The sequence below is a fragment of the Gallinula chloropus genome (genome assembly GCF_964237585.1).
Source record: "Gallinula chloropus genome assembly, chromosome: 16".
NCBI lineage: Eukaryota > Metazoa > Chordata > Aves > Gruiformes > Rallidae > Gallinula > Gallinula chloropus.
In genome coordinates, this window is record NC_140101.1 from 9,363,592 (window position 1) to 9,651,949 (window position 288,358).

Consider the following 288,358-nt stretch of genomic DNA (forward strand, 5'->3'; position numbering starts at 1 on the left):
CTCAGTTTCACTATTTGCAAATGGACATAATAATACTTACCTCCTTCTGCCACACACCGTGGGTCTAATTAAGTGCTTTCAGAGTTTAACTGAATGTGCGTACTTTATCCTCTAATCAAAGAGAATTCCAGCCAACCCTGCCTAGCAATTCTTTTTCTTTGTTCTCCATGTTCACTCAAAGCTTCTATTTGTTCCAAGTCACACTGCAGTCAAGTTACCTGAGCATTTTTATTCTAAATTTATTTTTATTCTGTTATCAAAAAAGGAAATGCAAATGCTCCACTGGAAGTCTAGGTTCCTGGAGTGTAAGAACCTGAGAAATTATTTCTGCAATGCTCACTGCAAGCTACCTCTATATATCTTGCTTGAAGATAAATCATTTGTAAAAATCAAAGGGATTAATTCCTAGCTAGAATAAATCAGCAGTGGCTTTAGTGAAATCAGTAAGCTGCAATGAATTATATAGAGGTAGGTGAAAGGTGATTCACATCCACTACACACAGGCCAGAATCTGATTTCAATTACACTGATGGAAATCTCTATTAACTACATTATTTTGACTGAAGTTTCTAGAATTACTCTGCATATCTAACAGATACAATGACGGGTTTTAAATTAGCTACTACCATGCAATAAACAGTTGCTGGAGTCAGGGTTTATTCTCTGCTCAGCAGCAGCCGTAAAAACAAGCAGCATTTTAGAAACTGTATGGAAACAGCACACAGAACATCATGGTGCCACTGAAGAAAGCCCTGGCACATATACATCTTTAATGTATTGCAGAAATCCATTACCACCATCTCTAAATAATACAGTAAAACAGCCGTAGGTACAGAGAAGCTCAATAAAGATGGCCAACCATGTAAAATGGCTTCAATATGCTGAGAGTCAGATTAAGGCATTTTAACTTGATGTGGGGACCACCGAGGGGCAATGTACCAAAGGTCTGCAAAATCTAAACATGGACAGTGATTAAGCTATGTTTCTTGCAATACTGAAGTTTATGTGTGACCAGGTACATTATCAGGTAGTTATTTTTTTCATAAACCATTAAAAAGTCATTAAATGAATTGCTAAAGGATCCTGGAAATTTTACATGTGTGCAAAAGGCTTTAGGAGCATTCATAGGAGAACGGGCCCACTGAATATTAAAAGCAATGGTCCAGATGCAACCTCTAGCTCAGGAAATCTTTGAGTGCCAAAATTGTTTTGGGGAACCACATTTCAATTGACCTATTGATTTCCCATGAGTCCTTGGGCATTTCTATATTGCTCAGTGAAATGGGGTGCAGGTTCGTAAATGCTGAACTGAGATGGTGAATTTAGGGTGTCCCATGGACATCATGTACCAGATCTGAAACTGTGACCCCGTGAGCTGTGTGATGCCTGCCTTTCTGCAGCACTTACTAGGTCATATGCAGCTCCACACAAAGCTTAATCCCAGCTTTAAGCTTCTCTTAAAGTTAGCTTGCCTTACATGGACCATTCAAGACCCATATTCACTAAGAGGTCCAGACAAACCACTTTGTTCACCAACAGAAAGGAACCTATAATTTAGCAGCTCTTATAACACAACCATAAGAACATACACACGCAGATCCAGCAGAACACAGGAAGGTAACGTTCAGGTACCTTGTCCCTTAGATGCCCACCATACCCAACCCCATGGTACACACACTTTCCACCACAGAGAAGTTCAGTAATGTGTGAAATTGTGGTGTACTAAATTCCACTGAAAAGCTGTATAAATATTTTCATAAATCAAAGCATGTGAGGCTAGAGTTTATTTAGCACCACAAAAAATAAATAAATGTATGGGGTTGGTTCGTATAAATCATATATATAAAGTGTGCACAGACAAAGGGTCACGCAGGGTGTGTAAGGCACTTGAACATCTGCCTTTGTCATCAAGTGGCAATTTTTTCATAAGCCAGAAATAGGGAATTGATTCAAAATTTCCTAAAGTTAGCAGAAAGAACACCTGTTAAATTCAGCAAACTTCAGAACCGTATGCTTTTGGGAAGCCTGATGAACAGATACTCCTTTCAGAAAGGAATAACAATCGTTAAAGGAGAATAAACAAAAACAGTAGGAAAGAGGCAGTTGGGTGGTTTATCAGATCTTCTTTGCTGAGGCTAAAGGGTGTATCAGTGTAAACTTACACATTCTACAATCACTCTGGATTTCTAAATCTGTTTTTACAGCAAATAGCATCCCAATCACATCCCACACAATTTTTTGGGACCTTTCCTAGAGCCTTCAACAAGTCAATAATGAATGTTTTCTCCTACAAGAGTGAATACAGCCAGTATGCAGACAAACATGTAATTGATTATTATTTTCTTTGTTATTGTGATATCATGTAGAGACCTACCACCTAGGTGCTACTGTGGTAGACAATGTACAAATGTAACAGCTCCAAACAACTTACAAACACATGTAAATTAATTATATCTTCATGAAAGATGGTGAACTTCATGGTAATTGATATGTCAGCCTCCTGATAATTGACTCCCTGACTGTTTTACAAAGTAGCAGTGTTTTTTGTTTGCTTTTGAAGTGCTCACTTGAAAAAAATATTGGCAGTAAAAAATCTCTTCAAATCTGAACAGCAGTTGTAAACTACTTCCTTTCTAAAAATACAAAAAATAAAAGTAAGCAAAAGGAAAACAAGCTAGAAGGGAGATATATTCAGTTGAAGCTTCATTCAGTTAGCACACAATATCCCTTTGCAAATCAAAGAGCTTGATGGCTGATTACAGATTTTTTGTTTTTAAAATGTAAAGCCATGCTAGCAACCAAGAAAATATCCATTCTGAAGTACAGTTTATGGGTGTGTCTGTGATATTTTCAAGGAAATAAAGTAAACTGTAATTGAAAAAACCTCCACACTTGATCAAATTGAATTTTCCTGCAGCTAAAACCAAACCATTTCCAAGAGAGTGAAAAATCTCCGTTTAATTTTATACTAAAACTTTTCTTAACATTTAAATCTTTCCAGTCACATGCAACATCCTTTTAAAAAACCTTACATAGTGATGCTCCTAATGTTGACAACAAAGCTAGCAAAGTATTTTGAGGCAATGTAGCTCATACAATGTGTCAGCTAAAAGGCACACACAGCACAGTAGTACAGGCATTGCGCAGCATCCTACTGATTCTGTGACAGCCTCCTGTCTCAGCATTTGCTATGGAAAGGAAATTATTGTAAGACTTTTTGAGGCAAACCCAGGAGACAGTTAACAAATTAACAACTGTAACAGCTTTCTCATTCAGCCACAGGGTGGGGGCGCAGCTTTGGGAATGTTGATTTTTCCTAACAGTGCATTGTTACTTAAGCTGTAGGGATCTTTTAGAAGAGAATCTTGTCACTTGCCTTAAAGAGAAAAAAAAAGGAATTATTTTTAAAAAGACATCAACTGGGGACACACTAAGTAAATAAAAACGCTGTTGTGATTGTCAGAAGAAAACAAGAGGTTAAACATAAACAACTTGAAAGAAAACCAATGAATTTAGAGTCTAATCTGACCTTGTGAGGATTTTGCTTCCCAGTCCTTGCCTCAGGCCTGTGCTGTGGTGCTCTCCCGTCTCCCATAGCTCTCCTCGGTACAGCTGAGATCTGCATAAAATCCAGAATTATCCCTTACTAGTATCTTGCCCTCAGTGCTTTTCCCTCACACTCTGTATTTAGAGAGACAAGAGCTTTCCCACATCTTTCTTCCCATTCTGAGAATCATGTTTCAGACTGACTTATAGCGAAGGAAATGTTTCTCATTGATGAGGTTGCAGAAAGTGGTATTACAATGTACCACAAGAGTCATGTTTGTTAAGGTGCGTGTTGTGCACCTTGACCCTCAGCTACATCACAAGGAGACGTGGCAAGCTAATATGTTATTGTTACTTGATGAAGACAATTTCCACACCTAGGACGGAAAGCATCTTAGATATTTGCTTTATAGTGCAGACCTGCAGCCTGTTGCAACTATGTCTCAACTGAAGAGCTGCTTTTTCATTTCATGTGATAGGATATACTTGAAGCCTAGATCAGACTTTACGACGACAATTGGGTGTGTTAGACTGCCATAGTTTTCTTCTGAATAGAAAACTTTGTGGGTAGAATAAAGGAGATTTGCCAAGACATAAAGCAGATCACCAGTAAAATACTTAAAATAAGTTTTTTGGTTTAGCCTGGGGAAGACAATTGTTTTTGTTAGTGTCTAAGGTAATAGGTAAGCGTCTCTATCCTTATGCCACTTAAAAGTTCACATCATTAATGCTTCTAAAATTTCTTCTTGAAACTTTTTTTCTTAATTCAAAGTAAACAAATATGCATTTGCATTCTGAAGAAAGCCTGGCAGCTTTCTTACCGTGTAATAAAGACAGTTGGGAGAATCTCTGCTGGTAGAAATCAAGCTTTTTGGAAGTCTGCAGGAACAGCACTGACTTGCAGGATTTGGTCTGGTTTTGTCTACAGTTTGCCCCATTTCTCCCAGCTCTTATTCCTTGCACAGACTTTGCACAAGCAGTTGCAGCCATCTTGTAAAAAACTGTATTTCTGATTCATGGCAATGAAACACTAGCGCTTGCCATATACATTCTCTGTTGGCATGGAAGCCTGCAACAGCTTATTTCTGTGTTTGTGTATGGGCTGTGTGTTCCTCTGCGTACTTCTGAGTACGAGTTGTGTTCGTGTGTCCACGAGGAATGGGGGTTGTGTGTGGAGCGCCTGTGGGGTGTGTGTGAGGCGTGCGTGAGGGCGCGAGGGGTGAGGGAGCGCGGGTGTCAGGGGGCTCTGTGCTGGGAGGGGCTGTGGGGTGGGAGGTGTGTGCGTGAGGTGAAGAGGTGAGGGAGCAAGGGATGAGGTGCAGGTGTGAGGCAGTGTGCTGGGGGGTGTGGAGGGTGCCTGTGTGCCTCTGTGTTCTGTATGAGTTCTCTGTGTGTGTGCGGGAGAGCGAGCCCGCGCTCCCGCCGCTCCACCCCCGCCGCCTGACCCCAGCCCGCGCTTTCGCCCCTCCAGGCCGCTGCCCGCCGCTGGCCCGGCCAGGCCCCCAGGGGCCGGGCTCCGCCGTCTTTGCCCTCCCCGCCCCGCCCTCCCCGCCCGCCTCTCGCCCACCCCCTCTCCGTCGCCGGGGCTTCCCTTCTCTTTTCATTCAGCTCTGCCTGGCTGCTGAGGGCTCGCCGCGCCGCTACTCCGGCATGTCCCGCAGCCGGGCTTCCCTCAGCGAGCGGCCCCTGTAGCTCCTCTACCCGCGGGCGAGGCAGGGCCGAGGGGGCGGCAGAGGGTGCCGTTGCCCAGGCGCGCCGAGCACCGCACGGCTATGGGGGGCTCCTGAGGCGGCCGAAAAGAGCGGCGGGGAAGCGGATCGCCTCGCCCCGCGGCCGCCACCATGGAGGCGCCGCAGCCGCCACCCGGCGCCCCCAGCGCCGCGGAGCCCGCCGGCTGCCCCAAGGACACCGACCGGCAACTGCGCCTTCGCCTCTGCGTCCTCAACGAGATCCTTAGCACCGAGCGGGACTATGTGGGGACCCTCCACTTCTTGCAGTCGGTGAGCGGCGCCGCGGGGCGCGGGCGGGGGAAGCCCGCGCAGGGGTACCGGAGGGTTTGGGCGGGCGGCTCGGCCCAGCCTGGCGCGGAGCGGCTCCTCCCCGGGCGGGCCGGGGGCTGCGAGCGCGTCCCGGCGGCGCGGCAGCTCTTGGCACAACTTGTGGGAAGCGCCTGGGGCCAGGCCCGCTCCGCTGAGGGGGGAGTTTCTGTTCGAGAGGTTGAGGGGGATGTGCGAGGGGCCAGCGTGGGCTCGCCGTGGGCAGAGCGAGACCGCCGGCAGCGGGTCTTCTCCTCCGGTGAGGGAAAAGCCATCCGCCGGAGCGATGGAAGCGCCGGATCTCGCAGCATCCTGGCGCGGGGCCGGGGGGAGCACGCGGGTGCCGGCCCCGCGGGGGGCGGACAGGGACGGATCCGGGAATGAGTGTGCTTCCCAGAGTGCCTCGTCCCTGTTCTTGTTTGGAAGTTGCTGGTACACCCACTTGGAAACTCTGCTGCCTGTTATTTATAAATAAATAGTGTGTATATTTTGCTTTAATGGTAAACACAAATATGTGATTGGCCCGGGTGTGTCAGTGCATGTGGAGATAATTATACCGCCTCTGAAATTATCCACGGACTAGTTCAGAAGTAAAACTCCATCTGGATATTTCCTTTTTCCTATAGATGTGGAATTCATCAGCATACCACCAGACTCCTGCAAATAACTAAAAGAGCCTGCAGTAAAAGTTACTAGATAACAGATATGCCATAAAAAAGAAGAATAAACTATTTGATCACACAGAGATCAAGAATCAAAGCAAGGGAAGTCTCTGCAGAGATTTCTAAAAGATTGGACAGGACAGAGATTCTTTCTGGTGTTTTGCTAGATAACTACTAAACCCTGATTTCATCTAAATGGGCTTAGACCCTGGACCCTTTTTGACTTGTCTTCCTGGCAAGGTTTTTGTTTGTTTGTTTTTTTTTAAATCAGTTTGTCTTCAGTGTTTTTCAGGTTCACTCAAGTGGCAAACTGTGCAGCATAAAAGATAATGAAAAGGATGTGATTGCTTTATGAACTAGTCTTTACTTAAATCCTCCTTTTCTCTCTCAAATAGTTGAACTCAGGCTCTTTAATTTCAGAAAGCTTCTGACTGAAGTGCTAGTTAGCTTCCTTTAGAACTGTGAGGAGGAGATGCTTTAAAAAGCTACCAGTTATAAGAGTGCCCCACCCTACAGACGAAACAAAACACAAAATCTCAGAAAGCTCCTCTGTCCTAAGTACTGAATTTGAGATTTTGTCAACTGCAGGCTGGAATGTAGATTTAAGGTGCATTAATTTTTAGTTTAGGTTCTTACAGCTAAATGCATTCACGGTGTTAAGTAATGGGTTTTTATATATTAAAAAAGCAAAACAAGTGCTTTATTTATTTATATTCATTAACTTGGCAGTTTTTATGAGAGCTGTAGTGAGTAATGTGCCTTAGGTAATGGCAGGAGGAGATACAGATTGACTACACTTGGCTGCGTTCTCAGGATGGCTCTGTAGACACACAGCCCTTCGCAATCACTTTGTTACTGGCTGCTCTGTGTGTGGTAGTATCTTGGGAGGGTTGATTCTGATAGAGAAGGTTTACCTTCCTGTGGAGTTTGTGTATTGGTAATAGTGATTTATTCAAACACAGAGGGACAGGATCTTTCCTATCTCTGGGCCTTGATTTAGAACAGCATTCACACATGGGCTTAAATGTTAATGTGTTCAGTATTCATGTGCTGTCCTAAATAATAACAGTTTCTTCAGCCATTGACCTAGTTCATATGGGCTGAATCTCTACACAACTGTATCCAGACAGCTGAATGGTGTTAGCACCAAGGAAAGGAGAATGAGTGTCTGCTGCAGCAGGTGAGAGTGGTAGTGATACGGAATTTTAAACAATAAAATTTGGAGTGAACAGTGTCTCCTGTATGAGTGTTGTGGATGGCCATAACTTAGTACCTTCTAACAAGGTATCACAAAGGAAGGAAATCTTTCCTGCCTTGCATGTAGCACAACTGATGACATGCAAGGGTAGTGTCATCTGTGTGTAGGTGCTGGAATTACAGGCAGTAACTGGGCAAAAGTTTTCCCTTCTGACACTAATCAAAGTAATGCTGTAGCACTGGGAGCCGGTATTCTCAAATCTACTTTGGCCACGCAAATAAAGTCCACTTTACTCCCATTAGTTTGTTTTTCTGAGTGCTCTGACACTCCTTTTGCCCCTTGGGTCTCTTTCTTACCATCTCATGTTCTATGTGAGCAGCACTTACTCAGTGCAAAATAAATGTGAACTATTGCACTTTCTGGGGTAATGCACTCAGTTAACAAGTGTGTTTGGATGCTGTTAGGTGGTTTTTTGTTGGTTTTTTTTTTTTTAATAGTGGGAGTTGTACTGAAATTAACTTTACTTCTGTATGCTGCAGAAGCCCTTTTGGCTGTCACAGAGGAAAGACTATAGTTCTTCTGTGCAGGGCAGCTGCAGTTCCCAGATCTTAAGGAAACTTGTTCCTGTCAAACATGAGATTAGAGATGTGAGTGGAACAGGTTCCTTTGTTTGAGAAACTTTAATAGCTTTGGTAAATAAAGGAAGGCTAAATCTCATATCTTTCAATTGTTAGAATTAGTTTTCCTTAAAAAGGATGGAACAGTTGTGCTTTAGAGAAAAGTTTGGTGAGGGAATTTGTGCTCTTTGTTAAATATTTACTATTGAAGGCCTAGTCCTCATTAAGTATTCTCAATAAACGGTGTTTTAAAAAGCAAGCAACTAAATTCTATGGGTTTATTCACAGCACTAGGGTTGCTTGCTAGCAGCAGCTTCCTGTTTTCCCTGGCAAAGTTAAAGAATCTCTGAAGAATTTAATACTATGGATTTGCAAATAAATCAATGTAACTTTGATTTATTAAGAGTATTTTGGTCATTTTCAGAAGACTAGTATATACCACGTTAAAGGGAAGGTTTCCTTTTTCTTTCTGTATTCTTAGAAACCTTTCTGTGATATGCTGTAGGGAGGCAGGTTGGCTATAAACATAAGGAGTCAATCTTTATTTGCTTTGCATAAAAGGTTGTGATCCTTATTTTGCTTCCATAGATTAACAAAGTGAGTATCATTAAAATTATGGAGTATGCAATTCACTTTTTCCTTTTTCTCACAACAAAAATTCTTGGTCATCACAAAGAACATTTTGCTCTGAGTTTTGTATTCATTTAATAAAAATGCTCCAGGTGTTTACCCTGTAAATAAAATGTAGTCTCTAGAATCTGTTATATTTCATACTTCAAGTAATTCTGGTAAAAGGAGTTGTGTTTGCAAATTTTACTTGGATGTCCTAGGCCACTATAGTAAAATTAGGCTATTCTGTGTGTTAGGGTTAATACATACAGTAAACTCTTCACTATGTGTGGTGTTTGTAACCTTTTTATTCCATTGAACTTTGGACATAAGGCAATCCTAGTTAGTTTTACTCCTCTTTAGTTTCTGGTACTCCTGTTGATAGGTCGCGTGACAGTATTATGTACCAGAACTGCAGAGAGAACAAACCCCAGTAGCTTTTCTCTGTGGTTTGTTGTGGGTCTCACAAGATGAGATGATCCTTTCCAAGGGATACAACTTTATTTTTTTTAAAACAGAGCCTGGATTCTATACTAAATGTTAACACAATACAGTTATGATATTCATGCATATCGTGATTTTGATAGTCTTACGCTTCCTAGATTAAGCCTCAACATGAAGAGTTGCAATGTTGAGAGGGAAAACTCTTCCATGTGAGTTCCCAGCTGATGATCTGAAGTTACTGTTGTGGTTATGAATATGCACATATTGTATTGTGTCTTATCTGCTGTTTTCCTAGGCAAGTATGATGTTGCAAAATACATAATTCTCCTTCAAGAAATGATGTGTAAATCAGGATTATTAATACTGCAGTTAGGCAGATCTGTTAGTAACTTTACTACTAAAGGATCATTACACAGCCAGACCTTTTAAGCAGCAGGGAGAACTACAGGGAATGGGACTGCTGTCAGAGTCATTAAATAACTACTGATCAAATTGGAAATAAAGCGGAAAATTCTCGTAAGCTAGTGGAACTTTCCTAAAAGTTACTGATGGAGTAAGATAAACTTCAAAGAGATAAAGGCAGATAATTCTGTTCTAAGTCTCTGGTGAGATCATAAACCATAAGGATTTTCAGTCTCCAGACTTAAAGATTCAATTAATCCTTTGCCTGCCTTTGGCCTCTTTTAACTCTCTGCGAGGTATGCAGAAGTGTTTGCATTTATATGTCATCTTGTAAATACTTCTTTTCTATGTGACAAAATTCAACCAGGTGATAATTTAGAGTCCCCAGTCATGTAAACGTCAAAACATCTGTCTGGTGGCGTGGAGCCCGGCACCTGAACGTGGGGCTGGCAGCGGAGTGTTTGAGTACTGAAGTGTAGTGTCCACACATTGCAGCCCTGAAGCGTACCTGTTCTCTAGGTATATGTTCTTGCCTGTGTCAATCTGTATGGAGAAGTCACAGACAATGCATTGAGAAAAGAAAGGTTGTGGTTGGTTTGTGTGCCACGTGGTCATTCCACAGAATCCCAGTCAAATCTGTGATGCTACTATTTCAATAGTTAAAGACCAACTTGCAAGTAAGGAGACACAGGAACTCTGAGCAATTTCAGACATACTTGTTGACCAGCATTCTAAACATAGAAGCAACAGTTAGATGTCAGTATTTAAAGGTTTGCATGAATTGCATGTGAAAATGTAGTAACAGAAATTATCTGGCACACTGGATTGCACAGGTAGGGTGGTTTTTTTCATGCTTTTTCTTTTGGTGAACTTTTTATTTCACTGAACACTTTGCTCTAAGCACTACAACTTAGGTAATTGCAAGTATATAAAGACAAATTGTTCTCCATGTTGTATACAAGTACAGCTCTTTCATCTTTCCAAAGACAAACCACCAACTTGTAAATTTTAATGTCAGAATGTACTTCTAACTTGAGCAATTGCTGAGTGTTCTGTGCAGGCATGAAAACTGTATGAAAGTTGAACTGTCCTTATCAGACAGGTATCAGGTTGGATAGGTGGTACCAGGGCTATTTTTAGGTTTTAATATTATGCCATCCTTTTTTATATGAAGATTATGTCTTTTTTCTGTCTTGTCAAATATATAAATATATTACGTTAGGACATGTGCCATCAGATGTATTAACCCACATCCTACAGACTCAAAATATTTATGTTATGCTCCCTTTTCTTGTTTGTTTTGTAGTATCTCTGGATTTTGCACTCCACCCATCTTGAAATATGATAAGCATCACAGGCTTTTTTTTTTTCCTTCTTCATATTTCACAATCTTGTTTGCATCCAAGATCAGGCTGTAGTGCTCAGCATAGCAAACACACCATTTGTCTCAGCTGTGAGGTGTGGCTTCCTCTCCTAGTCTGTTTTCTGCCTGTTTCACTCTCAGTAGATACAGATAAACTCTGATTTTAGAAGGTGAACCATATGGTTTGGGTTGTGGTGCTTCTTTATATATTATGAGACAGCAATAGCAATTGGGGAGAGGAAGGAGATGGAAAAGGAAATTTGTTTGGAAGTAATCTAAATTAGCTGCTCTGCTGTTTTGGTCAATTAGTCACATTGACTCACCTATAGCCAGTTGTTAGGACTGCAAATGATCAAGAGTTTCTAGTGCTGAGTCTTAAAAACACAGATGTTTTCCTTAAAACCCCAGGTCCAGACATTAAGGAAGATTGCAGCTTCACTTTAAGTGACACATTTGTAGCCTGTCTGCTTGTAAAGCAAAGTTTGAAGATACAACATCAGCAAAACATAAATGCTCCTGGGTTTTTAGGGGCTCTTGAATATTTGGGGCTGGCAATTCTGCCAGTACAGTTTTCTGTTCAGATTACAGTGCAGTGCAAAATTAGCTGCTACAGGCTGAAATGCAAACAGATTAAACTGTTCTTTTGCTGTGGATGCAAAGAGACAGTGTGAAGAAAACAGTGTGTATGTAGAAAGTAAAACAGAAGTGAAAAGCAAAGACAAAGCTCTGAAAACATTTATTCATCTGAGCTTGTGGTCTGTAGAGCCCAGTTTGAGCTACAGGTCTAAAAGCAGGGATGGAGGGGACAGAATTCCTAGATTCTCTTATCTTCTGTGATGCAAGTCTGAGCTTAATTTTTCACTTGGAAAATTGTGTGACCAGCCCATGCCTTTTTTCCAGTAAGCCTTTACAAATCAAAGGTGAATAGGAGTATAGCATATTTTTCATATGAACAAAGCTGTTTAATTCTTTTTGCCCTGTCAGAGAATTTCTGCAATGAGAAAATATCAAAAAATCTATGTAGTTTCCTCAGTGTTCTGCCACACAGATGAGAACTGAAACTCCTTTCTCTTTGCTCCCCTTAGCTCATTCCAGCTTGGTGTGCATCTTCTTATCCTTTATCTCAGGCCTACTTTGGTCTCCTTACATCCTTTATAATGAGGTGTTTGACCTGCCTCTGGCTCTGTATCTCTCCCTCCTCTCAATTGCAGTGATACCTACCATCAATCAGCCCTTTTGCCATTTGTCCCTCCCTCTCACTTCAGGGATGCCAGTTGTTGTCTGCACATGTGTCATGATCTCTAGGGGGGGAGGGAGAGGTTGACTGCCCTGTGCTTTCCCAGCACCCTGCTATTGCCTCTGCAACAAAACTCATTTGGAATTGCAGTCTGGGAGCTGAGTGAGTGTAAGGGAGGGACAGAGACACTGGGCTCAGGTAGGAAAGGGCACGTGGATCAAAATGTGAAAAACCCATCACAGCGGAAGCTGAGCGAGCTGCTCCACACGTAGCTGAGTTTAGAATTGACTCAGTTCAAACAGGTCTACGGTGTTCAGCTGCTCCAACGGCCTGAGCGGTTCAGGGCTGACCAAGCCAAAGCACGTTATCGAGGACATTGTCTAAATGCTTCTTAAATGCTGACAGGCTTGGGGCATTGAATGTGTTTTGCCCAGTTTTGGACAGATTTTTGCAGGAAGCAGACTGATACTCACTTAGGGAGCTTCCTAAATACAGGAAGAGAATAATTTTGAAAGTGTTGCTAATTTTCCGCTTTCCAGATCACACAGCACTTGTGCCACAGGCAGGGCTCCTGCTTTGCAGGGGTAGGAAATGTAGTTCTGCAATTTTACATCATATCATGGAATTAGGAAAAATAATCTTGCAGAGTCTCTTAATAAAGCATCCCATCATACTCTGATGTGAAAGGAGAAGAATTTCTGATAGCTTATCCTGGTGTTTGGATGTCCTTATTACTAGAAATGTCTTCCTAATGTCATGTCTAGATTCCTTTTTGCAGTGAGCACTGAAGTGATCTCTTTCTCATTGCATCAATCCCTCAAGTATTTTGTGGATGTTTTCACATTTCATTTCAGAACGCACTAAATTGTCAAATTACTTAGCTTTCTCAAAACCAATTGAATTTTACTTCTGATAATTCTTGTGCTATTATCTGTGTTCCCTAATCTATGCGTTTCTCTGGTGCCACATAATTCAGGGACAAGACACTCCCAAGGTTGTCTGAGCAGTACTGAGAAAATTGATTACTTCACGTTTTTGTACACTGAACAGGACTATTATCATAGCACAGGAGCCTTAAGAGGGGTTTATCTGAGTTTGTACCTGTATTTCAGGTATATTTAGACTTCTGGGATGTACCCTGGAAGGGCAACACTGAACCCTCCTTAGGGGGAAGAGGGTGATGTGTTTTCAAGCCAGCTTTCCTGTGTTTGGATCCCAGCAGTCCTGGAGACATCCTGCTTCGAGAGGGTATCTGAGGCTTGAACAAGCAGCATCTCCCAAGAGCTGTGTCTGCCTGCAGGCCTCCAGATGAGTCTGTGACAGACAAAGCTTTCAAGAAATTACTTATTTCTGTTGCCTGCCTATTGTTTCCTTAAGGCACTTGCAAGAAAATATAAGGGACTGTGTCAGAATTTCCTTCTTCTTTCCAGCTGCAGAATCCCTTTTCTGCTGTTTTTGTTTCTAGCCTGCAATGGGTGTTGCTGGGTAAAGGCCTTGCACAGATGTAGTATGTTCCAAGGTGTAAACAGTAATCTATGTTTTCGCTTTGATGCTTGAAATCACTGTGCAATGGCAGTCTGTACTGGTCACCTGATGTACTTACCCCCTAGGCCTTTGTTATCTGCAAAGACTGCCATCAGTTTTCTTGTATGAAATGGGGATGTCATGCCAAAGCCTTGCAGAAACCTTATTTAACCTCTTGGATCTTGTTGGACCAGTCCTTTCCTGTGGCAGAGTCTTTCAAATCTCCTGCACTTAGAGTCACAGACTGGAACACCCTCCATGAGCACAGGGTGCCCAAAGCCCAATCCAACCTGGCCTTGAACACTGCCAGGGGTCCAGGGACAGCCTCAGCTTCTCTCTGGGAAACCCGTGCCAGGGCCTCTACACCCTCACCTTCTTTTTTGAGATATTCTTAAAATTAGGAAGTAGAAGTATATTCTGTGGACTCATCTAGTTTGTGAAGATTTCTCTCCACTTGCAAATAGCAGTTGCCACGAGTGCAGAAATGTTTTGTGGATCAAGTCTTTGAAATTCTCCTGAATGGTTTCTTTGGCTACATGGCAAGGTTTCTTGGCAGTCGTCTTCCTGCCTGGCCCTTCTGTTTTCTACGTTAGATGACATGAAAGCACGTGTAGTGTAGTAATGCTGCTTCTTATTACCATTGTCTTTGTATTGTGGTGGGATATTTAATCCCTGTTTACACAGCAGTATTTCCATTACATGCTCTGAATCGACAGACGATCCCTGCATTAGTGCAAAGGAGTTGATGCTGTTTTGGAGTGCATGAAGGCTGCATCTGAATTAAGGACATAAAAAATAGGGTTGGACTTGTGGCGTAGGGTAACTGCTACTTTCTCCTCTGTTAGGGTGGCTTCAGTCCATTCCCTGCTCCCCTTTTTGTCTCTGTTGGTGTCTCAGTATTTTGCATTCTGTTTTCAACTTGTGTTGAAGAAACCGCTCCTGTCTCTTTGAAGGATGGATTGGAAGTATCACTATCTTATCGTGTTTCTTATCTATTTGAAGAGTTCCTGTTCAGCGGTGGGAATGACTGCAGCATTCTCAGCCTTTAGCAGCTAGAGGCAAGTGTCATGGTTTAACCTGGCAGGTAGCAAAAACAACCACACAGCTGCCTGCATCCGGGGGCATGGAGGAGAGAATCGGGGGGGGTGAGAGGGGGGAGAGGGAAGGGGGAGGGAAACTTGTGGGCTGATAGGCAGTTTAACACCATAGAAAAGAAAGCAAATAATAACAACAACAAAGGAATACACAAAACAAGTGATGCACAGCATAATTGCTCACCATCTACAGATCACCAATGTCTAGCTAGTCCCTGGACAGCTTTGCCTGAGTTATGTACCAAGCATGACATCATATCGTGTGGAATAGCCCTCTGGCCCAGGGGTCAGCTCTTCTGGCTGTGTCCCTTCCCAGCTTTTTGTGCACTGCAAGTCTCCTCTCTGGTGGGGTGAGAACCTGAAAAGTGCTTGACTTGGTGTAAACATTGCCTAGCAACCACCAAAATGTCAGTGTGTTATCAACATGACTCTCATCCTAAACCCAAAACACAGCACTGTACCTGCTGCTGGGAAGAAAATGAACTCTATCCCAGCCAAAACCAGGACAGCAAGAAAAAGCTTTGAAATATGCAACAGTGTAATTTCTCAGTCAGCTACAGACACTACTTCATTGTGGAGCAATGCCATTCACACCAGCCATCTCTGTATGGAGACTGAATGCTACCTTTTACTACTGTCCCCTGCTGGATCACAGACTGAGGCTTAGGCTGGGGCTTGCACCAGCAGTGTGCCTAAGACCTGAGTAAAGTATTGGTTTTAAATATTGCTGCCTGATGAGAGTTTTAACATTGCCTTCTGCACATATGATTAAGTCAAGCTGTAGTAGACATCCAGCATTGTAGTAGATCTGAATTGGGAGAGAACCTCAGGGTGGTTATCTGGACTAAACTGCCTGATTCCTGCATATACACTCTCCCTCACCCTGCTGTAGAAGCCACTCATCTGAAGAGACCTCAGCTCCCTTTGAACTGCAGATCCCAAGACAAGAGTAAGAGAATACAGCTCTGTGGTGAGAAAACAGTTCCTTTGCTCTTCCTAATGAGCCCTCCTCCTTAGAAGAATAACTCATTGCTTACACAGCTGATAGCCATATGTCAAGCCATGAGATAGTGATTGCTCAAAGCTGAACAAGAGCTCTGATAGGCTCCTTGGAACCTAGTGACAGAAATACAGGTATTGCAAGGGTGCAAGTTGAGGCATAGGAGATTCTGTGTGAACATAAAGAAAAAGTTTTTCACTGTGAGGGTGACAGAGCCCTGGGACAGGCTACCAAGAGGGCTGTGGAGTCTCCTTCTCTAGAGACATTCAAAACCCATCTGGATGCATTCCTGTGTGACCTAATCTGGGTGATTCTGCTCTGGCAGGGGGGTTGGACTAGATGGTCTCGAGAGGTCCCTTCTGTCCCTGATCATTCTGTGATTCTGTGGCCATTCTGGACATCATGATGCTTAGGTATGAAAGCCCACCTGCTTTTTCACCCAGTGCTGTTAGCACAAGAACTTGTCACACACTGTCTGGCAATGTGACTTCCTGAAACAGCTGTAAATTTATGTCATATACCTGAGAGGCAGAGAGAGCAATAGATTTCTACATCTTGATTATTTAAAGATTAGGGTAGCTACTCAGATGATGGGATTGTGGAACAGAGTTAAGGGAACATTTATGATCATGTAAGGATGTTGGGTCACTCTCATGGCTAATGTCATTGCTATAATTAGTTTTATGGTAGCATATCAGCCATACAAGTAATACCTTGCTGCAACTCATCCAATGCCTCATGACTCATGGAGTGAATTTTGTGACCATCATCAACCTGACTTTCATTTTGTACTTCTGGTTTTGCTTGTGGTCAGTTCTTCTGCCAACTGGTTAATTTGTTAGTTCCCAAACTAACTTATTTTTTCCTAACAAGCACTGTCTTTTAGTCCTTAAAAATCTTTGTAGACTATTAATCGTTTAGTTGGCCCAATAATGCACTTTCAGTTAAAAAAAAGAAAAAAGGAGCAAGCAATCTAACATGCAGGATGCTGATAATATATCCTCTGTGGATTTGTCATGTGTTTAGTTGCCACTATGCCAGAGTTAGGGCCAACATTCTGGGGACTTCTTCAAGCATGTATGGGCAAGTGCTTGGCTGTGTTTTGGGTGTGAAACTTGATGTGATTTGGCTGGGAGTTTGACTTGCACAAATCGGGATGCTGGTTTAATTATGAATAGAGTCACTACCAGTGATACCAAACCATGTCCTTTCTGCTAATGTGTCATGTTCTAATGTGTCAGAATGAGCAAATATTGATCGCTGAAAGGTCACACTGCTCACCCCTTCCCTGAGCGGACTGCTGTTAAAGAGAGAGCTAACACAGTCCTTTCCAACTGGTGACCCTGACTGCTGAGGTTGCCACCAAGGAGAGATGCTTGTCTGTGATCTGAGCAATTTATTAAGAAACAGCTCTGAGCCTGTGAGACTCATTGTACTGGATGGTTGTCAGATGTTAACTACATTTGTAAATGTTGGAATAGGCTTGGATTTAAAAAAGCCTAACATTTTATACATTTTCTTATCTACTGTAAATCACTTCAGTGATAACGCTTTTGTCTTGGAAATTTTGCCTGCTCATGTTTCTGGCATCCTAGCGTGGTATGAGTAACTTGGAACAACATATCATGGGATACATGAGGGAAATACATGTCAGGAAAGAGAGGAAAACCTAAAAGGTTGCATTTGGGGATTATTTTAGAGACTGAGGAAGCTGGCTATGATAGTTCCCTGATATTCGAAGTGTGGTGTGTTGCTGGTGGAGGGCCCTGCTTCGGGGACAGACTCCTGATAAGAACTCACTAAAATGCAAATTCTTATCTCAGATAAGTGGGCGGGTTTTAGTGACACAGAAAAGTCTCAGGTCCCATGGGACCTTCTGTCTAATCTGACAACTGCTTTGAATTCATCACCTCACAGGGAGTCATTTTCTGTTAACCTCATCACTATGTGGCTGGAGAAGCCCCTTTCATTTTGTTTGAAGGGGCAATAGCAGAAGGTTGTAAAACTTTTGACCTGGTAAAATGTTTTGGACTCTGAAACCTGATTCTTAAACAGAATTCAGGTTACTTTGGGAACAATAGACAAGCTTCATGTTGTATATATGTGTGGGCTGTGTGCTATTTAATATGTAGGTCACAGAGGAGAAAGCACCGAGGCAAAAGTTTATCAGTCTTGCTAGATCTGGTCAGTGGTTAATGCCCTGTATTGTTAAGTGAGAGACTTGGGCTACAAATGTAGTAAACAAAACAGTGTGAGACTTTATTCTCTGGCCTAAGGCCAACTGACATGATCTGGTCTGAACTCTTGAGTCTCGAAGTAGGGTGGCTGCATTCAGACAGCCTCTTGGGAATGGTTCTTGACCCATCCCAACTCTGGCACTATGCCTGAGAGTTGGTTAGAGAACGCTAGCTGGCTTGAGCCAGAGAGTGCCGGGAAGTACTCTGAGGTTTCCTAGCAGAATGGCAAGGCTCAGGCCTGTGTTCTGGCAGTACAGACATATATAGTACAGGCATAGCCTGAGGTCCCACGCCAGGCTTTGGCATGTCTTGCTAAAACAGGACTCTGGTAGAACAGTGGTGCCTGCGGCAGAGCTGGCACTCAGGCCAGTGCTGGCTTTCCTCTGTTGGTGGCTGATGTGGATGGGTTTATTTTTGATTCTTTGTTGTTATGTGAAAGTTCTAGATGCCAGGCCAGAAATGTTGGAAATATATTCTGCCAGCCTTGCTTAGATATTTGCATTGCCAACTCTGTTGTCATTGCTTGAAGTCTTCTGTTTTCTTGATTGGTGGAGGAGGAGACAGAAAGGAAATATATTTTGAATGGATAGGGACTACTTTAAGAGAGTGTGAAAGGGAACTGAATGTTAATTACCTAATTCTGAGTGTTGTTACTACCAGTTGTGTGCTGAGATATAGTAGCACTTTGGTCCTTCATATGAAGTGCTGCTTACTCATGTCTGTTTTATTTTCTGCAGTAAAAAGGGAAGTAAATCAAAGGCTTCAAATGATAATCACTGGATACTTGCATTTAATTTTTTAGTTCCTATCACTCCGGGTGCTGGTGGTTCTGTCTCTGTTGTGTTCAGAAGTCAGCTCGGATGGGAAGCAGCTGTTTGTGAGAAGAGGGTGTTGACAAGACACAAAATAAGGGAAGAACACTGGGGGAAGACTTCGAAAGAGAGCTGCAGAAGTGTGTTTGCTATGACCATTCAGTTGTCAGAGGCATGATCCCTCAACAGGAAAAGGAGACATGGATTTTGGGAAGACAAATTTCCCAGAGTTTGTCTCCTTTGTTGGCTCTTAAACCTTTACATGTGAAACTGTTGCTGTTGCAAATGCAAATACACATCTCCTTTGCATTGGTGCAGATGTTTTGTTCGCGGGAGGAAAACGCAATTTGAAAACTTGTCTATAAATAAATGGCTATATGGACCACAGAACTTTTTGGGGAGGTATAGTTGAAAAATGAGATTTGCCAACATTAAATGGTACAAGGCACACACAAATCCAGTGCTTTGTGTTGCTATATCAGTTTTACTGGGCTTTTTACTGAGTCAGATCTCCAGCTTTGCTGCCTCTTAATTTCTAGAAGTCTGCTGCATTCAGTCCTCTGGCCTTCACACTGCACCCGCATTCTTGGTGTACCATTGCCTCCCTTGCAGCAGATTGCAAAGCTGTTGCACAAGGACAGATAATCTTACTGCACACACGTTTTTTTTCATGTCCGTGCATTCCTCCTCCTGTGTGCAGCACTTGGAAGTAGCATTTGGCAGCATAACTGCACTTAGAAGTTAGGGACCAGGAGCAAAAAGGATTTCAGAACAGAAATGGACCAGCAAATTCCAAGTATCATCAAGGCTTTTTGGACTAAATGCAGTTGGAAAGAGTGTTTGGTTCTAGATGATTGGAAGAAGACAAAAAGGAGATGAGTATATCTGGAATTAGAACATGTCATTGCAGACACACTACGTCATCTACATCATTACATAGTCTTTCAATATTCACCAACAATGATGGTTCTCTGAAAAAATCAGCTGTGGGCAGTTCTTGTTGTTATAAATTGCAAATTATGCACACTTTATTACTTTGCTTTTCATTTATTGTTGGGTTTGGTGTTTGTATGCTTGCCAAACAGGGCAAAGCTTTCTTACTCTTCTTGGTGAGGAAAACATTCCCTAAAGAGATGCATGTTTTCCTTTTTTCCTTTTCTGTTAAGCCTCTCTTTCTTTAAATATTTAATGCACTCAGATACATCTTGATTCAGACATGGTGAACAGATCAAGCTCATGAAACTGTTTTATGGATGGGATTGCTGGTGAAGGGTGCTGGAAGTTTTCTGCAGTTACACTGAGTAGCGGAGGAAAAGTTAAAAAAGACAGACTTGGGACAATACTCTGTTTTGCATGATGTCTGGTAGAGTGTCTTTTGAGGATTCTGCTATCTCTATGGACTTTATCCTGTGGGGTGCTGAAGCTTGGAAAGCTCAGCCTGTTCTAGCAGGTGCCTGTCACCTTGCAGTGTCAGCTTTTTCAATGTATAGAATATGAACATCATGAACAGCAAGGTACATCTGGGAAGTTCACTGTGCCCTCTATTTCCTTCCCCATTTAAAAACAGCTTATTATGCATCTTGACATAAAATAAAGCTAGAAAGATTGCTTTTGTCTGTTACAGTGTGTGCAGTGTGTATGTGTGCATCCTAAGAGCTTTTGCACAATACAGCCCCATGCAGCTTGCTTAAGCAGTTGCACAAGAAAAGCCACAATATTTGGAAAGTAAAGTATGAATCAAAATTCTTACAGCACACAACCAGAGGAACTGAAATTTGCAATCAGCAAGCAGGAATTAAACTGCAGTGGCAGCAGTTGCTATGTCCAGGTGGTGTGTGTTTGGACGCAAGGCTGCATGACATCAGTTCTCTTTTAATGTGGTTCTGGGTGAGCTGCTGGGCCAGCATGGTATAGAAACTGGCTTGAGCCAGAGGAAAGAAAAGTCTCAGAGTATTTTACTTAGAGAAGAAGATTTTGCTTTGAAGTGCCTTGAGTAACAATACTGTGCTGTGTTTCTGTAGCACTTTCTCAGCTGTATTATCTCAAAATAGAAACCCAGTGTTTAGCAGGTGGAGAAACTGAGGCATGGGAAGACAAAATGACTTGTCCAAAGGCTGCAGGGAAAGTAAAACTAACAGAGCCAGCGACTGAAGCTAAGTATCTTGTCTTCATTACTTACCTCTTTTAGGAGAAAAAGCAGAGCTTCTTTGTGGAAAAAGTGCAGCAAGAATTTTAATTCTGTATTTCAGTCTTCTGGCAACCAGCTGACACATCCCCAGCAGTTAGAGCTTGATGAATTGGTGGTCTTAGCCGAGTTCCATGGGGACTGTTAGGCATGATCAGAAGCATAGATCAGAACTTGTTCAGACCAAGAATCAATGGGGATGGGGGAGTCGTTAGCAACTTTCTGTGGTGGAACTACCTCTGCTGGATGCAAGAGTCTGCTAGGAGAGTTTTCCTGCTGTAGCACTATGTGAACATATGGCGTAGAATGTAAGTCTGGGCTCTTTGGGAATTGCCAGTCAGCAGCTTCCCATTGCTCTCAGCGAGTAATAAAAATGTAAATAAAGAAGCTGTGTTATGTCTCAGAGTTACTCAGTGGCAGTTGTCTGAACAGTTGTGCTTATGCTCCAGTCTCAGCAAGTGCAAGTGCAAACACTTAGACATCTGGTTGTTTCACACTTGCCTAGTCTGCTTGTGTATGTGTTAGCTGCTGAAACTAATTCTTCTCAACACTATGCAGAAGTACTGCTCAAAGTAGTGAGTGAGTTCTGCAGTCAAGTGAGTCAAGTTCTGCAGCACAAAGGGTCTAAAAGACAGAAATGAAATGAAAATATCAGTGGTTTGAATGTACTGCTGCTGCTGCCCTTGTGTTCAGCATGAAAAGCCAGTCTGTTCCAGCTGAGTAAAACTGTCTAGGGCCAACCTGAATCTAAGGGGAGGTTTAGAAAAAAGTTTAGTTATAAAAGTCATTCTATGGAACACCACTTGTGTGGCTTTCTTGTACTTCTTGATTTTTCTTTTTTTTTTTTTTTTTGTGAGGAGCTGGAACTTCAGAGATGCCACAGAAAGGAAATTGATTCCTCTGTAACTTTTTTAGCTTCAAGATTTGGACTTCAAGTTTAAAAGCAAGTTAAAGAAATAGTTGAATCCTGAAATTCACTGCACAGACACACCCTTTGGGTCAGGGGAGGTTGGTTTTGGTATGTTTTGCACCTCTCTGCATGCTTCTGATCTTCCAAGGCTTCAGCTGCCTCTGTTTTGTTCATTTTAAAGATACGTCTTCAGTGAACACTCTTGTTCAGTGTTGTCCTAATTATCTTTATTTTCATGTAAAAAGACTTGTTTACCAGCTCTGACTCTGTCAGAGGCCACTACTGCCTTCTTCAAACTAATGCAGTCCCAAAATAAAAACAGCAGCTTAACTTATCTCTGTGAATCATGGTATTATTGAACCTTGTGAATAAAAAAGTAGTGAGATTTTCAGGGAGGGTGGTTTGGGGAGAGGTGGAGTAATGTCCTCATGGGACCATTACTCCTCCTTTTCTCTCATCCTAGCTGATGTGATCTTTATAGAAAGCCAAGACTTACACTTGAGACACCTGATAGGATGGAGACTGCAGTCCAAGATGGAGTTAAACTGGGAGTGTTCCAATTAATTCTGTTCAGCATCCCCACACCAGTACAATCTCCAGTTGCACCCTATTTCCCACATCACAAATTCTTGGTTGTTGTCATGTATATTTCCATGTTTGCTCCACTCCAGCTGTTTGGAGCAGGGTGGAGGTTCCCCTGTCCAAGGGGAAGGAAAGAACACGGTTTCCAGCCTTTTTATACCTGCTGCTTGGGAAGTGATGCTGTTACATTGCCCAGAGGAGATGGACACATGAAGGTCCACTGGGACTGGTTGGTGCAGAGCAGAACACATCAGTTGGCCTTTGCAAACAATTGGAAATGCCAGTGTATGAGACACCATTGTCCTAGAACCCCATCTTAGAGTACAGTAGATCAAACCAGAAGATATTCCCACCTATTTCACTCTGCTTCACTGTTTTGGGTTTTGATTTATGTTTTTACATGTGTTGAAATGAGGTGATCATGACAGTCACCACTGTGCCTATCTGCCCTGCCACATACCGTACCGTTAAGTCCCACGGTGTGTATGGATGCCTGGTGTTTGTATCCTCAGCTGCTGCAGTTTCCAGCTTATTGTGTAAATGCAGACTAAAGGTTGCAATGGTTTGCTTAAATCCTGAGTTGCAGAGGGCAGTGCTTGAGCAGCAGATGCACATTCTGTGCAGCCTTGCCTGAATCAGAGGTGTGATCTTCAGAAGAAAGGGAGGAGCAGCAAGTGGAGGACAATACTCACTTCAGCGCTCTCATTTAAAGCAGATTGCAAATGAGACTCACAGTCCTTAGCCCAAATGCATGTTAATAAACAGTTTATAGCTATCTGTAGGATGCCAGCTTGAGTGGCTGAGGATTAGGTACTTGTCTATTTTGCTGTCTATGGTTTAGACAGAGTAAACACCAGGAAAGCAATGGGGAAAATACCTGGGGACTTTCAAACACAGCATTTGCCAGAGCTGCTCCATTGGAGGGCTGGGTTGGTGCTGTGTCCACAGGCTGGCTGACAGTACTCTGTGGATATTTTATATATTTTACTTGGCCTGTGTAAGGGCAGCAGCTGTGAGGGTAGAAGAGCTCAGGCGTGGCCTTGTTGTATGACTGCTCCCAGCTAGACTGAGCTCTGCTCGCTCTTCCATCCTTTGGCTGGTCACCTAAGTCATCTACAATGAACCTCCATCATAAACCTATAGCTTGCTTTTTGGAATCAAGAAGTGTTAAATAAATTGATATTTGAGTGACAGTTTCAAAGAAGGAAGAGAAACACGTGCTGTCTTAGTCTGCTTCTGTTTTCTAGGCTCATGTTGTTGCTTGTGTTTGCTGTGTAAGCAAGTTTCATCTGAGCTGGTGGAGTTGGTCAGAAGGGTTGACTTCTGGATGAAGTGAAAACAAATTTTGTAGGGTGTTATTTTTGTATGTGGGGAGTCATTTGGGCTTGATCACACTTTTTTCTGATTAATGATACACCAGCTGTGGCGCTAGTGACAAAAATCTCACAGTCTTTTCATTGCAAAGTTTCTTTCTTAGAGATATATTACCTGTCCATTCTAATGCACATTAAAGTCGAAATTGCCTAAATGAATAATTTCTCACTTCACTCATCATTATATAAATCTTTTCTTGAAAGGAAAAAAAGTGTCTCTTTTCTAGCAATGAAACATGATGGCAGTGATGTGAACTCGCTACAGACCTCCCTGTATGTTGGATGTCTTGGTGGCATGATACTTGGTTGTCAAACTTTCCTGTTTTTCTGGAGCGATTCTGTTGCCTTTAGAAGCTTTTGGATAGGTTGCACAATGCTGTCCACCAGGAATGTCTCTCCAATTAGAGGCATCAGCATTACTTCTAGCACATACCTCATATGAGGCTCTGTGATGCTGTAAGGATTCTAGGATGCCTCTGCAAAGAGCTGATCTGCTTTGGAGTACTTGGAAGGAAAAGGTTTGATGCTCTGTGATATATAGATCTCATTAACATCACTCTTCTGAAAATGGGATTCTGTTTGTGCCTGATGAGGCAGACCTTTTATCACATTTTGTCCTTGTTGGAGGAGTTACTCTGTTTGTAGGAGTGAGAGAAGGAAGAGAAAAGATGTATATCAATTTCAGACTAGTTTCAAATGTGGAGCGAAGTTCTGATCTGCAGTGAAATCCTATAGCAAGTTCTCTCTCCACATCTTTTTTTAATCAACACTGAAATGAGATCTATGTGAGGTGTGCATGTTGTGCATACCAAAACTACATACCCAGTGAAGAAGTTCTCACTGGTTTTAGGCAGGATGTATTTCAGGAGAGAGATGGCGAGTAACTATGAAAAGCCCATTCTCCATCTGATCTTTCTCTTGTAGGAATATGGGTGTGGGCAGGAGAGGGTTAGTATGAGACAGAAAAATAGGCAAGTTTTTCATCTCCGATACCATCAGCTAGAAAGTTTTCATGGGTCTAGAACTTGAGGAAAGTAATTGTATAAAGGCCTTGTGATAGAGAGTTATGGGTGAATACTGAAAAGTTAATTTAATCTTGAGAGCTATGGGACGGGGTGGGGGGTTTATTTGTTATTTTTTGGTGTTACTTGCACAAACCCCTGCTTTTTCCTGGATTCATCTGCCCTTACTGTTAATTTCCCAGCTCTGTTTGGAGCTGCCCCTTGTAGTGATTATTGTATAAAATAACTATTTTCAAAGTGCTTCTAGTATTTGTTTTAACCTTCAGGGAAATAAGCAGAGGGGTGTGAACTGCTGAGAAATAAAGGGGTTTTTTCCTTCATGTAAATGTTCTCAGTCATTTTGCTTATATATATCTGAAGATGTAAAGAAGATGGCATGAGAAAAGAAGAATATTGTCTCGTACAGGTTTCAGATTGAGCTGAATTCATGGCCTGTGTCTGTATGTAAAAGCTTAATTCTGCAGGTGTTACTACAAAACAGAAGTGGTGACATTTCTGAAACATCTCTGAAATTGGTTTGTTGTGCAGTCAGGGGTGGGCACACACCAGAAGAGGGAAGGGAATCAGTTAGGTTTGTACCTGTACAAAAAGATGGGTTGTGTGTCAGTCCCTGCTTGTGCAGGGCCTGGGGTCTGTGCGCTCCATGGCAGGATGGTACTGCACCCTACCTGCTGTCCAGGAAAAGGAAGAGATGAGGCCTGGCTGGACTACTGGCCCTATCCTACTGAAGCAACATCTTTGGCAGCAGATTGCTGCTAGTTTGGAGCAGTTCCCTGCTTTCTGTGCGTTTATGTTTTTAGTTTCTAAAATTTATGCCTGTGTAGTACCTCCCACACCACATATATTCTTTGCCCTTTTATTAATGGGACCTACCTTCCAGAAGATAGCAGAATCATGGGATTCTTGTTTCTTAGTAATGAATTCTTGGCTATTACTGATTCAAATGGAGTCTTGATGAGTTTACACTGCAGTCATAACTCCAAATTCATAATCTATTGATGTGTAGTACCAACTGCTAAAGCATGCATGAGCTGGAAATCTTGGCAGCGTCTGGAGTGAGTTATGGAGGGTATTCATGCATAAAGAGTGTGGTGCTAAATTTTAGATGATGCTGCTCCTCCTCAGCAGCTCCTATCTGCTTTCCAAGTCACAAATTGTCCAGTTGCAGTGGCTGTTTCTTCAACAAAACTAATAAAACCAAAACAATTAGCTCTTTTTTGTTACTACTATGTAAATCTTTCATTAAGATGCATAGATTCACTTCAGCAGTGGGAACACAGTAGAAGCTTCAGTCCCTGCTGCACGTAATTTTAAGAGGTAAATATGGAATCTACAAATTTGTGGAAGAAACTGAGGTCAGAATCTCTTCAGATGCAGAAATAACATGATTGGTCTAAGGGCTGGCTATGGGGGAGCAACAAGAAAGCATTTCTCTTTGTTTCTGGGTGATAGTTGGAGAACAGATGAGGTCACAGCAAAGCCAAGAATGGGCACAGTAAGGCACAGGCACACCCTGGAAGGGAATTCAAAGACAATCTTTGCAAAGAGAAGAAAATAGGCTAACAAATCCAATCAGGAGACTCAGGAATGGAGATGTACTTTTCTCTTTAAAGAGCATCTGAAGAAACTGAAATGCCATTTTTTGTGACATACTGCTTCATATCTTTCCCTGTGTGCTGGCCCAAAGTATTTGTACACAAGAGCAGGGATCAATCCATGTTTCCATGTCTGGGTTTGCCATCCAGGGTGTGAATGCTGTGCCTTGGCTCTGCTCCCTAGGAAATGAGCATGGTGATCACAGCACAGGTATTTTGCTGAATAAACAGCTGGATGCCAGAGTTGGTTTTTTGTTTATCTGTATTGGTGATAGGCGTAATCATCATATGGGATGACTAAGAAGGCCATGGGAGGCTGTGGACCTGGGAAAAAGATGAATGGGCTATAAAGCAAGAATGACTCAGTGCTGGAAAGCTCTTTTGAATTAATCTGATAAAAATTGTGCACAACTCAGATTCTTGCACCTGCATGGCTGACATTGAAATATTTTTTAAATTATTAATTTTATTATTGAAGTTCTTTGCTTGGCAGGACAATTTCTAGTTCTGTGCACATCTTCCCAGTTTTTTGGTATCCTAAAAAGAAAAACAGGTATGTTCCTCTATTGTTGATAGGGTTTAAAATGGGCTTCAATTGCTGCAACAGAAAATCAGTAGATGCTTGCAAAAACTCAGGACAATGAAGTGGTGGAATATATAAAGGGAATGTCATGAAGTTTCTGAAGCTAGTTCTTGTTGAGAATGAATGAGAGAGACTGCTGACAGAAGTGTAAAAGATACTGTGCACCTGCCTTGATGTCCAGGGTGGAATTCTGATCTCACAGTCCTGATTTCCTTCATTCTTTGATTTTAAACAGTGGAGAGAAATTAATCAAATGCTTTTAAAATCACTTTTAGGCAGCATTCCTATCAGATTATTTCACAGAAATCACAGAAATCACAGAATTATCAAGGTTGGAAAAGACCTAAAAGATCATCCAGTCCAGCCATTCACCTATTACTACTAGCTCCCACTAAACCATGTCCCTCAATACAACGTCCAGTCTTTCCTTGAACACCCCCAGGGTTGGTGACTCCACCACTTCCCTGGGCAGTGCATTCCAGTGCCTGACTACCCTTTCAGAGAAGTAGTGCTTCCTAATGTTCAGCCTGAACCTCCCCTGCCGCAGCTTGATACCATTCCCTCTAGTTCTGTCGCTGTCTACACGGGAGAAGAGGCCACACGGGAGAAGAGGCCAAAAATATTCCTCTTGCCTTATGTTACATATTCATAACCCTTATCTCACTGAAATTTGAGAGGGCTCTTCAGTATATCTTAGTGAAAAGTTAGGGAGTTCAGCTTTGGTGCTTCAAGCTAAGCTGGTTTATGCTCCATCATATGAGGAGCACAGTCTTAGACCTCGTTCTGTGTTGTAGATACACAAAATCACCGAACTTGATCAAGAATTTTGTCCTACTTGGCAGTGTGTGCAATTCCCCTACACTTTTGGCTAGTCACTTGGGTCAAAAGAGTAGCAACATGTTTTGTCTGCCTGGATTATCAAAGGTATAAACCACTGGACCATTTTCAGTTATACATGGAAATTCCCTTTGCAGATTCTACTGGGGGAACTAGATGTTGCCAGTCAAATTGGCTTATGTGCCTGGTCCTAACTCTTCACAGAGGATAAGTTACAATTACAACCTGTCTAGTTTCACCTTTTTTGAATGTTCTTGGTATCCAGTTGCCTCATTGCCAGTCTTCTTTGCTCTGGCCCGTTTTGTTTTGCTGTGGGTTCCTTGCAGTGGTACAGCTGCTGCATTATTCACTCTCGTAGATGGCATTTCCCCCTTAGCACTCAACCCAATGTTCCCCGTTTTTATGGATATGCTTGCAGTGGTGCCACAAACTGTCCCTTCGTATCCATGGATAGAGTTGCAAATTTGATCCAGATGGTGCTGTTTTCTGAAGTCTGTTTCTGAAATCTGTTTGCAAGATATGATCTGCCTGAGCATATGCCTGATGGGCTGTTTACAGGAGATCTCCTTTCAGAACTCCTGGTTATTTTTGCTGTATCAAGGTTGTGCTTCTTTAAATGCCTTGAGTCTGTGGGATTGGATCCTGTTGTGGGCCACTGCAGCACAAGCATCGTGTAAGAGCTGCTTAGACTTAATTGTTATTTTGTCATAACTGTTTCCAGGAGACTTTGTGCTCTTTGAGTTTAATGAGAACAAAAGATTATTTTACAATGTGTAGTAAAATGACAATTAATGATACCATTAGTAATAATTACTAGCTTTGTATCAGGAGACATCTGACAGTAGCTCTATCTGTAATAGGGGATGTGGTTTCTCAGAATGTGTAGCAGTGTGCCAGCCTCATTTAATGGTACACGTGTTGACTAGATGTGTCCAAGCTACTCAAGACCACTCTCAACTTGCACACTATCCTTCTTGGTTTCTCTTGTGGACTTAAAAGAGGCATTACAAATTGTATGATACTTTCTTTTCACTCTGTTATCTGTTTATGGAATTACATTCCTTTGTTCTCCATACTAGAAACAAAACCTCACCTTTGGAGCGTAACTTGCCTTAGTGTTTTTCTTAAACAGTTCTTATTACACAAGGTCTTTGAGGAGGTCTTTGATGGCTTCAGTTTTACAAAGTTTTATTCTGGAGAGCAGAATAGAAAACCCCACAGTTGTACAGCAGAGGTGTGTGGTGAGGTCTGTGCTTCAGTGAGATTGAAACCAGCTTGTGGAATGAAAGTGTACCAGTACTGAAAAGCTCAGAACTCAAAAGGCAAAGAATTAATATACCACTCTCCTCATCTCCCACTCCCAATACCAAAAAACCCATTTGACTTGAAGGATGGCTAAACTCTCTGGTTGGTAGGCTCCTGTTCTGAATTATTTGTCATATAGCTCATTTTTGGTCCATAATTGTCAGTTTACACATCCAGCTGCTTGTTTTTCTAGGTAGAAATCTTGCCAGCAGTTTAGAAAGGAGAAGTGCGGGTGGCATTGTCCTCTTTCATGGTAAGGCTGAACTGTGCCTCTTCATGGGACAGAGCTCTGTGTTGTGCATACATTTCAGTCCATTAGTAGCTGCCTTTGGGGAGACTGAATAACTGATGACTGCTGGAGTAAAAATGATGCTGATAGTTTTTGTCCTGAGCGTTCAGATCACAGCGGTTGCATTGCAGGAAAAAAGCTGTGCAAAATGGAAATGTTTTACCATCACCTTCCACACATTCAGGGTCAGGAAACTTGGCCAAACCTGCTTTTGAGTGTTAGTGCCACACTGCACAGAACATGTAGGACAGCCTCATGGTGACCTCCTGCTACTGTTGACAGCTACAGAACAGATACATGCTTTGATGTGTAGCATTGCTGAGTCAATTTGACTTGTTTCAATGGATATAAAACATCAGAAGTGTCTTAAGTGCTTGGTAAAGCAGAGGCTGGAGCTCTTTCCTACAGCAGATAGGCAGTTGTTCTGTCACCTTGCAGTGGTGTTGCAGCTTTTTGATATTTCTGTTTCCATGAGCTTCCAACACAAGCAATGTGTTCAATATCTTCAGACAAAATGTTAATAAAACTAGCCCCTGGAAGAGTTTGTGACATCAGAAGACATTGATATTTGTGGACTACTAGTTGATTATGGCAAAATAAGACTGGGAGAAGAGTTACTTCTGCCTCACCTGTCTTATCTAAGAGTCCCTAGCAGTGACAAACTGTTAAAAATTGACTCTTCTGACAACAATATAATGTTAACTGAGGGCAGACCTGAAATATGTTCCTTGGAGGAGTTTGACTTTGGTGTTACTGCCCCTCTGTGTACACCTCTGAAATGTTGTGGAGAGTCATAGGCATGTCATGAACACTCCCAGTCAGAGGAGATGAGTGTAAAGTGCAGAGACAGAGAACACGGGAACAAACAAACAAACTGAGCAAGCCACTTTCTGGTGTTACCCTGTTATTCTTACAGCTCTGCAGGGAGATGACTTTACTGCTTCGGGTCATCTTCTTGTTAGTGGAGTGCTGAGACAGGCTGTTTGGAATACAGACTTGGCCTTTCTTTGTATCTTGTGCAGTGTACTGCTGAGCAAACTTTGTAAATGTTTGTTTTAAATCACATAGGTCTCCAAAACTGGGGAGAGTCTCCTAATTCCATGTCAATGTTGGCCAAAACAGCCACATTAAAAATAGACAACTATGTTTTCTCACAGCAGAGCACTCAGTGTTGTACTAACCCTTGCTGGGAATACCTTCTCCCTTCTGCACTGCTTCTTAACAAGTTGGAATAAAATAGAACAAGAAGATTGTTTTTGTTATATCCTCAAATTGAGTTTACTTACAGCTTTTGTAATTTTTGTTGTTCCTACCAGGGAAGTCACAATTGTTTCCACATGCTGTGACATTCTTTATCGAGCTGCTGGGCAAGGCTTGAGTTGTTGGGGTCTTGAAGTGAAAGAAAGAAGGGGGTCAGACAGAAGTGTCTGGCTTGCCCTGTTTTTATTGATTTGAAAGAATAAGTTGTCTTGATTTCATTTATATTTTTGGAAACTTTGAAGGTTTTGAAAGAAGCAGTAGATGAGGTTTCTTTGCTTCTTTTTCCCCTGCCTGTTAGATTTTCTTTTGGGGAAAAATTTACCCCAGACCCATAAAGTAGGTTCTTCAATTGCTCCTTCCAATGAGATATTTGAATTGAATCACCTATTCATCATACTTGTAGCTTAATTGAAAATTAAGATGTTTCCTGATTATTTTTTCCTCCAGATCATAACATTTCTTTCTGTATATGAAAATTTTCAATCAAACCCCAGGAATTTCCTCCAACACAATTAATTTAGTTTCAGACTTCTGTTTTAAAGTCTTGTTCTGCATTTTTGCGTTGGAAGAGAATATTGTGAATAGAAACCAGCATTTTCCTGATGGCCTCGTAAATCCGGTGTTTTCAGTGGGGATAGTGTTTTATCCCAAATTTGTGACATAACTCTTGTGTCAGGTGACTGTCTCTGGTGCTGGCAGATGATTCAGGAGCCCCTTCTAAGAGCTGGCGCTGCAGCTGGCAGTGGCTGAGGCAGGAGCTCAGAGATTTGTCACTGACTTAACAGACGGAGTTTCGTGCTCAGATTCTCTTCCTGCCCTCACAGTGGTTCAGTAGATGAATTAGGGTAGGCAGCTTACTCTTCTCTGCCTGTTCCTGTGGAGCAAGAATATGATTGTACAGAGTGGTTATGAAGCCTACTTAATAATTATCTGTAATATGCTTCTATTTTTTCCAAAGGAGAGTAAGTTTTAATATTAGTGTTGAGTTTTGTGAGCCAGAGTGAACAAAGATCCCTGTGAGCAGAATGCCAGTGGAAAATAGGAGTCCAGTGGTAAGTGTATGTACCCCATGAATTTGCCTTTTGTGGTGTTTTGGGGTGGATTCTTTAGTAAGGGCTGCCATTTTTGCATAAGGTGATGGCATTGCAGGTGGCTGGAGAGCTTGGAAAGAGGGGAGATGAAAGAAAGAGGTGAAATTGTGGTTGTCATATGGCACAATTAACTAATTAACCCCGGGGGTTTGAGCCTTGGTTTTCACATGGGTGATGGTTGTTTTACTATGGCTCTTTGTTTTGGCACCAGATTTCCCCTTTTTGGCATACCAACTGCCAAAAAAGAGTCCAGCATGGAGTCTAGGTCCTTTCACACTGACACCTGTCACTAGATTTGTTTCCTCTTTGCTTTTTGTTTGGTTGTTTGGGTGGTTTTTTTTACACACTACAGACAGTGCTAAGAAACGAGTTTTGCCCTGTGAGCAAGAGCAGAAAGTGACATCACTGCAGCCAGAACTGATGTTGCAAGGGGGAAATCAGTGTCTGTTGTTTATCCTTACTGCTGTTTCTCCATACTTGTGTCTCTGAAGTTACATCTTTGCTCTACGTATTTTTCTTTGAAATTTGCTGTACAGCAGGAAGGACAGCCCAGCTTTGCAAAGGTTTAGTTACCAGGGAGGTGCTGTTCAGGTACGTCAGTTAGCACAGAGCCGCCTGCCCACGCGTTGAGTGTGAGGTTGGCAGTGAGCTGGCTGGTTGTGCTGCCGCGGCTGTGACGCGGAGGAGAGATGCCTGCGGAAGCCGGGCAGCCGCGCTAAGAACAGGTGCCAGTGGCTGAGCGCTTTGCCTGCCTTCCCTGCGCCCACCGGCCTCTCTGAGGAGCGCGAATGTGATTGATAGGGAGGCAGAAAACGTCGGCTGGGAAAGGGAACAGGGAAGAGAAAAAATGGAGAGGAGGGAGGGGGAAGGGGAGAAGTGGCCAAGGAAAGGGAAGTGGAGACAGACAGACAGACAAAGAACTGTTTCCCCTTTTATGAGGAAAGGGAGCCTTCAAGTCGAGATGACTTAGTTCAGCTGTGCAGGCCACTTAATACCCATGAACTTGCAATTAAATGCGGAAGTGGCAGACAAGAGGCAAGCTAAAAGAAGATATTGTTAAATGCTCGGCATTGAAGGATGCAGGGGGAAATTCAGAAAATGGACAGAGCCCAAGTCATGAATAAGCACTCAGTTTCCTGGGATTCTGCTGCTGGTGGGAGGAGTGCTGGAGGTGCTGGAGGCCTCTGTCATTCAGAAACGCTGCAGTGGCAGAGGCCCTTTGTCCTTCTCCCCTGGATGCTGCCACAAAGAGAGGTTCTATTCAATTTCATGGTGCTGAGTCGACAGGCCTTTCTACTAAGCGAAGGGTTTCTTCCCCAGGCCAAGCTCTCAGAGAGCTTTGCAGAGAGGCTCTGTGAATCTCAGTTGTTGTTTGGCTTGGAAGTACATTGTTTGCTGCTTGAATTTTTCTTGATCTTTTGCCTAGATAACCTCAACTGGTTCCTATTTTGCTTTGGAAAATTACAAATGCCTGATCAGTTTTTCCTGGATTATTTTACAGTATGGAGACACCCAAAAGGAGTCAGGACTTTTACTTTTGGGCTGGCCAGAAGTTTCTGAAGTGTTCTTGTTTTCTTTTGGGTTATATGGTAAGAGTTTACCTACTCTCCTAATGACAGTGTGCACATAATTGTGTGTTTCTAGTAACCTCTGCTGGCTGATGAGAGGTAATCCCCACTAACTTCTGTACATCTGTTTTACTTCTTGCTTCTGGCAAGAAAGTAAAACCTTATAGTTGAAACATCAGCTAAAGTTTTGAAAACATTTTTGAATTGTTTAGGCTGGAAGATGCTCTGTGTGTGTGAGGTTCCTGGGAACCAGGGGGCAGGCAGTGATTTGACAGGATAGGATAAAGCTGTCATGTTTGTTCCCAACATGTACCTTTAGAATATTGGCATGGGAAAAGGTTTTCTTAATGTTTATGAATGTAATGAAGACCTTAGTGGAACTCAAAGGATGCTTTGTTGACTTTAACAACATCTCTACAAAATTCATAACTTGTGAGAGCAGATTAGGGGTTCTCATGGAATAATCTGCCAAACTCACTGAAGTAAAGGAGATCTAACTTCAGTAAGGACTCAACAGAAAATGAATGTGTTCTTTGGGACCAAGCCTTATGTCATGAATCTGTGGCGAACATCTGAAATGCTCATGTATTAAAGATGTTTCTGTAAACTAGGTTTTTGGGTTTTTTATTACTCTAAGGACTAAAGCAATATTCAGATTATAGCACATGATTTAAACTGAAGTGTGTATATTATTAATAGGAAATAGTATGTGTCCCAGCTTGTAGAGAGTGAAAGTAGGTCATTCTGACTCCTCTGTAGCATTACAACGCCAACATCACTTTGCCTCAGCATAAGAAATCAGGCTGAGGGAAGCCCTTCAATGGGGTGGTTATTTTGATAGCCTCTCTAACTGGTACTGTCGTAACATTCTGCCAGTTCCTCTTAACTTGGTTCTATTCCTGATGTTGTGTCTGTCTGATGGCTTGGAATTGTCTTTCCCAGGTACAGGGTTGTTTTTGAGAGGCAGACCTGTGTTGGTGCTACTGGGGAAGGGACAAGCAGCAGGTTTTCCTGCTATTGTCTGGCAGGGAAGGGATCCAGAAAGCTGAGGCAAAGCTGGTAGTTCTTTGTGTTCCTGTAGTGCTGTGTGGATTAGGCATTGTTGCAAGGGAGACATTTGGCTCCCTGATACCAGTTGTCCGCAAATTGTCTCTGCAGTGCAAATGCAGCTGTTAACTAACTGTTGCATTTATAACTTCTCACAGCCAAGTGTTCTGGCACTGGATAACTTACTGCACTGCCTGCTATCAAATGTAGATTCCTACTAATTACAGATGTGTGGTGGGACCAGCTTTCTGTGAATGTCTGGTTGTGTGCCCAGCACACCTTGCTATCCACACCAGCAAGATGCACCCAGTCATGCCTGTGAAAACCTAGTGAAGATTTCACCTCTTGTAAGCAACTGTTTTGATCGCAACCCATGAAGTCTGGGAATGACATGGAGTCTGACAACTTATGACATTTTCTTTAGTTTGGAGCAATCCTCTAGAAATTTTGTGGAACACTTCAGGTCTGCAGAAGAAATGGGTTGGTATTCATGGGACAGATGCATCTTAAATACATGCTATTATATATATTTATATGCTATTATATATATATATATGCTATATATATATATATGTCTCCTGCTTGTAGTCAACACTGTCAGACATTGATGGAGTGTGAAATAAAGCAGGTCCCCAAATTGAGGCTGCTTGTGTCTCCCAAACTTTTGCTTGTGGTTGGGGAAAGCATTGCTCAGAATTTTACTCCGGGTAGTTAATCTCTCCCATCGTTTCCAGCCCTCAGTATTCCCATATAATTTGGTGATTTGGCCTTTGTGCAGAGATTCCTGACTAAGGAAAGAAGTGTCTGTTTATAATTTTTATTGCTTTCCTCTGTTTTCAAGCCTATGGAAAAAATGTGGAATAAACAATGTTGAATAAATTCACTCTGCACTGTCATCTCCGTGATTTAATCACAAACTACAGGGGCTACATTGTGCTTTGCCAGCATGAACATTTTATCTCATGAGGCCTTTCAGACGGCTGCATGAGCTGTCTTTGCTGCCTTAACCAAATCCCTGGAAAGGATTATTGCCCCGTGGCAGGCGGCCCTTTGACTGTCTCTTGAAATGCTCAATTCCAGTGACTACTTCTAGTTCTGTTACTGTGACCAATTGGCCCTGTGCAACCTGGGATTCTTTGCTGCAGCAGAAAGAGACTGGTGGAGGTGGACAGCAGATGCATGGGAGGACAGGATGAACAATGGGAAAAAGGACTTTAGGTTCAGGTGGGAATTGAAGACAGGTAGAAGAAAGAAACATTTTGCTTCCTAGCAGCATTGATTACACATTAGCAGCTGGAATTGACATGTGCCAAAGATCTCTTTTGTTGCATTTCTGCACCAACAGCCATATGGTACCACTGTAAAGGAGTTATACATCAGACAAACTCCAGCTGTCCCTATCTTCAGTGGAACTCTCATACTTTCTTGCCCCAGTGTAAACAGATGCCCCTTTTCATTCTTATTCATGTTTCACTAGGATTGCAAAGTAAGGGAACAGGAATTCTTCTCTTGGTTTGGGTAATATTTCTTTTTCTCTGTAGACCATAAAGCTGGTAAGAGCCCAGTGTGAAGAAGTTGTATCACAGTAACAGCTTGCATTGGATGTTAGTAGGACTTTGAGTAATGTAAAAAATACAAATGGATGCAGTGGTTAAAATGTCCCTGCTAACAACACCAGCATTTTAAAACATACACATATGTGCATACTTAAATGGGGTATTAAGAAAAAGTGTCAAGGAAATTAGTAATTGCCAATTGTCTTGGTAGAGATGGAGCAAGCTCCCAGAGTTCGGTTGGGTGAAGTAGTGCAATGGAGATAAACTGTCTTCTACTGTAAACTGGATGAATTCAGTTGGATTCATTGCAGACAAATGATGCTGGCTTGTGCTTTTCAGGAAGGAACTATTTCTGTCAGAAGCCAAAGCACAGTCATAGCATACAAGGAGAGAGAGAGAGAGATTCAGCACTGTGAGTTAGCATGGTTGAGTATCCTGTAGCCAGGACGGGCAGTGTTAGAGAGGAAACGCTGTCTGTTCATGGAACATGCATCCTATCTCAGCACATCTGAGGTGGAATAAGTTACGTGATAGACTTTTAGTGTAAGTCAAGTGCAGATTCAGTGGAGCTTAGTGATGTTGCTGCATGGTGCATGCTCTGTCTTTCCTGTGCTCTGTGTGTTTCATGGCTGTTGCGACTCCTTCTTGTCTCCTGGGAGTTTGAATTCTTTTGTGTAGGTAGTGTGAGCAGCCTCACTGGTATGAGATGTGTGAATAAAATTTTCCAGCTGAAACACCTTCACTCAGTTCTTTCCAGAAAGGCAGCCCCCTTCAGCGATTCCTCACAATTGTCCTGTTGGCATTTGTACAAAACCTTCAGGCTATTGTGAGAACAGATACAGCCATATTTCTGCCTGAAGAGTGCAGGGTTGGTGTGTATTGGCTGGGTGGTTGTGAGATTTCAAGTGTAAGTGGAATGAATCTTGTGATCCCCTTTCCATGGATTTGACTTTCTGAAGTGTGAATCCAGCTTTTGTATCAATACTTGAATCCTCCCAAAAAACTCCCCAAACCCAACAAATTCCCACAAAAAAACCAAACCAAAAACCCCCAAAAAACTCAACAACCAAAAAACCCCACAACAGCTTATGAAATCTGTCACCAAAAAGAGTTTTCTGCAACGATGAAGTCACTGAGGGCAGTAAGTAGGATATAAAGGATCAGGAAAACAGATTTTTCACTTTGCAATATCTGGTGCAGGTTTTGGAGTTGCCTGGATTTTAGCTTGGAAAACTGAGCAGAACCTTAGTTGGCAATTCTGTTTCAGTCTGGAGTGTGCTATCAGGTGGTCTTTGTTCTTGCTGCACATGTATTTTTTAACAATATGGATCTTTCTGGACTAAATCTGTGTTGTTCTGATACCCTCACACTGCTTTTATAAGCTGAAGCACAGCAATGGGCTCACTTAGCTGCTGCTGGCTGGAGCTCCCTTGGCACTCGCTGTCGCTCATCTGTTGTTGTACATTATTCAGAGGCAGTCGAGTGGAGACAGTTTTATACAAGTTCACAGGAAGAAAATGAGGGCAAATCTCCAGGAGATGGTTCTGGCTGATAGTACATTCTCCCAGATGAGACCACTGCGGAGAGGAGCAGCTCAAAATGATTGCATTTCCTTCTCGTAACTCACTTCTTACGGACACCAAATCAAAGTGAGGGCTGGAATAATGCAGAGGAGTTTTTAAATCCTCATGTATTCCTTGCATCTTAAAGACCTTTTACAGTTGTTTAATGCAGCATTTACAAGGTTTAAAGATGTGTCTGCAAAGAAAATGATAAATAATAAAAATACTCAGTAAGACCCCAGAGTTTGAAACTGAATTGCTGCTGCTCACAGGATTTGTCTATCTGAAGTCTGAAGAAGTATCTTAGTCTAGGGAAGAAAGGGAAAACTAAAGCGTTAACCCTGGTTACAGCCTGAGATCACCAGGGTGTTTTGGCACCAAGGCAGCTATGGGAACTCTGAAGGTGATACATGTGTTACCTCCTGGTCTGAAAACAACACAGGTGGGGTGTCATGGTGTCCCTCTCCCTGCATTGCTGTTTCTGCAACTTTTTTTTTTTTTGTTGTTTTGTTTTTTGTTTGTGACATACCACAGTCTCACAATCACCTATTTTGGTAGAAGAAAAAAAACAAAGATAATTTTCACTTGGTCTTCCCAAAGACGCTTTGTCAGCTATTGAATTGAATGTCATTTCTATGAAAACACCCTTTCTATGAGGAATATGGTATCTGTGTCCAGTCAGTGACCTAAAGATCTCATCTATCAGCCATTAATATTGGGGTAGTTCTTTTGTATAAAAGACATGCTCTGCCCATTAACTGAGATGTTCCTGGATGTGCCTTTTGTAGTCACTTGGGCTGGAGGATGGTTTCACCTCTGCAGCCTTATTCTGCATGGTGGAGATGCTAAATATTTACTATAATGATAACACTGGCATATGCAAACTGAGCTAACCTCTATCATTGTAATTTTATAATGCAGCCCCTATATTTTACATTTTTATTGCTTGCAATGGAATTAATTCCAGTTAAAGTCATTTCATTGGGTCAAATGAAATTAACAAATAGGATGCTGCCCACAGAAATTTTGGAGCCTTCTTCCTTCATTCATGTATCTTACTAGAATACTTTCTGGATCAATCATGTGCTTCCAGGGCAGAATTAAAAAAGGTGTTTTGAATTCTAAATCACATTGTGGCTGCAGGCTGCTTTTGTAGATAGCTTTGATTTCATGTGTGTTGATGTTCAGTTCTTGCTTTGACTGTATGTTGCTGCTAGAGATGAATAAGATGTTCTTTTCAGCCAGGAGAGAGGGAGACAGGCAGGCCCTTCTGATCTTTAGCAGAGAGCTATTAGTAACTGGTTACTGCAACAAAAGAAGAAAATAGGCTTCATGTGCTCGGAGTTCAGTGAGAAAATAAAGCTGTAGTTCCAATCACTTTTCTGTGCAGAAGAGATTTTTTGCACCTCTTGAACTTTCATCGTCCCTGGAAAAAGCTTATTTTTTCCTGTTTCTTTGTATTCCTTTCACTGGATCTGACTGGGTTCCCAGGCAGACTGCAAATACTTCCTTGAGAAGGAGCTTCATGCAGCAGTCTTGAGGGAAAACTCAGCACATCGCGTGTAACCAATTGACCTGCTTTATAAAGTACTGACTGACTCGGAGTACTCCCCTCTGCAGCGGAGGTGCATGCTTGCAGAGGGCTGCAATGAAGGAGAAACTGCACTGAAATACTAGAAGAAAAAAGCAAGTCAGGAATGAAGCAATAGAAAAGGTGAACCTGTGGGAAATGGACTGGGAACACTCTCCTTTTTGCATGCACATTAGGAATAGTGGAAGTGACAGAAAAGAAATGGAGCTGAAGGGAACACACACACCCCAAGCCATAACTTTCCCTCATGGCCAAGCTGTTTTTCCCTTTGCTTCTGATCTAGCCTTTCTTAACAAGCCAAGAAATGTGGCTACCCAGAGCATCAGGTTTTCTGCACGTGTGCAGCACAGTCAGTATTTCCTAGGAAGTGATGGGTTCTCACATACTCCTCCAATTTGGCTTTGCAAAGGAAATCCTATGCTTCCAAACACAGAAAGAAGATACTCTGCCTATCCATCAGGTTGAATGTGTCAGGTTTAGAGCATCAAAAAGTGCAAGGTTTTTCCAGGCAATTCCCTTAGGAGTTGCTACCCCAGCTACTGATGAGCTGGGAGGTTTTCTGTTGCCACAACAGTTTTGAAACTGGTTTCCTGCATCCTTCCCTTCTGCTTTGTGTGACTAATTGCTGTGGTAAATCTAAGTCCTCTTACCCTGAAGGGTTAAAAACTTCTCAAGAATTGCTTTTTATGACACCTCTGCTTGGAGGAGTCTTTGTGATTTCTTGAAACTTGTAACTCAATTCAAATGAAAGCAGGTCTGAAATCGCCAGCCCCACACCTATGGAGTAAGTGCTGTGATCTCCCCTATGGAGCTCTGTGTTTGAAATTATTCACAGCTTGGCCAGGCTCGAATACAGGGAGCAACACTATCTCTGAATTAGTGTCTGGGCAGTGTCTAGCAGTCTAGTTCTCTGTGCCACCTCTGCTGATTGAGCCAAATGTCCTTGTAGATACTCATCACTTCATTGGCATTGCAGATTTGTTACTGAGGCTTCAGCAGGGGGTGGAGTAGGTTGGGAGCTCACCCAGACTGCCCATCACACAGCTGGTACCTTTGCCGCCTTTTCCTGCTGTTATCCTGTAGGAGATATCCCAGTGCCTAATTGCTGAAGCAGATGACTGGGTGGAACCAGCTTCAGAGTTCCAGCACTTTAGACCTACATGCATATATTTAATGCCACATCATAGACTGTGATATAAATAGTTGTGATGCTGGAGTGTCCTGAGAAGCTAACCCTAAATTAGAGGTGTGGTTCAGAAGCTGTTCCCATGGGTGGAAAGAATAGGGAAAGGAGAGACTTCCATAGCATGTACTTTGCTCTTTAACCCCAACAGTGCTGGTTGATGTGTTGCACTGGAGGAAATGGAGTGCAGAGTGAAATAGCTTAGCAGTTTGAGGGAGGAGGAAAAATGGTATCTGTGATCTACAGCCCACTGATCAATAATCTTCTCTTATAGGAGTGAAGGGAACATCACAATGCTCACTTCTGAGGCATATAGCTGACTGCATGGCTCAGGCATCTATGAATAGAGTCAGAGTCAAGCAGTGCTGTATCCTTTTGTAAAAGCAGCTAAATTTTAAAGAGCCCAGATCAATCCTTGTAGTGTGTTATAAAGAATCCAGAGTAGCTACACTGACTGGGTAGAAATTGTCTTCAGAGAAGTCAAGAGCAGAAATTAGCTTGGAATGTTGTGCCTGTAGAGGTTTGATCTTCTCTCTGTTGGGGTGAATGCAGGCGGTCGCTCCGTTCTGTACGTGGGACAAGAGACGCCGAGGTGACTGCCACTTCTCTGTGTCTGTGCTAGCAGATGCACACATGGTGGGCAGCACACACTGTACCTTTTTCCTTGTGTAACTTCCCTGGATCCTTGAAGACCCCATAGGCACAGTGGGGTGACACAGAGAAGAATAGTGATTTTCTGAATGTGATGTGAGAATTGAGGTGTTTCCTTCTCCTGCTTGTTTCAGGGGAATGACTGTGGGTGCAGTGAAGAAAGTTGAGGAGCGTTGCAGTGAGTGCAAATGTTACTCATTTTGGGAGGCCTTTAGACTTGCTGTTGCCTGCTAATGCATTTAGGGCTGTGTTACATTACAGGCTGAACATCTGGCTTGGTTTTTACAGGAAACACCAGAGTGTCATCTTCTCCTGAAGTGTTAAATTCCACAAAATACTGTAATTATAGCCAAGCCGGGAAGTTAACCTCTACAGCATCATGAAGCTTGAGCTTCAAGTGGCTGCTTTCATAAGGCTGGAAAGTAAACACATTAACTGTGGTACCATTAAGAATTGTACAATGGTTGGTATCTTACTCGTTCTGCTTCAGTGCAGTTTTGGTGGGGCTGATGGGCTTGTCACCTTTTGACACTGAGGCTTTGTATTGCAGCAGGGCAAACACAGGCAGTAGCAGCACGCTCTAACCTTCAGTGCAGTGCACCTAACCTGAGTTTGAAAGGAAAGTTAAATTTCTTTCTACTTAGAAACATGATTGCAGATGGGTGCCTACAGCAATGGTGGTTTTGGAAGGATGAATTTGTGACCCACACAACTTTTTTCACTCAGTTGTCAAATGAAAAAAAAAATATTAGGTCATTACGACCAAATTTTTATGTAATTATATTAAAATATTCAGATAAATATTTTATATGTTCTTTGCCAGCTCCAAGCCCCAGTCTTCTCTTCCTTGTATTGTAGTTGATTTACAGATACATGGCAGCAGGATGTATCAACTTGTGTCTTGCCTCAGGTGAGAGTTAGACCTATCTTGCTGAGAGGGTAAATAAAATTACGAAAGAGCCCCTACATATTCCAAAAGGAGTAGAGAGATCAGAGTAAAATATTGGACAAACGATGGTACTAACTATCACTGAAGGCTTGCTGTGCTTGGATCGTGCCAAGAGGGTCAGCTGATTGCTCTTGTACAAAGCTGCTTGTTTTGGTCGTGAGGACATGGCAGAGTCACTGAGAAGCTGTGACACTCATCAGGTATGAAGGTCATCAGTTTGATAGGAAAATCTTGTAATTATTTTGGCCGTGGTGTTCATGGAATTTTAATCCTTGCTGAAGCAACTCATGGCATTAGCTTTCCTTTTTCTAAATAACCTTGATTTTTATTCTCTTCCCCTCTCGTAACTAAAGAAATGGGCAGCCTCATGTTCTTACGAGTGTGGAGTCAGGTTGAGCAGTTCTTTATGTACAGCCTTTGTTAATATGTGATTATGCACATAGTAGGATGAAGATTAATCCATTTTTGGAACTTAGGTCCTCTCTGATTTCCTCTGGAAGTGATTTCCCATGAGCAGAGATGGGTTTTAGTAAAGCAGAGAGAATTCTCACCACAGGGAGCCACTTGAATGGGAGCTTTTGTATGACAAGTAAAACTTGAACAAAGCAAAATAAGTTGAAATAAGCAGATCTGTCTTCTCAAAGGATGATTTGGTGTCATATTTACCAACAGATTCAGAGGTCAGTTCTTTGCTAGATTCAATGGGTCTGTTATTCAAAAGCCACTCCTATAAAACATGTTATCTGTGTTAGCTTTTTTCCAAAGATATGAAAAAAGGGGAGAACTTATCTGTGGAGCTTACTGTGAGCAGCAGCTCCTTTGCATCATGAGTAGATCACATGTGGAGATCCCACCATTTATTTCTAAACTAAGTACAGTCCAGATAATTAAATGGTGTATTCCAACATAGCCCTTTAAGAGACAGACACATGCTTTCCCTCTGAGGCAGTAGGTCTTGGTGAATGTCTTGCATAGGTTTTCTCATTCCCACATTGAAAGTGCCCCTAGCGAAGCCCTCAGATAATGGGTACAGATCCTGTAGCCCAGCTCAGTGAAAGCAGAGTCATAAAAGCTATTCCACATTAGAAAGGAAAAATATTCAAGATCTGTCTGAGGAGCTACCTGAGCTTCAGTGTAGTTCGGATCCAGCAGTTATCACTGAGTAAACACATGTTCAGGATGTTGGAAAACTAGATTTCTGATGCTGATTGGAACAAGTGAAAGTTAGTTTACTATTTTGGAAACTGCTTGCCTAAACCCTTGTTCTTTTTAGACAAACTTTGAAGAGTATAAAGGAATAAAATACACAGGTCATCATTAATACTTTCATTATTTTTATTGTCATAGAAAAAGGTTTGCATCTTGAAAATAGCCTTCACCTCTGAAGTGTATAGTGAGTATATATATATATGTATAAAAATAAAAGAATGGAGTCTCATTGTCCAGTAAAGACCCTCTTAGAGCCCCGAAAAAATGTAATGGAAAAGTTTGTACTAGTTTTGTATTTACTAAAACATCTTCTTGTGAAATGTGTATACTTTAGGGCCTGACAGTGTTTTTAATTATGAAAGCATTCTATAGCATTGGAGAGATGAGAGACTGTTATGTGCTTTCATGCGGATCTTCTACAAAACATTGTGTCCTCCTCTGCTCATTTTATAGAATTCAAGTTTCATTCTATGTTAACCTCATTAACTTCATTATGCAATCCTCATCTCTTCCCCAGAGACTTGTCCATTGTCAAGGGCAGCTGCATTTGCTTATTACAAGAACCTCAGTCATCAATACAAAGCAAAGCTCCTAATAGAACCCCAGGTTACAATTATAAATCTATCCCAATTTCTGAAGTGCAGTAGCAATATATAGCTTTGGATTTAGCATCCCCCCTAAGGGCTGCTACTTATATATATTTGTAATTGGTTTTCACCAAAAGTTGTCTTCTCTACTAGATGGAAAAATAAGTACTATTGTGCCTTAACAGGTCAGACCTTATTTATTTTCTAGACAAATGGATAAAACTGAGACTCCTACATCTGTGGAAACTTGTGTGTGTCTCAACATCCCTCAGACATGTTCTAGTGTATCGCTGTGAAGCAGACTGGGTATCCTATAGGCAGAGATAGTTGAAATTCAGATCCTGCAATTCAGATAGGTCCCATTATATGTTTACTTCTAATATTTCACAAAATCCTTTCTTCCCAAATCAGGACTAATTGGCTGGCTATAATTGTGACAGTGTTGTGTTGTAATTTTAAGGATGAATCAACATTTCTTTTGCTTGTTGTGGAAATGGGTTGGAACAGGACTGTTCAGGAGCTACAGCTCTTGAGGACAGACTGGCTTTTGCAGCATGATTCTGTATCTGGTTAGGGCATAGTTTCTCTTTTTAAACATAATATTTATGTTTTGCAAAATCAGAGTTATTGCTGCAGATAACCGATGCACAGAACTAATACATTGTAATGCTTATGTAGTAACTAGGACAACAGAATGTGGGAAGCAAGCAATGCAGTGTAAGCCCTTGGTCTCAGTCCAGGACAGTGCATTGTTGTGTTAAGGGGAAAGCCTGAAGTGTCTTGCTATTACACCATCCTTCTGGGTCAAAGGAACTTTGCTTTTTGCCTGCTGTGGAGAGAAGTGATATAATTTCACCTACCCTCTCCTCCTGGTACCATATTCTATCATTGTGCTGGAATTACTTATATATGAGCAAATCTAAAATCTGCAGTGGAGACCCCTCACATCAGGACTGGATTCAACTTTCTAGGCATGATTCCAGGATTTAAGTGTTACCGAATGCTTTGGGAAGAACTCGGAGCTGACATTTCTCTGGGAGATGTTAATGAAAGGAAGGGGGTGAGAGGCGGCTGGTTTCCTTAGGAACACAAAGACCTTAATCATTCCAGTTCTACATTCTTGTATTGGTTCCCTGTAACATTTTATATTGATTCCAGGATTCTTTCACATTTGCTCTACTGAAATAATTAAGAGATTTGTGAGCATTTCACTAACATTCTGTCATCTGATTCACTTTCTGATTAAAAATCCCTGGATCATTTTATGTGTCTCAATTTGATTATCAGAACGACTTATAATGCTGCTGCTTGAAAGTAGAACTGATTTTCTAGGGACATCTGTGCTGATCAGTTTGTCTTATTTATAACAAAATTTAAATAGCATGCACACTTCTCCTTTTAAATGCTCTGAGCAGTGTTGATTTTCTTGCATTTACTAGTCAGGTTTCCTGTGGGGTTTTTTTTGTGGGTACTGAAGTTACAAGTGCATTTCTGTAGATAAGACTTCAGAAATAGCAATGCAAGCATCAGTGGAAAGGTGTGCTGAGAGCAGAAGTATGGGTGCTTGCTTACCTCGGTCTTCTGTAGTTACTGCAATGTAAAACTGATGCTCTGGGTCAGTGACAGCTTATGTTGCCATGTGACACTTCGGTAACTGAGCCCATCTTTCTTTGTGAGGGAGGCTTTCAGCTCCTCATATTTCTTCTTTGTGGGTGAATATCGAAGAGAGCACTGGGGAAGTAAGTTTTCATCGCACTGTTTAATGTGGCAACGACTTTGGAGGCTGTTGGGAATCCTGGAGTTACAGTCTGATCATGTCATCATTCCTCTAGTTCCCAGAAGAGAGAGTTGCTGAACTACTGGGCACTGGAGAGACTTAATGTTGGTACATTCAGCTTCCAGATAAGTGTCGAGAGCCAAAGAGGCATGTCTGATGCTTTCATTTTGTTCGCTAAATGCCCCAAATCCTGGCAATGTCAGAGACTGAGGATTGAGGGCTTTACCAACTTCATGAATCTTCAGATTTTAGAAATAGAACAACATCCTTTTACACCATCTGAATACGTGGCCCTTAATGCATAACAAAAGAGCTTTGGAACAAAGAGGAAACAGCTGTATTTTTTATGAGAAGGTTTGTAGGTAGCGTCAATTATAATGGTTGCTATGCGAGACTGAGGGCTGGAATCCATCCCTGTGTTGCTATGTGACATCAGTGTCACACTTGATACCTAAAAAGTAAAATCACATATCCTATTTAAAATGCCTTTCCAGATTTCACCCCATAAATGGAACCTTTATGGAACATTTCAGAATTGGAGCTTCTCAGGAGCCAGCATCATTGCAATCAGCACACACAAACAGGTTACTTTAAGCTAGAAACTGGGCCTTGAGCAGAATCTTGAATCAAAGGAACTGTAGGCAATGTTATGCAAATGTCAGCCTGACAGAGGCTCTCACTTCTTGGTGCTCTCCTTGTGACTTGAAGCAGACATTGAAAGGATGGATAGAGCCGTACTGTGACTTTTATTATTTTCATGTAGCCCTGTGTGAAAAAGTACTCCTTTCTTCCCTGAATTGTTTCCTTCCCAGCCCCGACTGTTACTCTTTCTCCTTATGTACAGACTGTCACTTTAGTCCTTGTTTACACAAGCAGATGTGCTCATGTAACTTGAGAAGTGATTTTAAACCAAATCACTACTCTTATGCAAACCTCTTTTAGCAGTGGCTGTTTGCAGTTTAGCTTAGATCAGCTGGGGACAGTTTAAAACCAACCTGACCTAAGATAGAAATCAAAGCATGTACATAGATGTTTGCACCTGCTTAACTGAATCCCTTTAAATCAAGAAGGTCAAAATACTGTCCTTTCTCCACATTTGAAAAATCTGATGCTTTTTCGTTGCTACTTCATGTCTGGATATGAGTTACCACTTCAGCTCCGTTACTATAACTGCCTCGCTTCTGGCCTCTGTGATAAGGATGTTCTTTGCAGCCAGTTGCCCAGTGTTTGCTACAGTCAGATCAGGGCATCAGTGAAACTAACATTTTGGAAAACACCAACCTTGGCTTCCTCAGCAACCCAAGCAGTGTAAAAGTAGTTTTGGCTTTAAAGGTTTTTACTAATTTAATTAAACCTGTGTAAACTTGTTTACAAATACTTCTTTACGTTCACTGGATGAGTGAAGGAAGTTTTGGACTTCAGTAGGTAATCAAGAGCTCAGTGGCTTCTACCTAAAGCCTCTTTGGACTTTATTCACTTGTGAAATTTGACTAGAAATTGCATGAATTGTTATTTGCCATTTTGTGATGTTGCCCTATTTCTGTAGTTACATTTTCAGCACTGAAGTTCAGGTATGTGAACCTAAGGAGTAAAGGGGGAAAAAAAGAACTGAAGATTGTGCAGTCAAAAATAATACTGACCACAGGCTTCATCTTGAAGAGGAGGTCTGGTGCTTTTTTGGTCTTAATTTCATTCTCTCGCTGCTTTTGGTTTTTGAGAAAGATGTCATGTACCTGCTTGTTAAAGGTGCAGTTATCCACAAAACTGGCTTCACTGGGATGTTGGTTCCTCTCTGGCATAGTTAATGTTATTTTTTCCTCTGGATTCATATTGTTTTTAAAAATCTTATCTGTGCATCAGATCTTCCTGCAGGAGATGTATTTCTCTGGGCTGAATTTTCACCAAATTCTTTCATCTGCTTTTGCTTCTTTCTGGAAATTTTGAAGTTCCTGTTTGCTCCCTTCTCTCCCTTTGTGTTGGGAGATGGCTCTGATATACACTATAGTTGATTTAAAGGGAACTATTAGTGAGTTGTAAGGTTGATGGTGATGACCAGAATCCACAGAAATATCTGCGTCATCTTCACGATAATTGCTAAATTTATTAGCGTAATAAATGTTGAATTAAGATTCTGCCAATTCATTAAGGAGCAAAACACACCTCTCTCTTAGAACAATCACCTCCCTTTAACATGAATGTGTAATGCCAGTTATACTAGAGTATTGTGTTGTAGAACATTATTGCACTGAGGATAGATTTCACCATTGGGCAGCAGGCTGTATGTTTTCCCATCGCAAATTAGTGTGGAACCACCTTCAGTGCAAAAATGCAGCCCTTGTAGCAGAGCCGTGAAGGTGGAGTAACACAAGTAGCAGCCAGAGGATGAACCAAGGGATGAAATGTCTTGACAATTATTCGGACTAGAGGGTCTGAGTTCTTAACACAGAAAATAATTTCACTGGGCCAAATATGGGAGAGCGTTGTAGGAGGGGATCACTTCTACTGCTCTTTTTTAATTTTCTGTGCCTTATTTGAAGAGCAACATGAATCTATTTTTTCGGTTTTATTATTGTGTCTGTACTTGGAAATCCATTTGCAGAGGGCTGGGGGCTCTAAAAACATGATCTCTGCTCTTGTAAAATGCCTGAAGTACCTCTGACAACAGCCTCAAAAGAAAGGGAACTTTTTTTCTTGCATTGTCATGGAATTTAAGTAATTCCCCAAGTGTCAATACAGAACAGGGTCGTTCCAGCAGCTGGTATTACCTCTGAGTAATGGTATCTGCTTTTATCTCTTCTGTTCTCCATCTAGATCATAGGTAAGATATTTCCATCTTCATTACACTGGAACAAGATGTGAATGGAGTTCAATTCTACATTATTCTACTTCTGGTACACTTCATCGAGAAAAGAATGTAGTTGACTCTTTATTTCTAGCAGCCAGCATGTTGATGGTAACAATAACAGGGATGTTGCAGAACCAGTGATTTTAAGAGCACCTGCTTTGTACAACGAAGCTGTAAATCTTAGAGAGACTTGTCATTTCTGGGTGTTTTGCAGAAAAAAACCTGCCACTTCCTTCTTTATGCAGCCAGCTCAGAAGCAACCTGTCAACCCTGAAAGATGATTTACAAGAGCTAGTTATAAGTGCATGTCCTACAACAACTATCAAGAACGTAACATGATAGAATACAAGATGTGGAAAGAATAATTTGTGAGATATTTAGCCAGTCACAGAATGAACTCTGGAACATGGGTGGATAGGACAAGAAATTCTGTGATGATTGAAGCTTTAGCTGCTGTGTGTGAGCATTTAAAACATCCTTGCATGTCTCACTGGTATTACCTGAAACAAACCTTCCCGTAGGTAATGGTCACCATCATGAGCCTTGGTTAGCAGAGTATGTCTTTTAGCCATTTATTCTGGGGCTTGTGTGAGAGATGCTACCTACAGGGCTGTAGGGAATGAATCTTTACAATCTGCTAATGTGAAGGAGAATGTTATTCCTCCATTACTCTTTTTTCTTTCTTTCCTTTTTTTTTTTTCTGAATTTAAAGGGCATCAGTGACCAGTGTGATAACTCAAAAGGAAGTGGCACATAGGAGAGGCTTTTTTTTTTATTTATTTTTTATTTTTTAAACTGCTTTTAGTTCTTGAATGTCAGGTTCCCCTTACAGAAAGCAGTATTTCCCTACGCATTTTAGGCAGATAACTCCTATTGCTTTGTAATTCAGCCAGGTTGGCTTCCATCACTATGTATTTCAGACATATCATTTTTAGCTCTAAGAGGCTTTCCAGTCTGAAGGCACTATAATAGAATAATCAGGTTAAACTTAATTGTTCTTGGTGAGTGGAATAGTAAGGAGGAAGGATTTAAGTGTATTTGCCAGTGTGTTTAAATGCTTCTGTGGTGTATGCTTCAGTAGTATATCATAAGGTATAAGCTGATTGAAACTTTTGCTGTTTATAGAATAGTTTTGAAGAGCTCAGCTAACATGTTGTGATCAAGCAGCTTTCTGGTACCTGTTTTCTTAAGGACTATTTAGGCTCCTCCATGAAAAATTGATGGCAGCTGTCATGAATAGAAGGTACTTCATGTGCAAGATAGCTCCATTAGTAGGAGATGCGTATTTTTGCATCCATTTGTGGAGGTAGGAGTAGGTTTGTGTTTTCCTTTATTTGGTTCCTTTATGTTATCCTGGAAGCACATTTTTTGAAAACCTCCCACCCCCAACTAAAATCCAATGCTTTATTCGTCACTAGGATGTGAGTTTTCCATTCTTTCTTCTCAGATCCTCTCTTCATGTTCCCTCATTGGGTTTATTTTATGCCAGGGTGCTATAAGAAATCAGAACTAGAATGACTTCTGTTCATATCTACTCCGAAATCTGTATTTTAAACCAGTCCCTTAAGAACAAAATAGAAAACAAAGGTTACTAATTGGAGACTGGAATGGCCCTGTGATTAGAATGGCTGGTCTCTAATTCTAGTCCTGCTGATTGTTTGTAGTTTGGCTTTGTAATCTTCTCAGGGGCTTACCTTTCATGACAATTTGCTTCCGTTTTTAATTATCCAGCCTCTATAGCCAGTGCTCAGCTTTCACAGGTGGTCGCTGCCGTGGCTTGTGTTCAAGTCAGTGTGAATTGTGTCACAAGACTGGTGTCTCTTCTGCTCTGTACGTGCTTGATCATAATTTAAGGGAAGCTCTGCACAAGGATGTTTCTTTGAAGGCTTTACCTTATTTTTATCCTGGTTCTCTAATGACTCTCAGTTTATCATGTAGTATAGTTCCTACAGCTCTGACATAGTTTAAAAGCATATATCTGAGCATATGTTCTTTTAATATTTATATAGACATAATGGGCCAAATGTGGAAAAACAAGATGGTAATGCAGTAAATGGAATACTGCTAATGGAAATGTAATATTCATTAGAAAAGAAAATATGTAAAAACCCCAGTAGGGACCCGGTCATAGACACAATGAGTGAAGGGAATGGAACAATAGAGATTTAGGCTTTCTTCAGGGTGAACTTCTCACCTCAATGCTATACCTAGTGTTCCATTGACTTGATAGGATTTCAACTAGATTTCACCCACAAAAGCAACTAATCTGCTCCCTAAATTTGTATGCCAAGTACATGGAGAAGAGGTGCCTTGATGAGACTAAATGTTATGATGTGAACATCATTTCTGGAAATTATCAGAAACAACAAGAGTGTGCTGGTGGAATGAGCAGTTTGTACTTGTTCTCTTATGCTTCTTCCTTAAGCGACTGCTCCTTGCTGCTATAAGAGATGGGATAAGTTGGCTTTGTTGAAGTCTGTGTAACACTTATGATATCACGGTGAAGATGCAGCTAAATGATGTTGTTTCCATTTTACAAATGACAAAATACAAGTGGAGAAATTGAAGCTATTTACTGCAGGTTGTAGGTAGCTTATTCCAGGTTATAAGTGGCAGCATCTTTTTGTTGTAACCTAAATTCAGGCATTGCTAGTTTGCCATTCTGTGTTTAAATTTAACAGCACTGAATAGATTGTGACTAGAGAACAATAAGTTAACCCTTGACACCAAGACAAAAGCTTTTTCATCAGTGCAAAAATATTTTCCTCTAAACAATCTTGTGTGTTTTGGCAGGGTGTGAAACAATTCCCTTCTGTTGGGCTAGTCATGTTGATTTAAGAAGCTGAAGTCTCTAGAAACAATACACAAGAAACACAAAAGGGTAAGAATAATCTGGACTCTCAGCAGAGAAGTGAATGACAAAAGTCTCTTCATACTTCCTGTGAAATTCTGTACCCAAAGAAGTCTTAAACAACTGAAGAGAAGGAAAGTATAAGAAAGGGTTAGAGGAACTGAAGGTGTATACATGTTTGTGTACTTGTTAATACAAAAACCCCATAAACCTTGGTACCAGCTGTAGGTATTTTGATTTCTATGAAATCTTTTTTGAACCAGTTCTAAGTTGCACTGGTGATCTGACATGCAAGCCATGTCCCATGGTGTGTTACTGACCAGGAGTTCCTATGTTAAGCATCTACCTGAGAGAGGCAGGGGCTAAGAGCTTCACGTGGAATTTGGAGATCCAGTTGCAGTGAATGTGGAGGCACTAGGACCAAGAGGAACAGACGCTGTCAGATGTTAAACCCAAGAGCATATCTTGGAGTAATGTGAACTGAAAGGCGTAGAGCAATTAACTGTGCTGTCTTAATTGCTCCTTGAACTGGCTACATGGATCCAGTGTGTGTGTTTCCTGTCCTCCCAAGGCCTGGGAAGAGACTGTCCCATATGGAGAAGAGCCTACATTCTGATACAGAAGCGATGCATTTGCTATCCTCTCACTACTAGACTAGAAAAAAGCATCCTGTCAGATACTGTTTACCTCACACAAGCATGTTATAACTACATTAACTAGAGAGTGAGAAAATAAACAATGGAGCATAGAAACCATGGCAAGATATGTGAATGTGTTCCTGGGCAGTGCTTGTGTTGCCACCATCACTTTTTTTCATCATGTCACAAATGAAAAATAATTCTGGCTTAGGTCAAAATTTATTAATGAATTCTGGGTAAACATTTAGGCATCTTCTAATTTTTAAGCAAGGGTTCTCTGAAGTCACTCCACTGAGATAAAGGTTAGTGCACACTCCAGTGCTGTGCTATGCCAGGGCAGTGTGTGAAATAAGGAAAAGTTGGTCTTGTATTCAGCTCCCACATGTTTTTACAGGTCTGCCTTCCTCCTTCACCCATATTCTCTATTGTTCCTTCTGCTGTTTCTGGAAAAGGCTGAAGGAAAGTAGTTTGAATTCTGGGAAGGAAATTGTCACTTGTTCTGTGCCTCCTTTTGAACCGGCCCTTTTGGGTCATGGTGACTTCAGTGAAGCACATATATAGGTATTGTGAAGATATTCTGATGAGAACAAGTGGGCTTCAGTATCTATAACGTGTTTGCCCGTGCCTGGCTGTGCTATGATATTTTTCTTAAATCATTTTTCAGTTTCTGATCAAAGTTCCTCTCATAATTACCTGAAATACTTAGTTTCTACCAATTTTAATATGATCAATGTTCTATTTGCTTTACAGAGAGGTTTGAAATATCCTGATATTTTGCATAGAGATTGCTTGAAGCACACCACCCCTCCCTTGCAAATTAATGGTGATTTATTAAGCCTTTGTAGGAAAGATATCAAAACCAAGAGGCACTTAAAACAGATTTTCCTGTAATAGCCCTGTGGTTATTTTGTGGCTTCAGCATTCAGATATCAAAATTTAATTCTTTGAATTAAATGGAAATGATTATTAGATAAAATACTTGGAAAATAAGGAAATGGCAGCGTTGTCTATGAGGGAAGAAAGGTATTTCTTAGAAAGTGCTCTACTTAGCTTGGGGAGTAAGGCTTAATATTATTTGTTATAGCAGTAAAGTTATAATGCAATGGATTTTGAAGGGAATGTTACGATAATGGGAAGGTTTTGCAAGTATCAAGACTGTAATTAATTGCCTGGATTCCAAACAGTCATTGCTATTAGCTTTCTGCCTCCTGTATAAAGTGCCAGCAGCATTATAATCCACAAGAGGACCTTGGGTCCAAGGTCATGGGTTACATCCCAGAAGATTTCCCTGCATGCATGGTTCATTCCTTTAAGAGTTCTGCCCTAAAGATAAAGTTTAGTTTGTGACAGTTCTTCCATAATTAGAAGTGTTGCTGGCAGCTGTAGGGCCGGGGTAAGATAAAGATGATGTACCAGCCTGCCTCTATGTTCAGTAATTGACAAGCCATCAGGACCAATATGATGAAAGCTATGTAAATTAGCACTATGATAATGAGCCAGAAATCTCATCAGTAGGAAAGGACCTGTCACCTTTAAGGCTGAGGTCAACACTTCATTCTGTACAATGATGCCAGTTGAATCAGTGTGTGCATTTGAAACAGGCTGATCCTGTGTTATGGGGTGCCAAGGAGAGAAGAGCAACCAGTGAAGTGAGAGTCAGTACAGACAGTGAGTGTTGAGTAATTCCTGTTGTCTGTGGTGTGTCAGACTGAGCATCCATATTGATAATTACCCTTAATATGTCCTTCCAGCTGACTAGTGCAACTTTTCAAACTAACAATACATTTTGCTGACACCTTTGCATGCCAAAATGACACTTCTGACTTGTGGTTTTATGCACAGACACAGGGTTAAGGAGAGCACCAAGCCCTTTCTCAGAACAGAGAGAGAAAGTAAATCAGAAGGGGAAGAAGGGAGAGAATTTGGAAGACTCTTCCTCTGACGAGTATCACAGGATCACTCTCACAAGATGAGCCTTGGTTTTATGTTGCTGGAGTGAAATCCCCATCTAGGAAGTAGTATGCTGTCCTCTCCATCTGTTTGTGATGCTGAAGAGCTCAAGCAGCATGGCTGTGGTACATGGCCAGCATGCCAAGGAATTTGTAGATTCTTTCTTTGAAAGATTGTTCGCTTTTGATCAGTAAGATGGGTGACGTCTCCTTGTCTTTCTCTTGAGAAGTTCTCCCATTCTGATGCAGTTACTCTTGCTACCCAGTTTTCTTTTATGTGGCTTTCACAAACTTGTGGGTTGGATACATGCTGAAGATCCCCCAGTGCAACCAGTCCACCTGTACTTTGAAAGTTTATGGTTGTGTGTATTTACAGTGGTCTTTAATAAATAAAAAGGTTCTGTGCAGTTTCTATATCTGGCAAGTGGTACTAAAATGCTTTTCTTTTACGGTTTTCTGCTCCAGTTGCCAGAAATCATAACATAAAAAATGGCTTATAGACTTTTGTGGGTCATCCCATCTTACCTTATGCTGCTTTCCAGAGCAGTAAGTGAAGCCCACAAATGTTTGGATTATAAGATGGAGAGAGCCAGGAGTCACTGGAACAGGCAGAACCATTTCTAGTTGAGGTATCAGGCATGGCCCTGAGGAATGCTACAGAGGTGGGGGTGTCAAAAGGAAAAGAACCCCAGCTGTTTTGCCAGGTATCTATAGAGGCATTGCAATGCTGAGTTCTTACAGGTTCCACTCAAATCTAGAGGCACTCATAGCATGACTGACCATATTTCCCCTCCAAACTGAAAAGATAGCAAGCATCAGAATCGAGTTGTACTCAGGCACCTACCCATAATGGTGATGTGTTTCTGGTTGTGAGGCATTTTCAGGAGAGCAGGCATGTGTATTGCCCTGAAGGAGGTTTTAGGGTTTTGGAGGGGAATTAAAGAGTAAGTAGAACAAATGTAAAGATTTCTTGTAACATCTATGCTGACTGCTTTCTGCTGTGGTTTCTCAGTGTTTTGCATCACCTACCTTGTGTCTTCAGCGGTTGGCTGATAAGAGCAAGCCACAGTTCTTGGGCATGGCTGTTTTTATGCTGTCAGGAATGTTGGTGTCAGAGCTGTGTATTGTTTTTTCAAGGTTCATTTAAGTCCCCTGAAAATTTTTTTCAGTTATTTCTTGTTTTTCTCTCTTTTGCTTTCTATCTGGGTGGCAAGCAAGGAGCATTTCCCCTTTGGCTGAGATGCTTTCCTGGGACATCCAGCAGAAGTTATGCCTTTGGCTGCACCAAGGCTGTGACTTTGCCCTGGTCAGAGCCATTGCTGGGCAGTCAACGAAGCTGCAAAAGATCCCACCTGCCCTGTCTTCCCTAATAAAACCAGAGAAAGCTGCTCTAGTGCCAACTGAGGCTTGCAGCAGTTTTTGTGCCCATGAGAGTAAAGCAGGAAAGATGATTTGGGTCTGACTGCTGATGGTCATGACCAAATTAAGTCTCTAAGTGTAGGCAAGACCTGAGTTATGTCTCCAAGTCTTTTCATGCTTTCCACATTTAAGGACAATACCATGCATCAGGAGCTGGTAACTCTTTGCCCACTGCTCCAGTTTAATGGATAGAAAGTAAGACATGGCCCAATTTTGAGAAGCTTGTGCACTCTTTAAAGAATAGCACCAAACTAAGCAAAAATCCCAACAAACTAACGGAAAAATAAAACAGGTGCCACTCTATAAAACAAAATGGGGATGTTACAGGGAAGGCTCTTAGATTTCTGAGAGGCAGACACCATGTTTTGTTTGTAGCTTCATTAGTGCTGAGCTGCCTGTTAGGTGTTTTCATTTTAAAGACAAGCCATTTTAACATGAAAAAAGATGTGTTGCAATGGAAGTTCTCTGTACGTGAGTGGATCTCACTTGAGAGGATGGATGGATGGAGAAGACTTGATGCTGCAGCCACATATCTCTGCTTCTGAAAATTTTTGAGAAAACCTCTATGCCCTCTGTGAATATCAGGCCATGGTTCTTACACATACTTGCCACTCAATTAACACTTATGTGCACACCAGCAGGGTGTTAGCCACAGGATGTTACTGTGAACCCCTTAAGCCTCTGTTATTTACTTTATAGTCTGAAAGTATACACAATAGCAGATTAGTCTAGCAAGTTATCCTGCTGCTTTGGGCCTGATGCATGCAGATGGTCATCTGTCCCACTCTACAGGGCTATACTGGGCTTCAAAGACAGGATATAGATTTGAACTCAGTTTAGATAAAGCACTGCAGCCCTGTCTTCACTGTCTTCCTAGTATACCTTAAGAAGCTTTATATGTTCTAGTGGAAGATGGGTGCCCTCCAGGTTGTGATGTTGAAGGCACAGAAAGCTGCGAGTGCAGTATCTGAAACACTCTAATTTGTGTCTAACTTGTATGTTAGTGGTGATGCTCAGATGAGTGGCTAAGGTGGCTGTAGGGGGATTACTTCATTTTTGTGTGGTTGGTTACCTCAGCCAGCTGCAATCAGCCTCCAGTTGCCTAATTGCATAAGCAGCACTGTAGGTGAAAGGCAGAGGGTAGGAATGTACAGCCAGGAACTGGGTGCAGAGGGGCTTTTGGTTGGCACAATTGCCCGTGGAATCACACCCTTGTTCCATCTTGTATTGCTGCTTTAATGCTTAGGCTGGAGAAAACACTTTTGGTATCACTAGATTGAAACAGGTAGCTGAGCTCTTCCCAGGTCATGGAAGAGTGACTTCTCAGAGCATGGAGAGCAGGCAGCTCCACCTGGGCTGTAGGCAGAGGGGAGGGTTGCAGGCCCACTTCTACACCTGTTGCTGCTTTATCTGCCATTGTAGTGCATTTAAACACAGTTCCTTAACTTAGCATGTGCTCAAATGAAAAATAAAAAGGTTTTACTAAAGGATCCTGTATTGAGGTGAGAGTTGATGAAGCATCCAGGCTTCTTTCCTTTGGGTCTTCACTGTACAAGGCTGAAACAAACTCTCTAGAAAAGATGTTGCCTCTATTAGCTTTAAGGGCAATTTTTATAAACACTTATTACTAACAGCTATTCTATTTTATGTTCTATGAGAATGACCAGCACTTTAAAACTCTGATATCTCTAAACACATTTTGTGTGTGTGTTTTGCCTTAGAGTTGGCTTACACAGTTGTCTTTAGGTATGCAAATTGGATGTTTTTTCCTCTGAACAGTCAGCTATTTAGGCAAAGTAACTGTGTGACAACTCATCCAGAAATGGAGCCTATTTACAATCCAGGACCTCACACTTTATTTTGTATAAGTAAAATTGCTTACTGTTTTAGTACAAAACTGAGTTAAAACAGGCAGTTATTTAATTGGCAGAACTTGAAAGTCCGGGTTTATTTATGTAGGGAATTCCGAGCATCTGAATAGATACACCACAAGTCACTGGCAATCTGAGACTGTTGCTTTTATTAAATTCTGGGGTGTTTTTCCACTCTAAATATTTTATTACAAATAAAAGCCCTGCTATGTGTGAGCACTCAGTAACTGGCAATCAGCTGGATTCACAGATGCGGTTAGGACTCTTGCAAAGGCTAAATTCAACCCAGTGTGTAAACGTGGTAGATGAAGTGTTAAATAAGCTGTTTGCTTTGGCCCAGCACAGACCTGGGTTCTGGCAGCATATTTGGAAGTTTGTTCTTTGGACTGGTAGGGATGGGTCATTGGGGAAGGTGGTGCCAGTGGTGTCCGAGGTGGCTGACGATGGACTTGGATGGGGAGCTGCTGCATTGACAGATAGGATGAATGGCAGCAATATCGGCTCCAAAGGGAACTTATGTGAATTTCTTGGCTAGACGGTGCTGCTATTCAGCCTCTAATGAAAAGGCAGCTGAGGGGAAAATATTTGAGAAGAGAAAATGGCGGGCTGAATGAATGGGCTGCTAAATGCACCAGCCAGTGCTCTGGCATGTAGGCAGTGTGGTCAATGGGCCTTTCTTAGCAGGCACAACTTCTATGTCAGGGTAGGGGTGGTGGGCAAAGCTGTTTCTAATCCTAGCTCCAGTCTGCATATAGGAATTACCTGCATTAAAAATAGTTGTTCCAAATTTCAGATGACTGTCCTGATGTTAGGGCCCTAAGTTGCTTTAATCATTCTTTTTGCAATGCAAGGGGGAAACCTGTGGCATTACTGAAAAAAGGGCAGGTCGCAGAAACACGCAGTGAATTGATGTGCTTCATCTCTCCCAGCAATGTAACTTGGTTGACTTCAGATGAAGGGGACTAAAATTTTATCTGTTTTTCATTTAAAACCAGCAGAATATTTTGAACAAACTGTTTTGATCACAAAGCTGCTTTTAGTAAAATCAAAGTTTTAGACAGAAAAACCTTGAATCGCTATTTGCACCACTAAAGAAAGAGCAAATGGACACCAAAGTGCCTTTTTAGCTTTGCTCTGGAATACATACAAATAAGAAACTTGACTGCAAGCTCACTTCAATGCCACCCTCCTAACACAGCACAAAAAATTTGACCCGCCAGTTCTAAATAGCTCCAAGTGAAGATGACCTTTTACTGTAGCCTATAGTTAGGAGGGCCCTGTCCATCCTCATCCATACCCAGGCAGTACCCACATGTCCTCGAAAACATTCAGCCCATGTCAGAGGCCATGGGAATGCTGGGGAGGGCAATCTGCTTGCTAGAACCATTCAGTTCAGGGTCTGGTAGCAAGCTTCTCTCTCCCTCAACTTCCCCTTTATGTTTAAAATATAATGGTCTGATTCTTTGCTCTGATTCAGAGGAAGCTGGGGTTTAAGACTCTGTGTGATATGATTGTGTTCTGCAAGAACATGTGTGCAGAGAAGAAATGCTGCAATGAGAGGGAGCTTTTCTTTAGTCTGTCACAACAAAATAAATGTACGTGAAGGGGAACTGTGAAACCCAGCTCTTTGGCTGGCTTGGGCAGTAGGACATGTGATATTTTTAGACTGTGCTCTTGTTTAGCTCTTTGACATGGCAAAATGGCATAGTTTTCCACTTGTCTGAGAAGGAATGGGACAGGTTACTGTTGAGTATTGGATGCAGTGAAGAATTTCGGTCTGGCTAGGCACCTCAAACTGGTGCTTTCCTGAATAGCTCAAATATTTTAAGTCTATAAAACTGTCAGGAAACCTGGCATGACTAAGTCCTCTGAGGATGTTTCTGAGGTGCTCTGTGGGCAAAGGTTGGCTCTAGACCACTCTGCAGTGGGCTTGTGCTCCTCTGTAGAGGTTAGGGGTATAGTGCTAGTTAAGAAAGAGAAAGCAGAAAAGCCAGACCAAACATGACATTGTCTACATTGAGGGAGGTTTCTTGTGTGGTGAAGACTTTGGCATTGCATTTCATAATTAATTGAGGATTTTCTTTGGCCTGTTTGTCCAGTTCAGTCTTTGCTTACTACTTTATTCCAGTATTGGAAGGATGGCGGGAAAACACCGTGTGCCCATCCCCAGGAACAGCTGCCATCAGATGGTGTGTGCTTTAAAATAGTGCAGACATTGTTAGGTTGGGCTCAGGTAGGCAAACTAGCTCAGCTCCTGTACTTGGGCAAGCAGCTTTCCTCAGTTAAACTGTTACAGTTGTTCCTGCTCCGGGCAAGGAGACACAAAATGTGCTTGTGAGGTTAATTTTTGTAATTCCTCTTTTGAACCATGTGAAAGACACTTTTTCTTTTTTTCCCTCTTTTTTTTTTTTGTGTGTAAATAATTGCAAATGCATCAGGGCAGGTTTTGCAAGGTGCAGCTGTGTGTGCAGCCCATCTTCCTCTGCATGCAGGCGCGCTCAGCGGCTGTGTATAAGCACTGGCGGAGGGTAAAGCTCCTTTCTTTCCTGTGGTAGGAAGTATAGATGTGTTGTTTCTTTCAAAAAAACCAAACACAACACCTCCCCCCTCCCCCCCCCCCCCCCCAAACCCACACAATTCTAAATTAACAGCTTTTATTGACTAATTAGATTTAATCAAATGTTGTAATATTTCCTGCCACATGGCCTGGAAATGCCTCTCCTGAGGTGAAATCATGATGTAGCTGCAACCAGACAAAAGACAAAAATCCCTGTTTTGGGGGTTTTAGGTGGACTTTTTTGTTGTGATTGGGTTTTTTTTATTGCTTTGGTTTTGGTTTTTTGGTTTTAAGTCAAAATTTAGTGAAGAAGCCTGAGTGCTTGGACAGAAAAGATGCATGAAGTGCTGGGTAGCTTCTTTGAAATGTATTTCCTGTGCTTACAGAGAGGTTGGTGGTCTGATCAGAGACCAGGGACCTTGCATTCTTATGTACAGCGTTATTCTTCAGCAAATTATGAAATTGTAATGTAGACAAATATTTACTATTTGGTCAAAATAGAGACATGTATATCTCTTAAACAAACACTCTCTCAGAAGACATGTAGCATGGCTTAACCAGAAGTTAGCGCCCAGTTTTTGTCTTTACACTAAACTTTTTGCTTTTCTTGATTTCTGGGGGATGCTGTGTCCCATTGCCTTGTGGCCTTTGCCTGGGAGAGATGGAAATTCAGATCAGTGTCCTTCTTGAGATTTGTTTTCCTTTCCATTTACCTGTAGAAGGTTAATCCTTTAGCTCACAAATAAACATACTCTAACTGCTAGTTTTATGAGGTGGGAGAATTTGTAGCAGGGAGAGCTTGACATGTTGTTTACTTCTTGAAAGCAGCCCAAGCTGCATGAACCACACATTATCTGGTGTGCTATGGTGGGAGGAGGAGGGGGACCCATCCTTCCTTTGACAGAAAACGCTTGGGACAGTTGGAAATATCTTTTTTTCTTTTTTTTTTCCTTTTTTCTTTTCTCCTTTCCCTTCTGGGATTCTACTTTTCACCAATCACTCGTTTTCCTTTGCATTTGAAGTTCTTGCAAACCTTTCCCAGGCTGCAAAGAAACAGACGCTCTCCTTAGGCTCAGTGCTGAGAGCCCCAGAACGTTAGGGCCTTTCTGTGGAGTTGAAGCTGCCTCCCCGGAAAGCTGCGTTCCCCCTTGTCACACCACAGGCACTTTAGCAGATTTCTCCCAGCAGGAAATTTCAAGCTCCAAAGGCCAGCAATGCTAATGCTTGTGTGCTGCACCAGAGCCCCAGTTGCTGTTTATGAAGGAGGAAAAGTTCTGTAAGGATTTACAGCCCCAGCTGGGGAGCCCATACAGACACTGCTGCTTGCGAGGAGCCTGAGGCGAGCTGACTGCGGTTGTTGCACAGGCTGATACCAGGATCGTCTCCTAAGCTAGAAATAGCTTTGGAATGTATGTCCCTTGACCCATGATTGCACCTGTGAGCAGTATACCTGCATGGAGATGCTCAAATACAGTTATTACTACTTGCTGCATAATCTGGTGGCTAGTATGCCTGGAATCAGGACAGTTTCACTGGGATTTCTAGTAGTTGCTGCAAAATCCAACTCGACTTTTCTGGGTAAGGCACCTAAAGTTTTCAAAGCTGCCCATTTTACTTCAGCTAGTGATTAATAGGAAACGTGTGAGTGAATAAACAGACCTGATGCAAATACTTCTGAGGCCCTCTCTAAGGTGAAATGTCTAGTTTTGACATTGTGATTGATTCTTTTGTAAATTTTATTGGTTGAGAAGATACAGGTCTGTTCAGCCAGCTTGCACTCTTGGGTCCTATTAAAGTTAAGAATCAAGGACAAATATTTATACATTGTATGTACATTTGAGAGTTTGATTTGATAACACAACGTGGTAGAAACCCAGCATGTGTAAGTCAGTGCATGGAACACTGTTCCTTCAGCTTGTTAGCCACTTACATACCCATGAATGAGGTCAGACAGACACGTCCTTGAGAACATACCCATAGAAGCAATCTTGATGCTTAGATCCAGAGTCTGGTGCTAAACTGGCTTGTGAGACTCCAGGTGTCTGTGAGCTGGGCATAGACAAAATGTTCCTAGTGAAACAGGATCCTGGGGTTTTGTTACAAGTTTGCAATGTAGATCAAGTTTGTGGGTCACCCGAGATCACCATGCTTGGGCCCAGTGTAGATTCACAATGTAATTTAGAACATGTGTCAATGAACCTGATGGCAGAAAGTTGAACTGCTCTGCTTCAGTTAGCTCAGAGATTCAATCGAAGCTTGAAAATTGATATTATGCAATATCATCACTTAGGGTCACTTGGAAGAGCTGGGGCCAGGTTGTCATGTGGGTTACTCACCCGCAAATCACTGAAGTTTATGTGGATTTTATACCCCTGTTCATTTTAGCAGTTCTTTTTGCCTGCTGAAGTAAAATTGTTAATTTTGTGGCTTTGAAATTATCAACTCATTACACTCATTCTGAAACTGAGTATGTGGGACAAGTGTCAACACTTTCAAAGCTGTGTTTTATTCTCTGTGATCCTTACCTACCGAGGAGTTCACACTTAGGAAGTCTTAGCCTTTGTTGTAACTAATGTGCAAAGTTCCATGGACTTTAATGATACTATATTTCATTTTGAATTTTTATTCTGCCTTGTTGGTTTAGTGTTTAAGTTATTAAGGCACCATCAGTGGAAAGAGTGAGAGTAGAAAATGGAGAGAATAATCTTTCTGATAAAGTTCGATACCTGAGATTGAAATCTTAAAATATTAACTGAAGAAATTCAATATCCTGACTTTACTATATTGGGGGACCACTTAATGTTTCTAGTTATTCTTATGCTTCTGCCTCCTGCTTAAAAAAGGAGTAGCTGTGTAGAGCCTGAAACCTGATCAACCATTCCCTGGTGCTGATAGACCTTAGGAGTTGGTGATCATTGAATCAGTGGAGACGTTGCTAACCTAGAACCGGTTGCAGTCTGCAGCTCCTCTCTGTTATGGACATAGTGAATGTGAGTCAGCTGGGTCAAATCATGAAATACTGTTGTGCTGCTAAACTGGACCCTTACTTCTGAAGCAAACTTTTGTTAAAGTAACCTAAAGGCTAAGCAGACACAGACTTGTCAGGATTTATTCTTCTACATAGAAGAAGAATGAAGTAAAACATGATATTCAAACAAATTCTGTCCTGAAAGCATTTTGAAGAGTTCCATGGTGCAGTAAAACGGTAAAATCATCTCATGGTTGTAGAATGGGGAGAAATACATGATGAGGCCAGTAAAAGGGAGAATATTCCAAAGGTTTGAGACAATTAAGCACGTAACTTTCTTAAGCTCATTTGAAAATCAGATAAATACATTTTCTGGTGAGATTAAAAATGGGCTGAAGTCATGCAGGGATACATATTCACAGAAAGGCATGCTTGAACTGTGGGTCTGCAAAGGAGAAGGATTTTTAAAATCTACACTAATGACAATATTCAAAGTGATTTAGGGGTAGTGTTAAAGAGGAGGGAGGACAGCATGAGGAGTTCAGAGAGACAAAAAAAACTCAGTAGAAATGAGTCCTGATGGACTTCAAAGGTGAAAAGATAACTTTTGTTGGGCCCTGAAATGATTTGAGATCTTGTGCCCTGCTTGAGGATGCAAATGTCAGTGTCTGGGGGGAGAGGGGGATAGCAGAGGTCAGGGCAATGGAGAGAAGAGACAATGGACCCCTCTGCAGCACCGGTCTCTTTCACTTCACAAAAAGTTTTTTGTAATTCAAATGAAAACAAACCCTCCTTAAGAAAGGGACCTCTCTTTGGAGTGAGAAACACTGTAACATATTTCACTCTCACTTCCCTCTGGTTTCACCTTCCTTCAGCAGTCAATGCATGAATGAATTTGTCTGACCTCTTTGTTGCAGAATTTCGGTGTAAACATCAGCATTGGCAACACGGATGTATTTATTCCAAGATCTTTTTTGAGCTTTCTTTGTAAATTACTTTTTCTGGGAAGTGCTGCTGGATCAATTCACTTGTGCTGAGTCCCAGAATATTGCCACGCTGGGAATGTCTGTGCACATTAATTTTGCATGTGTCAGCTTGCAGTGTCCCCATGTTTGTAGCATCCACGCTGAGACACAGACTTACTGGTTCCCTTTCAGAGATGATTCAGTAACACTTACTGCCCTGGAACTTTGTATTTGCAGATGCTGTGAAACTAGGACAGGCAAGGAGGGTGGTCTCATCTAAACTTGTCACCCAGGCACTGTCTTGATGGAAAGAGAAGGGCATTTTCTAGAAAGTAATTCAGCCTTTCTTTTTAAACATCACTGCTAGAATGCAGTAACTCATCCTCTGAAGTTGCCTGCCTGTTGCTTTCTGTTGTAGAGGGAACTTGTATCATTAACTTAGTGTAGCCTTTAACTTCTAGCTGGATGGAATGAGATGGGGTGAATCTTGGCTTCGGAAATTTGTTGGCAGAAACCATTTTTGTGGTGGACCCATGTGAAGAGAGTCAAAGTAAGTGAAAAGCATTTGGAATGCGATTCCCTCAAGCACCACTGAAACTCCCAGTACTAGGCAATGCCAGTATCTTGCAACTGTTTTTCATTAACTTTGATGTTATAGACAGTATAACACTCAATGGCAAGACAGATGTAAGATAAATCAGCCAAGTGCGGTCATAACTGCGCGAGCCTTGAATTGCAGGATTGGTTAAGGACAAATCAGTTTGAGTTTTGGAAATATCTCAGGCATATAGCTTACATAAGTAGTGTCTATTTCTCTTAAGTAGTATATAAAGAAATAATCCAGTTTGTTTATCCAAGCATTTTATTCATACATACACTTACATAATTTTAAACAGCTGCGTTTCTGAAAGCTTCCCAGTATTTTATTTGGTATTTATCAGGATGCACCAAGAAGTGGGAAAAAGGTTTCAAGTTGCCTTGATCAATCTTTATTAATGTTTTTTAAATCGTCAGTATCAGTGGAGGTTTTGTAATATGTCTAGATGTATTTATTGCTTGTATATCTATACAGTTATAAAAAATACCATTTGCAAGTGTGCTTCAGATAAAGATCTCTCATGTGATGGATCGGGGGGTTGCAACTGAAGCTGTGTTTGTTTTCTGATGGTCTTTGTGGTTTCACCTGAGATGGAGTCTGTTTTTTTACAGATGGTCATACAGTTTTCTGTGGGAAAGAAGGGATTCAGGCTCTAACATCCATGTTTTTGTGAGTGTGGAATGATTATTATTCTGGAATGAAAAAAATCTTCATAAAAGCAGGAAGCATAGGGGTGGAGTTGGGGCGGGAGAAACATTGTCCCCAGGGATGCAGGAGCAATAGTTCTGAAGACAGAGGTGTTCATATTTGCTTTCGAAAATAGTGACTTGAGTGTCATAGAGCAGAAGTGATCGGAGTAAGTAGTTCATCTCATTTCACGTCCAGCCCAGCCCAGATTATGTAAGGGCTCTAAGCTTTGGAAAAGAAGTTTAATTTTAAAAACTGTCTGGTAGAATCTATTTGACCTTCTGTTTTGCAGTAGACAGTGATGCAGGCTATCAGCTCAGACTGCCTGATCTGTTTGCAGAGGATGTGTTTGATATTCCATCATATAACTTCTCTCTTCTTTTTTTTTTTTTTAAAATCATCTTGGTTAGCTAATAGTTTAGTTCCTCTTCAGGGGATAGATCAAAAATAAATATGTACCAATAAGCTTTGGGGCTTTAAAGCCAGTTTGATACATAGGAAGCCTGCAATTAGGGCAATAAATGATATTTCTGATGCTATTTCCTCTTACTAAACACCTCTGCCTACCAGGCAAGTCCCTGTTCAGCTGTTTGCTGATGAATTAATTTGGCTGTAAATCTGAGCTACTTTTTGCAGAGTTGCTCTCTCTCACAGCTGTGGCTCTTTATTATTTTAAGAGGATCTAGAGAAAAATATTATAGGTGAAATTAGTCTGTGCAGGAATTTCAGCATAATGCAATCATCTGATACTTAAGTTATTTCTTCCTTTACCAGACACTGATAATTTAAAATGTGGTTTTATAGAAATATTAATATAGCATCCAGTAATTGAGCAATGAGTGCATACTGACGGGATTTCCAGTTACAGTGTAAGAGGTACAACAAGATGTTCTTTAACAGTTGCAGTGTTGCTTCAGTCTTGCTCCACTTTACATGTGTAATGCTAATGATGTCATAGGAGTTGCTTCTGATTTCCACTGTTCTAACCGAAATTTCATAACTGACAGAGCTGAATCAGGCCCAACATTCTACATGTATGTGCTGCTTTTCCTCCAGGAAGGTAGAGATGTCTGGATTTATGCAAGAATGGCTTCACCTGTCTTCAAAATCCATCTGTCTCTAGGTTGGAAGTCAATAGATCTTAACAGGGTGCACTGCTGAACCTCTCTAGGAACAATAGAACTGGAATAGGTTCATCCCCAGTTGAAGGGACTTGATTCCCAATTGGGCAGTAACCCAAAGCTTGTTAGGATTCAGTGAAACATCTGTGTTCAGGTATTTACAACGTGCTTAAAGGGAAATGCTGAAAGACTTCGTTTTCTGTAGAGATGCACACTTAGTTGTTACAAAGGGGTGTGGGGGTGGTGAAGCTGTGGTGGGATTTACTTTGTATAAATAGCTCTGTGCAGCATTGTTACATTATTTTGAGATTGGTTTTTGCATTGTCTTTCAGGTTTCAGCACAGGTGAGAACTGCAGTTCACATGTAGGTTGCAGGATATTTATGTTTCCTGTCATTTATGTAGAGCTCTAGCTCATAAAGTGCATATCTGATAGAAAGCAAAAGAGCAGGCTCAGGATGACAAGGTCCAAAGCTAACAATTGAGTAACATGAGCAAGGATGCACCTGCTCTTAAAACACAAACTTCAGCAAACATTCTTTTTTGGGTTGTCAGACTATTTCAGTAGAGCTGTGTTCCCATGGGACTTAGAAAACACTTAGCTAAAGACAATGGAGCTTTTTGGTATCTCACTTGTACTGCAGTGGAGGTGAAGACTTATCCTACAGCCTCATTTAGCAGCAGTACTTAATTCAGGTGATGACAAAGCATAAATTAAAAATTACATTTGGAAGTTGTTCAAATCTTTCTGACAAGTTTTACTCTCTATTGTCAGAGACAGATGAATGTGTAACCCCGTGCTGTAGTTGCAAGATGAAGATGGTAGTGATGGTCAAATTATGAAATTCATTGTCTGTGTCATCTCTTCATTTTTCACTGTGCTCACCTTTTCTTGGGACAAATATGTCTGCACTTGCCAGAAGCTTTAAATGATGTATTGCACAAGTGTAAAGTAATTTATTAATTTTAAAACTGAAAATACTCAGCTCATCTAGATCCCTACATTGTTCTGGATCAGTCCTAATCACTGATGAGTTTAATAAAGTTGTCTCACTTGTCTCTGAAGAGCAACATGTAATTCCTGTCACCTGTAGAGAAAAGGGGTTTCACAGGATTGTCCTTTCAGATACTGCTCCTGTATATGGTAGCCAGTTGCCTCATCTGTGTCTGTTTCTGTTCTCCCTTTCATTTCCCTCAGGCTCACACATAGTTTGCCTGCCTTGCTGTTTTATCAGAAATCTCTTTACTTCCTCAAAAGTTCAGAAATAGCATCTGCCTTAGACATGAATTTCGAGAAGGGGCATGAGCACTGTCTTGTCCCTAGTATGTGCCATGTGTTCCTTAGGCCATGTAGAAGGTGGTAAGCACAGAATTTTTCTTTAATGAAGTTTAAGTTTACAAGTCATTGCTTGCAAAGGGCCATTTGAAAAGAATTAAAAAGAATTCCCAGTTTCTGCAGTCTGTTTCATATTTAGCAGGTTGTTCCCTTAAAGTATACTTGTGCTTTCCTGGTTCAGAGGCGCAGCAAAGATCTCAAAGCAACAAGGTTTCATTGTAACTAGTTTGTAAGGGTTATGAACTGAAGAACAAAACATTGTCATTAAAAAGGGGCCATGAAAGAGTATTTACTCACTGAAATTGACTTTTATATCTAAATTGCATTCTAGATTTGTAATGTGTTTGTATCAGTATTTGTTGGAAGGACCTTACCCAACGTGACGGGGTGCACAGGTGAAGCATTTCACTCTGCTCGTTCTAATTTCTCATATGTTTGCTTGAATCCTGTAAGGCATTTGAACTGTAAGACCAACTATAAACAGAGTTTATGCATGATGTGAGGAGCATCAGCCATGGCCTGCTGAGCTTGGAAGCTGCAGACCTCTAGGGCAACAAGTCACAGTGCACAAATAGATGTTATGTTGATGCAGCAGCAGAATTTTAAACAAAACCAAATCCGCTGTGGCCTGTGCTCTACTGATGAGCACAAACCCTGCGAACGGCGAGAGAGCAAATGCAGCTTCTGTGGGGATAAGAGGGGAGGATGTCATATATCTACCACCTTCTTATCATTGTTTTTTTGTGACATTTGTGACCTTATATCAGTCTTGACCAACATACAACAAGCAGATAGAAGGGAGCAGAGTCTACTTTTGTTGCCTGTTCATCTCTCTGTAGCTTTTCAGTGCTGTCTTACTGATCTGAGGTGTACTTGTTGTTTCTGTGTAGTCTGTATCATAAGCTGCTGTCCTTCCCTGAGTCCCTGGTAGTTCCAAAGTGTAGGAAATCAACAACACAGTGGAGAGTTCTGATTTTGATTCCAGTGGAGAGGTGATTGTGATCATCCTGCTGTGTCATAGGAACGTTTTTCCAGAGCTCCCAAGAAAGCTGACCCCTATGCTTCCACATATCCCTGTGGGATACCAAGTTCCTTTTTGCAAGGATCAAAAGTGTTGCAGATGAAGAGGGTTAACTGAGAGCTTGCTGAAAGTTCCTCATAGACAATGTCAAGGACTAGACCCCTTGAATTTGTTTATGAGCTGTGTAGAGTGTGATGAGGTTGGAGCAGCCAGACAGTATTTGCCTCAATAACATTTTAGGTGGCAAGAAAAGCCTTTGCCCCTTCTACTAATTCCTCCTGAATAACAATGTTATGAAACATGAGATGGGCATGACAAGTCTTCTAATATACACCACCAACAACCTCTCCTTTTTTCATCACCTTTGTCATGTCCTGGCTCAAATACCTGTCTGATTCTCCAGAAAATCATTAGGTGTAATTAAACATCATGCTATTCCCTGTACCTCGGTTTCCTAAAGACATTTACATACCACTTGTCTTAATGGGTCTTAGAGTCTGTGTCACCGGGTGAATCGAGGGATGATATTGGTACAGGTGAGCTTAGAGCATAGTAAAAGCAGTAGCTCCAAAAAAAATCACTTGAGGAGTTTGGAAATCACTGACCTGAGTGCCTGAACACCATCTCTGGGAAAAGGGCTGCTTTTTCCAAGCTCATAGTGGTTTAGGAGGAAAGTGATGTTGTCATGTGAACAGGGCATGCAACATTAGCTCTGTGAGCTGCTGTTTCATAGCTTGTGCTTATCATGCTTTTTAATTGGAACGACTGTTGTAAAAGATTCTGTTTGTGAGAAGGTATGGAAAAGTGGAGAATAAATAGGTCTGCAGCCACTAAGTTTTGATATGCTTTAGGGGATTGTGTTTTGGAAGGTAGACTACTAAATTTCTAGGACTGAAATCTCTTGTAACTGTCTTGTTTTGTTATCCCTGGAGAGATTCCTGTTCGTGCACATCAAGACAAACCAGAGGCTGTGGGAGATTGACAAACTACCTACAAAGTTGACTGCCTCCTTCCCTCTCAGATCTTTTTTCCTTTCTGCTCTCTGCTTCTATGCCTTTCTCATTTCTGTTTGATTTCTCTCTCCTTTTCTTTCTTTGTCACGCTCACATTAAATGATCTTTCAGACAAGCGTCACAAAAAAGCTGGGGTTTACATTAACACAGGCTCTGCTGTTTTTACTGACTAGCCCCTAACAGCTAATGTGATTTGCACTTGTTTACTAGCTTTCTATTATTAGACCCACCATACTGGGACTAATATGCAGGTAACTATTAGTCACCGGTGGAGCTGCTAATTGTAGATTAATTAATCGTTCCAGTTGGATTTGTTGTCTCCAAGCAGATGTGATTAAAGCAAGGGAAAAGTCTCTGCCTGGCTTATCTTTTGAGAATGAGTGACTTTAATATGACATGTTACCTCATATAAATCAGATGCCTGATTATTAATGCTCAGAAATCACACCCAGCACTGAAGTGGGAGGGCACAGCTATTCCTGTCATGCTCCTGCCATTAGTCATCATGTTGAACGCTCTGTCCCAGACAGTCCCCTGACTGTTGCCAAGGTGCTGGGCAGTACATGAACGTTGCAGCAGTTCCTTGGCACAGGTGGGCTGGCTGGTTCTTACAAAACACCTCTTCCACCGCTGGCACATGCATCTTGTCCCTTGAACACAGGAATCTGTTCTTCAGACTCCTTAGTCCCCACAACCAGCTCCAAGATGTCCATCCATACCTAGCTGGAGTCTAGCCAGGATCTCCTTTCTGTTTAGTAATACAAGAGCCACATGACTGTAGTTCTTGAAATTGATTCAAAAGCAGGTTGAGAATTTAGAGCTGAAATAAATGTAGAGTCTGTGTGCCTGTTTGGTTAATCTCTCTTTTTTTTTTTTTAAATTGATGCCTGTTCTGTAAAGTGGGAGCTGCTGACAAGTGACAGAGCAATGGCTAAGCAGAGGCAGCTTTTAGTGCGGGAAGTCAGACAGAGGGACACTTTCTCTGTCTTCCAACCAAAATACCAGAAGCAAAGCATTCCATAAACTCCAGGTTTGATGCAGTGACATGGCTTCTTATCAGGTTGTAAGCTGCTGCCAATCCCAACAGGCAAAAAGGGAAAAAGAAAGAAAAAGCTGAGTGTGCACCAGCTGACATGGGCACTGCTCAGGAACACTTCAGCTGTTAAAAGCCTTTTATTATCAAGCTGTAACAAAGCTGTTTTGTACCATAAATACAAAGAAATGACCCGCTTCCCCTCTCTGTCTCAGGTGGGTAAGGAAAGTTTCTTTCTTCCTTGTTCCCAGCACTCCCCAGGGCTCACTCCCTTGTGTGGGAGGCAAGTTAGAAACCACTGCCAAAACAGAGAGGAAAGCCCTCTGCCCTGCTGTGCAGGGGTCATGTCATTTATCACAGCCGATCCTGTCCTCACAGGCTTCCCTTATTCTCACCTGTGGGTACTTGCAACTCTCTTTACTGACACCTGTGGAAGGTACAACTCCCTACTCTTTGTTTGGAAGTGCCCTTTGGCCAACACTACAACAACAGTGGAGGCTAGAGGTAGACATCCCATGCACTGTGCTTAGCTAAACCCTTCCCACTGGATCAAATACGTTGTGGGGATGTTCAGTGTAAATACAAGTAAGTCCTGATTTCCAGTAACCAGAATTACGCTTTGAAGGCTGATACTCAGCTCCCTGGCCATTTGTTTCTGGCCTGGAGCTTTTATTGATTTGCTTGTTGAAACCAATGTTGTGCAGAGCTGGGGAAGGGGAAACCTGGCTTAGGTGGAATGTTCTCGCATTGGTTTGTGTGTTTTGAACCAAATGAAATACAGCAAACAGGATAATGTGTCCCAGAGCTGATGGGGCTGGTGTTTTCCATTTCCCTTCCCCAAGTACTGAGTCTGTTGAACTTGTCCATAACCCTAGCTGATAACTCTGGCATGCCTCAGCTCCAGCAGCATGAATGTCCTGTTGTTCTTTGCAGTCCTCTTTGCTGAGATGTGTCTTGATGTGCATCAGGCACACTGCCTCCCAAGGTGAAAAAATTGCATCTTAGAGAGAGGAAATACCTTCAAAGAAAAAAACCAAACAGACCCTCACTATGGTCTCTTGGTAGTAACAGATAATTAAGTGTAAAAGTTTCAACAGAGGGAAGACATTTATGTCCAGGCAAAACCCAATGTCATGGTAGGAAATGGCTTTTCTGTTATCCTTAATGCAACCTTGAGCCTAAGAACCTGGTGGTGATATGGTAAACATTTATATTCTTTCAGTCTTTAAGATAATCAGCTGCACTATGTTGATGGGAACCTACATCATATAAAAGAGTGAAATCAAAGTGTTTCAAGCCATTTGAACATAGTCTTTTTTTATCTCTGCAGGCATTTCTTCACCGGATCCGCCAGAATGCTGTGGACAAAGCTGAGAAGTACATAACAGAGGAGAATGTTAAGGTATTTCTTCTATCTTCTTCGTGTTATTGGTAGGGAAAATGATATGTAATGAAAAGCTAGGTTCAGAGATGTGAATATCAAATATCCTCATGTCATACTGATTCTTATTAAACTGGTTCCCTAAGGAAAAGAGGCTCATGCTGACAGTTTATTTGTCAGTCTGTGTGTCCATTCCTATGGCTGTTGTCTTCCAGCAAATTTTCATCCCACCAACTAATTTCAGTAAAATTTGACACAGTTTAGTGTTGGCAGAGATAGTAACTCTTGGCAAGACTTGTGTAATAGTGGGTAGAGGACAGAGAGGCCTTTTCAGGGTCTTTGAGAGAAAAGGCAGGGAATGCACAGCCCTTGTCTGTTTTGATTGACAATATTCAGTTAGCCAATTTGCATCTGCTGTCTTATAGAGATCTCAGCTTGATAGAGGTTATGAGGAGGAGGCAGGAATACGCCTTTTTGTTCTAGTGGGAAGGAATTTTGGTTCTTGTGGGAGGACTAAGTGACAACAGACCCTTACATGTGGAGGTTCCTAAATAAATCTTGCACTGGGAAGAGATACGGGACAGAACACAGAGCTGTGAGGTGCTAGCTTCTCTAGTGCCTGTGGACACAGGACGCCTTGTTGGTTATTTTCATAAACACAAGCAACACTTTCTTGTAGAAATTTGGCTTAATCCTCCTTGTACACATATGCATGTGAACCCAACCCCCCTCTGTACACACACACAACTGAAACCCAATAATCAGTGGGACAGGGGGAGTTTGTCTGCCATGAGAGGCTTACTTATCAGGCTTGTGTTTGGTTCTGTAGCTCCTAGATGAGCAGAAACTTTGCCCTGCACACTTGTGGGAGCAGGGTGCAGCAGTAATCGGTATGTCACACCAGCCAGTGCTACCACAGCTGGCGTGCATGTCCCCAGGGCTGGTCCCTCCATCTCACGTACTAGTATTACCTCAGTATACAGAGATCCTAGCAGGGCTCCAGCCCCTGCTTCTGCTCTTCCTTCTACAGGCTAGCCATACTGTAGTATTGACTGATTGGCATCACAACGGGCTGGTAGCAAGACAGCTCAGCAGCTTTGTGGAGCTAAGCCTGTCTTCAAAGTTGGAAGTCCCTGCTCCCCAGAAACTCACCATTTAGATTCTGGAGTTAGTTTGGGTGTGGCTGAAGAAAAGGTAGCCAAGTGTTTAGTGACAGTAGATCTTGTGTGGAGAGAAGTGTGCAAAAGGTAAGCTCTGCATGGGAAATAAATCTACACAACCGTTTGCCGGTTTGATAAACAGCTGCAGATGTTGATGAAATTTATCATTCTACCATTATTCATATACTGTCAAGCTGAATATTAATTATCACTGCCACATAATCAGACACAGTGCCCACAAAGCCTGTACAGAAGAATCCGTGTATTCTCTGCTGATTTAAATGTATTTGCATTTGAAGTTTCATCACTCCCCTCTGGGGAAGTACCACGTCATTTTTGTGTCATTCTTGAGGTGCCTGGGGGGTCTTCTTGAGGCCACTGTTAGACCTCATTTATTCTTATTATTACAATACCCAGCTTTCAGTAACAGAGCTTCTCTTCAGTAATAAAGGGCTTATGCTTTTTGCTGGTGAAACAGAATCACAAAGGCAGTCTTTCTGATTAGTCTATTATCTCTCCCTCCTGCCCCCCCTTCCCCAAGTAATTTTATTGTCTTTTCTGCAATTGAAAGGTATTTGTTCTTTCCTTTCTCCCTCCTTGCTGGTAGAGACAGGACAAGCAAGGTTGTGTTGGGACTTTGGATAATTCTGCTAATATTATGTATCTTGAGTCACCAGAGCTGTGAGGTGGCTGGCAGAAACAAGGGAAGGTAGCACAGACTCTATAAATGGTTTGGCATCTTATGTAAGGAGAAGCCTGTCTTCTCCTCTCTTTCTCTATGCAGCAGAAATGTGTAGAGGAAAATAAAAGATACTCTGGCAGTCACTCACCTCTGAGCAAAAGGAGAAAGTGCTTTTTAGGATCTTTTGGGTTATAGCTCCCAATACTATTTTTTTTGCAGCCTTCTCCTACATCTGGTGTTAAGGACTGGAGATTTTGGTAATATTTGGCCACTGTATTCCCTTCCAGAAAGGCCACATTGAGTCCTGTGCCAGGTCTAGAGTTTACAGGTCCTGCAGTGACTGACAGTTGCAGCAACATCGTTTAGTTTATTTGCAGCCTGGTGTGGGAATAGCTCTATTGATCTGTTAGGATTATGCTACATTCACAGCAGGGCACTGATGTAAACTTACTGATAGGGTAGATTGAAGGCAGTCCGAACTGAGGGTGTGTGCAAGCTGCCAGGCATAGATCCTTGCAAAAGCCTTGTAAATGGCAGCTGTGCTTTAGATACAGAAGCACATGTGGTCAAGGTCTCTCTGCTGCCTTGATTTTCAAATGACTCTTCTTATCTACAAATTCTGCTGCAAGCAGAGCTCTACTGACCACTGAGGAATTCATTAGATTACACAGATATTCCTTGGATCAAAAAACACTCCCTGAAGACTGCTCCTGAAGGATAAAATCATCCCTGACAGATGTTTTCCTCTTCCTTGTTAATCTGCTTTTGGCATAGTTTCCGGCGAAGCCATGCAGGCAGAGGCTACTGTGTCATCACAGCAGTTTCAGCCATGAGACAGAATCACCGTATGCTCTGCTTGAATTAGCATGGGGTGGCTTTTTGGAAGGAATCAAACAGTCCTAGCTCCCTGTCCTCTATTTTGGTTTGGAGCCCATCAGTGCCAATTCAGTGTATTGGGTTCTTTTAGTTTAGTTAGAACTGGAAAGGAGCTGTGAGGTGCCAGTGTGTTAATGATGGTGGATAATGGCATATGTCAGGATTCTTGAAGTGAGAGGGGAGTAAAGACAAGGAAGATGCGACAGGCAGCTCTGCACATGCAGCCAGCTTGCAGGAGGAGTTTGAGAGAAATACTCTGTCCTTGAACAACGGAAGGCATAGGGCTGAACCTGGGTACATGCAGAGAGGAAGGCTTCTTGAATTCCTGATCTTGTCTATCCCTGCAAACCCCGAGAGAGACTAGTTTTAAACCAGGATTTGAAGTTTCCTTCCTGCCTTTAATAATTAGACTTAATTTACAGGTTATTGTTTTTCTGAATTACTGCCATATCACCAGCCACCAGGCTGATGCAGTGTCACACCTGGTGAATTCCCCTGCATAAAGCTGGAAAGCTTAGTATTAACATAAGATGCTCTGGAAGGTGTTGGAAGACATTAGGCTCTATCACTTCCACACCAAAGGCCAGAAAGAGAGAATGCTCTGTCAAGTTGCATGCTTTGAGGTACAGAGGAGTGTCGCTCCTGCCCTGTGCAAGACCTGGGATGCTGCTTCCAATATGTCACCCAGTTTGATTGTGCTGCAGATCTCTTTGCAAGTAGCATTGTTAAAGCAAAGTGACAGAAAACATCTGCAGTGTGTATGTCACTGCAGACTCCAGGATTTACTCTGTCCATTCAGGCTTTCTTCCTGTGGCTGTCAATACTGATGGCTGTGTCACCATGCATCAGGACTTCTCCCTCTATGTAGGAGCATACCATCTCCTACATTTGTATTCACACTTTATTCTTGTGTTTTTAATGTAAATTATTAAGACTTACAAAGCTTATATGCTTATAGCAACTTTCACCCTGGCAATTTATTCTCCTTAGCATATATATGTTCAGATCACTAGGGATCATTTAGATGTGAGGGCCTCTATGCCATCACATATCCCTTTAAATCCACTGAGGTTGGTGAAAGGGAACTCTCAAATGCTGATCTTGTGATTTGCAAGCATTTTACACTATTCTGTACTCCTGTCAGTGAAATGCTAGATCCCACATGGCAGAGATTTGGTCTCTTATTTACAGGTATATCTTTGTGTGTGGTAGCTTCCAGAAAGTGATTTCTAATGCACGAGAAAGAAGCAGGAAGTCATTTGCCTTTCCGTCTCCTGCAAAGGGAGTTTGGTCCCTTTCATTCCATTTGCCAGCTTGGTCTCATAGGAAATTTTCTCTAGGCTTGAAAGGGATTGTTCCCATTCATCATGCTCAGGTATCTGGAAAGATAACCTTCATTTACAGCAGTACTTGAGTAGCAATAAAGATTTCTGTAGGGGGGCAGGAAATGACTAAATACAGTGTAATTAATTTTGTACAGGTCCCTCTCTGTGCAGCAGGTCTAGGCCCACAATAATTTGGTGCTACTACTTTAACAAAACACTCTCAGATTAACAGCAAGCACTGTTGTTTTCTTTATATTTCAGATCTTATTTTCTAACATCGAAGACATTCTTGGTGTTCACAAGGAGTTCCTGGCTGCCCTGGAAATTTGTTTACAACCAGAACCTCAGTCTCAGCATGAACTGGGAAATGTTTTCTTAAAATTTGTAAGTACAATGACTTGACGCTATCTGTAAGTGCAGTTTCCTGTCATAAGCTCCCATGCCCCTTAGCTAGCCCTAATCTCTAAAACTTGTGGCAATATTACGACAATGTGTATCTTGTATGAAAGTTGTAGGTAGGGTGGGAAAAAAAATTGTGAATGAGGTTAGAACAATGGAAAGCACATCAAACTCAACTATACAATGAGGTATTTTTAGAAATTCTTCCTTTTCCCATTGAATATTTTTCCTTTTTTTTCCTCCTTTTCCAGTTGATCATGTTTTATTGCTGAGAATTTGTCTGCTTTGGTTCTAAATGTTTCAAAAAAAGCAGTACAGTTTCAAGTAAATGAGTAATTTTTGTGTGCATTTTAAAATAAAAAGAAGAAAAGAAACCCACAGAGATTGAAATCAAAACCAGAGGACAATACCTCATTTACAGTGGTTAGTGTCTGTGCGTATGTTTATCCTTCACTAAAGGAAAGCGAAGGGATGGTTTATCTTGCTGAAATGCAGTACAAGTTACAACACACAGCCTTTTGCCATGGAATAAATGAGCTTCATTCTGTAGCTCAAAAGCAAATAAAATTTGGCTTTTGAACTCATAATGCTAGCTCAAGAATGCCAAAGAAAGAAAATGAGAAATAGTCATATGATACAAATACACTCTGCCAGTGCTGGGTTGTTGAGGACATTTTGACCAGCTATACTTTGTGTCATTTGACTTTACATCTCATGGCCGTACTATTTGTTCTCCTACTACATCCCTAATATGATCATGTATGCCAGCCTGATCCAGATTGGTACTGCCAGGTGGTCCCAGAAAGCACAGACCCGTTCCAGGGATTGTGCACTTGCAGCTTATGATCCCACCATTGCTCCTCTCATTGCTGTTTATTTCTTATACTGTGAAATTTGTTTCTTATAATGTGTTATCCTGTGGTAGATTGTTGTTTTATTTTTTACTTGGCCCCATTTTCAATCAGGTATCTGTACCATGCTCTGGCTAGTGCATACACAGAGCAGCATACTGTATATGCAAGATCAGTTATTATACACAAGCTGGACTCACTTAAATGCAAAGATACCTAATTTACATGTACCGTAATTGGAAATTGCACGTTTTTTCACATGGAGCAGCCCTCCTGAGATATTTGAAAATTAGAAAGCATGTACACAGTAGCCATTTCTTCAAATTCTTATTAACTGCATTAAGCCACAGGCCAACATTCTATCAAAATATGTTCTATTATGCTTTCATAATGAAAATTCATGCTTTCACAGTTCATTGGGTCTGAGAGGACAGCAATTACACAGCCATTCATTGCTCATAGAGCTTTATCAACTACCCCTCCCTTGTTTAATTATTATTTATGCTGTGATAATTATTAAAATAGTGTTGGAAAGTGTTATATTGAGACCATGCCCAAAAATTGTGTCAGATGTGACTGACTGTCAGCTGCTGAAACACCATACTGGTGAACTTAAAGCTGTGACTATCCACTAGTTATTGCCTACCAACAAGATGTGCTGTACTAATATATTAGTATTCATTAGCAGGGGTATTAAAATTAGAGGGCTTTTCAGTGATGCTGTCAAATTGTCTACTGTGTTTCTGAGTAGTGCTGAATAACCAGAAACGTTAACATCCTGTCATTTGGCTGAATTCAAGCCTCTTATATGTAGTAATCAGCAGTGTTTCCTTGTATGTGAACATATAATTTTGTAACTTTATTACTGTTAAATTTAATAATTATGTAAAGTTTCTTATTTATCAAACGTGCAAAAATACAGGATTTAAACTGTACTGCATAGGCACGAGAGCTGCTGAGAATTTATCTTCTGATAGAGGCAGTTTGACTGAGATCAGCTTACATTGCTGTCTGTGGAGTGCATTGCAAATAATGTGTACATCAACTGTTTCACAATTCCCTGGGGAAGAAGCAGCTTATGCAGAAGGAAGTAAAACATACATTTTGATCCAGAATATATAGAAAAAGCTTGACTCATCCATGATAACTTTAAGGAACTGCGGGAATACCATAAGGAACATTGTGGTACCTCAAGTCTTAGTAAACAAAGGTCAACAGAATATTATCAATAGAGGAGGAAAAGAATCTGTCCCTGTATGCAGGTTGTGCCTAGGTTTTAGAAGCAAGCTTACCATGGATATTTTGGGATTTGTGCCCTGTCACAGTGAAGGCTTCCACAGAGAGTCTCCATTTCCTTAATTGGGGCTGTTCTCATGAAGCAGATACATTCATAAGCCCCCCTGTGTCGCAGAAACAGTACTCCTGAAGGTGTTTCCATGGTGCTGAAACAGTTTTATTTTTTTTTTAAATGGCATACAGTGTTTTGCCACCCCAAGAAGCCCTTGCAGCACACTTGTGGTTTCCTGGAGGGAAAGCCAACCGTTCTCTTGCTGTGGCACGCTCTGGCAAGCGTGGCTGAAGGGCTTTTTTTGGAATATACATTGTTAGCCAGTTTACCCAGAGAAAACACAGATAACGTATTTCTTTGGCCTTTCACTTTCAGGAAGGTTCTCTTGTTGTTACAATGCACTTCGAAGTTGTTCTAGGAAGGGTACCTTCTGTGCTGCTTTTTCATGCTCATCAAGTTGCGGTGTGTCCTCAGGCGAGTTTGCAGTGAGGAAGTGACGTAAGGCTTTGAATCTTGCATGTATCAGTGTATCACCTGGCAAGGTCATTCTTAGTTCTCATGATGAACCCAGCCCTTGTGAGCAGCCAGATGTCAGCACAGGTGCTTTTCTTCAGAAACTCAATGTTAAAAGCACTCATAAATTTGGTGAATAGCTTGAGGATTCTTGAAGGACTCCTCCCCCCCCGCCCCAGACACTGCATTTCTTAGTGGTGTGTATTTTTTTAAAGTTTCCTTGTATCATATATCCTTGATAGAGACACCCAAATTCCCTATGTGGAGTTCCAACAGACTGCAGTGTTTGAGTCCTGTTCATGAGATTGTGTATCCTAAAGTGCTTCTGATCTGTGTAGGCCTGACTCCCTTCCTGGTTTACCTTGGCCTAGAAAACTTCACTCAACAGCAGTCCACTGATCTTCAGAAGCAGGCCACCGCCTTTAGTTGTTAGGAGCCTCCAGGATCAGAGTTGATCCATTTATAATACTGCTAAGACATTCTTGCCTGGATCTCCAGCTCAGAAGGATTCAGATTTTGAGTAACACCTGAAGCAAGCAAGCAGACTTTGCAAGGGTTCCAATAGAACAATCACTGCATATTAGCTTTGTGAAGTGTTTTAACAGATGAGGAAATACACTTGCTCTCATGTTCAGGTGTGAGAAATTGTTTTGCTTCAGAAGACAGACGTGTGCCCTAGTGTACTCCTTTTGATCAGGTGATCGTGAGAAATTCATTGTCTGATGTTAGGTGCTAGAGTTTCCTCTGGAGTTGCAGTTCAGTGTGACAGTAACAGACAGTAAGGAACATACGTAAACATTCAAAATTGAATCTGCAGCCTCTAATGGCATGCAGAGCAAGTCTGTAACATCAAAGAGAGCTTATATACCCAACTTGGAATGATCACACCTCATCAGCATAGGCTCTTGTGCAGGTCATGAGAATGTGTGACTGGTCTGCAGAGCAGGAGGGCTGAGAATTGACAGATGCTTCATTTCTGATATTACCATATTGCTGGAGGTTTGGTGATGTAATAGCTAGAAATTTGTTCAAGGGAAACATCTTTTCTTGTCATTTTTAGGAGCAATGTTGCATATGTGATTAGTTTTACTGTCTAAGTATTCAGGGATCTTGTTTTGTTGAGAATTATATCTTCTGTTTTGCTTAGGTTTGTCATGTTGACAAAATTGGTTTCAGCCTGCTTGGAAACCAGAAAATGCCAGGCCACGTTAAAAATATGTTCAAGTAAAATTGTTACAATTTTCCAAATGTCTTATTTGTTTTTTTCTAGTCTGAACTATTTTCAAACTTGCACTGATTTGTGGGCAGTTCTAATGGACCCAAAATAACGTATTTGGAGAGTAAACTATTGGTTAAAGATTTATTTTAACCAAACTTCAGAACAGTATAGACTTATTTCTGTCACCAAAATCAGAAGGTCTAGTTGTGTATCCAGCAGATTTGCTGAGTAAGAAGGTGTCATTTTTATGTGGTCACATCTCTGACCATAATTGCACGTTAATATAGCGTAACTGCAGGTTCAGAATTCCTGGGCTAACATCTGTAATTATGTAACTGATAGTTTCCTCACCAGGAGATGGGAGAGTCCAGGACTGAATGTCACCCAGAGAGGAAATTAAACACTTCAGACACTGAGTAATTTAAAGCATAGTTCTCATATTTGTGGGTCTCATGCATGAGGGACAGCTGAAAAAGACTTGATGAAAGCACTCTGGTGTGTGTATAATTGCTGTACTGACTTGAGCTTTAGCAAAGGGATTTTGTCATGATCTAAATATAACTTCCCAGAACTCCAGGCACTGAAAGCTGCAGTCAGAAACCTGAGCAATGACATTTTGCTTGCATTGGTATAACGGATGATGTTGTGTTAATGGTTACTATTTTTAGTTTCAAGCATGCTGCCTGTGTGCATCCAGGGAGTTGAGGGGAGGTGAGAGGAGGAAATGTCAGAGAAACTCGGATATCTGTCGTCTTATTTTGTAACCCTCCGGTTTGTGTGGTCAGAAATAATCCTGTGCCTCTCAATTGCCTCCTTTCCATTGTGCTATGGACCCAAGCCCTGGCTTTTCCTACTTCTGGTGGTCAGAAGCCTTTGTTTCTCTTGAGCTTCCTGGTGTTAAACCCCAGTACTGACCTCAACAGCTGTAGATGAAGGAAAAAAGTCTTGAATATCTGTATTTCTGCCTTCTGTACTGTACTCTTTGTGACTGTTGTTTCATTTGCTTTGTACTATTGTTACTGTGTTTGGGTATACATGTGTTTATTCTCAATTCTTCCTTTGGAAGCATGAGGGCAAAAAAAATCACTGGATTAGTGATAAACCAAACCCAAAAGTATTTTACAGTCTCTCAGCATGTACATCTAGCCATTGAGCATCTGACCAGAATGTCAAATTCTCCTAAACTGAAATTAACGCAATTTCTTTTCCATGTGACAACAGTGAAGGGAATGCTCAGTAAGTGCAGCTGTATTCCCATGGATTCATGTTACTTAACTCCTTCAGTTGGCAGTGATTTTTTGTTTGAATCACTGTAAGCTGTCTTAAAACTAGATAGATGCTGCAGATCTCTTCAGCTACACAGGGAGTTCTGCATCTCTGAAGAATGCTAGGAGTCCAGTCGAAACTCAAAATTCCCCAAAATTCACTACTTATTTCTGAGAAGATTAAAAAGTTCTCATAGAATGTTTTCAGTCCAGGATCCTAAATAGAGAATTAGTGATGTGAATGCCACAGCAAACTCTGGAGGGCATTGTCTGTATGGCATGGTGCCCTGAGATGCCAGCCCTGGAAGCCTTGCATATTACCCCTGGCAGAGTGCCATGCTAATGCATCTGAATTATTGCTGATATGCAGAGTACCTTGTCTGAGTATCTCTGCATGGCACTACACTGTGGCTTATAAGTTGACCTGACCCAGGAAAGAAACTACTCTTGTGACAAGCACCCAAAAAATGTCTTTTGGTTTTTGAATCATTTAGCCTGACTATGGCCTAATTCAATCTCTTGATGTCCTTTTTATTCTGGTGAATACAATACTGGAGTTCCATATAGCCAGCAGGTCAAAGGAGGTGATCCTCCCCCTCTACTCTGCCCTGGTCAGGCCCCACCTGGAGTATTGTGTCCAGTTCTGGGCTCCTTGGTTTAAAAAGGACAGGGATCTCCTGGAGAGAGTCCAAAGAAGGGCCACGAAGATGATTAGGGGCCTGGAACATCTCCCCTATGAGGATAGGCTGAGTAAGCTGGGACTCTTCAGCCTTGAGAAGAGAAGACTAAGGGGGGGACCTAATTAAAGTTTATAATTATCTGAAGCAGGGGATGCAGGGGGAATCAGCCAGCCCCTTTTCAGTGGTCTGTGGGGATAGGACAAGGGGCAATGGCTGCAAGTTGGAGCACAGGAAGTTCCGCACTAACATGCGGAAGAACTTTTTCACAGTGAGGGTGACAGAGCCCTGGGACAGGCTGCCCAGGGAGGTGTGGAGTCTCCATCTCTGGAGAGATTCAAGACCCGTCTGGACGCCTATCTGAGTGATATGTCCTAGGGAGCTGCTTTGGCAGGGGGGGTTGGACCCGATGATCTCTTGAGGTCCCTTCCAACCCCTACAATTCTATGATTCTATAACATAGCTGCTGAAAGTCCAGCCCTTCCCAACAGTGATGAAAAGATCAACTCACTCCTTGCTTGATTTGCTCAAGCATGGAAATAGTTGTTACTGCTTCTTTTGTGAGTCATTTCAGTGTTTCCAGATATTTGCAATGGTTTCAGCATCTCTGATCATTTTACTAAGAAGAAGTTCAACTGTCTTTGATTCTGGAGATCAGTAAAGCAGAACTTGGTGTTGCCAGCTGACCCGTGTTTCTTAAACAGGGGATTTCAGTCCACTGCGTGTGCTGGTGGGTGTGACATGTTCCAGTGTAAGTACCTCAGTCTAGTTGTGAAGCTGCCTTTGCCTTCCACTAATTTCTCTAATACGTTGGTTGTTTTGTGTGTATTTGATAAAATTCTTCCCTTTAGGGAAAATGATCTGGACAGCTGTGACACACTGTTCAGTGTTGCACTGGAAGTCAAGTGTACTGCTTGTTTCAGAACACAAAGTGAACCAGCCAACACACTGGGGTTCTTCCTCAACCTGGAAAGGCAGGGGATTTCCAGCTGGTTGCTTTGTGCTATAGTTCCCCTCCAGATCTCTGAGCTTCTTCCAGGCCTTGGTTCTTCCTAGCAACCTCTGTTTCTTCCTCCTGCAGGAGTGGTCAGCAAAATTCAAATGTCAGTCCTCTTGCTCCTTGGCTTTTCTCTGCCTCTGGCGACTCTGTTGGTATATCCTGAGACACACGCAAGTATCCCTGAGATAGCAAAATCCATTTTTTCAGCAAACAATATATTATTTCAGTGATTCATGAAAGGAAAAGTGCTGTAAGTCTCTGCTCAGAAAACTGATGTTATCTTACATCAAGAGTAAATTAGGAATTAGTGGAATGACTCTACATATTATTCACATTAGAGGAGTATCACGCGCTTCATGTAAACGGCAACCCTAATGTCACTCTTAGTGCAAACCCATTTGTAAAGAATTTGGTAGCAGTCTGCAGCAGAACAGTCACTCCAGTTTTGTCTGAGTCAATAAATTACTCTGTTTTTCCTTGCAGAAAGACAAATTCTTTGTGTACGAGGAGTACTGTAGCAACCACGAGAAAGCACTCAGACTGCTGATGGAATTGAACAAGATCCCAACAGTGAGAACATTCCTCTTGGTAAGTACCTTCTCTTGCACTCTTGACTTAATGATCTGACTTTGCACTGTACTCATAACAAATCCTTGGTATCCCAGGGATGTGGGGCATTTCACATCTATTACCCATTGCAGGTATGCAGCACTCAGGGTGGATAGGTGTTGAAATCCCCGGTGAGTTCAGGCATGGGAATAAGCACAGCTCTGGTATGACGGATTTCAGTGCAAACAGGGAAGATTTTTTGTATTTTTTTTTTTTTTTTTGAAGAAGCAACAGAAAATTTGAGCAAAGATTGTGAAAGAACTAATGCAGTAAGTCAAATCCCCAGTGGATCTGATTCCTGGTTGTTCTCTGACCAATTCAACATCTGCATTCCCACCATAAACATGTGGTCTGCTTTTGACACCCTTCTTCCCATGAGTCCAGTTGTGGGCAAGAAATGTCTGGATGAATTGCTCTGACTGTGTCATTGGTGCTTGTGTCAGAAATGACCCAACTCTCCATGCAACCAGTGATGTCTTAGCGTCTATGTTTGGAGGGACTGTTGCTTACAGCCTTCAAATTGCCTCTACAGAGGCTGGGCTGGGAGGAGAAATAACCAGTAGACAGTGTCTGCTGTTCAACATTCCTTATTTTAATTTCTTTTCTTGGCTGTGTCTCCTCTTAGCCTCCACCTCAATTCTGATCAATTTTTGGGTGTCTTTGTTTTCTTGGCTGTGGATACATGGCTTTGAGAGCGGGGTTGGCATTCAGTGAATTCAGCACATTAGCTTGTTTCTCTTAGTAACTGCTGTCAGGTGGAAGAAAGGCTGTCTTTTTGGGAAGGACATGCTCTTCTTTCTGCTGCTCTTCTTTCCTTTCTGCCAAAGGTCTGCTTTTTCCCAATACAGCACAGCAAAAGAAAACTGCATAATTTCTGTCACAAGCAGGGCCAGAGCATTCTTTTAGCCACAAAATACAGGCCTCAGAGGGAGCAGCAGGGACAAGCACTCGTGTTGTTGGGTAGTCAGAGTCTCTTTCTCATGTCTGAGTTTGAGAACCTTGTTAAACCATTAGATTGAGTCACCAAATGACCCCAAACACCATCCTTCCCAGTGTTCTCCACTTCCACTGGACTGGCAAAAGCCCCTTTCCTGTGTTACCTGTAGCAGCTGGCAAACTGATTACGAGGCACATAAAAGATGTCACACTGTCTGCTGTGGCTTGCTGCAGCACCTGAATTCAAGACACTCCTAAAATAGCAGTAAATATAAGAGGAGAGACTGCACTGTAATGTCTACTTTTACTGTGGCTGCTGTAATTTCTTCCAGGCCTCCCTTCTCTTCTCCACTGCCTTCCAAAGCCAATGCTATAATGCTACCATGCAGAAAAAGATGGATTAAAATACAAAGCTTTGCTTGTAAGGATAGATTTGGCCTGATTGCCCCCTCACAGCTGCTGAAATACAGAATGTGGGAATGTGTTTGAAAAATCAGTGAGTGTTAAAGGGCAGTTTTGAGCCCAGAGCTAGAGAGAGGACTGAAAGAAGAGACAGGAAGAACTGAATCACTCGAGACTTGGAAAATTGGGCAGGGAGCATTGTGAGCTGGTAGCCAACGTCACAGATCTGGAATAGCCTGGGGAAGGGTTATTTCTCAGACTATTGTCTGTAAAAATACCAGTTAGGACTAATGAGATTTATGTGTGATATCTGTGAACATTCCTTGAAGAGGAGGATTGTTGAACTACAGCCAAAAACCCACTAAATTTCAGAGTGTGGCTGAGCTACAGCATGCATTTCACAGGGGAAAATGTTATCGGTGATGCCCCAAAGCATGTATGTCTTGGCTGAACTGAATTTAAACTTCACCTTCTGTTGACAGGACAGGTTTGCAACTGGGGTGATTTTTGGAACAGAGTTGTCCAGATTCGTGGAGGAACATAGGAATGTAGACTAGTTTATCTGAAATAAAGTTGAAGTCTGTCTGACTTGCCTACCTGTCTCTGGCAGAAGCCAACAACATAATCTTCAGGGAAATGTATAAAGAGTTTATAGTAGGCCAGTATCTGTTTATCACACAGAAATTACAGATTATTATAACAAAGTAAGGAAGTAAGGACACCCAATTCTTATACTACCCTTTCATGCCAATGCTGAGAAATTGATTTCCATAATCTATTGAGAAGTTTAACATCACTTGTTTTGAGGCAGTGTGTGCAGATTTGTCTGTGAAATGATTCTTCTGGAATGCAAGTCCCCTCTAAATTTGTGTGAACTCATTCCAAGGGTTGATCAGTTGTTGCTTCTGTTCCTTAACCTAAAATTTCTTTGGACTTGGATTTCTAGACCATCTTTCTATTTGGAAATCAGAGCGTCACAAATTTAATGCTGAAATCCAAATTATTTTTTTTAAATGAACATCAGAATTAATGAAACCTGATTTACTTAAATTCCACTGTCTATTGCACCTCCTACCTATGAAGTGGCCTTGGCTGCATCTCCTGTAGCCTCTTTGCTGGGCAAGCAGCAACATGGGCAGTAACTAGTCGAGAACTCCACGTGTGATGGTTAGCCAGCCAGCGCGCCCGTGCTGTTTGTCCAGCTGTGCTTAGACATAATTTTTTGCCAGAGAGTTGGTGGATCTGATGCAGATGACTCATTTATTTCAATTCAACTTTGATTTTCTCCAGACATAAGGACTGGACTAGAGTTAATTACATGATTGCTAGTTAGCAGGCTTTATTTTCAGACTTTTCTGGACCAACAGTGCAAACTTTGCGTCGTTAATGACGACGAACAATCATATCGACTTGAGGGGGGAGGCTGGATTCTCTTAGGTAATAGTGCATCTAAGTTTGCAGACTGTGATCATATTGTTACAACATTGAGTCACCAGCTGTATAATATTTCTCTGAGAAGATACCTTTTAACAGACACTGTTACCCAGAGCAAATTTTCTTTTGCTGGTGCACAAAGAACTTTGCAGACATGGTGGCTGTATTTCAGTGGTGCACAAAGTCCCATTTCCTGTATCTCAGGTGTGGCAAAGTGCTTTCTGACTGTAATATGTGTGATAGGAATTCAAAATAATGTCAAAGAGCATCTGAAAGCTTTGTTTCTGAGGTAACATTTGTTTCCTTTTTTTTATTATAGGGTTGCATGCTTTTGGGTGGCAGAAAGACGACAGACATTCCACTAGAAGGTTATCTGCTGACTCCAATTCAGAGAATTTGCAAATATCCACTTCTACTTAAGGTAAACCAAAGACAAGTATTTCTCCAGATGGTTGTTTTATTCTTGGAGTGATTCTGCAATATTTTAGCCCTGACTTTTGTTGTTACTGCTACCCTTCTGGATTGCAGTAAATGTTGGAAAGTTTTCTCTGAAGAAAATGACTTTTTCTGGGTACAGTCAAAAAGTTGGCTGATGCTGACAGGCTGTTAAATCTTCTTGTGGTGTGGGTAGAGCAGGTAATGCCTTTGGACTTCAGTTCCATTTGGATGTTTACTGAGGCTTAAGAGTGCTATTTTAGCTGTTTCAGCCATTTCCTGAGAAGCTGTGTTCGGATAGAGTTGTACCAGTGCTCTGAGGGACTGGATGGCTCTGGGGACTGGAGTAGGATATGTCTTTCATCAGCAGGTCTCTAGTTTGAGTGTGTTCAGGTCAGTAGAGATCAAAAACCTGTATCATCTGACAGCTGTTCGGCAGCTTGTTTGAAAACGATTTGGTTGCCTTAGACGAGTTCCCAATGGACAGGTGCCATTGCAGAAATGAGTACTGCAATTGGCACTAATTGGCCCCCTTGCTAGTATTATTACCCAGGAGCTCTTTTTTGGTCTTTGATTTTTTAGCTAACTTGCTTCTCATCCCTCTGGGTCAGGGCTGGGTCACTCACCTCCTGGGGACAAGGAGAAGGAAAAGGAGGAAGCAGTTTTTGGGACAGCTTGCATCACCCATGGCTTTGTAGCTACGCTGTGGCTAACAGCCATTGATCTTCAGTGATGTCAGTCTCTTTCTCAATCAGAGTAACATTCCATCTACTGAAAGAAAATTCAGAGTTCAGTGGTGAGCTGGTACTGTCGGTCACAGGCTGACTGCATGAATCAACTGTATGTCATGTAAAGCTGTTGCAGTGCTGTGTCCATATATTCAGCATGAGCAAGGGGTTTTGTAAGTACAGGCTGTTTAGCTCAATACTGATCTGTTGTTCCATTTAAAATAGTTTGTTTCATCTGATAAATGTTTAAATTACTTCCTTTTTCTGTTTTCAAGATACAGCTTTCCTACAGGTGGAATTGTTCTGTTGTCTGTGCAGCTGTGCACAAACCTGTCTTGCAGCAGGCATGCACACACCATTCCTTATGGACCTGGCTCCTGGGATTTATGTCTCTACAGCCAGTTTTATCACTCCAGTCAATCTACCTATGACTCCACTTAGAGTTTGAACAAGCAAAAGCACACGAAATTTAGGCACATAGCTGGAGAATCTAATGTGTGAGACTGGTAGAAAGCTTTCTTCTTCAGTGTTAGTAAAAGTCAAGATCAGGAAAGCACATAAATGACTCGAGCTCTGATTTATCTTTCGAGAGGATGGGTTGTGTAGATGTAACTGAAAACCCAATGATGCCTCAGTTTTAAGTCCAGTGTGTTTATTTGGGTTAGTGTGGAGAGAATTTGGTGCCTATTCAGTCTGTGGGTCTGCATGATGACTGTGAGCAGGGAGTTCCTATGGCATCCCAAATTGTAAACAGGCCAGGGCATGTGTGGAGCTTAAAATGTGTGTTCCTGGCCAAGTATTCTGATAGTGTTTATGTGTTACTGTTTCACTGTGTTGTGTGGCTGTGTGTTCAAGACTAAAAGAGATTGTTTTGGTTCTCACAGAGATTCCTTTTCTATTTTCCAATAAACTTGAACCAGATAAAATAATTACTAGGTTCTTACTTTTGAACTGATCTCTACGTTTGTGCTGTTACTAAAAGATGAAGCATTAATGTCCTGTGGATTTCCTGTCCTGGTTACTCTTTGTACGAAGGGAGCCATTAATGGGTACAAAGCCAGAAGACCAGGTTCCTTTATCTATTTATTTCATGCTGGAATCATCATGATCCAGTCAGAGTGGCCAATATCTGATGTACCTTTGCTATACTAATCTAAAAGTGATCTTTAACCAGTTTTATCCTAGTGTTTTCCAAACTTTTTGGTCCAAAAGATCATTGCATTACCACTCGGTATTTCTCATATTTTAATCTGTGTCCTTGATAAGCTTGAAGTAGCTCTTAAGTCAGTGTGCTTTCTTGTATTGGATCTCAATATATGGGTCACTAGTTATCCCTGGAGCACAGTTTGGGGAGGGTTTCTTCTGCACCTCAGTGCCTCTTCTTTTTCTCTTGATGGCAGAGTCACCCATTGCTAATCAAACTTGCTTGGTTTCTAAGCTTTTTGGAAAATGTAATTATGAATGGTAGATTTCTATCAGCTTGGGTAATCTGTGTACTTTTTATCTACTGGCAGAAGTTTGACTTGTGAATTAAAATCTCTATTCTGTTTTCAAATCTCTTCAGAAATTCGAATGACAGAACTTGTCACTACTACATTTCCCAAAATCTCAGGGCTTATACTCAAATGCTGTGAGGATGCTGGCTACAGAAATACACCTAAAAGAAATGTACACTTCTGGTTAGATAATAGTAGTGTCATTGATGTTGTAGCATTTTGATGTTCTTGAGCTTCAATTTTCCTATTCCTCTGTACCATTCTAGGTCAGGTCATCTGGAAAATAGGGGGTTTTGTATCAAGGCTTGAAGAGCTGTGACTGGACCAGTTTATCTTGCTTTTCTTTAGGAATTCGTTTTGCAGGGGTGTAGTAAACAAAAGACTAGAACAGAATAACCATTTCTAAACTATACTTCAAATCTTTAAGTTCAGTGACAACTAAAGTCATTGTGCTTCAGGGAGCAGATCTGGCCTGTGGATATCAAGTGGTGGTTTCCACTTTCTCACGTCTGCATGGTTGTGTATATCGCAAGGCCAGGGCACAAACCTCCTTTCCTTGACAGCCAAAACCGAGACCAGCAAAGCCAAGACTGAAACAATTTCTTGCCTTTGAGCCACAGTGAGGTAGAACAAAGATAAATTTGTCCTTTGATGGCCGACACTGTGGCTGTACTGGGATACTGGTGTCTTTCTCTTGTCTCACGGAGACTCATGTTCCCTTGTCAAATAGCCATGAAGGGAGCAAAGAGAAAGAGCAGTGATGAGGTGTCTTGTGGTACTGCATCTTCTTTTTCTGCATGTTTCTTTTTGTATACAGGCTGATATAAATTGCACTGTCTTCACTACTTGAAATTTCCTGAACAGGAAATACAATGAAGGGAATTTCATAGAATCATCGAATCCCAGAATTGTTTGGCTTGGAAGGGAACCTGAAGACCACCCTTCTCCCATAAGTAAAGACACCCTCCACTAGCCCAGTTTGCCCAAAGCCTCATCCAACCTGGCCTTGAATCCTGCCAGGGATGGGGTTTCAGTTAGGCAAAAACTCTGCCTCAGTCAGGGAGATTATGCCATTGCTGGTCAGCTTTGAAATACCTGTGTTTATTAGCAAGTGTAGTCGATGCTGATTTTCAAAGGTAGTGAATTCATAGTGAATAAATTATATCCCATTCAAAACTTGTTTGATACTTGCTAGCACAAACTTACCGGAGTCAGTGCCAATGCTTCAGATGGGAGAATGCTGAGGAAAAGACAGGCTGATTCTATTAATGCTGACCAGAAATTGCAACTCTCCAAGCAAACAAAAGAAAAAAAACAAAGAAAAAAGAAAAAAGGTTAGATTTAAAAATAACACAACCCCCAGATTAAGTGTTTGCTCTCCCTTTGCTACTGAACTGCAGTTATTGCTCCTGAAATAGCTGTGTTGTATTCATGGGGATTGGATCTTATTTTAACTAATTCCCAGGGCAAACAGTTACTATTGTATTCCAACTGATTAGAAAAGTCATAGACCTGAGCTATCCTACTTTCCTCTTTTACTTTGTTTTTAACAAGATCTTATGAACATCCAGATTTTCTGGTAACTGATATGACCTTATTCTGGCATAACTGTTTAGTGTAGGTAAGTAGTTAGGTTTGATAAAAATGGCGTAACTGAGTAATTCAGACATGTCTGTGTTTAAAAAGCAACCTAAATAGTAGAGTAAGGCACATTTAGAAATAATTGTAGTATTTTATATAATGGGATATGAGCATACTCTTCAGAATAATAGCTTCTAGCATAGAGTTAATTTGGGTTACTTAATTAGGAATAATAGACTGGAACATCTCCAAGTGCATTTGCATCTTAAGGATTTATTACCAATAATTTCCGATACGAAGTGTGGCATCCTGCAGTTGGTGATCTCTTATGTTTTCTCATCCTCAATGAAACTGTTTTTTTTTAACTAATAATTGATGGAGACAGAAGGATGATTCAGATGATGTTAATTGAATTGTTTCAGTTTTGTTTGTAGTTTCCATTTTTTGTGAACCTAACCTTGCAGCTTTTGAGGGCCTGAGTGCCAACACATTTTTTTTGGTGGTGTTTTGTGTGTTTGTTTTCAAATTTTGGTTGCTTTCTTTAGAAGTCTGTCTAATTTCAAATCTTACGTATGTTTTAAAGGGTCAGACTCAAACCTAGCCAGCCAAGATGTTTCATAAGCTTTATGCAAATAGAGGAGCAATTATATTAATCTTTTTGTCCTTAATACAGTTTTTCTCTGCCTCAGATAACATGCAAGAAAATGAGCACAGAACTTCTTGGACAGTAAATTAGTTTTATCCCCAGCCCAGAACCTTTCTAATATAAATTCCACTTCTTTTTCTTGTTGTCAAAAGTTCAGCGCGTGATTTGAAGTCTGTTTGGGGATGTAGGGATGCTGAGTTTCTGTTGGTGATTGAGCTTCACTATAAAAACTCCTTGAAAGAGGGAAAGTTTGAACAAAGCAAAACTGTGCTTGCTGGGATGGGTATTATGATTTGGTAAGAAGAAAAGGAGCAGACAAACAGATGCACAGACCTGTGCCAGTGACTCACAACTCCAGTGTGTGTGTGTACACCAGAAAGCTTCCGAATAAATATTTCTACCAGAACTTTTTTAGATTAAGGCAGCTCTGTCTCACCGATAATAACCATATGACTGAATTAATTAGTGTGAACTGTACTACTAAGGACTAGAAGCAGCTGTTGTGTAAACCAATTGCTGAACAAAAATAGCCTTTTCCCCTTAATAAAGATCAAGAAGAAAACCCTGGGGGACTGATGATCATGAGTTAATCACACCGTTGGGGGTGGGGATTAGGAGCCATATTTCTGTCCCAGTCCTCCCAAGGCAGAAGGAATGTGCAGCACATGATAGCTGCACCCCTACAGACTCCCCATCGCCCAGCGCATGTCACAGAGCTTGTTTGGTGTTTGATGTTGATTCTCTTAAGGAATTGCTCAGACTCCAGTCAGAAATGCACATTCCAACTCTGATCCTTTACAAACATCTCATAATGTCTGCAACTCCACAGACAGTTTTGGGAAGTAATTATGTATTGCTTCATGTGATGGAAGACTCATTGGTCCTAGGAGGGAGAGAAAAACTTGGAGGCAAAAAGCTGAATGACTGGATTCAGAATCCTCTTGAAAGGGAAGGCCCAAGAGGGAGGCACACGTGGGCCTTAAGGGCAGCGCCTGGACTTTGAAAGAGAAAGATGGGAGCCACTGGTGTGGATACAGAGTGGGATGAAAACAGGTTAATGCACTGTCACAGCTCTCCTCCCTCTCTGTTCCTCTCAGAGCTGTTTAAGGGACAGAACCTTCTAATTGGCCATAATTGAATATATTTAATCTTTGGGGATGTGTTTGGCATTGGAGTTTTTTTCCCCCCCTTCTCTTTTTTTTTTCCCCACAAGGCAAGTGGTGTTGCTCTTAGGTTCATGACATTGCCTGGTTAAAATCCAGCTCTATGTAGCACAACCTTCAAAATTAGATATACCCAACAGAGTTGTAAGGAGCACTGCCAATTTATAAATCATACTTCTGCCTTCTGCACTTTTTATATATAATCACAAATACCTGGTAATATTTATAAAACTAGAAATATGGTTTTGCTACGTTTTAATTTAGCATATGTTGCAGATTTGATGGCATGTTTAATATAATCTATCTTACTGATTTATTGTTCCTTGTCTAGTCTTTACCCTGAAGAAACACTGACATAAATTACAATCTAAAAAAAAAAATACACAGAATATAAAAACCTGCAGTGATTGACAGGTACACAGATAGAGCCTGATGTAACATTTATTTTCTGGTTAGTTTAAGTGGAAAATAAATTCTAATGCAAGCAAATATGAAAAACTGTACAATATGAACATAAAACTCATGGAAACATTAATAGCCACAGAAAGTTTGAGGGTTTTTAATTCAAAAGCACATTTCTGGAGTTGAGCTGTTTATTAACACTACTTTTGAACTGATAAGCAAAGAAATATGTTGTCTTATGTTATCTCTGTCCTCCTGAGATGTTCAGTAAGTAACCAACGGATGTAGCTCTGACACTCAACTTTATGCACGCACTGGTCTGTAGTGCAAAGCGAGCCAGCCTGGCGAGCAACAGTCTGCACCAGTCAATGCACATTGTTAACATTCATTGCACAAAATCCACGTTAAGCCATGTCTGAGTGTCCTCAAGAGCATAAAGATAGGAGGAAGGAATGTTTGAAATACAGACACTTGTAAATTTCAGCTGGAAAACATGTGTTGGGCTGTCAGATTTAAGTACACAAACAATCAGTTTTGAGTGGTGAGGGAGGACATGGGGAAGGCTGACAGGGACTTCTTTTTTGAAAGAGATCAGTTAAGCAGTATAACATCCTTTTTTCTAAGAAATATGAAAATTGTGTTTACATTTAAGCCTCCTCCTGCCACTTCTCTGCACCTTCCTGTCTTAATGTTCCTTTTACTGAGGTTTCTCATAGGTTTTCTGTTTGGATTTTTTTCGGGGGGGGGGGGGGGGTTAAGCAGAGGGTGAATAGACAAATGAATGAGCAGCAGCTGTGTCTCGCTTCTTATGTGATGTAGTCCTTATATTTACATTCTATCATGTTTAGAACTCTTAGCCTTAAGTTATGTAAAGCTTCATCTGAGATGGAAATACTGAAGTTGGAAATCCTTTACTCCACTGCATAATCAAAACCTGGCATTTCTGAGTAGCTGAGATGTAGATGTCCTTCCGTTTTGTATGCTGTTCAGGAGGACACTGCAGCTGGATGTGGATGTCTTGGAGTGCTCTGTGTGTGTAGCTGTGACGAGTGACACAACCTCAATCTTTGCAGCTATGAAAGAGGAGTGAAATAAAAGGAAAATTCTGTGGCCAGAAGAGACACTCCCTGTTTCTTTCTTAGTTCTTTAAAGACCACAGATAATTTCCTCACCCCTTGATTTGACACAGACTACCTTAGCAACTTTTTTCTTCTTCCTCCAGAAAGAAAAGAGGAAGTCAGAGGATGATGGAGATGATGGAGGCTTTGAAAAATACCAGCTTTTCTTTTCCACACTGCTGGTTAGTCAGAAGGATTAACAAGTCTGTAGCTAGAAAGTAGATGTGTTTTATGAATTAGTTTATGAAACTCTTTGCCAGAAATAGTTTTCTGGACGTGGCTGTGCTCTCATTCCTGGCCCTATTAGTGGACAAGTCACAATACATAAGATAGTAATTCCAGACAACAGTATGTTTGAGCTTTATGGAGGACAAAACAGTCATACCCAAGGTTTGCCATCTGGACTGTCGCTCAGCTGCTTTTCAGAATTTTCTGAAATGGCCTCAAAATGGTGCTAAACTTCTGCACTCTGTGTTGGAAGCATAGAGTAGAGGCTAGGGTCACCAAGGGGCAGCACCTCTCTCCTGCCTTTTCTTTTCAAACACTTTTCTTGGCCTTATCTTAAGCAAAAATGGGGCTGAAACTTCTATGGGGAATTTCATTTGTGGTATCAACTGATGTTTATAGCAGCCAGTCTCTTTTTCTTCTGCATGTGTTACTTGTTCTGTAAATCATCCAAGAATTTAAGATCATTAACTCCTCTCCCTTAATGGGATTCCCAGCTGTCAGCACATTATCCATGTCCTCTGTCATCCATCTGACGAGCCATTGTCAATCTTTATTCATAATTCTCTGAAAAGAGAAATAGTATCTATGAGTAAACTCTCAAAATGCCAAATCTATGCAGAGAACTGAATAGTTTTATTTTGTTGGACAAGCATCGATGTTGCCATCCATTCCTTTGGGCCTTTCTGTCTCCAGGGTGCGCATGGGAATGAGAGCAGCTCCCACTGCTGCATTTCGATTCTCATGAGACCTGTCTCTTGCCTTACTTACAGGAGTCTCAACGGCCAAATAATTTAATCTCAAGGTGCAGGTTTCCCTTTAAAAGGTTCTGCAAACTGAGAAGTTGATAAATAATAATTAAAATTCTTTGCACTTCTGTAACATTGAGTCTCAAGATAGTTTACTTGTGCTGGTGAATTAAGTCTTGTTCCAACCAGTGTGAGGAAGCAGAGGAAACACTGAGAGGGTCTCTGCAAAGGCAGAAGCAAACCTGTAACTCTTAACTTTAGTTTCCTCATTTCTAGTATGCCTTCCAATTTTGCTGGTAGTAAGCACCTCACAGCCTATTTATTCTAACAGTTATTTCTGCTGGTAGAAAAGTACAGCTAGGTGTGAACAAACCTGCCACATGTTAAAGGTTACTTCTGTCTGAAGAACTTGGGAGAGCAGATCTATGAGTCAGCACTATGAGTCAGAGAAAGTTCCTTCATTTAGCTGCTCAGAGTGTCTGGATTAGTAAAATGCTTGGATTAGCACCTATTACAGTTACTAGAAGTTGATGCAAACTTCAGCAAAACTTGAATGTCAGCCCACATCCCTTCACTCTGTGACAGGCTATGTAACTTGAGCCTAAAAGTACCAGTTAATTTGATCTAGAGGTTGTGTGTGGCCATAATTCAGTTTAGGAGCAGTGCTCATGTTACAGGTTGCGGGCCCAGCTCGGGCAACATGAGCCTGTAATGCTTAGGACCATACCTGAAATCAGAGTACGTCAGTGCCAGGCGAGACAGCGTGGCACTGAGATCAGCTGTGGTAAACTTGTGTGTGGTTAAGAGACACTTGCTTAAGTTAACATGTTGATGTGGGGAGCCAAAAGACAAATCACACCACATATTAAGCCTAGTTGGGGCCCATGACAGACATTTGGGGATTGCAATCACTTATTTTGGATGAAGAACAACTGTGGCAGGCTGTCTTTGCCCTTAGCTGTGGGAGCTATGGATTGGAGCAATTTGACTCTGTTAGACCACAGTGCTGTGCAGGCTCAGTATTCAAACCCAGACTTGTCTCATGCAAAGTGATGCAATTCACCAGCAGTTTGCCATTTAGACACAGGACTTTAAAACAACCAAATAACATGTTGAGGTAAAACAACATTGTGAGAAAGATAAATATTCCAGGCAATCTAAAAATGTGGGTCTTAAACACCATATTATGTATCAAGATGAAATTACCAGCCTTAGTTAAGGTTAGTTAAGGTTTTGTTAATGTATTTTTATCCAATTGTGGCTGACTACAAAATACTACTGGTCTGAAAAATGATTAATCGTGAGTTAACAGTGGTTACCCCTTTTGCCAAACTGGTCCCACATTTTCCCACTGCTGCTTTTTAGTGGGCTGTTGTCCATTGAATCAAGTGCAGCAGAGTCTCTTAGGAGCAGGCACATTGTTCATCTCCCCAGTCAAAACATGTGCTCTAACCTCCTAAATCTCATCAGGGGCAGAGTTCCTGCTAAACTCCTGCTGCTCTCTTGGCCTCTCTCTTTCCCGCTCCAGCATTTTTTTCCACTTTGCCTTTTGGGGAGCCCTGTCCATTTACTGTGGGCCTGTCTTGGATGTTAAAGCACTGCACATGATCTGCCATTGGACAAGTTACTCTTCTGTAAATAAATTTCCTCTTTTAGAAAAATGATTATACTTCCTGACACACAAAAACATGGGACAGCCTTGGCTAGTGTATTTCCCTGCAATTTCTGGACACAGACTCATAATGCACAGAACTTTAGGTGCTTTTCCAAATGTGGTGGGTTGACCTTTGCTGCTGGTTTCCCACCCAGCCTCTCTCACTCTTACTCTTTGACAGGATAGGGGAGAAAGTAAGATGGAAAAATGCTTGTCGATCAATATAAAGACAGGGAGATCGCTTACCAATTACCATCACAGGCAAAATAGACTTGACTCAGTATGTTGCCAATTAAAGACATTTGGATGGTGGGAAACAAAATCACCTTTCCCTCCAGGCCCATTGTGTTCCCCCAGCTGAAGTTCATGCTGACATTCCTAAGTCCTCTACTTTCCCCCCCAGCCCTGCATGGTGCAGGGGCAGTGGAGGATTGCAGTCTGTATGTAACTCTTCCTCTCTGTTGCTCCTTTATCCTCACATTTTTCTGTACTCCAACATGAGCTCTACTGGTGTTGCTGTTCTTCAGGATAAACCTTGTCCTGTGTGGGTCCTTTATGGGCTGCAGTTTCTTTCAGGAGAACCTGCTCCCGCGTGGGCTCTGCCTCCACCACAGTTCCTTCAGGGAGCTCCACCTGCTGTGGCATGAGGTCCTCCCTGGCTGCAGTGTGGCTGTCTGCTCAGTCAGGGTCTTCACTGTGGGCTGCAGGGACATACCTGCTCCAGCCTGGTCTTTGCTGGGGCTGCAGGAAGTGCTCTGGTACATGGAGCACTTCCTTTCTGCCTTCCCCTCAGGCCTTGGTGCTCACTGAGCTGTTTCTCATACATTTTTCCTCTCTCCTGTGATGAGTTTTACCCTTTCTTAAACACCTTTTTACAGGGGCACTGCTGGATTCTCCAGTGAGTTCAGCTGGGTCCTGCTGCACATCTGGTGTGGAGGCAGCTGCGACCAGCATAGGGCAGCCCCTTACCTCTCCTCACAGACACCTGATGCATGAGGTATCTGAGTTGGGAGATGTGTCGCACTGGAATCCCTCTTTGGTCAGTGGAAAGAGACAGGCTTCTTGTGAGGGCGGATCCCCTCCTGGGTAAATCTGATTTCCAATTTGGTTGTGTTTTTTGCTGGTTATATATTTAAACAACTTAAGTCCTAAAACTTCCTGTGGGTTGGTATCAATCTGTACCTGATCATTTCTGTAGTGCTGTGTGTGGGTGTACAGCCCAGCATTAATTCTGTGAAGCCATGGTTCATGGAAAAAAAGAATCTTCAATACCTCTAGTGGTTTCTTATAAGACCTGCTGTGGGCAGAATTTTTATCTGATCAAAGATGGCACGATCCAGCATCACTGAAATACTGGATGCACATCACTGGGGCTGGTATAGTATCTAGGCCACGGCTAGGTCAACAGTCCATCACATCTTCGAAGTGGACAGTGTGTTTTTTGTGTAATGTTCTAATTTATTTGGCCTCAGTTCACACTGGAAGCAAACATGCCAAGCAGAATGTATGCAACTTGAACTCTCTCAATTTGACATGTTTAACGTGAGCAATCACTTCATTTATTTAGCAGCATTGATATAACATGGGAACCCTGCACAGATGAAGAACAGAAAACAGCATCTGCAGGAATATGCCAAAACTTCTCTTTAATTTTGCAGTGGCTCCTGCATTTTTCTGTGGGATTGCACACTAATGCTTGTGCCTTCCTATGAGCCACTTCTAAGGTTACATCGTATGTTTTCTTTTCTTCTTTTAAAGGAATTGGCTAAGAGGACTCCTTCTAAGCATCCTGATCACCCAGCTGTCCAGAATGCATTGCAGGCAATGAAGACAGTCTGCACAAATATCAACGAGACCAAGAGACAGATGGAGAAGTTGGAAGCCCTTGAGCAGTTGCAGTCCCACATTGAAGGATGGGAGGTATGATGTAGGACTAGCAAGCTCCCTGGAGGCAGTTTGCTACACAGTTTAATGGGCTGAAGTTTAGTGACTCACACTGTGTACAGGGATTTCTGTTTCTTACTTGCAGTGTAAATACTGTTGAAAGTGTGTGTGAAGTCACTCTGAGAAGTTAGAATTTAGTGTTTAGTTTGAGTGCACAGGCTGCTGCTAAATTGTAGCAGAACAAACAGATTATAAATGAGAGGACGGTGTTGGAGCTGGAAGGGGCTGATATTTCAAATGAGCAGGCTTCATGTGAAAGAAAAATAGGTCTGGAAGATGAAATCAGAACTGGTCTAAATAACTGAAGTTTCTCTTTCCATTCCTACAAGCCCTTATTTTTTTTCCAGGAGCTTTGAAAGTCAGCTCACTTACTTAGCTTCATACAGATTTCCTGTATAAAAGAAAAAGGTTTGATTAGCAAGCATTAGATTAGAAAAGAACTGGTATGTACGTGTTGGCTTCAGTTAAGTTATTCATGGATGTGTTTCTATTGATGTGTTTGTCAATAGGTCAATCTGTGTAGGTAGAAACAGCTACTATGGAAGAGAGAAAATTAAGAGAGGGAGAAAATTAGGACGTGAAGCTTGGGCAAAGAGGAAATCTGGAAAACAAAGCAACTCACTAATACTGGGAAGCCAGGATGGTGTGTAAAGGGTTGGCAGCTTATCTTATGATAAGGTCCTTGAATCAGTAGAGTTGGAAGCCTCAGGGAGGTGCACCATAGGGAGTCAGTGGTGTTAAATGGTCTCGTGGGGGGAATGGCGTCGGCGTTTAGTGAGACTGACATTTAAAATGTCAAGGCTGATTATTGCCAGCTGAGAATTTCTTAGCTCAGGACATTTTGTTAGAGGTCGCGTAAACTTCCTCATGCTCAGACTCTTGGGTGCTCTCCATGACTCTCTTTTGGGTTGTTTTTTATCTTTCATGTATGTTTTAAACCTTGTTGATTTTTTCCCTGAAGGATGTTCTTGGCATCCAGCTAAAGATATGAGAACACCCCAGATATCCAGCTGTGTATTTTTTGGATAGTGAGCTCAGCAAACAAAGTCAAATATAGTTCTATATAGTAAGACTTCTAGAAACAGTTAAAACCCTTTCAAATTCAACACAACTCACCAATTATCTAGGCAAGAGGCATGGTTTGAACTCTGGAGCCTGAAGCATGACTATTAAAGAGTCTGTGATGCCATAAATGAAGTGGGATACAAACTTACTGCTTCTTTTGGGTTTTAACTTATCTGCAGCCACATTCTGGAGATGAAAACGCTTTCAGATTTGTTTATATATAGTGGTTTGTTACAAAGTCACCTCGGTCATTCAATTCAAAATTTCAAAAAGGAAGAAGTGTTTTGCCCTCTCATAAGCTGTGGAACATTTCTACGCTATTCTAGTGTCATATTGAAAAGAGGAAAATTAGCTTTATACAGCATAGATACACACCAATGCTCAACACAATGGCTGTTTTTTGTTTCTGTATGTGTAAAGAAGCTTGAAACTATTTGACTGTTTCCTATCTTGGGTTTCTATGGTGCTAGGGGTCTTGTAAATTATGACTTCAGAACGAAGTGCTATGCTCATAAATAACTGATTTTAGTTATTTCAGATGTATTTAGCAGTTTATTCCTAAGGAGAAGAGCTGTTAACTTCTATCTATGGAAAGCTGCAATTGTTGAGTGAAATATGTTTTGAGCTTAACAATGCAGTGATAGAAGCCACAGAGCTGGCTGTAAGAGGAAGCCTATAAGGCGTGTTTAAGTCTATTTTTAGTTTCTCCGATGTCAATCTCTCCTATGAAATAGAAAATTTCCCTTTTCTGTTAGAATGGATGTGGATTCTGGAACACTGGTGCCCTATATATTTGGCTATATACCATACATGCTAATTTAACAAGTCCTTCAGCTTCCAACTGGTTTAATCCAGTCTAAATTGTCAAAGAGAAGTGAAGATTGGTTTATTTATGACTGAGCATTTTACTGTTTTCAGGGATGTAGCCTAAATCTGCAAGCGTCCCAACATAGAGTTGGGCATGGATTTGTTCACGTAATTTGGAACAGGCTGCAGACAGTTTAACCAATCCATCAGTTTCATTGGTTTCTATGATTTAGCACTTCCTTCTGACTGTACCAATGGACAGTCCCTGGTCTAGCCTTCATCCTATTGCCAATATTTCCAACATCCTATTGCCGATATTTCCAACAGGAAAAATGACATAACATCATATTGCTTCTGCCATGTCTCATGTTCTTGCTCTTGAGAGTCATCTCCATCTTCACTGACAGCAGAGGGTATATTTAGAGCACTTCAACATCTTTTCTTAAGCATCTTCACCTGCCAATCTGCATCTTCCTCTCTAGTACAACTGTCATTGTCATACACTGAGCATATACTGACATCATCCTGTCAGTCTTTTCCTGCCTTATCAGGGCACATACTGAAGTAGGCCAAGTCTGGGAAGCCACTGAAGGCCTGTAGGTTAATCAGAGGGCTGGTCATCAAAATGAACTCTGCTCAGATTCATTCTTTTGGAATGTACAGAATCCTTGTAGATGTATGTTATGGATTAATCTCAGGCAGGTCAATTTGATTCTGGTTAATCCTTCTGGGAAACAAGGATTAGTTTAAAAGAAGGGGAAAAAGAGTAGAGGGTACATGAGAAGATCAAATTGTGTATACAATGTTTTTGTTTGCTTACTGAAGAACATGTTATTATGCTGTTTCAATTAATTCTGTATTGATTCTTCTGTCAGCAGAGCTCCTCCTTATGAGTCCTTGTGAATAATTTTTCCTGAACAATTGTTACATATCCCCAAATTCTCCCTGTCTGAAACGTGTAGGAAAGCAAAACCTCCATAACAGAACAGCATGAGTTGTAAGATATGTGTTAGTGCTTAGGCAGATCAATCGTTTTATAATTGGCTGTAATTTGCAATTCTACCAGCTATGATGTTTTTTACCTCCCCTCCCTGTGGATTAGTCCCACTTAGAAAGGTGAGAAATTCTCTGTTGTCTCTGACAACATCAAATAAATCTTCTTACTTTGCTTCTTACTATTGAAAAACCTCTCAAACAGGGAGTAGCTAGGTCAAGAGTGAACAGGAAATAAATCAACTATTTAGATAACATCATGATGGGTCTGATGTAAAAATAAAGATTATTAGATTTTAGGGCACGAAGCAACCACTGCAATCATTTGCTTTCACTTCCTGCACAAAATAGGCCAGATAATTTTACCCAGTGGTTCCTGTGTCAGTAAAAGATTGACTTCCATTTCTGCTGTCACTGTGCTCCTTGCTTTTGCTGTCTTTGCATATCTTTTGGAAAATGAGATACTTGGTGTTGAGGTGCTTTGAAGCTTTAATTTCTCTATGTGCAAACCACACAAGGAGCATTCTTTTATGTTGTGCAATCAGTTGGTTTCTGCTCCTATGTGTGTATGTGCTGGTAGGCTGTTGGGGGTCATAGTTCTGAGATAAAATGATTTCTCCTGGAGATAGTAAAAGGTCAGTTTTAAAATAACAAGTGCTTATTTCTGGGCATATATTAACTCTAGAGAGTGATTAAGTAAATAACCTGTCAGGACAGCAAGTGTAACTATTGCATCTAGGTGGTTCCTGCATCATTCTGACCGGAACGTATAGAAACACATATGTGGAACACACAGATTGGTGCTGCATCCTTGTCAGCCTTTAAAGAATAGCTGCTTCCTTGTTAACTAAAAGCAAGACATGGATGCACAGCTGGCAGGGTTTGATGGTGTAATCAGAGCTTTATTCACACCTTTAGAGTGACTGCATTGCATTTAGAAAGGCTGATTTCAATTCAGTGGTTTCTCTGGGTTAGCTTGATGGCAGCAGACTACCTTCCTCAAAAAAAACCCCCCACAACCCTAAAAACAACAAAAAAAAACCCCAAAGCGCAAGAAAACAAAGCGAAAAGCAAATCACTCCTGCAATGTCTAAAGTCATTCAAACAAATCCTTCTGGGGTGATTTTCTGGCTGGAGCTGGATTTCATGCCTGTGCACAGAGATGTCTTCAGTTTCTAAGCGGGATGATTTAATTGTGTTCAAATACTTTTTCATTATTTGTGTATGCTAATGTAGTATGTGTGTGTAATGTGTGGGAATCAAGCAGTTTTCTTGATAATGAATCTCTTGCAATCCAAAGTCACTTCTCTTTTCCAGTAAGAATCAAGGCAGTGGGTCACATAATCTAATATGCTTCCTTGTTTGCATGCTGACCATGGAAGGAAGTTACAGTTACCCTAAGTTGTTCTTCCTTCCAAGTCAGAGGAGTGCAAAAACTACTAAGAGGTCCAGAACTGGGTGGTAAATTTTTCCAAAGCCTCAGAGTCTTATTCTGGAGAGGTACCTTTATTGGTAGGATGCTGTTCTACATTCAAAGTAATATTAGATTAAGGAATTTAAGACTAGTGCCTTTTTCATCAATGTAACTGTTGAGGAGCAGATTCCCAACTGTGTGCATTCAGAATGTGGGAGCACTCTGCATTTGCCTGTCCTAAGAGCAGCCTGGAACAGTCCTATAGTTGGTTTTTATTTGAGCCCAACTGCTTTGGTCCTAAAGGGTCCTGTTTAAGTAACTGTATGATCGCTTTTCCTTGGAAAAATCTGAGTAACTGTGTGGGGAGTGAGTGGTTTAGAGTGACCTACTGTGATTTTCTGCTTCTGGACATCCTCATAGGCCGCAGTGTCTTTAGCACCGAGCTCGGTTATCTCTATGGCTGTCTAGTCCATTTAATGGCTTGTACATAGCACAGAGTTCAGGATCCAACCTCTGACTTTTGTGTCCATGTTTCTAACTTGCATGTGCTTATTACAACTGCAGAAAGTAGAGCATCTGCCTATGCTTCTGACAGAAGAATGGGAGAGACATACACCACTGAGAGGATTTTGCAGAGAGATGGTTAATAGTGACATATGTCAACATCAGAGTTATGGTTAGGGAAATACCATTATTGTTTCATAAAGCATTCCTGAAGCCATCACTTTACGATATTTGCAATAGCTCAGGATATGAAGGGAAGACTAATGGTCTTGAGAGACTCACAATACAGCTGCATTCAGAGTTGAAGATTTCTTCTGGAAAAAGGTTTCCTGGAGTTTAATAGGGAAGATTTATTGTAGTGCATGAGGATTCCAAAAAAGTATTTGTAATCTAGAGAAAACATGTCATGTGTAGTCACATTAAGAAATTGAGGACTTCCTCCTTAGTTATTTCAGTTATTTCATAGTTTACTGACATGCAACGTTGTGGTAAGTATCCTTCAGTTAAAAATAAATAATGTCTCTTATCTATGTTTCAGGGGTCAAATCTGACAGATATCTGCACACAGCTCTTGCTCCAAGGGACTTTGTTAAAAATCTCAGCAGGAAATATCCAGGAGAGAATGTTCTTTTTATTTGATAATCTACTGGTCTATTGCAAGAGGAAATCCAGGTGAGTTTGTCTGTCTTTACAGTTTTATAATGGTACCAGTCAGAAGTTTTGTAAGTAGAAAGGATGATCAGTTACTGATCACTCACTGTATTCCCCGTTGCTCTGTAGAGCTGAGTCACAGGTGTGACTTTCCTTGCTTCTTGACTACTGCTATTACTTAGACTGTATGAGCAAGAAGTCACTATATGGTGGGATAAATATGCCAGACAGTAATGGGGACCCCACCCTGTGAAGTGCACAATCCAAAGAGAGAAGTTGATACAGTGTAGAAAAAACACAGTGAGTTCTTGCTGCTGGAAAGCTTCCCAGAGCAGACGTGTCTCCAGGAGTGATGTGATGAAGGAGGCCTTGCCAACTTCCATTCTGAGGTTATTCTGAGCAGAAGAGGGTGACATGAAAAACGCCATAAAGGCAAGAAAAGGGAAAGTGGGAAGCTAAGGAAACATTAAATAGATGAAATGCAGAGAGGAGTGAGGAAGATATGAAGATGAGCATATTGCTGTTCAGTATTTGCAGCCCATATGCAAATGGGCTTTCTTATCCTAGTAACTTTTTTTGCATCCTTCCACCTGAAGCATTGTTACCACCTATTGCTTATTATTAAAATACCAGTGGCAGTGTGGAGGGAAATTTGCTTCTGTAGCAATTATACTGTATTTCGTTACTTAACCTTTTCACCTTCCCAGCTCCAGTCTCATTCTCATGTCTGGTCTTTTCTGAATTTACAGTGCATTCTCTACACTCCAGATTCTACTCCTACTCCTTTTCCTGTAATATCTTCCCTCTTTTCCAAGTTACACTTCTTTACTGGTGATGGCCAGGTAGAATGGCCAACCCAATTAGAACTTCTTGAAACCCAGAGTAGTGTCACCCAGTAAAATTCTCATATCTCTGAATTTATTTCTCAATTTTTTTTCAATGGAAATTTTGGGAATATTAAGCTGGGAAAAATTACTTCTGGAATGTTCAGACTTTTTGTGTGGATAATGCTGTGAAACTATACAATGTAAATACAATTTATTAGGTCAAATCTACATTAGAAATAATTGGAATGTAATATAAACATTTAAATTAAATTGTGAAAAATTACAGAATGCAATTGTGTCTGGCTGAAGCATTCTGACTGCTTCTTGATTCTGAAATGAAGCAAGAGAGATGAAACATTTTATTCTGACCTTTAAAAGATCTATCAAAATCCAAACTTCCATGAGAAACACGGTTCAGAGATGTGTCTTCTAACAGAAAAGTATTCCTTAAAAAAATTAGAAATCACTTTAGTATCTTTTACTTCTTCAGAGCTCTTAGAAACTGGTTTTCTAGTGCCATGTGTTGTTCAGGTTAGCCTAACTCCTCCCACACTGTCCAGGCATTTTTCCCGGAATACTAAGATTTAGAAAACAAAATGTTCCACTGCCTTTTAAGAAACTCTCTGGTTTTGTAGAGGAGAAATTACTGAGCTAGTCTGTAGTTTGGCTTGATGTTAGAAGACGCTGCTGTAACACTTTGATTTTCCCAAAGGATCGATATTGTTTATCTTTGTCTAATAGTGAAGCTGGAACTGATGAAGCGCCCAGAATCTGATTTCCATTAAAAAGTATAATATTTTATTAAATCTGCTGGGAATTGCCTAATGTAAAAGATATATTTAGAGATTGCTGAGTGACTTTAATTTTGGCTATTTCTCCTGTTAGCTGCTATTTATAATTAGTCCGGGATGGAAATGAATGTCTATCCGGTTGTGCTGGTGTGATCACTTGGCCAACTTCTTGACAAGCAACTGGCATGTTTGAGGGACACAGATTTTGAAAAAAACCAAACCCTGAAATGTGCCTGTGTCTGTTCTTAATTTGAAATTGGATGACTTGGTTCTCACTTATACTGTACTTATCTTGTAGAAATCACCTGAGTGTTTCTTGATTGAAAAGTGCAATCAGAATTCCAGCCTCAATCTTTGATAGGCAGTCAACAATGCAGCCATTTGAATTTGGGCATCATGTCTTTTCACAATAGCAGTAATTAGGAGTAGCACTGTTGAGATAAATTTAAAATGTGTTTAGAATCAGAATTAGACCTGTGATTTTAGATCTAAGACTGCAATCACATCTTTTTCAGAAGCTTAGGGTAGTCTGACAAACTGATGACACAGATTTTCAGGGCTGGGTATTGTTTCGTGTTTTTAGCAGGATCACAGACTGCTGTTTAAATTGAATCCTGATGTCAGGAACAATATGTTTCATGTGGGGAAATGGGTTGAGATTTAAAGGGTTTCACTACGGCTGCCAGGACAGCTTTTCTTTTGCCTCCAACAGTCGTCTTTAGGAAATGATCTAATAACTCCAAGATGTCAGTCCCTGTCAGTCTGACTGGATGTAAATATATGGTCATCGCTGAAGGTGTATTTGTCACTCAAGCTAGTTGTAAAGCAAAAAATTGTTCAGAAAAATGTGGTGATTCTCTCACACTTCACTTAGACAGGATTTTTCTCCCCAGCTGTTTTTTATTGCAATATTCTTTGGAACTTATGAGCTGCTGGCAAGTTGCCACAGCAATCCCTTCACTCTACGGAGTTTGGACACCTGCCATCTTAAATGATGATCATTTGACCAGTTGTGTTTTGGTTCACATAGCAGGGTTGTTCTTAGATATTAAAGCTCAGCAGGTGTCGGTTGGATAGTTTTAAACCTATTTGAGACGTAAAAATCAGAACATAACAGTCTAAATCCTAATTTCAGAGTTACTGGGAAAAAACCATCGAAACGGACCAAGTCAATCAACGGGTCCCTGTATATCTTCAGGGGCCGAATAAATACTGAAGTGATGGAGGTGGAGAATGTGGAAGACGGAACAGGTAAGAGACAAAAGAAGACTTGCTGTCTTTTAAGAGCACAGCAAGTCCAGATCTTGTGTTCGAAGTGGGTACAAAAGTTCTTAGCTCCTATAATGAAATCTTAAATTGTGTAATTTCTGATCCCTTATTATTGGACCAACTTTGGTAGTTGAAAGACTGAACCAGCTTTCAGGCAGTAGTGCTTCATTCTCAATGACCTTATGAAGAGTTTGTGTACCCCAAAGCTTGTCTATTTTTCCTCCTGATCCAAGTTAATTTAGTAAATGATACTTTATCTTCTTTCCATCCTTTCTTTTCTTACATCTTAAGCCATTACAGCTATAATAACAGAAATTCTGGGTCGTCTTCTCATTTAGAATACTACCAAATATTAGTCTTAGCATCAGATCAGTAGCATGGAATGTGGCCATGAACAAAATGTGGGAGTGCAGTTATGTTCCGATTCTTGTGTTCTGACACAGGCAGGAAGACTGGGTGGGTTTCTGATTTCATCCACAAAGGCCACACAAGCCCCTGCTCCTATTAACTCCGGAATTAATATTATGTCCTTTAAACAGTTGACATTTAAAGAGTTCCCAAGAGAAAAATTCTTACAGTGCAAGAAGTTACTGTGTCCCCAGAAAGTTCAGAACAAATAACCTGAACAAACAGCATAGACTTTTTCACTGGTCCCATTGTATTTAAAATATTTTACTTGTTCTTCTGAGGTGAAATTAGAAAGTGTCACCCTTTGCACTGAAACAGTCAGTTGAACAGCCTAACCATGGATACTTGTACAAATAGTACTTCCAGAGAAGCAAGTAACAGCCAGTCATATGGACAGTCTGTAAGACTGATGTATGAGGAACACCTCTAGAAATTAAGCTCTTTGAAGAAGAAAACTTTGATTAAGGTGTCCCATACTGATCTGATTGAAGGAGCAGGCATTCTGTTCACTGTGTGCGTTGTGCTTTGGGTTTTTACAGCGGATTACCACAGCAATGGCTACACTGTGACAAATGGCTGGAAGATCCACAACACAGCCAAAAACAAATGGTTTGTCTGTATGGCCAAGACTGCAGAGGACAAACAGAAGTGGTTGGATGCTATAATCAAGGAAAGGGAGCAGAGAGAGAGTAAGTGGATAATGTAATTTCTGATGTATTGAATGAACCTGTGTACAGAGGAGAAATGTGTATGCCTGTGTAAGTGTCTGGGATAAAAAGAAAAGGTTGCAGTTTTTCTTCCATGCACAAGATTAAAATCTATCCTCAATGACAAAGAAAATAAAGTGACTGAAAACAAATATTTCTGAATATGTGCTTTGGGGTATTTATGAACTTGTGGCAATGTATTTATAAAATATTTTTTATTTGCCAGAGTCCATTTCTTTCATGCATTGAATTACTGTGAAAAAATGACATTCAATGGGGGTTTTTTTTGAATTTATAATAAGACAGAATTGTATTTATATTTATCAGTAAAAGGAGAGAAGAAAACCCAGTATGCAGCCTTTTTCCGGAGGCAATGGCACAAACTCAAGTTCTCATGAACTTGGCCTCCATGATCTTGAAATAAACAGAACAGCTTCAGGGAGAAGAAACAGTACACTTAGACTGAGAACAATGACAAGCGTATGCAGATGCTTATCACTTTTATCTTTTCCTGTGGAATGAAACAAAAACTAAACTTATCTTGAAATGGTGTTGTACAATAGAAACAAGCTCCCAAAGCTGTGAATCAGGGTGGGTGATAGAAGTTCCGAGTTCTTTTAAAAGGCAGAACTGTCTTTCACAAGTGAACCTGCTTCCCTGTTTACTCAATCAGAATAATAATAGCTCATTGCCAGAGGAAATGATGGTTTTAAAAAACATTCTGTGCCTTTTAGAAGTGGTTCCCCTCTCTGCACACACAACTCCAACAAAGATGTAGTTGCTCATCTATGCTAATACTGGAAGAGGTGGTCTGAAGCTCTTTTCCTGTAGTGTTTTCAGAACTCATGCTGGCTAAGTAATGATTCTATAGTTTTTACAAGTGTTTTAAGAAAATTACAGACCTGTCACTGAAGTTTAATGAAAGCAGAGAATCTAAATCTTTTCATGTCCATTGAAATCCAGACTTAGTTTTTATGGTACAGTGCTTTACATCTAATCTGCTAAACACAGTTCACATATATAAACCCCAATACACCTTTTGATAACGGCAAGGATATTACCTTCAAAATGTAGATTAGGCATGGTGTAAATGCAAAAGAACTACCTGAAGGCAACAAAGAGAATCTGTTTCTTTGATTTGCTTATTAAAAGGAAGCGTTTTACCATTCTCATCTGGTAATCTGTCCTCATTGGTCAGTTCTGCATCCCACTCTAAGGTTCCTGACCTGGCACATGATATATTTTTTTTAATAAAAGACATTTCTTGGCTCTTCCTTTGAGTGCTAAATCATATCTGTAAAAGATCCAGCAAGTCTCAATTCCATAGTGAGTTTTCGCTCTGTGAGGTCACTAGTGCTCTGTTGAATTGAATTTCCTGTGCATTAGGTGAAATGTGTGAGGAGAGGAAGTTCAATAAGGACTAAAAAGACAGGACTAGAAAAGCAGATCATATATAAATGGAAAGCTTAAGAATACAGGGAGGTGACTGAAGTAAATAGTAAGAAGGGAAAAGAACTATTCTTTCACATAAAGTTTCTCAAAGTTTTCCATGAATCATTGGCTAGTAAGATTGGGGTTTTGATGCTCTTTGTCATACAGTTTTATGATGTGGCAGCTGATGACAGGCACTCAGGATAAGCATAGATATTCTGGCAGACATTCCAAGCCTTATTGAAAAATCTCCTTTGGATAAGAGTACTTGCAAAGTCACAGAGATAGCAGTGTTTGGATTAGAAAGCTTGGTGAGATTCCCAATTCTGTGGGGTGAGTTGGGTAGAACATGCATTCCAGGCTGCCATTTACATCACAGCCTGGGGAATTCAGTGATGTAAGACCAACAGGAAACTATTACACAGGCTGTTTTCTATCACAGGTTCACGTTGCAAATTAGCCTCAGCTACATGTGTCAGCGTTCTGACTGATTGAATTGGATCACAGCATTGGGGAAGAGAAGGCTGGAAGAATAACAGCAATAAGCCAGGGGATTTGCAGAGCCAAAATCTTATCCAGACACTGGACACATGAAAGAAATACTATAGTTGAAAGACAAAATGCTGTATGGTCTAATTTCTGGAACTTGCATTTCAAGACTCTGAAACAAATGCATAAACTGTTCTCAAAAAGCCAGAAGGCAGCTCTGATGACACAGAAAACTACTCATTCATGTCAGTATCTTACTATAAAGCAATGGATTTATGTCCAGTTAGGGTAAGCTGCTCTTCCCAAAGAATGGTCAGTTTTCTAGCCACACACTGATCACTTAAATACTGCCTAAGGTCAATCTCCATAAAAATTAAGCACATAAGTACAGGATCAATTCAGCCTGCCTGTTTTCAAGCTTAGAGATGTCTAAAATCTATACCTCTGTTTGGAACTTCAGAGTTGTCTAGATTTGCAAGTTCTAGAAAAACAGCTACAAAACAAAATAAGTAGTTCAGGCTAGATGAGAGAAAACATCTACAGCAGCAGAACAGCTTTTCTCCTGTGCTGTCCTCCTAAAGCAATTTGCAAATCTAAAGGGAAGAATGCCAGAAAATGCCAGTTATGACGCCAGTTGTAGCATAGACACCTATTGTTTCAGAGCCTAGTAATTTTCAAATTAATATGAAAATGAGTGGAAACTCATACAAAGTGAATCTAAAATTGTCTCTGTATCCGATTATCTATCATTCCTTAAATCATTCAGTATTTCTTTCATTGACTGGATAGTATGGTTGTCACACAATTTCTAGCCTTAGGAGTATTAGTAAATAGGCTAATTAAGAAAGGATGAGAAAATAATATTCCTGTCTAGTTTTGATTTTTTTTTTTTTTAAGGATGTGAATTTGATTTCAGCAGTTTTGTATTTTTGGCTATAAGTAAGAGAACACTCAAAGTCCTTTGTTCTGTCAGGCATTTAGCTGCCTTCAACAAGTCCTATGCTGGCAGTTTTTTCAGGGTCAAAAATGAAATTGCAACAGGAAATCAGTTTCAGAAGGTATATGTTTTATCTTACTTTGTTTGAATCTTCTCCTTCATGTTCTCCATCCTACTTTGTGTGACATGATGTAGCCTTAAGTTAAAGCTCGATTTTAAAATGGAGAAGAAAACTGCTGGCATATCTTTAGTGCTAAACTCACCCATGACATTTTTGTGCTCAGATAAATAAATAACCTGATTTCATCCTTACTTGGAAAACACGTTTTTTACCACTTTGACTGTTTAGCCTTAGCTTTTGACTTTGAGCAAACCCTTTACCTGATATTAAGGATCTGAAGGAATTTCTGCTTTGTATTCCAGGTTTGAAGCTGGGAATGGAGAGGGATGCATACGTTATGATTGCGGAGAAAGGAGAGAAGCTCTACCAAATGATGATGAGCAAGAAAGTTAATCTTATCAAAGACAGGAGGAGAAAATTAAGTACTGTTTCCAAGTGTTTTCTTGGCAAGTAAGTGGCATTTGAATTGAATAGGCCCTTTCATACTAATTAAAAGAACAGACTCTGTGTTTTCTGGGTATGGCATTGTGAAGTCAGATCTGATGTGCTTTGATGCAGTTTAATTGAAAAGGCCAGAACCCCCATTACAGTTGTGATTTATTAAAATTCATCATTGATTTTTATTTCACGCCGTACACAGGCTGTATAGTGACAGCTCATTCTGTTGTACAGTAATTCATAACAGCTGTTTCAAAGCGGCAAAAGGATTGAGAGGGAATACCTCAACTCTCCCAAGCTCAGGGCTGTTGGTGGCCTAACCTGTATCCTCTGTTGTAAGCAAGCAGATGCTTACCAGCTGATGTTTAAATCCAGCAGAACTGTCCAGCTCTCAGGATTGAATGGAGAAGTTTCTTGTTTGTCAATGTAACAGACACAAATGAAGTTTTGTGCATTAGGAGACATGATGCATTTGTTAGAAGGACAGGGCTTTATTGGCTGCAAAACACCTCTTTCACTCAAGTGAGACGTTACAAAATGATTCTTAAGAATGACATGTATGAGGCAGAAGAGAGACCCTGTGGTTGAATCAGATTAGAGATTAGATATGGTAGCAATAGGGAAATGTCCTGTATGACACACAGGGAGACACATTAGTTGACCTGAGAAGACTTTTCTGCCTCAGCTGTTTATGATTGAAAGGATCAGCTGTGGGAGGAAAAAGTTCCGAGAGGCAGATTTTCCATTCATTTTCCCTCCCCGCCCCCAGGCCCTGTAATGGCAGTTTCAGGCAGAATTCCTTGTGTACAGGGTGTGGAAACGATGTATTGTCTTTCTGCCTGACAAGCTGCTAGCATAGGCTGGCAATATTTCAACTATGCAAAAAATGAAATCTTAATATTTGGAGATTTGGTTGCTTTTTATTCCTCCTGCCACCTCAGTTGAATCAGCTGGATTCACATTGAAACCTTGAAGCTCTGACTTTGGAGGCATGGTACTGCATTTCCTATTTACCATGCAACAAGAAGTACCAGATCAAAAACCTAGGTTCTTTCAGTTCTGATACATATGTGTCTGTTGTGGATTCCCTGGTATTTTACTTAGTCTCAAGTCTTACCTGGGATTTCCTGCTACTACTTTTTCTTTCAAAATGTCTCTTTTCTTGTGTGCCTCTCAACCTGACCTGTTCATTGCCCTCAGTTTGTTTGCCATCCACCTGACATTCTGGTAGTGAGGATTTGACTGAACTTTGCCAATGGGTAACTGAGCTGAGACTGAGATACCTACAGGTATCTCGATCTCTGACAAAAGCATTGCTTCTGCCAAAGTTCCAGCCTTCTGTATAGAAAATAACTCCGTTGATATAACTTCCTCACTTGTTGGTACTACCCTGGGCAACTCAATCAGTCCAGTCCAGTCATGACTCAGAGATTGGGGATTTCCCTGAACAATGTATATTGGCTGTGACCTGTTCATTTTCACAGATGCTCCTGGGAGTCTCTGATAAGTGTGCTGAGAGGTACTTAGTGGTTTTCTGCTACGTGCAGGCAGCTGAGAGTAACACTAATGCCATGAAAAATAATTTTGCTCTTGGCCTTTGGATATCAGGCAGTATCTAATAATTCAAGAGATAAAATGTAGTTGCAGACAAAAAGTGTGAGCTAATCCTAATATCTTCGGAAATACACATGCATTCATTTATAAGGCTGTTTATTGAACTTGAGCAACTGACTTGCTTGAGTGCAAATCCAATTTTCTAACCACTCCTCAGGTGTACTGGCATTTAGGCATGTAAATAGTGATGCAATTGGAGAGATGTGTGCTGGTGCCAATTTATGTAAATGATATGCTTGCCATGCTTCTTTTCAGCACTGCACAAAATTGATTGCAAAACCTTGAACTGTGCTGAGCTTGTAATAGAGAGGATGTATTAACCTCAGGAGATTCCAAAGGTGTCTGATCAGATTGTGCAAACCTGGATGGGTTGGATTTGCTTGAGTAGAAACCCAGCTGTTCTAAGTCCTGTAATTTAAGAGGTGTAGTTGGGAGATGGTCTCCTGACTTGCATGCAAGATGAGAACTGAGCATGGCAGCTCTGAAGGTGAGGACACTCTCAGTTATATTGGAGAACTGCTTAGGACAGCTAGAGGAAGGGAACTTTGCCATCCACTGTTTGAGCTATCTGGTTTTTTTTAGCAACAATCTAGATTGTGCCTTAAAACCCCTCTGGGAATGTTTCTGGATCATGCACATTTCAGTGCTTTTAAAGCCTTTGGAACAAATGATTGCTGATTCTGCTACTGCATCAAATACCACAGAAGTCTTACAGTAGATTTTAAGAAAACCATCCCATAGTTCTGAAGTTTCAGTAGTGTGTGGTTACTTTCCTTTATTGGCTCTCCATTTCAAACTGTAAGAACACTGCCTTACGTTTAGAATCTAAATAAGCCCCAGGAACACAGTTCCAAATAAAAGCAACAGGAAATCTAACAGGGTAGCAGTGTTCCACCTCAGTTTTGGGCACCACTGTTTGAGAGCTGTAAATCACCATGGACCCATTGCATGTAGGGCACCTGGGCAACTGCCTGGGGTACTCAACCTGATGACAGATCTGTGAGGGGGCACTCCGCAGGCTGTGTCTTGTATTCTTAGGTATGGGTGTGGAGGATCATTGTGCTTCTCCTCCCTCTGCAATTTATATTCTGTTTCAGCTTTCCAGTACTTGTAGAAACAGTTGAGACTCTCTGGGAAACTGCAAATGAGCTTTCCTTAGAAGACAATCTGACTCATCACTACAGTACTCTGGCTTCAGGAGTTTTACAAAACTCTGCTGGTTTCCATGGGATTCCCCATGCGTAGTTGAATAGACTCTGCTGCTTTTCCTACACTATGACTGTTACAGAGGATCTCAGCAAAGCAAAGTTTCCAGTATTGAAGTTGTTGTTGTTGTTATTCTTAAGGCAAAATGCAAATGCTACCTACAGCTTAGATGAGTCAGCTCTGATAACCATGAAGAGACTAAAAATACTTCATTTAGAACCCACAATTGGAGGCATGGATACTGGTTTTGATAAGCAGCAACCCTCTGCACACTGGCAGGCACCCAAGTGGTTTATTGAACTCAGACTTCCCATATGTTGCTCTACTTTTTAAATATTCCTTTTGTTCTTCTCTATGAATTTAACACATTTCTCATATAATCACTAATTAACCTGGCAAACAACTGAGCCCCCTAAGGGTTATTGCAGTGCTGTATTCATCAGGCTTGCAGTGTCGGTTTTGCTGTACTTACTGTTTCTAATTGAGTAACATCCTACATATCTATCAATTTTTGCCTTTTATTCTCCCCATGTGTGCCGCTCTGCCCCTTGCCAGAGAGAGGTTTTGTTCTGTGCTGCATGAGCAGGCAGACTTAACACCTTTTGTCCATGAATTAGAAGCATCATTTAAGTATCTGCCAGGCATCAACTCCAGTAAATGACCTTAAATTAACCCGTCGGTGAGACTTGTGCTCTCTTACTGCTTTGTGCCTGAATTCAGTAGGTTGAATCTTCCCAGTCTTACTGTGATTCCATTAAAGCCAGTGCAATTACATCACTGGGGGGTGGTGGTGGCTGGAAATCACACCCAGGGAAGAAATGTGAGCATATGTAGCTAAGTCAGACCACGAACATTTCTTGGAGGGGTAGGTTGGATAGAAGCTGTTTTCTCTACTGTCCAACTTCTTGTTTTTAAGCTCATCAGTTCGTCTCGCTTTCCTTTTCTCCCTTGGGTGTCTGGATTGTGCAGTAAAATAAGGATTTGACAGCATCTTTATAGATCCAAGCAGGTGGTCTTTCCTTTTGTGTGCATGCTGATTATGATGAGAACTCAGGGGAATGGTGGGAAACGTCATGGATAGGAGGTCTGGATCTTTTGCAGGGCATTTCCTCCAGAAATGTAGGAAATTAAGCCACTTAGTAGAGGTATCACAATTTACAGGTTTTCACACTTGCTTCAAGGAGAGAGTCTCCTGTTGTTGGCTGATGACTTGCAGAGGCATGTGTCGGCTTACATTGAGAGTGCAAAAGCTAATTGTTCTGCTTTCCTTTGCAGTGAGTTTGTATCATGGCTCACAGAGATTGGAGAGATAAGCAAACCAGAGGAAGGGGTCAACCTGGGACAGGCACTATTGGAAAATGGAATCATTCATCATGGTGAGTGCCCCATGCCATAAAGAGAAGTCAGATTTCAGTAAAGCCCTAGGAAGTGAGAGTGGAAAACTGACCGCAGCTGTTCACGTACATGATGTGAACACGATGTTTGAATACTTTCCTGTAGCATATCCATAAACTCCTCAAAATGTTTAATGACTTTTGGCATTAATGAGTAGGCAAATTTGTCATTAAAACAGGACTTGTTGAGTATTGGTGTTGCTTGATTCTTCTGCAACATCTTTGTTGCAGACTATATGAGGTGCATATTCCTTTGTACTTTGTGTCTTTAAAAATCTGCAATGATCACTAAATACAGCTTTCCATATGAGACATCAGCAATTCAAAGGAGTGTCAAGCAGGGCTGCTTTTTTTAATTATTTTTTGAATGATGCACTGGTACCAGCAAAGTGAGGGACTCCAGACAATGGGTCATTCTTTCACATGAGACTGTATGTCATAAAGAAAAGAGATGATGGAGGTTTTGTTGTCAGATTTGTTCTTTCCAGTTAATTTGGCAAGAATGTCTCTTTAAAATAGTGATGCAACATATTTCTTCATCACGCCCAGCAGATGACCTCGAAGTGTTGTGATGAGGAGCTATTTTGGAAGAGTAGGGCAGTGTGTACAGAAGTGTTGCATGACTAAAATAGCACAGGGTGCTTTTTTAAAAAAAAATTCTGTACTATCTGCATTTCTTTATTACATCCTTTAAATCCAGATTTGTTCTGCTGTTTTCTATTACTTTCATATTACATTATGCAGACAGAGCAACAGAGTCCTATTCTACTTAAACAGCAAATGCCCCAATTTCAACTTGCAGGTGTGTTTAGCTGCAAAATGCATATCAAAGGAATAAGGTATATATAGGTCTTAAGTCACCAGTGGTCTACATTTCCATACAATCTCTTGGAAACCAATTTAAATAGTGGAACCATTTAATTAGGCTGGTCTTGCTTTAATCTCTTGGTAACTCAGCTCCACAAACTTGTCTTTCAGGTGACAATAACACTGTTAAGAAATTATGTCTGTTATCTTCTTTTTAATTAACACATATAGAAATTTAATATGAGCAGTACCATAATCTTGCATGCACATACACTTCCAGCCCCAGGCACCAAGACACACTTTCAGGCACACTGAGACTTGGAAGGGCTTTGAGCATGAGCTCCAAGGCACTGAACACTTTTGACTACTTGGCCTAACTGTGGCTTTTGGAGAACTGAAAGAGTCTGGCTCCAATGGATAGGGATCCCCATTTGTCTGAAGAATGCTCTTCTGTGCTCACACCCTCCCTTGCCTACATTCTGAGTGTGTACACTTTCACTGTTGGTGCAAAAAGCTGTCCTGAGACTTGTTATTTCTTGATAACTGTTTACCTTGCCATAACTTCATATTTTGACATTTTCAGTAGTGTGATTTTACACTGAGCTTGTGTTCCTCTTATTCAAATGCCCTAAAATGCATCTGGTTTGGTTTTAATGTTACCTTTAGTTAGAGTTCTTGATATTAGTGTCTCCAGTGGCAGTTATTGCTAGACATGGGAAGGTATTTGCAACGCTGCATTTACTAAGGGGAATATCCCTTGAGGATTTGATAAATCATTAGATGTGGAAGTTTCCCATTATGTGTCTCCTAATGTACCAAGCATCATACTGAAGCCCTTACCTCTGGTCTACATTAGGCAATATCTTTTATCTTTTGTTTTCACTTGGCATAAAATTACTGTCAGGTGAAAACTGCTGATCTTTCAGCCTGCCTGAGAAGCAGGGTGATAGAGAATTGCTAAACACCGAGCTCTGTGTTTTGTCACTCCATTTCCTCTGTATCTCTTTTAATTCTGGCTATTATTTGGGACTGCTGATGTGGAAGTTCTGTTACCTTTAGTAGAGAACAGAAGTGATCAGAACCTGATCTGCTGTGGGCCAGGTACAAAAAATGCTTTCTAGAGACTCGCATGCAAACAAAGAAGTCAGTAACTTACAGAGCTTAGAGATTGCTGTGTAATACAAAAGGATATACTACACCAGTTCCTGCACATTTTCTTTTCCTCTGTGAACTTAAGGAAAAATATCACCAAAAGCAGGAATCCAAATTAAATATTCATAGACAAGGATGTCCTGTGTAATGTGGGAAGGTCCTCACAATTTCTGTTCTCTGCCTTCTAAATAATTACCCTGACCACTCTGCAAAGGGCAGCCTGAATCTCAAACTGAGTCCTGGTACTTCTGAGTCTACCTAACCCAATTTTATTGCCTTGAGTCATTCCGTGCAAGAGTCTTTTAGTGCAATTAGTTTTCTCAGGTTAATCACACTCAGGCTGAAATGTATCTTAAATAGTATAAATCTGTATTTTTCCTCAGTTCATCAAATGCTGTGTCTGTAGTGTGAAATGCTGCATCCAAAATATTGAAGGGTGCTGCAGCACAAATATCTGGCCATGCTACACTCTTACAATGGCAGGAAAGATTACAGTGACTGCCCCATCATATCTGTTGTCTGCTTTGATTACTCTTCTCTAGATTTCCTCCTCCTCACCATAGTTGTAACTGGTCTCCATTAAATTAAGCTGAGACCAGGGGCTACGAGTCATAAAACCTGAAAAGTACTTTATTACTTACTCAGTTTCACACAGATTTAAGTACTATGTTTTTAAACTCTTTTTTTATTTTGGTCAGTACTTCTTTTGAACTGGTTCTTTATCTCACTGAAACAAACCTCTTTTGTGTCCTTGTCTTTAAAGCCAATCGGTATATTACCCAATAAGGTTTTAACTGCCTACTGTGGAATGGCTGTTTCTGGATGAAAAAGCAGTCCCTCAAAAATAGCACTTAATTTTAGAAGGAATTCACTAGTAAATACAAGAACCATAGTAGAATACCACCTCTAAGAGCTGTATTCCTTCCACCACAACACTTTCTGCTTTTGGAGTTGCAGAACTTCAGACACCTGCAAAAATTACTTGAGTGCTGTGATAACTGCTGTGGGAACTTGCAGGCACTTTGTTCAAAACATCCTGGAAAAAGTCAGACAGTTCCAACTTCTTTCCCTAGGACTGTTACCAAAGCCTTACATAAATTGAATCTAAGGTAAAAGAAAGAAATTTCCACTTTGCTTGAGCTGCAGTATTTTAGAAAACAGCTTTTCTTGGTGGAGCTATTCAGAAGTGCACATAAACATATAGATAATGAGGGGAAATTTGAAGAGCTGAGTCTTTTTTTCAGTTCAGAAGGTGACAGGTACCAGCAAATCCTTGGTGTTAGCTGTACCAACTAGCCTGTGAAGAACATGACAGGGGAGAAAAGACTAATTTTAGTTATCATACTGATGTTTTAGTTTCAGATAAGCACCAATTTAAGAATGAGCAGGTGATGTACAGATTTCGCTATGATGATGGAACGTACAAGCCAAGAAGTGAATTGGAAGACATCATGTCCAAGGTTTGTATTGTCATTCTTGGTCGGAACCTTGTGATTTGCATAAGAACCATCAAAAGAGTTTGCCCTGCCTCTGAATGTTACCTCTGAATGTTGTTGGCCTGTTGTATAGGAGATCCTTAATGCTGTTTATCTTGGTTGTATTAAGTTATCCATCCTAATGTCATAGGAGTCATTTGCTCTAGGGACAGGAAAGAGAACTTAGCAATAAATAACAATACGGTTGTGACTGCAGCCAAGACTGCTGATTACAATCCTAATATAGTAGCAAAAGGGCTTAAAAGAAAATTGTAGGCCATAATACAGCATGTCTGCTGAAAATCTGGGCATTATGGTTTAGGGAGATAGAAGAGATCAATATTTAACTGCTGTTCCTCATAATTGTATGTCAAATGAGTTCTGTTCATCTGCCCATATACACTTTAATAAATTGGATTTCTTCTTCTGGATAACAGTTTGTAGGTTAATTGTGAGGAAGGATTAATGGAGAAAATGTTGGAATGGAGGTGATTAGAGATAAAAGAACAGATTTTTTTTTGGCTTCTGGAGGCAGGGAAAGAAGAATGTTTGACGAGAGGATAAGGGAGCTGTTTTGAAAAACAGTTAATCAGTAGATAATCCCAGCTGAGCAGAGATGTCAGTGTCCAAGTTTTGCTAGGTTTAGCTAGCCAGTGTTTCTTTGAAAAGAAAAAACCTGGTAATACCATATGCATCTTTCCTCCTTCAGGGTGTGAGGCTCTACTGCCGGCTACACTGCCTATATACACCAGTGGTAAAGTAAGTTCACCCTCATGATCCCCTTGTCTATACTACCTAGCTTTTAAAACAGGGTAATATTACTATTGAGATATTTCTTCTTTCTTGTTATAAGCAGTAATTTTCCCCATTTTCTTGACTCTTTTACTACCCTTCTATCTCCACAATTTAGATTTGTAGCTGTACTTCTGCTGGAGGATGTTGGAACTGGTCTCTGGGAGAGTGACTGGCTAGTGTTAGACATTCTTCTGACATTCACTTCCTCTGTCAGCTCATGAGAGCTCTTAGCATGGCACAAGTTTATTTGTTTACTCTGGTGTTTTCTGTGAGTTAAAGTGGGTGTGATTAATAAGTGACTACTGATTCAGGGCAGATTGTGCAGTGTGGTTGTAGCTGTTACATTATTTAGATTATAGAAAATGTAAACAGATGCTAAAGTGATGTAAACAGATTCCAACTTGATGCTATGATTCTTTCATTCAAAGCATCCTAACAAAATAAAAACCAAACTGAAGTGGATTAAATCTGAAGCTGTAATTTGAAAAAAGTCTGAAAATTTTGGATGAAATCTTCAGAACTTACCTCTCTACAAATAAATGCTAAAGAGTTGCAATAATCTGCAAGAACTAGTTAACTCTCTTCTGAGATCTCAGGAGATTATTTTCAGATGTTTTTGCCTTACTGTGACATCAGATGAACACTTTTGGTCTATAATGGAAAGCACCCTGAGACATGTAGGTGTTCTGTTTAGGAGTGATTGAAAATTAACTATTTTTACTCGAGAGAATATAATTTTTGCATAAAAAAAACTGATGAGGAACCTCTGGTGGGCATGGCTGGAGTCCCAAATTCAACAAAACTAACCTCTTGTCCCTGAGTTGTACAACAGATGTTTCACTGAGAGATGCCATTGCCATGCTGAAATTAGCAGCAAAGAGAGTTACAGTTCATCAGTCATGAATTTGCCTAATTAGATCTCTGTTTTTTCCCCAGAATAACTGTTCTACAATAGTACAGATTTCAGTTAGCCTAAAGGGTATGGAGAGAGTAGGAAAGCGTGATGCAGCCCTTGGTAGGCAAAGTGGTTGTGTATATGCATGTGTGTGTTTGTGTATACAAATTTCATCCCTTAGGATGGCAATTCACAGGCAGAGTTAGATTAATGGTAAGTGAAGCTGAAGAAATTTCACTGACCTCAGGGTACCCACAAATGGAAAGGGATGGAGTCTTACGCTTCAGGGGATCAACAAGGATAAAATAACTACCACAGGCGATATTTTTGTAACAGAATCCCAGCTGGAGAATCTTTTAATATCAGGATTAATCCATGTTAGTGACAGTGGGAAGATGAACTGTATATATACAGTGAAAAATAGCAGCGTCTCAGAAGTTTTAGGATCCTCCTCAATAGACTTTATGTTCTCAGTATGTTCAGGCTCTTCTTCCTCCCATCTTTCCTACTTACTCTTCCTTTTATCTCCCTGTTAGAATACGGAATCTCTTCGGCTATCATACTTTCATGTCTTCTTATCATGTCTTTTTGCCTCTGACAACCCAAATGTTAACCTAAAGGAGCTAGCTTGTAGCCAAGTTAGTTGTGCAAAGCCTGTTGCTTTCAGCTATGCCTTTGGACTGCTCTACCTGGCATCTTCAGACTGCTGATCCCTGCAATCATGCTAACAAGGCTGATGAGGCCTACTTTTCTGGTGCCAACCTTCCTTGTAGAAAATTGGCAAAACTGCTTGGAGCAGCAGATGTGTGTGCCAAGAGGATCTGGAGCAATCATAAAGTTCCAAATTCAGTTACTTTGACAACCTTGGAATGTTATTTTACTTGTCTTTCCTGGAAACCTGGGAGTTCCCATGTAGCCTTTGCTTTTATAATTTTCTTTAAGTATATTCTCACACAGATGTACTTTGAGGACAAGTTGATATACCCCCCTGGAAACAAAGCATGCTACGGGGTGGGGGGTGATAGATAAAAAGTAAAAAAAAAAAAAATTCAAAAATCTTAGATGTAGAGAAGGTTCTGAATATGTCTCTGATCTAGTTTGGGGAAACTGTGAGGGTGGGAGGGTTTGCTCCCACTTAACACTTCAGTGTGTAGATGGGCCAGGTCCTCTGAAGAACATTATGTTGCTCTGGTTTCTGTGAAGCAGCAAGGTTCTGCCAAAATGTCCCCATATCTGTGTTGGACTACTCACCTGCAGCTCATGGGTCTGCATAACATTCTATGAGTCATACTCTACTTTTGTTCAGCCTAGATTTAAATGGGGGGAAAAGTCAGTGAACTAACATTGAAATGTCCTGACAAACATTTAAGTGCAAGTGGTGTAAGACTGGGCCTTGGACCAAGGTCCTGATGCCAGCTTATTCAAAACTCTAGCTCTATGTCAGCATCTCTATTAAAATGTTGGGAGTTCCTTCTCACAATCTGGAAAATCCTACTCATTAGTACTCAATATTTTAATGCTTTGCTTTATTGTTCTGACATTTCAAAAACATATTTTCTTAAGATAAGAGTGTGAGAGGAGAAACTGTCCAGAAAACTCCCACAGTTTTGTGCTGGGTTTAGCACATTACTGGAAGACAAGTCGAAAAATGTGTGTAAGCACTGTGAGGAAAGCTTTTTGTTCTGGGGACACATATTTGCTGGAAATGCTGTCATGTTTTGGGTTTGTTTTTTGTTTCCCCAAGTTCTGAAAGTCCTGCTTCCCTTTCTAATTTGTCATCCTCTGCATTCTGCAAAGACACAGGCATTTCTGCTGCATTTATTTACAAAAGCCAGTCATAACATATTTGTATCTCTAGATGATTAGTGAAAGGAAAACATGAGTAGGATGAATTTTAGATGGTGGTTTGATTTTAAGTATTTAGAGAAAAGGAAATATCAGAAGGTGTGGTGCTAATGAAAGAGATTGTTTTCACTGAACTGAAGAATAAAGTCTTCTCTTGAGCTGCTGTATAGATACATCCGGACTGTAAAACAGTCACAGTGGCTGTGAAAGTTTCCTCCCACAGTCAGGCCAGTGGACCTCAAGCTTGAAATAGAAGGACCACCTCCAAGGGTAAGGGAGGAATTAATTCTTCATAGCCATTCAGCATTTGGCCTCTCTACTGAGACTTTCAACAAGAGGGAGCCAATTAATGCAAATTAATTGTGGTAATGGCTTTTGTGATGTGGAACTAGGAACTGGATCAAGACCACCAAACTTATTTCACACGGGCCAGTAAACAGCCTTAAAATGGAAAGAGCTTTTCATTCCTTCATGAGCTGGACTAAATCCAGTGACCTGGGGGTGAAAGGTGTTAGAGCCCAATGTCCGGAGCCACACAGTCCTCTTATATTTGTATCAAAATTCTTTAGAAGTATTTTATGAAAGTCTAAAAACATCAATTCTCTCTGTGGCTCTGAGGAGTGGAAGAAAACTGCTAAATGCAGCTAGTTACAATAGGGGTTCATTTCCTTATTTCAGGAGCGGTGCTGCTCTCTGCAAGGGCTGCATGTGGGATGGTGCAAGTTGTGTTACAAGACCTAAATACACTTCTTTTATTTACAATGGCTGAAATTATCTAACACTGTAAAAGAACGTGGTGTACTCTATTTGCATCTGGCTACTCTCTGATAATTTGCTACAGGAAGTAAAACCTGAATGATTATGGACAATTAGGAGAATGTCTCCTGACAGAGTAAGCTGAAAGGTGTGTAGTTCAGTGAGCCTCAGAAAAGGGGCACAGAGGGAACATGTAGCATCACTGTATGTGAATACATTGACGGGTAGAAGACCTATTTAAGCTTATAGATGGGGCTGGCACTGAGCCATTAAGTGTGAACTGGACACAAATGGATTTAGGATGGAAACTAGGTGATCACTTCCAGCCAGAAGAATGTGATTTTCAGAAGAATTGATGGTGGCAATATTTTAACCCAAGATAAAGCAGCAGCTCAGTACATCTGTGAAAAGAACGGCCTGGTTGCCTGTGGCAGGAATATGAGAGCTCTGAAGATGGCTTGAAACAACTTCTACAAAAATTAGGAATTATGCTGCTCTGTATTGATCTGAAATATCTTCTTCATTCAAGTTTAAAAACTAGTCCTTTCTTCCAGAGAAAATGGATATATTATTTCATATCTTTGGATTAGGTCTTTGTGGCTGGGAGTCTAAGGGTTTTTTCCCACCTATAATTCTGCTGCTTTCCTCAACTTTGTAATAGTAGGTCACAATAATATATGTAGGCTTAAAATATAAAAGAAACATTTACCTTTTTATCCTGATTTTCCCTGAATTCTCTTTCTTAATTAGAGACCGTGACTACCACCTGAAGACCTACAAATCAGTAATCCCTGCAAGTAAACTAGTGGATTGGCTAATTGCACAGGTAAGAAAATTTTTAAGTCTTTGATAGGCAGCTTGGATTTTCAGTTCCATTTAAAAGTAAATAAGCCACATTTATCAAGAGAACTTAATAAAACATATTCTGATTCTTTGAACTTAAAGTCTTATGCTTTCTGTTATTGTTGATATGTGGAAAACTTATTATTTGGCAGCATAAAGAGGCAGAAAGTCCTTTGGTAGCCCTAGGAGTGGTGAACTGTACTCGGTGATCTTTTCTGTTTCTTGTGAAGAAAGAGAAGTATCTTTCTGAAGACATTTAAAGCCACATTGATCTCATTTAATCTCATATAGGTGTGGTATAATTTTATTGAAAAAATAATCTGGGGCTTTATACCAACAACTGCACCATCATCTTCAGTAGTTTTTGTAGTTAGCCCACAGCTACCTTGTAATTACAGAGAAGACTCTATAGCTTGGGAAATTAAAAATTTAGCTTTGATAATCTGAAGCATTTTAAAGGGACAATGTGCCATGTTGCTCACCATCATAAACTCAAATGCACATTCTGGTTTTGTCCTGAATGATTGACTGATTCACAATCACATTAAATCCTGTACTGTCAAAAATAACATAAAAGGAGGATAGTTTGAATGAGAATCAGGTCTCTGACAACCAGGGATGTTGTCCTTCAGAAACCTTTCCAGTAATTGCATTTGACATCCTCCTACATTAATAAGATTGATAATAGGCTTGTTCTGTGCCAAATAGCTGGATGAGAATGGAGTTGTCAATTGTTTTCCTGTTAAAGACCATAGAGGAGAGCAAGGATATCAGTACTGAGGCTGTCGTATCAGTTACATGTGATTTAATGGGATCTTATTCATGGAATACTGAGGGGGCAGGGTGGGGAGGATGGGGGGATGAAGTCTGCTTTGGCCAAAGAAGAGAGATGTAATCAGGCTAATCTGGCCAATGTGCTAGTTAATCACAGAGCTGTAGGCAGTAGAAAGACTTGGATAGCAAGGTAAACCATCAGCTCTTGTCTGGGAAAGGTACCTCATTTCCTTCCCATTTGTCTTCATTTTGGTAGGTTAATCTGGCTGTTAGTTCTCTTGTTTACTGAATTTACACAAAGATTGAACCAGAATGTGCTTTAGCCAGATAGGAAGATACAGAAGAGTCTGTAATTTATATTGTGTACATGGGTGTGTGTATACAGGTGCACAAATGAGGGAATTTTCTTCTGTGAATTAAAGGGGAATATTATTAAACATTTAAATCATTGTCTACGACTTAGATGAATTCCTTTGTATGTGGCTGTATCAATCTTTGCTCATAGATGATTTTCATGGGGGTTTGCTTGGAGGTTTTGTACTAGATTTTTCAGCAACCTTTCATACTTTGGCCATATTAGCTAACAACAGATTTCAGTGGGAGCTAAGGAATACGCAGTTTTTTGCAGAGTGGTGCATTTGTTTAACTGCTCAAATATCTATCTACCTTTCAGTTTAACAGTAGGCATCTCTTCTTGAAAATCTTGGTGATAATGTCTGATCTGATAAGTACCTATTGCACAAAAATGCTGGGATATATTTCTTTCTATTTCTGACAATCAGTTTACAACATTATTTTAGCTTAGAAATTGTGCATTAGAAAAGTGAGTACTATTGTTCCTATTTAGTGGCATAGGAATAACTGCCTTGAAGGATAGTGTCACTCATGTCTGTTTGCAATTTAGACTAAAATGTCAGTGGGAACCCTCCCTGATAAGAAATCTGGTTTTCATTTCCTTGACCTTTACAAAATCCATGAAACTGAACAGAGCAAAAGAGTAAGAACTTCTTTTATAATCCAAAAACCAGCATCAACTGTATTTTGTACTCTGATCCTCCTACCTGGAAACTATTTGCTATTATACTTCTGAGAAGACATAAGTTGGGTCCACAGCAAGGCTTAAGCCTGTGTACATTTAAACAGTTGTATTGAAATGCGATGTATGTTGTTATCCTCTATGTGGTGTATGCACTCAAGAGTTGGTGGCTGGATAGTCTTAAAAGCTCTATTATTAGATGTGCAGTGCATTTATAGCTTTGTAGGCATCAGGAGTCTGCAGGAGCTGAGCACTTCTGACTGTCAAGCTTATTAATAAGTTGAAGATGTCTTTTTATTGTTTATAGCTCTTCACAATAGCTGGGTTCGATTGTGGTTATCTCCATAATATGTTTTAGGAAGATTGTACATGAGACACTGAAATAAAGCACTAAGTATGGTGGTGCAGAGAAGCTCACGTGAGCGTAAAGGGCTGATTGGAGATAGAAGTATTTATGCTTCTCTTACAGGCACAAAGTCAAATCCTGGAAAACATAATGCTGTATTAGACTTCTCCATAGGCATTACTTTCATCACCCTTTGGATGTAACAGAGAAATAGTTTCAGCAGTCAGTTTCTGAAAGGAGAAATGTCTGATCTATATCCATGATTTAGACTGAAAGTGTCTGTAAATTATACTATGGTCCCTATGTGTATTTAAAAGTAATCCTTGAAGCAAAAGGGCTTGTTCTGTCATTGATTCTGGATGCTTTCAACTTCATTGTACAACTTAATCTTTCTCCCACTGCCAGTAGGTTGAAAACAAAAAGGAATAAACACCTCACTTAAAAATGTCAAAGCTCTTGTACATCTCAGAGTATTAGGTGCTGCTGAGGGGGCACCAAAAGACTGCGCTGCCACAGAAACCAGTACTTTTGTCATCTGGCTCATAATTTATATCCAGACCTCCAGAAATGATCTGTGGTGAAACATTACCAGCTGAATCCCCAGTTCTAAGTCTAAGAAACTTAAAATGCCAATTTTATAAAAGATAGAATGGAAGTAAAAGGACAAATGTGAAGTAGAAAACTGCTGGTAATATTCTTTGGTTTTTGTTCCATACATCCATCCAACCATTTCTCCTTTCTATTGCAGTACATATTGCACCTCCTGTGCATTGCATTATCTTAGCTTTCCTTCCCACTTGGAAGGAGGACCTCATAGTCTTAAAACTCTCCTTTTCCCTGATATCAACAAAATATTTAAAATAGTTTGACTGGTATTCTTAATGTATCTGTGTTCCTCTGCTTTCTTTTCCCCTACATGTGGGTTGTAAATAATTTAGGTCAGAAGCCCTATCTTAATTGCTGGGCTTATGCATCTCAAAACAATCAGCCATGGACCATGATTAGGGCTTTTGACAACATATCATTACTAGACAACAATAATAATAATAATAGTCATAGTGGCTGTAGTAAAAATAGCGTGCTCTGGACATGGTTCTTCACCATGGTATGGACTGCAAATTGTTTCTATAATTCTGCTGACTCAAATTCAGTGATTGTATTTGAATAAAACTAAATTATCTTGTCAAAACTAGTGCATCCAGTTTCACGATTTCTGTATGAAAAGTTGAGACCCGTGTTCTGTCAAGATTGTTGCTTAATCCTTAAACCACTTATTCTAAGTGGTTCTCTTAAGATTTTCGTTATTGCTTTCATTGTATTTGAAAAAATTGCCACATAACATTTAGAAATACTTACAGGTGAGGTGCAATTATCTATTTTAAGTATATTTTATAATTAGAGAATGCTGTTTTGCTAGGGGTGTGTTTTGTGGCCAAGTTAACATCAGAAGTTGTCAGGTCTGGTTTAAAGACTTTCTACGTAGGACTTTTGTTCCCTAAAACAAAAGTGATTGCTAAAGGTTAACAGAATAATATTAGAAGGCATTTCTCCTCCAGTTTATTTACAGTTGAAAGAATAAATTAGATTTTTAAGTCCCAGCCTTTGTAAAATAAACTACCCATTTATCCTATAAAGTAACACAGAGATGAGCGTTGAGAATCATCACATGGCAGGATGATGAAAATAAGGAAAGACTTAGGAAGACTTGAAATTAGTTTATAGTAAAAGTTAAATCTCAGGTTTATTAAAGCACTTTTCTTGTGTGATTACATAATCATGGAGTTCCTCCATGGAACTGGTCTTTTTCTTACTAACATAACAGTATTTAGTTCTCAATTTGTAAATGTCATGCCTCTTTCTTTTTCCTTCTCTGAGAAAATCTCTTCTACCAAAGCCAGTAGTGCTGCTGACAAAAGCTGATCCTGTTTATAAAATAGTAACTTTACACCATAGCACTGTTCTTTGCTGGTATTTGCCTGGCAAGCAGCTACTGCTCTCCTTAGTAAGACTTCAAGTAGGACTGATGTTCTGCTGACAAGATCAGAGGGCTCTTGGTCTGCAAGCTGGGTTACTTAAAGTCAGTATGCCACTCTGCAATTGCTGCTAGAGCTTCGGGATATCTAGTTTGTCCCACATGGAGGAGAAAAAAGAAGGTATGTGTAGGATACAGCTTCCAAAACGGTAGGACTGCAAGTAATGTGCTGAAATTGCTCTTAGATAGCAGATCCCAGGTTCTCTTGTGCCCATTTGGGAAGCAGGTAATCTTGCATCAGGTGACAGCGTTAGCAATGGTTTTATCTCGGTGAGAGCAATAGCACCTGCTGGTTTTTACCAGCACTACTTAGAAGTTGCATGTCTGCCTAAAAAGTACAACCAGCATGTTTGTAAAGTCATCCCTTGTGGCTGCAAATTAGCAGGTGTGTAGAGAAAGCTAGGTGATACTTGTATTGAGCTGAATTGGAATTGTAGATGCAAAACTTAACGCTGCCATTTCAGGTAAATCTTTAAATCTGCATGTCACCTTTGGTACCTGTTATGAAATACCACACTGAAGGCTTCAGGTAGTGAGAAACAGAAGCCTTTGTCCGTAGATCTGCTGTGTAAGAAAAGAATGCCACTTTAGTTTTAACCAGCCTGAACTCTGGAGTTCACATACACTGGGTTTATTCAGGTTTTTCTTCCTGAATATAGATAAGATATCTCAGCTTCTCTCTGAGAATGAGCTTTACTGTCTGTGGCTAATGGGTCCTGAAGTCCGACATGATGGTTACATTGTACATTGAGATTTTATGCTCCTTTGTGAGTTAAAGAACTACTTTCCAGAATCCTGGTCTTTGTCCTCCTCATTCCTGTAGGAGGCAAGGGATGCTATATATAGGAGCAAATGGGATTTGGGCAACAGGGTAGCTATTTTAATTTCTTGCTACAGAGAACATCCTGCTAATTTCAGAGCGACAAGCTCTGTGGTGGGTAAGGGGAATAATTTAGCTTAGGAAGTTGTCTGAGATGTAATATTCATCCTCTTGTTTCTAGGGAGACTGTCAGACTCGGGAGGAAGCTGTTGCACTGGGTGTTGGACTCTGCAATAACGGCTTCATGCATCATGGTAACGCAGCACTATTACTTACCACCGCCAATTAATGGAGTTCTTACTTCAGTGGGATTAGCTGACTGTCTGAAAATCCCTTTTCTATAGGCTGTGCTATACATGCTGACACATATACAATTGTAGGCATCCCAGCAGGTCCTTCTAAAAACCAGTCTTTGAGCTTACACAAAGTATCTAAGCCTAGTAGTATCTTCCCAAGTGAATCCCCTTGCTAACAGTTAATGATGAGCCCTGAAGCGATTAGACGGGCTCTACCTTGAAGAATGTTATTTCACTTTTCAGAGCTGTCAGATCAATGCACAAGCTAAATACTGTCCTGAAATACCACAAAAAAAAAATGTCAGGTACAAAGTAAAATTACCTAGTTCTTGTCATTTGGATAACAAGCAGTATCCTCTATGCTGAATCTCTGGTGTTCCCAAATCTGAAGTGCCAAATTGCCAGGTTAGACACCACCCATCCCCAGTGATGCTGCTGCTGAACTTGGAAAATAGACAAACCACATCTGTATCAGGTCAAATAGCACATACAAAGTCCTAAGAGGAAAACATAGTTTGTCCAATGAAACATCCGGTTTTAGTCATAAAACTCATCATTTGTTGTTTATATTTTGCATAGTATTTTTGAGCAGATTATTGTAAATAACTAATAAGAATTGTACTAGATAAGAATTTTAAAAATTTTTTTTTAAACAATTGATCTGGTTTGAGCCCATGTAAACTTTTGGCATTCATAGCATCCTTTGGCACAGAGCTGCTTCGTACAAGTACATGTCAAATGAGGAAGTTGTCCTTCAGGATTTAAAATTGCCACTTAATGATGCTTTTGTTTGATGCCCCCAGGTCTTGGATTTGAAAATATGATAAAGAAGTTTGTTGTACCTTCCAGAATTTAATAGATCTCGTTTTGCTCTCAATTCCCTTTTAGGTTGAAAAGCCATAGTCTATTAAACCATCTCACTTACCTTTAAACAGACATTTTACCCTTCTTTGCTCCTTTTATAGATTTACCATGTTAATTTTGACATGGGAAAGGAGTCTAAGGAATTGAGTAGCATTTCCCTTCCAAGAGGATCTTACACATTTATATATATTCTACATGCCAGGGAGGTCTGACATTATATCATGAGCTACTGTGCTCTGTGAGGAAAGGGATACCCCTAAAGTACTGTGCTAAAGAACAGCTGAATAGCTACATGATAAGGATGCATCTGGTCTTTGCTCTGTAAAGACTGGGGAAATGTTTAAGTTTTCTTTTAACTTTCTTTTTTTGTTTCTCTCTTTCTCTGTGTAAATGCATATATGCATTTCATATATATTGTTTCCAGTCCTGGAGAAAAGTGAATTTAAGGATGAGTCCCTGTATTTCCGCTTTTATGCTGATGAGGAGATGGAAGGCACCAGTTCCAAGAGCAAACAATTACGCAATGACTTCAAGCTTGTCGAAAACATCCTGGGAAAGAGTCTTCTGGTAAGAAATATGTAAATTTAAATGTAATACATAAATATAAACCCTGGCATTTCTGTGAAACTGATAGTGTTTTATACTAGAGGAGAATGAGGAGGAAAATTAGAGTAGAATTGAGTTGGGGAATTGCACCTAGCTAGCCTTTTCTTCACTACACAAATACTAATTCTTGAGCTCCTGTGCTGTAGATCTCCAACTTCTGTAGCTTTTCTAGCTGGACAGACCACATAGCTTATTCTAGTAGGAAGAGAGCTCTGTGAAGTGCAGGGTCCCTTCTCAGCATGTGACCATCCTGAAGTACTTTTCAGGTTTGGATTCACAGCTCACATACATGCGCAAATACAAGTAAGTTGCTGTCTATTTCTGATAGGGCCCAAAAAAAGAGGATGCTCAGATACCATTTCACCCAGTTCACAGATCAACAACCCCATTCTACACCCATGGAACTCTTGAGAGAGTCTGGAAGGGAGCTGTGAGCTGGAGATGTTGTCTCAGCAGGCACCATATGTTTCTTGAGTTTGCTGAGGCATCACAGTGGTGGTGGGGTGGAGGAGAACTCAGCCTTCTGGGAGAGGTCTGCCATCAAGTTTAAACACAATTTCAGTGTCATTATATGTGAGGTGGGTGCAATGCAAGTTAAAGGAATGATAGGAACACAGATATTTCAGGACATTATTGTCTAAGTGACATGAATATGCCCTGCATTACTGGATCAAGTATCAGCTTTGCTTTGTTTATGGAAACCATTTTCCCAAAATTACTGTTCTTCCTGTTCATGCTTTTGCAACATTACTGCTACTTCCAGATTCCCACTTCACTGCCATCACAGTTCTTATTGCACTGGGATTATTCTAATGCTGCTCAGATTTAGTAGTTGGATTGGTGCAAACTCTTTGTTCTAAGATCCCTGTTTACTGCTAGTGGCTCCAGGCCCATCTATTTCTCCCTTTGAACACTGGCAGAATGCAGGAGCAGGATAAAAACTCGGATCAGAAACTACAAAAGCAGAATTGCTGGAAAAGATCCAGAGGTCCATTAGATGGGAAAATTTTTCCTGTGGTTCACACAAACTTCACCTCTCACTGTTTTCTTGTCTCCCAGGAGACCAATCTGTGTTTGTCTGAATGGCCAGAAGTAATATTTAAAAAGCCACGGTCTCTCAGAGTCATTCTTCTATGCATCCAGTGCCAGAGACTGGAGTGTCAGGTTAACATGATTATCCTCATGGAGAGTTGTTGGATAAAGGGAAGCAGCTGAACGATGGTACACTTTGTGGTTTGGTTTTTTTTAATTGGTATCTTTCAAAGCACTCAGATCAGTTGGTGGGAACTGTTTGGGTATTTTTAATTTTCCACCTTATCAAGACATGACTTTGAAGAAACAGGTGGACTGATATGTCTCTCCCACTTTTTTTTCTGTTAAAATGCCAAAACTCAAACTAGTAAAGGTTTAGGTGTGAAATGAGGGATTTAAAGTTCTTTGCTTCTGTTTGCTGTTAATTTAATAATCATTTATTAGTATTCACTAACGAGACAGAGCAAATGAGCAGGCCTTGCATGTGGTCTACATAGTAGTGATTAATTGTAATCTCTGTTTGGTCCTTCCAGTCACTCCATAATTTGGCAACTGAAATAACTTGCAGCAGGAATAATTTTAGTATTACTATTACTGTAGTTCTGAAGTGCATCATTTCGCCTCTGCCAAAATACAGCCCCATCTCAAAAAATAAGCAATCTGAAATGAACAGCTCATCTGAATATGAAATCTGCTAATTAGAGGGCACAGATTTTTGTCAAATGAGTAATAGTCGTGCTAAAATTCTGAGTTGCCCTCATTTTCAGAAATAAATTAGCCGTCCCCTGGATGTTTGTAAAGATGATCCCACAAATAGCAGGACACACAAAAATATTTTGTGCCAGATTCTGTGTTGGTCTGTGTTTAGCAATTTTGAGCAGCTGGAATCCTCAGGCTTTGCTGTCTGTGCAGCATCACCACTTGCCTCTTCACACTCACGATAGGGCATTGATCCTTCTCATCCTCTGATCCCACTATAAGAAGTTTAATGGAATTTTCTCTGCACTGGCCTTTGCAACATGCTTTTCTACTGCCATGAAATCCTAGCTGTTTAATAGACAGCTTCCTCTCCTCCTCTTCATCTAAGTTTGTTTTATCACAGGAGAACTTGCCCTTGAAAATGGAAAACAATGAAGCTTTGGCAAATATATCATTAGAAATGCCAAGGAAAAAACTCTTTCAATCTGAAAAAATACACTTCAAACAGAATTTAATACTCATTTATTTGTGCAATAGTTTCTCATTGAAGGACATAAATCTTGACAAATTAAAAAAATACACAACATTCTTTGCATAGTTGAAGAGAATCTGGATTTTGGATTGACTCCAAGCATTGTGACTTGATTACTGCAATGTTGCTGCTCACTTGTGATCAGCACCTCTGCTTTTAGCCCAAGCCAGCCACAACATAAAGCTGGTAGGTTGGAGCTGAGTATCAGACAAGGACAGTTGCCTGTGGAGATGGGCTTCCATCCAAGTTGTCTGAGAGGTTTAATGCTCACACAGTGCTGGAGTCCCCAGAAGTCTCCAGTGTGTCACTTACCTGATCTCAAAAGAAAAGCATTTCCAGCAATTTTTGAAGATGATGCTTGTGTAGGTGTTATGTAGCAGTCTCAAAACTGTCATGCTGGATTGGAGATCTGGGCAGTAAGTCTGATCCTGTGATATCTCCTAGATTCCTCCAGGTTATCCCATATCTTACTGTCAGTATCACATCACAGTAGTTGCAGGAGACAGTAATTGTAGTGTCCCACCTCTGCTCATGCAGTGGCCTGAATACTGTAGCACATTCAATGAAATCCAGTGGTTTGATCTGCAAAATTTCAGGAGACAGATAGAAAAGAGATTTGCCTTTGTGCTTTGCTATACTAGTGTACTGCAGTCTATTGTAGCTTGAGAATTCAAATAATTGATTTTAAACACCCCTGGGAAGAGAGCCACTAATAAGAACCCATCCTCTAGGGATTTCTGAGCTCCCAAGGAGACAGGCTGGCATGTTGGTAACAAAAGGCATCCATTATCCAGGTGTATGTGGCCAGATAAGGCCTTTGAGTGGATTGGGAGCACATTAACGTTGTGCTCTCATGACAGTAGCGTGATGCAGTGCTGGAAACTACCCCATAGCTGAGCATCAAGCTGCTTCACATCTGTCATCTTCATTCTCCTGGAAATCTGTCTGCTTCTCCCTCATAGACACTGAGGCTCCATAATCATCCTCATACAGGAGAGGGGAGAAATGGAGAGGTACCACACAGGCATCGTGACCCACATACCAAAAATGCTTCATGAATGTAACAGATACCAGTGTAATAGACCATTCTTTGCATAGCTATTCTGCTCCACACTTTTCCCCCTGCCCCAACTCTGCCAAATTTCTCTGTTTTGGTTAAACATGCTTATTTTTCATATAGTCTCATTTTTTTTAAACTGCAGTTGTCTTTCAAGATTGAACAGCTGCTGCCTTACGTTCAAAAACACTGATTGGATTTCAGGGGCACAGAAATAATTCTTGTAGACGGCAAGTTACTTAATTGCTTTGGACTCCTTAGGGATGAATGATGTTCAGTTGTGGAATTGCAAGGTATTACTACTTTATTATAAGGAATGAATCATAGCCTTCTACAAGTGTTGAATATTATCCATAGTCTACCTTTTCATAAGAGAATATCTCCAGAACAGGAGCCTCAATATCCAGAATGTGAGATTTCTCACTTTACAACATGGTAATAAAGTCTGTGATGTTGATGCACTTGGAGTTTCTTAAAAGTATTTTGATTCTTTGCTTTCAAACAATGTTTTTGACTAATGAACAGAGAAAGGTAGGCTAATAAAAATGGAAGCATATAAAAGATCTTCATGCATAGTCATGGTAGCTGCACCCAAGAGATCATGGAAGTTCAGGTTGCTGCTGGCTTATTAAATTTGGCAAATCGAAGGCTATGAATTTTTAAATACATTTTCATGTATGCTTTCAAAATGCAACAAAAGAATCTGAAAATGAGATTTGTATGGGACAGCTATCCTAGAAATTTTCTATTCAATCCCAAATGTGAAGTCAAACTTGTTACACGTTCAACTCTCAAAATCTAACCAAATTTTCTAAGCTGTCCTTTTATTAAGCATGCATAAATAGCAGTGCTTCTGAATATATTTTGTTAGAAATATCCAAGAATGGTAAACATTCAGTCATTTTACTTTCTTGTCCATCATTTAATTTGAACATCACCTGATGAGGATTTTTTCCCTGCAGATATACTATGTCATGCATTATTTTAACATGGCCATATGGCTCCTATGGGAAAAGGAGATTCTATTTCTTTAATGTTTTTTCTAGGGTGAATTCCTGTAAAAGGACAAAGCTTATAGGCTGACATTGACTTCAATAGAAAAAGGACAGTATTTTAAAATAGTACAGGAATCATCACAGTCAAGGAAATAATTCTCAATAATTTGTTTTTCTCAGTGGAGTGCTAGGTTATTTATAGGTAGCTTTATTTTTCCTTTTAGCTCAATTCTAATTTATCAGATGGTTCTTAAATGTGTAGTGTTTGCTCAAATGCAAGATGTTTATCTGGTAGAATTTCCACTTGTCAATTTACCAGTGGCCAGGCTTGCTTTATTTTTTAAAATGGGGAGTAGTTAAGCTTACTTTTTATTGTTAATAAACCACTAAAAAAGGATGAGTGAAACATATATATGCCATGATTCATACCATTATAAAAATTATTTGTAAGACAGGTCTGTGTGACCTCAGTACAAGTAATAATAAGTAGATTATCAGGAGCAAGAACTACCAAGTCTTCTGTCAACCATAAAAGATGCAAACTGAGCACAGGACATGCATCTTCCCTAACACAAAGCTTATGTGTCTCTTCTCTAGAGGAAGGACCTATAGATGTCAAAATTTTTTCTGTCACTGGTCATCGAAAATTTTAGCCAGCAGACCAACTATTAGTGATGTAACTTATGTAGCATTTAGTATTATCTGTAAGAAATAGGCCTGAGATCGCATAGTTTGTCTGAGACTGGTAGCTAAGCAGGACGGCATAGGGCATTCATTATTGGGTATGTGGGAAGTATTTTAAAGAATAAATAAATGACTGTGGTTCAATCTGTAATGTACATTTGCCAATGGAAAACACTGAATGCTGATTAATTTCTTAACCTAAAAGTGAAAGATGTAATGAAGACAAAATCAAATGCTGTTTCTAATAGAAGAGCTGATTGACCTTTGGAGCAAACTGTCAAGGATACAAATACTCTTCACTTCTTAAAGACTGCAGATCATAACCATATAGCGCTCTGGAAATTCTGCTTTAGTATACTAAGTTCTCAATGCAAAAGTAACTCAATTTCTATGGTTTATGTTATGTAGGAGATCAGACAGAATGACCTAATAGTCCCTATCAGCCTTATAATCTACAACTCTGTGCAATCATGCTTTGCAATGAGAAGTCCGGTTTCTCATCTCCATCCCTCAGCTTTTTATCTGACTCTGCATTTATAAAGCATTACCTTGTGCTCTTTTTAAGATTTTACCAGAAGAGGATGACTATGGATTCGACATGGAAGAAAAGAACAAAGTAATTGTGGTGAAGTCAGTTCGACGGGGGTCTTCTGCAGAGGTATGACCTGACTTCATAAATATTTTGATTTTGGTACCTAGGAATATTTTGGTGGTTTGAAAAGGTGGAAAGCCATCTTTTTAAGGTCTGCTTCATTTTAAAGGCCAGCAAATAGAAAGGTATCTTCTACAATTCCTATGGTAATTAACTCTTTCTGTAAATTACTAAGTGTTTTAGCATCTTTGTGTGACTTGCTGAACATTTTTGATAAGTGACAGCAGCAGTATCTCTGTGTGATGATACTAATCATTATACAAATTACATCTGTGTAATGAACCTGAGATTCATTAGCAACTTAAATTTGAGAAGGGAGGGAAAGTAATACTATTTTGGGTTAATAAAGATGTTTAATGACAAACAGGTTTGTTTGGGTGAAAGCTATATTTTTGATTTGTATTTTATTCCTTAAAAAGCATGCCCTCATTTCTCTGCCTGTTATCTTTAAAGAACTCTACAAAATACATTTACTTTGTTTCTTTGAGATACATAGATGGCCCAGATGTCTTAGGACCTGAGTATTTCATAGTCATTTATTTATTGACACAAAATCTTTGAGTAATAATATGATTTATTCTTCCATTTACCAAAATAAGGCACAGACAGATTGAAAGTCTACTTTTCAAAGCTATTCAGGTGTCTTTTAGCAGCACAAGATATGAGAGGACTAAATGACTTGTCCAGGGTTTCACACAAACTCTGGCAGGACAGAGACAGTACTCCTAATTAAAAATCCAGGACAACCGTTACAGAATTTCTTATGTCCACATTCATTTGTTGGCCACTGCTTTAGGCTACAGAAACCTGTGGATGACTCGCCCAATGCAAACAGCTCAAGTGGACAGAGTGATTTTAGCAAGTTGAGAATGTCAATTTTGAACTGAAGTTTAATATTAGAATTAAATCATTACAGTATTCCTGATTCTTATTTGGTTTATGGTCACCAAAGAAACGAATCCTCTACTCATGCTCAAAATCGACATAGGTTGGCTAAAACTTTTATTAATCTAAACCTCTGCTGTAACCCATTGCCTCACAGACAATCCTCCTGCCCTTTCTTTGGCTGGATGCCTGTGGAATATCCTGCAAATCTGTTGTGTTTTAAGACAACAGAAGCACTCAATTTTCTGAGGAATCTTTTTTCTTGACCTTCCAAGATAAACTATCTGTGACCATGACCCTGTCTTTTCAACTTGATCTTAAAATACTGCTCCAGAAGAGAACTAAATGTGTATCTCTCTGAACTAGAGGGTGTTCAGCCGATTTTGGAAAGACCCAAGGTCCAACAGTAATGCATTTGTGATACTAGAAAGGTATCCAACATACAATTCTATGTGGCTCAGCAGCTGTAGAACATTTAGAGACCCTATGCTGGCTGTTATGCTTTTTAGGGGCAAGAATTAAGTCATGCAGCTTTGCTTCACAGGACCATCACAGTGAATTGCATTCATTAGGGCTGTTGGACTTCAGGCCAGAATAAGATTCCAGGTTCACCAGTTAAGTGAGAATGAATCTATTATTTGCATGGATTTATTCAAGGCTAACATGTTCTGTTTGAATTTGGGATTGCAATCTGGTTTTCCTAGTATCCCTGGGAAAAGATTGTCATGCACAGATTGTGCCAGCACACAGTATTGACCTTCATGCACCTGCAACAAAGGCCTTTGGGGTCTTTATTCAAACTCAGAGTTGCCAAGCATTGTTTTTTCTATTATTAGTGATTTTTTTTCTTCTCAAGATTTTTGTAGAAACTGTTTTATGAGCTGTTAGATTTGTCTATGCCAGAAGTAGTTCCCAAACTGTGTTTAAAAGAATTGCTGGGACATCAGATTGCTGTACTGATGGGTAGTTGGACTGCAGTTTGGGAACTCTTGGCCTGATGTGTGTCAGCTTCTCAGTTTTGCGTCATAGATCGAATAACGCCCTTGTTAGCATCACTCATGCACTTTCTCTCTTGATCCTGAATGATGAGTAGCTCTCAGGCCCAGACTATCACCTGTAGGAATTGTTGCTTAGTGCTTCTATACAGCTGCCTGTGACTGGGCTTATGCAGCTTGGAGAAGAGAATGTTCTGTGGGACCTTATAGCAGCCTTCCAGTACCTGAGAGGTGCTGTAAGAAAGCTGGAGAAGAACTGTTCACGAGGGCATGTAGCAGTAGGACAAAGGGTAACAGTTTTAAGCTTGAAAAGAGGACATTTAGGTTGGATATTAGGAAAAAGTTCTTCAATATATGAGGGTGGTGGATCACTGGAACAGATTGCCCAGAGAAGTAGTGGTGGCCCCATCCTGGAGATATTGAAGGGTCAGGCTTGATGGGGCTCTGAGTGACCTGATCTAGTGAAGCTGTCCCTGCTTACTGCAGGGTGGTTGGACTAGATGACCTCTAAAGATCCCTTCCAACCTTAGACATTCTATGATTCTACTATCATTTGTTCAACTCACCTAGATGGAGGGTTACAAAAAATCATGTAGCAGTGGTTGGTTGATATGGACTGTCACACATTCCATGCCTTTCCCAAGTTCATGTGTCTGTAGAAGGGCATTCAGAAAGTCAATGTCTACTCAGTTTGTTTCTTTTCTTCCTTTCTAACCCAGCTTGCTTACAGGTTAATTGTAGCTGGGCTTATTCCCACTGGTTTATGAATGATTCTCTACCAGAAGGAAGCAACAGAGAAGAAAAGTTTTTTGGGAGGTGTGGTTGCTGTCTTACTCTGAACAGCCAACTGAGAAGCAGATGTCTAGGGTTTGAACAGTGTGTTCAATAAGCAGCCAGTTGGCTGAAGGCCATGCAGATGAACAGCAAATACCAAGCTGCTGGTGTTGTGGAAAAAACAGTGGCCTGGATCCAGACAACTGCATTGAGTTGTCATAAGGAGTATCCGTTATTCAGAAGCTCTGTGACACTTAAGGAAAACCAGGCAGCAGGGTATCTTTAGCTGGTTACTTATATCCCAGTAGAGTAACAGATGTCTGTTGGAAAGCTGCTAATTTGTAGGGTTTCAGATGTATGAGGTACAAAGGTGCATTCATGGATTTGCTGTGACTGTGTGAACAGGTAGATGTCCCATCTGCACACACAATAAGTTAGGAATATAAAGAGGTCATCCACAGGTAAAACGATTGCAGGTATGTGGAGTTTAGCTAATTGCATGTTCATTAGGTGCATGAACTACTTTGAGAAAATCAGGCCTAAAACAAAATGACTTTGGGAATCCATATCATAATTATTACTTTATAATAAACTAATCAGTATAAGTGAAGGCAAAGGGCAGAAACATTGGTGTTGAATTATAAACTAATGTTTGTCAAATTTTATCTTAAATTAAAATCTTTATTGCTGTTTATCCCTATTATCCATTTTAGACACTATCTATAAAAAAAGAAAGATTAAAAATATTATTTCCAGGTACACAGGGAGAATGTTGCCAACTGTGGAGAGCTTGAGAGTTTTTACTTTTAATAGCTTTGATTTGAGAAAAACAATTATAAGTTTTTGAAGGTAAGTTGATCTCTGACTTTCAGACCACAACATACTTTTAGGTCAAGCCTAAGCCATGCATAGAAATACTCAGCAGGGTTTTCTAGTTCTACATTTCCAGATTCATTTTTGCAGCAGGTTGGGTTTTATATGTGGAAATAGTACAGTTTAGACCTTTTTTTCCCTGAGTCAAGAAATTTGTCAATGGATTCCAGACAGAACAGGACAAGGGTTTGTCACATTGAGAAAAAAGCCCAACTGCTGCATCCTGAAGTGGCAGGAAACAATTCTAACCTGGGAAGAGTTAATATTTAGTTTTTTAAAAATCACTTAGAGGGAATTTTATATTTCCTTAACATCCTTACACGTAGTATAAGTGCTGCTATGTCACATTTTAACTGGTATACATCACAGTGCAGTTCCTGTTAAAAAAGTTCAAAGCTATGTTCATTGCAAAAGAAGGTATATCTGGCATATTTATGCAGAAATTGGTGAAATGTCCTTGTTTTCTGTAAATGCAGACAACTTTAGGGGTGACTGACTTATGATTTGATGAACTGACACTGTATATACACCAGTTGAACCTTGCAGCCTGCTATTTCAGAGATGCTGCCAATGATCCAAAGTTTTCTGTTTTGTCTCACTTGCAGATGGCTGGCTTGCAGACAGGAAGAAAAATCTATTCCATCAATGAGGACTTAATATTCCTGCGCCCATTTTCAGAAGTGGAAACCATCCTAAACCAGTCCTTCTCTTCACGAAGGCCGCTTAGGCTTCTGGTAGCCACCAAATCAAAAGAGTAAGTGCCAAGATGGATAGACAAGAAAGATTATCATGTAATGTCAGTTAACTTCCACACTTTGTAGTGTGTAAACACTTTTCTATGTAGAAGCTGTTCAATAGGAAAATAAATGACATAAATGGAAGAGAAACAAGAGGCACAGGTTGTTTTTAGGAACCTTCTGCTTCTAGAACAAGTTCAGATATATTCTCTTTATTAATTAATTTTTGGCTACCTTATGCACAAACAGAACTGAATCACAAGGGTTATTGTTCTGTCTCAGGTGTGAAACTTCTCAAACTCTAATGTATGTCCAAGGGAAAGCGATTTCCACCCCATTAAAACCTGGGTTATTTTTGGATGACTAACAGTATCAGCTCTTAGAGTTTTTCAGTCTGTTACTGTGACTTATAAGAGCTTTAGCCCTGTTAATGTCTTGTGTATTATTAGATTCTGTAATCCCAGAATTTGTCATAGAATCTAATGTCTTAATGGGCACCTGATGATTAATTCTAGTCTAGGATATCTTGTCCAGTCTGTATTTTTTGTTAATGGAGAAGATCCTCAGCTGGTATGGCAGCACAGCTGCACTGAACTCAACTGAGGAAATGAAGTGAATATAAATACCAATGAAAGTTTCTGTCCTGTGTTATTCACATAATGATGTAATAAATTTGGAAGTGCCAAATTTTAATTGAAGAGAATCTCTTTGCCTTAGAGAAAGAAGATGGAGTGGATGATTTCTTCGTGTGTCTGTCTTGTTTATTTGTGAACTATGCGAGTACTTTCTTTAATCTAGAACACAGCTGTGAATGCCAGGGAAAGATGCTGTTAAAACTGCCCAGAGCTTTGGCAGCCTAACTTAAAATGCTGCTTTATCTTCTCCTTAATTTACCTGCAGGATTATTAAAATCCCAGATTGTCCTGAAGCACTTTGCTTTCAGATACGGGGAGCAGCACCACCATACGTTCATGCGGTAGGAAGAGGTGAGTAGAAAGGCTGTGGTATAGTTCAGCTTGGAGTAAGCTCAATATATATTTATGTGTATATCAAGTGTGTGTGTGTGTGTGTGTGTGTGTGTGTATATAGATTCAGGTTTCATTGTCAGACTTGTTCTAAACAAGTTCTGACATCTAATTATAATACCTGTAATGACTAGGAACCTCTGTCATAGGGAAGGATTGCACTCCTGTGTAAAACCATAGAACAATGAGAGAGTTCCTGCCTCCAAATGCTTACAATCTAAATGCAGTCTAGAAAATGGGATCATTATGAGCTGAGTGTCGGGTCACCAATCCCATCAACATGAAACAAGCAATAACTTAGTTCTACAGTAGAGAAGCTTGGTGACAACTGCAGTCCACAGTACTGTGGAAACTCTTGAGAAAGCATTGTCACTTGCAAGTTAGAATTGTGCTTGCATAGTGATCCTAACCTTGTTTCTTCTAAGACTGCTAAGATACGGCTTTACAGCCACAGGGAATACAAATGTGAAATTGAGGTGGCTGAGGGAAAGCTGAGGTGTAATCCTGTCTGCTGCTTTCTCAATTTTTTTGCCTGTGGTCAGGCAGAGTTTGGATCGCTGCAGTTGTGCATGTGCCATGGGATCAGCAGGTTGGTAGGCAGATCATATTTCTTAATGGACATCACAAAAACATGATATAACACTTTGAGACTACATCTCCCTTTGCATTGGCTTCTACTGCTATAAATTATAATTATAAATGAAGATAGTGGCAAATTGATTTCTGTGGATGTTTTAACAGGAGAAAACACAGGGATATTTAGTACTTCTGTAATAACTGAAATGTGAACTGCAGCTAAAGCACAGCTCTAACCTCTATGTTCAGAGATGCAGAGAGTATGACCTTTCAGACATGTACCACCTCAGAACAACTGTGTTCCCAAATATGTGAAGTCAGTGTACAGCCAACAGGCAGCAGCCAAATGCAACTAACAGTGTTCTTGGGGAGAAACATTTGTTACTCTTTCATAACCACTTTTTGAGCCTGAAAGGTGCAGACTAGGAAATGCCAGCTAGAAAGATTCATTTTTTTTCAGGATTTTGCTAGCAAAAGACAAATTGCATTTGTGATAATACTGTATGAATTTTAAATAAAGGTGCCTTACAAAGTTAGTCACCTTAACTGTAGATTTTTAGGACCTGTATTTGGGTCTGAGTCTTGTTCAATTCAATCTGGAATCCATCTGCTGGAGTTGGTAATTGCTCTAGATTTACTCTAGCTTTAAGTGCACCATAGTCGTTTTCTTTGATCCGGCAAATTGCATAACACACAAGTGTTCTGTATCTTTCAAGTGCAACAAGCTGAAACAAATGAACCTGTTTACATTTCAGCAAGACCTCAACTAATGTAATCATAAGGCTAGAAAAGCTGTGTAAGAGTCCCAAAGGATTTCCCACAGGAATTTCAGTTTCTAGCCTGAATGCTTTTAGGTCTGTTTTTCCCAGCACTACTGAAAATGTGAAGGATAGAGGTGCATGATGTTTTCCTTGTACAACAAAGATCTCAAAATACTTAGTAGCAAAAACATGACAACATTCAGCTAGCTTTTTAGTCTCACTCTTCTTAACCAGAAACCCTTTGCAAACTTCCCCATGTTCTATTCCATAGTCAGATGGCTTTTCTGTCTAATTAATTCTTCTTCTGTTGACTTTCCAGGTTCTGAGGCTGCAGCTGTAGGCCTTCACCCAGGGCAGTGTATTTTGAAAGTTAATGGGAATAACGCAACACATGGAAATTATATGGAAGTTCTGGAGCACTTTACAGCCTACAGGACCAGACAACAGGAAGCACTGGTATGAATACAAAACCTCAAAGGAAGCACATTAATTCCTGCCCTTCTCCTATCCTCCCCTTCTGTGCTTTTATGGTCACCAAGTATTTAGAAAAAACAACTTATACATGTCTCTCTTGACTGACTTACTCCCATTCCAAGATCCTAGTGTAGCTGAGGGAGCTGATTACAGTTTGCTATAGTTGCAGAACATTTACAAATACTATGTATGCCAATTCATTCACTGCATGCAGCAGCAAATATTATTAACTATTGATGAAACTAGGTGGTCACCCAGGTATCGATCTAGATTTTATATTATCTGAAGTTCAGAGGAAAGCTGGGGGATTGTTGATATTTGGGGCAACTTGGAGGGTAGAAAATTCATAGATTCATGTTTGTAGTCCAAGTATATAGAGATCAGGCATTTTTACTGAGGTCATAGCTGAAGCCTATATCTCTTGAAAGGGATTGTACCAGTGGGTGTACAGAACACATGAAGATGCTGAAGAAGACAGGGTTCAGCAAGCAGCATCCACTGCATATCTGAATGGCAGCCATCCTGGCTCCAGCAAAGAAGACTCTTCACTGGAAGGAGGTGCAGAATTGGATTCCCTTCAAAATAGCCAACAGGAATCAGGTAAAGATTCTCACAGGGGAAGGAAACCTAGGGAAGATTCTGGTGCTTCAGGAAAGAAAATTGCAGTAGAAATAGAAAGTTTAATTACTGTAGAACATCTGTTGTCTTAGTAAAGTGTTGTAAGAGAAGGAGGTCTGCCAGAGGAAATACTCTTGTGCTACAGTTTTGTGGTGGGCTGTCCCTGGCTGGATGCCACTTGTCCACCAAAGCCATGATGTCATTCCCCTCCTCAGCTGCAAAGGGCAGAGAAAATGTAATAAAAGACTCATGGGTTGAGAGGAGGACAGGGAAGGTTCATTCACCAATTACTGTCATGGGCAAAACAGACTCGACTTACTGATCCGATCAGAGTGAAGAGAAATCCTAAAAGCCCCATTTCCCCTCCCTTCTTCCCAGGCTCAGCTTCACTCGTGATTTTTTCTCCCTCCTGCCCCCAGCAGCACAGGGGATGGGGAATGGGAATTGTAGTCAGTTCATTGTCTCAGTGGCTTCTTCCTCTTCAGAGGGAGGACTCCTCACACTCTTCCCTGCTCCAGTGTGGGATCCCTCCCACAGGAGACAGTCCTCCATGAACTTTTCCAGCGTGAGTCCTTCCCAAGGGCTGCAGCATGGGTCTCTTACATGGGGTACAGTCCTTCAGGACTAGACTGCTCCAGTGGGTCCCCCACAGGGTCACAAATCCCACCAGCAAACCTGCTCTGGTGTGGGAGTGCCACATCCTGGAATGAAAGGCTCAACATTTTGAGAGTCATCTGGGAGTCCTTGCAAAGTAGGAATTTATGGACAGTAGCAGTTGGAGAGGGAAGGTCTGGAAGTAACTCCACTTAGAATAATAATAATTACTTTGGAGCAAGTGTTCAGAGCATGGTACCACTGTGTCAGCAAAAGGTGTGGCTGCAGCTCCTCCCATTTAGAAAAGTGTTATTCATAAGAAACACTGCTTTGCCTTGGAAAAACACCTGTTGGGGGAGAATACTGAAGACAGATTCAATCCAAATGACTGAGTCTGGACTCTCTGAATGCCACTGGCAACTTCACCAGGAACAGATGCACTTCTGTGTGAATGCTGTCTAAGGTCTAGTGAGCTTGGTAATCTAATGGTCACACAGTGCAGTTCTATGGTGAAACAACTAGAGCAGTGCCCTGCAAGAGCCATGTGAGCAATTCACTGGCAAATCTCAATCTGACTGTAACTTAAATCTATTCTGTGGTGACAATAACACTTCTTGCATGAAGCAACACTGTCTCCTGATCCCACCTCTGCCCTGCCATCTCAGTCTGCACAAAAAGGCTCCATCTGGAGCATTTCCCAAAACTGGACAGAAAAATAGCAGTCTTCCAAAGGGCCATTACAAAGAAGACAAGACTCTGGGATTAACATACTTCACATCCCTTTGAAATTTTCTGCTGGAGTCTTGTGTGTTTGAAAGCTGAATGGAATTAGAAAGTAGTGTCCTGTGCATGACATGGGCATGTACACGTGGAAGAACATCAGAATGTGGATTGGAGCATGTAGGTTGTCTAAAGCTCTGCCACAGTCTCCAGTAGCAGCCAATAGCAAATGTATTCCTCAGAATGTTCTCCCAGCCTCTTGCAGCATGTGGTGCAGAGGCTCCTTCAGCCAAACATTGTATCTTTGTGTTTAATAATACCTCTCAATGTGTTTTGCTTCCCTTGCTTGCCTGTGTTCAAATATGCTGCCAAACACCTTTAATGAGATACTTTGGTTCCAGCCCAGACACCACAGACCATCAGCTCTCCACTGATCATTGGTGAAGAAACACCTCTCATCAGCCTGACCGTGGATAACACTCACCTGGAGCATGGGGTGGTGTATGAGTATGTCAGCAGCGCAGGAATCAAATCCTTTGTCCTGGAGAAAATTGTGGAACCAAAAGGTTGCTTCAATCTCACTGCAAAGGTACCAGAAAACATACATGGCTAGGTTCAATCCTAACCTGAACAGGGAAGCCAGTAAGGAATGCAGGTGTTTCTCTGGTGGCTTGACTTGGTTCTTTGGATCAGGTAGTACCTGGTCTTCTCAACCCTGCATGGACTTTTCTTCTCTGGAGTGCACCAAGTTATAATACCTCACTTGGTACAAGCAAGTCTGTAAATGCTTCCAGGATTTCAGCTGTGAGGTAGAGGGAGGGGAGCCCTCAGCTGTGGCATTCTTGCTTTTATCTATCTGATAACATACTCTTTGCTGATACTCAAGATGAAACTTTTCAGGCAAGAATTTGCTTTACATTGGAAGAAAATCAAGCAGCTTTTTTCCATCTGATAGTCTGGGTGGGTTGCTAATGGAGGCAAGTAGAACCGCTGCTATTGGAAAGCAGCAGAGCTCTGAGTGTTTTGGTCATCTGGGACAATAATGAGCTAATAGTAAATGTTTCTGTCACATCCGAGTAAGATTGTCATTATGTGCCATGAAAGTACATCTGAGCAGGTCACTTGGACAGTGCACAGTTATCCTGAAAAATTCTGAGGAATTTTATGGCTCTGGGATTAGCCTTGGTAGTGGTCCTCAGGTGTAATAAAGGCAACTTGTTCTGAAAGCAGCTTCATTCAACCAGAACAACATGAGGGCTTTGCCACTTACTCAATGGAAGAAAGCTGTATTTTCCTTCACTGTCAAGTCTCATATCATTAACATCCTGTCTTTTGTTTAGATTTTAGAGGCCTTTGCTGCAGAGGACAATCACTTTGTAAGGAACTGCAAAAGACTTATATCCCTAAGCAGTGCTGTGGCCACCATGCCTCAGTATGAATTCCGGCAGATCTGTGACACTAAGCTGGAAAGCATTAGCAGGAGGCTCACAAACTACCAAGAGGTACAACACTGATGGTTATTAGTGAAGTCTCAGGACAATCTTCATTATGAGAACTGGTTGTAGTATTTGTCATTAATGAATCCAAACTGCTTTAGAGGCAGGTGTCCTGGAGGCACGAAAAACAGCTCTGCAAGTTATTGGAATTGCAAGTTTTGAGGAAAAAGGACTTTATCTGTAAATGGCTCCTTTGAGCTTGTCAGAGCTGTGGGTTATAACAAATTATTGGAGGTTCATTTCTACCATATCACAATAAATATGACACAGAATTATCAGTGTCTGATTTAACATGGATATGAGTTTAGAGTGTCATGGTGTAAACAGTGTGTGCTCTTTTGTGTAGTTACCTGAGCTGTTTGAAAAGAGAACCCTAGACAGTATAGCTAATTGCCTTCATTTGTTGTTTTATAAGCTTTTTTTAATGTGTTATTCCAGCTGCAGCAGAAATCACATGATTCTGGAATAGGAGGCAGGAAGAGACAAGGGTTGTCTGTATTGCATCATAATTTTTTACAAATGAAGTAGCACACTGTTGCTTTATTTCTCCCAGTTTGCAGATGAACTGAAAACAAAGGTGAGCCCAGCCTTCAAACAAGCCATCATGGAACCCCATTCCCTCAACAGCATGGATTTCTGCCCCACCAACTGCCACGTTAACCTCATGGAGGTATCATACCCCAAAAACACTACCTCAGCAGGGAGGTCGTTCAGCATTCGCATTGGACGGAAGCCCTCGATTATTGGTCTTGATCCAGAACAAGGTGATAATTAACTTTCAAATCATACTGATTTTATCTGCATAAATCATCATGGTTTTACACTGCTCAGTGAGGTCAGAATAAGTTCCAAAGAAACGTGGTCTTGCCAGTGCCTTTTTCCTCCTTAAAATTTTAGAGTAAAAGGACATCTTCCTGTGTTGGAAAATAGTAATGCTGTTAGCATCAAGAGGCTTCGGCTCAAATGTTTTCACTAGCTAAGAAGTGTGGTCATCTCATGCTAATTGTGTCTGGGAATATTGTTTGCACTTAGTAGAGGTGATGTACTGACTAAAAGAAAAGTGAATGGAGGCTAACAGTAGTGCTGGTGCTGTGGGAAGAAGGCAAAAACACAAATCAGATTGTAGTGCTGTTTTCTTCTGTCATTACTAAATGCATTCCCTGCACTGAAGCTGAAAGTCTCTACTCTGTCATGGGAATCTATTTTCTTATAAATAGCTCCTACTCAACATTTGTCCTACAACCTGATTATTTGAGTTCCAACATTTCTTTATCATGATGTCACCTAATATGCTTCTCATTCATTGTCTTGTGAAGGTCAGGGTGCAGAATGTTTGGATGAGGCACAGGGAAATGTAGACTAACCAACCTTCTGAAGGACAGCATTGTCTGTTCATAATGAGGTTAACAAAGAAGCCCTGCTCATTTGAAGATATTAAAATTCCATACAATTTAATGCAAACTAATGCAAAGTACCATACCAAACATCAACGTTTTTAAATGAAAAGGAATTGTATTTTATCTTCAATTGCTTTTTTTATATACATATATATATGTATGTATGTATGTGTCTCTGTGTAAATGTTTGTAAAGCTGGAATAATAACAAAGACCAATCTGAATTAATTAATATTTCAACAGATGCTTTTAGATACTATGCATGTTGTCTATATGAGCATATGTGTGGAGACCTGTTGTCTTTACTTCCATAATTTAACCTGTTTCCAGACTGCAGTAAATTCAAAACATCTAGTTGGCATGCCAGGAAAGAAAATATCTCCTGTCCTTTCCCGTTCTCTTTCCCGTTCCCTTTCCCGTTCCCTTTCCCGTTCCCGTTCCCATTTTGTCATAGATTGTAATTATATAAAATAATTCTGTGAACTTCTATTTTTTCCTGTAAAAATTCCACCTATCCTAAACCCTCATTATTGGAATAGAATGAGGAAAATCATGAGAGCCATACTAATTCCACCCTTTGATGTTCAGTAGGTAACTTAAATCCGGTCTCATATACTCAACACTGCATCACCACTATGGCTGCACCATCCTGGAGATGTCTCACCCCAGAAGATGGAGATCTTGATGGTAGCTTTAGCCAGCAGAATGGAGGAACAGTTCAGGAAGAAAGGGGACTCAGTTTTCTGCTGAAACAGGAAGACCGGGAGATACAGGACTCCTACTTGCACCTCTTTAACAAGCTCGACGTTGCAGTGAAGGAGATGAAGCAATACGTCATCCAGATAAATAAGTGAGTGCAGAGGCTGGTGTGCACTGTGGTGGGCAGCTGGATGAAATGGAGACACTCACCTCAGAATGACGTTGTGCCTGTCGGCCCTGACTCACAGACCCACTTATTCACACAAGCACTTGCATTACAGCTCCTGCTGCTTGTGTCAAACCTACTCCTGTGCAGATCCACCAGTGTATATATTGCTGTCCTTTGCTCCTAAGAGTCTACCTGAATTCCATAACTGCTGTTTTGCTTACTATGTGTTCCAATATAAGCATTTATTTGGTGCCAGCAGTGGGTTTGGAATTCCATACAGAGTCCCTGCCCTTGAGGTTTCATCTGTCATAAGGCAGCCTGTCGTGCACCAAACTGGCTGTAAAGCACATGCAGCCTTAGCTCAATGTATTTAAAAAAGGGAGGTAGTGCTGAGTAGAGCCAGTGAGCTGAGGCACTGCCCCAGAGGAGGAACCCAGTGCCTTGGATGGAGAAAGTAAAGACTTTGTCTTTAAAACCAGAGCCTTTTCTGGCCACTGTGGTTACAGCAATTAAGCTGTACCTTATGGAGGTGGGGTACCTATGGCAGCAAGACCTTGTGCTCACAGTTTTACATAGCTGTAGCCTATGTGAAAAGTTGGCAAGGTTGCTTTTGATTTGATTTTTTTGATTTCACATAGCTGAATTCCAGCCTTAGTCATTATACCTCATTTGTGAGACTGCTCCACAGTTCCTGAGATCTGTACGTTTTACTTTTGCAGACTTTTGTCCACCATAACAGAACCTACAGAAAGTGGTGCCTGTGAGCCACCATCAACTGAGGAGACATCTCCACCTTCCCTGGGAACAGAAGAGAGTGATCCTGACAAAGCTGAGCATGGTGGAATCAAGAAGGTCTGTTTCAAAGTTTCTGAGGAGGACCAAGAAGACTCGGGACACGACACAATGAGTTTCAGAGACTCCTACAGGTTAGTCTGAAAATTGTGCTGCTTTTACCTTACAAGTATAATGTTTGGAAGTTCTAATCCAGGTATGGATTCAGCAAGTGAGTTATTTTCCAGTCAGTCAATTATTCCGTGTTCACTTCGTAAAGAATTCACCAGCTGTAGTTATTTTATTACATTTATTACCATGGAGACACAGACAGCAAAACCCTGTTCTCATAACAATGCCAGAATACCAGTGCTTCCAGAAAATGGTATAAAGTGAAATAACTAGGTCTAGTGTGACTTTCCCTTTCCATATTGTACAGCTTGAAACTTCAGAAGCTCAGCAGAGTTTGCAAACTGCTTGGTCTTATAATAGCTGCTGTTCTAAGGGGATGTTTTCATTCAGTTCTGCAAACAATCTTCCCAAAAGCCTAAAACACTGAGAAACAGAAATGGACATTGAGTTCTTTATTTTTAATGGGTCTTTGAAACCACGAATGCAAATGTTTATTCAGGTGTCTCAAAATTTTGGTTTTGGGACATGATTGACTGCTGCTTCTCCAGGAATATTTGCTACTGAAGGAAATCTCATGCACTCCAAATCTGTCTGTCTTGGGAGGAAACATTTGGAAATTCAGCTTCAGAAGAAATGGAATAATAATTTGCAGTTGTGTGTGACCCTTGCAGTTTTACATCCTTAACAGGCCATTTTTAGGTTTCTCTGAAGCAATATGGCTTTGTCTATGTAAAGGAGTAAAGACACTTTACAATGAGCTGGGAGGATTAGAGTAACCTGAATGATCTTTGAAATTTCTGAGCCTGATCCTGTACTTGCTGTCAGTTTTATACTATTACAAGTAGTAAGATGTAGTAGCATGAGGTTACATTCATGTGGGACTGCAGAAATGACAGACTTGCAACAGTTCACATTGGAAGGGGGATCTGGAGCCCACATAGTCCAACAAGAGTGGTTGGTCAGGGTCTCGTCCAGTTAATACTGAACGTCTCCAAGGGCAGCAAATACGAAGTCAGTAAAGAAAGAAAACCAGCACTGGTGTGTCACACATCTGTGCCATCTATTGTGATAGATTATAATCTGCACAGGTGTTCTGAAGCCCATCCTGTCCCACCTCCTGCCATGGGCAGGGACACCCTCCACCAGCCCAGGGTGACCAAAGCCCCATCTAACACAGCCTTGAACCCTGACAGGGATCTAGGGGCAGCCACAGCTTCTCTGGGCCAGGACCCCACCTCCCTCCCAGAGAAGAATGTCTTTCTGATACCAATCTCCCCTCCTGCAGCTTACTGCCACCCCTCTTGTCTTATCACTTCCTGCCCTTGGCACCAGCCCCTCTCCAGCTTTTCTTGAGCCCCTTTAGGGACTGGAAGCTGCTCTGAGGTCTCTCCGGAGCCTTCTCTTCTACAGGCTGAACAACCCCAATTCTCTCAGCCTGCCTCCATAGCAGAGGGGCTCCAGCCCTCAGATCATCTCCTATAATTGAAATGTGCTGGATTTCTTTCATTGTTAATAGAAATCCCATTTATGAGCACTGTTTAGTTTAAATAGTTTCTATAATTGAGGCTAATCTATTCTGGGTAACAAAGCAACATCAAAAATGGTCTCTGTGGGTCTGTCACTTGTTCCAAAATTTTACACATGATGAGAAAGATTATTCTGTCTTATCTTTATTAGACAGAGGCAGGGAATTAAGCATATATTACAGATAATAGTTACTCAAGGGGGAATAAAATGTCTTTTGATGGGTTTTGATCTGCAAAAAACACTAAGAAGCTACAAAAATAAGCAAATTACAGATAAGAAAATATCTTGTTTGCATTAGCCATGCTTCTTTCTCCAGGATCATTTGGAGGTGTAAGTCAAGTTCAGAAAAAAAGAGATTTCTTTGATAACAGGTTTAACACAGGTCAGGCAAAGCCCCTGGTTGGGCTTCTCTCAATTGCTGTTACATTTTTTCTCTCATCTCAGCCAAAAATAAAAACAGAGGAAGAGATAATATGAAGAATTTTGTAGGCTTTGTTTTGGGCTTGTACCATTAAAAACACTGTATCACTTTGAGTGGTGAGGGCCTTTTTGGTTACTTTTATTAAGTTACAGTTAGTGTAAAGTGAACGTTAAACAGAAGAATCATACTAGAACTTTCCATGTGCCCATGAGCAAACAGTGGTGTGGAGCCAACTGTAGCAACTCCTTGGCTTCCTGAGATAACTTTAGGATCTGTGGTACCTGATTCTCCAACAGTATAGATTCTGACATTTCCTTTCCCATGTCCACTATGTGTGCCACTGCAGCTTCAGCGTGTGCTGGAGTTGGGTGCTGTTAATATCCTGAGAATTGCCAACAAATGCTGAGTGGAGATTCCATCTCATAGATTTTAATTACTTCTCCCCTACTCGATGCACACGGCGCATGTTGAATGATGCAGCCCAGGAGGAAATGCTTTCCATGGAGGAAAGTCTGTTTTCATTATTTATAGGATCCAGGTGGTATGTTAAGCATCGAGTGGTCACTGCAAATGGAAACAGACATCTTACAGAGCCAGCCCAAGGGCTTGCTTAATGGTCATTTTGCTTGTAGATAGGGTTTCTTTTGCATAAGAGCAACAGATTTAATTTGGGGGACTGCAGTGTTAAGAAAACCAGACTGATCAGCAGCTGGGTGGAAGGACAGCTTTTTTTATTCAACACCTTATTTGCTTTTCTTTCTAGTGAATGTAACAGTAACCGGGACTCAGTGTTGTCCTACACCAGTGTGCGGAGTAACAGCTCTTACTTGGGCAGTGATGAGATGGGATCAGGTGAGTATACACAGATCCCTCTGGTAGTTCTCATACCAGACCCCTTAGTAGACTTGATAGGTCTTTGCTGGTTGTAAGCACGTCCATGTTTAAGTTGCAAATGGGGTTTCTTCAAAACTGATCTGGGGGTGTTGGTTGGCACATGAGCCAGTAGTGTGCCCAGGTGGCCAAGAAGGCCAGTGGCATCCTGGCTTGCATGAGGAATAACATAGTCAGCAGGACCAGGGAGGTGATCATCAGTACTCAGCTCTGGTCAGGCCGCACCTCGAATACCGGGTTCAGTTTTGGCCCCCTCACCACCAGAAAGACATCGAGCCCTGGAGCGTGTCCAGAGCAGGGCAGTGAAGCTGGTGAAGGGTCTGGAACACAAGTTTGATGAGGAGTGGCTGAGAGAACTGGGACTGGGACTGTTTAGCCTGGAGAAGAGGAGGCTGAGGGGAGACCTTATTGCTCTCTGCAACTACCTGAAAGGGGGCTGTGGTGAGCTGGGCGTCAGCCTCTTCTCTCAGATAAGTAGCGACAGGGCAAGAGGGAATGGCTGCGAGTTGCTCCAAGGGGGGCTCAGGTTAGAAATGAGGAGAAATTTCTTCTCAGCAAGAGTTGGGCATTGGAAGGGGCTGCCCAGGGTGGTGGTGGAGTCACCATCCCTCAGGGTCTTCAAGAAAAGTTTGGATTGAGGTACTTAGGGACATGTTTAGTGACTAATATGGATGGTAGGGGGACAGTTGGACTAGATGATCTTGGAGGTCTTTTCCAACCTAAATGCTTCTATAACAAAGATACAAATTTCTTCTTTTTCTAATGAAACACAATAAATTTGGAATATGGAAGAGGTATTAGGCAGGGATCAGCTGCTTTAGGAACTTGCATTATGTGAAAAATCATTAGTATTTTGCTCTGTGAATTAGACATAAAGCAGCCCACTCCAATGTGAGCATGTGTTTGTGTCATCTGTGGCCTCTTCACAGATTATGTTGGTAAAACAGTAAAAAGCTTTTCACCTTTCCTTTATTAGGAGATGAGCTTCCCAATGATATGAGGATCCCTTTGGACAAACAAGACAAACTTCATGGCTGTCTGGAACATCTTTTTAACCAGGTGTGTAAAGCATTACTGCAACACAGAACTGCTTAGTCTGTATCCACATCAATACAAGAAATTGAAAGTATCAAATTGTTTAATGAAATCCAATTTTGAGGGAAAGCAAACTATCAAGATTTTATGTTACGGTGTAAGCAACTGTGTTACAGGACAGTTTGAGGAGTCAATTTTGGTCAACATTCAAGTTGCCTACTGCAATTTAAGCAAGGTGATCTTAACCTGCCTTATCTCAGGCATTAGACTGAGGGGAAAAAAGCTTTCATGAAAAGGAAGAATTCTAATACCTTGTGCACTTTAAATGGATCACATTTACAGATCTCAGGAGAGTCTTCAGAAGTTTAGCAAACAGATGTCTTTATAGCTCTATAGCACCAGAGAATTGTTTTGTATTATCTTTTATCTCATCAGCATGTAGATCACCATTGTGAAAAATGCTGTATTCAGTGTGAGGCTCATGAGGCCAGTTCATGGTTAGAAAGTCCTGATGCTACTTGTCAACGAGAAATCATTTCAAAACACAAACAATGTAATGGCTTTTGCATTTTCCTGCAGTTCTGCTCAGATTTTTTTCTGCAAGTCTTACTTACATGGACTGAAAACATTTAATTGTAGGTTGATGCAATCAATGCACTTCTAAAAGGACCAGTTATAACAAAAGCCTTTGAAGAAACCAAGCACTTTCCAATGGACCACAGTTTGCAAGGTAAAGAAAGAGGTTGATTGTAGTTAGTAATGTGATTTGTGAGGACTGAAGAGGGTAACATGGATGCACATGTGCTATCCAGCCACACTATGCAGTCTGCCAAGCCATACACTAATGGCAGGTACCATGTCTGACCATGGAAATGTTTGAATCCCTGAAAGGTGATTTTCACATGAATTCTTTCTGACTCACACCCAACACTTTGCTGTTACATGTCACTGGAACAGCACAGCACTTTCACAAGTCCCCAGACCTGTGCTTTGTGAACACCAGTATGTATCTCCAAAGGTACAAGATAGAGATAGGTCAGATACAAGGAGAATGAGCTGATAAGCTGATGAGGGGCTGAGCACTGTAGATCTGAGGCACCAAAAGGCTCTGCCTGAGTTTGCTTAATGACTTATTCTGCTTTTCTTCAGACAGATAATTGCCAGAGTAAACTCATCCTCACATGACACTTATTTTGAAAACTGATTCCCAGAGAGAGCAAACAAATGATACTGTGTTTTCTTTTACCTCAGGGAGCATGACAAGACTTTGGTCTTAATGGTTTTGGGGCCCAGGATGTGGTTTCTTCTCTCACTGAAATACACAGAGCTTTATTTTCTGACTATTCCCTACATTTCCTTTCCCACTTGAAATCTGAAATGTTTCCTCTATTCCTACTGTACTTCAGGTGTTGTAGCCCCTTGCTCCAATCTTTGACAAGCTCTATTTTTAAGTTAGGGTGGCAAACTCTAGAAGAAAGCTTTTTCTGTTGGGTTTTTTTCCCAGCTCCAGAGGTAACTCCTGGGAAGTTCTGTCACATGAACTCAGCTCCACAAACACACTTACATTTATGTAGAAGAGGTTAGTCTTTCCATGCTTTGTTTGAATGAAGTGAAGAAATAACACACACCCTGAGTTCTCTTCCTTTAATTTGTTTTTGTTAAAGAGTAATTACACTGAAAGAATCTTCCAGTTAACTGAAGTTAACGGATCATCCCACATTCATCACACTAGGGAACGGACAAGCCCTGCTGACATTCAGCTGGAATCCTGGCCCAAAGTGGCTGTTTAACAGCTACCACAGGCACCTTTCAGTGATGGATGTAAATTTGAATGCTGTCCCATTTCTGTTCATGAGCAGTTATTTGGCACAGTTACTCTGTGTTTCTCTGTCTGCTTATGCATTTATCACCAACAATGGGGTGTTTGGCTTAGATACATTGCTAAGTCATGGAGAATAAACCTGCTGCTCTGTAACAAGATAATTATTTTCCATCAGGTGAAAGCAGAGTATGTCATAATGTCTCGTCAGTGTTATGAGATGTGACAGCTGCAGCCAAAAAATTGATCTGATTCTGCACAGCCAGAGTCCCTAGAGCTACCTGATATAGCTGCCTGCACACTACTGAGGGCAGACGAAACAGAAGGGAATAGCGTGTGGAGGTCTTTTCACTGTGCATGTCACCCGTGGACATAACATATAGTCCACATTCCTGAAAGTGATGCTAAGAGGCTGCTGATTGTGAGATTATAGGCACAGTTTTTTTCCCTTCTGTATTATATCTATTTCAGAATGATTTTCATTCGCAGTTGTTGCTGTTGGTACTGCATCTCCGCTTTCATCTGTGTACACATTATAATTCAAAAGCTGCTCTCAGCTATGTAGCATTTCCTTAGTGGCTAACAAACTCCATTTTTTTCTAGAGTTTAAACAGAAGGAAGAAACCACAGTTAGGTGCAGGAATAATATTCAAGCCAGCATTCAGGAAGATCCATGGAACCTTCCACTGCGCATCAAGAACCTTGTTGAAATCATACAAAAATATGTGGAAGGTCAGTAAATAAAGAAAAGGGGGTGGGGTGAGGGCTTGACTTCAGGGAGAAAAGCTCTTGATCTAATCAAGTCTAGCATTTAATTTTATCATTTTATGTCAATTTGCAATAAGGCTGTACTGGGCTCTAAAGAAGAGCAGGTAAAGCAGATTATTGTCTGCAGAGTCCCCGTGTGGTACGGTTAAATCTCACCTGTGCAGCGATTCTGAAGAACGTTCTCCCCCATCATCCCATTCAAACAGAGGGATGCCAGACTGATCTATTTCCATTTGCTTTTTCCAACCCTTTTAGCAAATGGAGAGATGCTTGTTATATTCCAAAATGAAATGAACGCTGATCAGATACTACAACATCCTAAACCACCACAGTCTGGTTGAACTGGAACAGGAGCTGAATCTGATGTTTACAGTCCAGTGCACAGCACAGGACAGAAATCACCTCCTTAGGGATTCATTGACATGTGCAATTTGTTTCCAATAATTCATGGTAGTTAACAGAACGTTTAGCCTGTAAAATTATTTGATGTGACCTTTTCCAGTCATTGACATGCCTGTGCAAGTAAGGACTGTTAGTGTAAACAGAAATGGCCATGAAGGGTCCAGGGATTGTAGCCAGTGTAACCAAATGCCATCAAATCTACTTTGGTGTCATGTTGACTAGAGCATTTCTTTTCTTCACTGTTTTAGATGGGAAGAACCAGCTGCTTTTGGCCTTGTTAAAATGCACAGGTAAGAGGGTTTGATTTGCTGCAAATTGAGAAGTCCCTACCACAGTTTCACGTGCATGCATGTGCATACATCAGAATGTTATGTTTTTCCCCTTTGATTTATGCTATCATTTGTTGTGCTCTGCATCAAGGGCAACTTTTCTATGTATGTGATGTCTATTCTTCAGTTCATGTAATTTCAGTTCACTGTAGGTCGCTTGTGTTACCTGGCTGGTCACTGATGTTTCACAACCACTCTTCTTCTTTTGACTGTCTTTATTTTTTCCTTTGTACAATCCTCCTTCCCAGACAGCCGTTACTGTTTCCTGCTGTGGTGAGAACATGCAGCAAAAATGAGACCTATTGCACAACTCTCTGTGAGACCAGGGACTCTGCCTTCTTTCCAAACAGAGCAGGCGTGTTAGGAGTGAGGGTTGTGTATGCTGAAGTTATAGCCAGGAGCAGACTGAGAACCTAAATGTGCAGCAGCACCTAAACACACTGTGGACATCGCTAATCTGTCACCGCACACAAAGCACTGTGCTCACAGATCAAGGGACCTTTCCTGGAGTGAATGTGCAGTCTTTTTGTACTTGAAACACCTTCTTGGTGGACTTTTGTTTGAAAATGAGGTAATAAATAATTGGAATAGGCTGTCATTATTTCACCCTGCCAGAGTTGATTCTCAAGTCTTCATAGAATGACGGTAAGAGATTTGTACAGCTCTAAGTCCCTTCTCGGCTTCTGCCAGGGCCAGTCCTCAAGTGCTCTGTCCAAACCAGCCTCTGGCACCAGCCCAGTGTCCATAAAGGCTGGTTTTAATCACAGCTGATACAGTGACTCTCTAAGTCTCTACCTGTGCCCCATGTTCTACAGCATGTCCATGAACAGAACGGAGGCACAGGTGGCACTGAACTGGCTGTGGCAGCTTTACGGCCCCAGGGATTCCCCTGCCTTAGGGCAGTCCTAAGCTCTCTCTGCCTTACTTCCAGCAGTACAGAGGGGTACAGGTACAGTACAGATTGGTTGCCCTTAAATTGAGAATATGGCCCGGGGTCTGGAGTGTATTAGTCAGTCTATTGTGTTCAGGGCTTTACAAAAATAATCCAGATCTTCAAAGCCTCTGGGTGATGTCTTCAGCTTCTTTCTCTGGGGAACGCTAGCTTGACAATAGAGCCTGCTGTACTGCAGTGCCTGCTGGAGGAGCCCGGGGTGCCTGGGAAGCAGCTCTTCACTTATTCATGTGCTTCTTTGCCCTGCAATCCCCTTAAGTGTGACGAGGTTGATTTGACCAGCATGTGGCTGCCTGGCAGGCAGACTGGAAGCAAAGTTAACACAAGGGAGATTCTCCCAGGAAACATAAACCAATGGTACCCTACGGCCAGGCCCAGTTAATGCATTAAGCATATGTGAATCTCACAAAATATAGATGAATGGGGGGAGATGAATCTCTAGTAGCCCAGGAGAGAAGCAATGGCAGAGACCTCCTTTCAAGAATTCTCGTGCTTCTGTAAACATCAAAAGAGAATCAGTCCAGATACAGCACTAAAGAGCAACAGCTCTTCCCAACCAGAAGAATGAACATGCAGATGGCAGAGGTAGTAATAAAAAGTCAAGTGGGCTAGAAAATTTTGAACCATGTGTGTGCTCCAGCTGTGGTGTCGTTATCTATACACCCAAGTCACAGAGCAGGAGGGGATTATCTGTTATGTTTGTGCAAAGCTACAGCAGAAGTCAAATGTCATGTGCATCCACACATGTGCAGTGTCTTTGGCAGTGAGGTTAAAGACAAGTGCACTCATGACTTCTTTGTGCTTCTCTCTCCTTCTCTGGCAGATACTGAGTTACAGCTGAGACGTGATTCCATCTTCTGCCAGTCTCTTGTGGCTGCTATTTGCACCTTTTCAGAGCAGTTACTGGCTGCTCTCAACTATCGATACAACAACAATGGGGAATATGAAGAGAGCAGCAGAGATGCCAGCAGAAAATGGCTGGAACAGATAGCAGCCACCGGTGTTTTACTAAACTACCAGTCTCTTCTCTCCCCTGCTGTGGTAAGTTGAAGAGTTGTGGCACCCTTGGGTCTGCTCACGCTCGCCTGTATGCCTCTCTGCCACTCAGCACAGCCAGAGCCCCTCATTCTAGCAGCACATTTAGACTCACTGCAGCAACCCCTGGAGATTCCTGCTGCTGACAACCATGAGCCAATATTCCACATCCCATCATTTCCACCTCACAAATACTGGACTCGCTGTCACACTACAGAACAGCACAGGAATCTGTCTGGCTTCGTTTTGGGAGTAAGGCTGCTGCATTTAGGGAGGTTTTACTGCTAGTTGTTGGTGATGCATGCGAGGCCTGCCATCTCCTGGTGAGCACGTATATTTCAAGTGCAGGGAAAAGCTCTGAGTGTTTCAAGAGCTCGGCCAACGTGAAAATCTAGGAGTTTGTTCATACCCTGGACACTTGGATAGCATAGGTGGACTGCAGTCTGTCCCGCTTCGTGGTGCTGGTATTCGAGACACTGTGTCTAAGGAGGAGAGGAGCTAGTCTTGCATAGTTCACCTGCACCTAAGGAACAGCTAAGGCACAGCTTTAGTAGTAGATAAGCTGCCTGAAGTATAAAAAATTTTTTTAAAAAAGCATAAAGGAGGAAGTAGCTCTGACACGATGAAGAAGTGACATTTGGTTTTGGATTTTGTAAACACTGTAAACTGAGTGTGGGATGTTACATGTACATGTAACTACTGTTTTTTCACATTGCATAGAATGTCTGGACATTTATTTCACAGTAACTGATAGGCAATTCTTCACCTATGTAGATATAGAGTAAAGCTTGGAGCAGGAGATCCCTTCAAACTTACTCAGTTCTTAAACCTCTCTATGCTCTGTGAATCATAGCAAATGACATCTAGGAGAAGGGTAACTCAGCTTACATCACACTATCAAAGAGCCATTAGAAAAATGCCCGACTGGGCTGGAGTTAGTTAATGGAAAGCTCCACATTCTGCTGTAGGTCTCCTGAACCAAAACATGCCCATAGCAACTGCACACTCCTGCCATCCATCTCTTTCTGGCAGATCATAACCGATTTATACCTGTTTCTGTGCTCTACAGAAAGAGGAGCGCACCATGCTGGAGGACATTCAGGTCACTCTGCCTGAACTGGACAAAGTTGCCTTCTATTTCAAGCAGTTGGATGAAAGCCTTGTAGCAAGTGAGTAGTCTCCATTTCGTTGAAGCTCTTTTTTTCTTGTTTGTTTTATGGGTTTTTAGCTTCCATTATTATAACTCTAACAGGCTATGCCAGACCTGGAGGGCACTAAGCAGCTTCTCTGAAGCACTGTTACATTCCCTCAGCTTCCACAGCAAACAGCCTAAAAAGCAGGACTGGCATCATGGGATGCCAGTGGCATGGTCTGATTTGTTACTGTGGTCTGTGCCAGTGCACCTTACCCGTGTGGCTTTGCCACAGGGACGTGTAACAGATGATGAGCAGTTCCTGACAGATGATGAGCGGTTCCTGACAGATGTTTCTAATTCACTGTGCTACCCAAGGCAGGAGGACTGTCCCTCCCCAGCTCTTCTGTGTCCCACCCTGCCAGATCTCTCTCCACGTTTACTGACTATACAATGCCATGAAAAAAGATGGGATTTTAATTATTAACCATGTTTATTGCTTTAGCATCAACCATCGTGCTAGGTCATGCTAACTGCGTATCTTTTCAGTCTAGTATTTCAGAGCCTGCGTTCTCTCAGTAAAGGCTCTCCCCTGCTCCTCTCATGGTGGAGATATGAAATGTCATTAGATAATCTAATAATCTAAACTTGGATAGCAATGGTTTCAAGTTTCTCCTGCTGTAGTAAAGCAGCAAGTGTTTTATCTTTATTTCTCCAGATACTCATGTCTTCTACCACATCGAAGGAAGCCGTCAGGCCTTGAAGGTTATCTTTTATCTTGACAGCTACTACTTCTCCAAGCTGCCTTCTCGCTTTCAGAATGGGGGAAGCTTGAAACTGCACACGGTGCTCTTTACAAAAGGTGTCTATTAAAAGCTTTCTTGAGAAAAATAAGCTAACTGATGATATGGAAAGACTCAAAATAGAGAATGACCATGAAGCTCTTAACACAGCTGAGAACTATAGACCTATTTAAGAAGCAGTTGTTTCTATTCTAGGATGACCTGGGGAGTGCTAGATTTTAGACTGAGTCATGAGAACAAGGACTTTTTGGGGCATTTTTATGTCTATGTATAAAGGCCATAAAGATATTATCTTGGAGATTATAATAGAAGTAAATATACAATAAAAAGAAAGCTAGTAACATAGGCTTATTAAAATGTTTTCTTTCTCAGCTCTGGAAAGTATGGAGGGACAGTCCCAACCGGCTGGCTCATCTCTAGAGGAACTTCCACAGCAAATTAATGGTATTTCACTTGAAAAAGTGCAGCAATACTACCGTAAACTCAGGTATTTCAAGCTTCTCCTTTGCTTTAGAAAACATGGAAAAAGTGCTTTTTGCTGAGGTGGTTTCCTGTACAAATATGATTTTTGGAGATCTTTGTTCCATGGGAAACCTTTTAATTTTCTTCACATAGTTCAGCTCACTCTGAAGTAGTTGCACTGGACAGGCTGAAATTTCCACCGAATTTGACTTCAGAATTTTGTGCAGTGCTAAAATTGCATAAGAAAGTGGATCTGGAATATTGAAGTACAGGCTCTAAATTACTGCAGTCAGAATGGTTCAATGAGAAAGCAGATCTTGAATACACGGGTTTTGGCATAGCCATGTTTTATTACAAGATGGTATACAGGTATGTGCTTGAAATGAGACACACCAGTGAATGCACTCCTTGCTGGCCTTTTTGCAGGACATTTTACCTAGAGAGATCAAACTTGCCCACCGACTCCAATACGACTGCAGTGAAGATTGACCAGGTATTGTTGTTATGTCTATTTCTACAATAAACTATCTCACTGAAATATTATTTCTACTTCTCTAAAATCCCAGTCATGGGATACCCATATAGCAAACCTGTACAAATTGCAATATACATAGTAAATATACATAGTAAATAATCTCTGTGATTTGTAAGAACTCTTTTTTAAACTGCCCCAAGCCTAAGTAGTTGTATTTTTCTACTTCCTAAATTCAGCTGTGTGGCCATTACTTTTCTGTAGATTTTTGGGCTTAGACAGGATAAAGAATTATAAATGTCTTTTTGACTGTGAAGGGGTAAATATACAACTGATTTTTTTTTTTTTTTAATTATTTAGCTTATTCGCCCCATTAATGCCATGGATGAGCTTTGCAGGCTGCTGAAGTCTTTCATTAATACAAAACCAACCCAGTCAGGATATTCTAGCAGTAACACATCAGGAGCTGGTCTGCTGCCTATATCCTCTGAGCTCTGTTATCGACTCGGAGCTTGCCAGATTACGATGTGCGGCACTGGGATGCAGAGGTGAGATTTAACACCTGTGTGTTACTGGTGTGATGGGAACTGTTGCCCTTTGTAGAGATTGAGCATTCGATCTGATTCTGTTCAAAGCAATAGAAAGGTAGATCACAAGGGAATATAAGGACCTAGATCTACTGCCCTCTTTGCTAGGGTAGGATGTGATTTTTAATACTTAATAATTAGTATTGACCACATGCTTTTTCATGTTTCGGTGCATCAGCTAATGCAACTGAGCAAGCAATCTCATTGCACAGACCTTTCAGTCAATGTTGGCTTAAATCACACACTGAAACTGCAGGAAGTTGCTCAAAAATAGCTTTAGAATCCTGGTGTGTATGAGCATTGATTCTAACCACACCACTGCTCTTCCAGTGTCTCAAAACCATTGAGTGAAAAAAAGATTCATTCATGAATAACTTTATATGAGCCACTGCAGAAGAGAGTGAAAGACAGTGAATGGTACTGGTGGCTCAAACAACTGCGGTATCTGGGTGTAACGAGGTAGACTTGCAGGACTGAGGTCATTTTATAGTAAAAAAGTAAATATAAGCATACTAGCTAACAGAAGTTGTTCCAAACAGGTAAGACTCCTGTATGTACCTATTTATTTATGCAGTATAACATCTCTTCTTCCCCTGTTCAGAAGTACACTGAGTGTGTCCCTGGAGCAAGCAGCCATCCTGGCTCGCAGTCATGGCCTTTTGCCCAAGTGCATCATGCAAGCTACAGACATCATGCGAAAGCAAGTAAGTGTTTGGATGTGGGTCTGCGACGCCACCATTCTCATTCCAGTAACATCACTGTACAAACACCAGTTTGTTTCGATGTGGTGCTGTACTTAGTGCACTACGAACCCACGTAGCCCCACTTGTGGTAACGCCTGAGTTGCTACACATCTATTTGACAGGAACAAATTAGTGTTTGCAGGTACAGCCACTACAGCAATTAAAATAATACGCCTCAGCGTATGTGACTTAAAGTATGTCCCTTGATGGTTAGAAAACAGACACTATCCAGTGTATTTAAGACAATTTTTGTATATAAAAAACCCCAAGTCTCAATCACAGCATTAAATAGTAGAAATTTCCTCGTGCTAGACAGCAGTGCTTGTAAAGTGCTTTGGGACTAATTCCATCTTTTAAGTAAACACAGATGACTAATGTATCCACCCAATGGATTCCAAATCTTCTAAAAGTAGTTAATGGATTCTCAAATAGAAACCATACTCCCATTGTAATATTTTCCCCTAAGGATCAGATGATTTATCGATACTGTCAGTACCATAAATTCTCTCTTTCCTTAGGGACCAAGGGTTGAAATCTCTGCCAAGAATCTGAAAGTGATGGACCAAATGCCACAGTGTGCACCTCGGTAGGTCATTATGTATCGTGCATTTTATCTGAGTGCTGGTTTTATGTTTCCGTAACAGTTGGGGAGTTCCTGTTATAACTGAAGATCCCCTTAATAGCAAGAGTTGAAAGAAAAAAAAATCTCATTCTTCTTTCTCACTGTACTGAATAAGTGCACTGTAGATTAATCAGCTTTGCTGCTTACAATTTGCAGATTATTAACTTCAAAGCTTTCTGCATTTTCTGAATAAAACATAATAACTGATCAGAGAGAAGGGTCTTTTCTGGACTGTTGCTGGGAGCAGGCAAAGCCACTGATCAGTGGCCATCTGTGGAATGCTTAGAAAGGAAACTTCCTGCATGTCACATCTGACTGCATATCTGCAAAGATAATTCATGGGCTGATGCTGTTGTCCTCTTAGAGGAGCATGACTGTTTAGTGACAGTAGAGCAGGTTTAAGAGCAAGCGGTTCCAGGCAGAGTAATCTTACAGCAATGCTGCTCTAAGGAGGGTCAGTTGCCCAGGGTTGCATACACTGTTTTTTTCTAGAAGACAACTTTGAAAAGCTCTGTATGTTTGTGAATCCCACTGCACCTAGCAGGAGGTAGAGATGTTCATCATCTCTACAGGATAAGAATACCTTTAGTTTGAGATGTGTCTCTCTCTGGTCACTCCAATCTCCTATATCAGAGAGATGAGAATGTTCTTTAAGAAAGTGTAATGCAGGGTTTTCCCATATTGGTAGTAACAAATGCTCATGATTTAGATGACAATATATAGAGAATCAGTCTGTACGAATATCAGAGAAATTTTGGATTCCAAGCCTGTTAATAGTGTTGTTTACAGGAAGTAGAAGGGTTCTGGCATGCAGGAATCGGCATCAGGAAAGATCCAGTAAAGTCTGTGCCATCCCTTTGGATAGAGTGAATGAGTTTGCTAGTGCTGGAGTCCTCCAAAGGATGTGTTAGTTCAGTGTCAGGATGACTTCCTTAGAACACCGACACCTTATTCACCCATTAAGGCTTCTGAGTCTAAACCAGCCCTGACTCTTTTTAAAATTTTTTTCTTTTCCTATCTGCCCCTCAAAATGCTGATGTGGGATTACTTGGAACTTTTGAGCCTGAAATGATGCTTACTGTGACAGACTGGCCTTGGTTTATTTTCTGTGACCTCAAAAAGAACAATATGTTGCATTTAGAACCTTATCCTTCTGTTGGATGGAATTGCTATTTCACAAAAAGAAGGAAATAATGGTCTGTGGTGGCTCCTGTCCCACGTTCCCAGTGTGACACATCAGCATTTTAGCAGCATGGTTATTTTGCCTTACTAATGGCTGTACATTACTTTGGTTCCATTTTTATGACCCTAACAGCATGCTGTCTTCAAAAAGAAACAGCTTTACAAACAAATCGTAAGATGAGGCAGTTCTCCTCTTTTGAATCCACTCTAAATCTCAATGACAAATACCAGGACTATTGACTTGGATTATTTCAGGGCAGTAAAGCTCAGTGCACGTGTTCCAACTGGGTTCCATCGTCATAATGTGAAATAAAACTGAAAAAAGTTAGAAGGGGCTCTGATGAATTAATCTTAATTCTCAGGATTATATTTTCTAGCATTGAGGGAAAAGCCACCACCACCAGTCATATATGAATGCCAGTCAAGATGCTCTTCGGTTTAATCTTGTGATTCAGAAAATTTCTCTGGAAAGTCAATCACTAATTTTTAAAGTTTGTTCAACCATGTCAACAAGTAAACATGTTCTTTTATCCGTTTCGTATCCTGATCGATATGAGGGGTGAACTTCTTTGTTCAGGAGAGATTCTGAACTGGGCTTAAAACAAGAGAAATAGAATACGAGAGAGGGGACTGTTGAAGACCCAAATTGGGCCAGTGTTAAAAGGGTATGATAGATAGAAAGTCTCAAATGGTGTTTAAAGAATCAGTTAATAAATCGCTAGTTAAAATTGTGGCATTATGGGTATCAGGTAACCTCTGCAGCCAAACAATAGAGAAGTTGACTAATACCCTGACCCATAACTTTGTGGTGCCATCCTTATGATATTTAATGCTGTGCTTTTCTCCTGCCTTAAAGACTCTACAGGTTGTGCCAGCCACCTACAGATGGAGATTTATAAAAGCCAGAGAGACACCCACATTGCAGCATTGCGAAAGGATTCAACTACGAGCAGCCCTGCCTGAGGAGAGGACCCACGCGAACTGACAGTGACGGTGCTGAACCAGGGAGAGACGCTGCTCTGGTTTAGTGGGACCTGAACCTGCTGGACCCAGGCACCCAGAATCTGCCTCTGAGCTCCTGCAGCACGGGCAGGGATTCTTGTATTGCTTTGACTTACTGAAGAAATTCTGGAAACAAACACCACAGAGCTATGCGGGTGGTACTGCCGTTCGCTACACGCCTGGAAAGGTGGCACCTGTGTTTCAGGAAAGCGCAGCCTGACTGATGACCTGTTTGTGCTGCTACCTAAAAGGTGTGGGCTTCAAGATATGGACTGGGTAGAGAAAATCCAGACTGATGCATATCTCCCTGTAGTGTATCTGGCATCCATTTAATTGCCAGCATAATTTTGGTCAGCATCCTTGAGCATAGCTTCACAAACACCACTTTCTCATGAACTGACCTGCACTTTGGAACAACGAATAGCACAAGCTACGGTTCATTCAAATCTCTTCCAGAGTGATTTTACACTTCAGCCCAGTGAGAACCAATCTCTCTATGCTGCAGAGTATACATTCCATAATACTTCTTAACATTACTTCATTTTACTTACTGTAGCGTTCAGGTTTTTGATTAACTCTTTTTACTAATGCCCTATTATGTACTCTGGAAGCACAGAACTATTTAAGAGGACAGATTGGGAGTAAAGGATTTTAAAGGAAACTTTACAAAGGAAAAATACAGTCTTATGATCTGATTATTTGAACAGATGTAGTTTTTAAAACAGGTCAGAAGAACTATACTTATTTATGTGGAGTGGAATATGTGGTTTCGATCATGTTGTTATATATACAAGATTTAAATAAAAATTATATTGTTAAAATGGGACCAATATGCTGGCAATTACACAGCTACTCCCAGTTTACTGAAAAAAATCTACATTATTTAAAATCTTTCAATATTTAAGTAGTCTTTAATACAGTTATCAAGATGTATTAGGGATGCTTTTAAGTTAAAGTAAAGAGGAATCATGTATATAATGTACTTTATTTTTTCTTGCTTGAAAAACTGTTCTCCATTCTATCAGTATTATCCTTAGCACAGTAATTTTTTTCAAAATTACTGGCTGAAACTAATTGCAACATGTCAGCAGTCTCAGGACAGAAATAATGTTCTTTTGGAGTGAGTGCCTTACTATGACCACCCATCCCCAACAGACTTCCCCTGTAGCAGGTGTCAGTAGAATGGTGCACAGGACCCTGACTCTCCACTGCCTCGCTCAAACATGGTTGGGAGATCCAGGAGTGCTTTGGGGTGATGTATAGACTAGAAAAATAAAGGTCGGGGGGGTGGGGTGTTATTTGTGGTGTTCTTTGCTTTTTAGTTGGCTTAATTTTATTTTGTTAACATCCAAACCAACTCAAAGCTGTAATGTTTTAAATCTACACTTCAACACAAAATGGCTTATGACAGGGTTGGGGATGCAGATTGTTCTGAACCTTCTTTCTTAATTCTGTAATGGTTTTTTTTCTTCACTCACAGACTGAAATAATTTTGGGGAGGAATGTCTTTTGTTTAACCTCTTAACTGTTCCCTCTGACCTAGAGCAACCTGTTGCAGGGAACTAGAACAAACCATCAGGTGCCAGCTGTCAGATACAGAGGTTTGTCACTGAGGGTCCATCCGGTACCGCGGCCAGATGAGCAGGTCGCTATTTCAATGCACTTTTTATTCATTTTGGAAGAGCTGTTCTCACCATTTGCTGATGAAGAGGAAATGAATGGGGTTTTTAACTGAATCCTCAACTGAAAATGTCCCTGGTATTGTAAGAGCTGTAGGAACACCCAAAACTGAAAACAACACGTAGACCAAGACCCTCCAGGCTTTGCCTACATCAGCTCTGTGCCGCAGAACTGCAGGAGCTGACGAAGCCCAGTGAGGATCCTGGCCCACACTCACACAGTCACTGTAAATGTTAAAGATGAGTAGAAGAGTAGCCAAGGGCATTTACACTGTGCACTGTTTTACATTGCAATGTATATGTTCTTCTCATTGAAAACGTGATAGAAGTTTTTATTATTAAAAGTTGGTTTATATTACAAGGAAAGAAGGTATGAGCTTATTTTTCTGTTCTACCTCTTTTAGCTCCTTAGCTGTATGTTCTGTTGAACAGTTTAAGCTCTGATGTTTGTATGGAGCGATGAGGCGTCAGAACTTTAAACTGTGAGGGAAGAGTTGGTTTTGATACCAGCTCAAACTGTCAGTGTAGAGCTAAACTCTCCCTGTTTGTGCTGTGGACAGTGACAGATGTGGTTTCACTGCAAACTACCTATTAAAGTAGAAAAGAAAAACTGCTTTGATGCTGTAAAATTGCAAGGTTTGAATCTAGTACTGGAAAAATCAGGTTGAAGTGGAAAATAAGAGGGTGATGCACGAGCCAACCTGCAAGTAGAGTGAGTAAATCGGGTCTGCAGAATTTCCACAGCTAAAACCAAAGAACCAGACCTGCTGCAAGCGAGCAGGACAGATTTCATAGATCTGGAGCATGTGATGTGCTGGAGGTGTGGAAAATATGGGAAACAGAGTTGAGATGGAGAAAATAGAAACTATCAGCATGATGATGAGGTGGGTAAGCAGCTGGCTGAAGGGAAGGAGGCACTGCGGAAAAGAAAGTGGGGGTTGGGTGGCAGCTGCAAGTGGAATTTCTTATGTCTCAGTCCCTGCTTTGTGTTTTCATTCATCTCCAAAACACAGACACCGTGAGGCTGGGGTTGGTGTTAAGTTGAGAGGCAGTGATCTAGAGAAGGATTGGGGTACACACAATTAAAAAACCCTGGAAGACTTCGAACATTGAAGGGGATGAAATAGATGGGATGAAATTTCACAGTACAGATACTAGCTCATGTACTTTAAATAAAGTATTTGCTATATTTTCTGTTAATTCATAATAAAGGATTGGTTATAGAGTTGGTCACAGGATGACTCAGATGCAAAGAAAGCTCAGCCTGTACTGGGAGACGCATTTCCAGTTGGGATGGAGAAGAATTCAAGCCACTGTGATAATTCAATGAAATTGCGGCAGCCAGATGCTGAGGAAAGATACTAAAATGCTAGCAATGCTATCAATGAAGTGGCTACAGTTCTGCAAGATAAGATAGGGAGAGGCTGATTGATTCAGCCTCGGCCACAGGTGTAACCGATCTGTTTCTAAGAAGACAATAAGGACAAAGGTAGGCGGTTCAATCTAAACATGAACATAGTCACAAGGAGAAAATGTACAAGCAATTGGGTATAAATATTGGCTGAAAATTGGTTTGGATCCTAGAAACTTCCTTTTCCCCAGCCAGGCTCTGACAAAAAAAGAAATAACTTGTACAGAGGGGCTTGTGAATGCAGAACAGCGATGCTGAGAGCCGCAGGAGGAGCCTGAGGGGGACAAGGCACCCGTGCCAGGCCAGCCACCAGTAACTGCCAAACCTGCTCTTGGCTGTGATGGGGAGAGCAAACGGTCCCTGCGCAGCCCGATTTTGTCTGTGGTGTTTGCAAACGTGGGATCTGCTTTTCAAATCCAGGCCTTGGCTGGCTGGCAGCATTAAACACTTTCGCAGGCCAGTATTCACTTACAGACCAAAATACGGGGATTTTTAGATGAGAAAACACGGATTTGGGGAACTACACATCTCATCTCCATTTAGAGTAATAAACACTGAAAAGTAAAATTCATCTACACTCTTGCAAATCCATTTTCATGTCATATTTCCTTATCAGCAAATAGTGCTAATTTTGAGTGCTAATTATTTCATGGTTCATAAGTGATTTAAAGATATAAAACACTAAGGCTTATCAGAATTTAAATGTAAAAATAATTTGAAGACCTCCTACTTCCGTAACAACATATATAGCATTTAATCTGAATTAACACTTGGCATTATACATGTCTGAGACAGCTTCTAAGCACCTGGTCACTGTTCACTGATAAAAGGGCACAAAGCTGCCCCCAACCATACAACTGGCTCAGGAAAGCAGCTTAGTCACAAAGCACATAACAGTACAGGTAGTGATGCAATAGGCTTGGTTAATCAAATTACCCAGTACAATCTGCACCTAAAACTAGTATTTGTGTAGCACTAGTGTTCAAACAAGAAGTTCAGATTTGCTATTCAGAGAAATCTGCAGTAGTTGTTGCCTTCAAATAACAAAAGGTATTTTTTCTGTGTTGTGTGTGTTGCATCAAGGGCAGAGCAATCCAGCAGTGAGAACGAGGGAGCTCTGGACAGCCAGCCAGACTTACCCTAGCACATTACTCATAAATGCCTGTTGCTTTTATGATATGCTCAGCTTGTCACTGCTCTCAGGGATGTTTAAATGGGACCTCTTCATTTTCCTGTCTATCCAGGGGCTTACATCTGGGGAAACGTTCCATTCACTGAAAAAATTGACTGAGGAGATCAAATCTGCACACCTGAAGGGATTCAATAGGTTTTCAGGAAAGAAGAGAATAACATAGGAGTTAACACCCTTCATCCATGCCTCTGACCAAGATACTATGATCTGGGCATCCTTCTCTTTGTAGCAATAAAGAAAAACATGTCAAAGGAGAGTTCCAAGACCAGTTTTGTTTGTGGCTGCCTACGTGGTGAAAGCTGAATGTCTGTTTTGTCCCATTATTACATGATGAGATATGTTGGGTTTTGCTTCCTAGCAAGTTCCCACAGTCCTCACAGCCTGGTAGCCTGAACATTATTATTAGGCAAGGACAAGCCTCTAGTTTTTAGCACTGCTTTAATTTTCACCTCACATGCAAGAAATTTAAAGCAGCTCCTGAACAAGGCTTAAATGTATGACACCAAGGCAGAAACCAAAGAGAAACAATCTGAGCCAACACGCTATAGTAGCAGTGATGGGCTGCTCTCCAGCAGTGTTTTGTGCTAAGAAAATAACAGAAATGGGAGGAAGAGGCAGGAGGTGCAGGTCTCCTGTCTCTCTCTAACAAGTTATGCAGAGCTGTGTGATCATACCTCAGGTTTGAGGAGATGATTTGGGGCTACTTCTCTGATTTAGGAGGAGGAGGAAAGATCAGGAAAATAAGGTAAATCAGCAGAAGGAATTCAAAGTTAGAAACAGAGACCTCAACTAGTAAGCTTTCTGCTGGGGATAATGCAGAGCTTGGAAGGGATGCACACCAGAGAAGTCCTACAGAGAGCATTAAGATCCCCAGCCCAACCTTTCTTAAGCCGCGAAAAGCCCAACATTTCCCACTTAATTGATCAGCATCAGTTTTTATAAAGTTTCTGTCCTTTGCCCTGGTGAAGCTGACTGGCTCTCTTTCCAGCCCATTTCCCCCTTTGATCCTGATCACCAGGGCAATCAGCTAGTCACTAGGAAAAGAATTAATCCATTGAGATGTCTGCATTTTTTTCATGTTACTGTTCAGGCAAGGTGGGGGAGGGACTGTGACTGTGCCAGATCTTTGCCTTAGAGCCCTAACTGCATGTTCAATAGCTCGGGCTCAGAAACTGTTTTGAGCAAACAAGCAGTACTAGGGAATCTTCAAAACAAGAACTTGTACTAGCACTTCCAGTACTAACCCCATCCATGGTTTACATGGAGCATGTAATCCCAGTTCAGAGCACTTTAGAAGTACTCTGACAACCCTTCCTCCTTGCCCAGCTACCAGTAACAGAAGCTCACCCAGGGGCATGCTGGTGCTGGTGCCAAAGAGGGATGCTGAAGACCTGCTGATAGACTCTGTGCTGTGCTTGCTGTCTGTCCTCAGCTCACCAGCTGCTCTGATCATCTGTGGGAAGACAGCTGCAGCCCAGGCCCAGGACACCCCAGAGACAACCTGCTTCCAGACTGTCCCTCTAGCAAGACCTCGACATTAAATGTGTCAGGACCGTGGCTGCCCACCTCCTGCAGCCACAAGCATGCAGAGGAACCTTTGGGAAGAAGACACAGTACTTGTCCACCCTCCACCTGGGCACTACATCACACGAGGCAGTGTTCTGCTACAGCTGACAGATGGCCTTCATTCTCAGTGTTAGGGATTTTTTGCTTGGTGATTATTGTTCTGTGCTCATTAAAAGGCTGGGGGTGCTACTCAGTGATTAACTGTTTTCATCTTACAGATAGCTTTCTATTAAAAATGTCTGCCTTGTATGGGCTGTTCTGTGTTCTGCTGACAGTCTAGCTAATTCATCATGATTTCCTCCTGTTAAGCAGCAAATAACAGGCTCACCCAGTGGTATCTACACAGCTTCAATGAAATACCCCCCCACCCCACACACCATTTCAGGTCATTACTGTTATGCCAAGAAAGGTGATGTTTTTGCTGCACTGAACATCTCAGTTTCTGTTTTTAGTTGTGTTCTCTTTATCCCAAGGTCTAGCAAATGGCTGACAGGATTTTCAGTCAGTACAGAATAATACAGAAGAAATATTACCTCTCTGCTGGCTTTCCTTCACAATTTAAAAGATCCCTCACCGAAACTGTAGTGCTGTTGATTTTTCCACTGCAGAAGTGGCGTCTGGTCCTGCCTTTGATTAAGCTGCATTCCCTGAGGAGCAGAAAGATGAGAAGGGTGAAGTTGGGAAGCATACAACTGTGGGCTGAGCAGGAAATGTTCCTAAAACTAGTATGGATGAAATGATAGTACAGTCCCTTTGGGGGAGTGCTGATCACCTGGGACTTCCAGAGCACATGATATGAGTGAAAAAACTCAAGCTACCGAATTAGCTGTGGGAACCAGGGGTAAAACCTACAGGTTGTACGAGTTGGGGTGTTACACGATGGTTGTAACAAGCCCACGGGGGCTGAACAGCTGCTATCAGAAGAATTACTGATGTCTTAATGTCATTTTGCTTACTATGTCATGAAGGGCCACTTAGCCATCAGGTCAAACTCTTTTACAGTTACATATCAAAAAGGTAGCCCTTTCCCAAAGGAATTTGCAATTCAAAAGTCTGTCAAGTTTTTGGGGAGTGTTGGTGTTCTCCCCAGGCCCTAGCAGAGGCAAGCTAGTACAGACAAGCTAGAGGAAAACAAAGAAACCCCACAGAAAAAAAACCCACCACAAAAACCTCAACAACAAAAGCAGCCCTACAGGTTTTTTTAAGGCTGTATATTCCAGGACCAAATCCTGAACAAATTCCTCAGTGTGTATCCATTTCCCAGAGGGTGGAAAGAAAGCAATAAGCCTGAGTCTTACACTTCTGACCTGACCTGTTCCCTGCCCTGTTCCAGCGTGTCTCACCAAAGCTGTGTGCTTTGGGATACTTTCTTTTCAGCATCTTCTCTTATTGCCAGTAATTAAAGGCAGTTGGCAGCTCCCTGGCTCGTGTGAACAGCAAAGAGTTACTACTGTTTTTCCAGTCAACCTGGAGAGCCCAACTGCCCTACGTAGGGCTGCTTTTTCCCAGCCAAAGCTCCCTTGGAGCTCTTTAACAATCCCTTCTGGTAGCCATGATTCACCCTTTGAAAAATACCTCTCTGTCCCAAAATAATGACTCATTTTGCAAAATGTCAATTAATACCCTGCAGAGTCTGCAAAAAATTAGGTCTTTTTTTAATGAATTAGGCTTAAAATTAGTAATTAATGTTTGAATCAAGTGATTATTTTCTTGATCCTGCTTAAAATGAAATTTGGTTATAAGCACTTTGAAGGCAATGAGCAAGGAATCGTTATTATTTAATCAGCTTTAAATTACTTACATAATTACTTACATGAGTGACGTATTTTCATCTTGAGATAATTAAAAATAATTAGTGTGGCTGTATCACAGTTTTAATGTGCAAAAATCAAATTCATATTATTAGTGGTGCTTGAATACTTACTTTTTTGGTGGAATTTATCTGCAAATTATTGCACAAAAGTTAATGAAGCTGTCGCATGAAGGCATTGCTTCCAAAGAGTGATTTGGAAAGGATGCATCATTTATCTCTGATCCCACATGAACTCAGCTGGTTTATTTTTCTGGGGGGTTTCTGAAACAAGAAAAAATTTTATAGCCAGTGCAACACATAATGTGTCTTACCTCAAGAAATAACAAACCTTGGGCCTTATTTCTTATGCTTACTGTGGTGTAAATCAAATGTAGATTCCATAAATTTGGAGGAATCATAATACTGAGGAGCATATATAACCTGAGCCCCAAAAAAACCCCAACCAACAGGTTTGAGCATATAAATCAAACACAACAGAAGTTTTCAACTTTCTAACCAGCACGGACCAGTCACCTAATTCTTGCCTGTCTATACACTGTGTCACAAATGATCATGCATCCTCTTACTAATGGCACAGCATCAGTTCAACTATCGAAAAGACTTTGCTTACATAGGAAGGCAAGATTAGGGAAATAGGTGAAGTATTTTTACCTTTAAAAGCAATCTCACTTTAAAAGGCAATCTGATTGCCTTTTAAAAGCAGTTTAACAGCTGGAGACAAGGAGGAGGAGCCAGTGTAATGTCATTAGCCAGAAGTGCTTTATGGACCACATTTATTAAAATTTCTCATTAGAGAATTACACTAGGGTTTTGAGATGCAGTCTAGACCAGGCTGTGGTTCGCTTAGTTTTATAAAGAGGAGATAATTACAAAGTTTAGAACAGAAGTTTGCCAGCTGTTCAGGATCTTCAGGTTTTTTACAACTACTTCTTATAACAAGCTCCTTATTTACCAACATAGTCCTCTAGCTTTAGCCCTTAGTGAGCATCTCTGCTGAATCCTTTGCCTCCAGCTAGTCACAGTAGTGCTATATTTACTGGTGATCTCATACTTCTTCTGACCTCACTACTCTTACTAAAGATGCTGTCATTACGTTTCACTCTGATGTTTTGCTGCAGTGGAATAAACACTTTCCTTCCTTGCTCACTAAGGGCATTTTCTGTATTACCAGATCTAGAAGGGTATCCCCACTCCTAGTCTGAGTGACTGCCAGCTCTGGGTTGAGATCAAGCACTTGCTCTATCTATTTCTCCTCTGACTGCAGTTTCTGATGACCTTGCAATAATACTGCAATGTATTTATGGCCACAGCATCCCTATGAAGTAGGAAGCCCTATTTCCCCACTGTACAGATGGGAACAAGATCTCAGAGATTTAATTCCACCTGAAATGACTGCATTCAAATTGTGGAAAGACACGAAACAAAGGGTAGCTTTCACCCAGAATGGGTGTTTGGGTGTTACTGACACTACACTTGTTGGAGCTGTCTTGGGATCTGCTGGGAGTTGTTCACCAGTTTTTTGAAAAAAGGGGTAAATAGTCACATGAAAATATTTCAAATTACAAAATTTTAGTTAGGATTAAAAAAATCCAAAGACAATTGAAAAGAGTTACAGAAGAATGTTGCAGCAATGCCTGGCTGAAATGCTTAAAATTCAATCTTCACATGAAAAAATAATTAGGCACTGTATGTACAAAATCAGGTTATAAATTTGATACTAAAGATTTGGAAAAGTCTATCACGCTTTTTGAGGGCCATTCTATGTAAATATTAGTCCAGAACTCTGCAGCAATCATAAAGAACATAGAACAGAACTATTAGAAAAGGAAAAGAAACCATGGCAGAAAACCTTACTAATTCCATGGTGCCCCTGAGTCATAAACACTACAAGAATTATTCTTATGGTTTAGGCCTCCAAACAATCCTGAAGTACCCTGAGAATCTGCACACAAGCAAATGCCCAGTGTCATACGAGAAGGTTCTTGGGCAGGACAGAAAGAATTCCGTTTCATAGGATCCCTGGCTTCTGACCACTAAGCCATCCTTAAAACCAATGACTGTTCCTCCTGCCCCTCCTCTCTTTTCATACCCCTGAAAGCTTCTGGTTGGGAAAACTTCTTGTTGTGCATTTCCTTTGGTTTGGGAGTTTTTCCATGTTAAATACATATCAGAAAAACTGTCCAGAATCTGCCTTAAGCATCACAGCCTGGTCTCTGAGCGATGAAAAAAAAGCCATAGAAAAGGATATATTTCTAGCTTCATTCCTCATTAGTAGATACCTTTTCTCCATGGATACTCATAAAATACATTAAATTGCATTGAAACACCAGTATTTAGCAGCAGTAAGTAAAATCCCTGCTGGTTTCAACAGCCTTTTTTAGACATAAAGGTAATCAGGGGAAAAGATTTTATGAAAAGTAGCCATGACTTAGAAAGCCACAGCCACACTTAGTATGTCTCTTTTTGATAAAGGTTCCAGGAAACTTCCCAATTTCCAATTAGTAGTGGAATTAAAGCTACAATTTCAGCATATCTCTGCATTTTCAGTCCAGAGGCTGATAAATAGCCTTATGCTCCTTTGCATGTGGAGAAATTAAACACAGAGAAAGGAAATTATCATATTCCAATGAAGGGAGATGATGAGAATCATCTCTTTCTCTGTCTGAAAGTTTTTCTGACAGGCCAGGCCACCTTGCTTCTGCCTTCCAGAAAGTTGCTGCTGCTGAGCACACAGTCTGTGCAGGCTTCTTCCCCCCCCAAACAGTCAATACTGGCTGTGCAAGTTTGTATCACAGTTGAAAACATGCTCTTGGATTGATGATCAAGGAAGGTCATAGAAGGACACATGCATTCTTCCAAGTTAATTACTGCCCCATTAGATGTCTATCTGAAATATCTGTTGTCAGATCTTGAAAAATGGCAGGGGGTAAAGAATTAAAACTGAACTCCCCCCCTTAATCAAAGACATTTCCACTATCTCTTTACAATTATGCTGTCTATATCTAAGGCTGAAAGGAGACTGCATTAAGAATATTAACCTTGGTTTTCAATGCTGCCTTAAAGAGAGAAAAGCAGTAAATATGCAAGTAGGTCCATTGGGATAAATTGGCTGTTTGTGTCACTGGGACATTTCAAAAGAATAACCCATAGAGCCTCATACACACAAAATAATGAGCTTTCTGGAACAGAAATACACACAGAACTCAGGTTTTCTATGTAGAAAGATTCAACAGACCGTGTAATGACAAAGCAGGTAAGTTAGTTTAACTGCCTTAAACTGGTCCTCATGGTGATATTCTGTACTGCAGTTGAATGACACTCAGACAAATGTGAAATTGTTTCTTACCTCTGAAAGCCAGAGGAAATGAAGGGAATCTCTCCCAGTCTCTCTCTATCCCCCCAAATGAATTTTCCCACTTATTAATATGAGTAGGAAGCAAACATGCCAGCAGGCACAGGAAATTGGTTTTGGAAAGCAATTTTTGATCGATACAACTGAATGATCACTATTAAGGGTGATTATTAAAAATGAATTTCACTGTTCATATCTCTTGCACATGATGTCACTCACATGATTTGTTGCATAATATCACTCCAGTAATATTAAGGCTTTTTTCCCCACTTGCTCATCTGGAGAAACCACAGATGATGGACTGCTACAGAGACTCCCCATAACTAGCTTCAAACATGTTCAGCCTCATTAGATTTAGACAGACCAACCCATAAAATTCTTCAAACATACTGAGAGGTTCCATATGTGTCCCCAAACCAATATACACAGCAAACTGCAATCTGTGTAGAACTACAAAATCCCTCAAAATAGATTTAAAAGACAGACTCCCACTCCTGCCACATTATTGCAACAGCATGACCTGAATGTACTCAGGGTAGTATCACCAGTAATGGAAGTTGATGCTGGGAGGTGCTGAAATGTAATGTCTTTTCCATACACTCCAATTACATTAAAGTGGCAGAGGTTTGTGATTGTCAAACTATTCAGTTATTGATCGGCCTTTAGATAGAGAGCATTTGTTTCCAGGTTCTCACTTTAACTCTGTGTTCCATTAAACTCACTCCAGTTAGCACTCAGAATAAATTGAGCTTTGGAAGATGAACTAAGTCAGATGTTAAGGCTAAGTGCACAATCTATTCTCTCTTTTACCAATCACTTACAGCTCATCAGCTCTTGCAATAAAAAAATAAGATAAAAGTCTCAGAAAAAGCAGGGTTAAAAGGGGAAGTTATGTTTTAATCACCCGATTTATTTTCCCCTTTTCCACAAAACAGCGAAGCGCGTGGGACTGCCAGAGGGAAGATGGAGACATTCCTTTATTTCCTGATTGAAAATACTGTAAGAGATGATTGCTTCACAAAACCCTGTCAGGGTGCATTTTTTTCCTGTTTAGGCCAGCTTCCTCTCAGGAATAATGATTCATAGAATCATAGAATGGTCTGGTTTGGAAGGGACCCCAAGGATCATAGAGCTCCAACCCCCTGCCACAGGCAGGGCCACCAACCTCCAGGCCTGGATCTACACAAGGTTGCCCAGAGCCCCATCCAACCTGGCCTTGAACACCTCTGGGGACGGGGCACCCATCCCCTCTCTGGACAGCCTGTTCCAGCAAAATGATTATTTGATACTAAAATTAAAATCACAGCTAAAGGATCGATAGCAAATTCTACAGATGAATCCCATCAATGTATCTAAAAAGCTTTCAGCTATTTCCTTTAAAAATGTGTCTCCACTGAAAGAAGTGAAACTATAGTCAGTATAAGGAGAAGGAGAAATTGGTCCCCTCTATTCAGATCATCCTGTATACAGCTGCTTCAATCCTGCAGTAAGAGCTACAGTATGATCTAATATGGGATGCTGCAGAACAAAGATGAAAATATGCCAGGCTGATATAATAATAAATTGGGTTTTTTCTATTTACATTTTTCACAGTCTATTCATATTTTTCACAGTCTGGAAGAGATTTTTAATAAATAATTGTCCTTGCAGAACCAAAAAGCATCATTGCTTTATACACAGGACAGTGAGAAGAAATAGGGTTGGCATCCACCCATGTGATTGAAATGTCCTGCAACAATGAAATCCTTAGCTCTTGTTTATCTTTCCCTAGACATAACTTCTACAGAAATCAACAGGTTTCCATTCATTTTATTTAGTTCCTTGAAAATCCCTTCCCTTGATTCTAGGTGCTGCTTAGCAAACCGGTTAAATGTATGCTTAAATGTAAGGTCAAATGGGCTGGTTGCCTAAGAGCAAGGGTACAGAGTGTACACGGAGAGCCACGGCTGCAGCCAAAAAGCAGAGGTCCAGCTGCATGGTTCTAGCCCCATCCTGTGCCGGTTTTGGCATTCATCCGACTTTCTGTGAGCTGATTGAACTTGCTAACTCAGCAGAAATCTATTCATTCTTTCGCTGGTGTGTTTCCTGCTCAGTTAGCAAGCTGAATCAGCTCACAGCAAGGTTCAGTGAGTCCGTACAAGGTGATGGAGTTAAGCACGGAGTGAGGAGTGGGGGAAGCAGGCTGTCCTCCTTTCAGCAGAAATGAGCTGCCTTCATGCCATGTAACTTCACCCTGAGGTACTGTAGTAAAAATTATTGTCCATCTTTCTGGAACTCTGGACACACACGTACCTCAGAAAACATTTTCCTGGTGGCCAGTTGAGGGGTGCAGCCATAGGCACTACAGTTACTATGAAGAAGGCTGCTGGCAGCTAAGGACGTTACTTTTGCCAGGGGTTTACTATTGCCTCCCTGCTCGGGGCCCTACTTCTGAACAAACAGCCCAAGCCAGCCTTTCTCATCTGCTTCAATGCAGAGTTGGAGAGCTTGCTTTGTCCCACTGTTGAATGCTGTTTGGTAAACTTGGGCTGACTTTGTGACAAAACACATCACAAGCAGATGGCCACCCTACCCTGTCAACTCTGCTTGTGTCTCCACCAATGGCACAGTGAAAACTGTCTGGTGACATCCTTCATCTTTTGCATAGTGATCATGGCCTTCAGTTTTACTCTTCAGGGGAGGGAAAGCTGAAAGGAGATGAGGAGATTCAGCTAGGTGAAGTACCCTGTGTTAACGATTTTTTTTTGCAGGAGAAAGGGACACTGAGGAGCCTGCTATACCTGATGGCCCTGTATCATTTATGAATTCAGAAAAGTATAGTCTTGACAGTAAAACTTAAGAATGAAAACTGTTAGGATGAAAATCATTGCTGTCTTCACTGGTTTTGGCCTTTGACCAACAGAAAAGCAGGGTGCTGTAGAACTGAAGAAGAAAACAAGTGCAATCTTTCACTAATTCCCAGCTCAGCAAGGTTGGCAAGTGAGGATAAAGATAATTACCATGTTAGAAGAGACATCTTCTAGTAACTTCTATCACTGATGAGGTTCAGAGAGAATTCCTGTTAGTGGCACCACATCAGATCAGAATGCATCTTCAGATACTGTCAGTGAACCAGAAAGCAGCAAGAGGATTTCACAGAGGGGGCAAAAGAATAATCTTATGAGTCTCTGAAGTAAGCGCCCCGCTGGTCTGCTGGATGTGGGCACAATACATGATTAAATCTGCTACCATGCCTGCGTCACTGACTGCTGTTGTCAGGCTTTACATCAAAGGTCAAAATCTTAAACTGCATTCATCTTGTATGGCTATTGCAGATAACTTAAAAAATCCCAAATTTACCAGAGTCAGGTTTGATTTCTTCTAAATTATTTCCTGGTGATAGGTTTCTTACAATCATCAGTTCTGTTGCATTTGTTTTTTCCTGCACTATGGAACATTTGGTTAATACATATGATACAAACATGTGCATCTTCAGGGCATAACAAAATGCTCTGAGACCATTTATTTACTGAAAACAGTTAATGGGATGAGCAGAGGCCTACTGAGTATGAGAAAGAATGTCATAAATTACTCTCTGCTCTTTAAGAAATAAAAACATGAAAACCATTAAACAGAAAGTCCTTTATCCTGAAAGTCCCACAGACTACACGGTGGGGAGGAAAAGACTGTTGACTTCACTGTAAATATAAGCAGAAACTCTAAATAATAAAAATAACACTTCTTGTTGAGAAGTGTCAACCTCTGGCCAAAATTTTTCTTGTATGCAGAGTCTATTGAGAGAGCTGTGGAATCAGAGCACAGAAAGGATGTGAATAAGCACAATGAATCTAAATGTTAAGTAAAGCTGTGCCTGGCTGCAGGCGTCTGGTCTCATTCTTTAAGGATTCCTTCCTTGTAAAACACAAGTTAAACTCTCAAAATGCTGTAATGGTACTTTCCAGACGTGCCTCCTTGCTTACTAGTCTTTTCCAGACATCACAATACATGATGTATACCAGCATTTATATTTTACTAACTGACAGATTCACTCCAAAGGTTGCTATACTTAAGTGGTTATTTTAATTACTTCTGCCTATGAACTCAGCAATCACAATGAAGGCAAATTATCGGAAAATAAAAATTAGGAGATGATAATCTCAAACCGTTATTTGGATGAGTAAATATTTAAAGCTGGTTTACATACATGCCAGAATGTTCTGATGAAGGAAGATCACAGAAGATGTAATCACACCAAAGATTAGATTCTTAGGGGAGACATAAATGTCTTGTAGAAATTACTGTTCACAATAAATGAAAGGCAATTGTTTTGTCCTCTCTCACAGCAGTCACAGAAATATTTAAACAGTAAAGAAAACCTAAGACTGGGAGTAGGTGCCTGGTTGAGAGGAACTGATGACCTTCTGCTATGCCTTTAGCCATTCACCCCAACTGAACTTGAAACCTGTGCTGAAAAGGTCACTTGGGGGTTGGACTTGATGATCCCTTGAGGTCCCTTCCAACCCCTACAATCCTGTGTTTCAGGAAGCAAAAATAAGAGTAGAGACACAATTTACACTGAAGAAGGCTGTGACATTGTCTAATGAAAGAAAGCTTAAATTGCCTTTTCCTTTATAGGACAGATAATTGACTTCTCTCCACTCACATATTACCCCAGAGATGGAATCCCAGACAAACCTGAGCCTGGTCAGGACCCGTTGAGCCAGGCCGCTGAGCCAAGCGTCCCCTCTCTCCCTGACTGGTCAGGTAAGTAACTGGCACAATAACCGTACTGGAGAGGCTCTCCACGGGTAGCCCGCTGGAAATCCCCGCTCCCAGGCCATGGGGTGGCTGTGCCGCTGCGGAGAGGGCCAGGTGTTTTGTTATTCTCTGTCTCCTGACCAGGAGATGGCGGTACTTCCCTTCGCATGGGTGGGAAAGCGCAGGGATACTCAGAAATGCCGGCAAGGTGCTGAGGGGATGGGGGGAGAAATTCAGCTGACAACCTGCTAGAGCAAAGTGAAGAAAATTACGCTGCAGACAACAGAAGAAATAAAGCCAAGCTCTTTTTCCTGTTTTTGTGACTGTTTTCACTGGGGTTTTTTTGGTGTCTGAAAGACAAATTATTGGGAAGATACACAGCTCCCAAAGCTTTCAGTTAGGGGTTATTTTTAGCACTAATCACATCTGCATATTGCAGAAAGAACAACATGTTTCTAGCTGCCATTCAGCAGCTGTATGTTAATGTTATTTGTGAGAATATGCTTGGAAGCTTGTACATTAGAAAGAGCAAATATGCAGCAGAGACAACCTGCCCCCGACCCTGGCACCTCCTCAGCGAAACACACCATCTCCTTCCAGCAGTGCTGTGACTCTAAGCATGCAGCCCAGCTGCTCCCCTCCATGCCCTTGTCCCTTTAGTTTGTATCCCTCGTTCTCCCTTGCAATTTTTGGTAGGCAGATCTCATCAATGATTGTGCTACCCTTAGAGCATATCCTGAGCCTGTCCTGTAAATCCCCTCCTGTCCCAGTCTCAGCCAAACCTTTCACCCTACTCACATTGCTCCTGAACTTGCCTCCTGAAAGAAGCAGTAGGAATTGTGTTCCTGTGCCCAGAACTCTCACTCTGGCCTGCAAAAGGCTTATGTGAAAACAAAATATTTTTTGAAATTGTTTATTTCCTTCATTTTGCTCAAGTTCTACAAATAATCTACAGGCAGGACCACTGAAAGATAGAGTGAATTTGGTGTGGCTACTGAAAAATATGAATGATAACCACAATTCAAAATCATATTTATTCTGGAAATGGAAGAGTTATAAATTTATTAAATTACTATGACAGATCCATGTGTGGTATGATTGATGCTGCCCCATTCATCTCAACCCCAAAGATACATGCTGAGTTTTGCCAACTGAGAATCTGGCAGGAGGAGTGGAGGAATATAACAGCCCCCCTTTGGCCAGTGAAAAGCGTTACCGTTTCAGAAGTAATGACGAGCATTCCTGGCAAACAGCTTGCAGAAGCTCCCAAGAGAGACATTTTTTAGATCGAATATTCATTACCTCATTGCAAATACACACCACAAGTTAGTCAACAACGGTACCTCAATGTAAGAAAAGGCAAGGACCTTTCTGTAAATTGTCTTGTGGCTTTTAAGTGATTTCTGCAAGGCAGACTATGCAAGTAAGGACAGTTGGAAGATCTCTGCATCTTTGTAATTTTACTTTCTATAGGTATGCATGATGATTTCAGTGGTCTGTCTGGGGCATATAGCTCTCTTGTAATCTACATCTCACAAAAAATTATTTATCCCTGCCTTGTCAGTCTAAAGTCCTTCTACTACTCGGAAAGAACAACTGTTGTCTTTTTTCAGTCTTACATTAGCTACTTCCATATGGTTCTATTCTCCGTCCCCATGACATATAAATTCCAGTCAAGGTTATTGTGTCCTCCAGGCTTTCACTGAAGCACTGCAGATAGAAGTTCAATAGGTTGATGCTGGATCATACTGTATCAAGAAGGTATTTTGCAAGTAAATGTGAACATACTCTGTGTGTGCTCCAAGCAAGCTGGCTGAAATCTATTTCAAGCCAAGAAGATGAAAAGTCATGGAGCATTGTGAAGTAAATCCACATCATCCAGAAGGTAGAGGACAGGTATTGCCTTTCTAGCAATAATTCTTGGGCATCTACAAAAGCCAGTCCAGTTTTAGCAAGCTGTGGATGTAATCAGTCTCCACTTATGACCTCTTTTTATCTCTAATGGGCAATGAAGTTCTATGTGATGCCCACAGTCCAGGACTGTCAAGACTCTCCAGACTGTCAATGTCTTCAAATGAGCTTATACACTAAGTGGTACTGAAAGGCTTTGGGAAGAATCAAATTTTAAATTATTCCATTGGCTTCCAAAAGATTGCACTTGGTTTGGATAGCTGTTGCAATCTGTCACTAATGAGACCGGCATCTCCCATTTCATCTTCCATTTCAGCCATTACATATAAATTAAATGCATACTTTATTCTCTCAGTGAATTGAAAATACATGTCAACACTTGATGTCACCTGGATGCAAGCACACTGCCATGACATAAACGAAAACAACATGAAGTGGGTTACTACTATGTCTCCATTAGACTTTGTGTCACGCTGGCAAGTAAGCACCACACAGCACTCACCCACTCCATGTCCCTGCCCGTCTGCCCTTGTTGCTGTCATTGTCCCCTGCACTGCCCCACCCCATCAGATGGCAGTGAGAATCAGGGGAATAAAAGTGAGACAGATCTTAATATTTAATCTAAATCTACCCTCTTCCAGTTTAAAACCATTTGATTTCTGGAATGTGGTTACCATAACTAAAGTATCACAGTGACAGTAAATCCTATTTATTTAACCTCTATCTAATATCTGATCATTACAAGGAACTACTTTACAATGTCTTATCTAGACTACTTCTTTACAATTTCCTTTAAAAACATAGAGATCTTTTGTCTAATCAAAACAAACTGTTCTTCAGAATGTGTTCCAGGCCTGTCAATTTTCCAATATTCTGTAATCTATTCCCCAATTAAAATCAAACCCCATTAAGGTTGTGATTCCATTTCAAACCTAGGTCAGGACAGACAGCCTCAAAAACTACAGGGTATGTCATCCAGTAAAATGATGTTCGCTTCAATTCACCTGAAAGTCGCATCTCCAGGAGTATGGTTGAACATGGAGTTGCCACATCTGGAAATCAGACCCATGCTCACATTCAAAATCAATTTCCTTCCACCCTAACTTTCAGCTAACGTCATTCCAACCTGAGCACTGGCATCAGCAGATGTGTCCCCTCGCTTAATCATCACAACTTTTTCCAAATAGCCTCTAATCTTGTTGGTTGTCAAACTGCAGGATAAAAAAGTCTGTCAATAAACATAGCTCCAGCTTCCTAAGTCCCTCCGTAATTCTCATTCCAGTCAATGTCAGAGTAATTGCAGTTTCATATGATCAATGTCCTAGCCCAAGTACAGTCCTCCATCTGCGTAAATATTTCCTGATCTGTCTTTTCACCTAGCCCTGGGAGATCAGTAATTGTTTTCTATTATAATCGTTTTACCATTTCAGTCTTTAGCCTCAAGTTCAAGGTGTCTCTGAGTTGCCATCCACGCGAATGTTAATCTGTTTTCAGCATAATGTCCTTCCTCGTTTATACTGTCATATCTCCTTCTCCTCTCACAGTGAGAATTGCCTGTCCTTAAACTCTGTATCTGGGTAATGTAATATTGCAGCCTATTTCCTGAACTGGCCACATTTCAGTTACTCCAATTACATCAGGTTTGTCTTTAAGCAGCAGATGTCCTTGCTCTTCCAATCTTGTTTGCTGTTTCCCTCCCTGCCTGCTCATGCCCTCCAGCACACAAAGTATTCACCTGCTAAACAGTAAACAGAAGCTGCTCTGCCTCATTCAATCGTTTTTCATACCTGTCGAAATGGAAGAGGGGGTGGTTGTGCAGTTGTTATCTCTGTGGAACAGAAATGTTGGATCTTATAGCAGATAGGGATTAGTCTTGGTTTCAACAATAGGAGGTGCTCAGTAAAACTCTCTAACATAGACAAGGCAAAACAAGAGTTAGGTAGGAGGAGCTTTTCCATTTTTGTAGGTTGTGTAAGCTCCTAGACAGCCAAGTGTAACTTTCCCCAACCAGGGGAAGGCCCATATAGTGGTTGTAAAAGACCATCTGCATCAGTTCCTGGTCACCAGTTGCTAGAACAAACACCAGCACAGCTGTGAAAAGGCAGGGCCCAAAGTCATGGATGTCTGTGGAGATTTTCACTTCACTGGAGTGTTTCTGGATTTCAAAGTCAGGTTCTGTCAGACAGCTTACAACCCAGGTTTTGCCATTTATTTCCACAGCTATGTCTGCATTAACAAGACGACCATAATATGTCCTTCCTTTGTCCCTAGGCTGGAACAATTACAGTCCATCTGTCACTCTGCCTTTCATTCCCAAGGGGATAGCATGTGGTTTTATACTTTCTGGCTTGCATCTGCAGGAACCCTGGCTGCGCTAGTGCTACGACTCTAAAACACCAGAGGCCTTCCCTCCTGCTCCAGGGAAATACAGCTTTACACCCAAGCTCATCAGCATTAGTCATAAAAACGGTGTAAGATTATCCAGCTCACACACAGCACATTTCATTTTATTTTTATTTTACTTGAATACATGTATTGCATATGCATTAAGCAGGCTGTGCCAGAAGCATCATTCCAGAAACGTATTTAACTCGACAGCCTGCTCAAGTGGAACAGCAGCGCTACTCATTACATATTGGACAGAAAGTCCTACCAGAGCAGAGACTTCCAATGGAAGCTTTCCTTCCCCCTCTCTGACCAACCACAAACAAAGGAATTGCTATTTTCTACTCAGGTCTGAGTGGCACATCACCATGTTGGATTCAAAGTGAGTGCAGTCAGGATACAACCATCCAGATAAAAGACAATTTTATCTCTCAGATTATGCAAACAGCAGTAAAATTATAATCCACTGTCTGCAAATTCAATAAAACCAAACCAAGCTGTCTGTGTATATTTGCTCTCACTAGTATTACTCTCCGAGCTACCATGGGTTAAGGTTAAACTTCTGATCTAACTACATCCAAATTACAGAGCAACAGCATGTATGAATTCGTCCTTTTCTATTTTTTTCATGCAAAAATTATATTTAAAAAAATAAAATAGAGCATTTGGCATTTTAGGTACCTACAAAAGAGTTGAAAAATGCCAAAGACAATACGTGTTACAAGCACGATTAAACATTCTGTAACTAAAATACATGAAGTATCAGTGGCATGAAGCACTTTCAAAGTATCAGAGGATTTTCATTGTGGCATCCAGAGGGAACAATAAAGTATTCTGGATCCCTGAGAAAGCATAGTCAGCTACATGACCACTTAGTAACTTGAATTCAAGTACAAGTGAAAAGGAACAGTATGAGAAATGTCTTTTTCTCTTCTTTTCACAAGTCTAACCGATTTCTAGGGCTGAAGAGAATGTAAGTTAGCAAGGTCATAGGTACTGTGAATATAAAGTGTCTAACATGTATTAGCTTTTCTACACTCTATAAATGGTAGTTAAATGATCCTCACAGCTCCCAGGGTAAATAGCTAGCCCAGTTTTAGAAGTGGAGAAGAGTCAGCCCAGGTGCCCAAACTGACATCTGGCACTGGCATTCTTTTTCACACAGCTACCTAGATCGAAACAGAAGATACCTTGCCTTGATGAAAGTCAGATACAAGGGATGGAAAAAAAATCCAGGCCTGAAATTTCACAGAACCACAGGACGGTAGGGGTTGGAAAGAACCTCTGGAGATCGAGTCCAATCCCAGATCAGGATCACCTCGAGCAGGTTGCACATCCAGACAAGTTTTGAGTGTCTCCAGAGAGGGAGATTCCACAACCTCTCTGGGCAGCCTGTCCCAGTGCCCTGTCACATTCAAAGTCTTCTTCACCAAAGAGAAGGAAGAGATGAAAAACCTCTCATGCAGCAGCGTGCTGTGCCCCCAAGTGTGAGGCTGATCTGCTCACTAGCAGTTAGCACAGCTTGCCTTTTCTCCATGTAGTTTGTCTGTCATTGTAAGGTCAGACTTGCCGCAGAGACTGGGGAAATTGCAGTCTCACTGCATTTAGATCATTCCAGTGGTAACAAAAATCTCTTAGACCAGCACTGTTTAGAGCACTACAAGATCCATCTGAGACACGTAAAGCTCACTACTGTCCCTTTTATTTATTCCACAGGTGCCAGGAGCCAGATCAGAAAGACAATTATACAGCATCCGAAGCTGCCCTGATTCCACAAGAAGCTTGTCCTGTCCTCTTAGCTCACTACCTTGCCCAGGAGGTCTCTGCAGCTTCCCTGAAGCTCGCTTACAAGAAGTAGTAATTTTGCATCACTTACACTGTGCACTCTCAGACTGTAACCAAAAGAAAAATTCTTACAGGAAGATTTAGGTAGCCTGTCTGTATGGATTATAATGACCATTCTTAGTCCTAACAGACCAGACAGGAGATGGTAAATGTCACTCTTACCTGAAGCTCACAAATGTTTCCGGTTGCTGGAAAGGAGATGTGATTTCCCTCCTTAGGATAGGTGGTTTCCTTGGTTTCCTGGCAAGAAATGCATATATTTACAATACTGAGACTCTTAGTCAAGTATATGTTGCCAAACATTCGTGTCCTAGAAATACTGCTGTTTCCGATTAGTTATTACACCAACTATGTATAATGCCATATGGCCTTAATAACATGCCTGTCACTTTCAGAGAGTAATTACTTCAATTTTGGCAGCATTAATCTGCAATATTTGCTGTCTCTTTGGATGACATCGTAATGGTGCAATGCAAAAGTGATCAACATCTCCCAGGCTGTGAGAAAGGCAGTGTCTGAACAGATTATGATTTAAACAAGGCAAGGGCAGTTTTCTTGAAAAATAATACATTATTTTTATTAATGCTGTTTTTCAGGAAGGGAGAAAGGGACCATATTACTCCTGTAGAATTGCTAAAATCCTCCAAGATCCAAAATTTAAAAATAAATAAAATGAGAAAAGCTGCTGCCTGTTTACAGAGCACTCCAAAAAGTAAAAACACCCTGCTAAATTATAAAAAATAATTTATGATGCATGGTCAACAAAACAGTTAAAGACACCACTTACCTTTGTAGGTGGAGTACGGATTTTAAATCCTTGAACCAATCTGATTCTGTGGGGGGTGTGTTTGTGTAATTTTAATTGCTGTATAAAAGAGATGCTGTGGCTTTGTAACTGATTAGAGATCCACTACAAGTAGAGTCAATGAACTGGATGTGGCCACCCTCTAGGTATTACAAAACCGCTTCATAAATTTGTGAAACATTAGTTCACACGTGACTAGACATATATATCAGTGTAGTCCCAAATGACTTATGACCTGATTTGGTCTCATTACCCATGTAGTGAAGTGATGTCTGCCACTATTTTTAATTGCTTGCAAGTCTGAGAAGTGGAAACAGAAGTCAGAATTCGTTAGCCTGCACAAACACCAAGTAAAATTAACATGCTGAAAGCCTGGACTTATGTTCACTTCATCCTGTGCATACATAGACTAATATCCTGTCAAGACCTACATATGTTTTTAGCATTATTCCCATGAGCATTCCTGCTGATGGGAATGGAAGTAAAGTTAGCATACGAGTCTGAGCAAAACTAGCAGCAGAATGATATTTCCACAAGGCCAGACAAAAAGCTCACAGACAGGACGACATGTCCCTTGCCAAATCACCCACAAGAACCTATGTAAAACCATGCTATCAGTCCTAGCCTGGATATATGATTGTACTTAAAGTTATCATCCTAGGATTAGACTTAAAATATCTCTGTGTAGATCTTTTCTAGGCAGAAAGCCCACCTGCTGCAAAAAAGCAAGAAAGCCTTCATTTGCCATTCTGTTGTCTTCAGATGCTCAGTCCTGACCACAAGCACAACACCTCAGTGCACCTAAGCACTTTTCTAGAAAGCATATACCAAATAGCCTATAGTCTGTATATGTAGTTTGTCAGTGTATAGACCTATTTCAGATGTTACAAATTTTGCTCTTGGATGAATACTTTTATAGTTACTGTTTTATATTAAATTTGTATATATCCATGTGATATGCTACAATGATGCGATAATCATCTATATAAATAGCAATATAAATGATCCATATTCCATCGAAAAGGAATTATAAAAACTATATCCTGTGTTAATCTGTCAGTTTGACATATTTGAGGAAAAGGCAAGCAGGGGTACAATTAATGCACTTGCACAGAACACAAGTCATTATTTGTCATTGCTGGAATACGGGTCATTACTCAATAGAGCAACATTTTTGCATTGAAACGCGGGGAATTCAGCTGTGCAACAAAACCACGGTGTTCCTAATGAGAGAAGTCACTTGGGATTTTCAAGGATTCCACAGAAACAGAGCGACCTCTGTCCCTACAGAATGAGAAAAGAGACTCACAACTGAATTTGAAAAGAAAGATATCACAGGTTTTGTCTGATTATGGAAAAGACATGGGCTTATTTCTGGGTCTGGCAGTTGATTGTTATATATGTCAATTATCATTTACTATGCACAAGAACAGGATGATCTACTTTTACCTCCCACCACATATTTCATTGTAAACAAGGAATACAGACATTCCTTCAGCGTGTTCTACTTTTCACAAACCGCCCCTCTTGTTCCTGACACTATCATTACAGACTATGGCTTTTGTATAGGACAGACTGATTAATTATTTTTGTGAAACCACACAAGCTGACAAATGACAGGCAGAAGGCATGTTGGTGTAATAAAACCAAATCCAGGGGGGTGCAAGCCTACAAAATAAAACAGCACTGTTACCATAGCCATTTCCAATAATAAAAACAGGCTCTATTTTTATGGGCTATACCATAGCATACAGAGCAATACAGTCTCTTTTTGGTGGTGTTAGCTATCAAATCCAATGTCAAAATTTGCATTTATTTCACTGAATGTGTCCAAAAAAAAAAGCAGAATGCCTGTATTGTGCACACTCCTTTGCTGCTGCTTCACTGCTCTTCTCTGAGCTCTAAAAAGCACTCAAGGACATTGACCCGTTTTTCATATCCTCAGATACAGCCAAGCAACTCCTCAACAGCATTTCTATGCCATATGATCTAATCCTGTGTAAAGATTTTAGGTACGTTTGAGCAAGAAATCCTGCACAGCAGAAGTCACATAATCGTATTAGTGCAGCTCTCCACAGGGGCTAAATAGCCTTGTTGAGAAGGACTTTGTTGAGCTGGGCTTCTCAAGTCGAGCTTGGCAGCTCCCTGGTGGTAATTCAGGTATCTGCTTTGTGCCGTGCAGACCCCTTTGTTTTCTGTTACCCAAGATCTGGATCACCCTCAGCTCCACTCCCCCTGGTTCTTTCCCTAGCCTGACTGGTTCCACAGTACTCTACTGCAGATCAAGAAATATATTTCTGATTTCTATATGTGGCTGCTGTCCAGATTACAGAATAACATTAACTCCTCCGTTTCAGTGAGAAGAACTGCTGTATAGGTAAAAAATGAAGACATCATTTCCACACTCTAAACAAGCAGGGCCTGTGTTTTCTTACTAGTACTTGGTAGACTTTGTGGCAGAAGGGATTTGTGGTACGTGTATTTGGGTCCCAGAGTGACCCAGCCACATCAGTCTCAGCAGTCTCTCCTAGCTCCCTTTCTCTAACAGCAAGGACTTAGGATACCTAGCAGCTGTTATCCAACAGCACAGCTGTCAGCTCACCAAGTTGCCTGGCCCAAAAGGGCATTTGAAATGCTCGGAAGCTGCTTAGGATTGCTTTTGCCATTCTTTGGCAATATTTTGTACTTCTAAGCCTTTTAGGAAATCTGTGAATTATGTATGTATATAGGACTAGTATCTTCCAGTGTTTGTAAAACATCCTGAATGATCCTCTGCATTGCATTGAGCTGCATTGCAGGGAATCTGACATTGCTCAGTTCTTAGAGATTGATTAAACAGTTCTAATTTGTTTGAGTTGTTGGGAATCATCAGTTTCTTCCTGCAACAGGCTTTGCTAGAAGTTTATGGTGTGAAAAACATGTGAGATGCCACCAGCAAAACAGCTCTACCAGTTGAACTGCTTGCCCAGAGCTTGTTTCTGAAGGATGGAAAGTCATTACATACCAAAAAATAAAGTGACAGGACATTCCCTTTTCCCTTCACTTCCCTGCTCCTTGCAAATGAAGATGGCAGCATCTACTGATGTAAAAAGCCCAACAGATGTTCCTCATATGAGTGTGACATAGTGAAAAAGGGAGTAATGGAAACATGTAATTTTCTGTTTTGTTCCTATAGTTGCTGCTCTTCTGAATCTGAAAACTCTCCAGTAGTCTCCAGCACAGAAATCAAAATCAGGGAACAAGGCGTTTGGGTGGAGACTGGAGTACAGCATTTTCTAAAGAGCAAAGCTAGGTACAGCAGAACAAAGCTAAATATTCAGAAAGTTTCATGGACAATGTTTTAGTTATTGAAAAAACTGAATGTCATCCCCATGGATTTTACAAATCTTGTCATAAAGACAAAATAACTCTGATTGAATCAATCCACTTCAGAAACATTGGAGGGAAAACACTCCTCAGAATTCAGATGTGATTTAAGTATCCTCTATGCATCAAATACATACTACACTACAATTATCCAATACATACTCTTAACCAACAAGAAATGTGAGATAAATCAGAGTAAACCTTGGTGAGAGACTTATGTTAATTCTTCTGAGCCCATATTTAGGACAGGCTAAAAGAACATATGCAGTTTTAGTATTATTCAGTTGTCAAGTGGTAACTCATTAAGCTACAGTAACTCAATTGTGTATCAGATCTTTAGTAGCTCATCTAATTATGTAAACATGTTTAAATGCATAATTACCACTTCTTGCATGTTGAAACTGCACACTTAACTTTTAAATTAACAGTCCTTTTATCTTTCTAAATATCCACGTGATAGAAAATTACAGCATATTTATGTGAGAGGCTAGATCGTATCTTCATTTTTCTCATATTCTTCCTATCCAAATACAAATAATTTAAATGAAAATTCTACTTCTAATTAAAGAAACCCTGTCCCTAAATACCCTTGTGGTTCTGCACCCAAATTACATTCCTCTTTCAGCAGTACTGCACAGCCTTCCCGAAGATGGATGCAAGTACAGTGATCCTTTGTTTCAAGGTCGCTATTAAGAAGGAACAAGATCAATCCTGTAGGTCAGCACAGGAACTGGTGGAGGAATGCAGCACCTGGATGCAGGGTGCACTTAGCAGTATTTGTGCTTACCAGGCTATTCATTCCCCGTGGCCTGCAGTGTATAGCTATAATTTCCCAAGACAGATCTGCCATTACACACATGGCCCAGTGAGTGCAAACAGAAAGATTTATCAGCACATTAACAAATGACTTTATGAAGAACAAACAAATATTTCTCTCAGCGAAATTACAATTAAATCTCAGTGGCATGGCTGCCAAATATTCATCTGCAGTCAAATTGGTTTGTACTGAGACCAAAGGATCAGATACTTTTCAACAATTCCAAATCTCCTGAGGGTAAAACTGTGGGAAGGAGAAGCAAGGATGGATAGGTGAGTAAGCAGAGAAGAGAACAGGAAAGCAAAAGAAGAAAATGAATGAAAGATTGCTAGTATTAGTAGCAGAAATCTGTTTGTTCTGCAGAAGATTCTAAGGTATCAGCACCACTCATCTGATTGTCAACACCAAATAAGTGCCAGTGAGATGCAGCATTGCCACTGCTGTGGATACCACATACGTGTCATCCCCACAAAATATTTCAAATACTCAAGAAAATGATGGTTACAGATAAATGCTCACAAAGACTGACACAGTGGCATGGCATTTGATTTTAACCCAGAGTCTAATCACTTTAGAAACCTAAACACCTTCTTTAGCAGCTCTGAGTGCTTATTTCTACATACACAAAAAACAGGAACAAGTTAAATTTTCATCCTTCCCAAGCACCAGAGGAACTAGGAGAGAAGTATCAGGTATTCTCATCAGTCCATATACAATACATTTACAATAATAAGCCTTACAGATCCAACATAAAGGGTCTGTGTCCCTCCAGTTTCTCTGTGGGAAAGAGTACCAGTAGCTTCTTTTGCTGGAAAACTGATTTTCTTCTAAAATTGCTGTAAAGTGAAATGGTGGTTTCAAATGCAGCAATGCACCATGGGTGTAATTTAACTTAGAAAATCCCAGCTCTCTTCATGGCCATCTATAAATCTTTGCCCTTTAGACCAGAACTATCATGCATCCCAGCTTGCTAAGCCCTCCTAATTTAATGACACACATTTATTTGGAAATACTGTAGCAGAACAGCTTCAAAAGCATTACTTTGGCATTATTACACTGTGAGAAATTATGGTGGTTTGGGGTCTTCTAGCCTAATTAGATTCCATTTTGTTCAGTCATCCTCAAATGAAACTTCTATTTTCAAAGGATTTTGTGAACAGTCTGCTAATGAAAGAGAATTTATAGTATTTATGGGGCAACAGTATAAATGGAATTTAATAGCCAAGTGCCGGCAGGGAACCGTCTAATCTTTATCGAATGCTGATTAGCGACCAAGGATTTCTGGTGAGATAATGAGCCCTGGACTGGCTTCTATCCAGTTTTTGACACCAGCACCAATGTACATCTACTAATTGCTAGAGGAATATATACTATAACTGAATTTCTACTAATTAGTGGAGATTTAACCAAGCCCTTGAAGTTTGTATCTTTGAAATTCAAAAAAATATCAAAAGTCAGATAATCACTACAGGCCCTTAACATGTACCTTAGTTTATCCTATGCAAATAAATTAAGAGATTGATTTCCAGAATTGAGTGATTCTCAAGAAACTTAGCACTGCAATGAGAATGCTTTACAGCAACTTCCATCAATCTGGACTAAAAATGCTCCCATGTCAAACTGAATAAGCCCTGCACACCTGGAGAACACAGGTCCTGTAACAGGATCTGCCTGTGAACTTCATTACCAGTCCCTACGTGAGGTGACTAAACCAAAGTCACTGAATTCTGAGAAATTTAATACCTAGCTCCATTTTTTTTTTCTATCTTCAGTAAGACAACCATGACAGTGGAAGTGGGGAGATCGGGTCTGATGCTCACATAGCAAAGCACAGAATTTTATGCATTTCTATAATAAAAATCCAAAAATGTTTAAGCTTTTGTCTGCATTCAGCAATCCCCAAAGCATGTCTGTTCCCTAAGTACTACCACATGTTTTAAAAATAGTGACTACTTCTGGAATCACAAAAACTCCACTACAAATCTCAAGGTCAGCAAAAATGGGAGTGACACTGAGTAAAATGCAGAAAAAACCCATACAACCAAAGAAACCCAACAAAACACCAATCACCCCAAATGCTGTTTTCCTTCTCCTGGTACATGAGGAAAAAAAACATTCCATAAGCATCACTCAGGATGACTGCAGCAGAGCAGACTTCTGGTTCCCATCTATCTCCCATGAGAACCCGCTCTGACTCCAAAAGTATTCACAATTATCTATCAGGGCATGTTCTTCTCCCGGCATTAGGATCCTTTAGCAGTCACAAATGCCCAAAAATGGAGTGCTGGCAGTTCATCACCCTGTTCCCTTAGTGCTATAAACCTTAAATGTCCTCGCAAGCAAGAGAGACACTGTCACTAATTAGATTTTGTTAAAAAATGAGACAATGATTTGTAGACAGGTGTGACTGATAAAAGAAATAAAACCCACTGTCAACGACTTCTGTGAAGATTTGTAAGTAACAAAGATTGAGGGGAATTTCAAAACAGTTCTCTGACTAAATGAAATTTGAAATTAAAAATGAAACAACATATGTTCCATCCAGCTAAAAAATGCACTTCCAAAATACATGTAACTGCTACTTTGACTTGGAAAAGGGAAGCTGTGAAGATAATCAACTTATACGAGATTTGAAACCTACTGCAGTAATGTCACAAATGTACACACCTTTAATGGTGGCTGCTGATTGTAATTACATCTCAATGGGTGAGAGAAACAATTACTTCAGATTCAACAGTACAAATCTCCAGAGCCGAAATATTGTGTCTGAAGAATCTCTTAAATTATGCTAGTTGAGAAACTCAGCTTGTTTTGACCCAATTCAAGGTTGCCAAAAAGCTGCCTCTGTATAAAATGACAGTCCTGAGCAGGGAGATAGGAAACACAAAAGACACACGTGGGCAGTGACATTATCACAGAGTTACCAACAGCATGAACTGACAGCACCTGTGAAGCGTGCTGTAAGAGCTGCCCTATGGAAGTTTTAAGTTTCTTAGTTGCAAAGTGCTTTGAAGGATCAACAGCACTAAACAGACAAGTACACACACAGGGAAAACTACTGTATGTTTTTTTGTTGTTTGCCTTTTGCTTATCTACTGCTAATCCAGAAGTAGAGAGGTGAGAAAGCTGATTGACCTTATGCAGAACCTGGGAAAATAATTCAGTGTTTATCAGTATAAAAATCAACATGGCTATTTTCTGGAATTTTTTTTTCTAATATCTTTTTAGAGCTTAAAAAACTCTGACAAAATCTGTATTGATGGCATGATCTTCTATGGGCATCTCCCATAATAGACTCTTACAAGCTCTGTCTCCTTGAAATTCTTAATAAAATAATAATAACAAAAAAAAAATAGAATCAGTATTCACCCATATCCAAAAAACCAAGAAATGAAATTTTATTGCAGTGATGACCTTCTGTATAGCTCAGAGAATGAACTTTGCTTATATATCTACTTATTGTAGCCTGCAGCTAACTTTTTCTAATTAATTTCTTTCCCGTAAGGACTGCAGTGACTAAGAGGTGGTTCTTCACCTTCTTCCAGCTGCAAGATAACACATACCAGGAGATCTATGCAAGCAGTGCTGCCTTGCTAGGCTCTGTAGCAGAACTTAACACCAGGGAGATCTGTGCTCTCCTAACTCTGCACAACGATCAGGGCTGTTCTTCTTGTGTTCACAGAATGGTGTCACTGTCAGTGACTAGAACTGGTGGCTGCTGGAGTTTCTCCTAATTTGAGCTTTTTAAAGGACCGAGGGGCATGAAAACCTACAAGGAAGGATGATTTTTATCCTCTGTACTTCCAGTAGCCCTGTCTCTCATTAAGGCAAAAAACAGAACAGCAAACACAATTTTTACAAACAAGGTACTACGTTGCCTTGCACCAATACTGCTCACAGGTCCCTCTGCAGAGGCTGCTTTGGGACTCAAAATTGGATAGAATGAGTCAACTATTATGGCCAGAAATAATTCTTTCCTTGGATCACATTGGCACTGCTCTCAAATCCCCTGAAACATTTCTCATGGTTGGAGGGTCTGGAAAAATCCACACTAGTTCTTTCCCCTTTGTAATTGAGAATTAGACTTCAAGTGGGCATGAATATTCATCGGTAACACAGGACATCTTCTGAAAACTCTTTTAATTTATCAAGCAGCATAGGGATATAACTGCAGACAGTAGGTGGCAAAAAAAGTTCATAGCAATGGGTAGCTTCATGGGGTTCCTAGGTTTTTTTGAGCTTTTATTACCCGTGAGAAACACCTCTGGTGTAGAAGGATATGCATATCAGACACTGTTTCATAGACTTTTGTCTTTTTACAAAAGCAAAAGCCAGATTGTGTCTTGAGTGCGTGAAGAACTTGGATGTCCCTATTACTGAATACCATTCCTATTTATACCCTGTTGGATATTTGCTTAACAAGTCAGAGCTGGCAGGTTGAAAAGCTACTGTAATGGAGCTAGCGTGTGTTCAGAAAGTAATGTCAGGGATGTAAAATAAGACTATCAAAGTCTTAATTTAAAGGACTTCCAGAATAAAATGGATTTCATTCTGTGCAACAAAGTTTAAAGGATGTATTATGAATTTGTAGTGGATCTAAGGGCACAGGGAAAATATAAATCCTTTACACTTCCAAGAAGGCTTTTTTAATTTAGGTTTGGGACTTCAGTCAGGAATAAGGATTCTCACCCCTTCAGTCTGTCCTGTACCTGGCATTTCATTTAAGTCCTTTTTAAAACAGAACCTTTCTCTGCAGTTTTGATTTAGATTCATTTTGCTATAGAACCTTTGTAAACCAGTTTGTCTTATGCCTAGTACTGAGATCTAAGGGGCCTTGTTTGCCCTAAAAAGTCAAATTACCTGCATCTGAAACAGAGAGACTACATAAGAGCATCCTTTTTTGGATGCAACTTTCTCTGTATATTTTCCATAAATGTTCACTTGAATAAATTAAAAGGTTGTCTCTGATTTCTCAGAAGATTTAAAAAAAAAAAACAAACAAAAAAAACCAGTGAGAAGAGCATGTGATCATAGGATAATCAAATGAGCAGGAGCTACCAAAGGCAATTGTTTAGTAAAACAATCCCAGTGTGGAAAGCTCAAGACAGATAAAAAGCATATATTGCACCAGGGTAATTTCTGCATGCGAAGTGACATGAGGAGAGTAGACTCCAGTTATTCAGTCACTGCAGTCTTATTTTTATTTAGCATTGCTTAATAAAAAAATTCATTATATTTCCAAATTGTCTGATAATTGACCTCATTACAGGCATGTCAATTTGATCTACAATGAAATACACCTTTTGGCATCAGAAGCTGTTGGTCACAAGCCATAATCTGAATGTGTTTTATTCTGAAAGCAAGTGACAGCTGCTGCTCATTTGAATTACACATTTGGTATATTCCTTTACAGGTAATCAAGACAATTTGGAACATATGTGATAAGAATGGTTTCCATCAGCAACAAAATTCATGTGCTACTAAGGTGGGAAAATGTTGACAATATACAGGAGAAATGTTGCAGAGTCATCTCAAGATTAATTTCTATGTGGTAGACCTTTCTAGAGTAGCTGTGACCTATGGGTAAAACCATATGGACTGTATTTTCAAGACCTGCATTTCTAGACATTGCTACTGCCCTTGTTTTCTTTCAAAACAGGTAGAGAATGCAAAACCAAAAAAAAAAAAAAAAAAAGAAGAGAAAGAAAAACTGTATGTGGTGAACATCAGTTCATAAAACCTCTCTAAGAAGTCTGAATGCTGGTATTACACACCTTTTCTTGCCAATAGGATTTGGGTACTACTGGAGATTATATTTTAGATTTGATTTACTTCAAGGTTCATTCAGCCTGGAAATTTGTGTGTTCCATGTTCCTTTGTTTAACATTACCTTAAGAGATTAGGGGGGCTTCAGCAGGTCAAAGAGAAAATTAGAAAGGGAAACTTGGGATATATATTAAGGAAATTACTGGAAGAGGTGGAGGTTTACAACTGGGGGTTTTGCTAGGTTAATAATTTCTCATTCATATTTTATTACTTTTAAAAAAATATATCTTTGCTGTGCACTTCACAAGGAATGTCTAGTTCTGGTCCATTTTGTCTTTAAAGGACTGCATTGTTTTTTCTGATTGCTGTTTTGGATATCAACACATCCAACTGCTTTTCCTTCAGTCTTTCAGAAACTTCCAGTAACAGAAATAACATTAAAATCTCATCAACATTTTAAAAACATATTTTCCTATTTTTACTGAATAGTTTTCATCAAAATGGAGAGACTATCAGAACAACGGATGTTGGCTGCATTTTTGGTTCCTACCAGAATCAGTTGTATAACAGTATGATATCTCATGACTATATAATTACTGATATTTCCCTGTTCCTGTAGCATATTATTATGACAAGTGCAGAAAAATAGCATCAACAACATTCTATTTCCTTGACACACTGAAAAATACTAAACAGAAATGGAACAAAATGAACATAGACTACTAAGGCTTGGCTATCACACCACTGAGTTCTCACTGTCCTCTTGGGACCACATAGACTTATATCCTGCCATATGTTGCACCTGCTATAGCTAGCTGGATAAAAAATTTTTCAAAGCAGAGCAAAAATTTACTATCTGTGTGTTGCACAGCCTTTAGGCTGCACTTATTAATTTCCAGGTTTCCTATCACATTCCTTCACAGGAACTATATATTTCAAGAGGAGCAAGATAAGGTAAGAAAGAATTACCAAAATACTCCAAAAGAACAGTTCTGAACATTTCATGACTGCTTCCTGAATGTTCATTTTCACTCTTAGGCTGCTTCCACATTCACTGGAAAATAACTTTTTAAGAAATCAAACTGCTTGAAGCTTATTCATATTATGGGGAGTAGGGCCAAGACATGTCTTTATTCTTCAAAAAGAGCAGAAGTGTGCTGTGGTAACACCTGAATATACCTGCCACAAAGTATCCCATTCCAAGGTCGGCATAGTTGATATAATTAAAAAGCTGTAATTTAAAGCATGGTCTCTCTCTCACAAGCACATGTAAGACTTACACAAAAATTAGATCTCTTAATTCACCCTCTAGTTCAAATTTTTAATTTCAACTACTTTCATTTTAATCTTACCATATCATTACAGCACAAACCTGTTCACATAAAGAAATGAATTCTGGCCCTCCCTACAGATGTCTTCATACTATTTGTATACAGCAAAGATGTAACCTATTAGGTGACCCTAGCCTTTGTTCTGTACATGTGTAAGATTTAGTATACTCTATCCCCTTGGCTTGCTTAAGCTACCAAGGAGATCTGGGCAAAAGCTATTATGATAACTCATATGCCAAAACTCAAATGCTAAGACAAGCTTCTTAAAATATGAATGCCTACTAGACAGCTCCATTTCTGGCTTCTCATTCTTTCAAATTTTCTCTGCTTTTAAAAATGATTTTGATATTTTTGAAAACATAGGGTTACATTCATTTGCTGTAATTGAACACTGAAATAGAATATTGATTTGCACAGACTAATTGGACACTGCCCATCCATTTACATGAGTAAATGCCTAACAGGCACATAAAATTACAGCAACTATGCTTGAATATTGGGCACTTAATTTCATTCAGCCAGGCTTCTAAAGTAATGGAAACTGAGAGTTTGGATTGTAAATTTAAGTTTCTCCAAAATCTTTTTTGCTTTGCTTTATTACCACTGGCAATCCATCCTTGCTTTGTTTATAATGTTCACTAAGTAATACAAAGGCTGATACATATTATACTCGAGATAGGTAAGTTATGTGATAAATGGAGTTCATTTTTCTTCTGTTGTTAATTTGAAGACCAGTAATGTATTGCTATTTCAAATAAGCTGCTGTGTTCTCGGAGTCTTTGACCATATATCCTTTGTACAGAGGTTATTTATTATTTCTATTGCACCACTGGTGTACATAGCTTCTTACAATTACTGATTATATGACAGGAGAAAGATTTCAGTCAGTCATGGCCAAGAAGAAAAATGTTATTTTCCAACCTCTGCTGATAGCTTTATTAGCATTGGGCTAAATTCATTCCCAGGTAACATCATTGATTCCAATGGCACTACAACAGCAATGAATTAGGTGCTCATGTCCCATTTATTTATCTGCCCTTTCACAGTTAGCCTCCACATCTTATCTCTAATATGCCCTGAAGATAGACAGTCCAATTTATAGGGTGCCTTATTTAAGGAACGGAAGACCTCAGTTCATTTCACTTTGTACTGAATTACCTCAGTCAACCCTTTCAGACCTCAGCCTCAATATCAATAGGCTAAAAAGCACCTCTTCTACTCTGCATGCACTGAATATATTTTAGTTATTTCCACAACATGACCTAGCCTCAAAAGGATGCCCTTACTTCCAGAGTACCCAAAAGCCTGCTAGGAGGGCCTCCTCCTGCCATATGGGAGATTTGGACTCAGATCAGGTTGAGCCTCTCATGTCATAGAGGAGTGAATGCTTTACAGTAGGATTTTTGGGTTTGATGAGATGTACATCAGCCTCACCAAATATTGTACTCAGCTGCTTTCTCTGCAAAGATCCAAGACAAAGCCCTGGGAAAAAAGCTATCAGACTGACTAACAGATGGAAAAGAAACTGGTTTGAAAATCTCATGGGGACTGTGTGTGAGGAATTTCTTTAGGAAGGTTGGCAATTTCAGCAGTTACACAATACAGATTTCCCTACTTGCATCTAAGCTCCAAGAGGTTTTTGCTGCAGATAAGCATGCATTTTGCAATCACAGCAGTGTTTCATTGTTCTCTGCAGACCTGAAAGTGATAGCTAGATGTTTTCAAAAAAATCCAGAGATTTAACTGATGCATAAGAGTGGTAGTATTGGTAGATTGAAGTAATGGCTTTATTTAAACAACTTACTACAAACACTGTTATTTTTTCAATCCTCAAGTAAACCAGCAATCTCCAGAAACTACTAAAAAAATATATAAGGAGACAAGGCCTGCTGTTCATTTGGTCTGGTCAGAAGAATTAAGGTCTCTTCCTTTTATTAAACCTAATACCTTTTAATAGGTAGCAATTTCAGGTTAATTGCTACTTACACTTGGAATTTCTTACCTAATAAATTTGACTTGTTGATGAACTGCTTATGGGAAACTTAAAAACCTGGATCGGGGTCAGTGAGAGAAAATGTTGCTGCTCTTAAGAGCAGATTTTAGAAGAATAAAGATTATATAGTTCAGTTAGGTTTTTCCTTCTAAAGGTATCTTGTCCATCCAGATCCTTCAGAAAGAGACATTCAGCTTCTTTACTTGAATAGTAAAGTACATCAGTATCTTTCTTACTTTATTTGATTAATGTAAATGATTTCCCTGCAGCAATCAGACTCTGTTTGCCAGGATAGTCATTATACAGTGACAGAGATTAGTGAGGTACTTAATCAAAAACAGCAGTGATTGATACTCTGTCAGTTTTGGTCTTTAATCAGTGAAGCTTTCATCCAATCATCAGCCATTAAAGAGTCTCATTTATCTGATTACTTTTGGAGTATTGGACTTAAAAAAAGAAATACATAAAGGTAAGCTATACCCTCCCTGTGACATTACCCAGATATATGAATGCTTTTTCAACTTTTTGTAGCAAGGGGAAGAATAACCCATATCAACAATTATTTATACAGGATAGTTTGCTCAGATGGTTGGGATGAGGATAGGGAATTTTCCAGTTCAGCTATAGAGCAGTAGGAGAATTTAGCCTCAGGTCGAGAGCAACCAAAACTCATTTTCATTTTATAGCTCTTTGGAGACCTACTGTGAATGAGTTGGTGGTCTCAGTCTGGTTTCTAGAAAGCAACAAAGTTGCCAATAAATTTGTCACTTTTCATTTCATCTCATAATGGCTAACATAGATTATGGGATGGAGAAACCAACTGGAATAACTGAACTTTCTTTCAGGAAGTATATATAGTTTTACATGCGACACAGTGTGAGCAAGCCATTTCCTGGCCAGAGATTCCCCTCAACTTTCTCTGCAAATTAACAACATGTCTAATCACTACAGAATGGGAGATGTGTTTAACAGTGTGTACCATGAAGCTACGTAAGTCAATTTTCATTTGCAGAGAGGTGCAAAACCAGCTGGTGATAATTGTGCAGATGAGGTAGATCCCCTAACAGGGAAAAAGGTAAATAAATGAAAATAACAAAGCTGTGAGATTCCACTTCCTCACACTGGAATGGAAAGACAAAAACCATGCATTAAATAGCTGCAAGCGTAAAAGGTACTAAAAAGACAGGATACAGACTGTCCAAATTCTATGCCAGAATTAGGAAAATTATTCTTGTTTCGCATTCTTGGACTTGTGGGTTTTTCAAAACACATATCAATAAGTGCAATTAGCACAAAGATACGTGCACACATGGCAAGAAGTATTAAAATATACGAGCATGGAACTTTTCACAAGCAGAAACATGGATGGTTCTGAGCCAGAACAATTGCTTCCTAAAAAATTACATCCTCACCCATGTAGTTGATTTAATTGTGTAAAAGCAAATGAATTCACAGAGGTGGAAAAACCAGAGTATTCTGGAAAACCTGGACATTCATATTAATTTCCAATCAAATCTTACTAAATTAGAACCATTGGAAGAATTCCTCAAAGAAGCTGCTTCAGCTATATACCTGTATCCAGCAACAATCTGGCCGAGAGAACATAGTCTATTAAATACAGATCGTGCTCTTACGCTTGGCTCTGTGTCAGCGTGGAAGAGATGCATGGGCAAGAAAATTTAGTGCTTGAAAAAGGGGAAAAGGATCCATGATGGTAGATAAGTCTGGTGGTTTGGAGATGACTGTGTTGAATATTGATATTCTGTAAATTTTAAGTTATATTTTCTCTGCTGGATAGAAAAGGTACTTCTATTTAGAAAGGAAAGCATGATTTTTTTTATCACTACAATCCTTCAAAACAGTTAATATAAATTGCTTTAAAAAAAGCTGTAAGTTTTTATTTTACTTTTAAGTTCAGAAAAGTATACTGACTCTATATATTCCTAACATCTGGAATTAAAACTGGGCATGGTGACAACAGTGACCGTACCAAGTTGCACTGGGGCAGTAAACCCCTCCAGTACTACTATGTTGGGTTGAATTTTAACCAAGATAATAAAAACCAGGTAATGACTGAATGTTATTTTGCCCTAGACTTATGAAACAAAACTGACAGAACTCATAGTTTCTTCCCTGAAATGAGATCTCCGATTTACTGGCCATCAGAGTAAACAAAAAGAAATGCCAATGATGTTGGCAGCACAGTTATGCTATATAACAAAACCAGAAATCAGGATTGGATTGTCAGGAGTAAAATGTTGTCAATGGTCAGATTGCTTCATACAAACTACAGACCCATCACAATCTTATGCATCCAAATGAAGAGAAACTCCCTACTTTCCCTACTGGTAGGTGGCAGAAGACTATAAAGCCTTTGTGGTTTTCTGCCTTCTCCAGATACACCAAGGGACTTGAGACAGTTTTGTAGGCAGTACATAAGGGGTTTACAGTTGCCAGCTGTCTCTTCCCAGGTAAAACCCATTCCCTGTCTGGCCACACTAACCCAAGCACAGTATCCTGTAAAGAGCAGTATCTCCTTCAACAGACTCATTTAGGAACCTGCTAATAGTCTGCGCTATTACTCATTAATTCCTCATTTTCTTGCCAAGACTCAAGTGGGACACACAAAGTGACAGATACTCAAAATGAAACACACAGAATTATTATGCATAGAGAGAACTGAAAAGCAGGGGGATACAACTTACTTTCATATAGAGAAATCCTTCCTATAATCTCAGTCTCAGGATTTCTTTCTTAGATTCCTTAAGAATATGTACCAGTTATAGAGACCTTTTCATTAGTAGACATCAAATCGCTTCACAACAGAGGTCACTGTCATTACAGCACTGGTCAAAGCTGAGTCTCAGGGGAACATGCCAATTTCAGCAGGCTTCTCATTCAGAATCATTTAGCATTGGAACACTGCATTTGATGTATTCATTTCAAAGGAACTGTCCCTGCAGTTCCCCACTTCCATTATAAACTTCCTGTATGTCCTATATCTCCTTGAGATGAGAAGGAGTACCCTCTTGTTAATTGCCCTGGGTAAATTAACTGCTTAAAGGGATTTACCTTGAGTAGTCTGTCCCAAAATTTTAATGCTCTATCCTGGTCCCTCTATCTTGCTCCCCTTCTTCATGCTATTCTGAGTACAGCCTAAGGTATGCAAAACCCAACAAGATTTATGTCAACAACACTGAATTTTCAGATCATCCCACTCCCCCACCATTTCCTCATGCAAAAGCATCCCAAAGATCACAATGTAATATTCCCTTACCTTAATTTTTACTTCAGAATTTTCTATTTTGTTTAAATTATTATATAGTTTATGATCATTATTTCTTATACTATTCTTAAATGATTGCTTAGCATATTGTTGCTTCATACAGATATAAAGAATAGAAGAATTATAGAGTCACAGCTCTCCAGTATTCCAATACACTCAGCACTTGAAGAAAACTAAAATTTGAACAAGCTGCTTGAGTTGGTAGAAGCACACTTACTTGTCATCAGGAGATGTTGTAATGTGTGAGTTTAAAAATAGGACTTGAAGATTTTCCCCTCAGCTATCCAAATACACTGGCATTTACTATAATTATTATTGGCACAAAAATTAGGGTTCCTTTCTTTATGACTCTCATATTTATGTCATTTCAGTAGAACGGTTCTGAAGGAGCAGAAGATTCATAACGAACAACTGGTTAGTAACGTATAGACTGGATGAATCATCAGCATTGGGGCCTGCTCTCTGTTGAGCTGTTACAGCTTTATAAATAGTAGCAACGACCATAACAAAATAAATCCATTTCAGCAAACAATATAACTGTATGCTCAAATTCCTTTGCACTGAGAAACTAGACAGCTAGTACTGAATCCATAATGTTTGTATTAAAACTGGTGGCAAAACTTCCATTAGTTTCCAAAATTAGTTTTTGGTTGGTTTTTAAAAACCCATTTTTATACATACTCTTGAATACAGATTTATTAAAGGCTGAACTGCGTGCTGAAATATACTGCTAGATGGACAAGATTGTATGACAGGACTGCGTATAACAGGACATTGAATCCTGTGGGTCCCTGCCAATCTTACAGTTACATAAATTGAGGACAATGATAGCAACAAAGCTAAATAAATCCTATTGGTTTGCTTGTAAGTTGAGAGACTGACTCCAGTCTGATTTGCCATGGGTGCAGTGTCCCTAATTTTGAAAAGAGGGAACAAAAGACAGAATTTCTAAGGCATGGGAAATCAACATGTCATTGCACAAGTGTTTTGTTTCAAATGCCACCACGTGCTCATAGAGACCACGTTAAACATCTCTGCAAATGGCTACACACTATGTATGTCTGCTGCAGTCATAGTACCCTCGTCAGCCAAGGGTGACATCAGTAACTCCTTCGCTCAAGGCGTGGTTACAAATAAGAGTATGACTGGAGAGAGAAATTCAGTGGTTCTGACACTTGCGTGTATGCAGAGGCCCTGGCACAGGGTGCCCAGAGAAGCTGTGGCTGCCCTTGGATCCCTGGCAGGGTTCAAGGCCAGTTTGGATGGGGCTTTGGGCACCCTGGGCTGGTGGAGAGTGTCCCTTCCCATGGCAGGGGGTTGGAAATGGATGGGCTTTGAGGTCCTTTCCAACCAAAACCAGTCTGTGGCTCTATGATTCTATAAATGTGTAGATCTCAAAGACAGGGTACATTTTCTGGAATTTCTGAGGAGAGGATAGATTTTAATCAAGTGGCACATCCCTCAGGATATGATCACAAATGTTCTTTTAAGTGGAAGAAATAAAATACAACATCTGCTAAGCTTCTTGTAACTGATTTTCTAACTTTCATGGGTCTGGTAGAAAAGAAATGAAAAAATACCAAATCAATGCATACAACCCACAAGTTCAGATACCAGCAGCTCATGGCCATCACAATTAAATTCTGCTCTCCTAAAAGGGGTTACTGTGCTTAACACCCTAATGGGTCCCTAAAAATAGGAGAATGACTTTTTCATGGTTCCATATGAATGTACAGTATGTCAGCAATCCAGTGAATTTCTGTTTGCCCATTCACAGACATACATTTTTTTTTTTAAATTTGAGGTTGCTCTATCCTGAAAAATTGCAATACAAGTCGTGCAGAAATATCTCCTGAATCTCAATAGGGATTTTCACCACTAACAAAGGATTTTCACTGTGGCCTAAAGAACAACAAATAAAACAAACAGCAGAAACTAAAATCTCTGGCCATGACAAAATATTGCTGAATGTTACTACCACTATAAAGTACTAACTTCACTGGGGAAATAATGTAAGCTGTTGCACAGCTGGAAGTTTAGTTTTATTGATTGTTCCTCTAGATGCATTTTAAATGCAAAGGAGATTTTATTTTAGTCTAAAACTTACTGTGGAAAATATCTCAAGATAACATATTGGTAACTTCAAAAGAAGTGCATAAAAGAATGATCCTTTATGGGTTCATTGTTACGTTCATGTGCCTATTTTCTTAATTTAGTCTTTATAAATAGATAGGTACCAGAATCCAAATATGTGGCCGTTATGCAAAGAAGAGGTTTCAGCTTGATTTCAAAGGAAGTGAGCTCAGGGTGGAAGTATGTTAACACAAAGTCAGAGCTGAAGGCTGTTCACTGTGGAGACTAAGAGTAGGTATCTAACAGGCCTTCAAGAGAGACACTACCAGGTTTAAAAAACATTTCTTAAAAACTTTTACTATAAAATTATGTTTAAAAGAAAATCCAGTCACTTTAGAGGGAAAGATGATGCAGCACCAAATAAGCTATTGTGAAGAATATTTTCAAAGATGTAAAAGAGATTAACAAGTTAATATTTTCATGGCTAGCTTCAAAACTGGCAGCCATAGGTTTGACTGAGTGCAGTGAGACACATTTAACTAGACAAAAGAAAAGGCTTGGAAAGGATTTGATAACAGTTAGGAGGGATCTGCCTCAGTGCAGGAGTTTAAGCTGCTGTACCTATATCTCTGGAGGAACCATCCGTAAGACTAAAATATGCTTGAGCTTGGATACCTTGAAGGCAGAGTGCATATCACTGAGAAGTTCTATGTACAGATATAAATCAGGAAAGATCACAGGTGAACTGCTGTATACTACCATGTGGCAATATAAAACTGTGATAAAACAAAAGCCCTGTAAATACTCAAGCACATGACATATCATGGCATCAAGACAGGCAAGAAAAGCACAAAGCTCCAAGTAAGGTCCCTCTGCTATACACAATTGCCTGTCAATCTAAAACTGGAATGCACAACTCTGTCTACTGAAATAATCTGCCTGTTCATGCTGATCTCCACCAGAATTGCTATGCGTCCCATGGATGGAAAAGCATGTTCTTACAGTAACAGCCTGCCTACAACTTTTGATACCTCTGCATACTTTCCTCATGCTAAGTCACCTGTGTGGGTATTGTAGAAGAGTTAAGACATGATACCTCTTTTATTAAAGCCACGGATTGGCCATGGGATCATAAAATAGTTTAAACTGGAAAAGACTTAAGCTCAACCTCCTTCTAGCTGAGCCGGCTAGGAAATCAGAACAGACTGCTTAGGGCTTTATCCCATCTTTTGTGCCTTATTTTAATAAAGAAAGCTCAAAAGAAAGTATTCTAAAAAGGAATCTTGAGTTAGTAAGAGACTCAAAGCAGAGGACTGGATTTAAGTAGATTATGACTGGCAATGGATTTGTGAGTGAAACATCTGTAGATGTGATTGGATCATGTTTGTTAAATAGACTGAGAATTAAAGATAAGAAATGAAATACTCATTTGTTGAGAGTTCTTAGGTTGAGCTATGAGGTCCATGAGGCAAGTAGATAAGATCTCTTCATTTAACAATCTGAGAAGGACACTCTAAGCTGCCACTCTTATTCAATTGAACAGAGACTTCTTAGCTGAGATTCTGAGAAGTGATTATAAGAGCAAATACGTGACTAGATCGATTAAAAGCAGAAGCCAGATATGTGTATTGAGTCACACTGGCAGAATTTTTATTGGCTAGGGACAGTTGCCTTCTACATGAAAAATTACAAAGTTAGGCAAAACAAATGACGACCTATGATCACAAGAGAGAAGCTATGGCATACCTAGTGTTGGGAACCGGAATTTATCTTGAATTTTCACTTTTATATCACAGCTGATGTCTAAAAATAAATGTGCTAGGGATGGGCAACCAGAGACCACTTTTGGAGATTGATAGCTCTGGGGTGAAAAAAAAGGGTGTTAAGTTCATAAAGAAACCAGATGAAAGTTTGGAGGTAAGACGACTGAGAAGTAGTGATAATAGACTGTAATCAAAGAATAAAGCATTACAGGATTTCATGATACTGCTGCCATTAAAGGTCCTTAAAGACCAGTTCAACTGGTGTGAATAGTTTTAAATCTAAGGGATGCAAAGAACCCAAATGAACCATAACATTTATTTCATACACACTGCAGAAGAAGTATCTCCAATGTGAGGTGATTAACTGAAAAATCTCATAAAGTTAAATAACAAACTATTATAAACAGGAATATTTTGACTATCTGGACACAACTGCAAACTTCCAGGGTCAAATTTTTGTTCTGAACAGCAGTCTGTGATGAGAACAGACTGAATGTTAACATAACTCTTCTTTATATTGCCAGCAGCTTGTAAAAGGGAGTTAGTGCAAATGAGAATCATAGACTTTAAATGAAAGGAACAATGGAGTAAGCAAAATAACTTCAGTCACATTCCAGTGAAATGTATCTGAGCACACTAATTGGAGGCTCCATTTTGAAAATTAACTCTCAGAGAAAAGTCAGGACTATAGAAAAAGCACTGCAAGTGTCACAAAGCAATTTCCCCCAAAAAAGTCAATTTTACAATTATGTGGGAAATAATTAAACAAAGCAGGAAAACTGTGGGGATGGGGGGGTGGGTATTGTGAAAGCCCCAGGCTCGTATATTCCATAATCAACAATAGTTATATTAACATTAAAAAAGGGTCAAGATTTATGAACCACCATTTGCAAAGACTAACCAAACTTATGAAACAGGCTTTGGGGAGGAATAAAATATTCAAAAGTGAGAAGTCTGAAAGGACAACAAAATGAAGACAGACTCATGATAGGAAAGGGTAAGTTAGAAGTGAAAGGTTATTTACACATTGGTAAGAAAGCTACCAGGATATTTTCCTGGCATGTGAAGAATGAGATGTCAGTAAAAGAGACATCTGACTCTTAAGAGACAGTGTGATTAATTTACTGAGAGTGCACGATAATTCTGGTAAAATAATTACATAATCATTTTAATCCATGCTTGCAAAAACCGATTTGCTGAAAACTGCCAAATAGGTATCTCTCCCAAAGAGACAAACCTGGATTAGAAAGGAGATTATCAAGAAAGTGAGATCCCAATACTCACATTTGGCTGTAATGCATACAGTACAAAACTTCGTGTGCCAAGCAGAGGTGTACTTTGTGCTTTGCTGCTGGGAACTGATTACAGACCCCTCCATGTAAAATAGCACGGCGTCTGGGCAGCGATATTTATAACAGCCTCCAGCATAAGTTAAGAAGTCATTATGACAGCAGAGTGTTAGAGTACAGAAGGTCCCATTTGTATCTCTTGCCTCTTTCCACTTCCTAAAGCTAAAATGAATGCAGTTGATTCCTTATCATTCCTTCTCATCTCATCTGCTATTTCCGCATGCCAGTGGAATTCCCAGCTGGCCAGGAGAAGAAAGTTCAGGCAGCTTCATCAGCTTCTAGTTGCCAGTTTGTAAAATTACTAAAATCGTGCATTCAAGTCCTAATTCTAAAGGAAGCTGCAGAGGCAGGTGTTATCGATTTTCAAGTGTTCATGTACTAACCTTCCTTCTAGGGAGAGAAAGCAGCAGTGTGGAGAAATAAAAATACATTTTTGTTGACAGCACACTGGTTGCGTACTCGTTTCTAGAGCCAGCCAACCAAAGCAAGGCAAATTTCCAGAGCTGAATGGCATTCCAGACTTAATGAAACAGTCACATCCAAAACACAAAATACCTTCCCATTTTGCTGTAAGTTCATATCACATAGCCAAGTAACTTATATAGGTAAAAATACTGCAATAATTTTCTACCCATTTTTACCTAACCATATTCATAGCAATACTTATTTACCTTAAAGAATGTATGGAGGATGAGTTTTTCTACATTTGTAAGGCACTTCTGAAGAGAGAATGCACTATCCAGCATGAAGGCTGAGTTCTGTTGTTCTTGCTGCATTTGAATCTTACAAAAAACAAATCCAAAATCAAATCACTGCAAAAGAATCTTTTAAACATGAGGAGCGTTCAATCAAATTGCCTTCTGTTTATTACCTAAAATATGTATATTCAAAGAAGGTATATTCAAGGATGGCACATCAGTTCTGCTACAGTTCTTACACCCCACCTCACTTTTATTTATGCCACTAGTATACAAGCCATGCCCCCTAAATATTTAATTAAAAGTACAGACATTCTATCATACTGATCTCCTTCCTTCCGGTTTAAATGATTCCAGTCTTAGATAAGACATAACTCTGGAATAATACATGATCATAGCTTTAGATCAGACACTGTGCAATGTATCTTAACCCCTTACAGAACGGAAGAACTGAAGCAGTCCATAAATCTGCCATGCCTTTGAGCTACAAGGAGAAACGGAAAAGGACAGGAGAGCAATATAAACAAATCTCAATTATTCAGCACTTACTGCAATGCTTTTTAGCCATAAATAGGAATAACACATGACAACTTGGGAAGAAGTGGATTACCAGCCATCTCAGTAATACCCAAGAGGCAACACAATCTCTGACCATCATTTATTAAAAATGAGGGTGGCTAAAGGGAAATTTCATCCACAACAAGGTTAGCACAGTCTTTACTCCTTCAGCAAAAGGAAGTTCGCTATTGATTTTTCAAGTGGTCTGGCTACCTATGGATCACACAGGTCTAGCCTGAATCACAGTGATAAGGTCTGGGACAGAAGTGGACCAGATGCTATTTCCCCACCAAGCTCATTAGCCACCAGGAGCCCATTAAAGCCATTGACTTCAGCAGAATTACATCAGTGTAAATTAGAAGTGCAACAGCTCAAACAAGTCATGCCACCAGATGGCAGATCATTAATAGTTTAAAGCCTAGTTTGGGGTCTGGTCATTATTTCACATTCCAAAATTTCATGAATATTAAAAGGTATGGTTTTATTTAATAAAACAACACTGGTTTTATAGAAGAAGGGACTGTTTTGGACTGAAAACCTTGCATATCTGAAATCTAAATTTAAAAAAGCCTCCTGACTGCAATGTTTTCTATGCAAAATCTATGAAATAGAAACAGGTTTACAACTACCCATAACGGCTGAGATTTGGCCATGCTGAAACCATAATCAATTTGAGAAGAGAGACAAGACATAAGATCAAATCAAAAAGCTTTGTTAAGACTTCATAGTGAAGAATTAGATTGAGAAATGCACAGTGAGGCTATACATAAGATCTGGTACAGAATAGATGTAATGCAGGCACATCCTCCCCTCTGTCTGTCACTAACAGATCCACAGCTAGTTATATGTGGTATGGCTCTTAGACTTCTTTAGCACCTTCTATATTATTGGGCAAGAAGTTTAGCATGTGTAAATAGCTTCATCTATTTTAATAGGGCTCTAGCAACAGATGCAGGCCAGAGTACCAGTTGTTATTTGTCAGATGACTAGTTTCTTTTCTATAGTGAGGAAAACCCCAAATAAAAAAATTTTGCCCCATAGCACCTAAGCAAACTAGAGTACCAGGCATAGTCTGTCATCACTATTACTAGTTGACCAAATGGCTTCTAATCAAAACTTCTCTCCCAGCAGTGAGAAAGTTATGACCCTTGAAGGTACTGAAGTTTAACTTGTGTCAGCAGGAAATCTCCCCTAGTCTAGAGGTATCTTATGTTTTACTATTCTTGTTTCTCAAATTTTAATAACCGTATTTCAATTTTGGATTTTCTAACAGCTCAAAGAGGGCTTTGGCATGGCAGAAAAAGGAAACAGTGTGGTAACACTCGTATCTTACATTTGTTTCAAATCTTTGGTGTAAAACATGGCAAAATGTGGGATTTAAGGCTTCCTTTTCCATACTTTTAAAAAGAAAAGAGCTGCTTTTCGCTCAACTCTAAACTACAACCATCAGTGAAGCAGCAGTAGCAAAATTTATGCAGCATCCATACCTATAAGCAGTATAGTCACAGGGGCTTGTTCTCAGACCATCCTTTCCTTTGTTATTGGAAGCATAGGTTTAAGTACTAAAACTCCGTAAAGAGCCCTACCCACAACTATCACCGACACACATTTTCACTTTGAATTCCGTAAGAGGCTGGAGGTAGTATTTCTAAGATCTAGACTTCATGTCTCTCATTGGCACTATGCTGTTTTCTCTACCTGCAACATAAGGATAACATTTATCTACCTCACCCAGGATTTCGGGTCAGCAATCAGCTACAATTCCAAACTGAAAGATATTAATGCAATTCAATCTGGTGGCTGCAGACCTAAATCTGTTCACCTCAAAAATCAGGAGGAGTTTTTTGTGAGTCCTACACAAAAGATAGATGGTGATGTTAGAAAAAACAAAGCAGGAAGATTAGAAACAAACCTATTGCTATTTTACAAGCTCTTGTGAGTTTTAGTGCAAAGTCTTCATTGTCTAATCAAGCTTTAGACAAAATACACATGAAAGAAGTTGCTAGAATTAATGATGAATAGTCAGATCCTTCTCTGTTATAACGGTGTATTGAAGCTGACACAGCCTTACCATGAAATGGTTAAATAGAGGGTTTTTTCTTGAGAGATAACTGCAATTCTTTTTCTTTTCTTTCTATAGCTTCTTTCTTTTTCTTGAATTTCCATTTTATCAGACTGTCCAAAGAGGGAATGGATCATCTGAATCTATTCTGAGGGCTGGAGGTGTCTTTTGTTTGTAACTACAATATACTGTCCTCTCACTTACTTATTTAGGTATCAAAGTAAGAGGTTTTTCATCTGCTTTCACCAGAGCTGATGTTCTAGGCTGCACTTCAGAAGTCAGATTTCATAAAAAAATACTTGAAGTGGTGCATAAGAAAAGTGGTGATGGTTTTGCTCAAAAAACTTAAGAAAAAGACCATTGAGCCACCTTTCACTGGCACAGAATTTATTTTTTCCAGAAAGGTTTTAAAACTTCTCTTATAGAACTGAATCAAAGCCAATCTTAGATAATGAATGCACTGTAGAGTTATATTTTGTGAGCAGCTGAGTTCATATAGATATACAATATAGGTTATATGTACCATATAAAGGTTTACTCATGTGATGACATATTTCAAACCTAGAGACTGGAGTCCAGAAAAAACATGTAATATATCTATGAAACTTAATGAAAAATTATTTTTTTGGCTAGATTTTTCTTTATAATTTAATAGAACTAATTTATTAGGTTTGCTCAAATGTTAGAATATGTTTTTTAAGCACTGACATATACACTCTCTGCAGTTCTGGAGACAAGACTTTCAAAACTTGTTCTCCCACTCCATTTGAACACCAAGACTGAAATAGCAGGAGTGCATTTACAAAATCCTGGCATGCCAGGCAATGAAGTAACTCTTTTCCTTGCTCCTTGGGGAAATCCAGTGGGATTAAGAGGAAAATAATTGACCATGTTCTTATTAGGCTGGCAAGCGTGAATTTCTGGAATGGGATCAGACATTGGCTGTCAAGGCTTTAGTGAAGTTGTATAATACTCCAGAACTATACAGTTGTCTCCAGGCAGGAGAAGGCAATACGTAGCTGCTTTTCAAAACAAAAAGCCAACAATTTAAAATCAGGGTTTGACGTAAATCTAACAGGCTTCTGCTGGGTGTTACATAAGGGATAAAACTGGGCCCGTTACATTAACAGGAAGTGGATTGCTCATTTAAAAATAACTATTATAATTGGGAGTGAAGAACACATGGTCCATAGTTCGTTAATTCTAAAATAGTTAATACTGTGCCATTCATGTTAAAATTAAAATCTTGATTTGGCTAATGTTTTCAGTTACATCATTAATTATCACCCCTTTCAGAATGGAAAATAGTTTTCAAAGAAGCAATCTAGCTTTATAAAAAACCTAAGCTGAACTTATTATTGCACAGGGTTTCAGTCATAGCCAGTTTTATTCTCATTCCCAGTTAGATATAAAAGAACAAACAGCTTCCATGCCCTCAATAGTGTTTTGAAATCCACAGGAACACTGAAGCAGCTTGTTAGCATAGCAATATAACATATTCATTATATGCCAGCTGAAGTATTGCAAAGTTTGCATCTGTTGTCATGAAGATAGATTGATATTAGATAGGATTCATTACAATTTTACACCATTCTAGCCTGTATTGTCCCTGCTTTCCAGCTAAATAAAGAGCTATTTCCACAACAACTACAGAACAATTCATTTGTATCCTTTCAGAATACACAACATCATTACCTCTGCACCAAAACAACCTTCTGATGGAAGGCCCTTCTAAATGATAAATTGCACAGTCAAGAAATGTGGTTTAGAAGACTACCGTTCCAAAGCTGTTCTCTCTTTTATTCCTAACCTGTATGCATCAGTGAGCTGATGAGTTTTGATTTTAGTAACTATATTTTACCGCTAGATGTACACGTATACTATGCAAATACTTCAATAACATGCACAGACACCTTGTACATTCACCTGCAATCAGCTAATCAGGTACGTTTGCATTTGCATGCTTAGTTGTGCCTACAGCCATAGGGAACATTCACACAACTTCAAATCACACTTCTCTGCATGTATTTGCAAAATCTTAAAAATGTAGCCAAAATCATGCAACCTAGCATAATGTAAACACTTGGCCATCCACACCTATAGCCATACTGCACAAACACTTCTGAATACCAATTACTGCAATCAAACATTCATGAAATTGCATGCTGCACATGCAACTGGAGCTAGAGGAGTGATGAGCATTATCCATCTGATTAGCCATGCTCTTTCAAGTTTCAGATTTCCTGAATACACATGTACCCCAAGATGAATTATCAAAATCCAATTAAAAATTTATAAATCCCCCACTATTTAAGACTCTCTATAGAGTAAGAAATCATGATAAAATAGAGATTCATCAATATTTCCATTAGGAATTATATTGTTCAAATGTGTAAAAGTAATTAAACCCATAAAAAGTGCTTTAGTTATTTATTTGCATTTTTACTAGTCTCTAATACAAGAACACAATTAAACACCTTAGGTGCCCTTGGCAGTCTTTTGATGAAAGTAATAAAAGATAATACCTAGCTCTCACACAGTGTCTTCACAGGAAACCTTAAAGTGCTTTGCAAAGGAACTAAGTCTCTGCAGCAAGTGAAAATCACGTCTATACGTGTGTATCCATATTTTGTGTGTAAGTCGTGTACTAGCCATATATGTTATGATTATCTTAGAGACAGCTAAGTTTGAAAATACACCTACTTTAGTTTACTACACTCCTCAGAATTTGTTTTCCTGCAGACTGGAAAACATGGTGAAAAATGTTCAAGTATTTCAGGACTGTGATGTGTAACATGTGCCTTCATATTCCTGAAGGCTTACGAAAGTCAGTGAACATTCACATGTCCATCCCCAGACGGTCATTCCTTGGTGCCAGGTAAGAAAACAACATGAACCTCTCTTGCCAAGAGTACAGAAATAATAATTAAAGCTCTTTAATGGATGTACTGTTGCAAAATTTCAACATCTTCATAGTTCATATCTCTACTCAGAGACCCTGTGGGTGAGATTTATGCACTAAACAAGAACTGCAATCACAATATAGTAAGATCACCACATAGTAACATTTTTGAAATGTGACCAAATTAGCTTCACGGAAAACAAATGCTTCAAAAAGGACAAGATGTTCCTCAGTTGTCAAGTATTATTTCTATTTTAAAGAGAAATAGCAAATGCACTTTGGATCCTAGTCTATTTTTACTCATCTGTACGTTTGGCTTGCCTCATTCAAATGTATACACAGTTTGAAATACATCTCCATCTGTTGGGAACTATGGGATGTTGAAAACAGTGCTTTCATGATAATTGAACGATCTAATTCATATCTCAGCTAAAGACCATCATATTTACCCAGAAAACTAACTCCAAGTTTCTTCAGCCACATTAGGCTTTCGTTCACCTCTTCTCATTCAGGAGAAGATATGTTAATCATGGAATTTCCCTCGTCTCAGATTACACTGAGGGCCACAGTATCAACCATGGTGTATCAGTTAGTCTGATGTGCACTTGTACTTTCCTGCACAACAGTTTTCCTTCCTTCAAGTAACAAATTATTCATTAGTAGCACACAAACATGTCTTCACAAAATGTTAGACACCATTAGCTTTCCTCCTATGTAACTTACCAGTACCGACACACTGGGATAACCAATTCCTACAGAAACTTCCAGAAGTGTAGCCTCATAGCACCTCCTGATATCTTCTTAAGACTGATTCTTTTATATCTTTAGAATCTCTTGCTTCCTGGTCAACGGCCTCACTGGTACATGACTGGCAAGCCATTTCTACCTCCTGGCTGTTTTTCTTCATCAATCCAATATGGGGTTTATAGCCACAATATTCCACCCATGAATTTCTATCGCAGACCCAGGCTCCATACTCATATCATGGCTACTGCCAAGCATCTCAACCTCCTTACTTCCTACGTGTTTAGAAAAAGCTTCCCACCTCTGTCATCTTCCAACTCTCTCCCATGTCTCTTTACTCTTCTCCCACAATGCTTCCCCCTTCTCTTGTCCTTGGATATTCCAAATCAATCCTGAAATCTCTCATGACCCACTTGTACTCCTACACTCCCTTTTACAACAGGAAAGACTGAGCTTTTGTGCCTTTTCCTTCTTTTGCAGTAACTTCCTCCAATCCCTTTTCACCTGCCTCCTCTTTTCAACTATATTTTGCTTCTCAGTGTCCCAAAACGCAGCAAAGGTCTGATCATACATTAGATGACTCCATCTACTTGGGCACACATAGTGTGTATGCACAAGAGGTGGTACAAGCTGTTTGGCTCATTCAGAGTTCATGGTTTCCATTAAGCAGCTGTTCTCTTAGTGTGGATGTATGTGTTTGGCCACTTGGTCAATCAACACAGACATATGTCATGGTCAGTCAGACATTTGGTTGTCTGTCAGTCCTTTGGTGGTCTGTCAGTCCTTGGGTGAAATAAATCATGCAGGGCAGGCTGCCTCCTAACTGCTGATATGCCAAATAAGGTGTCCTGCACAGCACATGCTGCGTGAGTCTGCCACAGAGCATCTCTCAATATCTAGGTAACACATCAATATTTTTAGATTTTTACACAGCCTCATCCGTGGTGTTCATAACATTATTACATTTCAGCTCCCCTTCTGTCACAATCATATGTGACATATTATGTTTTATTTTAAAATATGTACATGCCCTAACTTTGCTAGAGAATTCTAACTAGGATCTCTGGAAAGCTACTGAACATATGTTTGTTTCTACTAATTTATATAAACTGTTTTCCTTTTTAGAGAGCACTGTTGAAAATAATTCCAAAATAATTGCACTTAAACAGAAAATAAACTGTTTCAAGGTGGAATGGATGACAACAGTGTGCTGATTGATCAGCGCGTTACAATCCACTAATATAAATAAAATATGCCTTACAGAAAGTTAAATAAAAGTGCATGGCGTGGTTGGAAAGCATGATTCCCTGGGTGGAAAAAAGCAGGAATGCTGAAGGAATAAATGAACAAAATCTTGCTAAATTATTTAAATCTCAATTGAAACAGACTACACTTCTCTTACCCTACGAGTCCTTGTAAACCAAGTACTTAGCAAAGGAACCCTCCATCCCATGCCTGCAGCTTCAGCCCACCTTCTAAAGTGGGAACTGCACTGGGAAAGGCAGTGGAATTAGACATGGAGGGCTGTGCTACATATTCCTGTGCCTCAGTTCCTGGCACTGTCCAGCAGCTGAATGGTCAGAAGGGCCAAGTGGATTTGTCATCCTTTTGCAAAAACCTCAGGAGAATATAAGAATAATATAAGCCACTGAAGATTTCCAACCAAGCCCTCAAAAATGTAATCTAAAATATTTCCCCATAACAGATCTTCTTAAAAATGGGGGGATATTTTTAGGGAATAAACATGCTATAGGGATATGGGACCTGCAGTACCCCAGTGGAGCCAACCAAATCTTGAGAATAAGCCACTGCTCTATGAGACGACTGTAGTCACCAAGACTTTAAAGACATAGTTATACAAATGGGTTTTTCAGCTTGGCTTCCAAAAGAAAGGGTTGCAGACGGAGCAGTAATGCAATACAGGAAATAACAGTCCCATAGAAACACATTTTACACAATTGTAGGTTTGATACAACTAAAAAAAATAGTCAGAGAATAGGTTCTAAATAGGAAAAAAGGCACCAAAAAGTATCTCCCTAAGCGGTGTCACAGATAACATGAGTGCAGCTGAAAGTTCTAGGATCCACTGTGGAATAAAAAGTCACTTTCAGCTCCCTTACAAATTAGTAGGATTTACCTTGGCTGGAACAGAAACAAGATGCCCTAAGATAAAAAGAACATACTAGTAACTACAACCAGCGTCACATAACATTAGTCATCAAGCCTCCAAGAGCTGATAATTTAAAGGAAATTTTAATTAAAAACCAAAACAAACACACACACACACCCCCCCAAACCAACCACAAAAGATACATCAAAATCAAACAATGTACCTGTTTTCTCCATTTCCCTCACGATGTCATGCTCCCTCCTTACTTCGGGCGGTTCAAATAGCAGTACTTAAGATTTGGTTTTGCAATCAAAATAGAGTCACCCCAAAACTAAGGATGAGGGTAGGAGTATTTAGCATCTGTACAGAATCATTTCCTCCACATGCTACTCCCAAAACCACAAAGGAAAACTAAAGCAAATGTGCAACAATCACATTCTAGATGCACATTTTCATTTACAAGGTGCTATTTCCATTTTTTCCACAATTAGTACTTTTTAAATACGTACTGAAATCTACTTTATTTCATTCAGCTAATGAGTATTTAAACTGTCACCATGTGTCAGCAAAACAATGAAAATCAGCCTTTTCACCTACAAATCCCATTCCCCAAAAGATAAGGATCACTGATATAAGTAGGACTGCCTACAAATGCAATGGAAGAGAAATATTTATGAAAGTGGTAAAGGGAAAAGTCTGATGAATGATCAAAAGATCTCAGAAGCAGCACAACACAGGAGTTGAGATTCTCACCCATATGGAAATAGGAAAGAAAAATGTTTTCCTGAGGATATCATCTCCAATCATCACATGGAAACAAACACAGAAAATACATTTTTCTACAGATGATTTTACTTTGGAGTAGGAAGAAGGATTTAAGGTAAACGGCAAAATGAGGAAAAAAGTAGTTTACGTGTTTTTCAGTAAATGCACATGAGCATATTCCCATTGGACACAATGTAATGCACATAACACAGCCCAGACAACAGAACAACACACAAACAGGGAACACATCTTCCTTTCTCAACTCAAATATTTACAGGCAAAAAAAAAAAAAAAATACAGAATAACAATAAGCTGTTAATTTAAACTGCAAAAGAGAAAAATGTGTCTGAACAGCAACAGTGTATCTTCATCTGAAGTAGAAAAAAATGAGCACCAGATATTGATTTTCTCTTTGGAAGCCAAAAGGTTTGCAGGGTTAATGAGCAATTGTGTTAACTGAGGGGTCAGGTCACCGCTACAGTGTTGTCAGGTTTGGCTTGGTAGAAGACATCTCAACCCATTTTAAATTTATGACCTTGCTGCTTTTTGTCCATGCTTCTCAAGCATCTTTCATCTCAGAATTGGCCTCATGTTTAATTAGGTTTCCTTTTCATGCTGGAATAGTGAAATTCAATTTTCCTTTCCATCTAAATGTTATGGTGGTGCAGTGCCATGAGATCCTGGCACAGAACGTGTTACTTTCAGACCAATTCTTTTTCTATTAGGGACTTACATGTAGACATTTAAACCTCACTGAGACTCTCAGAAGAGTGCATGAAGGAACTAAGACAAAAGTGAAAAAGAATTTCCATGAGTCAATTATACTTTGAAAATAGTTTTGATTTCACCCCATTTACAACCCTTCATTGTGTTTCCTTAGGACAAACAGTTGGGCAGAGTCCCACTCTGGGTCAGAGGAAATGGTAAATTCTAATTCTCCCTCTTCACCTACCACAAGGAATAAAAATTTTCCTCAGAATCTATTTCGACATGAAACACAGTTGAAATGCCAAGGACTAAACTCACCATCAGACCAAACTGTCTTTAACATGACTTTATAACAACAGAAACACACACTCCACAAAAAATGGTTTGAATACACTGTGAACCTGGGAATGTGAGGTCAATCTTTCTGCAGATCTAAAAGATTTGGTATTTTAGCCTGTTTCAATCCAATTTAATCTAATTTTCCCTAATTCCAGTGATATTTGACACTCAGAAAGATGCCTCAAGAATAAGTAAATTCCTAAATCCTTCATGAAACTAAAGGTCTCAGTAAAGACAAGAAACAGAAACCAAGCCTGTCCTAAGGGGTGAGACAATCTCCGCTCATTTCTCTCCAGTTTAGGCCCCTTATTTTGGTTTGTGGTGACCCAGTCACCACATGTATCATCATGCATATATTATTTAGCATCAGTCACAGAACATGCTGCCTCTCACAGTACAGACAATAGGAAATGTGAAGGAATACTTGGTATGCGCTGAGGACAAAGGAAATGTGGGATGGAACTGGAGCCACTGTGGAGAGATATGGATTGCTGCAGTGAAGTGAGTTGGGACACAATGTCATTACACCCCAGGCTTCATTAATTCCAATCCGGATGAAAAATTTGTTTTGCTGTTGTTTTTAACCAACACAACATAGTCTTTCCAGCAAAAAAACCATGAATATGGAACAGTATATTAATAGAGTATTCAAAATGTATCAGTACCAATGCAAAAATTTCATGTCATTAATCTTATTCACAGCAGCCAACTATCCTGTCTGAAGGGAACATGCAAAGTGTTTTTAAAGAAGTAGGCTTTTGTCCTGTAACTCTACATAACAGTAGGCAAAGAGGATTGAAAGAATGTAATTAATCCAGAAGAAACAGACTAATTGCACTATTTTTTCCAATGATAACCACATTCATAAGCTCATGCACAGATTTGACATGTATACACTTACAACAGTAATGACCCAGGAAACTCAAGTCACTGCTGGTATTATGGTAAGCCAGTTATGGGTGGTTTGAATTTTTGGACTTACATTATCAGGAAATCAATTAAAGTAACAAATTGCTAGACAACTTTGCTGAAAGGTAAATATTTACATGCTTGGACAGTAAGCCTTTCCCCAGATTCATATCCCATTGATTGCTGTTAAAGCAGACAAGGTAGGTAGTGTCTTGGCAGATCATGAACTTGGAGAGGTAAACTAAGTGTTAATTTTGTCCTTCCTCTACTATGCTTTGCACTGTAGTGGAATACATTATAATGAAAAATACCTGTAACAGAGAAGATAAAAATAACTGGAAGGAAAGCAGAAGTTGCAAGGAGATATTCCTCTTTTGTGTTTTTTCACAGTTCAGAGCACACCAAAGTAACCTGGTCTGGTGCAACACAGTGGAAGCTTTATGTAAAATAGTTGGCGGTATTCCTCCTCTTTCATGCTTGAGTGACCACCTCAAATTACATGTTGGACTTGTTAGTTAGTCATTCTCTGTAATACTTCTATCTTGAAAAACAATAGTCTGTCACATAGCCCAAGGACTGAAGGACTCTTACAGCCCTTGTAAAGAAAAATACTATGTAAGGGAGAACAGATAGGTGATGGACATCTTGTCTTTAATTTTAGTGTTAAAAGCATCTGCAACATTTTCCAATATTGCCTTACCACACATTCATGTTTTGATTCCAATTTAGGATGCTGTGCCCCTCAGCACTCTTGCAGATGAGACACACCTGTTCTGGGTTTGGCTTCAGAACAACCTACAGAGAATTTATTTCTTTGTATTTTATTTCTGAGTTGAAATTCCAGTCCTGCATTAGGCGTTTTACCAGACATTTCTCAATGTATACATAACTCTGTGGGTGTTTTCCATTACCACTGTGAACAGACCTTTTTCCCTAAGGAAAATCTTCACAATGCAACACTCTCTGCATGGGACAAATTACGTTGAAATTTTGCTTAATAAGACTCAGTCTTATTAGTGAGTTCACTAAGAATTTCACTGTGATAATGATTCTCTAACAAACGTGGTATTATTATAACAGCTCACAAGCTGTAACTTTCAAATGTGATTCACAAGAAGAATGTGTAGTGCAACCAAGATGTCAAAACAATGTAAACAGTGAAGAAATATGGATTTTTTGAAGTCTACCTTGTCCCTATGTCATCACTCAGACAAATATTTATTGAGGTGAGAAAAGGAGGAACCTGTGAGGCATGAACATCATCATAAATTTCATTTACCACTCAAAGGTAGAGAAGAAAGACAGCAGGCATGCTCAGCATAATTAAAGTAGTTGCCATTTTATAAGAGAAATTATACTGGGGAAACCTGCTTTCTAACTATCATGCAGAAGAGATGAAACAATAAAATCTCAGCTTTATCATGGAGTAAAGAAAACAAACAATTTTGCTTTTTGAAGAAAAAGTTTTTCACCTTCATATTTCTATAATCCTTATCTCCACCACCACAATGCTGTGGTCCAAATAACCTTCAGGTCTGGTTTTGTTTGGTTCCTTTACTACTATAATACGTCTTGCTGGAACAACGCCACGACAAAATTTCCTGGAAAGTGCACTCTCAAATTAACTCTGAACTGAAAAAACACATAAGTAACATGTAAGAAGTGAAGGAGTTACTGGAAAAACTGGCTTGGAATTTATGTATTTCTTACACTTAAGACATGTATCAGTTGGAGGAATTACACCATCGGTCTGGTCATCTGCCAGAATAAATAATTCAAAATACCACTCCATACTTGTTTTGCTACCGGTATAATTTCTGCATAATAAGTTACTTGCATATTTAATTTCTAATGAAAAAAGAGAAGTACCATCTGATAGATAAGAGTCTTACTTGCCTGTGGTGATTTCTTTGTAATTCCTGTAAATGAGCTGATGAAGTCATGCTTTTTAAAAAAATGCAGTATGATTGACAAGATCAGAATTCAATGGTAAGTTTTGGTAGACAGCAATCTTGACCAGCAAGACAAAAAAAAACCCCATCTATTTTTTTATTGAGAGATGTGAAAAATCTCTTCTGAAACTGCTTTTGCATTTAGGAACTACTGACTATAATATTTATTAATAGGACAAGAAAGAAGATTCTAAGCCTAAAGCAGAATTAATACTGTGTATATCTATGTGTCCATTGGTCGTATAATTATTTAAGCTAAATATTTTTAAATGATGCCAAAACAATATTTGTACTTTATTTGCATTAAATTACTGTAAATTCACAGCCAGATTCTCAACTGCTGTGATGAAACATGGCATTCTTAAAGGGTGCAACGAAAAGCACCCAAAGTGCAGTATGATTTGCCAATTCCTTTGGTGTTGATTAAAATACCACAGAAGCACCCTATAGTCTGTAGGTTTTTTTGCATTTAATGTGTCACTGACAAAATATTCATCCTGATTTTAAGATGATTCATTGTGAATACAGTTTAATTAAAACAATAAGGTGAATAACAAAGTAATAAAACAGCATAAAAAAAAGAATTTCATCAGAAAAAAACCCCAACTGATTTCCAAAAGCAGGTGTACAAAACAAATATGCTTATGTACATGCAAATATGCAAACTTTTGAAAAGCTGGCTCTGCAAAATAAAAATTATATTTAAAATTAGTATTCAGTTCTATAGTGTATGGCCTAAATCCAGGAAACATCATATGGATCCACATCCAGGAACCTTTCTCTAACTTGGTCCATGAAAACTCAGGGATAAGCTTCAGAAACCAACCTTTTAAAACACAGTATCCTAAAGCTATGCACATAAACAAGTGAAGTATATTTTACTCTGGTAAGCATAAAACTAATTGATACAGTCATATAGTCACTGGGAAGCCCTTGTGCTGTTTCCATTTGTTAAACTAAGGGCCGGTATTTAATTTATCCTGAAACTGGACATAATGCAGAGTAGCCATCATTCCTTAGGGAGAATTCTGAGCCTTGCATCCTGTCAGTCAATGTAATCCACCCAAGTGGAGAAGATACATCATTGAAAAACAGGTTTTGGAGTAGTAATAGAAATAGCAAACATAACCAAAAGTCACAGATGTCAAGTATGTCACTAAACACAGTATGCTGCTGTACTTCTTGCCACTTCTGAAAATATTCATAAAATGTAACGTCTATGCAAAACCTTCAAATTACCAATTGTCAGTATTAAACCATGTATTTTCTGGGTTCTGTAGATTTACATTTTGAAGTAGTAATTCCTTTTATGTTCCCAAAACAATTGCTTCTGCTCTGAAAATAATTGTCTGGAACAATGAAAAGACATTTCTGTAAGGAGTTTCTTGACTTGCAAACATCTGTGCATCTGTTTGCAAGTACTGCAAAGTGATAATTTCTAAAAAACCTCTGCCTATTTGGGAAGTGTTGGGAAATTAAATGCAGCAACCAGCTTCCTGACTAATATTAGGATAAAGAAATAATTTGATAGAGTTTAGTTTAGATTTGCAACCACATAATTTGAATCTTTTTTAATATGTTGAGATTTATTTACCTACTCTGCTACACACTTGTTATAAGTGTTTCCAAAAGGGCATGCCTTAATCATCTTTGTGCATGAGAGAGAACCTGAGGTGATAAGAAATCTCTGCAAATACAGTTTTTTCAAGACACAACAGGATGAGCTGGTTCAGCAGAATAGTTTCACAGGAGATACAGGAATAAGATTATCCCACCTTTTGAAGTGTTTCACATAGGTGGAAAGGAATGAAGGGTCTTGCAGGCATGAAGCAGTAATTCAAAGTCACAAGGTTTGGTCACATCAAAGCCACATTCAGGTTAATAACTCTGGGTATAGCTGAAACTTTCTAGTAATTCTAAATATTTTCTAGAAAAAGAATCCTTAAACCACATTATCATTAATGAGACACACTAGCATAAATTTAATTGTGGCTTGTAGCTATTCTCTATTGATTGTATTTAAACTCCTTAACAGAAAATATGAAAGTATTCTGAGGTATAAATATAACCCCCCCCCCTCAAATACAACATAAATCATTAACAGCTTTCACACCAAAGCTGTAAACAAATTGGTCTGTTTTCTAAGTTAGTCCTTTCCATATCATTTACCAATTTAACCAAGAAAATCTGAACGGAGACAGCCAGGCAAAGTATTTGTGCATCTCTATCCCCAGGGAATTAATGATAGTTATCATTTCACGTCATATCATATTATAAACTTGAGGTGATTATTAAACCAGTAGCTTAATTGTTCTTCAATGTTGCAATAGCTTTTTACTATGCAACAAACTGAGGAGCTTTCCATGATTATGTTAAGTGATAATTTCACATATGTTCTAGATCACTAATATAAACTCCAAGAGATCTGTCTTCAAGTTTCCATCTACTACAAGATGTACCAACATAGTATTCAATTATATTCCTAACACAGAAAATCACTACACATAATAAAATCTACAGCAAAATACTGCACTGGCATGTAATTTGGTACTTCTGAAAATAAGGAGACTATGGAAAGACTGAAATCAGGTAGCACTACTACAGGTTAACAGAGTTTTAGACTAACCAAGCGTCCAAATAAGGGCTTGGGTATACATAACTGCACTAGAAGACAGATGCTGCAATGACTTGCAGTCCCTCTCTTCTAAGATACTATCTTGATGGCAAATACTCCAGAGAGACTCCGTAACTGTACATGATGGGGTTTAGATTTGGCTGGTTCCTTGATTCTCGTTTCTCTGGAGGTGCTTTACCTTATAGTCACGGGCTCTTCAAATGGGTATTGATGGAGAATCCTTGCTGGGATAAAGAATGTGTCCAACAATTGCATTAATTGCACTGTAATCAGATGGCTTGCAGTACTACCTGTCTTCAGTTGTTTACTGCCTTCTCCTTTCTCACTATCTGCCTATGTCCCCAATTTTCATGACATTTATCACTCTGGATACTTCCCTGCTTTATATTTTCCTAGCTTTCTGTCCTCCCATCTATGTTAATTTGAGTACTATGAGTTTTGTGCTTTTATAGTGTTTATAGTTGAGCTTCCTCCAAAAATATTTTTCTTGGCATATTTTCCTCTGTCTCTGAGTTACCCAGATGGAATTTGCTGAGAATTTATCTCATTTGGAAGTGTTCTTAATTAGGTGAAAAACAACTTATTTTTTCCTCATCTTCTTATTTTGTATTCTTCTTTAATTAAGAACTAATGCACGAAAAGATTAAATACAATACATTAAAATGAAGATGTAATAACCAACAGCATTAACATTCTCATAGTCTGTGGAGTAGAAAAGTGGAAAGAACCTTCTGACACAGAAAACTTAAACCCAGCACCAGGGGACATGTGCATGCTCGTTGGCATTTAATTAAAAATGTCATTGGAGATCTGCTGACTAACTTCCACCTTAAACAATTAAGCCTAAATGGTAACTCAGGCTTCTCTAGATCTTTCGTTAGAAGAAATTCTCAGTCTCTATATACAATAGACTCATAATGTTCATCTCAGCTGCAGAGTAATGGTCATGGCATTCAGAGATACAAAAGTTAAGCTATGCATCAGAAGACTACTCAAAAGTCAATTTTGTAGAAGGCACTTATTCTGGAATTGAAACCTATTTATGTTGCTGAGCTGCCAAGGAGAAAATGTAGCTATTGAAAGAGTAAAAAGAAAAAAAAACTAGGATAAAAGTATATTAATAAAAGAGCAATACAGGTGCTTAAATAGATGTGGGCTTCAGTGCCCTGGCTATAAATATAATCTGTCTTGGCTTCAATTTCTGAACTTCATGCTTCTGGCATAAATAATATTCAGAAGATACTCAGTCCATATAGGACAGGAATATATTTGGTCTTTTAAAAGGAAACTCAAAGCGTTCACTGCTGGAGACAGGGTAAATAAGGAAGAGTACAGCCATAACTGGTTTGGCTCTGCAGGAGCTGCATGCTGCGGTCACACTTCGTATGCGGGGAGGGGGCGATGGCGCAATGGAACTGGCCGTACAAGAACAAGCCTCCTTATTTTTCTATTTATATCTTGAGATTGATGTAATCTTTGACTAGAAAACTACCTTATATAATATTTTCAGGCTATTTTTTGGGACAGTGCCTATTGGCTTGTTCATGGCAAGAAATGATTTAAATTATTCAAATTACTTTTTGGGGGTAGTTCACAGAGTCACGCGCTCAGAAAGCCATTCTTCCTGCATTCCAAATCAATTTCTTCGCAGAAAGCGATTACACATAAACCAACCGTTGGACACTTAAGAGAACTAAATTAACTTTTACCACTCAGGAGCAAGTCCCATATGTCACTGATGACAGCTTGATGAAAAACTTCTGTTTGACATAGCTAATCCATCAGAAAGATCAGAGGTGTTTAGAAAAGCATTAGGAATTGACTGAACAATAATCCCCACACCGAATGTCTCTCTGTCAGTAAGCGGAATGCTCTCATCTGGAGCGCTGTGGTCAGGAATGGTCCCACAATCTTAAAAAGGATAGAAAAGGAAAAAAATGGTTTTTAGAGAAGTGAAGTGCTGCCTAAAGGAGTAATGAGATTGATGTGTGAGAACAAACAGATGAGGGTAGGATTGCTTAGCTTAGAGGACTTTTAAAAACAGGGGGAAGGAGGGAACTGCAAGAGCAATTTGAGAGCACAGTGACAACCACCTCCAGGGATTCTGGAGGCCACCGACTTTCTGTAGTGTCAGAAACAGCTGAGGGCATGCAGATACTCCTGGACAGTGGCATTGCTCTCAAAGTGAGCACAGAAACCATTCTCCCTGTTGTTTTCTTCAGATGCTCTGTCTAGCTTGCATTCCTCTTTCAGCTTGTTTACTGCTGCTTTTATTTCATTGACTTCAGGGTTTTTTTTGTTTTGACTTTCCTCCACAGTACTATTCATCTGCTCAACTCCAATCTCCCTGTCTGTTAAGTCTAAAAACTCAGCTTTAATAAAATAACCACAGTCCAAAAAGCTCAGCTTTAATAAAATAACCACAGTCCTTGAGTAGGTGAATAAAATAAATATGTTAAGCTGCTGAAATGCAACTTATCTGTGAAAAATAAGAACAACAAACCAGACTGCTAAATGAAAAATGTAGGGTGCCCCAAAATGATAGATATATTTTCAGTCCTTCTGCTAGGCAACATTCTTGGCTTGTTTAAGTATGTCCAAATCTATCTACTTAGATTTGCATTAATTACCAGCACCAAAGATATAATCCTCTCCACACAGAAATTAAATCAGGTGCAGAGTTATATGTATGTATGTCCCACAATCAGGTTTACATTCAACATATGCAACACCACACCTGTACACATTAACTTCTGTTACACTGGAAGTGTAACATATAATTTAGAAACCAGAAGGTTTAAAGAAATTCCAAAGGGCATTCTTCGTTTCACAGTATAGAGGGAGGAACATGTTCCACACATGTGATTCTGTACCTGGTAATAATTCTATAGATTACATTACTATCACACCTAATTAGAGAGATGCCTAGAGTGTTGTGCTAGGCATAGCCACGACAAACTGCCATGAGAAAATACTATGGCTTTTGCAAAATGATTAAGTTTCCTCACATGATTTTCTCCTGAAATTCAGAATAGAATAGTCCCAGTTGGAAGGGACATCCCTCAGACAATCATCCAGCCCTTCTCCCTGACCCCTTTAGGTCTGACTGAAAGATAAAGCATACTATTGAGGGCACTGTCCAAATGCCACTGACAGGTTTAGGGCATTGACCACCTCTCTAGGAAGTCTGTTCCAGTATTTGACCATTCTCTTGGAAATGAAATGTTTCCTCACATTTCCATGAAAACCGTCTGAATGTTACCATAGTATTAATGACATTCTAACTACATCCATTGTATTAGGTTTTAGGTGATATTTTTTCCTATTTTTTTTTTGTTTCTCAGGTTACGGTGGCCATGCGATAACTCCTTGACTACTTCTTGGTCTGATATTCAACCTTCTAATAGTAGACAGACAGGTCACTCAAAATAGAATGACAAGAAATCAGTGGGCAACAGGTATGATACATTTTGTTTGCCTAATGTACTGCTTTGAATATGATAAGCTCTGTAAAAGGAAAAGATACTCCATAATGAAATGCAAAACACAGAGGAATATATAGCTTCCTTTAGAACATGGCTTCTATGTCAGTGCCTGCCTTCTGACACATCAATACAGAATACGAGACCCATTGTTAAAAAGATTTTGGTTTGCATGTCCTCATTAACCATATTGCAAGACTAACTTCAATTTTTTAAAAAAAAAGGGGGGCTTAGGGGGTGGCGGGGAGGACAAAGAAAAAATGTTCTGTTCCTATCTGTGAGAGAGAGGTGAAGAGAATCCATGCAGTTCTGGTTCCAGATGGGATTTTGCTGCTTCCCAGTCCAACATAAGTCACCATTGACTTAACCCATATTTACTGCTGAAAAGCTTTTAAGACTGTAGGTGAACTTTCTCCTACAGATGAAGATTGAAGATCCACTATTACTTCAAACCACAAGTCCTATCTTTGCTTTCTGTATGGAGTTACTGCATCTTCAATGCCACGTAATTTTAGTGAATTCTGCAGAATTTCTTCTCCCAGAGAACCTGTAAACACTAGATAAGAATTTTGGATGAGCTATACATCTTCCCTGCTCCATCATCCCTGTTTTAATTTAAAATCCAAACTTAAATAAACCTAATGAGAAAGGGGCAACAAGGCTGAAGTTGCACTGAGGATTATCAGTACTAGCTCTGTACAGGCTCTGCTCCCACATCAGGAAGGTCTGGGTTTCCACGAGAATCAGTTAGTCACATCTTCAGTGCAAGAAAACAGTGTTGAGCTGAGTTTAGCAAAAGAACAATACAGAAGATGAGATGTAATGAGTGAGCTGAGAAAATACAGATTGCAAACTAAAAGGCAAAACCACCCCTGTTGTAATTTCAGATAAGTTCATGAATTGCCAACAAGGAAATATTTGAGACTTGGTATCAATGAATAGATGGTTGAAAAGGTTCTACCTTAAACCAGAAATGGGTTTCCTGAACCAAACACGAGGAAGTTATGCAACAGGTTTCCGTAGGATTGAAAGCTGCCTTCTGTTGGCTTCCTGTTTTCATTTGACCCTTTATAAGAGCCATTCAGGGCCTGTCATTGTCAATGTACAAAGCAATTCTAAGCACAAAGCTTTGACTATATGAGCAGATGGTGACCTTATCCCTGAATGTTATTAGTTCACCAGGCCATATGCAGCAGGCTTTCACATTAAAATTTAATCGATGTGACCGTACAGATGTGGAACAAAGTGGTTTCAAACAGGCACAAAGCAAACAAGGAATGGTCTAAACCGGATGGGTTTGAATGGCTGACAACAAAATCGCTTGTGACTCGGCCTTAATATTCTTGTTCAATTATTAGAATTAAAAAATATTCCCTTTGGCAGTTTAATATATATAGCTCTAGCAATATCACATTCTCAGTTTACAGAAACATCAATTTTTTCTTATTCACTCTGCCATTCTTCAGATGATATTATTAAGCTGTGTCTTGACATATCCTACAAATCCTGCAGACTAGGAAATTTTCACTCTTGAGCTTTTCAGAATTAACCTTTTGACAAAGCAATCAAAAGAGATGTAAAGGAGAAAAGTGGTCTCTGGCCATTAGATCCAGCAGCTAGGACAGATTAAATGGTGAACTGGCAAGTATACTACACACCTTGTGAGATGAGATCAGCATGAACAATCTAGGAATAATGGAGAGGAGAACAAGAATGATCAGGTTGTATGAGGCTTTCCGCAAACTGGAGGGTTGTGGCAGTGGAGGACGTTCCTGTCCATAACAGGGTGAAGAACTAGATGATCTCTGAAGCCCTTTCCAATCCAAACCATCCTGTGATCTGACGATTCCTCTAAGTCCCTTCTGGCTCTATTCGAATAGAATACCACAAGCTAGAGTGTCACTGGGTCAGTTTAAATTCAATGAAAATCTCATTAATTCACTGCAATGTTACTGAAGCTGAACACCTTTAATTTTTAAAAATGTTCTTCTATTAACTGATTTCCTCAGAGAAGTCTAAAAAGGCATATTTTATATCCCCAAATTAAATTGACCATGATCTGATTTACAACATAGCATAATGTGACAGTAGTGAAACCCTGAAAATGACACAAAATTTTAAAGTTAAAAATTTTTCATTAAAAGGTAACCTGTAAACCTGCAAGATCCCACAAACAAAGAGAAAAAGGATTAAGGCTGGCAGTGTTCTCAACGACTTAATTTACATGTGAAAGAGCTCAAATTCTAGTTAATTATAGCACAGACACAACCCTAAATATCCATGGTATGGATATTCATTTCTCACTAGAAAACTCTAGCTTCTTTATTTTCTTTAAAGATTCTTCATCTCATTGGTGTTCACAGATCTGCAGAAAAACATCCAGCTAAAATATACAAATAAGAGTGTGGCTAAGATTTATATCAATAATTGCTTTAGCGTGTTTTATTCATCGCAAGACTGGTTAGCTAAGTATTTTTGCTTATATCTTCTTTCGCTAGATGCTCTCGTAATTCCTCTCAGCTTCCTACCTTTACACCATAATTGACACAGAAATTAACAGGAAGCCAAGAAATCTGCACAGGGCTTGCAAAAAAAAAAAATCTTTGGTCATGTACTCCTTTAAAAATTCTTTCTATTTCCTTCTTCCATTTCTATTACCATTCAGGTTTCAAACAGAAGAATTAATCTGCAACTGAGTTCCTGTTTTCACACTCCACATCAGTAAGATTCCCTCCTGTCACAGCCTCCAGAACGGCTGGGTTTTTTAGTGAGAGTTCTCTAGAATCATTCCTAGATCAAGGGGTTTTAAATTATCTACTTCCTCCTTCTCCGTACCCTACACTAGACACATACACATCAGGATTTTAAAAAGCATCTTGGGATATGATATTTTCCAAATCTGGATTTGTAGGAGTGCACATTAGTATTTTCTGTAGAAATTTGGAAAAAAGGAAAGATGTGGTTCCTCTTCCTTTGACTGAATATTCGTTTCCCCCATAGCAAGAGTCCCATAAATACCTCATGGCTCTGCTCTATGCCCATGTAGCTGCCACCATACAAACCCAACAAACACGTGAGCACTGTCACTGGATACTCCTTATGGTTTGTTGTATGAGCTACCTGCTTTCTGTCAGTGAAGTCTGTGAGAACCCACAAAATGTTTTGTTCTCTTTCCATCCCCTGAAAGACATTTCACCAGTCATGAAGAATATACCACTGGCAACATGGGGGTACGTGGCGGGGGGGACTGGCATTTTTTAAGATTATTTACTTAACAGATGCTCATCAGAGCTGTTGTGTATGTCAAGAAATGACCACTAACATGGAACTTCCAAACAACAACAGTGTGTAGCTTTAAGGTCCTTTCCACCCTTCTGAAACACCATGCAGGATTCCAGTGTAGCCTGGACAAGGTGAGGAACTGCACCACAAGGTGAGGTGAGCTGCAGCACTGCCAAAAACCTCAACAGAAATTTTCCACATTTCTTGCAAACCGTAACATGCCTGATAGGCCTTCATAGAACTTCTTAGCCATTTTTTCCCCAGCTTGTAAATAGTACAACAGGGACAGAGAGTGGTGTTAGCATCTTCTCACACATCTCTACTGACTAGTTTTCCCAGTGCTCAAAATGTGTTGGCTACTGCTTAAAAAGATTTGTCTGCAATTTTTGCCCTATTTTATTCCATATATGTTTAGTTCCCAGATTTCACTTCTATGCCGTGTTCCAGTGGCTTCAAGGTATAAAAGACTGCATGAATGAAAATGAACTACTTGGATAGAGATTCATAACCAAAGTCTTCTAACCCTTCCAAACAGGCAGGGGAAAAGAAAAGAGATCCTAAAGTGATGCCAGCATATTTCTCATGGCCATGCTGAGTGTTTCTTGATCTCAGTGGGGTTTTGCAGGTATTAGACTATTCCATATACAAGTACACTTACGGAATTAGGATTGCCCATATATCTAAATATCCGAAGCTGCGTGTTCTCCCTTCCAACTGAACAGCTTTTCCTACTTCAAAATCAACTGCAACACTGATTCAAATTTATTAATACAAAGCACGACATTTGGTATTTTTCATCGCTCTGTTCTAATCACACCTACTGCAGGATGATAGGACACATGAATATGTGTTTATCCTCAACCTACATCTGAAGGAGGAGGACTTCTGGTGCTGCAAATTATTTGAAGTGCTATTTAACCTTTTCTGGTATTGACATCATTTCCTTTGGGAGTGGAACAGAGCCTGTCATAGGTTAGAGCTTTTATTCAGCACAGTAGATCTCATCTAGTCTGGCAAAGGTTCTTCTCTGGCAATTAATTCCATGTTTTATTCATTCCAGAATTCTTTAAAGCTGCAAATCAAAATGCCAGTCTGTGCATTGCTAACCACATTATGAACCGCCAGTATTGCAAATAAAGGTGCTTTCTGCATAGCAATCAGACTGCTTCTTTTCAGAGAAAATGAATTTAGCTCTGTATTTATCTCACTAATTGCATTCACAGCATTACAAAGTATCACCCGCCTCACATTTACATTATGCAAAACCTAATCTCTGTAAGTTACTAAACTACAAGTGAGCCATGCGTTTCCTCCTGAGACCCAGAACACACATTGTTTGAACTGTCAATCTATATGAATTAGATTTATCAGGAAAAAGTTTAGATACCATAAAAGATAAAAGAATAATAGCTGCAGAGCATGGGGGTGCTGTAAATTCACTGCTTGGGAGAAAATAGGACAGCTGACCAAGCACATGTTGCTGAATTAATGTCTCCCAATAATCATAAAAGTGAAAAGATGGTGCCTTACTTCAGTTCAGTTAAAATCAAGATGTAACATTCAGTGCTCTTACTGAATGTTCCCTCCCAGGTCCCCCCAGGGCACCATTAAGTTTATGGGTAGGGTTAGTTGCTTATTGGTGTCCTGCTGCAAGCTCAAGAAAATTAAAATCTTCCATGAAGAGGTATGGAAAAGTCTGTCCCAACTCGCAGGAACACTGTTACACAAAGAGTTACAATTCAGGGGCCAGAGTCTGCTCTTCTTTAAGCACAACACCCTCTGACGTCAATGTGTTCCTAGCTTGAAGCTGTTGTCAGTAAAAACTGAGAGACTGAAGCCCAGGTTGAAATGTTGAAGCTTAGCAAAAGTCTATAGGGTGCATTACTGAAGCTAAGTATTCCCAAGGGTTTTTAAGTACTGCTTTGTACTGTAATTAGTGTTCCACCTCCTACTTTGTTAGCTCCATCAGTGTGTAAAGCCCTCTTCACAGATTTCTACAACAGAACAGATCCAGAGAGTGCATTAGAGACAGTGTTTTCATACTATGAGTTCTTTTCCATTTTTAATTCTTTGTAAAGGTCCCTGTTCACAGGAATGACTCACTAGGCTGGTACGTTATTATTCCACAGACTTTCTTTCACAGTGCCAGTGATTTAGGCTTTTGAGATGAAACCATGTCACACCAGAAGCAATGCATAATGTTTGTGAAGCCTCACTGTACCTTTTTCAGGACTTGGAATTGACATGTGTCTGTCTGGTCATATAATAATATGAACACATAGACACAAGACAGGGCAGTAAAATCAATTTGTGTTTGGATACAAAACCAATATTAAAACAAAGATTAGAAAGCTAAAAACATAAGAATGGCAGCAAAGATCAGACACAGGCCCAGGCATCCAGTGCCCTACTCTGACTGTGAACAACAGCAAAGGCCTACAGGGATTCCTTCACAAAATACCAGTTTACTGTATTTAGACTTGCTGAGCAAGAACCCATGTCTTGGTATTTAACAGCTTTCAGTGCTTTTTTTGTTAATTTCTCCACATGTTTAAATCTACAGTTACTTTGCCTGCAAGTGTCTTCTAGCAAGGACAGATTAAGCTGCATATGCAAATGAGGTTTTCCTCTGTGTAAAAGCATAAGCTTCTTCCACAAATGCTTAAAAAGGTGGCATCCATTATTTATTGCATTTACAAACTTCAACTTCAGGTATCACTATTTTCTGTGGCACTCAACAAAATGAAGCACATCACAAACACTAATGAATTTATTTTGAAACATTAGAAGTAGGTAAAAATTTTCATTCTATATTACAGCATAAAGAGACTATTTGCCTCAATATGTCAAATGCCACTGGTAGTGTGTGGCAAATCCAAGAGCAGAATCTAGGTCATCAGCTTCCCTTCCTGCTCCCTGAAGTACAAAATAAGGAAGAAAAAGCACGCGGAACTACAGAAAAAGATCAATACTGAAGAGCTTTTAAAAGCTTAAGAATAAATTCAGATCTGACCTGAGTTAATGAAGCTGGAAGAAGCTGTACCCATTTTTCTTTGCAGATGAAATACATTGGTAGCATTCTGTGTTCTTATAAAATACCTGTATTTGTCTCTGTACTGACTTCTCTCATAATATGCCTGAGTAAACCATACTGCTTTTGCTTCAATACTGGATAAACAGAGTTTTGGAATATTTCTGCTTGTGGAATATTCTGCCTCTGGGATAAGCCTTCTGGTTGGAATCCTACACAGATGGTTCTCTGCAGAACAGAAACAAGTCCATGCCTTCCAACATGCAATAAACATTTTAATGATCCATTGCAAACTGAGAAAGACACTATAAAAACATCATTCATCTCACCTGTTTTAAAAGCCAAAGGAAAAAAATGACAAATATTGGACAAAGATGCTGATATGCTAACTTGTGAAAGTATTTTGTGGGTATTTGTTTCTCCTAAACTGAATTTGCAACTTCTACTCTTGTCTCTTATTTATTATCTATTTTGAACGGCTCTTTAGTGATGCTGTGCAGTGCCTCATTATAATGGAAATGTTCTGTGTTCTTCCAGGGCAATATGATAGAACATATTTTCTTTATCACAGAGCATTATCGCATAGAAATGCAGAAATAGATGTACTTAGAAGGAGGAGAAACTACTTATCTACTAGTACTGAAGAGAATTTACATAAGATTTTAGATCAAGGACAATATTGTCTCAAATGGAGCAAGAATAGGTAATTCATAAACTTAAACCAGGAAAATGTAACATCTTTTGAAGACACACTGATAGATGTCAGTTGAGAGACATTAAGGTATACTCATATTAATAAGAGTTTTCTCTTATCAATACACTTTGGTTTTTTAGATTTCAATTTAGAACTGTAAAATTCTGTGTTCATCAGAGCACAAAGAGAGAAAGATACAACCTGCATTTTATCCAAGTGATTTCTGCTTGGAATTGTTTGTCACATTACCAGCCAGACCTCAGCCTAGCAGTCTCCTAAAAATCTCTGCATCAGCTCAGTTGCAGACTGGTCGAGTTAAAACCCAACACTGCATGTTACATGTTTTCATGATTCTACTTAGAGTTTAAATGGTGTAGAAACTATGAAAGGTCAGGAATTAAGGTACACCAGGGAATTTCATTTCAAGGCAAGCAACAGCTGGCAGCATTTTGGCCTTTTCTGAAGAATAGCACGGCGAATTGACATTACTAGAAACTGACCCTGATGAAACTAAGTGGCTTATAAAAGGATTGATAAAAAATTGTCAAAAAATTATATCCACCGTTTTATTTTGGAGATTAAATGCCTGAGTTTAATATGACATTAAGAGATTTAACTATTTTTTCATTAATACTTGACTCATGTTTATAAGCTAACTTTTATTATAAAGTTAAAAATACTTTTAAGAGATTTTGAAAAATTCTTCTTTATCTGTTGTAATGAGGATGAGGTGGGAACTGACTGTATAAAACTCAATAGGCAAACTATAGAAGTAAAAGAATTCTTTTTTTGTGTATGGCAGAAGCTGCTGTATGAAACCACTGATTTAAAGGTAATAGTCTCACTGCAGTTTGATCCTTCCGGTAAAAACTACTGAACTTTTCTTTGTAACAGCTTATCAACCAAACTCCATGTTTTCCCTTTCAGTAAGTCTCAGAAAGTTCTTGTAAATAATGAATGATAGACTGTGTCATGTAAATATGATTCAGTCTAGCTTTGAGAAAATGAAATAAAAATGTATTTGTGAACATTCTCTGTTGCATGCAAGAGTAAAGCTGTAAGCAATTATTTAGCTTCACACATGCATGCTCTGAAAAATTTTATTATTCACATATAAGATCACGCAACAGTTCTGAATGTTCACAAATACCCTGAAAAGATCAAAAGCTGTTAATAAACTTGCAAGTTCAAACAAAGACTCATTTGCATCTCAGATGGTCAATTATAAATTGTGTAAAGAAATGGTGTAGCTGAGAGCTACAAGTTGCTGAAGTGAGCCACATAGGAATGAGCCACAAACCATTCACAAAAGCAGACAGAAGGCTGGCTTTGTCAGGAACGCGGTGCACTGGAGTGAGTTCGTGCAGTTCCATCTCAGAGGACTCGTGCTGTGATCTGTAGGGCTTGCTGTCCTTGCTGTTGGCCTGGTCACCCTTGTCGCCTCCTAAAGTGCCAGTGGTGTGACTCCCACATGTAGCTATAACCCAGGTCATACAGTCAAGCCAGCCAGACACAACTCTGTTTAGTACGTGAGTGCTGTTGCCAAGCCTTGGTGCAGGTACAGCTTCACATAGTTCATTATAGGAAACACCGCTAATTTTTACACACACAGTAACTTTTTGGTAACAGCTATCTTCAAAGACACCATCAGTTTTCTCCTATATCCATTTTAAAGGGTATTCTGTATTCTCAGAGTTGTGCAGAACTTTCTGTGGGTGTAAGTGGAAGGTCAAAAAGGTGTTTGTTCTAGGTATGTGTTCAAAGGTATGTGTACAAAGGTTCTAGCTACATGTACAAAGGTATGTGTTCTAATAACCAACTTTTTTTTTTTTCCAAAGAAAAAGCAAACAGCACTTTGGGACACAGTTCTAATTTCTTTAATTCCCTTATTTAAACACCACATTTACTAATATCAACACTGACATGGAACTCTGGTCAATGCTACTGGGCATTAAGCTTCCTTGTACGAATGTATAAAACAACCATCACTAACTTCAACAAGGCTTCAAAAGACTATAAAACATGAGGTTCATTATCATTGAAAAACCTTTGTTAGGTTTCAGTGTGTTTGAATCAAACTTTAATGAGTACGCCATGCCTCTGGATAATCTAAATTCAAAGGATACAGATTGCAAAGGCTGGCTCTAGCAAACTAATCACCAGCTGAAGGACGACTCTCCCTTTTTCTCTCCCCTTGAAAAGGAGATATATACACTACAGGGCTGTAAAACACCTCAGGTTACTGCTGCTTTCATACACGTAAGTCTAACTTGGCAGGGATCCCCATTTTATAAGCTCAAACGACGCTGTCCACCAAGAGGTCTATGTTCTCTCTGTAGCTGATACTATAATCTGATGCTGGGCTAAAAGACAAGGCTGGAGAAAAACTAATTTCTGCCTTTTTTCACAGATACCTTCTAGCAACCACTGTCTCTGAGCCCAGCTTTGGGCAGGGTTCTTCTCAACCGTACCACTAGCAGATTTACAGTAAGACACTGACTGTAACTCTACATGTCTCATCTGACTGGATTTCAAAAATTAGGGATAGTCTTTGACAGGTATGGCTAGTGATGCCAGTGAACATTAGATAGAGTCCTCAACACGTCTACTAGAGGGTAGATGAAAGGCATATAGCCTCTCCATCTCTTCATAATATCAATTTGGATGGACATTTTGACAGACATACAAAAACATCTGCTCAGTGACCATTCTTTACTTGCAAAAAGGAGAAATTTAACACTGCAGCAAATACCTGGCTCAAAAGCTTGTTTACACATCTTACAGATAAGACACCACTGAATCAGAATAGCTATAGTTTCTATTAGTCTTCAACTATTTCCATACAGAAGTATATAGGATAAAGCTAAAAGAACGCGTTCCCTTTTAGTGTTTTTAGTGTCTTTTGCTTCTTTGTATGCTTACATCCCCACAGACAGGCACAGTCCCTTTCAACTGCCAGATGCAGGCCAGAACTCCCTCAAATGCATCTGCAATGCCAAATGCCTCATTGGTGTTCAGCAAGTAATAAATAAGGTTTAATAACAATTTTAAAGATACAAGATAAGTTCTCCCATAGCTTCCTTGTGAATCTTGCTTATCATTTTCTTCCATGACAGAAAAAATAACACCGGTTTTAAGGCCTGACGTGTAAATCAAGAGGTAAATTTTGTGGGACAGTCTTATTTTCTATTCAGAGAAGCAAATTTGGTATAACGAAATCACTTTGTAGGTTTACATTAGTTTTACTAGGGCAAATAATATATATAGCATAAGAGGTCCAATAGAAGTAAACAATAGTTATTATGCTGTTACTAAAATAAAAAATTCTAGAGCAATTCAGTATTCAGAAACTACTTTTAAGTTCATTTCAGTTTGGATATGGACCCTGCTGGGATAACCACAGTGATTAGAGATTCAGCACAGCATAAGCTGGCCTGAGGGATGTAGGGCCTGCAAGGATACAGGAGGTTCAGAGCTTGCTCTAATGGTGTGTATCAGCATAACAAATCTCATGACAGCCAAGAGAGGAAAACCACGTGTGGGGAGAAATATGCAGATTATTTCTATCCCATCCCCCAGACTTGCTGCTGCTGCATGCTTTGGCATCCCTGTCACTCACGCAGCAGAATTTTATTTTCTCTGTGCCTCTCCTACCAAATTTGCAGTTCCATTCCCTGGTACAATACATAGTACCACAAGTTTATATAGTGGTCCTTTGGGAAGAGGGTCTTCTCAGAGATTAAATACAGAGAAAAACCACGAGGCTGAACTTTTCATAATACACCCTGAGATCCAGGATTGATCCTTCTGCTCTGAAAAAACAACACTGTTTTGTAGCCAGTTAATGTTAATTTGGCAGCTTAGATGGAAGAGATCTCTTCCATACTCATGGGTTTTCCAGACACAACCCTGCTACTCGTGCAGGATGGGGTAACTACCAGGCAGATTTAATCTTAGGAACACACATACATTCATGGACACAATTTCAAGGGACATTAATCCTACTGCAAAGTCAAGCAGCAGAAGATGCTGTATTTTAAAGTTGTATTTTAAAGTTTCAGCATTGTGTGAGAGTCAAATCGCAACTTAATATGATACTGATTCCCCATGAACCCTTCAGTTCAATGAACTGCAGAGCCAAACACCTGTGTTCAGACATGAATAAACCGACACCTCTATGCATGTTGGATTTTCCCTACACATATGCACAACTTTGAACCACAGCCTTTGAACCACTTCTGAAGGTATTCTTCATGTATTCAGAAACACAAGAGCTTCCACCTAACTTAATTCAGACCATGTAACTAGATACTACCTATGGGATAGGCAACAGATTAAAAGAAAAAAATCCTTCATCAAAGCTTGCAACATGCCTTAGGTTCCTCTACCCAAGCCCTAGAAATAATCACAGAGGAATCCACTATTATCACTGTAAAATATTTCTGTGCAGTTTCTGCTGTGCTTTTGATTCCTGAAAACACTGATAGAATGAGCACAGTTTTGCTGCAGCACTGGAGGGAGGACAGGCTGTGAGGATTCAAAGCCTCACATCTTCATCAGCCACTGGCGCCTTTCAGTGCTTGGGAAAGTTGAATGATTCAAAGGCATTATATGCTGGTAGTAAGGGAAGAAGTCTTACAAAGAAATTTTTGCTGGAAGAGGCACAAAGAACCAGAATTGCCTATTTCATAGTTCTCCCACCTTTTCTTTAGGATTTGAAAAATTATCATCATTAGTTTCATCTAACAAAACAGTAGCAGTACTACTTGGGTCACCTAGCAGAGAACAAAGGGTATATTAAGTCTCCCGTTTGGAGATAAACACTGCTAGTGTCAAAGCAAGTCCCTGACCTTACCTGTGACCTGCCTGAACAAGCACAGAGAAAACTAAACTGAACTAATTTGGCATTGGGGATTTTTTAACCTTTTAACCTTTACATAAATTTTACCAGTGTAAAACTACTACCTCTTAAATTTACATCACTTCTGTAAGATCCTGTCACATATGAGAAAGGATTGAAATGCACCAGCAATTCCAGATCAATACGGTATTTGTTTATCACTGATGTGGTAAAGCTTTTCTCTCTCTAATGTCTAATGACTGAGGTTAATTTTCTAATCAGACATACATTTCCTCTATAACTATGTTTCACTGAAGACAATAATTCAGATGATATGAGATATAACAAATCAGTCATTTTTGCCAGGCCATTTTCAACGTTAATGTGGTGGCTGTGAAGCCAATGAGTGTCTTGCACAGATGATGCCTATCTGGTTTCATGCAAGTTTTGCATTCTTGCAGTTATAATGCAAAGCCAGATGGGTCAATCAATCAGTGCCTGGCAGTTAAATCCTGCTCACAAAATTGGGGAGAATGCCAGCATTCTTGACAGCATGCATGTTCTACTATCTCCACCTCTTGGCTTGAAATTTATCAGAGGTGAGAGTGATCGAAATTGCACTTGAAGTCTGCACGCAAGCAGTTTTGGCATCACACCACAGCTACAGGAAAAACAGCCAGGCTGAACATTTGAATTATGATCTTGCTCTTTCCCCTCCTGTCTTCCATTGCCAATGTTTTCTTAATGTCCTTTCAAAAACCTGGCATTATAACAGAACGTAAAAAAGTGGAAAGAATGATGTTCAGATTCCCCCTTGGATGTACTACTTCAGTTGAGCCCATCCACAGTGAGCAAGCAGCCAGGAAGTTTGCCCTTGAAGTACTCAAGCTGAGAAAATGCCTCATATCACCTTCTGCTCTTTTTGTTCTTCCTCTATTCCTTAAGAAATTAAGGTGTGATTTATCTTAACTTTTGGTTTTACAGGGATTTGGATTATGAGAAACCAAAATCAGGGAAGGTTTATTTGCTGGTTCAACTCAAAATGAGCCCTTGCGTTTCAGCACCAGGAAAGCTAAACATGTATGATTTGGAAGCTCTGGTCTACATTTGAAAATTGTAGTCAGTAAAAGACTGCTTTCTACAATGTAGAGCTAGAAGATATGTTGAGAGGTTATTAGTTCATTACCCTACCCCAGTCCAGGATCAATTATCTATATTGAACAGGGTCTCACTTGCTTCCTTTCATTGCTTACATGAACAAGAGCTAGGACAGGCTGCACAGAAGCTATAGCTAAACTGAGCTGAACTCTACACCACTCTTCTGCTCCCCCGGGGCAGCAGAGGATGTGTTTACCTTCCCCATAACCTAATAAAGTTTACTTGTTGCTCTAATTTCTGTCAATTGAAGGTTTGGTCTGTCCTTCAGGCCCCTTGTATCTCCTGTTCAGAAGAGAGCAAGAAGTGAGATGTCAGCTTAGCTAGCTTTGTTACAGCTGAGAAACATCTCAGCCCCCAAAAGCCCCATCAGGTTGCTTTGAATTGGTGCAGTTTTTTGCCATTATATATGTTTGCACTGCTCCAGTTGTACAAACAGAACTTGGAAACATGGGATAACGTTCCAAAAATATTATTTCCACAAATTGTTCTCAAGCTTTTGACAAGAAACTCAGCTTCTCATGGCCTAGTGATGCTCTTACATGGTACTGGTGCCATCCATCAACAATAGTAACCCTTCTGACAGCTGTAGGCCTTCACAGTAAAGCTCAGCAGAACCTTCCCTATACCACCACTCTACTAGCTAAAGTACTTAGTTATATTCATTATAGCATAGTTTCTATACAAATGATTTTTATCCTGGTTTGGAATTAAGGCATCATGATGTATTAATCACTTGCTTGGAAATACAACCTTTTTTTTCCCCCTTCCTTCAGCCTACCTCCTGAAGCAACCACAGTGCCTAAAACCTGTTTCTGCTGAAGCTGAAGTTAAACATGATTCATTAGCCATACTGATAGAGTAGGAAGAACACAATTAATGTCACGACCTCAAATCCTCTAGAAGTCAAAAGGCAAGTAACAGATACTACCTTGATAATAAATTTATGATTTTTAGTCTTACTTACTAAAAGGGAAAAGAACAGAATTCTGTATTTCTTAAATTCTTCCATCCTTTAGAAGCATTCAAAACTTGCCGAGTTGTGGTACCCAGTTTAAATACATGAGGCAGGAAGCTGGCCTCTCTGGGATCACAGCATAATCAGTGAAGAAAAAAAAAAGGCTTAATAGAATTCAGAGGACAAATTTCCACAACCTCTGGGGATCTTCTGAAATAATCTGAGTACAGTCCAAAATCTCAATGTATTTTCTTTTCCATAGCTGTTTCTCTACAAAGAGGAGCCCACCCCCTCAAAGAGGGATTCTATGAAAAAACCTGTTAAATAGCTCCATGGAAACAGTTCTACAACTAGTAAGAGGCTTTCATGCAATTAAGACCACTCTCCTTCAGATGATTTATTTTTTGCTGGCAAATATGGTCCACCATAATCACACTTTCCTCACTTTCTTACATACAGAAGTAGAACACAGAGCAAAACTTGCAATTAGATATGGAGGGGTTTTGTCTGTAATGAACTATGCGTGGCATGACTAAAATACTCCTTTGTCATTTTCTGCAAAAAGACTTTGGTCTTTATGAAGCTATTGGTTATACATAGCTTCATTTGTAAGTATATTGCAGCCTGGCAGGGTTTGAAAAACTATTGGTTTATAACTGATTGTGTCTATTTGTACTTTGTGAAGCTGCTTGTGAGTTACATGGCCAGTTATTATTTCTTGCAAGCTGTAAGTCAGTGATTAGACTCTTTCTTAGCTACATAGATATATGCAGCCTTTCCCAGGGACTGGGATCAAAGACCTGTATGCATGAGGGCATGATGAAAACAAGAAATGTAAAACTGAGTGTGGTTGAACTGAACTGAGTACATGTGAATAAATATCCATGAATACATCTTTACAGTATTTACGTAGCTTCACTCTTTAGCTTGTGATTTTCTTCCCAAGGACTAACGAGAAGGGCATATGTTCCTGCAGTATACCACCAGATCAGCTCTATTCTAGAAATTATATTCTCCTCCTCCCAACTTAGACTTCAAAACCATCTCAGATACTGTGACCCAAAACATCTTACTACAGCTCTAAAAGCAGAATGGTAGTAAGAAGCCTAAATGCTTCTTCCTGCAGCAATTTGAAGCGGAGCCTGTGCTTGAACACCTTCTTCCATAGAATTTTCAAGCCAGGCCTCCAAAAACAGACTTGCCAGCCAACACTGGTTAATTTGTTTCCAGCAATAGGTGTGTATGAACTAACACATGGGGATGTTCCATCTAACAACCAGACTTCTGGCTTGAGCTGTCCCTTCTGTATAAGCATATTAGCTCCTTAATATTTATGTATCTGCTTGACAACTCTCTAGCCACGAGGATGGAATTCTACCAACCAAAATTTTCTGTTTCATCCTTAATGAAAACAGTTGCTTTGAAGTGCTCCAGGTTTACTAAATGAACAAATATGTAAAACATTCAGGGAAAATTTCCACAACCCTCCAGTATATAATTGCAGTTTGCCTTAATTCATACAATGAATCAACAACTCTGATTTAATATGTACAGAGGCTCTCCTGCACAGTACAACCTTAGAACACTGCTTATTCTGAAAGATTCAAGCAAGTAGGAAAAGCTGAGGGAATTGAAGCAAGTCGGCTTAAGCCAAGATGTGGAAATTTAGATACCTAATGTTAAACACCTAAAGTCACACCTGTATACCAATCACATAAATATTATTTTTATAAGTGATTAGACTTTTAGGGGCATCTTGACAAAGCCAGTACTGGTAAATCAGTTTATCCTGCAGTACATAACACTGATTCTTAATAAAAACGCAATATAAATGAAGTAAATATCAACTGTGTAAATTTTACTTGTGTCTCCCTTGGGGCTGCCTCTTCCAGGACTGCTCCTCAACTGCAAGTTGAAGAAATCTTCCAGCTGCAGCCACTTGTATCTGCCTGCTTTCTAACCTGGATACTGTTTGCAGCTTCTGCAACTGATCTGTACAGTGCACGATGGGTTGGTGCTTACTGGAACAACCAAACTGCACTGTGTATGTGGTAGGATAACACTGGAGAAAGTGTGTCTCTGAACACAGCTCTGGTTTAGACTGCCATCAGCAATGGCTTTATTCTCAGGAAGTGTTCCCACTGATTTTCTTAACCTCCTTTATTTGGTAATTCTACTTTTTAATGCACCAAGTTTATTTTTACTTATTGAAAGTCAGGTTCCATTTGTCCTCTGCTGATTAAGATAACGAGCAAACAGCAAGAGTATATAAACCAAGTGTATGCCTCTTCATGGCTTTTTTAACTTCTACAAATGTTCTTAATCTGATAGAAATACACTGAAATCAAAATCAAATCTATTCTGTTTTTAAAAAGGCTTTTCAGTAATTTCAGGGTAATCTTCACATGTGTGTGCTTCAAAATAATTTTAAAATTCAAATATTACTTGATTGTATGAAGTGTTCAGTGAGTAAAGTCACCTTCCTCTGAAGACGTCTTACATCCAGAGGTATTCTTGTACAAGCCTTACCTTCTAAGAACACCACCAGTTCACCAAGTTCTGTTCCTATGCATCCTATGAAAGGACTGGAAAATATGTCATCTTTGAGAGCAAGGCCAAGCTGCAGCAAGACCTGGAGTCTCTCCAAAATCTGGGAAAGAAGCCAATAGGGTGTCCCAAAAATAGGTCCGTCCAAAGCAAAAGAGACATTGGCAAGCACATGTATCTCCCAGCAGATCAAGACTTGTAAAACCCTATCACGTAGGATCATTGCCTTTGAGGCCATTTCATTTGTGATTTACAGCCATAGTGGTTAACTTCTCTAACAGAAGGTAGCTTGTAGCACTTGGGATACCAGCCACAGAACAAGACTGTTCCTCTGTTATATAAGTCTTTTATTTTAGACGACTTAAAAAAATTCCTATTTACATTCTCATATAGCTTTTAACTACATTTAGGAATGACTAATATGCTCTGCTATCTACAGTAGATATATTTATCTCATTTACTAACAATAGTGTCATGCATCCCATGCTGCATGAAAAACAAGCTCAACCATTTTAGAATCAAAAATCTGAGTTAGATTAGGCTACTGTTCTATACTGCTTCTGTAAGAGAGAAAACAGGAACTCTGATGACTATATAGGATTCAGAGGGAGACTCATCTCTTAGGTTTTTAACCAGATGCCGTAAGTTCAACTGTATGAGACCAACCATCTAACATATTCCTTTTCACCCCCATTAAATGAGCTGAGTATAAGTTTTATTTGCTATATTTTGTCACTCCCGTGCATCACTAGCATGAGTTAGATCTGCAGCTTTATATTACACTGGAGTTTGGTTCGTATCTAGATACCCACAATGGATGTAATGGATGTAATGACAGTTGCTGCCACTGGGATGCTATTCATTCAAACATTTCCAACAGCTTTGAGAAAACACTGGATAATATTGTGACCAGAAGATAACTGAATAGTCATGGAAGAATACAACCAGGGAAAACAGCATTATGGTTCAGGGTTTACTTACAGATTCCCTTACCTACATCAGTAGCTCAGTGCAAAGGGAAGGGAGAACAAGAACTGATTATCTTTTTAGATTGTTTGTCTTCTACTGAAATGTCAGGAACTGGGCAAAGCTAGAGACAGAATGTTGCTCCAGATGGATCAGTGATCCCATGTGCTACAACCAAATTCAGAAATCCCGAAATCATGTACGTTACAACATTACTAAATAACACTAAGTAGTTTGAACATGTATGTGTGAACAACTGCCTTAACTCATCACTGACCTGGAAAACAATTATTAAAGAAAGTAGTTTCCCACTAATTTCTCAGAGCTTCTCCTCTTTTTTTCTCCAGTGAGCTAGCACTTTTTGTCAACTTCAGACTTACTAAATTCTTCTATTCACTAAAATAAAACATGGTTGAGATGTTTACATTTTTATTTTCTCACTTAAAACACTAAAATGCCTTGTTTTCAGAAGGATGATACAATTTTTTACCAACTTCCTTCTTCTAACCAAAACAATTCTGCAAGAAGCAACAAAACCAAGTCATGTAGTTCTAGTGGGGATGTATTTTCCCACTTAGTATTAGAATTCCCCTTCCTGTGTCATGAAGGGGAAAACACTGATTTACAGGATTTCATTTTCATTCTCTTTCTTAATTCCATAGATACCAGTACAATCTCAGCCTTTTTCTTTCCTTTTCTGAATGTTTTTTCTTCTTTTTCATGTACTAATTTCTATTGTTTCTCCCACTTATTTTTTCCTCTTTCCGCCAGCAATCCCATTATTTATTTGCCAGCCTTGATAGCACCCTAAATCCCTGCACAAGTAAGATGTTCCTGTGGTCAGCTGCAAAAAAAACCCATGACAGCAGAAAGAGGAAGGTATCACAGAATCATAGACTAGAGGAAGATAAAGAAGAACTTAAGTCCCTTTTACTGCCTCACTCAACCTTTCTTCAATCACTGCCACTTTTCAGTTCTAGAAAAATTGGAAGTGGTTTCCAATGCCCCCTTGCACCTTACTAGCTAGGATGCACCCAGGCTTTCCCTAACCACAGATGAGGAATAATTGCTCTGCAAGCCTGTTGCTGCAAGTCTTTTCCTGCTTAGTTCAATTCTCCTCTTCATAACTAAAGCACAGCCTATCTGATGTGGGCCAAACTTCCAAGGAGCTTCCTCCCTTTCTGAAAAGTGCTCAGACAATGCCTGAGCCCCTAGTATACACGAGTTACAAAGATCTTGGGCAAATGCTGGCATCTTTTAATAACTACAGGATGTGTCAAAGTGAGGATTAAATATGTGCCCAGCACTGCGAATGGCTGCTCAACCAATGTCAAAGGAGTAAGCTCCTCTTCAGCTGGCAAAGACACTGCACATATAAAAGTCCAGCTTACAAAGGTCTTCTTAGTCTTTGTGAAGCCCATAAAAGTGCTCAAAACATAAATCAAAAGGAATTCAAAATATCTCTCTCTCAAGCTGGTAATAAAGACCCCATTTCACATCAGCATTCTGTCCAAGAGCCAAACATGGCAAAACACCACGAAGAAAGGAGATGGAATGTCCCTCCCCCATAACCTTTTATACTTGGGTCTTTTTAATTGATTCTTATTTCATAGCCTCATTAGTGGATTTTCTCAACTGACCTAATTTTGCCTCCTTATCTGAAAGGAAGGCAGTAGGTTCCCATATCTAGGAAAGATTTAACTTCTCTGCCAAGCACTGTATCAAATTCATCTTCCCCTTCATAGCTGTAACATTCTGTTTAAGATGGTGAACTGAGCTGCTTATTTTTTGGATACACACTCCTCCCTCTCCCTCAATCATGAAATTTTCTCACTGAATTAAATGCTCTGACTAGGCTATAAAGAAATTAAAATATTTTGAAAAGCCAATATAATTAAGTAAGTATTTTTCATTTGTCAATCTAAACAGAACCTTGGTGTCTTTACACAAGGGAACTGTTGCTTGGCTCTTTCTCTGTGCAATTTATTCCTCAAAATATTTGCCCTTAAATAGCTTAATTGTTTTCCTCTGCCCACATTGAATCTGTCAGAAAGGTAAATTCTCAGCTAACCTTAACACATGCTTTGCCAGGAAAGAGAGTAATTTATCATTGCACAAACTATAGCAGATCTAGGAGACTTTAATAGCTTGCCAGCCAAGTGACCTACATATGGCAAGGTAAGGCTACAATCAGCGCAAGGAATCTTGTATACACAAAAGAAGCATGACTCCATCTGGTTCAAGTTGCCATTTTGCTTTTATCTCCCCCTGCTGAAAGTTTTGACTGAGCATCTCTTCATGTTAGATCCTAACAAGAGAGCAATTGTATGCAGCAACACAGCATTCTCACACTGTTATGATTATGTGCTGGTAGAAAGGTCTGGAAAACCACTAAGTGTGTATAAACAGCAGTAAATTCATTCCACCTTCCTTAATTGGTAGGTGTGAAAGGAACAGTGCAAGTATCTACCAACCCATTCCTGAAAATACTTGTAAAGACCTAGGGGTCTTTCTGCACATCCATCACTTCAACCACCGTCCTTGTCACATATCAACCATAACATAACTAGGCTTTTTAACTAGGCTGTAACACCACAACCAGTGTGTACCACTAACATGCCAGTTTGGATCTCTCCTCCTGCTGAAAATCACCCCCAGGATAGTCAACACCAGGTGGCACTACTGCACAGTCTGCAAACACTTATCCCCGGGTGGTAAAAAGATGCCTTCTTCTGAAGACATGGTGATAATTCCTGATCAAATTCTTGTTAGATAAAACATTGTCATGTCAAAAGCAGGACACTCCACTCACTGCTTCACTCTTTAATGGAAACCATTCTTTCCAGACAAAATTACTCCTTGCCAGTGGGATTCTGTTGGAGAAGAGGACACCTGCCAGCTTTGTGACTACTGTTCTAGGACCGATATATGTTAACAAGTCAAGTTACATTTAGAATACATCCATGCCACGTCACTGATTTCTTCTACACTGGGAAGTCAATTTAGAAGGTCCCATATATGCTTACTACTATTCAACAAAGGGAAACCACCATTCTGAGTGAAGGGTAAGGCTTCAACTAGTCTGAAACTTCAAGTAGACATTGAGGTAAGCTGCAACACCACATCTATATTGAAAGACACACAAAGTGTGTGCACACATGACTTTATGAGGCACTAAGTTCATTTCATAGAACACATAGAATCTTTAAGGTTGGAAAACACCACCTGTCCAGCCACCTGTCCAATGCCACCTGTCAACAAAACCTGTAGTTCAAAATGGGGAGAGTGAGAATTCACATTAATTTAGTGTACACATCATCATTATATATCTTAAAAGCATTCTGTGATATCTAACAATGTTAATATAGCAATGCCACTGTACGTTGTGCAGCAGGCATTTAACACCTACTATACAAATGCCTTTTTCATAGAAGAAAGGGAAAAATTTGTGAAACAAGACCAGAAAATTCCCTGGAAGTGCAGAGCAGGGGCAGAATGAATAAACCTTATTAATGCCTCATATTCAGAAAGTATACAGCACACACCACTCACCATTGAACAGCAAGGATTTCCCAAAACTCTGTCATAGAACTGAGGTGCCAGAATGTTTATGTGATTTTATGCTGTTTCTAATGGTTACTGTTGACTTGTCAACTTTGAAAACAGCAAGTGGGAACAGTGGTACCCATGGAAATGGATCGAGGTGCTATTTTAGGTTTTTTAAACGGTTTGCATGGACACCTGGAGCAGGTGCATCATCACATAAAACTCCAAGTTTCTATCTACGAACATACACATAATCAGTTGTGTACTGCGACCCTTAGACTTCTCTACAGATAACACTGCTTAAAAAAGCACTACTGGAACAGTCTATACATCAATCAGCTATGAAACACTTCAACACTTAGCGTTGTGGGAAGGGGACCAAAACTCTTAAAACCAGCAAAGCCTGCAGAAAACACCTGTGATTTTCTTTTGTTACCTTCCCTGCTACTCCATCCATCACCTTTGAACATGCCCTGACTGTCAGTGAACTGCAGAAATCTAACACTGAGGATTTGCATATTTTCCTGGCATTTTCTGATTACAGTAAGTATTCCAGTGAGTAGGCCAACTGCCAACAGGCCAACCTCAAGCTACTTACCATTGTGAATCAGAAATAAAAAACCATCACAGTAGTAACGTATAAATGTACCTATTTGCTCATTTAAACAGACTGGCAAGTATTTGGTTTTAAGAATTCCAAAGCAAGTCAGAGGTTTTACAGGACATGTGCTTGCACTTCATTCTCTCAACATCTGCACCGAACTGAGGGTCCAGTGGTTTATTGCATGAACTGTGGAGATGGTTCAAAGGTGAACTTGTAGAACAAGTGCATTAAATATACAGGCTGTATTCATCCTCACCGCGAGTTGCCCATCAGGGACTTGTTTGGTCCACTATGTAACGATTTTCTGTGACCTTTCAGTACCTGGTTTTGTCTATTTTTTCTGAATACAAGCTATGCAACTTACTTAGCAGCTGATGGTCAGAGTACATAAAAAAACCAGTTATACCACTGTTTGCTTTTCTTGTTTCAAAATCATTTTGATGCACTACATTGGTTTTACACCTTATTTTCAAGCATGATTTGAACTTCATATTACTTGCTGAGCTGTAAAACAACTAGCATTTATTCAGCATATCCTGAAATACTGTACTATTAAGCAGAATTAGACAATACTAAAACCCATGATTGTTTTTAGGCTGTTATCCCTAGTGTAAGTAATCATATACAGTACTCATGAAACACACAAACAGGCTCTCCCTTTACCCATAGAAGATGCACGATACAGGCAGCCCAAGGTTTAAACGTTCTCTGATCCTTACCAGTATGCTTCCCACCTGACCCCAGAGGTGGTTAGTTCAGCCTTCAATTTCCATTCAGTCCTTGACCTCTACTCCAAGACTGTCATCACAGGTACCAATTACTGGTGAAGAAGTTTTTCTGGGGGATTCTGTGACTGACCTGAGCATGAAGAGCTCTGTATTCCATTACCTCATCCTGCACAAACCACCTCCTCCTTTTCACATACTTCTTACTAATCCTGTACTGATGTGCTACAGAGATGTAAGTATCTTCACTGGCCTGTATTTGTGCTGAAAAGTGACAGTTCTTTACCACACCACTGACCTGTTCATTTCTCTAAAGGTCTATAAGTAAAGCAGTGGTTAACTTCAGCCATATCAAAAAAGATATTACCAGACATTTGGAGAGGCTTTAAAAGAGTTATTTTCAGAAATATTCACACTGAGCAACATGCCACTTGACCCTCAGCTCTGGGCTGATATGATGGGTTGAAATCAATGATAATTTTCAGAAGATTATTATTGCAGCAACTACCACTGCATGTACAGGGGGATTCTGATGTACAGGTGTGCACTCACAATCCTGCAGACAGCAATCTTGCTTCAGTGCCGCCTCAGCCAAGCACACAGAATGTGTCAAGAATCAGAACCTGTGGTTCCTCTCGTATGGAGTAGGAACTCTGCTTTGACGAAGGTATCAACAAATTGGAGTCTGTTTTTTTGAGAGTCATGTGGCAGAATAAGAGATAATGAACAAACTGAAACAAGAAACGTTTTGACTGGATATATAAGGAAAAAAAGGTCACTGTTTTGGGTTCTACAAAGTCTCTGTGTGATAAAGCTCTATTCACAAAGCACAGCCAGCCATGTATACTTTTGTTTAGTAAATCATGTTTTGCATTTTACAATGAGCATATTTGCTTCACTCATCATAGATGCACAAGAGCCTTATAAAGGCTGGAACATTCAGAGGATGGGAAATCAGGGAACTCCCATTTCTCGTAAGGGTTCAAGTCCAGCCTAGGTTATTCTTGCACAAAAGCCATTAAGATTGGATAGCTTTTGTCTGGCTTCTTCTCTTGGCAATTGGCAATGCTGCTGACTGGCCCACAGCCCATCTGTATTTATATTGTATCAGGCTCAGAAAAGCTAAAGCAAATTGAAAGGGCTTGAAGGCTGCAGCCTTCCAGATTGTAACAAGGCCATTGGGTCTTAACTGAATGAGGATTATAGCTCTATAAGAGTCTCTGTATGAGCAATAACCATTGTTATAAAGCCAAGCTTTCTGCAAGTATATAAACCAAGAGATTTATAACACTAAAATATGATCATGTTTCAGGGCCACACAACTTACATCTTTAAGCTTTAATCTATGAAATCAAGAACAAACAATTTTTTTTATAGTGGCATCTATGTTCCTTACATGATATGTGAATCCAGCAGCTACATATTTAAGAAATTACTAATTTCACATTAACTCTATCATAATAATTCCCAACACTGGACATCTAAATGTTACAGTCAACTTCATTTGCAACGTTACATCCTTGCATTTCATCAGGCAACACTAGAATCTCGCAAGCTAACATCTAGCCAGCTGTGACAACTTCTGTAATTGTCTAACAGTTCAGTAATAGCTACAATGGTATTTGGGGTAATTCCCTTGTAATATAATCTCATACACTGGAATTCCTCTCTGCCTAGAGTGGAAAGAAAAGTAGGTTTAGACAACAGCTAGATCTAGAGAGCTGAACTGGATGGACATCTACATATCCAGCCACTTAAAAGCATTGCCACAACCATCTAGTGATTGATGGACTTCCATGAGCAATCTTAGACACCAAAGGAATACCAAGGGTGATGAACTGCTCAAGGATTCCTGTGACTGCTTGCACTCACTGTACATGAAAGTATTTCAAGTGCTGGTGAGCTACAGGCTCTGCATTTATGATACGTAAAAGTCAAAGAAGTTTGTCCTACAAGGGCAGTAATTACTATAACTTTCAATTCAGCACCTTATAAAGTTGTTTAGTTCCTCATCCAGGAGAATGACTTCTATTAGCATGAGCTTTCTTCACCTGCCCAGAACACTGCTGTTTACATAGAATGCTCTTTTGTAACCATAACCTGGATGCTGTCAGGCATGAGAAATAGGCTACTGCTAGAGTTCAGCACCCATTAAGTCCTTGGGAACCCTGGCCAATTCACATAACACCCTTCTTCACTCAATAGTTCACTGAAGTTACTTAATCTCCCTGCCGTTTAACAATACCTTGTGGGTGGTATGGAGAACAACACAACACTGTGAAACACCACTAGAATTCAGTAGGAAGATGTAAACAACAGTACACATAAATTGAATTAGGAGCTGCTATGTTATGCTGAGCTGTGAATCTATGTTTGTAGCTGTAATCCAACTGCACAGCTAGCCACACTGCTGGAAACAATCAAGTCCCAGGTACTACCCCATGACAGGATGGATACTTTGAGTCCAAAGTAATATATAATAGGAGTGCAGAATGTTGTCGTGCTACTGGGAGATAGAATAGGATAAGACTGGATTTCAGCATTGCTGCACTGACAACCTAGCACAATTTGAAAAATTGCTAGTCTATTATATCCATCAATTAAAAAAAGTAAATATTTAGTGGCTGTTTCTTATTTCTCTCTGTAGCCTTGCTATAGTAAAAAATTTTGAGAGTAGCATTTGCAGGGCAAATACCCAGGGTTTGTTTAAAAAGACCAATCAACAACAAAAAACCAAAAAACATCACCACCGCCACCAAAACCACAACCCAACCAAAACCCACCTGCCTTCTGGTATTAAATTCACAAGCACTTTGTTTTTCTGTATTTCATTATTAACAAGTTTTGTACAAAAATTAACATCTTGTAAGTATATATTATTTTACAGATTTGTAACAACACTCCTAAATAACACAAAGAGCCTACCAAGTTTGCAGTAGATTGTATGAAGTGCAGGATTAATCACATTTAGGACTTGTACATCCTCCAAAATAATTCCTTGGAAGTTGAAAGAACAGAATTATTTCAATGAAGGATGCTTATAGTCTAAAGTGTCTTGCTCACCCCATGAACCTGCTGTAATAAGTGCAGTTGAATGCCAACACATGGCTGCATCAGACTAAGTTCTGCCTTATGGACAGCGTCCAGGTTTGTGACATCTTGGATATGAGACTACCAGGCCAAAGTCCAAGCCCTTCATTTCTTACAATGCTGCCAAGTGGAAATCATCCCAGCAAAGAGAGCCCAAAGAAAGCTTCACGCGTCATTAAGTCCTGAAACAGGGATTTAAAATAGCTTTAGGGTCTGTGTGTGGGTCCTCCACTGTGCTGAATTACATATCCATGTGTAGCCTCTCTTCATTTCATTGTCAGCAAAATAACATGTTAGTGAAGAGAATAATGTGTGAGATTTAAAAACAAAACAATAAGTCCATTTTTATGAGGAACTTCACCACAAATGTAAAGATTTCACTACTGCCAGGTTCAGGGGTTTGAGCTGATGTATTTAAAAAGACTCCAAACAATCAGAATATGCCTGTGTGTACAGACTTAGCTTTTGGATTTCAAATAGCTCAGTGATTATGCAGTGCAAGCCTATATTTTATGCATATATGTGTGTGTGTGCATACACACATGCATATCCATGTCTTGTGTGTGTGCTGATCAACAGTGGTCATAAGTCCCTGGCAAGTAACCAGTGAAAACATTCTGGATGCTCAGCTGCTACGTGCATTGTACCAATTGTTGCCCAGTCAGCAAGTCATCTAAAATGCTAGCAAACTCTTAAGTCACCACCTATAAGCAATACTCCTACCTAGTCACTTTGAAACTGGATTCACACTAACCCCTCAAGAACTGCAGTTACATTTTAGTTACTGTATAGACATACTCATTTACTTACAGAGTGAAATAGTCCTCAGTGTAAGTAATATCAAGTGAAAGAATGAGATCATTTTTGGAATAAAATGTGGCATGACAGTGACTCAATTACAGAGCAGCAAGAACTAGTGTGATCACAACAGAAAGCATGAGCTGTAAAATTAAATTTGAGGAGATCTGGAGAATCAATGAGCAGTACATTACAGACCAGAGGAATCACAAAAAACATCCTTAAACAAAATGGATTGAAAGGACAGAAAGGTAAATACAGAAAATCGGAAAAGCAAAGGCAGCTACATATGGGTCTATCAAGTGACATGTAATAAATCTGTTGATAAAGGAAAAGCAAAGCAGGAAGCTCTGAATTAGAAAAAAAAAATCCTCTCATAATTTTTAAATAGTAATTTTTAAATTTTAGTTGAAGTTTACATTTCAACATCTATCAGTGAATTAAGTGACCCCTAGAATAACATAGATCACTTCTTGTGCTTCAATGTTCTGGGTAAAAAGCTATGTTTGCTTCATGAATAGTATGAAAATGTGCTACCTACACGAGGTCTCCTCCACACACCATGACTTATTCTCTTGGTTAAAAGCTTCCTTATTATTGTTAAATTAGATTAAACTGAAGATGTTTTGTCATTTCTCTTTTAGAAGTGCACTTAATGAATAATGTTTTTCTGGTTTTACTGTGCAAACATCATAACAAAAGATATCAACATAGTATATTTAATAAATTGTATCTCTCAGAACAAACTGTTAATTAGAGTACCAGCTGCATCCAGCTCCATCCTTTGAGTGTAATGAGCAAAACAGTTAGGCATTTAAAAATCTATTTAAACTTGATTTAAATGTTTTGATGGAGACAAGTGAAGTGTGAATTCCAAAATGTTAATTTTGTTAAACAATTGGCTAAAGCTTGAAAAGAATCAGAGACCATTGTGCAACAACAAACAGATCTCACAATACTATATTAGTGGCAGAAATAGCCAAGTTCAAGTGAACAGGAAGTTTTCAGTGGCAAGAGAACTTGATGACAATGAGCCAAGCTTGATGTGTGTATTCATTTTTAAAAGAACTGTTCTGCCCACATCAGCAGAAATCTTTTGGGTTTTTTCTTTCTATTGTTTAACCTTGAGACCTGGTCCCATGGTTGTCTTGGAACTGAGATGCCATAGATTGCTAGAACCAATAAAGTGTGATCTGGGTTTTCTTTGGGTCTTTGCAGACATGAAAATAAGACAAGTTAACAACATCTAGAGAAGTAACAGCCTCTCTGCGGGTCAGTTGTTCAAAGCAACATGTATATCATCTTCTTCCTAGGAAGGGTGAACACATCAAGTGAAAACGAACCAAATCACAGAGGCCGTTGTTTAGGTGACTGAACTGGTTAAAAGAATTACTTTGGTTTTGCATTCAAATTTCAGTTGATTCTGTCCCTTCTCCCCTATTTTCTAGTAATATGGTCTGTATTAAATAACAAAATCCCTAGTAGCTTGTTAGGTGCTGTACCTCAGTAATGCCCAGGCCCCTCCCCCTCCATGTCATCTTTTGACAGCAGACAGTGGCAAACTCATTAGGTCAAAAGAAATACAAAACAAAACAAAAGGAACAGCTAAGGTACTAAGAAGCCTGACATTAACAGCAATAATGTCCATTCTTATGATTGCACATTCCATGGATTTATAATCCCAGTGACTAGACAGCGAAGTACTGTTGGGTGAGTATAATATGGAACTGCACATTTGACATTACATAGGTAGACCTATTTTCCTCTCTCAAGGTAAGATGCAATCTCTTCTTCCTTTCATAAGATACAGCTAGCTTAAAAGTAAGTTTTTTAGAACTAGAACACTATTCTCACACAACCTGTAGCTGAGATACCCCACTGGAAAACATAACTGCTTCCAGTTTGAAAGTGGGGAGTGCCTAACTACAGCAAGAGCTGCACTTAAAATCAAGCCTACTGGCAGTAATTCTTCCCATTTGTCCTCATTAACTGAGGAGATTCTAATGGATTGAGGAGTCAGCTAGTTTCTTGCATGATACAATCAAAAATCATCCGGGAAGAAGGAGTATTGCATAAATTTTAACAACACAAGTTATATTGTCAAAGTCTCCCAAAGCTTTTGCACCATTTTAATAGCTATTTAGACCTAAAATTCTTGCTGTCAAACTACAAAATCACAGTCTGTTAGAAAGGCCCTATGAATTCCAAATATTGATTCATTCTGGATGGTAAAGGAGAATTCCATGTCTGGAATCACATATGTAATAGCTCCTTAACAGGTTATAGAGAAAAAAATTGGTTCCAAACTGAGAAAAAAAAAATCATACCAAAAAATAACATTTAAGTCCTTTATGTCAAGTTTTCTATTTATCTAGCTTCCCTAACCAGTATATTCTTACCTTCTAATTTTAGCAACAGAAATATAACTGTCAGCAGCTTCTTTGACTCCATCAATTCAGCATATTTCCCCCATCTGTCAGCAAACAGCAGTGCAGTAAACAGAGACACAACAGCCTAACATAGCTATGAATATATAACAAAGTAAATCACCCGTATCAATTTAAGTTAAATTGTTATAGTTGGCAAAAAAACCCCATATATTAGGCAACTGCTAGGTTTGACTTGAACAACTGATCTCCCACAGCAGCAAGAAAACGATGTGCATCAATCCCTGGAGCTTTAGACCTAACAGCCAGACATGCTGTTAGGTACACACGTAATGATCATCTTCTTGGGAGCAGTAACAGATTGGAGAGCACTAACTGGGTCCTCAGCTATGCAACAGGGCTGGCACCTTGGAGACTGCTGTTTTCAGTAACATTTGATTCCAGCTGTAACTAACTTATGTACAAAGGAAGCTAAAAGGGAACCTTTTACAGCTGTGTGGCCTGAGTGTGGGGGAAACATTGATATGAGCTTGTGTTTGGCATGTAACAGGCAGCCTTTTCTTTCATTATCTTACTCTATATCACTATCTCACTGCTATACCTTTCATTATCTGGTACCTGGGTAACCACACTAACTCAAAGAGCTGTCTTGCAGGAGATAAGGTGAAACTGCTAGCTAGCCACACTATCTCTTTTTAAAGGACTTAGACAAGTAGACCTATTACTATCTTTAGAGCATCTGACTCACAACAGTTTTCAGTACTTCAATCCTCATTCACAAAGAGAGGTTTCCCTCACTTTCAGAAAGGATATACAAATTCTAGTTCAGAAACACCTCTTATTAACTAGATTTTTTATTAATTAAGCTGGTAGGCAAATGCTTAAGGCAGCCCAGCTAAAGATATATATCTAAATACTTTTGCAGTCATGAGAGCGCACATCCTACTTGCACTAGAGACCAACCATGACTGTGCAGCTGATGGTTAGAGCTAAACTCAAACCTGGACACTTTATATCACAGAGCAAACTAGCATCTGTTTGCAAAAGTGTGTGCAGATACCCAGCTACACTGGGCAGATGAACAGGCAAGATCTTACTTGTGCAAAACTTGAAGATTCAGCAGTTAATGTCCCTTTATGATTTGTCCATAATTTCCCCATCTCCTGTCTGTGCATCACTACAAATCGGATATTTACCTCACAAAAACATGGCTTTTAGATTCAAAACATTTAAGTTCCAAAAATATTTCAGGAGTTTTCTTCACATTCCTCCCAATTTCCCCTCTCTCTCCAATTAACACTGGGCCTTTCTTTATAAAATATCCTACACTGTTTGCTCTGCTTTTCTCTCCACCCAGTCTTTCCCAAAAATACTGAAGGCAAGAGCAGAACTTTCCAATCCACAGTGTTTGGAATGGTTCATAATTAGGCAAAATGTGCTCATTGACACCTCTAGCAATGGCTCATTATGAAGAAGCTGAGAAAACAAATGAAGGAAAAAGAATTAGGGAGGTCAGTAACTACGGAGCCATTTGAGACTTAGAGCGTAATGAATAGCCTTCTGGAACAAGAGAACTCTGGCCACACAGACTGCCTTTGGTGAACTAAGACAGTTTATTTCTGTTATTCCTCTTGACCAAAACCAGGTAAACTAATGGCTTTCAAAAAGTGGAAATATTTTACATGTTTCTGTTAAAAAGACTATTTAAACATAAAATGGGTGGCCTGGGCAGGCAGTCAAGATGGGCACAGTAATAATTTGCCTCTTGCAAACTTTCCCCTGACGTGATTTTTCTTAAGGACATATGCTTTCATGTGGATTGTGTGGTTTCTGTTTTAAGAGCAGTGCCAAAGTTTCAAATCCTGTACTTAGAGAATCCTTTGGAGAGAGCAACACATGGCTTTCATTGGTTTTGCTTGCTGAGAAAGAGAGCACAGTTAGTCTAAACAAAGGAGACTAGAGTGGAAAACCAAAATGCAGCTTCATACTGGAGTTACAGCAAACCTCCTAACAAAAGGTTAAATAGACACTGTAAAAGCAATACAGACAAACAAAATCTTGCATCAATGCCAAGTTACAGTTAAAGTAAAACCAAATGACTCAAAGAAACACATTCCAGCATATATGAACTAATATCTGTATTTTACAAAGGTGAAGGTGGGGGGTGTGGAAAATAGAAGCATCTTCGAGTTGATTCTTATTCTTCCCAAATGAAAAAAACAAAAAAACAAAAAAACCAACTTGTGTGTCTCATTCTGTCAGAGCTCAGCCCTCCAGAACACTGAAACAATCACAGCTTTCAGGAAAGTTCAGGACACCTGATGATTGTCAGCATGTAGCAGAACAGAAATATATGATTCTATTGCATTTATGAACACAAACATTAGCTTTTCAACCAGTGCACAACACAGCAGACTTCTGAGCAAGGGGTACAACATGCAGGCTGACTGAAACTGAACCTGACCCAAAGTTAGTTGAATGACTCCTATCAGTTTCCCTGGGACTGGGATCAGGCATTTATGTGTTTTTCAAAGAGGCTAGATTGACAGCCTTGGAGACCGTGAATTCTGTTTATCCACAAAACAAGCACAGCACATGCAGGCGCATGTGCTCTTAACCCACACTGAGTCCCCTGGCAGGGGGCCTCAATCGTTCATTGGAAGAACAGCTTTTTCAGGTGAAAAGGGAATTTATTCTGGGTAGCCCATTTACTCCTTGGCCTCTGCTGAAACTGCCAGTTACAGTCAAACGTTGGCAGCTTCTTTCTCCTGCCCCAAACTGGTGTAATCTCTGGTGGTGTGGATTTAATGTTGCAAGTTGAAAAGAGGATTTGTAATTTACTCCAGCCACAGCTGTAGCTAACTAGACCAACTGGTCTTGCAGATTTATTTATTACATTGTCCTACAAAATCAACTAGAAATGCCAACCACAGTGAAAAAGCTGTGGCCTTGAAGTGAAGGTAGTATCAGCTCCTTAAGTTTACATTTATTTGCATGTACATCCTGACAGTGGGAACAGTCATCATTGACACCTTTGGTCGGGATAAAGAAAGTGATTCTTATGCATTCCAGCACAAGCACCAACAAATTCCTCAGGTAGTTCATATCCCTGTTCTGTCCACTAGTCATCGAAAAGTTCCCACCACATTAAGTTTACCTGCTCAAAGGAAATGCAGTCAATAAGGTGTTTGAAATATGTCAACATAAAAATAATCTCTGCTAATCTGCTATACTTTTCTGTCTAAAAATTATTTCACTTGCTGATGCATATCTATTTCCCACTCAGTGAATTTCAGGCAAGACTTATATTACAGAAAAAAATATAAACAAACCAGGCTTTGCTGAAAGTCAACAGTCATATGGATGTAACTATAAGAATCTACAAAATTTTGATGTGGAGTGGGAGCATTCTGCATCAACTGCTTTAAAAGCAACAAGAATTCACCATACTAAGTTCTCCAAAAAGAGCAGTATTGTTCAATTCTATAGCACTTCTTACAGGGCACTGAAACTCACGTAATTTTCTTTCAGCCTTTCGTCATCTAAGTGTTTCAAAAGATACCATTCCCACTGAAGAACAAGTCTCTTACATTTCCTCATTTATCCACCCCCAAATTTCAGCACTGCTTCCACCTGCCTCATCCCACATGGCTGCAAACCTCCAGCTCATAGGTGAAGAACACAGGGATTGTCTATGTAATCCTCAATGGAGTTGACAGAGCTCTCAAGGGGTGAGAGTCACATTCCCCAGGTCTGTGAGGGGCTATTGGGCAACTGACATGAAAATTGGCCCAGCACAGGGGTCTAAGTGGTTTCAAGAAAGGGTCTCTGGTAATTTTCAGGATGTCAACTAACTCTCTAAACACTTACTTCATGCTATCCAGCCTTTTACCATCTAGCTTTGACACAATACACACACACAAAGAAAGCTTTGCAGCTCAAGAAAATCTGCAGAACATGCAGATAAAGCCAGTCTAAAGAAGTTATCACCACTCTGACTCCATACTGGACCTAAACTGTTCTGTCCTTTAAGAACATTACAGGAGGGAAAAATGCCCTTTTGCGAAGTACAGGAGGCACAAAAAAGTCCCAGACTATCGTCTCCTCAGCTTATGGGCACGTCAGGCAGGCCCTTGAGCACAGGAGCCAGCAGAATTTCACAACACTGAAGTATCTGGTTCCACTCAGGATCCCTCCAGAATCTTCTCCTGATATAATTGCTCCACAATTAGCAGCATTGCCACTTAGCACTTGCCCTTCCTTTTCCCCACTGGCACACTGCAGAGCATGCCAAAGAGAACATAACTATATCTAAAATAGTCTTAACGTGTGAGCATAATACTGTCTTCAAAATTGTCAGATTACAGTACCATATATTGTAGAGATTGCCCTGCATTTCTCTGTTCCAAACATGTTTTACTGCTAAAGTTACATTTGCTGCTTCAGGTCTTATAACAGATGAATGTGACCAGTACAGAAAAACCTAACAGCCTTCAGGATGTTTATCCTCAATGTCTGCACAGCAGAGCAGTGCTTCTGTCCCTGCTTTGCAAAGAGAGAAGGATAGCCCAGAGATTTGTGCTCAGCCCAGCCAAAACTGCTTATGTGCCTCATTCCTTGGAAATCTGGACCATGTGGCTCAGAGTCTCAGGCCACTTACATTATCTCTCATGGGAGGTCTGCAGTAAACTCATAACAACTTACATTTTTTTTCCAACCCTTGCTTCAGCCCCCATTTGCCTGTACCTTGCTTTAACAACACTTTTACAACCTGGGCCACAGTCATCTGCCAGGCTCTGAAAACAAACAGCGTCATTAAAAAAAAGAAAAAGAAAAAAAGCAAAATAATAAAAAGAATCTTCCTGCCTCTTTCAGTTCTTTACATTCCCCAGACCTGCCTTTGCTGCCCTTCCCTGGAGATAAAGATGAGCTCTGTCCCGACATCTGTAGGGAAAACACGTAACATTAACATAGCCATTTATTATTATTTACTTTTTTAATGTGGAATGAATTTCAAAGCTGTCAAAAAGTAGGTCTGTAAGTACTTGCAGAAATCCAAACTTAACTTTATTTACGTGTCTGTACCGCTGTGAAATTAGAATTACCATGCCACAGGAGCACCCAACTGAAATCCAAGTAGATTCCTACTTTCCTCTCAGGATACTCAATTTTTCCATCATCCCTGACTAATTCAAGGATTAACAGATCTCTGGGATCATGTCCCAGTGAAAGGAGGGGGCCCAACATCTAAGCCAGGCACAGCAGGCAGCTGTGACTCAGTCTAGAGCAGGAGGGAAACGCTAGCTGGCACACCTCAGCGCTGATAGCTGCTGCCTGGCTGGAGACCTGACGTTAAGGAACTATAATTAGGAGCCGAGGGGCTATGGAAGGAGACTTAGAACACCATCCCAGAGCCACGTGACTTCTACCTGAGGGAAAAGCAGAGGCTGAAAGTCATCCCACTTGAGGGATGCTAGCTAGCTGGCTAGTACAGTAGAGCCAAAGAAACAGAGCCAAAAACAGCACCTTCGTGCTCACAATGCCAAGTCAGGCACAGCTTGTAAAAGACTGAAAGCAATATGCTGTGACATTTAGGTGACTCACACATGCCTGTCCCCAGGCTGAGAAAGCTGTACCTTTCTGCAGTCTCAAGTACAGGCCCACAGACCAGGCATAACCTTCCAAACTAATTCCACTATATATATTTTCATAAAAACCAAGGGTTCAGAACAAGGCTCAGCACTTCCGAGCGCTGAATGTGTTCACTCCAAGGTGACTTGCTGTTAACACAAGCACATCATCACTACCAGAGAAGAAATAATCCTACTCACAGATCATCACTATGGCCTACTGATTTAGATAGTAGGAAAAGACTGGTCAGGCCTCTCTGATTGTAAGGAACATATGCAGGGACTTGTTTGCACTGAATTGCATATAGCAGAGCTACAGAATTCTGATTGTGATTGGATTGTCTAATCCCTGTTCCCTGGTTCCTGGAGTCCTGTTCTCAACTCCTTTCTACACATAACAGTCTTTTGACCACAATACTATTTAAAAACCTGGTGTATTTTGTGAAACAATTTAAACTCTTGAGGGGACATGCCTCTGTTACCTAGGACAAAAGCAACCATTTGGAAACTCCCTCCAAGGCAGGGGCACAGGTACAAATTTGAATGCTCACAGTAGGTCCCCAATCTCTTGCTTGTCTAAAAAGAGATCTAGAAAAGATTATGAACATGACAAGTGCACATCATCTGCAGCACCTCTAACTTTGGCTTTTATCCTTCCACTGAATGTCATTCAAACACTTCCTTTCCTAGGGGAATGGCTCAGCTACAGCACAGATGTATACAATATAGCTGGCAGTAAACTACATTGTGGGACAGAAAATGTGACACAGAAGCGACCTTTTGGCTCAATGAAATCCCAATTAGCTCAGTCAGCATAGAGAATTTAGATAAACATACAGATGCCTTCAATCCAATAGAGACCTACAAACTCAAGAACAAGTCAAAACACTGCAATGACACGGCTGCCTTGGCACAATGATGAGTTCCAAATATTTCTGCATTGCCTCAGGATACAGCTCCATTAATACTCTGTCACTATCCTGGTTTTTTGGCAACTGATCTTTTCAGTGCTTCATGTCTATAACTTGTGTTCATAAAGCTACAGTGAGTCCCAGTGCATATAGTCTAAAATCATCAGATTTCATCACCAATGTTGAAATACCTTTTATACCAGTAAATATATTTGATTATACTTAACCCAAGATCACTGGACCAAAACAATACTCTTCAACAGCATTAGCAAAGGGCAAAATAAATAAAAACCCCCTTTGATCAAAGAGCATATCAAGCAGGAGTCCAGATTTGGTCTGACCCTTGGTTTTCAACCCTTGTTCTCCCTCCACAGCATCACTCTCATGAGATCCAATGTCAAATATAGTAGAAGAACTCCCAGGGTGCCAGGGGGATTTGAATTATTTGAATTTTTTTTTGTAAATGGAAAGACAGAATATTTGAGCTTAGCACAGAAAAAAAGAGGAAAAAAACCCAACAGGATACCTGCTCTTAAGAGAGCCACCAGCATAGGCTGTATCACTTTCTTGCCTGGCATAGTCACCAGCCTTCTGAACAATACACAACACTAAACTCTAAACATATAGTCTGCAGATCATCAGAATGGTGCTGGCTCTGGATTCTCTTGCTGTCTATCTCCTTGCTCTATGCAAGCCTGAGAAACGTCTGTAACCGCAATTCCCAAGTTGTGGTCTACATAGAGCTGCCTTGCTCTCCTCCTCATTTCCACAGAAGCCCTTGGAAAGAAAGAATATGCACCAGCTTAGCTCTTGCAACATAATAAAATGAGGAGATCAGCCAGCTGGAAGCTTTCCCTGGAGATTAAGCAAGAAATGAAAGTAAATCCAATAAGCACCAACTTGAGGTCTGAAGCTGCCAGCCATAAATAAGAAGCAACAGCCTTCAAGTGGAGAAAGAAACAAGACAGCCAACTGGCCAATCATCAGGGGAAAGAACAGAGAGAATGAAGTGAAATAAATGGAGGGCAAACTCCACACAATTTATTTTCTCACTTCAAAGGTCTGACTGTTCAGAAACAAAACTATGACCCTCCACAATTGCTGCAGGCATGTTCACAATGAAAGAGAAGGTGGTGTCCACATGGTGTTTAAGAATAGTTTCCCCCCCCACCCAAGCCGCCCCCTCCAAAAAAAGTCACTGAACTGAGCCTTAGAACAAAGGTTGAAGAAAAGAACTAGGTAAAGATAACAGAATAATGAGAATGTGCTAAAATACAACATGGATTTAGCAACAGTAGATCATACCAGACTAATTGACTGCCCTTTTACCAAGGTAACTGATGGTCTATAGAAATACAGCAGAAAAATATAGCTGACAGTCTAGCAAAACTGGAACAGATGGTTTGATAAAATGTCATATCAGAACTATCTTAACAACTAAAGATAGAGATTAGACTGGTGCAGAGCTGCCTAAAAAGTTTGTGTTCTTGAAAGCTCTGGTAATGGACTGTCCATTTTATATTTTCATTAACATTCACAACAGAAGAGTGAGGGATGAAACCTGCTGACAACAAAAAGTTGGAAGATCTTAATAAAACTGTGATATCAGACAGAAAGAAGCTGGTAACTTGTGACTGGAATGACAGAACTGGGATGTAGTGTATCCTGAATCTGTTATTTGTTAAATCTGCCATGGGTTTTCATACAAACAAGTTTCAAGTAGTAGATCTAAATGTATGAAAAATTAGGACAGATTTTCCTTTTCAGCTTCCCCTGCAGCTTAATGTGGCCCCAGGAATAAAACACATCTAAAGCTTTAGTTTCAATCTTGTGATACAACACGCAAAATCTTCGCACAAATGCAAGACACCACAAAAACACAAACTTGACTTCCTAGCACAGAGTATACTGAACAAGGTTTTGCATTTCTTCCACACTAGATGTAAATATAGCCATCCTGAAGGTCTACACTGCAGAAAAATTCAGATATGTATGTATTGCCCCTGTACATGCCAGACTTGTGTTTTGTTACCCTGAAGCATGGAGAACTGCCTTGGAAATGAAACAATCCTGACTTGAAACCCACTTGTGAAACATCAAAGTTTAGGCAACAGATCCAAGAAGGCTTCAACCCTTGAGGTACAACTGTGAGATCCAAAATACCACAAAGTTAGATTGCAATAGCATGCAAAGACTTCTGAAGTAGCAGGGAGGATGGAGAAGAGAGGTGACAGTGAATGCAGGGATAACTCTTAAGGATTGTAGGAAAAGCAGCCATAGGTAGGTCTTATTTTCTTTGAGTTTCACATTTTCATGTCTGTGGAAACATCACAGAAACTGGCAGAAGAAATCATACCACCCACATAGGATTTCCATTTTTCACAAGGGCAGAAATGCCACAATAGCTTTCATGATTTTCATATCAAATCCAGTACGCGTTCCTTTAGTCTAGCAACAAGATTAAAATTAACTACTCCACTACTGAATTTCAATTTTATTTTCAAGATAAAACCCTACCATTTTAAATCCAAAATATTGTCGTATAGAACAGGTAAACAATGATTTCCTATCACCAAAAAAAAAGGTAAAGATGAAAAAAAGTTCCATAAAATTGCTGTACCAAATACTATGCTTCGAGAAGGGAAAAAACAATCTCCATATGGCCTCATTCTCCTCTATGGATCTGAGTTTAGCCCAGACTGTTTACTACATTGCATCTGTCATCCCTCTGACTAAGCTTCCATGAGCATTACTCGAAGCCCAGGAAATCACATTTAATACATGCATATAAGTATCATCACATATAATAAATACAATTACAGTTCATTGCTTGTCAGACATGACTGGAATGTGTAATATTTAAATGGCAATTTGTGGGGGAAACCACAGGAAAAAACCAGCTTCAATATAGTTGGCTATCTGGTGATCTTTGACTAAAAAGCCAAGAACATATGTAGAAGAGATGTCCTCTGATCAATCAGAAAATGTTTCCTAGCTCTTGATGGCAAGTTTTTCAGGAAGCAGCCTTTTCTCCTCTCTGGTTTCTGACACCTTTTATGAATATTTTCTCTGCTGACTACTCCTCAAAGCCAAGACATCATATATTCATGATAGCCATGCAAATGGCAGCCCCTTGTTAAATGGGATGTTCACTTGCATGAGGTTACCCATTTAGATTTTTAATACTGTGACTTAAAGCTAAACCAAAGCTACAGTGAGACCTGGAGGAATTGTGTCTTTAAACACCTTGAGCATGCAATCTTTGTCTTAAAAAAAAAAAAATAGTCATATCAACTCCTGTGAACAATTCTTTTAAATACATGTTTTCTTGAATTCACACCTACTTCTGATTCTTCCCCCATCCAAAGCTATTCACTTTGACTATGGGATTGGCTATTCACATCACTGCAATTTTTGCTGTTTAGGCTTTTAAAACAAGAAAGGATTTTTCTAGAGGGCTCTGTTCTGTTTCTGAACGGAATGCATTGGCATGCATGTTTGGAAAGCACACTCAACCTATAAGCTGGAAATGAATTTTTTTATTTAAAGATTTTTTCCCCCAGAAAATTAATTTGAAGACATCACAGCATTGTTTATCTTTAGGGTTTCATTTATTTTTTTAAAAATTAAATTCTCCAAAATACTCACTAAATGAAGGTCTGTCCATTAGATGAAAAGCTTTGAAACCAGCTCTTAGTTAGGGAACATTTTCCTAAAGAATACCTTAAATGCACACATATGAACTGAAAAAGAAATATTTGACTTAGCACAAGTATCTGTGCATACTCAACTTCACTCTTTTGTTCCATTATTTATTTTAAAAACTACATCCCTTTATAAGGATTTATTCAGCTCTGTGTCACTTGTAAGCAGTTCATGGTCTCCAGAGAAACAGAAAAAAAATGGAAGCCTTCCCTTTCCCTTCACTATGAGCCTCAAAACATTCACACTGAACTCTGTCGCACGCATCATATGGCCAAACTGGAGCTGCTCTGAGAAACACAGTGGTGGATTGCAAAGATTCATGAAAACAGACAAGTGCAAAAGGATAAAAATATGACAGAAAAATATTTTCCAATTAACGTCCATGGAAACCTAGTCAGTGATCCTCCAAACAAGCAGAAGGAATGTCATATGGTTCCATTGCATCTCCTGAATGTTCCCAACCAACAACACATGCTCACTGAATAAACTGAAATGACTGGTATGTTTCAAGACGATGAATGAAGTAGTTGTAGTGAATTACCTGTTTATCTTTACCTAAAATGTTAATACAAATTAGAATACTTTAAACTCTTACTGAATTTCTAGTGGAACTACAAACATCCATCACAGCATTCAGGAATGTTCTCTGAAGGATCACACAAAGAATCCTTTGCTGAAAAGACAAGGGGGATAAAAACAGTCTCTAGAGAATTCTGTCTGGTTTCCCTCAAATAACGTCCTTTCTATTCTCCATCTCTGGAAGACAAAGGAGGGGGAATCTTCTCCCTGATTCTAGTGTGAATTTAGCTTGTGTCTTTGTGTCTCCATGGAGACAATGTAAACACATCTGTTTTCTTTTTACACTTGTGATGGAAGCATTCTACACAGAATTCATCATTGTGGGGAATGAAAACATTATCTCAGGGCAGAAACTGGGAGAATTCTTTACACACAGACCAAAGCAGTCTCTGTTTAGTACATTTCCATCAGTGTCACCAGAAGAAAAGTCTAGTGAGCATAAAGTCTAAGCTTACAGCTCAGGGATTGTACCTCTGGATACCTGAATCTAATGTTTAGTGAAATAATAGATATTAAACTCAACTTGCAAGGGGAGAAAGATAAATGCAGCATATACAAGTCCATCGGGTGAAGTGTAACATTCTAGAATCCTGACATGTCAATATGGTATTATAATGTTGCCACAGCTGTTATACCTTGTTGCCCTTTGTGTAGCCACTCCAAATGAATAATGCCCCAGACCAGACAACAAAGCTTCATTGTAGAAACTATTTGGCATATACATTATTTGTAACTTCATTTTACTCTTCCCTCAGCCTTTATTCATTGCTAGTTAATCAGAGGAAAACACATTGTACTGCTGCAACTGTGTCAAAATTATTTGTTGATCTCATTAAACATATTTCAGTTCCAGAACTGGCAAAGAAAAGCAAAAGTTTAAACCAGAATTCATTGTTTCAATAGCTGCATTTTCATTCAGTGCCTGGAGCATTTTAAGCTGATTTTTACAAGTCGTAAGAATATCCCATGTTCCTCGTTTATATGTGAATATAATGGAGTATATCACCCAAGCATCACTATCCACAAAAGGAGGAAATATGAAACCAAGATACCTGCATTTTAGTGTTTGAACAGCATAAACCCATTGATTTCAGAAAATTGACATTTACTACAACCAAACAACCTTCAATACACATTCCTAATATCCTAGCACTGTATTCATCATCCCTGTTTGTGAACTCTTTAGCCTTCAATATAAAACAGTCCCACGGTGCACTAAACAGTATTCAGCTCTGACTACAGCCTAGAAATAAGAAGTTCTTTCTGTAATGTACCTTCTCTGAAATAGAAGTGATTATGCCACACAAAGTCCTCGCAGTATTAAGTGTTGTAAAGATATACTGGAGTTTGCAAATACCAAAGCTTTTTGCTAAGGTCTAGTAAATCACTAGTAATTTGCTTTTTAAAAGTTAATACGTATACTTTATAAGGTGAAAGTATTAATAATATGGAAAGCAACTAATTTTTATATTTAATTAGTTTATCATCTTAATGCCATTGACAGGTAAGCAATATCATGTTATCCTTATAATGCTCATGGTATACTACTCAGGGCTTCCGATTCTGAGAGCTACAGTCCTCCTTGAGACTTCTGATGTCTCTCCTTTGTGCTAGTTAGTAACTACAATTTCCCAAAGAAAACATATCTGTGTTCAAAGAAACATATCTGTGCAGCCCTTGTCTATATTCATTCATATGAGAGCTTTAGGGCCTTTCATTAAAAGCATGAGTGCATTTAAATAAATCATATGTGTTTGTCTGAGAAGCAAGTATTTAACTGAAGGCAAGCACCAAGAACAGGTTTCGTTCAATTCTGTGTGATCCTTGAGATGAATGACACTACCTGACAAGGTTTTGCAGTGTTTCAGTTTTTGGCTTTTACTTTCTTCCCCACTGAAAAACAAAAAACCAAAACCCAAAAAAATCCCTATAAAATGATGAAGATGAGATTAAAACGATTTACTTCTGTAGCACTGAAATGACAGCAATCATTCCCTTACCACAGAAGTCTCTGCTTTGCTGGACAAATGGCAGAGTTAGACAAGGAAAAGAAAAAAAAATGAAAATCAAACCCTTGGATTTAAGCTTCTTTCTGTTCATATCATGTAATTAAGATGGCACAATGTCTCATATGACAGAGTAGGGAGGACAATAAAAATAAAGTAACAAAATTAGCTAAGGGAGCTACTCTAGGTTAGTTATCTACAGTACAAATGTCACTTCCACCTGTGTTTTTTAAGTTCTTTGTGCTCTCAGGGTGTATGTCTTCATATGTTCACACAGGTTTGAAAGAAGGTGTTCCACACCATCATTCAACTAAATACAAATAACCTGAATGCAGAGAAGTATACTCCAACAACACTCTCCCATTGAACAAGAGAAGAGGTTGTAAACCTGTTCTGCTCCTAAGTGAAACAGGATGTCAAAATCTCGATTGATTTCAATGGACCAATACACTTTGCACCCTCAAAAGGGGCAATCTTGGACATTTTAGTAGTCACCCCCTTTGGAAAAGCCCTGTAAGTTTGTAAAATCTATTTCCAAGATCTAAGCAAAATCTGATCAAAATGAAATAAAGCCTTCCATTAACTTGGCAGGATACTGAACCAGATTCTGAACCATGAATCTTATGCAAACCCAATGATTAAATATTCGCTGTTCTGAAATTTAATTTCTCAACACTGATAAGCTGCTATACACAGATTGCTACAATTCTTTCTTCAGAATTCAGTTCTGCCGAGTTGATTTCATAGTGTTCGTTCTCCCCTTAGTGACAGCATTTATTAACCAGTGTATCCTGATTTATATCTAGCTCCATTTCCTACTAAGTTTGTTACATGCTTCATTCAATAAATGGTATAGCCAGCTCCCTGAAAATAAACATATGCTTACTTCTGAGATGTTACCCTAAAGGATTTCAATTCATCTGACAGAAGAAGGGAGGTAATTGCAGTTAAGAGCTGAAACTTAGCTTTTGTCCCTTCCAATCTCAAGACCTTAAACTATTCTAGAAACTCACATGAGACTTGGGTCTGAGCACAACAGGCATTTTTGTCTGACTTTCATGCACAACTTGTACTGAACAGATACACATTTTTGGGAAGAACTGTATCTTCCTGGCAAAGTGATTTCCTGGCATGAGGAAGAATTAAAATAAACCCATGAGGAAAAAAAAAAAGCATCTTAAGAATAAGCTTTCTTTAAGATAATAATAAAAACAGTGATGTTTTAATAGCTGTCTGTAAAACACCAACTAAGTTTAAAACACATAGCTTGGAACCATTTTGGTGACAAGTATAAATGAAGACACAGTACGAAGTAATAAAATGAAATACAGTGCCCTTACATTTGTGAAGAAACATCCATATATATATATATATTTGGTTCTAACACAAATCCCTCTCTACCTCTGCCTTATCCATAAACCAGACTGGCCCAAGTCTTGTTTTCTTTCAGGAGGCACAGCACAGACAGAAGAAACCTTCCACCTTCCCCCCCAACCCCGGCTTCCTACTCTGAAGTTAAATTATTCATATCATGCCAATTTATGTTTCTAATGAATAGCACCATACATTTCAGTTGTATGCAAAACTTATTGCAATTAACACTAGAAGTCTTTGACATCAGTGGACTTCAAGTCAGTCTTCAAACTCTAAGCCCAGCATGCAAGTGATGTGGGAGCAGAAGAAATTCCTTGCATCCAGAAGCAGGCAACAAGAAAGTCAAACGTCTAGAATGAGACAACACAGAGGCTAATGAGCAGAGCCCCTTCTGTTCAGGTGAGAAAGAACTATCAGGTTCAATGTTTGCTAGTTACCTGATATTCAGTCCGACTTCTAAAAATAAGCTATAACTTCAATTTGCTTTCAATTTCCTTCAGAGAAAAATTTTAAGTCATATTACAAAGGTTTGGAAATGTGCTTCTGAGAGCAGCAGAAGCCTGAATAGCATCCAGCTTCTTTCTAATTAGCTCAGGAAAAAACTAGAAGGTGAGATTTTGCTAGCACAACCTTAACACATGAAAGACTCTTCCTTTCTAAGACCATAAAAGACACTTGGTGAAGAATTCATATTTTTATTTCAGTGTTGGGCTTATCCATTTAATTTCTTCACATTTATTAGCTTTGCAGCTGCCATTTTAATGCTTGTTAAACAATCTCAACTTTCAATATTTATTTTAGAAATGTGTTGGCTACCTCACACTAGGAACCCCCAGGTAGGAAGGGATGTTAGTGTTCATGTTGCAATTTAAGCTAACTAGATATGCATTATGTCCCATAAACTTCCAGAGATGTGTCATGGAAAATATGCACCCCAAGTCAAGTTCTCTAAAAGGACAGGGCAGATGATTAAAGCTGCAGCCTTTAGTCATTTCACAGCTTGTTTGGGTTTGTGGTGAATTTTTTAGTGCCTTTCAGAATACTTAGCTAAGGAATTTTATGACATTGCAATACTTAAAGTGAAAAGGGCGCAGTAATTAGTTCAAAGCATGAAAGGAATTGGATTTTATAATGTCAATTTTTTGACTGCATAATACATAATAAAAGCAGCCTGTAAGTTTTGTTTGATAAAACTGCAAAATTATCCTGAGAGATGAAAAACTTTCCCTTAAGTTTTTTCAGAACAGGATAGAAGTTCAAAGGCCCAAGCTACTTCTCAATAAGATATATGTATTTCTTGTTGTCAAGTGTAAAGTTGTGGGTTATCATCCCAGGGTAGAAGTCATCAGTCAGTATTTACTATTCTTCCTCAGCTACGGCTGACCAACCTAGGTCTGACAGAGCCCAGCTCTGGGCATACATCCAGCTGGCACTCTCACATCACAGTACCTCTTGTCCCTTTCTCAACTTCACTGGCAAAGCATCAGCACAGATCCCAGGGATGAATCAATCTACTATGTTAATGTATACTGTGGAATCTTCCCTTGGGAAAAAGTCCATGTTCACAGAGACCTGTCATTCTAACTGGAAGTTTCATTGACATAGGAAGTGGTATTCAGTTACAATTCAGGGCACTTATTTGAATTTATTTCATAGGTTTTCCAGAGGGATGTTCACTAGAAATTGCTTTCAAATATCAAGAAAGATGAGTATATTACATATATTTTCTTAATGTATTGGAAACTTCTCAATGTTTTTATATTTCATTCTTTCAAAAGATCAAGATAATATGAATTAGGAGGAAATTTTAGGATTAAGGAGGTGGAAAAGGACCAAGAAAACTTTTCGGTAGTGTGGTTTCTTCCTTTTTTGTCTTGAAAAATTACATTACTGGGTTTTCAAATGGAAACAGCTAAAATGTTCATCATAACAGATTAAGACAGCAAAGCAGTGCACCAAAACACAGAGACTTCACTGTCCTCCTTCCTACCCAGTCAAAGTATCAAGTTTTAGACACATCTGGTCATGTCCCCCTGTGATGATTTCAATTAGATCCATGCCAAGCATTTCTGCCTATTCCAAACTACCTTGCCATTGCAATAAAGAGTTTGCATCAAATCCAAGCACGTTAAAGTCAAGTGATACAGCTAGTTTCTGCTCAAAACCCCCAGATGCTATAATTAAAGAATATATAAGATCTGTTGCTGTGCAAAAATATTGTTTAAAAGCATAAATCAGCATCCAGTTAATCAAATGTGGTAAACATTTCTGACCCATGTGGAATAGATGTTAGCTTTGCACTGGGAGCTGAACACTGTGTGTGCTCTTCTGTGAAGCTGATTTCACAGCTGCACCACACCAGCTGCTGTCTGATGAAACCTTCCCAGTGTGACTTTCTAGCAAACACTCGGTGATTTGGTACCCATCTGGCAGTCAGCACTACATTGTCAACTCCTTCTCTGAGACAGTTTTCTCTTTGAATTCAGAGCCATCACTGTGGGATCAGTAATTTTAAAAACATGGATGTCCAAACCCCTGGAGAACAGGTCCAAGTAATTTTTTTCCTCTAACAAGCCTCTGTTGCACTTCTGGGAACAGAACCCAGAGAAAGGAAACCTACGTCCCATTAATGGAAATCAGCACAGCAGTTCAGATGACTGTAGATCTGGCCAGTACAGTTCTGGTTTATATGAAATCTAAGTTTTGATGACAACCATCATGCAGAGTCTAAGCAACCAAATGCAACATACAATTACTATGAGAAAATAACCAATTTTGGCCTTTTGTGCAATTCAGATGTTTAGTTGCATACATGAATACCTTCACATATATTTTATTATGTAATTAAACCCCATCCATCATATAATTAACTAAGCATTCAGAAATATGGAAATGATGCATAGGTCTTATACAGCACTTCAGAAAACTGAGGTTCAGTTATCATCAGCGAATATCTTTTAGAGAAAAAAATACAAGACAACTCTAGAATGAAAAAAAAAGAATCTAAAATGTCAGAGTACAGAGCTTTTTTTAACCTCCACCCAACAGTACCAATATCTAAAATGTTTTGTAGGGAGGTTCAAGATTCCATGTAAAATGCTGTTTCCAACACCTAAGCCAGAAATTAAAACTCCATGTGTACCAAGAGCCAGCTGGGAGGGAGGTACATAATCACATAAAAAGGAGAGCTTACCAGTAGGACTTGTCAGCTACAGCAAGTAACAGGGATATCAACATGTAGTTACAGTTACCAACTCAACAGGCCATCACTTACTCCTTACGTCATTCACATAGAAGATAAGGAAAGTAACAACAATAATTCTGGTTCCTCACAGAAGAATTTAATGGAACTAATGGTTGCTGTAAAGCCCTGTAGAATTTATTTCTGAAAGGAACTTCATAAAAAGCAGGCTATCATTACTCATGTGACAGCACACACAAAATCAATTACTGCTGCATCTTTTTTAGGTCATTCTGTGGTCATGAATTCTCATCATAATATTTGGTGTTCTGCATATTCTCTAAGGAGCCCTACCTCCCCAATATGTACCAAGACATGACATAAATTTTTAGGTAAGCTAATTTTCAGATTCTCACAAGCCATGTTTTGTTTCAGAGTGGTTTATTTTTTTTAGAGGGTAAGGAGCACATATTGTATTTTGTGGTGACCTACCTTTCATCTCCCCTGCCATCCTCCTGTGCAACATTGTTTTTGCAGCTGTTAACCTCCCTGCCCCATTCCACCCACCCCCCCAAAATGAGTTTTGAGTTTCTTAAAGGAAACTGGGAAGTCATCATGAGTTTGAGCTTCACCAAAGCTACCCCAGGGACTCAGTCAGATACTGTTCATTTAATTTACAATCTTTGGTTGACACAAGATTGAGAAAGCAGCCCCCCTTTCACTTCTTTTGGATTCTGTAGTCAGCAATCCAAAACAGTCGTGCTTTTTAAAGAAACAGTTTTGTCACAGAAGCAGTAAGGAGTGAGGGGAAAAATTACTGTGAAGCTATGTAAGTATCTCAGAATCCAGGCTTTGAACTTGAGTGGATGATGTCAGAACAGCTAAGTTCTGGCAGAAGTGCCAGTGTGGAAACTAAAGAAACAGATGGGTCTCACTGATAGAGCAAGCTTTCCAAAGGGACACCAGCTGCAACACACATAACATAAGACATAATCCTGCGTCTGTGTTTCATGCTGCTGAGACAATCTAACAGGAGGTGTGAAACAAAGGAAGGACACTGACCCTGACATGCCACCCATATCCCTCTCTATCCAAATTAACATTGGCCAAAGCATGTTACCAGTCAGCAGAGACTGCACTGTCCATAGGAAAAACACTTCCACCCCAGTAAACTGATGCACTGTGAACAGGACTGAGAAATGACGACCATGTTCTAAGTGACAGCAGAGGCTTGGGGATCAGTTGAGACCAGTGCTACTGAAAAACCCACACAATCAAACATAGGAATTCACTCCTCAAACGAATTCCAGACAGACTCATTAAGCGTTCACAAGCATAAATATACTCATGTACTGCACACCTTAGGTAAACGGCAATAAAAAAATGTAGAAAGAGCACAGTATAGGACAAGCAGACAACAGGGGGAAATCAGGACACAAAGGGCAGCTAATGAAAGGTAGCTTTGGGGGAACACAGAATCACCGAATGTTAGGAGTTGGAAGGGACATGAAAAGATCATCTATTCACACCTCCCCTGCCACAGCAGGATCACCCAGACCAAATCACACAAGAAAGCATCCAGGCGGGTTTGAATGTCTCTAGAGAAGGCGACTCCACAACCTTTCTGGGCAGTCTGTTCCAGTGCTCTGTCACCCTCACAGGGAAAAGGTTTCTTCTTATATTCACATGGTAGTTCCTCTGCTCCAGCTTGTTCCTGTTGCCCCTTGTCCTATCACTGCCATCACTGAGAAGAACCTGGCTCTGTCCTCCTGACTCTCACCCTCTACATATTTATAAACATTAATAGGGTCACCCCTCAGTCTCCTCTTCTCCAAGGTAAAGAGGCCCAGCTCCCTCAGTCTTTCCTCTTAGCGAATGTGCTCCACTCCATCATCTCAGTGGCCCTGTGCCGGGCTCTTTCAACGAGTTCTACGTCCTTCTTGTGAGGGGCCCAGAACTGGCCACAATATTCCAGGTGTAGTCTTACCAGGGTAAGGAGAATAGCAAGGAAGGGGATAAACTACCCACACATACACATCATACTTGCTCTGCTACTGAACTCCAGGCAGCTTTCTTTTCCTTCTCTTTCTCCTTAATTTGTGAAAACATATTTTTCATATATAAACCAGGAAATAATATATTGAGCTATTCTAGATATATGTCTGGTTATTCAGTTGAAGAGTGGCCCACCAATAATAAGAATTAGTATTAGATCAATCAAATGCAGCATAAATAGTGAAGAAAATACATGATTTACTAATTCCAGTGCAAAGGATTTCTGCTGTGTACCCCAAAAGTTGCCAGCTACTGCAGAAATGTTGCTGAGATGGATGATCTGTAATCTCAGAATAGCTACAGACAGTATAACATCCCACATTACCAGCGTATAAAAAAAAAAGCCCTTATTCAGTGATCTACCTGCAGTATCATTCACAGACTGAAGCAATGCAAAACCCCCAAGGGACTAAGCGTTCCTTAGCTGATGCACCCTTGTATTAAGGGACAAATGCTAAAGAACCAGAACATGTCCTCAGTGGAAATCACACAAGGAGGATACATATAACCTGCTGTGAAATGCTCCTTTGTCAAACAGTAGAAACATTTTAAGTGGGATCCTCTGGGTGTTGTTCTAAGCTCTATTAAAAAAAAAAATCTAAATCATTTTGAATAGGAATAAAAGATAGTTACAGAATCCACCTGTGACACCTACTTTAGAACCACTGCAAACCTTTTAGAGGACAAGCTGAGAATTGAGAAGTATCTTGATAGGTTGGAGAGAATCTAAACTCAAAGTAAAATTCAATAAAAGTAAGTGTAAAATGCTTTATACTTAGGAAGGACAAATGAAATGCACACAAGCAAAATGGGGACCATCTGGCAAGGCAGCAGTTCAGCAGAAAACCACCTAAAGTTTATGGTGAATTAATAACACGATGCTTGAGTAAAAAAAAGGCTCATCTCATTCTGGGAGGCATTGTTACAAGTCATATGTAAGACACAGAGGAAATCTATTCCACTCCATTTGACAACTGAGGATAGTGTTTCTAGTTTGGGGAACCAGATAAGCAAGAAGAATAATTGCAGGGATTCTACACAAGCTGGGTGAGCAAGCATAGACACAACTGGTGGAGGAAGTGAACACGGCACTGCCTAGGTACACCCCATAACACAGAGTTAAGAGAAACATAAAAGGTGCTCATGCAAAAGAGATTTCACAATAAGACATTCTTATTTAAGGACAGATAGCCAGGAGATGTTTATGCAGACTGGCAGAGCAAAAGTTAGCTATGTGTATAAAATGTTACTAATTCGCTCAAGGCAAAAACTAACTGAACTTCAGGAGAAGGCAGCCAATGTTCCCCCAGTAAAAGCAGGATAATAAAACTGCGCTTGAAGGAAGAACAACTTCAACAACTTTCAAGGCCCATTCAGTACTCCCTGCAATATTTTCAGAGGGGAGGCAGTTTAAAACAATAGAATGTGGTTCCCCTGAACTGCTAATAATCAAAAAGAACAGGACTGTTCGTATTTGTGGTGATTCTAAGTTTACCATTACCCAACACTGTCTACCACTTTCTTCCCTTTTTGTAATGTAAAGAATGGCTTTATCCCCATTGCTGTGGTTACCATTTCTTCAGTCTCAGTGAAATCAGCCTCTGACTTATTCTCATGTTGGATTTTAAACATGAAAGGTAATTAAGCAAATGAAGGCACTGTGGGTACAGGGCAGAGTCCTACAATTCACATTATAGGGAGAGTACCTGCTGCACAAGAGAACGCTAGTGCACGAACTACGGTCCCTACTCCTGGGTAGGTCTGTGCCTAGTTAGGAAGGAGGCCTACAGATAAAAGGATTAGATGCATCCTACTGTAATTAAACAAACACAGAACACCAGGGTTAGCACTATATACTTATCCTTATCCCAGCAGGCTGCTTAAACACAAGGATAACATTTATAGGTAACCTGCAGAACTATTATAGCCAGTTATATTATCACCAATTGGTCAGTTCAATCTTTTTCTTGAACCCTGGATAAACCAGTCTATTTCCACAGCAACCCAATTACATTAACTAGTGTCAACCATTAAGCTAGCTTTTCATTTCATTCCTGTTTTGATCTTTTAGGGGAGTATGATCCACTGATCTGATCAAAGATACAAAAGACAAATAACTCCCTGAAAGTTTTCAATTTGTAATGGTAACCAGCACCAAAATCAAAACTCTTCCTGGTTAGCACAGGGACCTGGAGGCAAGAGCGAATTGTATATGCTGATGAAACTTTGTGATAGCATAAGAATAGATTGTTGCTGGTCCACTGGAAGTGGATTACTAATCTTCCTGTGAACTTACAATACTCAAATAACGACCAAAGAAATATGGGAAATATTTATGAGCATATAACTCTGGAGAAAAACGTGCTTTATTTCATTGCTGGGATCCAATAGTTCAGCATTAGAAAGATGTTCCTATGTCTTCCTTTTTCTCTGTGGTACATCTACCCACTTTCATATTGTGCTTCAACATTTGAATTTTCCAATGCCTTCTAGTTCATTTGTGACACATGATGATACACAAAAATGCTGTTTTCTTAGTATCATACATAAGAGGAAAACACTTCTTGGCTCAAGATCAGCATATCACCAACAATGAATTACCCTGCTACTACATATGCTATAATGGGGCAGGGGGAAAATATTAAGAATTAGTCTAAATCTCTGTTTAAGACCTTTTTCCCCCCCACCCATCCAATTCTCATTCTGTCCTCTGGGAAAATAAGCAACTAAAAGCTCAAGTGACTCTGTCCAGTAATAGGGATGGACTTCACTCTTAATTTTCTCTTCAGATTTTCTCTTCAGCAATAACAAAGACTTAAATCAAATTCCTTATGTACAAATTCTATGCCTGTGATTCTCTGGGAGCGGCACACACAACATCCCCTGAAAACTGCACTCAAAAAATTCAAAATTTAATTCATAGCATAATGCCTACTTCCAGACAAAATGCCAGATTCCTCAAAGCCTAGGCATTCTCTCTGCTCTGGTGCTGAAGGATTGCTATTCCTAGAAGAATTCAGCTCTGTAAGATAAGTGTTAATACATTATTTCTGTAGATCTCCAGGGCCTCAAGTTTGAATTTAATGTGAACTGAATAAAATCATTTGCTTTTTATCAGCATGGTCCATGAACCATGGTTTGAGGCCAATATGTGGCTCTAAGGAAAATGAGTTTAGCTCCAACTCCCTAATCCCCGGATAAGATCATAAAATCACCACATATCACTCAGTAGCGTTTAGCAAGAAATGTCTGCCTCTGTAGTAATAATAAAACCCCCTGAATTACAGTCACAGGCTCCTGAAAGATGATGGCTCTTGCAAGTTTAGGTGAAGTACATGATTGTGTATGGAGAGGATGGAGTGCAGCCAGTACAGGCCAATAACTTCCATCTCACAGTGATGTTTGGTTCTTTTTTGAAAGTAGATTTTTGAGCGATTTCTGGAAATCTGTTCTCTTGCACACTCCTTCTCTTCTAAAAGCACACACACTATTATGCATAATAATTGAGAGTCAAAGTCATGATTTGCTGTAGGTACAATTCCAGAAAAATGTGGGAGTAACTCCTGAGATAGGCTGCTGCAATAACGAATTTAGTTATTTGGTTTGTTCACATGCAAACATGAAGCTCAAATGTAGAGACAGTTGCTGATAGTATTTTCCATAAAATATGCTAGAGAATGGAAAGACTCAAATATATAACCACCTAAGTATATTGGGCAAATGAATTCACTGCTGTTTCAAATATTGGTGCCACCTCTCTTGATGAGATGCACTAAACAGAAAATCTAGTAGCAAGAACTAATAGCAAGTAACAAAGAGCAAACCAATAACAAGAAATTCACTAAAACAGGAAAGCACAACAAAATTTCAACTCTGTGGCACACACAGATACTGAACATCCAACAGCAGAAATCTGAAGGTTCGTGTGTCCTGGCACAGAGCAGAATCAGACCAATACAACCAACTTCAACCAACCCTCCCATTTAATAGGTAAAATGTAATCAGATGAAACACTTTTGACTTGATGGAATAATCTTGCATAATAAATATCCTTGAAAAAATGCAGAGGAAAAAAAACACATTTCCTAAAGTTTTTTCACAGAAGTCTGTGAGCTCCCTTACAATTCCTTGCACAGTAAAGGATGAACTCAGAATATTCTCAATTCCTTCCTCTGAAGAAAGCTTAAATATTATTATTTAATCCATCATGCAAGCTTTTAAAGAACTTTTTCTTTGTGATCAATAGACTATGAACAAAACTTTCAGTTAATCGTGGTAAGAGTTTAAAGAACAACAAATAGACATAAGCCAATAAATTGCTTTTTCTACAACTCAAGCAACTACAATCAAGCACATTCTACTCTGGGCAGCTCTCAAATGCAGCTCAAATTCAGAACCATTCCATTATTTAGGCACAGGCAAAATAACTTCCAATTTACCAAAAGCAGAAAAGAATTATTATGTTTGTCTGCAGAAAGTGTCATACAAGCTCACTTTAAAATTCAATTGCACAGTGGTGTTTTCCAACAAACTATAGAATGTGAACAGAGTAATCATGCAACTATCCACATCTGACATTTTAAAAAAATCATATTAATCAAAAAAATTCAAAATAAAAGTAGCTACAAAAACACTGTCATACTGTTTAAACTAAAGGAGATCCTGACAAAAATTTATCAGGGCTATCTCTGAATGCATAGCTATTGTAAATTGCACTAAAGAAAATATCAATCTTTTTTGAAGAAAAGCAAACAAAGCCCAAACAAACTGAAAGTGATTTTAAATAGGTATTCAGAGTTAGAAGGTGATTTTTTAAGATTACTTTACATCCGGGATTAAACTGAACATATACTCATCTGAAAGATGTTCATACTCAATAATTCATTATTAAGCATGAATGTGTTATCATCATATTATTAAAATTAATTATTCAGTGGAGATATGCTACAGCATTTTCTTCCAGAAGGGTTCACATAGGGTCCAGCCCTGAGATTTTCAGTGCTCTTTTTTCCAGTTCCTTTCTGACAGACCAGAACAGGTTGATGATTACCCTGTATCAAACCAAATGTCTTGCATCAGTTCTCATACTCAGTCACCTCCACTTCCTTGGTTGACCTCTTTCTAGATAACATTTGAGTCTACATTATATCTCCTTTCTACTTTCTACTTTTATTCACTTTTGTTTCCATGCTTGAATTGGTGCATCTCCTACCCACACACACTACACACAGCAAAATTCTCCCCTCTCAGCATATCTCTGTTGTTGTCCCCCTCTCCTGATATGTACTCTTCTACAAGAAGCTGTGCTGACAGGCAAGAGACAAGGCTAAAGAAACAGGAGTGTGTAGGGCATGTGGACAACTGTATTAGAGACCTCTCAGGTGACAGGAAGAAAAAAAACTTTTAAATTCTAGTTTTTCACATACAGAAGGAAAACTCCTGTCAGCACAAAATACATTGACTGACAGTGAAGAAGCACAGAAGGAAATAGTGATACACGGACCTAAACAGCAAAGCCTCAACACTGCAGGAATTTTTTATATGTTCATTTGAAAATTACTGCAGAAACATGTAGTCCAACCTAGAGATAAAATATGAATTACACAAGCAATTACACAGTAAGTTATACTACCCCTGCTAAAACAGTTTCTTCTCCATTTCTTTTTAGAACGGGAAAGAAACACAGACATTCTATTTGGTTGACTTTTTACATAGCAAGAACTAACTTGGTCCTGGCTAAAGCTTCAGCCCCACTACAACTTTGTCAGGGATATACTTAGATCCCAAAGACATCAAATTTCAAATGACAAGAAACAGCTTCACAAAATTAAGCTCAGATATAGCAGAAGAACACAGACTCAGGGGCATACGGAATATTTTCTTTTAAATACAAATCCACATGTAAAAGGTAAAGTTTTGTCAACTGATGAGAGGCTTCTCCTGCCAATCAGTGCATGTTTCTAGTAGTATATAGGTAGTTTTCCTTCATTGCCTTTTGGGGCAGTTTTGATTATATATTTATATTATAAAGATATTACTTAGATTTTATATTCATAAGAATAAGCTACAAATCCATATTTGTTGATTAACAAGACTGTAAAGAGCAACAAAGTTACACAGGTAATTTGCAGCTCTTTTAAAGGGGACCCAAACAACAAAGGGCCAAGTAGCCATTGTGACAACCATTGTCTGTGGACCGATCTGTGGAGATGGTGATACTGCTGCAGTACTGAATCTACCCTGCTATATAGGCAGGGTAGAGTCTGGGCAAAGGACTGAAAGCAGTGGGAATCAGAAACATTGTCAGAAATTGACAAGTGAGAAGCTTAGACTGTTATTGTAATACCTAAAAAATAAAAGTTGTCTTGATGGTAAAGCTAGAACAGAAAAAAATAATTGCACATAAGGCCCCTCTGCTTTGGTTTGCAAGGACTGAAATGGGTACATGCCCACAAATGGCTATTTAGCTCTTAAAAACTCACAGAGGCAGTTATGTACCTCAGAAACGCAAAAGCCTATAGGTGTCTATTGTAGCTGGTAAGGATAACATTTGTGTCTCAGGTACACAGAGCCATGTCCTTTGAAATCCAAACAAACACGCTTGACATGAAGACATGCCGTTCAGTGACAGCCCAGAGCAAACATAAAAGAAAAACTTTCAAGACAGGAAACAAAGAAAAACAGGGAACACTCAAAAGTAACTATAAAATACTTCCCCTAGGAAATGCATTTAACACATTATTATTGTAGATTTACAAGAAAATTTTGAATTATTAGTAGGAATGATAATACTGGGAAGTTATCAGAGAGTTAGGAAGACAACAGAATGATCCTTGTGATCTGCTTCTGCTATTAATGATTTGAAGCAGCACGGAAGAACTGAAAGTTTTCCCTCTTGATTACAGTTAGAGGCTTATGTAATTATAGAATCATTTAAGCTAGAAAAGATCTTTGTGATCATAGAATCAACCATTAAGAATGGTTATGCCTCAGATGAGACATCACAATGATCAAAGCTAAAATATTCAATATAAAGGGCCTCTGTGGATGTCTTATTTGATTTGCATATTTCCAAATTACAAAAAGAAACCCCCTTGATTCTGCTGGGATTCATTCCTAAACCCTCAAGTTTAAGGTTTCCCTCTAAAGCCACTGATTTATCCCTACCTCTGAAAAACACTACTGAAAGCAAACATGCATACACACACGCTTCCAGAACCACATTAGAATCAGAAACTGTGGACTGTATCTAATCTATAAGCAGATGCAGCTTAAACTCATCTTTAACCCAATTAAAATGGCAATCTTATACACCTTGCCAACCTCTGTGCATCTACGTCCTACAAAAATATACATCAGACTATGAGCTGGCAGACACAACTGAACTGAACATAATTATTCTGGTACACAGAGCCAGCTCTCTCCTTTTTTTTCCCATGTTACTGATCCTGTTGCTGTCTGATAAGCAAATTAAATTTTTCACAATTGCTAAGTAAAACATGTAATTAGCATTCCAGTACATCAAGTTGCTGCCAGCCCACTTCACTGGTTTGAGAGCTTGGAGCACTCAACAAATAATGTTTCAGATACTGTCTTTGGATCATCAGTACAGTCAAGCTGGTACTTAGCTATTTCACAGAGATGCTGGGGTATAATTTTCAAGACAGAAGCCTAAAAAACTAGAGTTTTGGTGGGAAAAGACAGGAAAAGTGATTTACCCTTAACATGGCCAGTGTCTGTATTTGATAAATGAGGAACAGCAAAAGAAATCCTCAAGTCAGGCACCTAAATAGTCTTTGATACTTTTTTCTTAATGATGGGTCAACATGTTAAAGTTTCACTGTGTGTTTTGCCTAGACAAAACAGTTCAGTTTTCATAAGGAGAATATCAGTGTGAGGTTAAGTAAATAAATTTATAATTGTTATTACAGCAATGCACATTAACAAATCTATGGTAGCCAACAGAACTAGCCTGAGTTTTATATTTATATATCACATATAAAAGAATAGTATTAATGAATTCAATTAATACATACAATTAATGAAGAGGTGCTAAAGAACAATGTTTTAGAGCTGTTTTTCCAACATCACCTTGCAACATCTGCTGATCACTGTTTCAAACAGTGTGAAAGTAGTTATAACAAGTCAAAGATTTTCCTGTTTCTTTAAATAAGGATTTTGTGACTGGTCAAATGGACAGACATATCCTACAAGATAACAAGTCAAAGAAATAGGCTCATTAGGTGTTCGCTAAAAAGTTTTAAGCCAGCAACCTGGCTAAAGTCTGTTTTTTTCATTTTAAGAACCTTCTTTCTTACATGGTCTTATTTAAATCTTACTTTGAGTCCTCTTTGACAATTGAGATGATGATGATGCTGTGCCACCTGCTTTTAAAATCAATGAGTTTGACTTGTTAGTAGTTGCAGTATCTGCCCATATCTCCTTATCTGAAAGCCAAAAGGTATAAAACCACTTTGACCAGTTATGAGCTCTGTTCTTTTCTTAGCTACTTTACTTCCTGAGACTGTTTTGCTTTTTTTCTGTTCATTAAACTAATATTTTTCTTATTATGTTAATTCAGTTAACACAACAAGTGACATACAATTTGTATTCTCCTTTGTAATTTTTGATCTCTCAGTATCTTTAGAAACTTTACCTCAGCTATTAATTCATGTCTGGAATCTCACAGATTTACGTTTAAACCTGTTTATTGTCATGCTCAGTATGAAAATGCAAGTTCTACAAAATTATGGTTCAAAGACATAGGTGCTCTATGCTAATGGGCCTTGAAATCTAAAGCTTATCCATTAGTAAAGCTCATAATGATCTGAGAGAAATAACTGAAGAGCAAAAAATCAAATCTGATCTTGAAGCTCACCTCCAAATTTTTTACTTCCCTGAAAGTAAGCTCACCGATAAAATTATTACCACAGGATTTATTAATGATGTGATACATTGTACCTTTAATGTTTACAGAGCACAGAATTCTTCTAGACAATATAAAACACTTCAACTCAGACTTGAGAGATACCATGATACCATTCCATTTACAGCTCCATACACAGCTCAGTAGCAGTGCTGCTAGAACTGAAAAGTTAGCCCTGGTACACTAACTCTGTCACTCCTACACTAGATGCTCATCCTTATGACAACAGAAGGCTCTCACGTCTCATAGACTGCACAATACAACACAGTTTAGTCTGCTACAAAGACAACTACTCCAGAAGCTACCAACAGATGTAGAAACACTTACTACCATCAGATTCCTTATAAGACTTTTGTATGGTTACTGAGCTCGTCACAATACATAATATTACCCCTATAGAAACTCTCATAATGCAGATTTTTACAAGACAATAAAACAGGACCTTACCAGAGTTATGATTTCTGTTCCTCAAGACTTAAAAGACTTTCCATCACCAGAAGACAACTTCTGAAAATAAGTTCAAATTAAGATGTAGTAACTCACTTCCCTCCTGCCACTACTCCTAGTTTTCTTATTGCAATTGCAACTACCTCGATTTCTGGAT

The 288,358-nt window shown here is 39.9% G+C and overlaps 1 protein-coding gene across 1 annotated transcript; it reads left to right on the forward strand.

Annotated features, from left to right (window-relative positions):
* Positions 1-5,387: 5,387 nt before the first annotated feature.
* Positions 5,388-166,431, forward strand: PREX1 (phosphatidylinositol-3,4,5-trisphosphate dependent Rac exchange factor 1; the record flags this gene model as incomplete). Its single annotated transcript, XM_084271342.1, has 40 exons — positions 5,388-5,546; positions 71,695-71,766; positions 76,050-76,172; positions 83,484-83,588; positions 86,701-86,802; positions 98,337-98,498; positions 103,844-103,977; positions 106,710-106,825; positions 107,791-107,940; positions 111,239-111,386; positions 115,470-115,570; positions 118,904-119,007; positions 119,732-119,781; positions 124,064-124,139; positions 129,346-129,418; positions 130,749-130,891; positions 136,495-136,587; positions 140,714-140,862; positions 141,746-141,831; positions 143,527-143,663; positions 144,110-144,281; positions 146,015-146,202; positions 146,954-147,115; positions 147,663-147,873; positions 149,094-149,355; positions 150,093-150,299; positions 152,988-153,076; positions 154,092-154,174; positions 154,790-154,880; positions 156,573-156,701; positions 157,388-157,429; positions 159,244-159,461; positions 160,525-160,624; positions 161,306-161,449; positions 161,763-161,877; positions 162,279-162,345; positions 162,685-162,872; positions 163,513-163,615; positions 164,173-164,240; positions 166,315-166,431. 40 exons carry the CDS (start codon positions 5,388-5,390, stop codon positions 166,355-166,357), a joined length of 4,965 nt encoding a protein of 1,654 aa, XP_084127468.1. The 3' UTR covers positions 166,358-166,431.
* Between the last annotated feature and the right edge of the window lie 121,927 nt (positions 166,432-288,358).